We start from the raw sequence: 271,419 nt of genomic DNA, 5'->3' as shown, positions 1-271,419 counted from the left end.
TCCCCAAGGAGACGAGACCCTAGGAAGGCGGGGGCCATATCTGTCTCTTCAAGCTCATCCCCAAAGAGCCCGTTGTAGTGCCTGACACCTGTATGGATCTTTGGGTGGCCAGAACAGGACAGCATTTCCAAGACACAGGGCTTGGCCTCTGAGCAGGTCCATGACTGGAGTTAAAATGAGCTCACTCTGGCCAGTACGGTGGCACACTACTGTTATCCCAGCAGTTGGGGAGGCTGAGGCAGGAGGATCGTAAGTTGGAGGCCAGCCTCAGCAACTTAGCAAGACCCTAAGCAACTCAGCAAGACCCTGACTTTAAATAAAATATTAAAAGGGCTGGGAATGGGGCTCAGGGGTGAAGCACCCCTGGGCTCAATCCCAATACCAAACACCAAAAAAGAAACCTCATTCTGGTCTGACTGGAGGGTCACAATCTGCCACTTCTTTTCCGCTGTGACAATCCTGCTCCTGTTGTCAGTCTGGGCTGAGGGTAAGCTCCCCAGGGCCTCTGCCTCCTTCCTTGTCTGGGATTCTCTGCTCCTGCTGCACCTACTTGAACATTCTAGAAGCTTCCCCATTGCTCAGAATCAGGGAGGCCTTGCTGGCGTGTAGGGCAGGCACCCCTCTGGATGTCCTGGGTTCTAGGTCCTCACCCCAGCAAGCCATGCAACCAACCGTGGCTTCCCAGCGCCTTGTTTCCCTCGTACACAGGACCGGAAGGAAAAGAGAGCGTTGGGGTTGGTGTGAAGCGCTGAGTTGCTGAGGCTGGCCTCCAACCTGCCATCCTCCTGCCTCAGCCTCCTGAGCTGCTGGGCTGACAGCCGTGTCCACCACCATGCCCAGCCCCTGATTATCACTTCAGTGAGCATTTCCCAAAACAAAGAGCACACAAAGGGACCCAGTATTTAGGGAATTTCTTAGGATTTCAGAAAAGGATCCACCTAGGGTCTGAGATGGTTCCTAGTTTCCCAGATCCCAATGGTTGGCCCCCAGTGACTAAAACACAAGGTTTCCTCCTGTCCGAGGAAAGGCAGGGATAAACGGACACTCTCAGGGGCCACACAGAGGGTGGCACAGGTGAGACCATCCCCCACCCGTCAAGAGGCCCATAGGGGGAGGACCAGCATGGAACTTTCTAGAAAGTGCCAAGGGAAAACAGAGTAGGGTAAATGACCTCTGCTGGAAATCACAGGGCGGGTGCCCGAGTTGGTCCAGCACAGGGGGCGCCGAGAGGCGGGCTCTCTGCACCCTGTGCCACGGGAGCCCTGTCGTCCAGACCGTCCAGGGCCACCCCTCGCCCGCCCCGTCTCGCTTGCTTGCTTGGTGCTTACCTGAGGCTGTGCTCGCTTCTTGTCTGACTTTCATCCCCAAATGAAGAGCCACCCGCCGCTGCGGCCAGACCCTGACTCCGCCTGCGTCCCCTGGGAGAGCGTCACTGTCACGCCGACCCTAAAGGAGCAAAGGCTTTACCTGCAAACCTTGAAAATAAATCTCTACGAATAAAAGGGGCGTGCATTTTGGTCTCACTGCAGTTTCAGGTACGTTCTATTTGAAGAAAGGGGGATCGAGAGAGGGAGGACCAGCCAGAGAGCAGCAGCAGCGGAGGCCACCGGCAACCAGCCCGCGAGGCTGACAAGGGGCAGCAGGTGGCCCCAGTAGGCACCGGAAGCACAGGAGGATGTCATGAAAAAGGACTCAGGTCTTCATTCACCAGCAAAAGTGTCAGACAAGAAAGGCCTTTTAAAAATATCACGCCTTAAAAAATGAACCGAATAGGTCCTTCTCCAAAGAAGAAGTACAAGTGACCAACTACCCGAATGAAAGCCACCAGGGAAATGCAAATCGAGAGTATGTGGAGAGGTCACCTCACTCCAGCTAGAAGGACAATCGTGGAGAATACAGGCCAGGTGGGCACAGTGGCACACGCCTGTCATCCCAGGCTCAGGAGGCTGAGGCAGGAGGATCACAAGTTGGAGGCCAGCCTCAGCAACTTAATAAGTCCCTAAGCAACTCAGCAAGACTCTGTCCCAAAATATCTTAAAAAGTAAGGGCTGGGAATGGAACTCAGTGGCTAAGGACCCCTGGGTTCAATCCCTGGGACCAAAAAATAGAAAAGAAAAAGAAAAAAGATAATTTAAAATAAGGTATAAGAAAGGCATGAGCAGAAGGTCTCAGAGTCTCTTAGCATGATAGACTCTCTGGACCAGACGAGCCCTTATAGACGCCCGCCGAGGCCAACCGAGCCAGCGAGCTCCCCGAGATGACCAGCAGCCTGCTCCCTGCAGTGCAGCTGTCCCCAGCTCACAGTGGCCGGCCCTCCGCTGAGCTGACCCCAGCTGCCTCCAGCCTGGGAGAGGCCTCAGGCTCTGATCGCCGCCCCACCCCCGCTGCTTGTTCAGAGGGCCCGTGTGGCTCGCCAGGCCAAAGGTCACGGGAGAAGAAGGACTGTAATTAATTGGCCATGAAGTGACTTATTGATCACTTGCTGTATGACAAAAACCAGAATCAGAGGCAGCTATTCACTGCAAAGCCCTGTCTGGCTGAGAGGCTAGGGCCGCTTCTCTCCTGGGTTTACTCCCTACATGTCCAGATCAGCTCACTGTCGCCCCTGGTCATGGGGTGGGGACAGGGAATCCCCCATCTGTCCTGGGCTGAGGAATGGCTTTTCCCAGGAAGCCCCGCTCTCCACCTAGATTTTTTTTTTTTTTTTTTTTGGTGCCAGGGATTGAACCCAGGGGCGCTAACCATTGAACCACATCCCCAGCCCTTTTAACATTTTATTTAGAGACAGGGTCTCACTGAGTTGCTTAGGGCCTCACTAAATGGCTGAGGCTGGCCACCACCTTGCCATCCTCCTGCCTCAGCCTCCTGAGCCATTGGATGACAGGCATGCCCCAGTCCGCCCAGCATTTCTGCCTAGATTTGAAGCCACTTTTCCTGTGATTTTAAAGTGTGAAGCTGAGTGACCCTGTTTTTTAGTTCCACGTGTCTGCTTCCTTCCCAGGCAGGCCCTGGAGGCTGGAGGGAGGCCAGCGGAGGGTGGTCTCCAAGCTGGGGGCATAACCAGGAGCATGGTCCCTCAGGCCCCGCCATCTGCCTCTGCCAGAGGGACAGAAAGCACAGCAGGCCAAGCCAGGGCTGGGAGCTCGCCTAGGCAGACGCTGTGCTGCCAGCAGTATCGGCAGAGTCTCTGTGGAGAACAGTCTGACAACAGATCTATGTTCAGTGCCTCCGATGGTCCCTGTTCCCATGAACGCATCCACCAGAGACACTCCCACGAGACAGGGGGACAGGAGAACAGGCACTGGGACTCAGCCCCACATTCACTGTCAAGTCCAGCCCACAGGAAGAGGAAATGTCCAGAGAGGTCAAGAGACGTGCAAATGAGCTCGTGTGTGCGTAGAACCTTCTAGAAGGACACAGGAGAAGTGCCAGAGAGAACAGGAGTGATAGAACCCTTGTTCCCGCTGGTCTACGTGTGGAAGGCGCAACCTCTGGACGACAGCTTGGCGGGGCCTTGAAAAGTCTTAAATCAGTAGCACCGTGTGTCCCAGCAGGCCCCCTGCAGGGCACAGTCCCCAAAGAATCGAAAGCAGGGACCCAACGAGACCTGTGCACCCGTGTTCAAGGCAGTATATTCACAACAGCCAAAAGGCAGAAGCAAACCAAGCTCCCTCAACAGAAGACTAGCTCGCATGCGGTCTCTCCATATACTAGAATATTACTCAGCCTTCAAAAGGAAGGAAATGTTGACAGAATACAACGTGGAAGAACCCCGAGGACGTTACGCTGAGTGACATAAAACAGTCACAGAAAAGCAAACACTGCATGATTCTACTTCTGTGAGGTCGCTAGGACAGTCAGAACTCACAGTGAGCTGGGCGCGGTGGGTCATCCCAGCAGCTTGGGAGGCTGAGGCAGGAGGATCCAAGGTGGAGGCCAGCCTCAGCAAAAGCAAGGCCCTGAGCAACTCAGCGAGACCCTGTCTCTGAATAAAATATTAAAAGGGCTGGGGAGGTGGCTCAGTGGCACCCCGGGGTCCAATCCCTGGAACAAAACAACAAATCACACAGGGACAGAAAACAGACTGGTGGGTCCAGGGGCTGATGGAGGAGGAATGGGGGGTTCCTGTTGAATGGGGACCGAGTTCCGGAGTCGTGAGATGAAGAGGATGGTGTGACGGTGGCCCAACAATGTGAAGGCGCTTCCCGCCCCTGAACTGTGTGTAGGACGGTGGGTTTCATGTCAGATGTATTTTGACGCCATCCTTCAAAAGACGCGTCTCTGCAGAGATTCCAGAAGCCTGCTGCTCCAGGGAAGTGGCCCCCTGCGACATCCCGGGCTCCAAGACAGGAGGGTGAACCCCCTCCCCGAGCCCCCCAGGCCTGGGTTCCCAGAACCCATGGCTTCCACACAGAGAAGTCCCTCGGCCACACCCAGTGCCCCTAGGAAGGGCCACCGGTGCATCTGCAGACACGGGTCCCTGAGGCCAGCAGGGGCCACCCGGCGAGGACGCGCCCCTCACCTGCTCGGCTGCAGAGCCGAGAGACCCGCCGTCCATGGGCAGGTCACTCAGCTCCTCCACTGTGACAGCCCAGCCAGAGGGACGTCCGCCCCTTGTGAGCACCACAGCCTTGACCCGTCCGCCCCTGGCGGAGGCGACCTGTCAGCAAAGACGATGTCACCAGCCGTCCACCAACTCCTGGGGACGGGGAAGCAACAGGGTAGCCGAGACCCAGACCCTTCCCTCTGGTTTTCAGTGAGATGCAGGCGCCCACATTGCGCCATGTCCCAGGGTCCTCTGGGGTCACCACCTGTGGGACTGTATCATCCGCCAAGAAAAGGGGGACCATGCAGCAGCCCATCCCCAGATGCCCTCTTTCTGTTCCCCAAAACCCAGCCACGTTGGAGGGACCCCAGGAGCAAACCTGGACCACAACGTTCAGAGCTTCTGGAAGCTTCCATTCGGGAACAGCCCTGGAGCTCTGCGGTCAGGTACCCTGAAGGACATCGGCTTTCTCTGGTGCACCCTGGGAAGCAGGGCAAGTTAGCGACACGTTCTGCAACCCACCCACTGCCCTGGCACAAGCGGGCTGTGGACGTGACCATCGCAGTTGTACACGTGCATTATGCCCATTTTACAGATGGAGGTAGGGGCTTTAAAGGACGAGGTCCTCTCTCAAGTACACCAGCTGACAACCAGCCTCCCAGAATCCCAGGTGCCTTCCCAGTGGGCCTTGCTGAGCCTAAAGTGGCTGGAAACACCACCCACCTGGTTTCCATCAGCTTCCTTTCCAGTGGAAGATGCCCTTGGGCCCTGTTCCCACCTGGAAGGGATCACTGCCCAGAGAGGACTTGAACAAACTCCAAGGAAACAGCCACCCAGACATTCCTGCTTAGTAATGAGGGGGAGATGCTCAGGCAGTCAGGCCTGATCCCAGAGCTCCAGGGCTATTCCCAAATGGAAGCTTCCAGAAGCTAGAACTAGCTCAGACACCAATATTCCTAAGATGGGCAGGGGAGCCACCCTGGGTCACCCAGGAAGTGGGGCATAGCTGTTAAGTTGGCTGCCCACGTCTTGCCTGTACTGCTTGGCCTGCAGCTTATCCACTGCTATGAGGAATATCCCATCTGTACTACTCAGCTTTCCGTAACTGTGACAAAATACCTGAGCTAAACAGCTTATAAAGAAGAAAACAATTTTTGCTCACATTTTCAGAGATTTCACCTCATGGTTGATTGGCCCCATGGTCTGGCAGTCTGTGTATTTTGGGGCTCCCTGTCATGTCAGGGAGTGAGTGGTGGAGCAAAGCTGCTGAACTCATGGCTGCCAGGAAGCCAAGAGAACAGAAAGGGACCAGGGTTCTAATCTCCCCTTCAAGAACACACCCCCAATAACCATACTTCCCCTTTTCTAGGTTCTGCCTCCTCAAGTTTCCACCACGTCCCAACAGTGCCATGGGCTGGCAACCAAGCCATGGGTGTTTTGAGGATGTTTAAGATACAAACCGTAGCCAGGCATGGTAGTGTACACCTACGATCCCAGCAGCTCAGGAGGCTGAGGCAGGAGGATTGCAAGGTGGAGGCCAGCCTCAGCAACTTAGTGAGGCCCTAAGCAACTCAGGGAGACCCTGTCTCTAAATAAAATAGAAAAAGGGCTGGGGGTGTGGCTCAGTGGTTGAGTGCCCCGGGTTCAGTCCCTGGTACAAAAAAAAAAAAAAAAAAGATCCAAACCCTAACACCATCTAATCCTAAAACAAATCTAACTCTGCTTTAAGGATGACAGCGGAGGTCAGATAAGGCAATGTAGATGACACACTCTCACAACAGATGCAGACCTCAACCGATTCAGAGAAAGCAAACTTCCATTCACAGACCCAGACCCCGTAGGGGCTCATTTTCCAGATTCGAAAATGGCCACCGGTTACAGAGGGGATTTCACTCTTTAGAGGCTACAATAAGGATGGTTTGATCATTGGAAACTGCGCATGTGCAGCTGGACAGTCAGGGGCTAGTCGGGCGGGTTGGACTTTAGCTCAGGAGGGCAGCTGTAAAAGGCTGGAGCTCATGGTCACCTGGGGAGACAGGAGCCCAGGTCCCCAGGGACGAGGCCCACGTCTCGCCATTGCTTTCCTTTCTCTGCGATCCATTGTGTCCCGGAGTCTCAATGTTTGCCGAGCCTCCATTTAGGGCTAATTTGCGTGGGGAAGGTCAAAGGCCAGAGCCCAGGAGTCTGCCTCCGCCCTTCCCCCAGGGCCCCGTGTTATTGGGACAGGAGTGACCGGAGGTTAAGGCCTGGCTGGTTCCCTCCCTCCTCCCGGGCACACATCTCTCCACCTTTCTTCTGGGCTTTCTAGTAGGAAGATTACTTTCCATGACCCTCTGATGGAACGTGACTTGCCTCTGGGAGGTCAGGAAGATATTCAAATTTTAGGACATCAAATAATATAAGACACCTTATTAACAGATTGGAAAAAAAATCACATGATCATCCTAAGAGGTGACCAAAACAAGATTCTGAGAAATTCAGCATGCATTCTCGATTTTTAGAATTCTTAATAAAATCGGAACAGATGCTTCCTTCCTTCACATGAACTTTGTAAAAATATGCAGGACTTCCACTTGCAACCGTTAACGGGGCTAGTCTGGCTTTCCCCTGCCAATATGGAGAAACTGGGAAAACTACCCTGTGTTCAGACGCAGGACGACAGGGACAGTGTTCATACTGTGGTCTTTTCTCCTGTCGCTCATAACACAACATCACAGAGCGAGTAAGTCATCAAGGAAAGAGTTTGCTTTGGTCTTCTGATTCTGGGAAGTCAAGGGATTACATCTGGAGGAAGGAAGGAAGGAAGGAAGGAAGGAAGGAAGGAAGGAAGGAAGGAAGGAAGGAAGGAAGGAAGGAAGGAAGGGAGGGAGGGAGGGAGGGAGGGAGGGAGGGAGGGAGGGAGGGAGGGGAAGAAGAAAGGAATTGCTAGAGATTAAATGAACAGAACTAAAAACATCACTTATGGGCCAAGATCAAGCAAGGTGTGTACAATTAGGTACCAGGAGAGAGAAAGGAAAAACCTTTCATTATCATCTTCTAAAATTTGACGAAAATTGCCACGCGCAGTGTTGCGCTCCTGTAATCCGAGCCACTGGGGAGGCTGAGGCAGGAGGATCACAAGTTGGAGGCCAGCCTCAGCCACTTAGGCCTTAAGCACATCAGTGAGACCCTGTCTCTAAATAAGAAATTAAGGGCTGGGGAGGTGACTTAGGGGTTAAGTGCCCCTGGGTTCAATCGCTGGTGCCAAAACAAAAATAGCGACAGTGAACTGTCAGCCCAGCTCCAGGCGCTGTGCCAAGCGCTCTCTGCATATGTCGACCTCCCCCAAGACAGCCTGGCCGCCAGCACTGCCTCCGGCACTGCAGTGTTAATGCTGCTGTGATCATTCCCATTTTAAAGACAGGAAACCAGAGGCCTGTCCAAGGTCAAGGGGCTGGAAGCGCTCGGGGGCGCCAATTCGCACCCCGATCTGCCCAGCCGCAGAACGCTGCACCGCGCATGCCCAGAAGTCTGAAGGAGCAGGTGGCCTGGCAGCGTCCCGGCTGGTGGCTGGGGAACCCCGCAGCCCTGGCCGTCTGCACAAAGCCACCCCAGTCAGGCTGCTGTGTCCTGGGCCTCCACTCTGTGCAGACCAGACGTCGGCGGGAGCCCAGCCCCGGAGCAGCGGCAGGTCGGACTCCAGAGCGCACCGAGTGCACCAGGCTCGCTGCGGGGAGCGGGCTCGGGCCGCCTGGCGCCTCTGCGGTCCATTTAAAACCAGAAGGCTGCAGATGGGTAACAAGGAACAGGACCAATCAGCAGCCATCAGAGTATGAACTTGAACCTGGCATGGGGCATGCAGCCCCGACCCTGAGGGAGGTGAGAGATGATTGTCCCCACCGGACACCTGGGATTGCTGTACCCTGCCCTGCGCATCATCAGATCAAGCTGGCAGGCTGAGGGCACAGTCCCAGGGAGCAAGGGCCACCTCGTTCATTCAGCACCTCCCCTGTCCCGGGGATCTCATTCTGCCCAAGCAACTCTCCGGTAGGCCTTTTTTCCTGCTGCTAACATTCCGCGGCCCGGGCCAACCCCGCTGCCTGCGACCCCCGCCGGATCTCGCCCTCTGCGGTGCGGCTTTCCCAGGCGCGGACTGCTGCACGCCCACGGGGTGCGGTGGTTAGTGGAGCAGCCCCGCCCCCTGGTGGCCAAATGGAGCATCGTTCCTGCAACCGGGCCAAGGGCAGTTCCCTGACACCGGGATGCAACCTGCCCCCCCGGGCCAGGGAGCCCATCCGGCAGTTGCAAGGCTTGCTCGGGATACAGCTTGGACGGCCGAGATCAAAAGACGAGATCATGAGCGACAAAGCCCCTTAGATATTTTCCAGACGCAAGATACATAAAGAACGTCTAGAGCAGGGCGCGGTGGCGCACACCTGTCATCCCAGGGGCTCGAGAGGCTGAGGCAGGAGGATTGCAAGTTGGAGGCCAGCCTCAGCCACCTCAGCAACTCAGCGAGACCCTGTCTCTAAATAAAATATAAAAAGGGGCTGGGGATGTGGCTCAGTGGCTAAGTAGCCCTGGGTTCAATCCCTGGTACCAAAAAAAAATTTTTTTTAAGTCTACAAATCCATAAGGAAAAAAAAAATGGGACCCTAGTTAGAACACATTTCACAGGCAGGAACTTTAACCAGCAAACGACTGGAAAGGTGCTCGACCTCGGTAGGAATCCCAGAAAAGCTAACAGTCAAGACCGAGCACCACCGCCTTGGCGCGCATGCGCTGCGGCTCGGTCCCCTGGTGCACGCCCTTGGGAAGCGGGTTTGGCATCGCCGCAGAGCTGGCCAGGTCGAAGGCGCAGGCGCCCTTCCGCCCTCCTAGGTGCCCACCCGGAGAAACCCTGGCCCCGGGCGCCCAGCGAAGACTGCACTGAATCGAACTGCAACCGTGCGTCTCGCCTTACTGCGTTCATCCCAAGGAATCCCCATCAGCACTTAAAAAGAACATTCCAGAATGCACACATCTGGCTGGCTGGATCTTAGAAACGTGATGGCTGAATGCAAACTAGGCAGTTGTAGAATCACAGAGTCCATGTGATACCACTTCCGCAGAGCTGAGCACACGCCCGTGACAGTATGTGTGACTTAGAGATGTGTCTGCGTGGAACAAAGGCGTAACCATATGGATGCCAAAAATCCCCACGACCTCAGCAGGTGACCTCCTGGAGGGGCAGAGGGAGGGAGGGAGCAGGACGCCACGCCCACCACCGGAGGTCTGCTCCCACGTGAGGCTTTATCACCTTGCTCTCTAGACCGTCTCCCATGTTTAAAATTTATTTTCTATGTCACCTTGAATCCCACTATTATGTATAAATAAGGCACCAATTTTAATTTTTTTAAAATAAAATGATAACTTAAAATCTATTTTATAATTGTACTATAGGGCTCAAGCTGGTTTGGGTGGGGACCTACACAAAACTCACCTATTTTCCCCTACCACACCAGGCCTAGAAAGCAAACCCAGGGCTGCTTCACTGCTGAGCTACATCCCAGTCCTTTTTCATTTTTATTTAGAGACAGGGTCTCAATAAATTGCTGAGGGTCTCGTCAGCTGCTGAGGCTGGCCTCCAACTTGCGATCCTCCTGCCTCGGCCTCCCAAGTCTCTGGTATGACAGGTGTGGTACTACTCTTTGTAACAGAAAGTCTGCCTTGGAGCCCCGGCAGGTAGAAACACACAATCATGCCATCTGGTTTCTGTGGTTGGTATTTTTTACACTTACCACGGAGCTCTTTCATGAACCCAAATAACCTTTTTTCCTTTAAGTTGGTCTATGTCAGGTGTTTTGTCACAGTGACTGAAAGCTAACAGTGGGGTTTTTCCCACAATTTTCACATGCAATTCGTGCACCAGAGCCTGGAGTTTGACCAGCCTTAGTTTATAGATGTCACCTGAGGATGATCAAGGGTGCAGATTTCCAGGCCCTGCCCCCAGACATTCAGCTCCAGGATGTCCAGACAAGAGTCGGGAATATACATTGTCCTGTGCTGTGCAGGGCAGCCCTCCTCTCTTGGCCTCACCGGGACTCTAGTGCAGGTCACGCGTGGACCCTGCTTTGAGAAGCCCTCCAACAGAGGTTCTCCCTCACCCACCTGCTGGGTTGGGGTCACCTCTCACCACCCTGGGGAGACTGGGCCTAACTCTGCATCAGGCCTCATAGTGCCTGTGGCAGGAAGAGGTGGAGGGAGGTGGGGGGATCCACAGAGGAAACGGATGTGTGGCCAGGTCACTGGTCCCCACAGCCTGGTTGACAGAGTGCACAGTCTCCCTCTCCTCTGCCACTCTTTCTTAAGCTTGCCATAATCTTTATGGTGTGTTGTTAGATCCTAGATTTTGGTTGTTTGTTTTGGTCCCAGGGATTGAACCCAGGGGTGCTAACCCGAGCCACCTCCCCAGCCCTTCTTCTATTTTATTTAGAGACAGGGTCTCGCTGAGTTGCTCAGGGCCTCACTTAGTTACTGAGGCTGGCCTCCAACTTGCGATCCTCCTGCCTCAGCCTCCAGAGCCGCTGGGATTATAAGTGTGCACCACCACACCTGGCCCCAGGAGACTTAGAGATGCTACTTCTGTATGGTTCTTTCCCCTTCCATGCTATTATTATTGGACATATTGCATGTGCATCATGTTAGAAACCTCATTATACATTATTATAATTATTGCTTTAATTATCTTTTTAAAATAAAGTAAGAATTCCATTACTTTATATAATGATAATGCATACATATAGTTGTATGTCTGAGAGAGAAAAAGGAGAGCAACCAGGAATTTATAGTTTGTTCTATTAACCTCCTAATTTTTCATTTCCGTTTCTCTTTATTTATCCTTATGGGCTGTGTTACTGACTGGCTATCGTTTCCTACTGCAATACACCTTTATTCCCCAAACTTTCCTCTTGCGATGATTTCAAATACATTCCATTACTATATGGTGTAGTCCCCATAAAATAATTATATACTTAATATTTTATACATGTTTTTTAAATCAATTAAGAGAGAACATGGTGGTGCACGCCTGTCATCCCAGCCTCAATAACTTAGCGAGGCCCTAAGCAACTCAGCGAGACCCTGTCTCTAAAGAAAAATATAAAAAGGGCTGGGGGTGTCCGGAGCCGGCAGGTCACGCCCCCTGCCGTGCCTCATGCTAAGCTAAGATGGCGCCTGCCGGATGCTGGCGGGGCGTGCCATTACCTGTTTACACACCTGTCAGACTATACCAGGTGCATCACACTAGATTGCGTGGTGCTTCATGATTGGACAGTTACACTTCCTTATTGGAGTTCCGGCGCGAGACTAGTCTTGCCTTCGCGCGCTTTACTCTGATTGGTTTCTGTACTTTATATTAACTGTGTTAATTCTTCTAATAAACGAGACTTGATCAGGCATTTGTCTTGTCTCCATTTCTCGTGTCTCTTGTCTCTTTCAATCCCAGCACCCCCCTCCAGGTACCCGTTGATGTCCTGCGGGCCAGGGCATGGGGGTGTGGGTCAGTGGTTAAGCACCCCTGGGTTCAATCCCCAGAACCAAAAACTAAAGGGGGTACTGGGGTGTAACTCAGTTGACAGGCACTTGCCTAGCACGCACGAGGTTCTGGGGTCCATCCCCAGTACCACAGAAGCAAACAAACAAACAAACAAGATATTCAGTAGAGCTATTTTTCAAAAATGAAGGCAAAATAAAGACATTCCCAGGTCAACAGAAGACGGAGAGAATGCGTTACTAGCAGACGGACCTTGCAAGAAACGTTGGAGGAAGTTTCCAGGAAGGAAAAAAGTGACCCCAGAAAAAAATTTCAATACACTCAAAGAGCAGAATGAGTGTCAAGGCAATTATATGCTTATAAAAGACACTCCTAATGCATATTCTTTCTTTCCTATTTTTGGGGGGTACCAGGGGTGCTCTACCACTGAGTCACATCCCTCACTTTTTATTTTTTATTTTGAGACATTTGCTTAGGGCTTTGCTAAGTTGTTGAGGCTGGCCTCCAACTTGGGATCCTCCTGCCTCAGCCTCCTGAGCTGCTGCGATGACAGGCGTGCACCAGCATGGGGTCGTTCTGGTCTGGGCTGTCACACAGAGGGAATGTGTACTTGGAGAAGAAGCATAGATTGTACTTTTGAAGGTTTTTTCTTATTTTAAACTAACCATAAAATGATATAATCATTACTAAAGAAAAAAATGTATAAGAAGGCTGGCAGAAAAATAAAGACAGATTCAGCCTCAGAGCACTTGGTGTCTCTGACTGCTGTTTCTCCACCACGCCGACGCCTCCCATCCACCAAGGACCCCCGACCCCTGCTGGGGCTGGACCCTAGCACCACTGCCAGCTCCCAGACCAAACCCGGCTCGTGTCTTTGTAAATAAAGTTTTATTGGAACACCAGCCACCTCTCCTCATTCACTATTGTCTATGGCAATTTTTCTGCTCCAAAAGAGAACCCAGGGTCCCCAAATCCTGACATATTTACCACCTGGTCCTTGTAAAAAGTGGCGTAGAAGGCCAGGCAGCAGCTCTCCTCACGGAGGGTGAGCTAGTGGCCGCTGGGGACGGGCTGTGCGCTACCTCTCCATCACACGTGGCTGCCTGCTGGGGTTCACTTGGTGAAACGTCGGGCTCTGACCCATGGCTTGCACATTTGGGGACATCTTTCAGCAAAAATGCACCTGAAAAATTCTTTCTGTTCCTTCCAACGACCCTGCCAAAATAAGAAGAATTAAAAGTCAGTAGGTGGCCATCAGGGGATGATTAGGCAGAGGCTGTGGTGTAGATACACAGGAGGGGTTTGTTCAGCCATAAGAATGAAATCGTGTCAATGAACTTGAGAAAGTTACGTTAAAGGACAGGAGTCTGACTCAGAAAGCCAAGGGTCGCATGTTTTCTCTCATATGTGGAAGTGAGAGAGAGAAAAGGAAAACGCAAGTGGGGGCAGGGATCTCATGAAAGTAGAAGTGAAGCCAGAATTGGGGACAGGTAGTTAGTGTGGAAAGAGGGGATCGGGTCAAATCGAGGAAATGGAGGCCATAAAATCATCTGCCTCTGGAAGTGGAGACTGCCCCTGGAAGGATGGAATGTCAAGGATCTCCGGAGCCCATTGATGACCAAATTTACCTGCCTTTATCAAGGACTGCGAGCCAGGAGCTGCTACTTAATGCCCCCTGGGCCCTTGCCTGCCTGAATCACCCTGGCCCTCCCCCTGCCCGTGGCTTCTCACTTAATGCAAAACCAGGCCTAGTCAGGTAGGCAGGAGGGAGAGATGAGGGGGGAGAGAACTGGAGAAGAAAAGAGACCTTAACCTATAAAAGATGGAGGGTGGCTCACTTCTGGGGACTTTAGAACATCAGCCATGGCCCCCTTCTCCCTGCCGGGAGAAGTCTGTATTATCACCTTTAAAAAAAACCTGCTTAATATGCTTGCCTTGGTTGCCTCTCTAGTGTTCAATCTTCAACATTAGAGGGAGCAGAACTCGTCACCGGTAAACGGCGGTATCAGAAGGGAGGTCAGTAAAGGAAAGGGACCGGGGAGGGAGGGAAGGAGGGAGGGAGAGAAAGGGGAAATCCTGGGGAATCTGAATTTCAGATAAGCAACAAGTCATGCGTTTTAGTATGAGTATATCCCAAATGTTACATGAGCTACACTTACCCTGAAATATGAGTCACTTTTCTGAAATTCCAAATTAACTGGGGAATGATACATCATATCACTGTACTGTGTGCACATGTGAACAAGTTAACAATGAATCCCACCATTATGTATGATCATAATGCAGCGATAAAAATATGGAAGCCGGGTGAAGTAGTGCATGCCTGTAATCCCAGCAGCTTGGGAGGCCGAGGCAGGAGGATCTCAAGTTGGAGGCCAGCCTCAGCAAAAGCCAGACCCTAATTAACTCAGGGAGACCCTGTCTCTAAATAAAATACAAAATAGGACTGAGGATGTGGCTCAGTGGTTGAGTGCCCTTGAGTTCAATTCCTAGTACCCCACCCCCACAAAAAAAATAATAAGTGGGAGATGCCAAAAGAGCTTCAGAATTTAGAAAACAGAACATGGAGGGATCGAGGGTCCTGTTTGCTGATTGCTTGAAGAAATGGGGCACAGGGGGAAACTCAGAAACTGGAGGTCCCAAGGGCAGGGGTGGAGGGAGAGGTTAAAATCAGCTTTGGGTCAGGCCCGCGTGAGACGCCTCGAGTCTACCTTCAACCTCCGTGACACTATGGCTGTCATATAGAAATCTGGGCTGGAAATCAAACTCACTGTCACAGTTCAACAGAGATGCCTGGCCCAGCGGACAACCTAGCAGGAAAAGAAAGAGATTTCCATCTGGGTACGCATGCTAGATTTAGGGAGGAAGAAAAAATTCAGGACGCCCGCTAAATGAATTTCAGAGAAAAGACAGTGATTTTTTTTAGTATGAGTATATCCCAAACGTTACATGGGATATACTTACCCTGAGCTATTAGTCACTTACCTGAAATTCCAGTTTAACTGAGGTCCCTGCGTTTGACCTGGAGGGGACCCAACATCTGGAGGAGGGAACCAGGGAGCCCTGGACGGGCTCCTCAGGCCCAGCAGAAGGCAGGGTGGTTCCCGGAAGTCCAAGTGGAACCCCAGTAGCTCTCTCCACTGAAGGTTCCAGAAAGGGAAGGAGAAGTTCCAGAATAACACGTGGCCTTCAGGCCTAGATGACCTGATGCGGCGAGAGGGGTCTGACCATCAAGACCTGCACACTTGGAGACCACCCAGGCTTCCACCGTGTTGGGAGGGACCCTGGAGGTGTCCGAGCACATGGAGAGAGAGGACTCAGCAAGTGGCCCTCCTGGAAGCAAGCGAGGGAGAGCAGGAATCAGCGTCTGCCAGAGGAAGGAAAGGCCATCCCAGCAGGCGAGCGAGCCTAACTGGATCTGTGCAGTCGTGGTAACTAGCACTCAACCAGAATTTTGTGGCGACTATGTTTGGATCCTGGTAGGGTTGGTGAGGATTGTGGGAGGGTTGTGGAAAGACATAAGAAAGCTACTTGGCGGTAGGAAGTCAGTAAAAAGTGTCTGAAGTTAAAAATACGGCAGTAGTAGCTGGGTGTGGCGGCTCAGGCCTGTCATCCCGGCAGCTTGGGAGGCTGCGGCGGGAGGAGGGACAGCCTCGGCAACTTAGTGGGCAGTAAACCACCTAGTGAGACCCACCATGTCTCAAAATAAGAAAATAAACAGGGCTGGGGATGTGGCTCAGTGGCTAAGCAACCTTGAGTTCAATCCCTGGCACCAAAAATAATAATTCAATTGATTTTTTAAAAATCTAGCAGTAGTGATAGAAGCGTGTCACACGGAGGCACATACCAGCCACAGCATTAAATGAGTTGATCATGATTTCCTTTCAACCGTGGGATCTGAAGAGGCGTTCCTGTTTTTCATTTTAAGACATCTAGTCTTTTCAAAAACTGTAAATGTATGACTTGCATAAACTTAGCTAAATAAAAAATAAGATCACTGCTCTTACAGCATAATCAAAAACTAATTCGAGATGCATTACAGGCATGCATAACTAAAAAGAGCAAATTTTAAAATGGGGGGAAAAAGTTGCACTATGGGCCTAAATATGGGAGCTAACACAAGTTCTAGAACAAATCTTAGGAGCAAAATCTTTGAACCTGGCGTTGGACAAAAATGTCTTAGATATGATTTCAAAAACCCAATCCATAATTTTTAAAAAGTTGATATATTGGGACTTTGACAAAATTAAAAACTTATGTTCTTCAAAGGCATCATTTACAGAATAAAAAGATATGGCAAAAATGGAGAGGAAATCATTCCATGAAACGTTATCTGATGAGGATCTGTAACTAGCATATATAAAGAATTCTCAAAACTCGATAATGAAAAAAAAATGAGAAAACAAGCAACACATTTTTTTCAAACAGGTAAGAGATAGGAAAAGACACTTCACTGAAAAGGACATATGGATGTCAAATAGGCACACAAAAAGATGCTCAATGCCTGGCATGGTGGTGCACACCTGTCATCTCAGCTGCTCGGGAGGCTGAGGCAGGAGGATCACAAGTGGGAGGCCAGCCTCAGCAATTTAGCAAGACCCTAAGCAACTCAGTGAGACCCTGTCTCTAAATAAAATATAAAAAGGGCTGAGGATGTGGCTCAGTGGGTTAAGCACCCTGGATTCAATCCCTGTACCCCCACCACCGAAAATAAAAAAGAAAGGACTGGGAATATAGCTCAGTTGGTAGAGTGCTTGCCTTATATGCACAAGACCCTGGGTTCAATCCCCAGCACCACAATTTTTAAAAAGTGGCAGGGGATACAAGATGCTCAACACCATCAGCTATTAGGAAAATCTAAAATTAAAACCACAATATGCTATCATGTTAGAATGACTGAATTTTTAAAAATGGACACCACCAACTGTTGATGAGACTGTAGAGCAACTAGAACTCTCACACATTGTGGGGTAAGAAAGCAAATGGTACAGCCCCTTCGGAAAACAGTTTTGTGGTGAAACCTGTAACCCAATAATTCGACTCCCAGATTTTTATCCAAGGGAAATGAAAATAACTTCACACAAAAAGCTGTGCAAAAATGCTTAAAGTTTCTTTCATAATTGCCCCAAACTGGAAATGATCAAAATGTCCTTCAACTGGTTTTAAAAAAAAAAGGGATACGTCATGCAACAACTCTATGATAATCAATTACTGACACACACGGAAGAATTTCAAATGCAAATTCCTCAAAGAAGGCAAGTTCCAAAGGACACATGCCATATAATTCTGTCACATAATTTATATGACATTTAGGAAAAGGTACTCTACAGGGAATGGAAGACATTCCAGTGATTGCCCAGGAGCTGAGAAAGGGAGAGAGGTTAACCACCTAGGGCCCAGGGTAAGTTTGGGGTGATGGTTGTCTGTGTCTCTATTATGGTGTTGATTGCAAAACTATATGCATTTGTCAAAACTTGCAGAACTGTACCTGGAAAGGGGTAAGTTTTAATGTGTGTAAATTATGCTCTAATATTTTTAAAAAGAAAAAATAGTAACTGTGTTAGTCAGCTTTTTGTTACTATAACAAAATACCTGAGAAAATTAATTTACAGAGAAAATTTGTTTGGGTTCTGTTCTAGAGGTCTCAGTCCATGATCAGTTGACCATGTTGCTTTGGGCCTGTGGTGAGCTGCATATCATGACAGAAGCACACTGTGGAGAAACCACCCACATCATGGCCAGGAAGCAAAAGAAAGAGGTTCCAGAATCCCTTTCAAGGACACACCCTCCAATAACCTACAGAGCTCCTAGTAGGTCCCACCTTAAAGGGTCCACTACAAGAGTATTTTGGGGACAAAGTCTTTAATACTTGGATCTTTAGACACTTATCCAAACCACGGCAGCTACTGACCAAGTGACACAGGCCATCTGAAGTGGGTTAGCAGTGGGTCCAACCCAGTGACAGGAACATTACTGGATCACTCCCCGGGCCAGGAAGGAGGAAGCAGACGCTTGGCTTTATCTAGAGTCATGATTTTGACAGATGCATGCTTTGAAGGATAAAGCAGTAAGGACATTAGTCCTTATTTATTGAATGACAGATCAGAGAGGGAGGAGAAGAAGGAAAAAAGAGTGTGCTAACAGGAAATAGAAACCAGGGGATCTCAATGAGATGTGAGACCCGCCATCTTGAGAGTGGCTAGACACACTCATGGGGTTTTCAGGACCTGTGAGGACCCTTTCGATTCTAAATTCTGGGGCACCGTGAGATAATTTTAACAAGGCAAATGTGCTCCGTGAATTTGCTAAGGTACGACACACCATGGAAGCAGATGGTTTGAGGAAATCGGTCCCAACTTGGGGATGTGGGGGAAGCTGGGAGTAGGAGGTACCATTTGTGCTGAGTGGGACGTCCGTGAACCCAAGCAAGGATGGAAGGGGAAGAAGAGGAACTCGAGAAAAGACCCAGAGGCAGGGAGACATTTTAGAGCAACTGGCAAAGAGCAGGGGAGGTCGGGAGTGGTAGAGGGATTTGTCGAGATGTGTGTCTAAACAGCAGGACAGTCTGGCTTGCATCTGTTGACACGAGAGCCACGGGATTGCTGACTAGTTCCCAATATTCACTCTCCCCTAATCCGATGATAGAATAATATGGATTTCTGGCAATTCATGAGCATTTGTAATGATTACATACCCAGACTCAACAATTCTGCTCTTAGGTAATCACCCAAGAGAAAGAAGAGCATGGCCACCCAGAATTGTGCACGTGAATGTCTACAGCATCTTTATTAAAATAGCCCCAAACTGGAAACAGCACAGATGTCCACCCATCAACAAGAGAATGGATAAACCGTGATGGAATACTATAGAACAATGAAAAGGAACCAATTACTGCTACAGCATGAAGTCTCAGACCTTGATTAAGGATTCCAGGTGGAACGTTTCGCTACTTTCAAAGTTTCAAAACAGGTAATCGCTCTCCCCATCCCCAGGGATATACAGACGTGCACAGCTATCGGGCTGTGTACTCATGTTAGGTACTTAATGTCAGCAACACGTGCCCGGTCTTGCTTGAAGCTCTAGTCTTGCTTGACTAGACTAAATCCTGGTCTATGATCCTGAAAGCTGTGTGTAGATGATAGACTGTGCGTTGAAGGCTTGGTCCCCAGCAGCGAACAAAGCGAGATCTCTGATCTTTAAAGGAAGGAATTATGACCTTCTCCTCTTTCTTCCTGCTCGCCAGGAGGTAGATGCATGGCTGGCCCATGGGCAGCCATATTGGGCCAGGGAGTGACCTTAGTAAGGCAAGCCACACGAGGTAGAGAAATAAAACTGAGGACACTACAGGATCTGGCAGTGGCCCGGATGGCTGCTTCCACCCTTAGCAGTCAGAGGAGGCTAGTAGTGCACATCTGTGACCCTGGAGATCCGGGAGGGCAAGGCAGGAGGATTGCAGGTTCAAGGCCAGCCTCAGCAACTTAGCTGTCTCAAAATTTAAAAATCAGAAGGGTGGGAGACATGGCTCAGTGGCTAAGTGCCCCTGGGTTCAATCCCCAGCACTGGGGAGCTGGATGCTGGGCACTTTGGGGTGTGCCTGTAATCTAGCAACTCACGAGCTTGAGGCAGGAGGACCAGAAGCTCCAGGCCAGTGTCAGCAACGTAGTGAGACCCTCCTGCTAAGGGCTGAGGTGTGTAGCTCAGTGGTAGAGCAGCCCTGGTTCAATCCCAGAACCACAGAGGGTGGGGGAGTGGGAAAAGGGCCAAAGGTGTAGCTCAGTGGTAAAGCACTCGGTCAGCAAGAGGACCTTGGTTTTATCCCCAGCACCAAACAAACAAAATGAATTCTGGAACCACTGTGGGTCACCCTAAGGTAGGAATCCTGTATTTAAAAGCAGAGCAGAGAGGCAGAGCGTAGTCTGACTGCAGTCTTTGTCTTTCTAGATCCAATTTTACCTAAAGTTAGATCTACCCTTTGACTTTTCAGTTACAGGAACTGAAAAACTCCAGTATTTTTTTTTTTCCTTCAAACTGGCTCTTTCACCACGAACAACGGAGTTTTTTTTTTCCCCCCTAATTCAGTCTTGACTCATCCAAGAGTTACAAAATTAACACAGGAAGTTCTCAGATTCATATGAGCACCAAGCACTGTTTACAATTAATTCCGGGTGGTGGATAATAGTAATCTTACTATTTCTTCTTTTTTGGTACCAGGGATTGAACCCAGGGGTGCTTAACCAATGAGCCACCGCCCCAGCCCTTTTTATTTGGAGACAGGGTCTTGCTGACTTGCTTAGGGTCTCACCAAGTTGCTAAGGCTGGCCTCGCCAACCTGTGATCCTCCTGCCTCAGCCTCCCAATCCACTGAGATTACAGGCACGCGCCACTGCACCTGGCTTGTTTCTAATATTTTTTAATAAAATCTGAAGTGTATAAAAACAGTGCAGACCTACAATTTTCCAAAAATAATCAGGATGTGCGAACAATAGAGTTTTTTGTTTTTTTGTTTTGCATACAGGAATTGAACCAGGGGTACTTTACCACTTGAGCTATATCCCCAGACCCTTTTATATCTTATTTTGAGACACAGTCTCACCAAGTTGCTTAGGGTCTCACTAAATGGCTGAGGCTGGCCTCAATCTCACAATCCTCCCACCTTGGCCTCTGGAGTCACTGTGATTACAGGTGTGTGCCACCACCATGTCCAGCAATAAAAGTATCTTTTTTTTTTTTTTTTTTTTTTTGGCACCAGGGATTGAACTCAGGGGTGCTTAACCACTGAGCATCATCCCCAGCACAAGGTCTTACTGAGTTGCTTAGGGTCTCCCTAAATTGATGAAACTGGCTTTGAACTCACAATCCTCTTGCCTCAGCCTCTGGAGAGCTGGGATTACAGGCATGTGTCACCATGCCATGCTCAACAGAAGTACCTTAAGCTAGTGACTCTCCTAAAGCAAACTGTTTGTAAACACACAACTTGGCCAAGTCCCTCCATTGACACAGTCAATGTGTCATGAGTGTTTCTTAGATGTGGTCATAAGAGGCCTGTTATCAATGGTACTGACCTCCCTACTATTAGTACAAACCAATGCGTTTATGTTTAAAATGACAACATTAATTGATTTGAACACCTATTAGAATTACTGTGGTACTATTCGCCATGGGAATATTTCATCATTTTAACTCTTGATATGGTACAGAGTGCACGCGGGCCAAATACCTGCTCTGCTCTATCAGAGTTTAGTCCAGGGGCTGCCCATGCTGGCCTCTGGCAAAACCCCAGGAGAGATTATCAGGTCCTGGAAGTGAAGATGGGGGCGTGTATTTCAGTCACAGCCCTAGTCACTGCCTCTTGGATTTCCTTTTCTTTAATGGCACTGGGGACTGCACCCAAGGGTGCCCTACCACTGAGCTAATCCACAGCCCTTTTTTAAATTTTGAAACTGAATCTCACAAACTGCCCAAGCTGGCTTCAAACCTGTGATCCTCCCGCACCATGACTATGGGGGGTTTTTATTGTTGTTGGTGGTGGTGGTGATGGGGGATGGATATCAAGTGTCATACCTGGGCCACTTCACTGATTGCATTTACCTGCCTGACCACTGCGGTTAAGGGGAGGGAAGGGAAACAAAAACAGCAACACCTAACAACATCACAAAAAAAAAAAAAAAATCCCGTGCGGGGTGGTGGTGGCACACACTGGTAATCCCAGTGGCCTGGGAGGCTGAGGCAGGAGGATCCAAAGTTGGAGGCCAGCCTCAGCAACTTAGCGAGGCCCTAAGCAACCTGGCAAGACCCTGTCTCCAAATAAAATACAAAAAGGGCTGGGGATGTGGCTCAGTGGTTAAGCACCCCTGGGCTCAATTCCTGGTTTAAAAAAAAAAAAAAAAAAAAAATCGACCTTGCCACATCTGCACTTGCAATTTCTACCAGTCCAGGTCAGATTAGCTCCATAAAACTTCCCCTTTCCCTAACCACCCCCGAACCAGTGCCCTCTTCTCCCCCAAATGCCCACAGCACGAGGTCTATTTCCCTTCCGTTTCCAATCACAAGCTGCTCTCCGATTAGATAGTCGCTTGAAAGCAAATTTCCACTCCCCACCCCACCCAGGGTCCCCTGGCCTATCGCTCCCCACTGCCTTTGCTCCGGCCCAGCAGAACCTCCTTCCCCAGAGCCCGGGCAGACCGGCAAGTCTCCCAAGTGACTCAACGAAGGTGTCCCGCGGGCTCCCGCCTGCGCCCCATTCGGCACCCAAGGCCCGAAACCCACTCGAGGCCGCGCGCGGCAGACGGCGCTCGGACAAGGCTCCCTACTCAAAGGCCCTGCGGTCTCTGCGCTACTTTCGGAGAGCGCTCGGCGCCGTGAGGGGCATCGCAGTCATCGCCCGCCGCCCACCCGCCACGAGCACGGCCTCCGGAAGCGCCGCACACCCTCCGGCGCACGGCCGCCCGCGCCCGCGTCTGCGCAGCCGCAGACGCCCAGACCCGGCCTGGCCGCGCCCCCTTCCCGTCGGGCCCCGGGCGCCCCGCTGCATGCCGGGACTTGTGGTCTCCGCGGAGGCGGCGCGGCGGCCGGCCGGCGCGCGTGGCAGGAAGCGGAAGCGGCCCGCGGCCCGCCCCTGGCCCCGCCCCGCGCCGCGCCGCGCCGCTCTCGGCCGGGCCAGCACTGACGTGTCTCTCGGCGGAGAAGCTGCGCTGCGGAGCGGGCGGCGTCACTTACTCCGAACGCAGCGAAGCCGAAGCGGGGCCCGGAGCCCGAGCCGCCGCCGCCATGGCGAGTGAGTTCTGGGGGGGCAGCCGGGACGGGTGAGCTCCCCCTTCCCCGGGCCCGTGCGCTCGGGCGCCCACCGGCCGGGCCCGCCGCGGCCCCCTCCCGCCGCGGCCGGCGCCCCGACCCTCTCCGCGCTCCCCGCGGTCGCTCTTCCCCGCCCCAGGGCTTCCCCGGGTAGCGCGGCCGCCTCCTCGGTGCGCTGACGCCTCCTTTTGTTCCTTCCATCAAAGTCAAATTTCTGGAAGTCATCAAGCCCTTCTGTGTCATCCTGCCGGAGATTCAGAAGCCGGAGAGGAAGGTAAGCCGCCGGTCGCCGTCCAGAGGGTCTCGGCGGCGCGGGCCGGGAAGTTCGCAGTGATTCAAAGATGGCCTCGCCGGCCGGGCAGGTCTGCTCGGCCGCGCCGCGCTCGCCGCACCTGGCGCCGGCGGGAGGCGACCTGGTCTGCGGGAATTCCCGGCGAAAGCGTCGGGCTTGGGTCGGAACGTCTTCGGGGCTGTGGCTTAACATCAGGTCTGCCCGTCCCCACATGCTCCCGGGCCATGAATGAATGAGTCTCTGGAGCCCCAGCCTAGGCTACCCTTCCCTTCGCCACCCGCAACGGGCGCGGGTCCCAGCGGGCGTTGTTTTCCCCGCTCCCTGGAGGCACCCTTGGTATCCAGCTGCTAAAGGAAGAGCAGTCGCTGGAGTCCGTGAATGAGCTGTGCCTCTCATGTAGGCTCTCGAAATACTAAGAAAGGAGTTTTGTGGGGTCTGCTGCGGTCCGCAGCAGGTGCACTCAAACAAAGATAGAAATGTAGTGAATCTTCATCAGAATTTGCATGGCTGCAAATTCTCCAGCCCAAGACAGGGAGTTGCTGATGTAACTGAAGCTATTCAACAGTGAAGGAAAGTTTTATCCAGCTCAGACTTCATTTAGAAAGCGAATACTAAAGTACTTTTGTCTCTACTTTGTTTTCAGGCTGTTGTGAATGCATCCATGTGTCTGTGTGTTCCTGACATCCATGTGGATGCTTGTGACTGTGGAGTCTAATTTGGTTTTTTTTTCTTTTTTACTTAAACTAGCTTCACATACATGCTGCCTTTGCTGGGCCGATTTGCAAAGCTCTGACCCCTGAATCCCAGCATAGTGGAAAGGCAATAGCTCTGGAGCCAGGCAAGCCTAAGTCCGGCCCTTCACGTTGCCTCTTAATAACCATGTGACCTTGGCTTTGTAATTAAGTTACTAGAACAAGGGAAATGAGTGCAAGGTATATCAGGAAGGGATTAAGGGTAGTGATTTTGAAAGAGGAATAGAAGTTTGCATGCAAATATGGAATAGAATTCCTGGCAAAAGGAATATGTAGTTTCTTAAGGCAAAGAAGACAAGACTTGCCTGGTGCGTTGGCACACACCTCTCATCCCAGCGGCTCAGGAGGCTGAGGTAGGAGGATTGCAAGCTGGAGGCCAGCCTCAACAACTTAGCGAGGCACTAAGCAACTCAGTGAGACTCTGTCTCTAAATCAGATATAGAAAGGACTGGGGTTGTAGTTCAGTGGTTAAGTGCCCCTGGGTTCAATCCCCAGCGCCAATAAAAAGACTAGTGTGTTTGTATGGAGCATATATATTGATAGAACATAAAGGACAAGCAGGAATCAATAGGAGATGAATGAAGAGGATCTGACAGATTAAAAATTGCTTTGGAAGTAAGGGAGAGGCCTGGAGTCTGGTTTGGAGGCTTTTGCATTGGAGGGTGAACCTTAGTATTGAGTAAGCGTGGAGTTAGGCTATTTACAAGGCAGAGGAGACAGGACATGGGTAAAGAACTTTTAAAGTTTTGCTGTTAAATTTGTAACCAACAGAGCAGACTTAGTCATTTTAAAAGTGAGGAGTCCTAGACAGGCTACTTGGGAGGCTGAGGCAGGAGACTCACAAGTTGAAGGCCAGCCTTGGCAAGTTAGCAAGACCCATCTCAAATTAAAATTTAATAAGGGCTGGGAATGGAGCTGTGGTAGAGCACTTAGCTAGCATGCAGTAGGTCCTGACTTGATCCCCGTACTTCAGTGGGGAAGAAAAAAGGGTGCATTTCACTACAAAGTTGTCATCTTACTCATTCACTTGGAGTGGTGGCACCTTCCCTTGGCCACCTTCTAATCTCTTGATGTGGTGGGGCAGCAGGGACTAAGAGGAGCACCCCAAGGGAAGAAAAGGACCTGCGCCTTCCTCCAGGAAGCGATTCGTCTCCATCAGGTCGATTCCTACCTGAGCATCGGATTCACACCTGCGTGGGTTACTTTTTGCGTCTGCCTACAGGCCCGCGTGGTAGAAGGTTGAACATTCTTGGTAGTGACTGCGGCAAGTACAAATGATATTCTCAATTTTAGAGGCAGAAAAACCCAGAGGAGCTTTCACTCTTATCACTCAGTGACAGACTCCTGGGCACGAGGGCTCTGAACTTTCCTAATGGTCTCCGTGGTCATCTGTAACATGAGGCGTGGCACCTGTTCGACTCATGCCTGAGAAGATGTGGAAGTGCTTGAAGTCGTTTAAACCGATGTTACTAGTACTCGGCAGCTCTTTCTTCTCAGTATTGTTCATTACATGGTTTTCTGCTTGATTCATAGAAAAAGCAATCCCAAATTCCAAATTAGTTGACCTACTTACCGGCTCTTCCATCCAGTGAAAAGTGATTACTTGTATGTTGTACAGGCCTGTCTGGGACAAGTCACTTTCTGTTGCAGTGTTGTTTGATCTTAGATCTAAACCGTTAATGTAAATGGTTAAGAACACAGCTTTGGCGGCACACTCACTTAAGCTGTGGGATTTGGGACAAATTAGCCTTTTGCGGGGGATGTGGCTGGGTGCTGGGAATTGAACTCAGGGGCACTTGACCACAGAGCCATATCCCCAGCCCCGTTTTGTGTTTTATTTAGAGACAGGGTCTCACTGAGTTGCTTAGGGCCTCGCTAAGTTGCTGAGGCTGGCCTCCAACTTACCATCCTCCTGCCTCAGCCTCCTGAGCCACTGGGATTACAGGCGTGTGCCACTGCACCTTGCCAGATTAGCCTAAGACTCTCTTTTCTATCACATGAAGATCATAATGCTGTATAATAGGATTACCAGAGATGATGCCTATAAAGATCTTCACCTTTGCCTTGTGCACAGAAACCATGGTCCTTACGTTTTAATACTATGCTTGGTACATGGTTTAGCTTTTTCCTTTTTTGTGGGGGCGGGGTGGTGTCTGCTGGAGATTGAACTGAGCATCGTGCATGGTAAGCAAATGCTTCCCCATGGAGCTGTACCCCGAGCCCTAGGTTGGCTTCTTTCTTCAGTGAATGGAGGAGGGGGCCTGAGGGATCTCATTGTTACTGACTTGCTGTGAACATACCTCTACTCTGTCTCTCCTGTAGATTCAGTTTAAGGAGAAAGTGCTGTGGACAGCCATCACCCTCTTTATCTTCTTGGTGTGCTGTCAGGTAAATCTGGGTCTCATCACTTGGGGCAGGGCTAAGAGTGGACTGCAAACACACAGGCTGGTTGGTCTTCTTTCTGCTTGTTTCCAGATTCCTCTGTTTGGTATCATGTCCTCAGATTCAGCCGACCCTTTCTACTGGATGAGAGTAATCCTGGCCTCCAACAGAGGTACGGCTCAGGCTTGCTCTGCCTCTTCTCTGCACGGCATGGCTTGACAAGCCTCATTTGGTTTAATTACAGGCTTTGGCTTTATATAAAGCTCAGAGAATATGAAGATGTAGCCTGGAAAATAGAGAGACGTCTCTCGGTGTGCTATGTTGAATAGCCCGACTAAATGGTGTATTCAGCACTGAGAAATATTTGGAATTGGGTTTGAATGCAGTAGGAAACCTGGAATAGCAAGATAAGTCTCCGTTATAGAGAATTTTTTAAAACTTGGGAAAACTGGAATACTTTTTAAATACCTGAAATGACACACGCCCGCTGATAGCATTTTCTAGCATACTCCATTTGTTTCTCAGCTGCGTCTCTTTCATATCTACGTGTCAGGAAGGGAGGCAGCAGTGTGTGTCTACTCTCACCAGCTACCTGTGCGGGACGCAGAGCATCTGCATGTTATGTCGTCGCTGCATTTGATTGACAGATTTTAGAAATGAGAGTTCAGATAGGTTCCCAGTCCATCGGAATCATGCCTCATCTTAACATAATGGGAGGTGAAGGGTCATTCACACCCAGATACCATTGTTCCGGTCCCCTTCCGGGACGCGGGAAGTGGTTTGAATGTTATCCGGTTTTATTAACTGATGAAGAGACGGACCTTCCTTATCTCTGTGAGAGCAGAATGGATCCGTTCGTGGTGAATGTAAATGCAGCGGTGTGTTTAGATGCCATGTGACCCCCCCAAACGGAATAAGATGTCGCCTGGCGGGCTGAACGGACTGAATTAAATTGTATTCTAATCTTTGATTTTGGGGGGTTATTCTATAACTGCTGCCAGCAACTGGATTTCTAGAAGGGGAACTCATTCAGTTTCGTACATTTATTTTGCTAAATAACTTCTGCTTTTCCGAGTTAACGTGGGCTGTGCTTTGCCTCCCCTTTCCTTAAGGCACGTTGATGGAGCTGGGTATCTCCCCCATTGTCACCTCTGGCCTCATCATGCAGCTCCTGGCTGGTGCCAAGATTATTGAAGTTGGTGACACCCCAAAAGACCGAGCTCTCTTCAACGGAGCACAGAAGCGTAAGAAAGATTACGTGTAATGTTCTGGTGTCTAGTTGAGAATTTGAATTTGCTCTGAAATTGGGGGCATTAAAACAGCCTGGTTTATATTGTCCACCTGTTTGGCCTGTGTCCTTGGCGCGCCACCCCTGCAGGTGCTCCACGGCTTGTAGTGAGAGATTACTTTTGGGAGGTGCTAGGTGTGGGGGAGTGCTAGGGACGGCAGGGAGGTCACCCCTTCAGCTACGATTTCCTCACCACGCAAAGGAGGTGACTTCTACTTCAGAGTTGTCATAAGGATTAAATCGAAGCCAAGTGCAGAGGAGCACACCTGTAATATCCGGTGGGGGAGGCTGAGGCAGGAGGATCACAAGTTGGAGGCCAGCCTCAGCCACTTAATGAGGCTCTAAGCAACTCAGCAAGAGCCTGTCTCTAAGTAAAATATAAAAAAGGCTGGGGATGTGGGCTCGGGGTTAAGCACCCCTGGGTTCACCCAGTACTGGAGAAAAAAAAAAAAAAAGATTAAATTGAATAATCACTCACGGTGCCTAGCGCATGCTAGCTATTTGGCAAATGCTGTTTTTATTCTGGGCATTTAAAAGGATTTAACTGAGGGGAAAGGTGATCCTCTCAATCCAGCATTGACTAGTTTTATGAAGTGGAAGCAATTTGGATAATTGCTCTGAAGTCTCAGTTTCTTCATGCTGTAAAACTAGGGTAAGAGAATTTGCCTGAACAAATAATATGTGTCCCTAATGATGGTGACCAATGCTCAGAATCAGCCATGCTCAGCATGCTCAGCCTGGGTTAACTAGAACGTATTAATTAGAAAACAGTATTTACAATTTTCTACTCTGCTGTATTCCATACGGTATGTCTTAGAGATCTTAAGTTAGTGGGTTAAGTAATCGAGTGAGAAACCCACTAACTTAAATTGGTCAGGTTCAGACACAAATTAAGATTTTAAAATATATAATGTATTAATGCATTAATCATTAATATATCTAATAATGCATTATTAATAATTACATAATGCATTATTAAATATTAATGCATTCATTATTTAATGCATTAAATCAATGCATTGTTTTTCTAAAGCCCAAATCTGCTGTTTTTTTCCTTTTTTATTTGGTTGTTTTTTTGGGGGGGGGGTTTGTGGGGTTTTTTTGTTCGTTCGTTTTCGGTTTTTTGCATTTTAAAATATACTTGGCCAGGCACAGTGGTGCACGCCTGTAATCCCAGTGGCTCAGGAGGCCGAGGCACAAGGATTGTAAGTTGGAGGCCAGCCTCAGCAACTGAGTGAGACCCTATCTCTCAATAAAATGCAAAAAATGGGCTGGGGATGTGGCTCAGTGGTCAAGTGCCCCCAAGTCCAATTCCCAGTACCCTGAAAAAAATACTTGTATTATGTTTTCTAGAACAGAAATCAACTATTTTCTCTCTTTTTAATTTAATTTTAATTTTTGGCAGGCCTAGAAATCGAACTCAGTGTCTCGCCCGTGCTGTGCGAACTCTGTGTCACTGAGGTGCGCCCCCAGAAGTTCTCTCCTTGATCTTGACGATTTTTTTGAAATGTTTTTCTGTCTTAAGAATTCAGAGTTATTTTTTTAAAAAAGATTTAGGATTATTAGGGGCTCTAGGAGAGCCCCTGCCCAGTTTCTGCAAGGCCCTGACTTCAGTCCCTAGTCCTGCGAAAAAGCAAATGTGCTGTCCCTGAAAGGCTTCCGAGCCGTCAGGTGCTGCGATGGGTGGCTGTCTAGCATTCCCTCCGCCAAGGTCCACGGATCAGTGTTTCCCACCCTGGTCCCTCCCAGGCCTCCTGGCGTGGGCGCTGTCAGCCATCTCCTCCGCTGGCGTCCTACTCCATGCCCTCCGCCCCGGCCTGCTTTGAGAACACGCTTTTCTTTCGATTCCCAGTATTCGGCATGATCATCACCATTGGCCAGTCCATCGTGTACGTGATGACGGGCATGTACGGCGACCCCTCGGAGATGGGGGCTGGGATCTGCCTGCTGATCACCATCCAGGTAGCCACCCGCTCTCCTGAGCGACCCCTCACTCGCCATTCTCAAACACTCCCCGGCTCGGAGGAGAGGCGGAAGACTTGGGCTCTGCCTTCTGCATTCCCCAGAGGCAGGCTGGGAACGGGCTCGTCCTCAGCTTTCACAGCACAGAACCGGTGACTGAGAGTACAGAGAGCTGCGCCCCTGGGAGCAATGATATATGGTCTCTTTGGGGTTTTTTACTTTATTTTTTAAAACTTTGCAGCTCTTCGTTGCCGGCTTGATTGTCCTCCTTTTGGATGAACTTCTTCAAAAAGGGTACGGCCTGGGCTCTGGTATCTCCCTCTTCATTGCAACTAACATCTGCGAGACCATCGTCTGGAAGGCCTTCAGCCCTACCACCGTCAACACTGGCCGAGGTAAGGACCCCAGACGCCCCTGGTGGCTCCTCTGCAGAAAGTACTGACATGTGCAGAGCATTCCACTGGAGAGGGTCATGTCTGTTTCAGGTACATCTCTTCTGATTTTTCAGTATGCAGATTTTTCAAAATGTAGCTGGGCGCGGTGGCACACGCCTGTCATCCCAATAGCTCAGGAGGCTGAGGCAGGAGGATCGCAAGGTGGAGGCCAGCCTCAGCAACTTAGTGAGGCCCTGAGCAACTCAGTGAGATCTGTGTCTAAATAAAATATAAAAAGGGCTGGGGATGTGGCTTAGTGGTTAAGCGCCCTTGGATTCAATCCCCAGTACCAGTAAAAATAAACAAATAAAGGTAGGCTTACATTCATGATGATACCTAAACTTGCAGGTCTTATAAGAATATTTCAAAGACGTTTAGCATGCCGGAGAGTAATCCCACCCCATTTTTCTTAGCATAAACCTAGGCTGTGTGATGAAGGAGTTAAATGTCCATCAGAAGACACCCTCTCCAGTGGTGTCTTCTGATGGACATTTAACTCCTTTCTCAATTACAGTTAGCATTGAAGCAGGGAATACCCTCAGCAATCATCTGTGCGTATTTTTGCAGTTGTTCCTAGTGAACAAGATTCTAAAAATGAAATTATTAAACCAAAGCCTTCAGACAGGGGGCTGTTTTATGACAGAACCTTGAACTTGGAGTCCACCAATTCTGTAAATCCTGGCTGTTGCTGTTAGTTGTCCGTATGATGTGGCTTTGGGCGTGGTTGTCAGAATTAAATGAAAAATAATATGAAATACCATGGTTATTGGCTGATAACAGATGACTGTCAATATTAGTATGCTGTGTTACCCACTAAGGGTGCCATGGAAACCTTGTCAGAGATGCTTTTAATAAAATAGGTGGCACACACCTGGATTCCCAGTGAGACTCCAGAGTCTGAGGCAGGAGGATCCAAGTTCAAGGCCAGCCTTGGCAAGTTAGTGAGACCCTGTCTCAAAATAAAAAGGGCTGGGGATGTAGGCCAGTGGCAGAGCACCTGTCCCTGGGTTCAGTCCCCAATATTGCAAAATTGGGGTGGTGGGGATTGAACCCAGGGGTGCTGAACCACTGAGCCACACCCCCAGCCCTATTTTGTATTCTATTTAGAGACAGGGCCTCGCTAAGTTACTGAGGCTGACTTTGAACTCATGTCCTCCTGCCTCAGCCTCGTGAGCCGCTGCGCCCAGTTTGCAGATTTCTTGCAAGACTTCTTAGGAAAGGGAAATCGACCTTATAAATCTTTCTTTCGTCTCTGAATATCTCAGAAGACACCCGTGAGAAGTATTCGTGTGCGTTTCAGTGTCTCCTTGGAATCGAGTGCGGAACTGGTTCTCGGCCTCCCAGCCCTGTGTAGTCACATGAGGAGCCTGAGCACTCGGTGCCCCTACGCTGTGCCTGACATGATGTGGGAAGGCCGCTGCTTGGGAGCCAGGTGTCAGGGGAGCGTAGAGCAGAGTGACACGTGAGGCCGGACGCTTCCTTGGACTCTTCTAGAATTTTTGGGAATCTAAGGCACATGGGCAGAACTGGGTGTGGAAAGCAGGGCTTTGCCACAGGCACGGATGTGGGACAAGAGCCAGGTAGGAGTCCCGGTCCTTGCCAGGGCCACCTGGCTCGTGGGCACGCTCTGCTCTGGAGCAGGGCAGCGGTGCTGGGGACAGAGTCTGGAAGGAACGGTTCGCTCTGCACGGGAGACCGTGCTGCGGCCTGAGCGGCCAGCCAGCGCGACGTCACAGCAAGCGCGTCAGCCCGGGAGAGAGGAAGAGAAGGCGCATCGCAGGCCACGGGGCACGAGGTGGTGGCGCTGCCCTCGCCACGTCTGGGACCTGGCTGGAGCGGAGGACGGGAGGTGCTGGAGGCAGGCACGATGGTGGGGTCACAGGGATCCCCAGGAAGGGCCACCTACTACCAGAGTGCCACCGCGGCTCAGCTTGGGACCCGGGAAGTGGGGTGTTGAAGGAGAGCCCAGCCGCCACTGCTTCCCTGAGCAGAGGGACAGTCCAGAGCTGGAAGTAGCATGGCCGGGACAGATGCCACACAGCTGTCGTCCTGAGGCGACACCAGTGCCCAGAAACGGTCCTGTCCCCAGAGATTCAGTGGGTAGTGGATTCCAAGAAATGACTGTTGAAAGTTCAGAAAGCTGGGACCTAATCCCACCACCGCTCCTAAGGAGCGTTCATTCCAGGCACGCGTCAGGTAGGTGGTCCTGTTAAATGGCAGGCACTTCTGGAGGTGCTCGGAAGACGTGTCTCAGTGTCACCCTAGGGACCCTGGGTCAGAGTGAAGCAGAGGAGGCGGGTGGGGTGCCGGGCAGGGCGTTAACGGTGCCTGTTGAGCAGACCCAGCAGGGCTGTGCTGACAGTAGAGCCAGGTCCTCAGAGAGGTGCAAGAGGGACCAGCAGGTGCAAAGGCCCTGGGGCAGAGACAGGCCTGGTGTGTTCAAGGGTCAGTCAGCGCCTGTGGCTGCAGCGGATTGAACAAGGGCAACCTCCAGAGGAGCTCAGAGGGGTCACTGGTGGCAGGACAGCCGAGACAAGTTCCTTCCTCCTTTATAAGGCACTCTAGCAGAGCTCCGCCCTCATCACAGACAGCCAAACGGCGGAAAGGGCCGGGACTTTGAAGAGACCCCACGGTGACAGGGGGAGGTCAGGGAGGGTCAACACAGCACTTCTGTCACAGATGTCCCGGAGCCTTGAGTGATAAAGCCATTCACACGACCCAGGTGGGACTGCCACACCCGAGTCCCAGACCATTTGCCCACAAGGTCCCCGTGAGAGTCACACCGGCAGCCGCAGGGGTCTCAGGGAGGGGTCTGCGGGGTCCTCGCCGCTCCTTCCTTTTTCCTCAGGCGAGTTTTGCCACCGTTTCTAAAACGTGTAGGCCTCCGTGCCCGGGGCCCCTTCCCCTCGGGTCCCTGTCGCCGGATGCCCAGGCCGGGCCCCTTGCTCCCCGTTTCCATGGAGTCCCTCCCCGGGCTGGTCCCCCGGCAGGCCACCTGCTGGCACAGGCCAGCGTCTCTGCTTGTTCAGGGGCTGTAGGGGCAAGAGCTTGCGCCCCCGGCCAGCGTCACCTGAGCTTCCAGAACTGCCTGGGGCTTCCGCGGAGGGTGGGAGCCCTTCCAGCCGGTTCCCATGCTGCTCTGGTGGTTGGTGGCCTTGAACTCACCCAGCCAAGAAATGAGACCAATTCAAAAGGGTGGACGGCCGGGTGTGGTGGTGCATGCCTCCTAACCCCCATTACTCGGGAGGCTAAGGCAGGAGGAAGTTCAGGGCCAGCCTCAGCACCCCAACCAGACCCTGTCTTAGATCAGAGATAACAAGAACTGAGGCTGAAACTCGTGTTTCAGTGTTAAAGCAACCCTGGGCTCACAGCCCCCACTACCAAAAAAACACCAGAATAGCCATTGCTGTAGTTCAAATGGATATCAAAATGCAGATTCCGAAAATTCATACTGTGCAAGGACTGTGGCACACGCCTGTCATCCCAGCAGCTCGGGAGGCTGAGGCAGGAGGATCGCAAGTTGGAGGCCAGCCTCAGCCACTTAGCAGAGGCCCTAAGCAACTCGGCAAGACCGTCTCTAAATAAAATAGAAAAAGGGCTGGGGACGTGGCTCAGTGGGTGACGCACCCCTGGGTTCAATCCCTGTACTGAAAACAAATCGATATGGTGACCCTGTGACTGTACAAGCCGTGCTGTGAATCTCTCCTGGCCAGTAGGAGCCTCGGGGACGTGGGGGCGCCTCGTTCTCTCCCTCACGCCTGCGCCCTCTTCGCCCACAGGCATGGAGTTCGAAGGCGCCATCATCGCACTGTTCCACCTGCTGGCCACGCGCACAGACAAGGTCCGAGCCCTGCGAGAGGCCTTCTACCGCCAGAATCTCCCCAACCTCATGAACCTCATCGCCACCATCTTTGTCTTTGCTGTGGTCATCTATTTCCAGGTATGGCAAGGCGTGAGCACAGCCAGTGTGCATTTCTATTATTTATTGGTCCCAGGGATTGAACCCAGGGGAGCTTACCCACTGAGCCCCCTCCCCAGCCCTTTTTATATTTTATTTAGACACAGGGTCTCACTGGGTTGGTCAGGGCCTAAGTTGTTGAGGCTGGCCTCCAACTTGCAGTCCTCTTGCCTCAGCCTCCCGAGTTGCTGGGATGACAGGTGTGCACCCCTGTGCCCCGCTTCTATTTTCTGACAGTTCACTACATTTCTAAACCAGTTTTTCTGAGACTCTTCTGTGTGCCCCAAGCACAGTGGTGGGTAAGGAAAGGGGGCAGGTGCCCTTGGGCACTGTCAGAACCAGGATCTCCAGAGCTGAAGCCCAGGGCCACCTCAGTGCCCCGCTGGTGTGTCCCTGTTGCATGGGCTGGAGGCAGGCCGTGGAGGGTGCTCCATCCTGTCTCCCCAGGGCTTCCGGGTGGACCTGCCCATCAAGTCGGCGCGCTACCGAGGCCAGTACAACACCTACCCCATCAAGCTCTTCTACACGTCCAACATCCCCATCATCCTGCAGTCCGCGCTGGTGTCCAACCTCTACGTCATCTCCCAGATGCTGTCCGCTCGCTTCAGCGGCAACCTGCTGGTCAGCCTGCTGGGCACCTGGTCTGTAAGTGCAGCTCCTCCAGCACGGGGTCCTCTTCTGCCACGTCGCTAGCCACCTACTCTGCCTGTGTCTCACTCGGGACCAAGCGATTCACCCTCAGGTCTCTCCTGTGCCCTGCCAAACTCACGCGTGACGTTTTTTCTGTTTGTTGGTACCAGGGACCGAACCCAGGGCTGCTTCACCCCTGAGCCACCTCCCAGCCCTTTTTATATTTTATTTAGAGACAGGGTCTCACTAAGTGGCTGAGGCTGGCCTCCAACTTGCCATCCTCCTGCCTCAGCCTCCTGAGCTGCTGGGATGACAGGCGTGTGGCCACTGCACATAGTGGTGCATGTTTTCAGTAAAAGGTGACCCCTGGGCACGCGAGTGAACTCAGTCTTTGATCTGCTCCGGTTAAGTGACCCAGCTTCCCAGACCTTGTGCCGCTTCTCCCCAGGACACCTCCTCCGGAGGCCCGGCCCGCGCCTACCCGGTCGGCGGCCTGTGCTATTACCTGTCCCCGCCCGAGTCCTTCGGCTCCGTGCTGGAAGACCCCGTGCACGCGGTCGTGTACATCGTGTTCATGCTGGGCTCCTGCGCCTTCTTCTCCAAGACCTGGATCGAGGTCTCGGGTTCCTCCGCCAAAGACGTGAGTGTCAGAGGATGTTCTGGAGGGGACGTCCGCTGTCCCTTGACCTGTCACTTTGTCACAGGTAGTGGTGTGTGACACATGCAGGCAGGCCACCCGCCTCGAGACAGTGCAGAGCATGGAGGACAGGTGGGCGGGGCGCTGCTGTCAGCGCCAGACTGAAACGGTAGACCCTGTCACGTGGCCTGCCGTCAGCACTCTTGTCGTTGTTTTGGTCCAGGGATGGAACCCAGGGCTGCTTAACCCTTAAGCCACCTCCCCAGCCCTTTTTGTATTTTATTAGAGACAGGGTCTCGCTGAGTTGCTGAGGCTGGCCTCCAACTCACGATCCTCCTGCCTCAGCCTCCAAGCCGCTGGGATGACAGGCATGCACCACTGCATCCAGCCCTTACAGCATTTTTAAAGTTCTAATTGTAAATATCATTCATGCTGCAAAAGCAACCCTTTTAAGTGTCTAGCACCACCAGGAAACATCTGCGTCCAGGCGCACCACTGAGCGTGTCTTCTCCTCGGCCTCGTGCAGGTTGCGAAGCAGCTGAAGGAGCAGCAGATGGTGATGCGGGGCCACCGCGAGACTTCCATGGTGCACGAGCTCAATCGGTGAGTCGGGTCGCGCGCTGGTTCCTTGGTCTTCGCAGTGTCCATAGATGTCGTCCTTGGGCTCCAGGTCACAGACGGTGCCTGGGTCACTGTGTGTTCATGGCCCTGCTGTGAGCCCCTCCGCCGGAAGCAGAGCACAGCCGGGCAGGGACGGGGTGGGGGTACTGGGGGCTCCATGAGGGGCAGTGCTGGTGGGTTGCTGACGGTGGCAGCCAGGAGCAGGCCTGCTCGAGCCTGGGGCGGGACGCGGGCTGGTGCGTGCCTGTCATCCATCAAGCTTGGGATCGCAAGGTGGAGGCCAGCCTCAGCGACTCAGGAGACCCTGAGTTTATATTCATGAAATATAAAGAGGGCTGGGAGGTGGCCCAGGGTGAAGCGGCCCTGGCTTCAATCCTGGGAGCAAAACAAAAAGAAGGCGGGTGTGAGCTGCCAGGCCGGCAGAGGGGTGCAGAGCGGGAGGCGGGGAGGCCTCGGCCCAGGCTGCTCGTCTTCGTCACGGTGGAGCAGCTCTGGTGGCCGGGTGGCGGCAGCAGGTGTCGCGTGCGGTCAGGCCGCTTTCTTGGCTCCTCCGTTATCACTCGGGAGCAGCCACAGATGAGCAGGGCGTGTCCCTAAGAAACCGTCCACGTCACGTGGCCGACCAGGTCGTCCTGTGGGCTGTCACTGGGTGACTTCCTGAAGCAGGTGACCACGGGCAAAGCCAGGATCACAAATTCCAGACCGTCCAGTCCCTGCCAGAGAGCGTGACATCTTCAGCATCTGCGTCCCCTCACCCCAGTACCCAGGGCTCTGCACCCCAGCCGCCTCCCAGCCCTTCCATATTTCATGTAGAGACGGGGCCTCGCTAAGTGGCTGAGACTGGCCTCCAACTCGTGATCCTCCCGCCTCAGCCTCCGCAGCTCCTGGGGTCGCGGATGTGAGGCACGGTTGGGACTGCTGAGCCCCCAGCCTGGCCACATTCGGGGCGGCTCAGCGTTAGTCGTGGGTGTTCGGGGCGTGTTCGGGGCGCTGGCGGCGCTTGCTGACCTCTGCCGCCCCCAGGTACATCCCCACGGCGGCGGCCTTCGGCGGCCTGTGCATCGGGGCGCTCTCAGTGCTGGCCGACTTCCTGGGCGCCATCGGCTCGGGCACGGGCATCCTGCTGGCGGTCACCATCATCTACCAGTACTTCGAGATCTTCGTCAAGGAGCAGAGCGAGGTGGGCAGCATGGGCGCCCTGCTCTTCTGAGCGTGTCCCCCAGCCGGGCGTCCGAGGAGCGCGGCCGACTCCGTCCGCTCGGCCACCGTGAAGCACCAGCGCTTCCCGACTCCAGCTCCGCTCCTCCCTCTGGCGCTGACGCCTGTGGACCTGCTCCTCAGCTGGCACCAAGGGCAACCGTCCCCAGCGCCTGGTGACTTGTTTTGGCCCCGCCCACAGCCCTGCAGCAGCCGCCGTGGTCCCCTCGTCCCCAGAGGCGGATTTTTTACTCTGGTTAGAAGCACAAAACGTCTGTGTCGCCTTTGGGGGTCAATGTGCGGCTGGACGTGTCTCGTCCTCTGGGGACATGACGGGGCGCCACCGACATGTCCTCTTCGTCACCAGTGGTGCAACTCTGACTTCAGACTGTCCCCGCGTCAGGCCCGCGTTTCCCCTTCTGAAAGTCGGGAGCCGCTTCCGGAGACAGGCCCTCGCCCGCGGGGCCACCTGTCCCTCCAGCCGGGCGCTCTGGGCCCCGCGTGGGGCAGAGCGAGCTGCCAGGGCGGCCGCCTCCCCGTCACACGGTGGAGCCCGGCTGAGCTGCAGAGCCCCCGCCTCGCCGTGCTCCACATGCTTCCGTCAGCGCTGGACTGATGTCCTCGTGCCGTGCCCGGGAAGGGGCCCTGGGACACAGGCCACTCTCCCCACCTGTTTAGAGTTCTCACTGCACTTAGGGACCAAAGGCAGGTAAGGAAGTAGAGGCCACGGCCCCTCGGCCTCCACGCGCTGGCCTCCGGGCAGGCAGTCAGATCAGGGCAGGGCCTCGGGCTCCCCGGGACATCGCCCCACCGTCTGGTAGAAGAGCCTGTGGTGACGAGTGACAGGTCACCAGCCCAGAACTTCCTGGGCTCCCAGGGTGCTCTCAGGGGTCAGGCCTGAGCGCAGGGCCGCGGTCACACTGTCCCCGTCTGAGGCAGGGCGGGCTGACCAGCAGGCCCACCCGGGACACCACCTCGCCTCAAGCCACCGGGCGGCCAGGCCCCCAGCCCAGGCTGACACCTCACCACACGTGGCCTTGTCTAGACCCAGTCCTGAGCCCCGCGGTTCCGCCACCAGCCGCCTGCCCAGCCCCAGGGTCCTCCCACTGTCCCTCCTCGGCTCCTGCCAGTGTGGCGGGGCCTCCCGGGCCACCATTGGGAACCCGGTGGCCTCTGGCAGTCAGGCCCAGCGCCCAGGCCCCGAGCTGTGGGCTGCAAAGCCCCCGCTGTCCAGAGGGGCTCACGCTCCTGCCGCCCCGTGTGGCCTGGGCTCACAGCTGTGGGCAACGAGCACAGTGGGCAGGCGGGCGGGGCTGACCCAGCTTCCAGGGGACTGTCACTGTGGACGCCCACATGGCGTCACTGGGATACGGTGGATAAGTGGTGAATAAAGCCGACTTTTTACAAACCGCTGGGTCGGCTTCTCCTTCTAGCGCGCTCCTCCCCCCAGAGGGCTCTGCCTGTGCTCCCAGCAGCTGTGGAGGCCGAAGCAGGAGGATCTCTCTGCCTGCGCTGGACACCTTGGAGCAGAGCCTTCCTCGCCCGGCCTGCTTTGTGGCCAGGCCCCCACGAAGTCCCAGGAGCAGATGACCCACCAGCCTCCAGTCTCATCCTGGGGTGGGCCCAGGCCCAGGGAGGCGAGCTTCCTGACGAGGCCCGCGGACTCCTGGCCTCGACTGCACACCCACAAGGCCTCTGGAGGGTCAGGTGCCCTCGCTGCGGCAGCACCCGCCTCAGCCCCTTGCCCCAAGGCCTTCACTGAGCCCCAGGGGTAAACAGCAGAAGTTGCGAGAGGGCTTCTGAGCTGGCCAGCTGGGTGTCCTTGTTCCCGGCCTAACAAAGCCCTCGAGTGAGGCTGCAAACGGACGCCCCAGTCCTCCCTCCCTAGGGCCGGGTCAGAAGAACCTCCAAGATTCGTTATTGAGGAAACATAAAAGGAAACAGATGAGGGGAGGCTGCCATTTGTATCTATAGACAGGATGAGAAGATAAATAGACTGCATCAGAAAAGGTCTAGCAATTTCCATAAAACTAAAACGCGTACCTACCCTCTAGGCAGCTGTTCCACTCATTTTGTAAAAGATCTATGCCTACACAGAGACCTGGGCAAGAACATTCATGGCCTGGTGCATACCTTTAAGCCCAGCCACTCGGGAGGCTGAGGCAGGAGGATCCAAAGTCCAAGGCCAGCCTCAACAACCTAGTGAGACCCTGACTCAAAAAATAAGGGCTGGGAATGTGGCTCCGTGGTTAAGCACCCCTGAGTTAAACCTCCAGTACCTAAAAAAATTAAAGTGAATACAGCAAATACTGAAGGCTGGGTCATGTCAGGAACGGAGCTTTGAGCTTTGTGTCTGCAGTTCAGAAATGCAGAGGAGACGTGGGGCCGGAAGCCGCAGAGGAGGATGGGAGGGGTACTGCACGTGATTGACAGGTCTGGGGGTGCTCACCTGGGATTCTTCCAGTGTTGGACATGCTAAGTTTCAAAATTAATGTGGGGCATACCCTGTGCCTTTGATCTGGCACCAGCCTTCTCTAGAGGGACACGCAGGTGTGCCGGGAAACGGGCGGCAGAGGGCAGGCATAGACGGGAATCGTCTCTGTGCACTCCTTTGACACTTTCTTGTTTTGTTTTGGTAGCAGGGATTGAACCCAGGGGCCGTAACCACTGAGCCGCATCCCCAGCCCTTTTTATATTTGATTTGGAGACAGGGTCTCACTAAGTTGCTTAGGGCCTCACAAAATTGCTGAGGCTGGCCTCCACCTTGTGATCCTCCCAAACTGCTGGGATTGCAGGTGTGTGCCACCGCACCGGGCTCCTTTGGTACTTTCTAAATATTGAACCATGTTAAAAATGATCCCCTGTACTGTATGCTGCACACGTAAATATAATATTCTGCAAATTACAAGTCCGGCTCCGTAAGCCCCGCCTTCCCCGACTGCTCTTGCCCCAGGTGCACGTCGTGAAGCTCCTTTCGAGGCCCGATTGCCGCCCCCAGGGCCGGGAAGGGGGCGGGGCGGGCGCTGGGTGCCGGAGGCCACGCCCAGGGGCGGGGCGGGGCGGGGCTGGGATCCGGAGCGTGCGCGTCCGCCCGCGCGGGGGCGCTGCAGCCTCGCGATCGCGGGCGCCGCTTCGCTGTGGGGACGCTGCGGATCCCGCAGGAGAGCGGCGAGGGACCGGGACCCGCGCTTCTCCGCTCGGGTCGCCTCGCGGCCCCGGCCCGCCCAGCCGAGCCCCCCATGCTCACCCCGCCCCGCAGCGCAGCTGCCCCGGGCCGACCCCTTAGTGATCGCGGCCGCCCCTGCTCGCGGGTCCGGCCCGCCTTGCGCTCTGCTTCGGGGCGACCCCGGCGGGCTCGAGGGGGAGCGTGAGCGACGGCGTGGCGGGGCCGCGTCACCCGCAGGAAGGCGCGGAGCGGGGCAGTGCGCTCGCCGCCGCCGTGTCCTGCGGGGACCGGGTTCCCAGTTAGGATGAAGAGGAGGCGGGCGGGTGGCCCCCAGGGCCCCTGGGCTCGGCCGGTGGGTTGGGGGCTTATCCCCGGGTTGGGGACCCGGGCGAAGGGGTTTTGCGCGGAGGTCACCAGGTCGGGCCCCGGGTGGGCGGGTCGCTTTGGGACTTGGCACCGGGGATCGGACGCCGGGGCGCCTTTTATGTTTAGAAACAGTCTCTGAGCAGCGAGGCTGGCCTCCAGTGCGCGCCTCCTGCCTCAGCCTCCTGGGTGGCCAGGAAGACGCATGCGCCCGGCTCGGCTCTGGGTTCGCATTTGGCGGGGACAGTGCAAAGGGGCCTGCCGAGGACAAGGAAGGCGGCCGGGTGGCTGTCCCGCTGCAGGCGGGGGCGTCCCGGAGTCACCTGTCCCTCCACCCCGCGCCCCGCCCCGCTGGTCCCACGGTCCTCGGATGAGCGACGGTGACGCGTCTGCGCTGCGCTCCTCGTGCCGGTGCCCCGCGCCCCGCCGCCCCTCCCCGCGGCGGCCGGTGTCCCCATTAATCACGCGACGCTGACGGCGCCGAAGTGCGCGCGGGCGGCGTGACGGCGACGTGGCGGCGGGTGACGGAGCGGGCGATCCGCGGGCCCATCGGCGCATCTTATCGCGCCGGCCCAGCCGCCGCCCGCCGCGCGCCGCCCATTGATCGCGCGGGGCCGGGGCCGGGGGTCAGCGCGGGCCGCGCCGAGTGACAGCGCATCCATCGCCGGCGGGACGGCGCGCATGGCGGCCCGGCCATTAATCACCGCGCCTGCCGGCGAGTGACGAGGGGCGACAGGGCGACAGGCGGGCGACGGCGGCCCCTCCCCGCAGCCGCGCTTCCGGTCACCCTGCGGGGCGGCCCGCACCCCAGGCCGCCTGCCGTCCTGGAAGGGGACGAGGGCCAGGCGAGCGGACGGGCGGACAGCGCCCTGCGGGGTCTGCCTCCGAGGCCCAGGGAGGCCCGGCCGCTGCCACGAAGGAGGCCACCTCTGCCTCCGGGCAGTGCTAGGACGGGCTCCGGGTGTCCGGCCGCTGCGTCCTTCTCAGAGCCGGGCCGCGAGGGGAGGCCTGGGCTTCGGCCTCACGGTCTCCGCTCTAGAGCGAGGCGACCACCGGGCCCAGCGCCCCTCTGCAGGAGCCCAGGGGCCCGGAGCGTGGAGCCTCGCGGGGGGGTGGCCTCGGTGACCAGCTGGGATGGTCCTGCCGAGAGGCACCGCGAGGCCGAGCGCCTCCGACGGGCCGCTTGGGGGCTGGTGTCCACCTCGCCCCCCAGGTCCCCGGGGTGTGGCCGCACATGAGGGTCTACAGGAGACGGAAACCGAGGCTCGAGAACAGAAAGGGACTGGCCGTCAGCACCAAGGGCTGGAGAGAGGAGGCCAGGACAAGGGAGGCTTGTTGGCACCCTGTCACCTCTGCCTGCGGGGCCTTCAAGAGCTCCTCGTCCAGCTGCCCCGCCCAGAGCTGACCCCAGGGTCTGAGAGGCAGCTCCCCACCTCCCAGACTCCAGTTTTAGAGAACTGGCTGCGAACCCGTCACTGTGCTGTGAAAGCATTTAGTCCCCCAAACCAAGTAGCCAGTGAGTCCACCTGGAGAGGCTGGTGGGAGAAGTGTCTGCCCTGCAGGAACAAAAGAAGGGACAAGGGGCAGAACTGTCCTTCAAGTGCCCTTCTGAGCCGGGCGTGGTGGACATGCCTGTTATCCCAGCAGCTCCGGAGGCTGAGGCAGGAGGATTGCAAGTTGGAGGCCAGCCTCAACCACTTAGCAAGATCCTAAGCAACTCAGTGAGACCCTGTCTCTAAATAAAATAGAAAAAGGGCTGGGGGTGTGGCTCAGTGGTTAGGCACCCCTGGGGTCAATCCCTGGTCTCCCCCCACCAAAAACAAAAAGCCCTTCCGGTTCTCACCTGCACTCGGGCCCCTGGCAGAGCAGACAGGAAGCTGGGATCAGTGTGCAAACTCTCCTCTCCAGCCACCCAATCCCGTCCCGGAGGCTCCCAGGAGAGCCTGGGCCCAGAGCTGGACAGACCCCCTCCGGGGAGCAGCGGTCCTGCTCACTCCAGCGCTAAAGCCATTCTTCAGGCTGGAGCTGAAGCAGTGCAGACAATGGGGGCTGCTGTAATCGCCGTTAGATTGTGTGTCGGCCCGATAAGATGTGACAAATCCGTCCTGCCCATGGGCTCCGTTTCCCTCGGGGTGATGGATGCAGAAACTTCTCATCGTTGGCGAGGGATGGCTCGTAAAAACCTCCTCCGGAAGATGGATGTGACCATCACAGGCCTTGCCGGAAAAAATAGGAGGAAGATTAAAATAACCAAACCTTCCCACCTACCACCTACCAGGGCCGCCCTCCGCCCTGCGGGGCCTCGGGGAGCGGCTCGGCCATCTCCCTGGACACCTGAGCAGCAGGAACCGGGCGGAGACCTGAGGAGACCTCACACCCCGGTCCCTCATCACGCTGGTCTCCAGGGGAACCTCTGGGCGGCTGGGGGAGACTGTCCCAACCCGTGGCTGAAGTCGCTGTCATATTTTAGCCTGTTCGTGAAACACTGTGAAGGTTTGGGGGCGAGGTCAGAGGCCAGGGTTTCCGGGGTTGACCCTGCCCTTAGAGGTCAGATCTGGACGTATTTCCAGCTGCTTCGAAATACCCACAACTCAAGAGTCAAGCCCCACATGCTGGCTCTGTACCCTGAGGCATTTCCCAGGTGATCTGGGTGCGACTCCAGCTAGTCTGATGGCCCATCCACCATCCATCTTTTTTCGTGGGTGGGGATTGAACCCAGGGCTGCTTCACCCCTGAGCCACCTCCCCAGCCCTATTTATATTTTATTTAGAGACAGGGTCTCGCTGAGTTGCTCAGGGCCTAGCTCAGTGGCTGAGGCTGGCCTCCAACTTGTGATCCTCCTGCCTCAGCCTCCCAAGCACCTGGGATGACGGTGCACCACCGCGCCCGGCCTGGCTTCCATCTTTGCCCAGGCAGGTGCCATGACCGGACTCCATCTCCTTACAGCCCCTAGGCCTTCGTCGTGGGGACAAGACAAGACATCAGCGTGGACAGTCCCCAGCGCACAATAAGCACTGGCCACGTCTTAAGCATCCACCATGGTATTTTTTTGCAACATGGCCAGAGGAGCGGCATGGCCTTGAGGACACGGCATCCAGGACAGGTGACGACGCACCCTCACCCCACGAAGGGTGGCTCATGGCCCCATGTGCGCTGCTGGGATTTCTCCAACAGGCCAGGCTCGGGGACAAGACGCGGACACCGGATGGAACCCTGGCTTCACCTCTGCCCTCCTGATCCACAGGCCCTCACGGCCCTAACCAACCCCAACCCCAACCCCAACCCCAACCCTAAACCTGACCCCGACCCTAACCCTAAACCTAACCCTGACCCTGACCCTGACCGTAACCCTAAACCTGACCCTGACCCTGACCCTGACCCTTCTCTGGAGCAAAACAACCTCTGATCAGATGACGCCTGGTGGGTCCCAGGCCCCCTGCTGGTGGTCAGCACAGTCCAGCCGGCAGGCGCGCAGCAGCTCAGCGCCCAGAGCCGCCTGCTCAGCCTACTGGGCAGGAACCTTCTGGAGCGGCGGCTGCCCTCTGCCCACAGCGGACGGCCCGGCCCAGGGGCAGAGCTGGGGACGTGTGCAAGGGGCCGGGGTCAGTGGCAAAGCGCCCAACGCCCGGCTGGAGCAAGTGAGCAAGGAAAGGCGGCCGCGGGGTCAGCACGAGGCCACAGGACACCAGTGAGCAGCCAGGCCGGAGCCAGGGCCGGGGAGGGTGCTGGGCGCAGGGGTGGGTGACTGAGCCAGGAACCCACCACCCCACTCAGCCCGGTCACGGTCAGCGCCCACTGTGCCCCCAGGTGGGTCCACTCCTTCTGACAAGTGGACCCTGGGACCTTAGCTACAAACGAGGGCCGGCCGTGACATGCACAGGAGCACACTGCCACCTCCACAGTGAGGCTCTAAAACTAAAACTGTTCTAGAACTTTCCCCTTCCAGCACTGGGCATCAAACCAGGGCCTGGTATATGCTGTTGATTTTCAGAAAGCTTAAAGGAGTCGGGCATGGTGGCACACACCTGTGATCCCAGCGGCTCAGGAGGCTGAGGCAGGAGGATCATGAGTTGGAGGCCAGCCTCAGCAACTGAACAAGGCCCTGAGCAACTCAGTGAGACCCTGTCTCTAAATAAAACATAAAAAGGGCTGGGGAGGGGGCTCAGTGGGTAACCAGCCCTGGGGTCAATCCCTGGGAACCCCAAAATAAAAAAAAAAAAGTTTAAAGGAGTGAGGGAGAGAGAAGAGGTGTCTTCCAAATAATGTAAAGAGTTTATTTAAAAACACATCAGGTGAGGAAGGGTTCCTTCAAAGCAATCACAAAAGTTATAATTTAAAAAAAAAATATCTCTGCTGTTCAGACAGAACCAACAACACTGCAAATCAGGGTTCGGCCCTCGCCTAGGGCGGGCCCTCCTGCAGGTGGAGTGACTTAGCCGGGTCACTTCATGTACTTATCCTGCTGGTCAGCCAGGATCTTGGCGGAGGACTTGGCGTCGTAGAAAAGCTCGCTGATCTCCTCCACGTGCTCTTTCTCGATGCTGTCCTTCCCGTTGATCTTGGCGAGCAGATTGGCAGGGGTCAGCAGCTGCACCGAGTACCTGGGGCGGGCAGTCCAGGGCAGGGGTCACCCTGAGTCCACAGAAGGGAGCCCCCCCCGACCGCCAGATCCACAGGCAGCACGTTCTGCAAGCCGAGCCCCTGCTAGGCTCCAGTGGGTGGTGTAGACCCTGCCATCTGTAAGAGACTGCTGTCACAGCCCATTGGATGGGCCACCAGCAAGAGTACAAGATGGTCCCACATCTTAACTCGAGTCTAGAAATTCTCCAAGCCGGGCGCGATGGCGCATGCATGGAATCCCAGCAGCTAGGGAGGCTGAGGCAGGAGGATCGCAAGTTGGAGGCCAGCCTCAGCAACTTAGCCTAAGCAACTCAGCGAGACCCTGTCTCTAAGTAAAATATAAAAAGGGCTGGGGAGGTGGCTCAGTGGTGAGCGCCCCTGGGTTCAATCCCTGGGACCAAAAAAGATAAAAGAAAAAAGAATTCTCCAACAGGGGCTGGTCACACTGCTGCTTGAAAATGGAGTACGGACGTACATACACACAGATGCCAGCAGGTGACAGCAATGTGGACAGACACTCGTCCTGCAGGGGAACACGGTAGGGCCAACGGCAAGCCAGTGTCGCGCACAGGCGCGGGGGGCTGGGCTGGGGCCCGGGCAGAGTGCTTGCCCAGCCCGTGGGAGGCCAGGGCTCGATCCTCGGCACTGCACAAAAATAGATAAAAAATGGAATAGAGGCACCGTGTCCAGGGCCATTTCCTAAAAAAATTATTTAAAAAATAAATAAGAGTGCCAGCCAACTGCAGCAGCTTGCAAGCTCCATCCCAGGGCGGGTGGGTGTGAGATGATTCCAGAAGGCGTCATGAACGATCAAGGACACTGTCCCCGGTTTGGACAGCAATTTATGCCTCCATACCCTCCTCGTCCGCCTGGCCACCAGCCTCCCGTAGGACAGGAGCCAGGGCAGGCCCCAGAGAGGCGGGCTGAGCTGGCGCTCCCTGCGGAGCCGGCTCTGGGCTGTCTCCTCTCCCCAGGGTCAGAGGCCTCCCACCGAGGACGAGGGGCACTTCACCCGTCACGCTGGCTTTGAAAACCCATCTCCAGGTTCCCGCAGTCTAGACTGCAGTGTCCTGAGACTTGTCACACCCGCAAGCACAGAGGCAGCCTGAGCCCCGGGCTCCTCGGCCACCGCCTCACCTCAGAGTGGTCTTGGTGCCGATCTCCCCCAGGTGGTTCAGCGCCTCCTCGCTGATATTGATTCCTTCCGTCTGGGCTCGGATTTTAATGATCTTTCAGAGGAGAAAAGACACGATCGATAGTGACTGGGTGTTGGGCACGGTGGCACACGCCTGTCCTCCCAGCGACGGGGAGGCTGAGGCAGGAGGATCGCAAGGTGGAGGCCAGCCTCAGCCACTCAGTGAGGCCCTGTCTCTAAATAAAATATAAAAAGGGCTGGGGACGTGGCTCAGGGGTTAAGGGTCCCTGGGTTCAATGCCAAATGTCCCATTTCTAAAGTGCTTTAAAATGAACCCTGTGTGTGTCTTGTCCTGCGGGACTGGGGAGCAGGGAGCCGCTGCACCTCCTGGGGACACGTGCAGGCTGCACTCTTCCTCAGGGCCGGTGTCGCGATCACCTGGCCACAGGGTGCCCCGCACCCACCTGTCCCCTGGCCGGTCCTTGTCCCTCCACCGTCCCTGGCACGAAGAGAACCAGGCCCTCTCTCCAACCTGCCCCGGGCCCCCTCGAGTCCCCAGCCGTCCTCTCCAGCCTGGGTGCCACCAGCTCCGAGCCCTCAGGCAAGAGGAGCCATTTTTTATTTTCTTGATAAATTCGATGGTTACATAAATCAAAAAAGTTACTTTTCGAGATTTACCCGCCCTCCTAACATCACCCGAGATATCTAATCTATCAGGACGAGGCCGGCGCGTGTCGCAGCGAGGATCCTGGGAAGCTGGAGGGGGTGGCGGGCAGGCGGCAGGAGCGGGGACGCGGCGGCGTGGGGTCCCGCGGGCGCGGCGGCGCTGAGTGATAAGGGCGGCGGGGTAATGATGTCGTGTGTGGTGGAGCCGAGATAACTCGAGGGCTTCGAGCCGCATATAATACAGGAATTTTTCACTCTGGCAGCTCCGTAAACAAGATATCAAGAAGCCCTTGTTTAAATTAAAGCCATAAAAACACCCCCGGGGTAGAGGCACCGGAACCGGGGACACCAAGTCCTCCCTGCAGCCTTAACGAGGGTGTGCTGGGACAGCCGTGTCCAGCCCCGCCCGGCAGATGTCCAGAGTGACAGCCAGGGACCCAGTGTGGGCAGGTTCAGGACAGGGAAGCTCAGCAAGGTGGGGCTGAGAACAGGCCAGGGTGCACCTCAGGGGGCCACCTCTGCTACCAGGAGCCCCGGCAGAGCCTTCTGGGAGTTTGATGCAGACAGGCTCACTCAGGTTTTTGACAAAGATACCCTGATCCAGGCGGGCACGGTGGAACACGCCTGTCATCCCAGGGGCTCGGGAGGCTGAGGCAGGAGGATCGCAAAGCGGAGGCCAGCCTCAGCCACTGAGCAAGGCCCTGAGCAACTCAGCGAGACCCTGTATCTAAATAAAATAGAAAAAGGGCTGGGGAGGTGGCTCAGGGGTGAAGCGACCCTGGGGTCAGTCCTGGGACCAGAAAAAATAAAAAGATCCTGATGTGTTTAAACACCCCACAAACCCTGCAGAGGTTGCAGAAAACTTCTCTGCTGGGCTCATCGGGACGTGGGATCTTCTAGAAGGCTCCTCACTTGTGCCTGAGGAGCTCTGCCGTCAAAGGCAGAGCTCAACACAACAGAGCAGAGCGGGGGTCCCGGATGAGCCAAAGGACAACCACGGAAAAGAGCGGGGAGGGAGGCCGAGCGCCACCAACAGCAGACGCCCCCGCACACCGCTGCACGACTCGGGGCTCCTGAGAAGCTGGAGATCCGCAGGCAAAAGGCCCCTGGGGAAGCTTCTGGAAGTCCAGGGAAACAGGCATGCTGAAGCCCAGAAGCCGAGCGTGCGAGCCTCAGGCTCGGCTCCTGAAGGGCAGGGAAGCTCCGCTCTCTGGAGCAGGTCACAGTGACCGAAGGGGCTCCCGCCTCAGACGGCTTGGTAAACGAGGTCGTTCATCATCTAACGGCCTGCGGGCATGGTATACGAGCTGTCGGCACTGATGGCAGAGGACACGAGTTACCTTCAGTTTGCTTTTTAAAACCCTGACCCCAGGCCCCATCTAGTCTGGCCCTGCCTGCATCCTAGCTTTTTTTATACCAGGGACCGAACCCAGGGCTGCCTCACCCCTGAGCCACGTCCCCAGCCCTTTTTCTATTTTACTTAGAGACAGGGTCTCGCTGAGTGGCTGAGGCTGGCCTCTACCTTGCAATCCTCCTGCCTCAGCCTCCAGAGCTGCAGGGATTACAGGCAGATGCCACCTTGCCCAGCCTGGACCTGGTCATTTCCAAAGAAAAGGCCCTTCTTGCAAAGTGCCAGATGAGAGCCCCACTCTGGTGAGCCCAGAGCCGGGATCAGTGTGGCCCTGGCCCATTCAACACCTCCAGCACGGCCACACCCCAGACCCCACGGGAAGAGCACCTGGGCAGGTGAGCAAAGCAGAGGAACAGCAGCACGTGCCACCCCAGGGGACACACCCAGGGCCTGAGCACCGTGGAGGGCCTGCAGGCGGACTGTGCGTCCTGGCTTTGCTGCTGAGCAACCCGTCAAAACCATAAAGCAGACGGTGACCCTGGGATCACCGAAGCCCAGGGCACTGAAGCCCCGGATTACAAGGTCAATTCAACAAACCCCACTTCCCGATGCCCTTCCCAGCCATGGAGCGTCATCACCGTGATCCTGGGGACTTGGCAGCAGCCCCCCAGGACTCTGGGCTGCAAAGCCACAGACCTGCTCAGCCTGGCCACCAAAGCCCCGAAACACACAGCACTCACCTCACTGTGAGCTACGGTGGCCTGCCCCAGGCCCCGCAGGAGCTGGCATGCTGTGGGTTCTTAGAAGAGAGGTGAGCAGACGAGGGTATGGGCAGGGTCTGGCCTGGGCACAAGGCCCAGCAAAATTTTACTAGCCAGGTGCAGTGGCACATGCCTGTGATCCCAGCAGCTCGGGAGGCTGAGGCAGGAGGATCACAAGGTGGAGGCCAGCCTCAACCACATAGCAAGGTGTTCTGAACAGGCAAGACCCATGGGGAACTGAGGTTCTATGAGCATGCAGGCCACGTCCTGCTAGACCAACCCATCTTTCAGACGAGGGGACTGAGTCTCAGGGAAATCGGCACCACCCAGGAGGACAACGGGGAGCACACCAGGCCCGAGGCCGTCCCCTTGCGCAGAGGGCACACCTGCTTCATCTCCTGCGGCGTGTACAGCATGGTCCTGATGATCATCACGCGGTCCAGGAGGTCCAGAGGGATGCCGTGAGGAGACGTGATGTCCTCGGTGCCCCTGCAAAGGCCAGATGACCTGTCACCCACATGAGCAGCTAGTGACCTGAGAATCAGAGCCAGGGCCACTAACATTCGGGTTGCCTGAGAAAACCTCTTTTTTGTTGTTTTGTTTGGTACTTAACCCCTGAGCCACATCCCCAGCCTTTTTTATATTTTATTTAGATACAGGATCTTGCTGAGTTGCCTAGGGCCTCGCTAAGTGGCTGAGGCTGGCCTCCAACTTGAGATCCTCCTGCCTCAGCCTCCTTAGTAGGTGTGCGCTACTGCACCCAGCAACACTTTAAAAAAAAAAAAAAACAAGGAAGAACTCTAAAGATGAAATTCCATCATGATTCAAATCTAAGGTATCTGGTATGTCTGCAATCTTCATGTTAAACAATGTAGCCTTTAAAAACCACATTTAGAGAGAAAAAAAAAAACCCAAAACTACTTTAGGGTCATGTGCAGTGGTGCACACCTATAATCCCAGCAACTTGGGGAGGCTGAGGCAGGAGGACCACAAGTTGGAGGCCAGCCTCAGCAATTTAGTGAGGCCCTGTTTCAACATGGAAAGGGCTGAGGATGTGGCTCAGTGGTAGAGTCTCCCTGGGTTCAATTCCCAGTACCATAAAAAACTACATTTAACTTGTAGTTACTGAATTTCGTTTAGGTCCTTTTTTTTTTTTAAGTTTTATTTGGAAATTCTGAGGAATTTTAAGATCTCAGTTTTGCCTTTTTAAGCTATCCCAAGGACAAAAATATCCAACGTTGTACTCGATTCTTTATAAATTCGCTTTGATTCAGCCAAGGTAACAAATAAGAAGTCCGATGAAGAAAAGATCAGTGCAAAATGAAGTCTCCCTAATCAAACATCAAAAGAAGAGACTTTATAGGAACACATTAAGAAAATTTCTTTAGTTTTGAGTCTATAAAACTAAAAACTTCAATAGAAAGTCTAGTAAAAAAGTGTTTCGCAACCACTAAGCATTTTTGGGGGAATTAAAGATACATTTTTTTTAGATATAGCCAAGCTATGAGTCTCTGGGAAAAAACTCTGCGTTGGAGTCACAGCCAGAGAAACAGAATCGTGCTCCATCCGGGTAGGATGGGCTGAAGTGCATCCTGCTATCACGTGCGACTACTCAGAACAAATAAAGAAACAAAGAAAAAGAACAAAAATTGATTCATGAGAAACCGTTTCTAGAACTCCACCCTGCTGGGCACGGAAGTGGGCCAGCTGAAGAGACCCCGTTGATGCCCACACACGCTGACCTCGGCGGAAGTTCTCGGGTTCGGAAAGAAAGCAGTTTAACAAGGCAGTCGTAACCGCCACCCTGTATTCTAAAATTGCTAATGATAACCTGCAACTGGCAATAATTACATTTTGGCTACAACTTAGTAGACTTAGTCCTGTATCTCAGGAGTTCATTTCTGAGCCAGGCCTGGTGCTGCACGCCTGTCATCCCAGGGGCTCCGGAGGCTGAGGCAGGAGGATCGAGAAGTGGAGGCCAGCCTCAGCCCCTTAGCAAGGCCCTAAGCAACTTAGTGAGACCCTGTCTCTAAATAAAACATAAAAAGGGCTGGGGATGTGGCTCAGTGGTCAAGTGCCCCTGGGCTCAATCCCCGGTACCACAAACAGAAGGAAAAAGAAAATTCACTTCTGGCTTTGGCCTGAGCCGACTATTAATTTCAAGGTTTTACCATGCGGGACAACAAACTGTTCTGCCAGGGGCCGTTTGGGGCTCTCAGACCACGGTCCAGTTGTCCTTGGAGTCCAACACGGCGCCTGTGCAGGGAGCCCGGTGCTTCTAGAAAGGACCCGCCACACCCACTCACTCATGCAAAATGGCCGGCTGCCGTGAGCACTGTCTTCACGCCACGGCGGCACTGTTGACACTGGACCAGTCCCCCTTCCTGCCCCTGGTGCAGGGTCACTGTGTCCCTGTTACTAGGTGATCCCATGACTACGGGGACGCAGGTAACACCTTTTCTGCTGTCGGAGAGCAGCTGGTGGGTAAGCCGCCTCCACCTGCCTAAGAACACTTACAAGCCAGCCCCCCGGATTCTACGGGAGACTCGCGAGACTCGCGGGAAAAAGTCCTTTCAGCAAATGGTTCGGTGCCGACTGGAATTCATATGCCAAAGCATGAAGCTAGACCAATGCCGTCCCTAAAATCAGCTCCAAGTGAATCACAAACCTGAACCTGAACGGAAGAGCTAAAACTATAGAAGTCTTAGAAGAAAATAAAGGCACACATATTTATGGCCTCAGACTGGACCATGATTTCTTTTATGGATTGAACCCAGGGGCATTTAAGCCCTGAGCCACGTCCCCAGCCCTTTTTGTATTTTTTATGTAGAGACAGGGTCTCACTGCATTGCCCAGGGCCTTGCTCAGTTGCTGAGGCTGGCCTCCAACTTGCCATCCTCCTGTCTCAGCCTCCCTAGCCACTGAAATCACAGGTATGTGTCACACACTCTGGTGGACAATGATTTCTTAAATATGAGACCAAAAACCCAAAAGGAAAATCAGATAAGTTGGAGTTTTGTTTTTTTGTATGAGTATGTAACGCTGTGGATGGAACCCAAGGCCTTGTGCATGCTAGGCAAGCACTCTACCACTGAGGTACACACACCCAGCACAATAAACTGGGGTTTTAAATCAAACTTCGAAACTTGTATATGTCAAAGAGAATGTCCAAAAACTGACAAGACTACCCAAAGAATAGAAAATACTCACAAATCACATAGTATCCACAATATATAAAGAGCTCTTACAATTCAATAAGAAAATATGAATAAAAACATAGGCAAAGGATATGAACAGATATTTCTCCAATGACATAAAAATAGCCAACAGAACACAAATATGCAATATCACTGGCCCTTAGGAAATCCAAATCAAGACACCACTGCGCACACACCAGAATGTCTATCATCAGACAAAAACAAATGTGGAAAAACCAAAACCCTCACACATTCCCGGTAGGAATGTGAAAACAACGCAGTGACTTTGGAAAACAGTTTGGCAATTCCTTGGAAGGTCAGAGTTGCCAGTTGACCTAGAAATTCCACTCCTACACACACACACCCCAAAGAAATAAAAACTGACGTCCACATAAAATGAAGTCCACAGATGTTCGCGGCAGCATTATTCATAACACCCAAACAACCCAGTGTCTACCAGCTGACGAGATAAACCAAATGAGCCAGTAAATATTCCGTACAGTGGAATGCTGTTCAGCCATAAACAGGATGAAGGCCTGCTATGATCCGGTGAACCCGTGTAGGTTCCGCCCCCAAAGAGCAACTACAGGAAGTTAAGAGACAGAAAGTAGACTCATGGCTGCCAGAGGTCAGGGGTCACACCTCATGGGGAAAGCAGTATAAAGGGCGTAGGTGCCCACGGTACAGGGTTTCTTTTGAGGTGGTGAAATGTTCTAGAACAGATCAGGGCGATGGTTTTCCAATTTTGAGAATATACTAAGCACTACTGAAATTTTCTAAGGTGAGTGAGCTGTAGCTCAATGAAGCTTTTTCAAAAGCCCCATCTGGGACATGGGACACAGGCTCACACCGAAACCAGACCACACCACTGCTTAAGACTTAATGTTTCGGTAGCACGCACCTATAATGCCAGTGGCTGGGGAGGCTGAGGCAGGAGGATTGCAAGTTGGAGGCCAGCCTCAGCAAAACCAAGGCCCTGAGCAACTCAGCGAGACCCTGTCTCTCAATAAAATATAAAAAGGACTGGAGATGTGGCTCAGGGGCTAAGCACCCCTGGGTTCAATCCCTGGTAGTCATTAAAAAAAAAAAAAAAAAAAAAAAAAAAAAAACTTGCTGTTTAGTGTAATGAAGTGATTTTGGTCAGAAGTCCCTACAAAAACTCCTGATCCTAGGGGCTGGACCTTGAGAGGGAAAGAAGACCTTCCCGGTTTTAGAGCTGGAATCGGTGCTGGGCTCTGACTGGACAGTTGAGGATCCAGGGCCAGAAGGGAAAAGGGACCCTGAGAGGTGACCAGCTGGGATGGAGCCTTGCGCGCCTGGCGGTCACAGAGCTGTCTTCCACCAGGAGGAGGCTGAGGCGCCACAGGCCCAGGACCAGGCGCGCCTCCAGGAACGGTTCCCCAGCCCCTGTCCACTCAAGTGATCCAGAGGCGTGAGGGCAGTGTGCCTGCGTCAGGAGGATCCCCACCAAAGGAGCGGGACTTGCCGGGCTCCCTGAGGCCCCCAGGGAAAGACGTGCACAGGGCAGATCAGGTGGGGGCACGGGGCCAGCGCCACGTCCACACAGTACTCCAGGCCTGGCCAGGGGACTTGTGCCTATGCTTCTAATCCTCACGCACTCTATAAGGATGCTCACCATCCCACGTGCCGCAGAGGACAGTAAGGTGCAGTGGTCAGGGAACTCACCCAAGCTCATGAGCTTCACCTGACTCCAAGGCCCGTGATCTCTCCACGTGAGAAGCAGGCTCCATCTAGCACTGAAGCCCAGAAAGTACAACAGAGTGGGCTGCGCTGGGCACTGCGGGGCACGCCTGTCACCCCAGCGGCTCAGGAGGCTGAGGCAGGAGGATCGCAAGGTGGAGGCCAGCCTCAGCCACTCAGCAAAGCCTAAGCAACTCCCACTCGTCAGGACGCCCAGATCACCCACAAGGGCCGCAGAGAGCCCAGGACCGCTGCTGACAGAAGCCCTCAGCTAATGCCACGTCCCCCTCCGTCTCGTCCCTCTGGAGGTCAGACAAGGGCCTCAGAGGCGGGATGTCACAGGTCCCCATGAGCGGTAGCCTGAGGGGCAGCACAGCACACTTGTTCCAGAAATTCCAGGACCGCACCTCCCAACCAGTGGTCAGGAGCCTCAGCACGTTGTGAAGTCCAGCCCCTGAATTGGAGCCCGGGCCTTGCTTCTGGGCTCTGGCCTCCTCCCCGGACTCTGAGGTCACCAGGCCTGTCCTCGGGGAGGCTGGGGAACAGCCCGGTCCTCAGAGGACACGTGTCCTCTGCTCCCATCAGCTGCTAGCTTTACAAGGCTGCTCCACACGTTCCCCCTAGGACTGAGCACCGAGGTCCTTCTCTAGAGACGGCATGGCCAGCCAGATCTGTCCCCACTAGGCACAGAGCCACCTTCCTGTGCAGCTTTCTCTGGGGACCAGGGGGATGGACGGAGCCACCAAGCTCTGAAGACGCCTGCTGTTCCAGCGCTTCCCAGCAGGGGGCGCCGTGTGTCCAGGCTGCGCCAGGCCTGACCAAACGCAGGTGTCCATGCAACACGGCTTGGTGCAGGGACACGGGCCCAGGCCTGCAGCCTGCAGACGCTGCCCGGGCGCCCTTCAGCAGCAGCCAGCCTGCGCCTGACCCCGCAGCTGGGGACACACCTGTGCCCTGGTCCTGTCGCAGGGATCTGGGGTTGTCACCTGCCGCCAATGCACTGCACCAGGCGCTCAGGGCCCAAGCGCAGGAGCGCACCTGCCAGCACGGGCCTGTCCCATGATCCCCAGGGCTGAGCTCTGCGGCGGGCTCCAGAGGGGACAGGAGCAAACGGGCTGGGCTGCTGCTCACTGTGGCTCGGCTGCCCTGCAGCGCCCAAGGGCCACGGGGTCCCCACACGCCTCAGCCTCAGGCCGGCAAAGAGGCCCTTCCTGCCCCCAGCACCACGGAGGCCGATGCCGGTTCCCAGGGTCCAACGGGAAGATGGAAAATGACCAGCACAAAAGGGACCGACCGCTGAGAACACCAGCACCGTGCTCGGGACGGGAGCGGAGGGACCCTCAGCCAGGCCCGCAGGGCCTTCTCTCAACGCTCCCCAGACCCCTCTGTAAACCTCGCCTCTGGGAGGACTCACAGCCCGGGGTCAACTGGGCTCCCCGAAGGCAGGCCTAGGTGGGCCCGGGCACAAAGCCACCAGACCTCGGGAAACACGAGTTCTGTGAACTGGGTTTGGGATCAGAAGGACCTGTGTTGTCGCCAATGTTCAGAAGAGCTCCACTCACAACAGCCGAGGAACCGAGCTAGGCGCCCTCCAAGCAGAGAACGGGTGGATTACTACTCAGCCTTGAAGAAGAATGAAACGATGGGATTTGCCGGTAAACGGACGGAGCTGGAGGAGATCATGCTAAGGGAGATAAGCCGATCCCCAAAATGCAAGGCCGAGCGCTCTCTGCCACGCGGGTGCTGACTCACAGTAAGACTGGGGGTGCAGTGGGTGTAAGTCCATCGGATGAGACAAAGGGCTGAAGGGAAGCGGGGGTGGGAACGGGAAAGACAGCGGAATGAAGGGGATGGAACTTTCCTGACACACGACCAGGGAGACTCCACGCCCTGTCCCGCCACAAGCCTGTGACATGACACGGTGACCCTGCAGTCGTGGATTCTAATAGAGGAGCGACCTGTTCTCACCTACGACGGGGCCAGGAGCGAAGCCACTCGGTGTCCTCATTCCAAACGTGAAACCCTGCCGCCCCGCGGAGCCAGAGAGGAAGCCAACCCGCCACGTCCCCGCGGCCAGCCCACGTGGTCACACCTGAGACCACGTGGGGGCCGCCTTGCACCAACGGGCAGCGCGGCCTTGAGTGACCCAGGGCACGAGGCTGCGTCCTCTCCACGCCGACGTGACGCCCCAGGAGCCCCAGGAGGCAGGCGGCCCTACCTGATGACGCAGTTGCCTCGGTTGGACGCAAAAATGACAATGGGGGCGATGGAAGATTCCAGAGCTCGGTGCAGGTAGGTGAAGCACTCGATGTCCAGCATGTGCACCTCGTCCACGAACAGCACGCCGGGCACCAGCTCGGCCACGCCCTGGTCGATGTACTTGTTCACCACCTTGTTGATCTCGCCCCGCAGCTTGTCTGGGGACGGAGAGCAGCCCGGTCAGGCCGCTTCTGCCTCCTCCCCGTCACTCGCCCGAGCCCACGCCTGCAGCCTGGCGTCCCTGCTGGCCCTCTGACCCCAGGCTGGGCCCGTCTCCAATCCCAGTTTCGGGGTCATTTGAAAAATAGGAATCATGCAGGGCCTGGGGGCGCACGCCTGTCATCCCAGTGGCTGGGGAGGCCGAGGCAGGAAGGAGGATGGAGAGGTGGAGGCCAGCCTCAGCAATTCAGGGAGACCCTGAGCGACTCAGCAAGACCCTGTGTCTAAATAAAATATAAAAGGGCTGGGATGTGGCTCAGTGCTTAAGCACCCCTGGTTCAATCCACAGTAACTAAAAATTGTTTTTAAAAGTCCACAAAGGAGCCGATTCCCTCTCTGCAGAGACCAGGCAGTGGAGCTGCTGCACAGCCTTCTGGGAAGGAGATGGGCTGCCAGGTTCCACATTTCCGGGACCTCAAAAGACACAGACTCTGACCACCATGGGCCAGAGCACATGTGCCTGCGGCTACCTAAAGGGACAAGGACTTGGGAACCTGCGGCGCTCTGCCCTCGGGGGCGGGGAGGCCGATCCTGAGGCCTGAGCCAGGCTGGGGGCATCCAGAGCCGCAGAGCGACTCAGGGCCTCGCGTTGCGCTCACCTGTGATCTCTGTCTTCTTTGGCTTCATCAACTGGCCCATCATGGACAGGATATCTTGTCCTCCCTGCAGAAGAGAAGACTTACGGCGTCAGTCCTGCTTTCTAAGGCCCATTCCCCTGCTTCCTGCAGGGTCCTCATGTCAACACGGAATCCTGAGGTGGAGAGATCCAGCACACCTGCCCTGGAAAGCGCCAGGGGCCTCTAAACACAGAGAGGTGTCTCGGGGGTTCTCCTGACCTCTAAGAATCAAACAGAGCCAGCCAGTGGCCCATGCCTGTCATCCCAGCGGCTTGGGAGGCCGAGGCAGGAGGATTGCAAGTTGGAGGCCAGCCTCAGCCACTTAGTGAGGCCCTAAGCAACTCAGTGAGACCCTGAGTCTTAATAAAATACAATTGATTTTTCTTAATAAAATACAAAATAGGGCTGGAGATGTGGCTCCGTGGTCAAGTGCCCCTGAGTTTGGTAGCCCCAGCCAAAAAGAAAAAGAATCAAACAAAACAAATTCCTTTCATGGGGCACAAAAGCTCCCCAGGATCATGGGGACCTGCTCCTCCTGTAGCCTTATCTTTCCTAACCCTTTATTCCTTGATTAGCCACACAGGGCCATGAACCCTGGACATCACCAGCTTTATTATGACTCAGTAACTTCTATGTGTCTTTTAGAATTTATTTCTTTATTATTTATTTTAAATAATTTACTATTTGTTTCCAGTGTATCATTCATTTTGCAATGCTGGGGACTGAATCCAGGGGCGCTCTTATCCCTAAGCTCCATCCCCAGCCTCTTCTTTTCTTTTTTTTGAGACAGAGTCTCAGTAAGTTGCTGAGGCTGGCCTCCAACTTGCAATCCTCCTGCTTCAGCCTCCCTAGGTTAGCCAGGATCACAGGCACAAGCCACTGAGCTTTTCTGGGTCCAAAAGGCTTTGCCAATCTCTCCACCAAAGCTGCAAGTTGCAAAAAAAAAAAAAGCCAGGGATCAAATTCCGAGTAGGAAAAGCCATTCCTCACTAGGGAAGAGGGGGCCTCTGTTAGGATAAAAAGGACGCAGCAGTAAAATCACAGCAGCGGGGAACAGTGTTTGAGACTTTCTCCAGAAATGCCCACGCGTCAGGGCGAGGGTGGAGTCTGGGCCTCTGTGGAGAGGAGGCGACCGCGCCGGCTCTCAGCTGAAGGAGGGGACTTTGCTGAGCGGAGGGCAGGACTCAGCTCCGCAGGTCCTAGAAAGCTTGCAGAGGCTCCCAGGACGTCCCGCCACCCGCACCAGAGGCCCAGGATGCGCCAGTGCTCGACAGGAGCCCGGAGGCTGGCAGGCCTCTCTGAAGGGGAACGAAGGAGCGCACGACGCTCACGTCCCGTTAATCGCTGAACATCAGGGGGAGCGCAGACCTGCAGAAGGGGCAGCCGCCCGATGTCCACCCCCCAGGGCCAGGCGGTACCTGGGGCCGGGCGTTGGCCACGTCCAGGTCGTGCAGGGTCACGTCCTGGATGATCTCCTTCTTCTTGTGCACGTCGCCCTTGGGCAAGGGCACGTACTCCTCCGCCTCCAGGTCGAACTCCGTGGCGTACGCGTCGCAGCGGCCCTGCCTCTGCCAGGAGGGCAGCAGGGGCCTGAGGTCCCCAGCGTCCTCAGCCACCTCCTCACACGCCCGCTCCCTTCTGCCAGGAGGCGGTGGCGGTGTGCCCATCGCTGGGCTCCAGACAGACGCTTGAAAGACACCCGATACTTTCTGGAACATTCTTCCCCACCCCCTCTCTGGGCTGATAAGGGCCAACCCTGCAGATGAGGTGCAGCCAGAGGGGCCCAGACTCATGTGGGGGCGACAGGAGGAGCCTCCCATCCGTTAGGAGTGGGGACTCGGGCACGGGACACGGGACATCAGATAGAGCAGAGCGCAGCGCCGTCCCCACGTGCACAGATCTTGGCAAGAAAATGCCCGAGAGATAAAAAGAAGATTAAAGACGCTGCGCATTTCATTTGCAGATGGCTGAAGCGGCCTGGGTCTCTCCCGGCCTCCCTCCCCACAGGTTCTAGCATTTTCCTGACACACTGTCTGCTTTAACCGTGAGAAGGGTAAAGGAGGAGGGCACAGGAAAGCCGGGTCTAGGAGACATCAGGGGACAGCCAGTGACCTTCGTGCATCACCCTGGCACCAGCCCCCTCCCGCCGATAAAAGCGACTCCCTGGTCACCGAGGTCTCCTCCTGGCAAGCAAGTCAGGCGTGGTGCTTGGTCCCCAGGAACATCTTACCTTCACGGCCCCGCTGTTGGCCTCGATGTAGATCACGTCTCCGGCCTCCACTCGTTCTTTCTGCAAACTTTCAAAAATGCTGGGGTCCAGCTGAAAGCAGACCAAACAAGGGGGACTCGTGTTCTAGTTCTTTCTGACACACAGGAAGGCACCTTTCCCTAAGAGAGCTGAGCGGACAGGCGTGGTGGCGCACGCCTGTCACCCTGGCAATTCAGGAGGCTGAGGCCGGAGGATCACAAATTGGAGGCCAGCCTCTGTGACTCAGCAAGGCAAGACCCTGTCTCAAACGGATATCAAAATGAAATAGAAAGGGCGGGAATGTGGCTCGGGGGTGAAGCACCCCTGGGTTCAACTCACAGTACTAAAAAAGAGAGACAGACAAACAGATGGACATGGGAGGTAGCCAGCGACCACAAGGTGTATTAGGGTGTGCACCAGGGAGCGTGGCAGGATGCAAGAGACTGGATTCGGGGGTTTAGCGGACCAGGCAGAGCGCCTGAGGGTGACCGTGCCTGCCTGAGGGGACAAGAGAACGTCACCACTCCTCTCCTCCTTGCCTTGACTTCACTTTGCAAAGTGACAGCGCGTTTTCAAAAGTGACTCGGCTGCCTTTAGTTGGGGCGCACTGTCCACGGGACCACCCCCAACACCCCTCCTCAGGTGGCGGTGCTGGCCTCGCTCCTTAGACTGGGTGGCAGGGGACCTTTCTGCTCCTGTAGCGCCCACTTAAGGCTGGCATTTTGTGGAGCCTGGTTTTCTGGCTCCCGGGCCTTGGTTCCCTCCCCGACAGCAGCACCCAGGTGCAATCACAGACACGCCAAGCTCAACAGGGAAACGTACTCTAGAATCCTCCCAAACCGTTTGAGTCAGGAGGCTGAGGAAGGAGGATCACCAAGTTGGAGGCCAGACTGGACCCTGTCTCAAAATTAAAAAATAAAAGGGCTGGTGTGTAGCTCAGCGGCGGAGTGCTGGCTCAGTGTGCCCAGGCCCCGGCTTCAACCCAGCACCACAAAAAAGGAGATCCTAGCAGAACAGGGTCCCGGGCCTGTGTGCTCACCTCCCCAGGAAAGGACAATGCACTCTGTGGGGGCCCTTGCTTTTCTCCACGTGACGCAGATTCAGGCGAGGACATCACCCTCTGCCAGGACCTGTTCTCAGACACAAGCTTCTCTAGGCTGATCTGAGGGGACAGGTGCGGTGGTGCCCGCCTGTCACCCCAGCAATTCAGGAGGCTGAGGCCAGAGGATCACAAGTTGGAGGCCGGCCTCTGTGAGTCAGCAAGGCGAGACCCAACAGCAGCACCAGGTGCAAGGAGCTTCGAGGAAGCTCTTACATAACGTGCTCGTGCCGAGAACACACAGGGCTTTGTCGCAGACAGAATCAGAGTCAAAACCCAGGAGTTGGGGCAAGAGGCCAGACACTCGACCACAGTCACTGCAGGGAAAAGGCGGATCTACAGAAACGGAAAGGGGATTTGTGGTTGCTAAAGGGACGAACAGCAAGTGACCATTCGTGGGAATGAGGTTTCTTTGGAGGGCAACAAGAATGTTCTAGAATTAAGATTGTGGGGCTGTGGCTCAGTGGTACAGCGCTCGCCTGGCATATGTGAGGCACCGGGTTCGATTCTCAACACCACATTAAAAATAAATAAATAAATAAAGGTGCTGTGTCCGTCTTCAACTAAAAAAAAACAACACACACAGGTTGCAGAGGTGGTTATATGACTGGAGATATATTCTAACTCCCTAAACGGCACATGCCTGTCATCCCAGCAGCTCAGGAGGCTGAGGCAGGAGGATCGCAAGGTGGAGGCCAGCCTCAGTAAAAGCAAGGTGCTAAGCAACTCAGTGAGAATGTGACTGTAAATAAAATACAAAATAGGGCTGGGGACGTGGCTCAGTGGCCGAGGGCCCCCTGAGTTCAATCCCCAAACCAAAAAAAAAAAAAATTCTTTAAACTGCACACTTAAAATGAGTGAATCGTGTTCAAAGTTGTATCTGAGTAGCGCTACTAGAAATGAGGTCCTTCTGTCCCAACATCTTCTACCTACGGGAAAACTGTCCAGTCGTAGTTGTTTTGGAAGAAAAATTTCACCTTCTGCATTACACACTTTTCTTCCAGAAAGTGTACCCAGCAGACCAGGAGAGCTAAAAATTCAGCAGCGTGCCTTCTGTCCTTCAGCCACCGGGAAGAGTCCACTTCGTCCCCCTTTTGTCTCAAGCCCTTTGATACCGGTTCATTTTCCAAATGAATTGGCTGGAGATGTCATTACTGAAAAGGTGCCACATCCCCAGAAATCTAATTACCACAGGACGGAAGTGAGGTGGCGAGGCATAAAAAGAGGCATTTGCGGAGGCCAGCTCCTGAGATCGGAGACCCTGTTAGGGGAAAGAAAAACGGCCCGTGGAAGAAGTGACATTTTTATGATCTCCATAAAGCAGTGACCAAGAAACAACCTCGCGGATTCAAAGGACCATAAAATCGGAGGAGGGAGCGAACGTGGAGAGATTATGCGGTCAATCGAGAGCCGCGTGGAGGTGAGAAAACCGAGTCTCAGAGAGCGCAAGTGACTTCCACAGGTCACCCAGGAAGGCAGAGGGCAACGGCATCATGAAGGACCCAGAGGCGACCCTGGCACTCAGCAAGCCACCCGATGGTAGGGTAACAGCTGAACCTCTAGGAGCCTCGGACTCTTTATCTGTAAAACAAGGGAAACGAGGCGCATGCGCACACGCACCCGGAGCTCTGAGTGACAGCGGGTAAGACACTTCCCGAGCGCTCAGCGCAGGTCTGCACACACAGTAAAAGGGGTTTAACGATGACATTTCCTGATGATCACAGAGCAGTAAGAAAACCCTACGAGAAGAATATATTTGATGAAAAATCTTAACCTATCAAGACAACTGCTTGGTACCGAAACACAGGTCATCATTATCGAGATTTTATCAAACACAAACTCAGACTGCGTTAAAATATAAAATCAGACTTTTGAAGGTTTGGAACATAAATAACGTTCATGGCAGAAAACAGAATTAGTGGCCCATGCCTGTCATCCCACAGGCTCAGGAGGCTGAGATAGGAGGATTGCAAGTTGGAGGCCAGCCTCACCAACTTAGTGAGACCTTGTGTCTAAATAAAAGAGTCTGCATTTGCCGTCCTGGGAGGTGGCTGCTCTATAGCTCTCACCAGATCCGGGAGGTGGCTGCTCTGTGTGCACAGGAGCACTGATAGCAATGACCACCCAGGTTCAGGGGCAAGATAAGGGCTTTTTTATTTGGCACCAGGGACTGAACCCAGGGGTGCTTAACCCCTGAACCACCTCCCCAGCCCTTTTTCTATTTTATTTAGAGGCCCTGAGTTGCTCAGGGCCTCACTAAGTGGCTGAGGCTGGCCTCCACCTTGCAATCCTCCTGCCTCAGCCTCCCAAGCCGCTGGAATGACAGGCATGTGCCACCACACCCACCTAGCCAAGGGCCTTTGACACACGGTCACAATGTGGGTACAAGATGTCACAAACAACTTCTTGACTTAACCACCCAGCTGACATTTGAACGCACGCGACTCCAGAAGCAATGAGAACAGGCAGAGCTACCTTCGTGAAGTCCCCGCCACCCGAGCCCTACGCTGGGTGCTCCTTTAAGTCACAGCATCGTCCTGGTGTCCCCTGTGGCATCGACACCGAGCTCACACCACCGCCCGATGCCACGGTCTGAGGACAGGGCTGTCGCACGGGCCCACCTTGAGCTGCTTGGTGCCCTTGGCCGTCTTGAGCCCGATGATCACGTGGCTGATGGTCTTGCCATAGCCGCCCATGGGGTTCTCGGTCTCGCACGGCGTCAGCTCTGTCACCTCACCCTCATAGACTTCCTTGGTCTCCTTTATCCGCAGCCCTGGAAGAGTTGGGGACGAGCCAGGGTGAGAAGCAGGGGCGTCCTTCTCTCCACATCTGCCCCCTCCACCCCCTCGTGCTGACGACACCCTTCTTAGCTCAAAACTTGCACATCCCCAGAACCAACGAATCAACACGAAAAGCCACCTGGAGGGTGTCATCGCAGGCAGAAAACCAGTGCTGCCGGGCACGGTAGTGCTCGCCTGTGATCACAGCAGCTCGGGAGGCTGAGGCAGGAGGACTGAGTTGGAGGCCAGCCTCGCTACTTAGCAAAGCCCTAAGCAACTCAACTCAAATAAAATATAAAAAGGGCTGGGGATGTGGCTCAGGGGTTAAGTGCCCCTGGGTTCAATCTCCAGTACCAAAAAGAAAAAGGTTATCAGTTAAGTCGAAGGTTAGGGTGCCACTTGATGACTTTTGTATCCCCAAAATTTTTCAAGACAAAGGTTTAAAAATAAAGGGCAGAGGGGTGATGATCCCATGCAGGACAACCTCTAGAGTGGCCAGGACCACAAAGACTGATAATAGGAGATTTGTGGGCTGCAGAGTGACATGAAGGTCTCTATGCGGCTGGTCACAGTACACAGTCACAGTGCTTGAGAAACAGAGGGCAGGACAGGCCAAAGCTGAACACGTGTGTTCTGGGGCTGCACCTCCCTTCCTGGGTATGACGTCCAAACACACTCTGCTGTCACGCGTATACCACAAGAAAAATCAAAGAAGAACAAAGACTCCACTCCCAGGTGCACGCCCCGTGAGAACACGCATCACAGACGGCCGTGGTCAGGTTACAGCAACATCATTTGTGATCGCCAAACACGGAGAGTGCTCACGTGTCAATCAACAGTGCAAGAGAACTAAACTACAGTCTGCTCGCACAATGGAATAGCACACAGCAACGAAAAAGATTAATGGTCGCAAGCAACCGAAAAGACAAAGGACTCCTGCAAAGGTAACGTTCTGGAGAAGCAGCCAAGCCCAGAAGAAAGTACAACCAGGAGATCACATCCAGGTGAAGCACCGGAGGAGGAATAGCTGAAATCGAGACCATCTTTAACACGAGGACAGTGAAAGGAATTCACAAAGGGCACTTTGGAGTCCTGGCGATATTCTATTTGATACTGGGGATTGAACCAGGGGTGTTTAACCACTGAGCCACATCCCCAGCCCTACTTTTTTTTTTTTTTAACTTATTTTTCTCTTTTTGAAAATTTTTTAGATGATAGTTGACAATTTACTTTTATATATATATGTATTAGTTCTAGGTGGACACACCACCTCTATTTTATTTTTCCGTGGTGCTGAGGCCTAAACCCAAGGACTCACACGTGCTAGGTGAGCACTCAACAACTGTGCCACATCCCCAGCCGTTTTTATATTTTACTTTGAGACAGGGTCTCGCTGAGTTGCTGAGGCTGGCCTCCGACTTTCGATCCTCCTGCCTCAGCCTCCCAAGTCACTGGGATGACAGGGACACTCCACGCAACCCAACTAATATTCTTTTTGAATTGCTGTTTCATGAGTTTGCACTTTCTGATATTCTAGTGAGTGTTACGTCTTCACGTTCTGTGTACTCCTCTGGCTGCATTACCTAGTCAAATCAAAAAGAAAAATCTAAGTATTGACATGTATGTGCGTATCGATGGAGGAAGAACGCTGGCGGCTTCCGGCACGGAAGAGGACTCTGCACCCCTGCTGGACGCTGCACGCACGTGTCTGGGCCTTCAGACCCGCCTGAGGGGCTTCTAGAACCCTCCTGCCTGGCTGCAGGCCTGCGTGAGCCTCCCAGTCTCAGGGCTGCGTCTCCATTACCACAAGTTTAAGGCTCCCAGAAGATCCCCAAGTTCAGCCCCAGCTGAGAGTCCCTCCTCTGAAGAACGATCAAGGGTCTCTGCTGTCCTCACACCTGGGGACCCTCGATGACGTCTGCGGGCGGAAGCCCTGACACGTTTTGGCGTCCTTACCATTAAACACCTGTGTTCTGATCTGGAAACGTCCCCCAGGCACAGACGCGCGCCAGCCACTCTGGGCCACCTGGCACTTTTAAAAGGGGGCCTTATCTTGTCACTGGGTCCCCTGCCTTCCCTCCAGACACCCAGTCAGGCCAAAGGCTCTCAAGACGGCCTGCGCTGCACCCGAGAGCCCCTGAGGAGCCTTCTGGAAGAGACCCGAGGCGGGACAGTCCAGTCTGCCCTCCAAACCCCCAGCCCCGCCACCACAGATGCCCCCCGCCGACACGAGGGACAGGGCCAGAAGACTCTGGAGCTGGGGAATTCTGGGCTTTGAAAGTACACTTGGACTCTTTCTTTGATAATGGAACCTTTTCTGTTCCACAGAGAACATTCCAGGCCTGGAATGCCTGCCCAGGATCCCGTTGGAGGAGGCGACGTGAAATTCCTCCGGAGGGAAGAAAGGCACGCCGTCTCCCAGAGGCCTCGGCTGTGTGGAAGGCTCCCGGTGTTGACAGGCAGGCGGGCGGCCAGCTGGACAATGACCTGGCTGTTCGCCGGGAGCGGGCGGAGCGGCCGCTGTCTCTGGCCACGACAGCGCTGATGACACGGGCTTCATCCGCGGGCTCGGGTTTCCAGATCCCTGACAGGGACCTTCGTCACCTCAAGGAAACGGCACAGACGGAGGCTGCTGCTCTCTGGTCGTCGGACCGCGTCCCCCACCCCCGCTCGGCCAGCCTCCCAGAAAGGCAGAGGCGCAGGCGGCCGGCCAGGGTCCCTTTGAAGAAAGTCAAGGGCCACCCTTTCATTCTGGGGTGGAAGGACAAACTTCTCCCCACCCTGTGCCTTCGAAAGGACCGCGGCCCCACCCCAGGGCCACGTCCAGCAGAGATGCCAGGGTCACGCTGTTTTCTACGGATTTTAAACCACTGAAGTTCCCTCTAAGCAACTGAACACAGGCACCCCGTGTCAGACTTTTCTTACCAGAAAGTGTTTAAGCAAGTTTCCATAAATATTAATATTCAGGTACTGGAATGGATCTAATTAATATCTTACTGTTCATATCTCTTTTGTTGTTGTGGGGGTTTTTTTGTTTCAGAAATTGAACCCAGGGGTGCTTCACCCCTGAGCCACCTCCCCAGCCCTTTTACTATTTCATTTAGAGACAGGGTCTCGCTGAGTTGCTGAGGCTGGCCTCCAACTTGCGATCCTCCTGCCTCAGCCTCCCAAATGTCTGGGATGACAGGCGTGCGCCACCACACCCGGCTACTCTGGTTTTGCTTACCCAAGGCACCAAAACGACACACACAATACCACAAACACAAGTCACAAAAGCATTTTCAAGATGAGAAGGCTTCATGGCGCTGGGCGAAGGACAAGCATTCCTCCCGTAGCTGTGACACTCACCAATGGCCCTGCGGAAGTTCTCCATCAGCACCTCCGTTTTCTTTATCTCCGTGGAGTAGACTTCGCTCCCCACCATCGGGCAGAAAGGTACCTTACTACCCAGCTCCTGAGCAATCGCCAGGGCCAGAGCTGTCTACAGAGAACAAGAATGGAAACATCCTCAGTTTACAGTCTTGAAAACATAATTCAAACACATCTATAAAAAAATCACCAAACAGGCTCGGCACAGCGGTGTACACCTGTCATCCCAGCGGCTCAGGAGGCTAAGGCAGGAGGATCACAAGGTAGAGGCCGGCCTCAGCAACTTAGCAAGGACCTGAGCAACTCAGTGAGAACCTGTCTCTAAATAAAATATAAAAAGGGCTGGGGGTGTGGCTCAGTGGTAGAGCACTTGCCCTGCATGTGTGAGGAACTGGGTTCGATCGTCAGCACCAGATTAATAAAAAGTAAATGAATAAATAAAGGTATTGTGTCTGTCTGTAGCTAAAAAAAAAATTTTAATAAATATATTCTCAGAAGTGCAACTGATACAAAAATAAAAAGAGAGAGAGAAAGAAAGAAAAGAAATGGGGACAGATGTGGTGGCACACCACTGTCATCCCAGCATCTGGGGAGGCTGAGGCAGGAGGATCGCAAGGTAGAGGCCGGCCTCAGCAACTTAGCAAGGACCTGAGCAACTCAGCGAGACCCTGTCTCTAAATAAAATATAAAAAGGGCTGGGATGTGGCTCAGTGGGTAAGCACACTCTGTTCGATCCCTGGTATCAAAACAAAGAACAAATCACATGACGTTCGTTGTACATTAAAAGGCCGCAGATTGTGAACGATCCATGAGGCAGAATTTTGAAGGTGCGAGTTGGTCTGGACAAGTTCCACTTGAACACGGCCCATGAGCAAGTATGAATCGATGCTCGGTAACCTAACTGGTTGGCGGAGGCTAAACAGAACCAGATGTAACAGATGCCTGCGTGAATATCAAGTGTGAAAGGCAAATGCTTTCAAGTCGGTTCAGGACCGGGAAGTGCCCCAGCCTTTGAATGACATTTCGTCTTTCCTCAACTCTGAAACGAGACCACGCGTAAGGTCAGCTCCCGAGGTGTGCGGCCTCCGCAAGAAAGCAGGCTTAGGAAGCAGAACAAAGGGAACCCCCAGCCGCTGTGTAAAATGGGCCCAGACCACGTTCCTCTGAGATCTTCTTGTCGCTGCCCTTGGGTGACGGTTTTGAGCAGCAGAATCTGGTAGAGAATCAGCGTACAGGACCACGAGCCCATGGGGAACAAACTGGCTGTAGCTGATTCTGTCACTATTTTTCTGTGCGATCTTGGACACACAGTCTATTGCTCACGCTGGATTGCCTCAGCTGTCACATCAAAGCATGAAAGTCGCAGGTTAGATCACAAGTAGCAAAGTAGTTGCCCACAGACTGGTTTTGTTTGGACCACATGGTTTCATTTGTCTTTAAACTTAGTTAGTGCTATTTTTTTGAACATTGGGAAGTTTCGTGTAAAATCCAGCTATTCAGCTTCTTCTGAGAAACTAGCAGGTCTGCTCACAGTAGGCCTCTTTAGTGAGGGGGTACTACATCCCGGGCCTGCTCAATCACTTGGCTTAGCCTTGCTGCCCGGCTCTTTAGGCAGCTGAGCGTGCAAGCCCAGAGCAAGGGAGGCCAACAGCAAAGGAAAGTCTAGAACAGAGCAGAGTGAGGAGCAATCCCCACGCTAGGAGGTCCTGCGGAGGCCACAGGCTGGCCTTCTGCAGCTTTCTAATTTTGGTGGTTCTGAGGATGGAACCCAGGGCCCTACATGCAAGGCTGGTGCTCCACCCCTGAGCCACATCCCCAGCCCTTTTTATGTTTTATTTAGAGACAGGGTCTCGCTGAGTTGCTGAGGCTGGCCTCCAACTTGCGATCCTCCTGCCTCAGCCTCCCAGGTAGCTGGGTGTGTGGGAGTGTGCACCATCGTGCCCAGTTTTTATGCCCACTTTCTACCCAGACTCTGGCTCTTCCCAGTCACTCTGCTTTCTCTTTCTTGTTCTTTTACAGTTCCCAATGCCCCGCCTCGGTTTCCATCTTCATGGAAACTTCAGAGTGACCATATCCACTGTTATGGCAGCCCGCCTCCCTCTGCCTAAAAGAGATGATTGATATACTTCCATTAAAGTATGATACACACTTGGCTAAAAAATGCTTCCTGTCTGTCTCCTTTTCTCTATTTAAAAGCTCACAGAAGAAGGGCACATGATGTGGCTCCTACCTACCCTTCTGTGCAGAGCTGTACAGGTGTCACCTCTCCCCACAGCCTGTCATCCTGAAAATCTAGCTTGCAGTTCATGGACTCAGAAACTGAGAGGGCTGGGCTGGGGCTCAGTGGTAGAGCATTTGCCTAGCACGTGTGAGGTATTGAGTTCGATTCTCAGCCCCACATAGACATAAATGAATAAAATAAAGACATATCCGCATCTAAAAAATATTTAGGGAAAAAAAGAAAGAAAGAAAAAGAAAAGAAGAAACTGAGCCCTGGGCATGGAGGCACACACCTGTCACCCAGCAGCTCGGGAGGCTGAGGCAGGAGGATTGCAAATTGGAGGCCAGCCTCAGCAACTTAGCGAGGCCCTAAGCAACACACCAAGACCCTGTCTCTAAATAAAATACTAAAAGGGCTGGGGATGTGGCTCAGTGGTTAAGCACCCCTGGTGTTAACAACCACTATAGCAAAAAGTATATAAAACAATTGGACTAGAACAGAGGCCTAAAAGACATTATCCGGGACTGGGGTGCAGCTCTGTGGCAAAGCACATGCTTAGCATGTGGCAGGCCTGGGGTTCAATCTGCAGCACCGCCAAAAAATAAATAAAAGGAAACAAGAAAAAAAAAAAAAGAGAGAGAGAGAGAGAGAGAGAAAGAAAAAGAAATCACCAATTTCCCAGAATGCAGCGGAGCCTGGACACAGAAAACACAGAAGCGAGGTCGGAAGGCAAGGCATCCTGGGAAGGAAGCGGAGCTGGAGATCGCTCAGCCGTAGCCGTGGTATCCGGGGACAGCCCTGAGCCCTGCACACTGCTGAGCAGCATCGCTGGCCTCTAGCCACTGGATGCCAGCAGCTCCCCCACCAAGTTGCAGAGACCAAGAACTAAAACTCTCCAGACACTGGCAAATGTCCCCTGGGGGCCCAACTGGCCCAGGATGAAAGTCGCCCCGTCTTAATCTCACCTACCGGGAGTTCCAAAAAGAGAGAACACAGAGGACACGAAAAGCCAACAGCTCGAAAGGTTACGAGCTGGTGACTTTCCAGAACTCCTTGTACAAAATGCAAACACTCGGGAAGCACTGTTAATGTCAAGCAGGATCAAGTAAAATCATGGTAGAGCACCAAAACCAGGCGTCTCTCCAAAACACTCAGAAAGGAAAGTTAAAACCCTCAAAATCAGACTTCTTAAGAGCAACACTAAAATGCAAAAGGTAGCAAGTAACACTGAGAGAAATAGCACTGCAGAAAATATCTATTATCCAGCGCGGCTGCACGTGCCTGTCATTCCACAGCAATGGAGGCCGAGGCAGGAGGATCGCAAGGTGGAGGCCAGCCTCAGGAACAGAGCAAGGCCCTGAGCAACTCAGTGAGACCCTGTCTCTAAATAAAATATAAAAAGGGCTGGGGATGGGGCTCAGTGATTGACTGCCCCTGAGTTCAATCCCCAGTGCTAAAAAAAAAAAAAAAAAAAAAGAAAGAAAAAGAAAAAGGAAAACAACAAAAAAAAGTAAAAAGATCTGTCAAATGAATTATACAGCCAACAAAACTATCTTTTAAAACAAGGACAGCACAATAAATAGAAGCCTGAGAGACTTTCCTACAACAAACTTCTACAAGGAACTTCCAAACAAAATACTTTAGGGGGCTGGAGATGTGGCTCAGTGGTTGAGCACTTGCCTAGCATGTGTGAGGACCTAGGTTCAATCCTCAACTCCACAAGAAATGAAAAGGTGTTCTTTTAAGCTACACAGTGTACTTTAGGAAGAAAACTGAACGGGGAGGGAAGGTCTATGTATAAGAAAAACTAGTAGCAGGGCGCGGTGGCGGATGCCTACAATCCCAGTGGCTCAGGAGGCTGAGGCAGGAGGATCGCAAGGTGGAGGCCAGCCTCAGCAACTGAACAAGGCCCTGAGCAACTCAGTGAGACCCTGTCTCTAAATAAAATGCAAAATAGGGCTGGGGATGTGGCTCAGTGATTGAGTGCGCATGACTTCAATCCTTGGTACCCACCTCCCGGAAAAAAAAAAAAAAATCAAGCAAAGAAACGGAAAATCACTTGGACGAGGTAATGTTCCCGTAAGTTCGACTGTATGGCATTTTACAGTTTCAAAGAACTTTCCCCAACACAGTACTTCTTCATCTACTATAAGACAAAAATACAATATACACTGGCAATTCAATATTTAGAACTGCAAAATTAGAATTAAAGCTGTTATCTCACAAATGATTGGTTGAATAATTGCCCCAAATAGGCTGGGCCATGTTTCTGCTTCTGAAAGGTTAGGAGTCTGCCCCAGGTCTCCCAGCTGATCAATCAATAATCACCAAGCCACATGCCTGGTCCTTTATATTGTGTATCTTGAGACAGGATCTCACCAAGTTGCTCAGGGCCTGGCTAATGTGCTGAGGCTGGCCTCCAACTTGCAATCCTCCTGCCTCAGCCTCCTGAGTCACTGAAATTACAGGCATGCACCAACATTCCTGGTAAAAGTCCACTTCTTTACATACAGGAGTGCAGGCTCATGGGCCAAAAGGCCCTTCCAAAAAATAAGTCATGCCCAGACCCAGAGCTCTGCTAAATTGAAGTATCTGGCCAACCCCTTGCAAATCCCAACAAGCTATACCGTGTCCCCTGCCTGGAAGGTTCTTTTTTTTCCCTGCAAAGCCTGACTCTGAAGGATAATCATCAAACCTTCTGCTAAATTCCAGCATCTAAAATTAGTAAACGGCTTGAAGTTTCAGTCATTTTGTATCATCATGAGACTTCCTGTTTTTCTGCCCTGAAAAGACTAGAAGGCCCCTGAAGATAAAAATCACAGCCAGGTGCAGGGGTGCATGCCTGTCATCCCAGTGACTGGGGAGGCTGAGGCAGGAGGATCGCAAGTTGGAGGTCAGCCTCAGCAAATTAGTGAGGCCCTAAGCAACTCAGTGAGACCCTGTCTCCAAATTAAATAGAAAAAGGGCTGGGGAGGTGGCTCCATGCTCTCATGCCCCCGGGTTCAATCCCTGGGACCAAAAAAAAAGGAGATAAATAATATCTCTAATTTTTTTTTTCTAATCACTTGCATACCCAAAATAATGATGGGCAAAGTTAGCATTTGGAAATATGTTTGCCAATTCATTTTCTTTCCCTCAAATAAGATGTCACTAAGATTTTTGTGAAGCCCTAGATGAATTCCCAAAGCAAAGGAGACTTAAAAGAGATAAAGGACAAATTTGAGAGACAATAAGACCCCTCAGAGGACTCTATTCGCTCCTCTTTGGAAGTAGGCCAGGATAATTTTAATTTTAGGAGCATGAGTTTGAGACATTTAATTGTCTTCCTCCATATTCCTTTTTTAAACATACAAATAACCAATTTAGCTAAACAAAGACTAGCTTAAGACATAAATTCAATTTGGCATCGACCTAAGGATCATTCTCGTGTGTGACTAAAGAAAAGCAGAGAGGCGTACCTTGCCAGTTCCAGGGGGTCCTGCCAATAAGACTGCTCTTCCGGCCATCTTCTTGCTTTTGATTAATTCTACTATGACGCCACATGCCTGCACACCACAGAGGAAAGAAATGATCTGTCAACATTACAGTGGGAAAAAAGTCTGCCGGTCACAGTGGTGCACGCCTGTCATCCCAGCAGCTTGGGAGGCTGAGGTAGGAGGATCACAACTTGGAAGCCAGCCTCAGCAATTCAGCAAGACCTTCAGCAACTTGAGACGGTCTCAAAATAAAAAATAAAAGGGGGTAGAGATGTAGCTTCCTGTAATCATCCTTAGGTTCCATCCCCAGTTACCAAAAAAAGAAAAAAAAAATAGAATTGGCACACAGATGAATCGACATATAATAAAGTAACAGTAAAACTGTAGAATTTGGGCACGAGGTATTTATGATACATGTTTTTCAACTTTTTCATGTTTGAATAGCATTCAACAAAAGTTGGGGAGGAAAAATGATCACATTGGAGATGAATGAAAATCAAGTTCCTTAGCAGTTGTTGGCACATAGAAGTATTCCACCAAGGTCAATGACTTCACAAAGGTGTTCAGTAAACCAGCATCCAGTGTTTCCTTTTGAAGGTAATATGATGCTCAAAAAAGAAACCAGAGGCTTTTCTTTGCCCTTTCTTATAGTCATAAGCTCATATGAACTGCACGTTTCTGTAGCTGCTGCGTCTGTACAGAGACCAGGGGCCTTTGCTCTGGGCTTGAAGTTCAGCAGCTGAGAGGGGGCTGTCATGGCAAGAGAGCACAGATTTGGGAATCAGGAGTGCAAATCCCTGCTTTATCACTACTAAACTGGGTGGCCAACAGACAGGCAGAGTGACCGCCCCCATTCTCAATTTCTGCTTGTGCAAAAAAAAAAAAAGAATATATATATATATATATATATATATATATATATATATATAAAATGGAACTTGGTATCATTGCCATTTAACAAAAGTAGACTTAACTGGATAGGTTAAAAAAAGATGTGTGGCTGGGCGTGGTGGGCACACCTGTAATCCCAGCAACTCAGGAGGCTGAGACAGGAGGATTCCAAGTTTGAGGCCAGCCTCAACAACTTAGAGAGACCCTGTCTCAAAATAAAACATTAAAGAAAAGAAGGGGGGGGGGTGCATAAACAGATTGCTGCTCTCTATAACTCCCACTTTTCTCCCTCAGCCCAGGTCCTAGGCACAAAAAAGTGAGCTTTTTAAGCCTGGTCAATTACCTACCCACCCCCCATAACCTGTCACGGGTTCTTAATAAAATCCAATTTCTTCACCACAGCGGGCCAAGCCCTGCAGGAAATGCCCCCACCATGGAGACACAGTTGTGTTTACTATCGTGCATGTTCGCCGCCTCTCGCTACTCTAAAATGTGAGATCCACGCGAGCGAGGATCCCCCACACCCTGTTGCCCGCCACATCCCGGCGTCATGCACACAGCCTGGCACAACGTCGAGAGCTCCATCAAGAATGATCACTGAAAGGCCGCGCGTGGGACGCACGCCGGTCATCCCAGCGGCTCTGGAGGCTGAGGCAGGAGGATGGCAAGTTGGAGGCCAGCCTCAGCCACTTAGCGAGGCCCTCAGCACCTCAGCGAGACGCTGTCTCTAAAGAGAACAAACAGGGCTGGGGAGGGGGCTCAGGGGTCCAGCGCCCCTGGGCTCAATCCCGGGACCAAGACGTAGTAACAGTGATACTAACGACGACGACAACGACCACTGAGTCGGGGCAAACCGCCCCCCATGCGGTGGCCCCTCTGCCGGCCCTGGGGGGCCTCTCTTCCCGCCCCGGGTCACAGGTCGCACGGCCCCAGGAAGCCCAGCGCGCCCCGCCTCCGCCGCCCGCTCCGCAGCCCCAGCTCCCGGTCCGCCCGCCACACCTCTCTCGCGTTCTCCTGGCCCACGAGCCCCGAGGCCGCCTGCTTGGCCAGGCCGCTCTCGTCCAGCCCCAGCCCCTTCACGTGGCTGTGGGAGGCGATGCGCTGCGTCTTCGTGGTGCTCTTCACCTCCTCGATCTTCATCCTGCAGAGGCCGGGAGCCGAACCGGCGTGGAAACCAGGAGCAACTACCGGGCGCCGGGCCCCGGGGTTACCATGCGGCCGTTACTAGGGCGGTTCGGAGGAGCCCGCCTCCGTCGGCGCTCCATTGGCGGAGGCAGGAACGCCTCCGTTGCCCATTGGTTCATGCATGCGCCCGTCGCAGCTGGCGGTAGAGCTCCGCCCACACACTTCCGCCTGTGTCACTGGGTTGGCTTCCCCGGCAACAGGTGCTTCCTGCTCACTCTCCGGGGCGTGAGCGCGGAAGGACCGAGCCCGGGGTTTTCGTACCGGCTCATTAGCTGCACCCACATGGGTGCTCCTCCGCTACCCGGAGTAGCGGGCTTTTCGTATCTTGGTTTTTGGTTTTTTTTGGTACCAGGGTTGCTAACCACTGAGTCACATCCCCAGCCTTTTTTTGTATTTTATTTAGAGACAGGGTCTCGCTGAGTTGCTCGGGACCTTGCCAAGTTGCTGAGGCTGGCCTCCACCTTGCGATCCTCCTGCCTCAGCCTCCCCAACCTCTGGAATGACAGGCTAGAAGTACTTCATTGTACTATTCCCTCCATTATCACATTTGAACGCCATACCCTTCTGCGAAGCTCCAGTTATTACTTCCGTTTTGGAGATGAAAAAGCTGAAGTTCAGAACTTAAGCTTTCCCTTTTGCTTTCTAACTTGAAGTTTTCTGACTTGGGAAGGCCAGCCTTAAGCAATCACCCTGTTCTGCTCTGAACTCTCTGTGGAATTTTCTTCCTCTATTTCTCGGCTTCCTCCCCCTTGAGTTTACTGAGAATAGAATTTTACAGCCCTGGAAGACAGTAGAATTCTCCTGCACAGAAAAACACAGCCAAGGGGCTGAGGATGTAGCTGAGTTGGCAGAGCCAGAATTCAATGCCCAGCACCACAAGGGGCAAACAAAAATCGCAAGCAAGAACCGAAAGCATCTCCTCATCCCCCAGCATTGGAGAGATGCTGAGTCGGATCCCAGGCACCGTCCAAAAAAAGTATTAATAAAATAACAAAAAACATAGGCTAAAATCAATCCAATAGCTGCCGAAGAACAGAACAAATCATCGGCTGAACTGGAACACAGTTGAGGACTTAAGGCTTCAACATCTGTACCATCCTCCTGTCCCCTGACCTCACATGAGACAATCAGCCAGCAAATATGTCCTGTCAGGTTGCACAATGATAACATCACTTACCTGCATGATGCTACTCCGTGCATTTTTTTAAATTTTTTTTTAGTTATAGATGGACCCAATACCTTTTTCTTTTATTTTTTATGTGGTGCTGAGAGTCGAACCCAGTGCCTCACACATGCTAGGCAAGTGCTCTACCACTGAGCCACAACGCCAGCCCTACTTTGTATTTTATGTAGAGACAGGGTCTCACTGAGTTGCATAGGGCCTGGCTAAGTGGCTGAGGCTGGCCTCCACCTTGTGATCCTCCTGCCTCAGCCTCCAAGGCAGCGAAGATGAGTGGCATGCGGCACTGTGCCGGGCGCCTGTTCAGAATCTTGATAAACGAGCGAGGTTTTGTCAGAAGCTGATGGCATGGAACCATTTGGCAGATGAAGAAACTGTGGTCCAGAGGAAAAGAGTACTTGCCCAGCATCTAGGAGAGCTTACATTACACTTCAGAGACCCCTGATATCCCATTCAGCGGTGGTAGTTCCTGACCCCTTACGATTTCTTTGGACTTCTCTAGTCTTACTTTTAAGTCTGATTATTTTATTCTAATTATTGGCATGATCATTGGGTCAACGTTTGTCTCTCTTACTCTATGGCTTTACGTTAGAAGGTGTAGACCACGTTTGTGGTGTTTACCGTTTTAATTTCAGGACTTGGCACGCAGTCTGTGAACCAGCTTCTAAATATGAATTCTTTTTATTTTTTTTAAATTTTCTTTAGTTGTAGATGGACCTTTATTTTATTTACTTATTTTTATGTGGTGCTGAGAATCGAACCCAGTGCCTCACACGTTAGAGACAAGCACTCTACCACTGAGCCACAACCCCAGCCTTAAATAAGACTTCTTAGGAATTCCAATAAGGTTCTAGAAAACACACACACACACACAGACACACACGCACACACTCTTGAACCTATGCTTTTTATTTTTGTATTCTGGATTGAACCCAGGGGTGCTTCACCATGGAGCCACATCCCTAGCCATTTTTTATTCTTATTTTGAGATAGGGTTTCTCTGAGTGGTTGAGGCTGGCTTCCAACTTGTGATCCTCCTGCCTCAGCCTCCTGAGCCACTGGGATTACAGCGTGCACCCCTGCACCTGGCTTGAATTAGGTATTTATCTAAAGGGACTAAAAACCCAGACCAATGCAATGAAACTTATACAAATAATCATACAGACTGCTACATTCCAGAATTGTGATTTCGACAATCCCAGACCCGTCATGTCTCATATTGTCACCTCATGACCTTTTTTTTTCTTTTTTTTCCCTTGTAAACAAATGGGATACGTGTTGTTTCTGTTTGCACATGGAGTCAAGGCACACCATTTGCATATTCATGCATTTACATAGGGTAATGATGTTTGATTCATTCCGTTATTTTTCCCTTCCCGCCACCCCTCCCACCCCTCCCACCCTTCTTTTCCCTCTATACAGTCCCTCCTTCCTCCATTCCTGCCCCCCTCCCACCCCCCATTATGTGTCATCATCCACTTATCAGCGAGATCATTCTTCCTCTGGTTTTTTGAGATTGGCTTATCTCACTTAGCAGGATATTCTCCAATTTCATCCATTTGCCTGCAAATGCCATGATTTTATTCTTCTTTATGGCTGAGTAATATTCCATTGTATATATATGCCACAGTTTCTTTATCCACTCATCAATTGAAGGACATCTAGGTTGGTTCCACAGTCTGGCTATAGTGAATTGAGCAGCTATGAACATTGATGTGGCTGTATCTCTGTAGTGTGCTGATTTTAAGTCCTTTGGGTACAGGCCAAGGAGTGGGATAGCTGGGTCAAATGGTGGGTCCATTCCAAGCTTTCTGAGGAATCTCCACACTGCTTTCCAGAGTGGCTGCACTCATTTGCAACCCCACCAGCAATGTAACCTCATGAGCTTTTGTCTTGAGTCCTTCAACCTCTCTTCTCTCCAGCCAAGACTGATGCTGTCAATCACTTGGTTTCCAACTCCTTTGCTCCCTGCCTGCCTTGATGTCTGTCCCATCTGACCTTTGAACCCACAAACTGGGGTCAAACCTACCTTCCTTCCCCACTGCTCCTTGGAGGAGAAAATCACCCAGTGGCCCCCAAGCCCTTGCATAGTCATGACCTCTAACCTCAGTTGGACATTAGAGCTGTCCAAGTAATGATAAAATATTGTTTAAGTTAGAATATTAGTATAGCTGCATTAACAGAGAGAATCAAAATAATACTGGATAAAACAAGACAGGAAGATGTTTTTCTCAGCCGGGCACAGTGGTGCATGCCTGTAATCCCAGTGTCTTGGGAGGCTGAGGCAGGAGGATTGCAAGTTGGAGGCCAGCCTCAGCAATTTAGTGAGGCTCTAAGCAACTCAGCGAGACCCTGTCTCCAAATAAAATATAAAAAGGGCTGGGGATGTGGCTCAGGGGTTAAGCACCCGTGGATTCAATCCCCAGGATACCCCCAAAAATTACAGTAAGCTGCAAGGGATTCCCAGGAAAGAAAAGCAAAGCCCAGGACCAGATGGCTTGACTTGACTGGTGAATTCTCCCAAATATTTGAAGAATGAATACAAATGCATCTTGAAATCTTTAAAAAAAAATTGAAGAGGAGGGAATGCTTTCTAATATGTTCTATGAAGCCAACATTACCCTGATGACGGGGCCAGATAAAGATTCCATAAGAAAAAAACAGGAAAAACACAAGTCAATATCTCTCATAAATATAGACACAAAAAATCCTCAAAAAATCAATCTGGTACTATCCAACCAAATTCAGCAGCAGGTTTTCTTCTTTGGTGCAGTACTGGGGTTTGAACTCAGGGTGCTCTACCACTGTGCCTTATCACTAGTCCTCTTTAATTTTTTTAAATTTTGAATCGGGGTCTCAGTAAGTTGTGGAGGCTGGCCTCCAACTCGCCATCCTCCTGCCTCATCCTCCTAAGCTGCTGAGATGACAGGCATGCACCACTGTGCCCAGCTGCAATGAGATTTTGCCACTGTATCCAATGTCTCTGACCTCTGATCTGGTGTGGCATGAGCAGATCTGTTCAGTTCTGGGAACATCAGGTAGTTCAGCTGCAGGCCTGGGTGGCAGGCTCATCTGGGCTTGGGGTAGGACCCGCAGAGGAACACACATGGTTAACTGCAATCACCAGCAAAGGTAGGTACCCTCAGAGAAAAGAGAAATTTCCATTTCATTCCTGAAAGCATCTTTAAAGCCCAAACTCAAATCAAAGAGTAAAGTATAATAACTTCCTCTGGGCAAATTTATAATTAATCCTGGATTAATTGGCCTTAATGAAGTTGAATTAATTACTGGCGGTTTGTAAAGAACTTTGAACTACCTTTGTACAAAATGACATTAAAGAAACAGAAAAGAACGAGCATCACATTACCATTAAGAACAAATTCCAAATAATCACATTTCTGCAGGCAATTTTCTCAGGGACTGTGCCCAGCCGGGGGAACTGTATGGGACCCAGGGAGGCGGCTGTGGAGGAAGATGCCTTTCTATGGTGGCGTTTGGGAGTGAGTCCCATTCAAGTTGGGGGTGTGGTAACTTTGCAGGTGTCTAGGTATCCTCAGAGCCAGGTGCGATGGCACACTCCTGTCATCCCAGCAGCTTGGAGGCTGAGGCAGGAGGATCCCAAGTTAGAGGCCAGCCTCAGCAACTTAGTGAGGCCCTAAGCAACTCAGTGAGACCCTGTCTCTAAATAAAATATAAAAAAGGGCTGGGGAGGTGGCTCAGTGGGTAAGCACCCCTGGGTTCAATCCCTGCTACCCCCCCAAAAAAAGAAATGTAATTCCATTCTTATCCCTCCATCCGTTTCTGCTGTGCTTGTTCAGTGACCCTGTCCCAGATGGAAGCTTCCAGAACTTTGCTGGGCAGTTCTTCCCGCTCCTGCACCTTATTGCAGTTTCGATCAGGTGTCACTACTTTGCGTGTGGGTGGGTAGGGAGGAGGTACTGCAGATGACATCCCGAGTTCACACACATTAGGCAAGTGCTCTACCACGGAGTCACGTCCCCGGCCCTAATTTAGATCAGATGTCACTGCCCTTAAGAAGCCTCTGCCACCACATGCCCCATGCTCAGAGCTCGCTCTGAGAAGCTGCATTCCCTCATAAGTACCACATTATAGGAATTGTCCCTGTCCCGTCTCCCTATTTGATTGTGAGCATCTTAAGGGCAGAGGCTGGAGGTGCGGCTCAGAGTGCACTCTGACCTGTCACACACACAGGGAGTGGTGGGACAGGACGTGGAGTTTCCCTGGTCCTGTGTCCATATGTGAACAGGAAAGTTCCGTCCCCTTCATTCCACTGTCCTTCCCATTCCTGTCCCCCTACCTTTCCCCCATTCCCTTTGTCTCATCCACTGAACTTCTGTTCTTCCCTCTCCCCACTTGTTGGGGTTAGCATCTGTGTATCAGAGAGCACATTCAGCCTTTGGTTTTTTGGGATTGGCTTATTTCACTTAGCATGATAGTCTCCATTTCAGTCTGTTCACCGGCAAATGCCACCATTCCGTTCTTCTTTAGGGCTGAGTAATATTCCACTGTGTATATGTGCCACATTTTCTTCATCCATCTGTTGAAGGGCATCTAGGTTGGTTCCACAATCTAGCTATCGTGAGTTGAGCTGCTATGAATGTGGATGTGGCTGTGTCACTGTCGTATGCTGATTTTAAGTCCTTTGGGTATAAACTGAGGAGTGGGATAGCTGGGTCAAATGGTGGTCCTGTTCCAAGTGTTCTGAGGAATCTCCATCCTGCTTTCCAGAGTGGCTGCCCCGATCATCAATGTAGGAGTAAACCTTTCCCCCCACATCGTCACCAACCTTTATTGTTGCTTGGTTGTTATTTCTTATGTTTTATTTTTTGTACCAGGAATTGAACTCAGGAGCCCTCGACCATTGAGCCACCTCCCCAGCCCTTTTTTATATTTTATTTAAGGCAGGGTCTCACTGAGTTGCTTAGGGCTTCACGAAGTTACTGAGGCTGACCTTGCACTCTCTATCCTCCTGCCTCAGCCTCCTGAGCCCCTGGGATGACAGCTTGCCCCCGAGATTACTGGTATTCTTGATAAACTATGACTTATTTCCTTTGAGTCACCCGCGTGGCCAGAGTAGACACTTAGCTTTGTGATCTCTGATCATTGACCATCGTTGGCAATTTTTAAAAATGTGAGTGTGTGTTCTGTTCAGACTCGGGTCTCTAGCACGTGCGAGTACACATTTTACATACAATTAGAAGGCTGGCAGCTGGTTACACACTCCAGGCTGTGGATTTCTGAGTCAGGGAAAACATCTAACAGTCTTTTCCAGATGTCCTTCCCCAACAGCCCTCTGCCAGGGCGTCCCTGCCTCAGTTGGTGACTTCACCGTCCTCTTCCCACACTAGTCCCTTTTATCTTTTTTTTTTTTTTTAAAGTAGTGGGGATAATCCTCAGGGGCGCTTAACCACTGAGCCACATCCCCAGCCGTATTTTGCATTTTATTCAGAGACAGGGTCTCACTGAGTCACTAAGTGGCTGCTGAGGCTGGCCTCCACCTTGCGATCCTCCTGCCTCAGCCTCCCAAAGCGCTGTGATGGCAGGCGTGCGCCACCGCATCCGGCTATTTATCTCGGTTTTAATTAATTTTTATTTCCTTCTCTCTGAAGTGGCCTGGTCCAGTCCCTAGTCCTCCAGTGCCTTGCTTGACTCCCGGTCCCCGTGGCCCGTCCTGTCTACAAGGCACTGTATATCACAGAGGCCGGTACGCAGGAGGCGCTTAATAAGCGCCGGCTGCACCGGACGGAGGGCTGGACGCGAGGGTCCTCCTGCAGCCTCGGGCCCTGGAGGCTTCCGGGGTGAGCGGGCCGCGCCGCCGTCGGGCCCGCACTGCAGGCCGGCCCGGCGCAGCCGCGCCCGCGTGGTGCGGGGCACTGGGCGGCGCGGCCCGGCGGGCGGAAGCTTCGGGGCCGGAACGGGCGCGCCGGGCCGGGTTGCGGGGGGCCGCTTAGCGGGTCGGACCGGGCGCCCGGAGCGGCGAGCGGCGGACCGGCGGCGGCGCGGCGGCATGGCCGGGCGGCGGGTGAACGCGAACGTGGGCGTGCTGGGCCACATCGACAGCGGCAAGACGGCGCTGGCGCGCGCGCTCAGCACCACGGCCGCCACCGCCGCCTTCGACAAGCAGCCGCAGAGCCGCGAGCGCGGCATCACGCTCGACCTGGGCTTCTCGTGCTTCTCGGTGCCGCCGGCGGCGCCCGGCGAGCCGCTGCTGCAGGTCACGCTGGTCGACTGCCCCGGGCACGCCTCCCTCATCCGGACCATCATCGGCGGTGAGCGCGGGGCGGCCGGGGAGGGGCGGCCGGCCGAGCGTGTGCGCGTGTCCGACCGCAGGTGCGGAACGCCCAGGGCCAGAGGCTGGGAGGCTGAGGCAGGAGGATCGCCAGGTGGAGGCCGGCCTCGGCCACTCAGCGCGCCCGTGGCTCTCAGTAAAATAAGTAAAAGAATAAAGCTAGGGTGGGACGTGGCTCAGCGCTCGAGCGCCCCTGATTTCAGTCCCCACTACCCAGAAGAACAGTCTTAAAAGTCACCACTCACCTGTCCTTTGGTCTCTTGGTTTCCCTCGCACTGTCCCCAGTGTCCCGAGTGCCCTTTCAGAAAAACTCCATGTGAACACAAGCATCTCTGTAAATATGAGAATCCCTCTCTTCTTCCTCCATGTGTACACACTGTGTCCGCAGAGTGTCCCCTCTGTTCATAGGCAGGGCCCTCTTTATCTCTCTTATTTTTTAAAATGTTTTTTAGTTGTCAGTGGATCTTTCTAAAAAAGTTTATTGATTTATCTCTCTCCTTATTTATTTATTTATATGCAGTGCTGAGGATTGAACCCAGGACTTCACACATTTAGAAGTCACATAGAGCCGGGCGCAGGGACTCACCCCTGTCATTCCAGTGGCTAGGGAGGCTGAGGCAGGAGGATGGCAAGATATGCACTTTGGTGAGGCCCTGTCTCAAAATAAGTAAATCAGCAGGGCTGGGGATGGAGCTCAGTGGGAGAGGGACACTGGCTTGTCTCCCCAGTGCTGCCAGAAAGCTAAACAGACAGAACCAACACCTCTCTCAAGTTCCCACTCTACACTGTGCGGGCAGTTCCTTTACCAGTCTCTTTTTACTTTATTTTTTGTGGTGCTGCGGATTGAACCCAGGGCCTTGTGCATGGGAGCCAAACACTCTACCAACTGAGCTACATCACCAGCCCCCAATCTCTTTAAAAAAAAATTTTTCTAAATTGTAGATGGACACAATACCTTTATTATTCATTTTATTTTTTTAATGTCGTGCTGAGGATCAAACCCAGGGCCTCACACATGCTAGGCAAGTGCTCTATCGCAGAGCCACAATCCTGGCCCTAAACAGTCTTTTAATGATGAACCTTTGTGTTGTATCCAGTGTTTGCTAACCGTGCTGCAGTGAATATTCTAGAACAAGTCCTTTGCGTGTGTGCTAGGGTATCCGTGGGATAAGGTCCAGCTAGAACCGGAACTTTGGCCAGGGCAAAGAGCGTGTGTATTTTCAGTCCAGATGAGTACTGCCAACATACCTCTGTAAGATGCTGTCCCACTTAATTAGATTTTAATTACTGAATGCAGATAGGACATAAATACATGCTACTTGTGAAGAAATGGAACATTACAATGAGGCCAAAGTCACGGTGACTTCACCTCTTTCTTCGGTTTTGGATCTCTCCCGTATCTCCAGATTAAACCGCTGTGGTGTCTTTTTTTTTTTTTTTAATTCATACTGGGGATTGATCCCAGAGGCACTTAATCCCTGAGCCACCTCCCCAGCCCTTTTATATTTTATTTAGAGACAGGGTCTCACTGAGTTGCTCAGGGCCTTGCTCTGTTCCTGAGGCTGGCCTCCAACTTGTGATCCTCCTGCCTCAGCCTCCCAAGCCGCTGGGATGACAGTTATGAATCCATGTGCCCAGCCTGCTTCTGTGTATTTGTTGATTGTTTTTCAAGCCCATGTGATGGCACTCAAATCAATGGACAGGACTCTGAAATGTGCTTTGCTTTTTGAAAAAAGGATATAATAATATGAGCATCTGGTACAAAATGGTGGCTAGCTAGAAGAAGCCTGCTTCTGGCTGCTGACTCTGGTACCTCATCACCTCCCTGTCTTCGTCTCCTGCTTCTTTCCAGCAGTGCAGTGTACGCCTGCGAGTACAGAGAGCCCACGGATTGGGCAGATGAGGATTGGTTTGGTGGCGGATGCCTCCCTTGGTCCTGGGGCATTCTGGTCCCAGCTATGCTGAGGCATTTGAGGACGTTGGTCTTGTCTTGCCTCCTCCCCTTGGTGCTGTGGGTCGTGGGGGTCATAGCCCTGCTGTGCTACGGAAGCTTGGAATCTGGTCTTGGGAATCAGGGTCAGTCCTAGTTTCCCTGGTGTTAGAGATGAAACCCCTGGGAATCGCCAAGGCAAGGCTAGAAAGCAGGTTTTATTTAAGGGACAGAACAGAAACAGACTTGTCCAGAGAGGAGGGACCCAATGATTTCAGCCTTCCTTTCTTCCCAAGCCCCCTCTTCTTCCCGTCTTGCCCAACCTGATCAGAAGGCAGGAACAAAGTTGCCCAGCGGGTAGCTTTCCTTGTTACCCCTGCCCCAACGCAGGAAAAGCGCCTCCTGGGGTCTCGTGAGCCCTGCTGGTGTGGAGAGGAGCCATTTCCTGGAGGCGGAGGTAACCTTGGTAGCTGGGGAGAAGCTTGTGTGTTAGCGTTTTATTTCCTCCTCTGAATTATCCAGCATCTTCTCAACCTGATCCTCTGATCATCTGCCTGTCCTTTGTCACTGTCTCCGTTTGAGCAGGTGATGAAATTTACTCTCATAGGCTCACCGTGTCTGAAGTCTTCTCTTCAATCCGTGCTCCAGTCCTAGAAGAATCATCACGGGCACCCATTCTCTACCCTTCCCCCTCCCTTGTAACTGAATCGTGTCTGGTGATATTCAGATGTATTTAGGTCACGGACTCCAAGCCGGTCTAGGTTGGAGTGGCAGACCCAGGTTAAAAACAGGAGCAGGGCCCCGTGCGGTGGTGCAAGCCTGTCGTCCCAGCAGCTGGGGAAGCTGAGGCAGGAGGATCGCAAGGAAGGTGGAGGCCAACCTCAGCCACTTAGCGAGGCCCTGAGCAACTCAGTGAGACCCTGTCTCTAAGTAAAATATAAAAAGGGCTGGGGAGGGGGCTCAGGGGTTCAATCCCTGGGACCAAGAAAAGAAGCAAATTCTTAGCCCTCTCTAGAAAATACCAAGAAGAGCCACCTTACAGCGATTCAGCTTATGAGTTTTTGACTTTATGATGGTGTGCAAAGGATACAGATTCAGTAGAGACCACACTTGGATTTTTCCTGGCTAGCAGTGTGCGCTCGACACTCCTGAGACGCTGGACAGTCACAGTGAGCTCCCGGTGGGCCACCATCGATCCCTGCGGAAGCAGCCGAGACGCCACGTGCTCTGTCTTGCTGAGCTATGATGTTCCTTAGCTTTGCTGTATTAAGTGCATTTCGTCTTACTGTATTTCAACTTCTGATGACCTTACTGGTGAGCCAGGAAGCATCTGTAATGTAGGCCCGTGGAAAGGACGTACTCTGGGAACCAGAGAGAGCTGGGCTTGAAGCCAGCCTTTTTTCCTTACTCTTTGCACTGCATTGTGGGCCTTCCACCATGGGGGTAACCACGCTGGCTTGGCTTCTCCCTCCTTCTCTCTCTTCTTTTTTTGTCCCAGGGACTGAACCCAGGGGTGCTAACCACTGAGCAACCTCCCCAGCCCTTTTTATATTTTACTTAGAGACAGGGTCTCTTGAGTTGCTTAGGGCCTCGTTTTGCTGAGGCTGGCCTCCAACTTTCGATCCTCCTGCCTCAGCCTCCCGAGCCCCGGGGATGACAGGCATGCGCCACTGTGCCTGGCTCTGGCTTGGCTGCTCTCGATGGCTCTTGGACAAACCCTGCCAGGAGTGAGGTGGCTTCCATTTAATCACTGAGGACTGGGACTTAGGGACGCAGCTAGGCAGGGGCACAGTCCAGGTCTGCCTGACTCCAAAGCGCAGCCCTTTCCAGCGTCTCCAGATTGCTTTACCCTCCCCGGTGCCCCTCCCGGTATATGCTTACAGAGATGCTCCTCAAGTGACAGAGGCGTTCCCCACAGCCGGGCGTGTGACAACAAAGTGCCATGCCGCAGAGGGTTGGAACAGGAGACTGGAGAAGAGGGTTATTCTCTCCCTGCAAGCACCTTCGTTCCGTTTACTTCTCTCCTAAGGAGGAGAATTTCCTTCTTACTAGGCATTAAAGCGTGGCCTGAGTGGCAGCAGACAGAGCTCCGACTGGTGGGAGTGTGGGTCTGTTTTTCAGTTGAGAAGACTGAGGCCTGAGCTGGATATGGTGGCGCACGCCTTGTCATCCCAGTCCTTGGGAGGCTGAGGCAGGAGGATGGCAAGTTGGAGGCCAGCCTCAGCCACTTAGTGAGGCCTGAGCAACTCAGTGAGACCCTGTCTCTAAATAAAATATAAAAAGGGCTGGGGAGGGGGCTCCATGGTTAAGCACCCCTGGGTTCAGTCCATGGTACTAAAAAGGCCCCTCAAATCCCCTGAAGCTTGGCAAATAAAGTGGCTTGCCTGGCGTGGAACCCAGTCCTGCGGCCCCTGAGCTGGACCTGGTCAGTACCTTTGGTTAACCTCAGCAGCCTTAAGCTGCTGAGGCCGGCCTCCAACTTGTGATCCTCTTGCCTCAGCCTCCTTGGCCTCTAGGATGATAGGCGTGTGCGGCCACCTGTGGCGACAGCGTGCTCCCGTACAGATAGATCTTCACTAGGCCCTGTCAGTCCTGTGCTTCACGACTTTCTAGTGTGTTCTCGCGTGCTTGGAGTGGAATCCAGCCTTCCGTGCGACTCAGAGGCCCCAGGGGCCGGCTCTCCGATCCTCTGAGCGTCAGCAGGATTGCGCTCCGCTGCTACCCATCTCGGGCACCCCGTCCTCCTTTCCTTAAATAGGCCGAGCCGTGCTTGCCTCTGGCCTCGCTTCTGCTGTTTGTGTGCCGAGTCTGAGTCCTTGTCACTGCAGACTCGGCTCGAATATCATCTTCGAGATACCTCCCCGTGACCTGCCTAAGGTTGCGTCTGGCCCTTCCCCCCGAACTTCTCCTGTCCCTCTGTTACTTCTTTGATATCAGAGTCTGACGCTTTTTTATTTTTATTTTCCAGCACTGGGGACTCAACCCAGGGGCTCTCTACCACCGAGCTACCTCCCCAACCCTGCGTGATGCTCTTGGCTACGTGAGAGCAGACTGTCCCCCTGTTTTTTCTTTTGGTCCCAGGGATTGAACCCAGGTGTGCTTCACCCCTGAGCCACATCCCCAGCCCTATTTTGTGTTTTATTTAGAGACAGGGTCTCGCCGAGTTGCTTTGAGCCTCAGTAGGTTGCTGAGGCTGGCCTCCAACTTGCGATCCTCCTGCCTCAGCCTCCCGAGCTGCTGCAATGACAGGTGGGCACCACTGAGCCTGGCTGAAAACTGGTGTCATCTCTCTTGATCCACGTGGTCACAGACAGACTCTTCAGCGGTGCCATGGGGTTAACGGTGACAATGGTCCTTCATTATCCAGTGCCTTCCTTGGGACCGCCCCACCCCAGCAGCCCTGGGAGGGCGCAGGTGATCTTCCCCTTTGATAACTGTGGCTCAGAGAGGGCAGGGCTCCTGGGAAGGCGGCCCTGCTGTGGCCTTCTCAGCGTGAGTGAAGAAGTGTCCCCTCTCTCTCCAGCCCCCGGGTTCTGTTCCTGGGCAGTATTTGCTCTCGAGTCCATTTTCCAGTATAAATCTTTCAGGGTCAGAACTTCAAAAAGATTCAGTAATGCAAGTTTGAAAGACGTGGGTGGCGGGAGGGACCGGGACGCATCCTCAATCTAACTCTGGGAGGAAACAGGGCCCCTGAAAAATGCTGTCATCTCGCTGTGGCAATTCATAGTCCTCTGGCGGCCGCGAGGATTAACAGCGGATTGTCTCCCGGTCTTTTGTTCGGGTGGTTAATGAGCGGTGGCTCTTCGGTCTGACTTGTCGCCCGATCTCGCGCCTCCTGTACCCACCCTGGAAGCGGAGGTGCCTGCTTGGTGTGGGCCCGCTCTGTCTAGAGGGGACTAGGGCCACGCGGGACTTCCCAGTCGGATCCAGGCTCCTCTCGTGGGAGGGGAAACCAGCAAGGGCGGGAGAGAAGACCCTGGGTACCCTGAAGCTGCTTTGCTTTCTCTGTTTGTTTTGGTCCCAGGGATGGAACCCAGGGCTGCTCGACCACTGAGCCACACCCCAGCCCTATTTTGTATTTTATTTAGAGACGGTTTTTCGCTGAGTTGTTTAGGGCCTTGTTAAGTGACTGAGGCTGGCCTCCACCTTGCGATCCTCCTGCCTCAGCCTCCCCAGCCTCTGGGATGACAGGCGTGTACCCGTGTGCCCGGCTTGCTTTCTCTGTTTTTCTGACTTTCTGTGCCTTAATGTGAACATGGCAAGAGCTTTTGTCCCCATGGTCTGCTTTCCCCAGGAGCTGAGTGTGCCCTTTGCCCTTCAGCCTGCCGTCTGAGAAGTTCCTTTGGACTGGTGAATGAAACATGGTTTATGGTACTAGTGGGTGTGATTTCAACCAAACTTTTTTTTTTTTTTTTTTTTGCAGTGCTGGGGATGGAACCCAGGGCCTTGTGCTTGCAAGGCAAGCACTCTACCAGCTGAGCTATCTCCCAGCCCTCTACCAAACTTTTAATGTTCTGCTTTTGGGATATATACTTACACCCAGAAAGCCACATGGTGCAAGCAGATAACAAAGGGGGTGGGGGCAGGGCCTGCTAGCCACAAGGACCTGGATGTCACTGTAAGCAGAGACAAAACAAAAGACTCCGCTTCGGATCTTCTTTGCTCTTGGTCCTTTATTCCCACCTTGGTACTGGGGAATTGAACCCAGGGTGCTTTGCCACAACGCCACCTCCCCAGCCCTTTTTCATTTTGAGATAGGGCCTTGCTACATTGTTGAGGCTGGCCTCAAACTTGCGATCCTCCTGCCTCAGCCTCCCAAGTCTCTGGGATTACATGTGCCACCGCACCTGGCCACAGGAACACACGTTAAATCGTGCTAATTCTGTGTTCGTCCTGAGATATTGAGGCACATTTAAAGGAGTGTAACAAGGGGAAATGCTTTCTGCAATTGAGTGTCTTTTGCTCCCAATCCGTGGCTTGAGTTCCCAGACCCCTGTGCACACCCAGTGAGACAGGCTTGTTGCCTCTTCTTCATTAAAAGGCATTCACTGTGCTGGGCGCCGTGGCACATGCCTGTCATCCCAGGGGCCCAGGAGGCTGAGGCAGGAGGATCGCAAGTTGGAGGCCAGCCTCAGCCACTGAGTGAGGCCCTAAGCAACTCAGCAAGACCCTGCCTCTAAATAAAATATAAAAAGGACTGGGGAGGTGGCTCAGGGGTTAAGCACCCCTGGGTGCAAGTACTAGTACTAAAAAATAAAGGGCATGCATTGTAACCAGAACATTCTCTCCAGTACCGTTTGTGCGACGTCGTCTCGGTCAGTGTCACGGGGCTGACGCTGGAACCACGTGCTTCAGAGCCCAGTGCAGAGCGTGCCTCTGCATTAATGTAAGTCTCTGCTTGGCCTGGCACCTTAGCACCCTCTGGGCCCACCTGACCTCCTTCCAAGGTGGCGCGCCTCTTGCCGTCTCTATGAGACTCCAGTCGAGCTTCGTCTCCTGCGCCTTCTCTTGGCGCTGGACAGCAGGTGACTTTGCCTTGGTCTGGGTGACTGTGTGGGAGTAGGCACACATCACAGATGCAGCCTTGAGTTTCAATTAATGCAGAATATTTGACCAGGACCCAGCAGAAAAGAAAAATGGTAGCAGGTAGTCATATTTCATCGGTCGCCGTGTTTCCCTTGTCGCGGGGCTTGCCCTTGAGAGCAGCACATATCGAGCGTTCAATCAAAGAATATTTTTGTAGTCATGCTAGGAATAGAAAATAGCGCAAAGGCTTTGGCTTTTGGAAGCAGACGCTTTGCCGGAAGGTTACGATCAAAGTCAGAATGCACGGCCCCGGCTCTGGGTGAAGCTGGATCACTTAAAATTAATTGCTTTTAAACTTTTCACCGAGCATCTCCTGAGTTGCCTATCGGTGCGTCTCGTGGGTCTCCCGCAGAATCACTGCATTCAGGTTGGAATAAGATTTGGGCCGGCATGTCCGGAAACGACCCATGATTGAAGCCCCAAGACGCTTCCTCTTCCCTGTCACTGTTGTTGGATGGAGGCTCGGCCGGGCTGGGCCTCAGCCTCTCTTGCCTTCGACTTCATCCTGTGTTTCTCTTGGCCTGGAGGATTTTGATAGCTTGCAGGAGATGATGGGATCTTAGCTGTGGTATTCAGGGTACCCTGAAGGCTGCGGGCCTCTCCAGAGGAGAGCCTGACATTTCTCGCTCCTCTCTCTCTCTTTTTTTTCTATTTTTATTTTTTTTTATTTTGGCACTGGGGATTGAACCCAGGGCTGCTTACCCACTGAGCCCCATCCCCAGCCCTTTTTCTATTTTATTTAGAGACAGGGTCTTGCTGAGTTGCTTAGGGCCTCACTTTGCTGAGGCTGGCCTCCACCTTGCGATCCTCCAGCCTCAGCCTCCGGAGCTGCTGGGATGTCAGGTGTGTGCCACGGCCCCCAGCCCCTCTTAACCTTGTTTAGAGGGCCCATGGCCCTGAGGTTGCTTCTTTCTGCCACATCCTGGCCCATGGAGATTTTGGGCGGGCACCCTGGTTTCGCGGCCTTTGCTCTGCTGGGAGAGGGTCCGATGGTTCTGACCCGCTACCTGGTGTTTTCAGCCCACTGACTCAGGTTCTCCATGCGCAGATGGTGTGGCTGTTTCGGGCTGTGAGGCACATCCGGGCCATTCCTGTCTTCAGAGTACACTGAGTCCTCAGGAGGGAGGCGGGTGCAGGGGCCAGGGCTGTGCGTGTCCGCCCACACTGGAGGGGGGCCTCTGCTGCAGGGGACCCAGGCCGGGCCTGGGGCCTGACCTGGGCTTTTCAGGCCGAGCTCACAGCCTGCACATAGCCCGGGAGTGTGAGGCGGCCTGGCCCTGGTCAGCGTGGCCAGCGCCTGCGTATCTGGGGGGGTGACATGCTGAGGTCGCCTCATCTGGGGGGCTTCTAGGAGGACGGGCCGCCCGTGGCTTGTGGAGCTTCTGCCCCATGTTTGTGGTCTTGCCAGTGGAGGAGACGGGAAGCTGTTGGCGGAAGGACTCAGGTGACGAAGGCAGAGACAGTAGGGTGGCCCTTCCAGAGGCTGCCGGCGGCCGAGCTCCAGAGCCTGGCCAGCCCCGTGGGGGGAGGCTGGGAGCCCAGGCAGTGGGACATCTTCTGGTGGCCTGGCCAGCCCGCGGAGTCTGGGAAGAGGACCCGCAACAAGTGGTCTGGGCTCAGGGAAGGAGCCCTGCAGGCCAGGGCGGGGCAGCTCCCTCGGGACCATGGGCTCCGTCCTTCTGCCTCTCGGAAAGAGAGAGGGAGGGCAGGGATTTGGGGGAACACAGTCGTCTGGGGTCACTGCTTCGGACCCCTGCTCTAGGAGCCCTCCCTGCAGCCCCTGGGAGAGGTGCTTCCTTCTCCATCCTACAGCTGCTATGAAGCAGGTGGCAGAGGCAGGTGGCTTGCTTCGGGTGACCCAGGCAGCCATTGCTAGCCTGGCCTTTGACCCAGCTTTTTTTTTTTGGTCCCAGGGATGAACCCAGGGGTGCTTACCCACTGAGCCCCCTCCCCAGCCCTTTTTATATTTTATTTAGAGACAGGGTCTTGCTGAGCTGCTCAGGGCCTCGCTAAGTGGCTGAGGCTGGCCTCCACCTTGCGATCCTCCTGCCTCAGCCTCCCGAGCTGCTGGGATGACAGGCATGCGCCACTGCGCCCGGCCTTGACCCAACTTCTGATTCCAGAGGCCAATGACTTTGCCCAGGGTCTGCTGTCACGCCTGAGCCACGGGCTGGCACTCGCAAGGAACAGTTTTTATATATATCCATCCATATACAGGAAATCAAATTGTCACAAATAGAGATTTCTGCTTCCCTTCTCCCCTGGATTATTTGACTTTTGTGTTTTGTTAATTAGGTCTTTTATTTTCTTGTGTGGTGCGATTAGACTCCTGCTGCTTTGAAGTGGCCTTGGTTGGGTGGGTAGGGAGTGCTCAGTGAACGGGGGTGAGCCTCTCTTGGCAGGAGAAGAAACAGCTTCGGCTGTTGAGCGAGAGTTGACTTTCCCTTTCTCCCTATCTCTTGTGTTGCGATCGTGCTTCTCTTGTCTGGGGGCCTTCAGGAAGACTAAAATAATTTCCTTTGTCTCTAACCTACTTCCTGAGGATATTTACTTGGTGGCGTGCACAGGTGCTTCCAAAAGATAAACCTGACTTCTTTTCTTTTTAAAAGTAGCGCTTGAAGTTTGTTAGCCTTGCCCGGCTTGGCCTGAGGAACCTGCCTGGCCTGGCCTCGTGGCTTTGGCCTTTGTCATAGGATTTTTGAGTTCTTTAAAGCCCCTGTGAGGGTCACTGGCTTGTCCTTGGTCATCTGACGTTGGGCCCAGAGCTCAGGCTTCCTGGTGACATTGCAGCGAAGCCCTTAACAGACTGTCGCTCCACGTGTGTGTTTCCAGCATGGCGCATGCTCCAACCCGCGATTCAGGCCCCATTCACAGAGGGTCTTCAGAACTGATGCTGTAGAGGAAAAAGACTTGGCTGGTATTTTATTTATTTGGTCCCAGGGAGTGAACCCAGGGGTGCTTAACCCCTGAGCCACCTCCCCAGCCCTTTTTTATATTTTATTTAGAGGCAGGGTCTCGCCGAGTTGCTTAAGGCCTCACTTTTGCTGAGGCCGGCCTCCACCTTGCGATCCTCCTGCCTCAGCCTCCGGAGCCGCTGGGATGACAGGTGTGTGTCACCACACCTGGTTGATGCATTTTTAACTAATTAAAATTTCAGTTGCTGTATTTGACTTTGTAGAACTGGATGGACTGAGGGGTGGACTGAGTTCGGCATCCCTGTTATAGTTCGTGCTGTTCCCCGGCACGTGGTTAGGATACAGGAGCTCTCCTCTTCCTGCCGGAAGCTGGGCTGGGGCTCCGGCCCTCCCCGGAGTTCCAGGCCTGCTTTCTCAGCAGTGAGCATGGCAACCCTCAGACTGTGTACCTCCAAGCCCCCCCTGCCCTTCATCTCTCTGGTGAGTAGTACCTCCGTTCTTCCATGCATGAGGGCAGCTAGGCCAACGGGTCCTCACTGTGTCTTCCTCCTCTGGATCTGTGCCTTCTTCTTTTTGGTACCAGGCATTGAACCCAGGAGCACTCAACCCCTGAGCCACCTCCCCAGCCCTATTTTGCATTTTTAAATTTAGAGACAGGGTCTCACTGAGTTGCTCAGGGCCTCACTAAGTGGCTGAGGCTGGCCTCCACATTGCGATCCTCCTGCCTCAGCCTCCCGAGCCCCTGGAATCTGCACATTTTCTTGGGAGGCCTGGTTGTCTGCCTTCCCAGACTGGACGAGGTGACCTCCTCTGAGGTCGTCTTCGTGTCCCTGGTATCTCCTTTTCCCCCATGCTGGGTCCTCTTCTAGTTCCCGGATGACGTTCCCTACTGGACTTGCGTCCCTGGAGGAGCCTGTTATCACTCGGTCGCCCTCCTAGGGCCCAGGACAGGACTTGACGGCATGCACATCAGGTCCTGGCGCGTGTGCTGGGGTGAATGGTCACACGAGCCGTGGGTGAGTGGAGAGCCCCTCCCGTGCCTGCGCCCGGGCCCAGGCTGCCTGGAGCTGCGACAGGTCGGTCCCTCTGTGCGTGGGACCGCGACCCCCCTTGCACGTTCAGGCCACTTTGTGCAGCAGTGTCGTCTAACTCAGTGGACTGCGGCCTGGCCTGCCGCTGCTCATGTCCTGGCCCCACGCGGGTCAGCACGTCCTGCTGGGGCGCCCGCGACCTCGGCTCCCCTGGCCACACACGGCGCGGCCGCGGCCCCGTTGTTTCTGAGAAGTGCCCGTCAGACATCCTTGCCCAGCCGTCCTGAGGTAGCGGGTGGCCTTCTGGACCACTTTTCAAGGCAGATCCTCGCGCTTGGCTCTCTCTCCGCGGTTCAAGGGGCTGCGCGGTCTCCAGCTTGACCCTGGTTGTCGCAGCCCGCCAGAGGAAATTCGAACAAACTTGTACTTTGGTAATTCTCCTGCCTCCGTGAACCTTTAACCTTAAGGTTTCTTGCAGAGCCAGGGGCTGCGTGGTCCCCGTCAGCCCTGCTGGGACTTTCAAAGGGCATTGTCTGACAGGTCTGTTTCCACTTTACTACTGCAGTTCTTTGGAGGAAGGGCATTAATTCAGACCTGATTCAGAGCCAGGGCGAGTTTTTTTTGGGGGGTGGAATACCAGGGATTGAACTCGGCCACTGAGCCCCCTCTCCACCCCCTTTTCTATTTTATTTAGAGACAGGGTCTCACTGAGTTGCCCAGGGCCTTGCTACGTTACGGAGGCTGGCCTCCAACTTTCAATCCTCCTGCCTCAGCCTCCTGAGCTGCTGGGATGATAGGCATGCGCCACTGGGCCTGGCATCTCTCTCTTGATTCTTAGTGTCGTTAAAGATTTGGCTAGGTGACCTTGCGCCTTAAGCCTGGCACAGCTTGGACGATGTAGAAGGAAATGTGGGTCACCACGTGCATCTAGCAAACCCTGAGCCACCTGCCATGTGCCAGGGGCGCGGTTGCCCGTGGCCAGGGAGGCAGAAGCGGTTCCTGCTTTCGTATAACTGACCATCTGATGGGGAGGCAGATGTTACAGATGTTAGAAGAATGCGTAGACTTATCAATTATGACACATGCAAAGAAGGACAGTGTAGTGTGCCCAGAGAAGGACTGGTGGGTGAGGTGTCTACCTGAGCCCGGGAGCCAGAGAAGGCCTTTCTGAGGCAACGATGTGGAAGTCAGAGTCTGAAGGAGGAAGGGGAGCCAGGCACTGGAGTGTTGGGGGTGGAACTGCTTGCGACCAGAGGAGCAGCACAAGCAAAGGCCCTGGGGCAGGATGGCCTGGGGCTCGCCTACAAGTGGGAGGCATCAGAGCCAGCTTCTGGGGAAAGAGCTGGCGTTAGGCAGGTAGAGATGTCTTTGGAGAAGCACGTGCCTTTGGACTTGCTGTCACATGGTTTTACTGAAGGATAAGCAGTGGCACATTGAGAACCGAAAGAGGGAAGAAGACAGGCAGGGCACGACAGGTGTCAGAGGCTCGGGAGGCTGAGACAGGAGGATCGCAAGTGGGAGGCCAGCCTCAGCAACTTAGTGAGGCCCTGTCTCTAAATAAAATACAAAACAGGGCTGGGGATGTGGCTCAGTGGTTAGGTGTCCCTGGGTTCAATCCCTGGTTCAAGAAAAAAAAAAAAAAAAAGGGAGGACAAAGCGGCCTCAGGATGTTTCTGGCTTCAGGGTGGCGTTGCTCTGGGCTGGCGCCCGTCCTTAGTCCTGTCTGTTCCGCGTACTCTGACTCCGTGCCCTTCCCCTGGCAGATGACTGGGCTGCGGTGGCAGCAGTGTTGGCAGCAGTCCTGGCGGGGAGGGCTCTAGACGCTTTCCACAGTCTGCGATGTGTTTGGTCATGGCGCACGGGCACGCTGGCTGCTGTGACTGACAGGCAACGTGGAGGCTGAGACGTTGCTGAAGCCCTAGAGCAAGAACTGGACTTCAGGGGTGGTAGGCACGGTGTCCGAGGCACCGAGCTCGTGAAGAAGTCAAATGTCACTGGCCAGCAGCCCACTCTGACTTCTGTCTGTGCCTTTCCCTGCCCAGTCTGACGGAATCTGCTCCCTGAATATGTCCTTCGCCCCTTTCCTGCCGGGTGTCTCTTGGGTTGCAGGTAATGACGTGGTTGGGGAGGGGTCGGCTTTCCCCTTCTCTCTTTTCTTTTCTGTTTTTTTTGTACCAGGGATTGAACCCAGTGCCTTACCCACTGAGCCCCCTCCCCAGCCCCTTTTATTTTTTATTTAGAGACAGGGTCTCACTGAGTTGCTCAGGGCATCACTAACTGGCTGAGGCTGGCCTCCAACTTGCGATCCTCTTGCCTCAGCCTCCCCAGCTGCTGGGATGCCAGGTGTGCGCCACCACACCTGGACTTGAAGGTTCTCTGGAGATGGACGTTTGGTTTCCTGGGGACAGAACCCTGCCCACAGGCTGCAGGAGAGCATGTCTGTGAGCACCCTCGCCCCAGGTTGGGGCTGTTCAGAAAGGAGAGAAGAACATACGATCACTCTCTAGGGGATTCATCTGAGTGACAGCAGCGGGGACGCCCCCACCCCTTCTCTGTTCCCCCTCTAGAATCAAATAGAACCTCCTCCTGGAGGAGATTTCCCGGATTTTTAAAAAAGGTCATATTTACTCATTGTCATGGGTTCATTCATCCTTTCTGAAAGTTCCTTCTTTTCCCTTCAAGTCCCTGCTGAGAGAAGTCGCCGGGACAGCCCAGAGTTTCTTTTCGAGGAATGACTGTTTCGGGGAGGGAGAAGGGCTGGTGGCGTGGGCTCTGATTTCTTGGGTCGCGCCTTCCCTCCCCTCCTACCTGGAAAGCTGCCCCGGAGGCAGAAGGCCAGGACGTCCTCCGCCTGCCTCCCGACGCCGCGCTGGGCGCGCTGGGCGCCGGGGCAGCAGAGGGCAGTGTTCGCTCGCGGACGTGGCCTTGCGCTCGGCGCAGGCCCCCAGGTCGGCGCACTCAGTGACCCGCGCTCTCCAAACAGAGCACCCTGGAAGCCCTCGGCGCGCTGGCCTCTCATCTGCGCCTCTGAGACCCTGGCCTTACCACAGAGTGGCTGCCTGGCTGTCTCTTTTTTTTTTTTTTCTTTAAAAAGAAAATATTGTTCCTTCCAAGGGTTATTTTTCATTTTTCCCTTTTTTTAAGCAGGGACAATCCGGCTTGCAGGCTGGCACCTCAATGGCTGAGGTCGGAAAGTATCACAGGAGCCAAAGAGCGGCCTTCCAAGGAGAGGCCAGATGGGGAGGTTTGTGTTTGAAGCAAGGGGCCAGATGTGTGGTGGGGCCCCTTCCGCGGCGTAAAGCTCATCCGCCTGGACTCTCCAAGCCGGTGGAGGGGGGGTCCACACTCAGAGGCTGACCTCCTGCTTCCCCGAGTCCCTGCTCTCTGCGAAATAGGCTCTTGTCAAGGTGGATTTCCTGTATTCAGATCTTCCAAAGTTTTTCTCTATGGAGACTTTTTTTTTTTTTGGTACTGGGAATTGAACCCAGGGACACTTAACCACAGTTAGTTTCTAAGACAGGGTCTTGCTGTGAGTTGCTTAGGACCTGGCTACATGGCTGAGGCTGACCTCCGACTTGTGATCCTCCTGCCTCAGCCTCCCGTGCTGCTGTGGGCCACCAGGCTGGCTCTCTGTGGAGACTTTCAAGCCAGAAAGACACACACTGGTATCAGTTCCTGCCCCACTTGCCCAAACTGGGAACTCCCCTCCCCTCCCCCACCCTGAAACTACCCAATTTCTGGTGTCTCCAGGATATTAGCATCCCGGAGAGTTTACCTGAAAGGATCAGTGAAGCAAGGCTGCAGGTCTTGGGGGGAATGGCTGGTGGAGCAGAAGGAACCCACGTGCTCCTGGGAGTGGCTTAGTTCCCTAGGCCTCAGGGCCAGGCGATCATCTTGCTGAGCGGTTGCACCAGGAGCATGTCCATAAAGCTTCTGTATGGAGCAGGTATTGTGGCGGTGACCCCTCCAGCCCCTCACCAGTGACAAGCATTCAGAGTGACAGGGCCCGCTTAGATGAGAGGACAGAGATCTAGATACTCGTTTTCTTTCTTTTTCTTTCTTTTCTTTTTTTAGTACCAGGGATTGAACTCAGGGACACTTGACCCCTGAGCCACATCCCAGCCCTTTTTATATTTTACGTAGAGACAGGGCCTCACCGAGTTGCTTAGGGCCTTGCTAAGTGGCTGAGGCTGGCCTCCAACTCGCAATCCTCCTGCCTCAGCCTCCCGAGCCGCTGGGATGACAGGTGTGCGCCACCACGCCCAGCTAGACACTGGTTTTTCACTGAAGGCAAACCATTTCTTTCTAGGTTGCTCACTCATTGGCTTGATTCATTGAGAGATCCACTGCCCGGCCTCTCTGTGCCTCCCAAAAAGCACATTGAGATCTGGGTGGGAGGTGCCGAGCTGTCGCCTGGATCCCGAGATGGCCAGCCCTCCAGGAGAAGGGCCGTCCTGGGGCCGAGCCCTGTGTCAAATCAGATGTCTCCTCCTAATCTCCTGCAATCACAGCGTACGTCTTCCAGGGGAAGAGTGTCTGCAAGATGGTGTCGCACAGGCTGTGGGGAGATTCGGGTGCGTGACGTGCCCGCGCTCTTTTAATCGATCTGTGGCATTCGATACAGATCCGAGCGGGCCAGCGCCGGGAGGGGCGCCCTGGTGACGCGTGCGCGTGCGCGTGACGCCCCGTGCCGGGCAGGGAGGGGCCGCGTTTGCAGCTGCAGGCTGGCGCCCTGCTTTCCCAGGAACGGGATTTCTGCTCGGTGTACGGACCCCCATTTCCCGTTTCGAAGGGGAACTGGAAGCGGCTTTTGCGCGTGGATCGGGTGGTTTTCCATCTTGAGTCCCTGAGGCGGGGTTCACGGCGGGACATGGGACAGGTGTGCTGGGGTCATTTCCAGGCAGGCGCTTGCATGTCTTGGAGAGCCCGGGTCACCGTCAGCTCATAATGGAGCGAAATCGAGTGAGAATTTTTGCAGCGAGCGCTGCGCACGGTCCCGAGAGCGCGGAGGCAGGCGGAGCGCGCTCCGTGACAGGCTGCGGTGCCGGCTGTAAACTGAGACCCACGCCGCACCGGGCAGTGCCGCTCTGCAGGGAGACGCCCCTTCCACAGCCCTTGCCGCCCGCGTGAATACCCAGCAGTTTGATTTCCCTCCTTATCGGTTCCCCGCTTCTGGAATGTTCCAGACAAGTCCAGCCGGTCTTCCAAGGGAACATCAAATGATGCGTGTCAGCTTCACGTTGAATGATGATCCGCGTTTCCCAGTAGGACTCAGACCTCCGCTTTCAAGTCCGGAGGGAGTTGCAGTGTTTCTCAGTGTTTGTCCGTGAGGCCCGGCTGCAAGGAACTCTGGGAGCCCCGCGTCACGTGGTCTTCTGGGGCCGGTTTCTGGGAACGTTATTCCTGCACCTCCTGCAGGACCACCTGCTCCGACCGCCGCTGTCACCAGCTCTGTCTCTTGGGGCCCTGCCTGGCTCTCTGGCTGTCATGGCCTGGAGGGCGAAGGGCCAGTGCCTCAGGAGACCTGAGCCTGCAGAGGGCATGGACGTGATCAGGACGTGCAGCTGTCCACCCTCCAGCTGGCCGGGCTGGGAGCAGAGGCCCAGGGTCCTCCGTGGGTCGTCCTGACCAGGCGTATACTTGAACTTGGACCGATTGCAGGGTTTGCTTTTTGTTTTGCATTTGCAAACCTCCTGTAAGCTTGTCGTGCCTAAGGAATTTGTGCCTCTGGGAAATGCAGAGGACGGTTCAACCCCTGCTTCTAGAACTTTCCAGAGAGCTAAGAAATTGCAGTGCAGTAGGCCTGGGCTCTGAAGTCAGGTTCAAAATAGAATTGTGGTTCTTTTTTTTGTTGTTGTTGTTGTTTATTTTGGTTCTGGTACTGGGGATTGCACTCAGGACATTCTACCACTGAGCCACACCCCAGCCCTTTTTATATTTTATTTAGAGACGGGGTCTCACTGAGTTGCTTAGAGCCTTGCTAAGTGGCTGAGGCTGGCCTCCCACTTGCGATCCTCCTGCCTCAGGCAGCCTCCGGAGCCGCTGGCATGACAGGCGTGTGCTACCACACCTGGCTTATTGTGGTTCTTCTGCTGGCTTGGGGTGTGAGGACAGATGTGCTTCTTTCCTGAACCTTAGTGTTTCAAAAAGGGAGGGAGAGATCTGGAATGATCCATGCCCCGGGTTTGCTGGTAGATGACCGGAAGTAACCGGGGTGCAGCGAGGGTGGTTCTGGGCGTTTGGAAGATGCCAGTGACACAGAAGCAGACTCCACTGCCACCGAGCACTGCAGGGTCTGTCACCGGGGCCTTTCTACTTCTGAGGTCCCGTGTCCTCTTCCCACAGCATTTCAGACAGCAGGAAAGCATGAAAATCATGCAAGAGCTGTTTCAGAAAAGGAAATGAAATTCTTGAATTTTTTTTTTTTTTAAGGCATCGAAGAGGAGGGGGAAAAAAAGCTCCATTGTTTTCCTTGGCCATTCAACAGGAGGCAGGGCAGAGCTGGCCTCTCTCCTGGCCACTGTCATGTCAGCTCCCCCTCCCCCTTCCCTCCTCTCCCCTCCCCTCCCCTCCCCTTCTCCCTCCCCCTCAGGTCTGCAGCCTGGAGCCCGAGTCCACGCTCTGGAGGTCCCGTGATGCGGGGACCCCTCTCTTCCTGGGCCCCTGGGGCTCTGCAGCATTTCCGGTCACTTTGCGCAGGCGGTGCCGGTGCCCTGGTGGTTCTGGGCCATCCTGGAGGAAGGCGCCGTCGGCCCCACTCCTGCAGCCCTGGCAGCACCTCTGGGTGCGGCTGGCGTGGGTGACCCTGGGGACGCTGTCTGGGGGGGTGACAGGACTTGGCATCGCCCTGCTGTGTAATGAGCTCCAGGTCCGTGAGCTGCGCGAGCCCCACATGTGCGCTCTCCGGGAAGGCCCGTGACGCGTCGCGGTCCCCGCCTTTGAGAACTCTCAGCGCCCGAGGCTCCCAGGCTCTGAGACAGGGCGCCCTGGGTTCGAGCGTGAGCCCCCGGCAGGCGCGCAGCTGGGCCTGGGTCTGCGCCTGCGCTCCGACTGCTCCGAGACACCTGTCGCTGTGCCTGCTGGAAGGAGCCCTGGAAAGAGCCAGGCCCCAGCAGGCCAGCCTGAGCGGACCACCCCTGTGGGCCCCTGGGGAGCTGCTCAGCTCCGAGACTCAGTCTTCTCTTCTCTAAATTGGGTAGAATGACCTCGCAATGTTTTGTGGGAACCGAATGAGATATATTTATAGCTATAAATATTGCTATGTCAGTGTGTGGAGCCTATGAAATTCTCAGGAAATTGTGTTACTTATTGTGCTAATGATTAAATATCATGATTTAAATCAAAATAGTTTGATTTTTAGATTCTTTTTTGTTGTTGCTGTTGGTCTCAGGGATTGAACCCAGGGGTGCTTAACCACTGAGCCATACCCACAGCCCTTTTCTATACTTTATTTAGAGACAGGGTCTCGCTGAGTTGCTTAGGGCCTCACCTCACTAAGTTTCCGAGGCTGGCCTCTAACTTGCAGTCCTCCAGCCTCAGCCTCCCGAGCTGCTGGGATGACACATGTGCACCACTGGGCCCGGCTAATTCTGTAATTCTTACCAGACTGTTTAAATAAATATAAATCAGTTGTTAGGAATCTCACCTTCCTAGTGCTTAGTTGGGAAAGTGTGTGAGATAGTCGTGTCTGATCACACATTAATACATGATTTCGACTCTGCTTTTAAAATGGGCGATGTTGAAGCCAGGGATAAAGCCAATTAGCACACTTGAAGCAGAGTGTAAGTGGTTAATTGTGTTGATCGGCTGCGGAGTTGTGAGGGCCACGGTGGCAAGGCGATCGTGGAAGAGAAATGTGGACAGCGTGTTTTGTCTACCGGGAAAGATCAGCCTGCAGGCAGCATTGGCTTGGGTTTTTGTCTGAAAGCTAATAGGTGTCAATCACTGCTAAATACAAATGCACCCCAACATCTATGATGAAAGGATCTCAGCTATTCTTGAAATAATTTATGCATTAATGTTAGAGAAAAAAATTCCCGGGGGCTGGGGATGTAGCTTAGCTGGTAGAGTGCCTGCCTCACAAGCACAAGGCCCTGGATTTGATCCCCAGCACCGCAAAAAAAAAAAAAAAAAAAAAAATCCCACCAAACAGCACAGAACAGCATAAAGACAAACCCAGTATAATTGGAAAAGCTTGAGGCTTGGCTCTGTGAAACTGAACTTGAACTCTGGCTTCAGTCAGGGGAGCTGCATGATCTGGGCTCGATTACTTCACTTCTTTGGGCCTCAACTTCCTGGTCTGCAAAAATCAGAAAGAACCATTTTGAGAAATTAAAAGAAAAATATATCTAGTACATGATAAGCTTTTACTGAACACAGTTGCAGTTCTTACCAGCACTTACTACTGGTAATAAAGGCTCCCAGTCTCTCTTGACTTGACGCGGCCAGCTATCAATGTGAGCTTCCCTGAAATATCAGAGGTGGTTGGTTTTTTTCCTGTAGTCTAAACGAGTGTCCTGGATCATCGATTCAGTCTTGGCAGAGACTTAGAAAGCTCAGAGGCGTCTAAATGAATGTATATGACCAAAGTTTGGAAATCTTCTTGTTGATTTTTTTTTTTTTTTTTTTTTTTTTTTCAAAAACCAGTTCCAAACAAGCCCTTACCAGCTTAATTCTTAAAAAGCCCGAGGTAGTCCTATGCATAAGTCCTGGGGAGCAAAGAGGAATATTCAAGACAATTTTATTTTTTCTTAGACTTGTAGGGGGTGCTTTGGTCTGAATTAGGGAAACAGTTCCCACCCCCCACAAATTTATTTTTGATTTCTGGGGCCTGTACATTTCCAAATACATCAAATACAAATGATATATATATCATAGATAAACATATATACATATATATCATATATGAAATATATAAATATACATAAAATATATATCACATATATAAATATATGATATATATATTAAAAAAATTTTTTTAGTTGTAGATGGACTTGATACCTTTCTTTCCTTTCTTTATTTTTACGTGACTCCAACCTAGGACCTCACACATGCTAGGCAAGTGCTCCACTGCTGAGCCCCTTAATGATATATTTAAAAATTTTATTCTACCATAAGGCATTAGACCTTTGTAGGGGTTTCTCAGAGGTTTCCAGGACCCTCGGCTTCCCGCGTAGATGCAAGTCTGAAATTTCTGAGCGCTTCATGTCTCCGGCAGAGTCACGAGCGTGCGGTGCCGTCTTCAGGGAAGGTGGGTGAGGGTCTCCCTACCAGCAGCCCCACGTCCTTGGCTTCTGCCTCTTGTGCAGCATCGGTGGCTTAGACTAAGTGGGAGATCGGGGGGCTGTTTTCCAAACAGACCCTCATTTTGGTTAAATTTCTCGTGGAGGGACCGGCTCGAGGCTGGTTTTTTTATTTTTCTTTCTTAACAAACAGGAAAATTGATTTGCGGAGAGCGAAGCGCAGACAGGAGATAACGTGTGGCATGTTTAGAATTTGATTGGGAAAAATCGCAGCCCCTGGGATGGGGGAGACATTCCTCCTGTAAATGGGTGGGCCAGCTGGTCCGCAAGAAAGTGCTTGTTGACACGAACCCTGGCCTGCAAGGTGACTGTCAGACTACAGGATCAGTTTAGGTTCACATGTGTGCAAACTCCAAATCACAACCCTTGCGAACGACAAGACAGTGGAGTTAGGAAAGTCGGGGACCAAGTCCTTCTGGGTGATGACCGCACTGATCTTGCAGGCAGTCTTTGGAAGCGTCTTCCAGCCCCTCCGGCTTTGGGGAGAATTCCAGCTATAGGAAAGTCATCTTATTTTCCTATAAAACGAAACACCCAAATCCCTTTGTTCTCCTGCATATAAAGTGAAACCGGAAGAGAGTCTGATAAGTGCCATGTCTTCTGGGGGCCAGGAGACGGACTAGCAGATGCGGCCCCCAAAGATCATTTTCTCGGGGAGGTCAGCCCTGGCCAGACAGATCACCATGGGGGTATTTTCTGAGTCATAGCCGAATTTGGCTGCTCTTACGCGTAGCCCCAAACTTGGCTCCAAAGTGAAGTTTCTAAGCGAAACTTAGTGAAGGTGGGTTATTTTGGGGGTGCAGGCCCATCCGAGAAGAACATAAAATCCCAGTTTTCTGTTAGACTCATTTTCTGTCGGACTTTTAAAAAGTTCATACTGGATCTTGTCAAGGGGACCTTTGTGGTTCTCAGCCGAGAACCCGAAAGGAGCCCAGAGTGACGTCCGCTTCTTTGGCTGCACGGTCTCTGCCAACCCGGTCGCTTTACCCCCGGGAGAAGCTGCCGCGTAGGTCTGCCGTGCGTCGTTCTGTCCATCCCTAATGCCCGTTCTCACCGTGCAGTTGTTCTTTGGTCGCAGTGCCGAGCGCTGCTTGTTCCGAGTGTTGGCCTGCGGCTTGATTTCGGCAGCCTGTGTGCTTGGCAAGGCTCTAGTGGCGCGTCCTCGGTGGTGGGCATCAGCACCGACGCGTCCCTGCGCATTTGCAGCCTGGCCCTCGGGAGGAAGGTCCTCGTTCCCACATGCTCCGTCACCGCTTCTAGTAAGAGAAAAACGAGCCCCTGGGAGGAAGGGGACCGGTTCCTGAGTCCGGTTTCACTGACCCAGCCTCTGGGTTCCCCAGGGCCACTTCCCAAGGTGGACAAAACCGAGTTTTGTGAGCCAGAAACGTGAGCTGCCGGCTGCGTGGAGGAGGAAGGGGGAGAGGAAGCTGTTTGCAAAACTACTTTAAATAAATGCGAGGGGTCAGGCAGGGAACACGGGCAGGAGACGGGGGAAGGCGCCGCCGGTCACTCGGGCTGGGGCAGCGCGGCCATGGCGCTGGCCGTGCGTTTCTTGCTGATCAGAAACGATCGGAGCAGAGCACGCGGGAGTGGCCGAGGCCCTGTCTCCTGTCTCTGCATCAGGGAAATTAACCCCCGGGGGCAGCTTTTAAAAGCTTGATCTGGGGCAGCAGACACCATCGGGTTGAGAGCCTCCTCCTCGGCCCGAAGGCTGCGGAGCCTCCAGCCTCCACCTTCCAGCCCGGGGGTCAGAGCCTCCTGCCAGCGGTGGCCTGGGCGGTGGGGCTGGCGTTAGCATTTCACTGAAAAGCGATCAGTACTTTTAAATTAAACATGCAAAGTTATCTCGTTGCAGCATTGAAAGGGAGGTTGCTAGATTATTGAATTTGGTCCACAGTTCAGCGGGTTCAGCAGGGATTTGAGGGCTTGGCACCAATTAATATGCAAGGAGTCTGAGTCAGCAAGGTAGGAGATGACTGTCTTATCAGGGAGAAGAAAGTCTCCCCCCAAGATCCATGCTTTTTGGAAGTAGATAAAATCCCATTGTTAGAGATTCTCGCAGGAGAGTAATCACCTTCCCTGGCCATACGTTCACCACCAAAGCACCCAAGGGAGAATAATCGCATTTAAAAAATGATTTTGACCTGGTCTCTGCATCACACGGAGTATGGAAGAGACCTGGGTTCTCGGTTCTTTTAAACAAACAAACAAACAAAAAAATCAAGAACATTTTCAATCATCTGGCTGGGGTGGAAACTTCACGTTCTTGTTGGGAAAAAAAAATCATTCGAATGGATTTGAAGAAAACACGTGAAGTTGTTTCGTCTCATCAGCTCAAGGACTTTAAAAGAGAAAGCAGGAAAGGGTCTGGATCTGAGGCCGAGCCCTCATGCGTTATGAATCCAGATGGGTTCCCTCCGAACTTGCGGAGTGACTTCCTGACCATAATGACCTGGCTGGGGGACAGCGGTTGCTTTCCACAGACCCTTCACAAAGCTAGAGCCGTCTCACCTGTTGTGCCACCTGGCAGGATCGAACGCTCCATTTTGGGTGGCCGTCCTGCAGTGTGGGGGGAGAGTGGGGTGCTTCGTGCTGTTTGCTCATCTGTAAAGCCAGGAGAGTCGGACCTCGCTGCACAGTGCTGGGGTGCAGCCTCCTCACCTGACGGGATGCTAGACCCCAGGCCCAGGATCTGGCAGGCCCTGGAACCCAGGAGCTGCTGCTGAACTGCAGAAGACAGGGACTCCTGGCTGTGGCAGTAGAGCTAAGTCTTTGAAAATCAGATGTGCCTTAAAAATGAAACACGACCAGGCGTGGTGGTGCGTGCCTGTCATCCAGCGGTTCTGGAGGCTGAGGCAGGAGGATGGCAAGTTGGAGGCCAGCCTCCACCACTTAGCAAGACCTTAAGCAACTCAGCCAGACCCTATCTCTAAATAAAATATTAAAGGGCTGGGGATGGGGCTTAGTGGTTGAGTGTCCCTGGGTTCAATCCCTGGTACCAATAAATGAATGAATCAATGAATGAATGAACAAACAAAGTTGAATAAACAAATAAATAAAACAAAGGGGGCTCCAGAGGTGGTAAAGCCTTTTATTACTGTTTTTTTGGAGAAAAACTTTCCTTCCGGAGCCTTCGAATTGACCAACTGCTTCAGTTCAGGAACTTGGGGACCTCAGCAACTCCGAGAGGTCTCTTTCATGTGGCAGCTGCCCTTTTGCCGGGGACTTGATCATCCCTTAGTAGCAGCATGGCCTTGGCTGCTTCAGGGGGCACCTCAGGACAGGGCCTGGGGACGCGTGGTCGCTGGCCACGCGCTGTGGCAGGTGACACGGCTCACGCCGTGGGTGGTGGAGGCTGGCTCCCCATGCAGCACAGCCTTCCTGCTTCAGACGAAGGCTCAAGTGTGGGCGAGGGACTGCCATTGTTCCCACGCGCGGCCCTTCTGGGCCGGGAGGGCGTGACCTCCTTGTGTGTTTCCTGTCCCCCGCGAGCCGCAGCCCCGAGCTGGCCTCCCTGGGAGGGGTCACGTGCGCTGGGCCGCGGGTGGGCTTTCTGGGCTCCCTTCCGCCTTTGTGTTCACGCCTGGCCCTCAGTTCTCAGGGGACACCGCCAGCCTTCATCCCGACTCCAGATTCGGGGGAAAGAAAACAAAACCACCCAGAGCAGAGAGAGAAAGCAGCTCGCTGCGGGATGGGGAGACCCTGGCGGCTCGCGATCCCGGAGGGCGTTGGCGCTGTCCCCGGGGGTCTCTTCCTGGCGGGCGGCGGGAGGTGCCGCCGCTGGAACCCGGGCCTCGCGCACGCGCGCTGAGCCTCACCGGGCGGCCCGGGCCGGGTTCTGGACTCCTGACCGAGCCTGAGGACGAAGGGGAAAGCCGGAGCCTGCAGGCCCAGTGTGCTTCCGTCAGGCTCCTCCTGCTGCTCCTGGTTTTGTTTTTTGTTTGTTTTTGTTTGTTTGTTTTAATATTTATTTAAAATTTTTATATTTGTTTTAATTAGTTGTTTCATTTTTGGCTGGGGAAGTTCCCAGGGATGGAACCCAGTGCTCAACCCCTGAGCCACATCCCCAGCCTTTTTTATATTTTATTTAGAGACAGGGTCTCGCTGAGTTACTGAGGCTGGCCTCCACCTTGCGATCCTCCTGCCTCAGCCTCCTGGGATGACAGGCGTGCACCACTGTGCCCAGCTTTGGGTTGTTTCTTTTTCTTTTTTTTAAGGGTATTTTTTAGTCATCAATGGATTTTTATTTTATTTGTTTATATGTGGTGCTGAGAATTAAACCCAGTTCCTCACAGATACGAGGCTAGCACTTTACAACTGAGCAACAACCCCAGCCCTTCTTCTTGTTTCTTAACCTGAGAATGTGTCCAGATTGTTTATGGACAGCACTAGCAGAAATAAAGCCCCATGCCCTGCGTTATCTTTTTAAAAAATTTTTTTATAATATTTTTAGTTGCAGATGAACACAATACCTTTAATTTGTTTACTTAGTTTTAGTTTTTGTTTATTTTTTTTAGTACCAGGGATTGAGCCCAGGGTTGCTTAACCACTGAGCCACCTCCCCAGCCTTTTTTGTATTTTATTTAGAGATAGGGTCTCGCTGAGTTGCTTAGGGCCTTGCTGAGTTGCTGAGGCTGGCCTCCAACTTCCGATCCTCCTGCCTCAGCCTCCTGAGTTGCCGAGATGACAGGCGTATGCTGTTGGGTCTGTCTATTTAGTTTTCTATGTGGTGCTGGGGGTCAGACCCAGTGCCTCTTGGGTGCTAGGCGTGCATTCTACCACCGACCCCCGGCCCCACCCTGCGCGCTATCTTTAATCTCCTCGTGGTTTCATCTTTTAAACAGGAGAAAAAAGAGGCTCAGGCAGGTTAAGTAAGTATCCCAGACTCTGTTCTAGGAAGGTGACTAGCAGGATCTAAAAAAAGAAGTGTTATGCTTTTGATTAGGTAATAAATGTACGTGGTAGACATGCAAATAATGGAAAATCATATGAGAGAAAAAAACACTTTCCTCCTGCCTTGGTGTCTCAGGCCCAGCTCTCCTTTCTCCCGACACGTTGATCCAGTTTTCATTTATGAATGTTCCAGAAGCAGGTCCATCTCAGTATACACTAGCACCACCTTATCCTCTTCTTGGTACTGGGGTTTGAACCAGGAGCACTTTGCCGCTGAGCCACATCCCCCACCCTTTTAGATTTTGTATTCTGAGACAGAGTCTCACTAAGTTGCTGAGGCTGGCCTTCAGCTTACGATCCTCCTGCCTCAGCCTCCCGAGCCACTGGAGTGACAGACATGCGCCCTGGTGCCACCTTTCAATTTACCTTCTTTTCACACTCAGTGATCTTGTTCTTCATTGGAATTCTTCTGAACCCGGGCTTGGATTTTACAAACTGCGGGATCTTAAGCGACTTGTGTAGCCTTCCTGAACCTTGGACTTGTGTCATGTAAATGTGGCGTAGGTGCTGGTCACACCTGCCTGATGGCGTTGCTGGTGAGAAGACAGGTCTATGAACGTGCCTGCTGGCTCGCCCATGGCTAGCCTTGAGCTTCGGCTGTCAGGCGCTGTTCAGAATCCTCTAGCCTGTCTCATCTTCCTAAATCCTGATGACCCCTAATGACTTAGATGTAGTTCTTGCCCTTTTCTTATACTGAAAAAGTTAGATCCCTTGCTCGGGCCATCCATCTCAGAGCGGTGAAGTCGACGCTTGACCTTGACCCCAAGTTGTTGGGCTCCAGAGCCCATGATCTTGACTGTGGGGCTCTGGGTCCCTTAAGTGCAGCCAGGTTGCACAATCCTCCAGGCATTGAATTCTACTTGTCGGCAGCTTAAGCTCTTGTCCTTCACGTCCCTGCCAGAGGTCATTCCTTCCCAAGGAAGGCCTTTGAAGTGGTGTGTGTGTGTGTGTGTACCAGGGATTGAACCCAGGGGCGCTTAACCACTGAGCCATGTCTTCAGCCCTTTTTCTATTTTATTTAGAGACAGGGTCTCGCTGAGTTGCTTGGGGCCTCGCTAAGCTTCTGAGGCTGGCCTCTACCTTGCGATCCTCCTGCCTCAGCCTCCTGCGCTGGTGGGATGACAGATGTACGCCACCGCGCCTGACGAGTGTGTTGTTTCTCTCTTTTCTTTTTTAAAACATTTTTGTTTGTAGGTGGGCACAATACTTTTATTTATTCATTTCACGTGGTGCTGAGGGTGAAGGCCCGCGCCTCACGCGTACTCAGCGAGCGCTCTGTCCCTGAGCCCCCGCCCCGCCCGTAGAGTGTCATTCCTTATAATGCTTATGAGAGACGTGACCTGGTGTCGGTGTCACTCAGGAGTAGTCTTTTATCTAGCGTCATGGGGCCCTGGGCTCGATCCCCAGCACCACACGCAAGAAAGGACGAGAGAGAGGGAGAAAGAAGACCCAGGACCAGAAGCGTCTTCTCTTTGCTCTTCAGTCTCCACGCCTGTTAAGGCGGGATCACCCACTGTGAGGACCAGTGTGTGCAGGGCACCGTCCAGAGCCCAGCACACAGTAGGTCCTCAGTTAACGCATTGGGTGTCGCTTTTTTTCCTCCTTCATCTGCAGATGCTGCAGAGAGACTCCAGGGTCCCTCCACCGTGCGTGGAGTGGCTCGGCGCGGTCGCTCTCCGTTCCTGGCCTGTGCAGGAAGCGTGTCTTTGTGGCGCGGGCAGACAGTTGGTTTTCTGAGGTTTAAGTGACTCCGCAGACAGACTTTCTGCACTGCCTGAGAGGACGCCGTGGACGGCCGGTGGGAACAGCAGAGCTGGCGACTGGGCTTCTCTTTGTGACTCTGGATTTGTGCTCATAGTGTTCCCCAGGGGGGTGACAAGAACAAATGGAGAAGTATCGAAGCAAAAAAAAAAACAACGACAACAAAAAAACTGACTTTCCAAACACCCTCAGCTCCTGCACCAACCACTTTTAATGTTTTCTTATAGTTTCTTCTAAGTCTTCTAAGTGTTTTTTTTTTGTAATTTTTTTTTTTTTGTTTTTGGTACTGGGCTTTGACCCCAGGGGTGCTTAACCACTGAGCCACCTCCCCAGCCCTTTTTATATTTTATTTAGAGGCAGGGTCTCCCTGAGTTGCTTAGGGCCTCACTAAGTTGCTGAGGCTGGCCTCCAACTTGCGATCCTCCTGCCTCAGCCTCCCCATCTGCTGGGATTATAGGCTTGTGCCACCATGGTGCCCGGCTGAGGGCCTCACGTAAGTGGAATCCCACGGCATCTGTTGTTTGCTGTCTGACTTCTTTCACTGAGCACAACGTCCTCAAAGTTCATGCATGTCGTGGCCCGTGTCAGCATGTCCTTTCTTTCTCAAGGTGAACAACACTCCATTGTATGTATATTTCCAAACGTTCAAAGCAGAGGTTAAATACACAAGTAGCTACCAGCGTACTTATTTATAGTTATCCCTCTCATTTTGTCCTTTGCTTTGAATTCATATTTTCTATGTTGTTGCTTGGTCTTTGGAATGTTATTATTAGTAACAGACACTGTTCCGATTCTGCTGAAAACGAGGGACGTGTGATTCTTTTCCTTATCTCTTACAGAGTTAGCTCCATGAAACTCATTGCATATTTCTAAAACTAGTACTTTCCAGGGATACTTCTGAGATTTCCAGTTGCATTATGAGGTTTTCTGGGCAAGTATTTTGTACCTGGACATTGAAAGAAATACACATATACCATACCCCAGCTATAATTCCAAAATTCAAATAGCTCTAAAAGTTGAAAGCATTTTTTGGGCACAATGGAGCACACCTGTAATACTAGCAACTTGGGAGGCCGAGGCAGGAGGATCAGAAGTTGGAGGCCAGCCTCAGCAACTTAGTGAGACCTTGTCCCACAATAAAAAAATAGAAAGGGCTGGGGATGTGGCTCAGTACATAAGCACCCTTCAGTTCAGTCCCGTTCCTTACCCCCAAAACACACAATAAAAGCATTTGTTGGAGTATTTGGATGCAAAATCCTGTCTGAATTGACTGAGGCCATTAGAACATTTATTTTCCTGTAAATGTGAATATTTAAATGTTTGATGGTAGGGAATGGCCTCCTCCCTCCCAGCGTGTCCCAGGATACACAGTATCGCCACACATGTACCGAATCATCTTTTGGAGGAATAGTACATTTTAAGTGCCTTCATAGTCTTATCACAGTGCCATGAAGTATTCAGATGCGCCTTTTCTAAAGCATACGAGATGGCCATCTTTCTGCGCTGTTCCTTTACGGAAGAGCCTTCTTGCCACATCACACTTAAGAGATCCTTCTGGCGGGTTCATTGAGCTGTAAAGCTCCTACCGTTCATTGAGCTCACTGAAGACTCGGTTCCTCGGGTGTTAACCGTATCTATGAAGTCACGTCACTGTCTCCGTGATCCCTTTCCAAGCTCTTTACCTTAAAAACAGCCAGGCCCTGGCTGGGCCCCTCCTGGCCCCGGAGCCCCGGCTGCAGGCGCGGCTGTCCCGCGCTGGGGACCGAGTCCCTGCAGCTGCTGCAGCAGCCTGGGCTCCAAGGGGCCCAGCGCGTGTTCTCGGAGCTCGCCTGCGCCCTGGCCTGCGCCCTGGCCGTGCGCTCGGGGCGCCGCCGCCTCCCTCCGGAGACCCAGCGCGCCCTGCCCGCGCTCTGCGTGCGGGGCGCAGCGTCCTGGCCCGCGTCGCTCGCGGGAGGACCGCGTCCTTCCCCGCTGCGTTCGGCCCCGCGGCTCCGGGCCCTGAGGAGGCGTCTGTCCTCGTTTCGAGACAGTCCCGCGTTCGGGGCCCAGGACGTCGTGGCCTCGCAGCACGCGGCCCACGGAGCGCGGCCACAGGCCGCCGTCCACGCCTGACGGGCCCGGGGCAGAGCCCTGACCGACAGGAGCTGGGCATCTGAAACTCGGGCGGCTCGCAGCCTCTGCGCGAGGGTGGAGGTCGTGTGCCAGGGCGGGTTTCGAGACCACCCTCCGCTGGGTTTTCCGGAGCTTCCCCGCCCCGTCTGGGGGCCGCAGGACAGGACGCAGCCGGGGAAGCCGCAGCCGTGGAGAGAAGGACCGAGGCACATCCCTGGGGCTCAGAGGCAGCGTCCGGGCAGGCGGAGTGGTGCGGACAGGGGCTCAGAGGCTGGTGTGCGCGGCCCTGGGGGCTGGTGGAGCTGCTGGAGGCCAGTGATGGAGGACCGTGTATCTTGGGTGAAAACTTTTTTCTGGAGGCAGTAGGCTTTTTTTTTTGATACCATGGAGCCACCTCCCCAGCCCTTTCTGTATTTTTATTTAGAGACAGGGCCTCACTAAGTGGCTGAGGCTGGCCTCCACCTTGCGATCCTCCTGCCTCAGCCTCCCAAGCTGCTGGGATGACCGGCATGCGCCCCTGCCCCTGGCATTAGGTCTCTTTGAAGGGTTTGAAGCCAGGAAGTGAAGATCGGTGGCTTTCAAAGCTCACCCTGACCTTGACGGGTTGAAAGGGAAAGTCCGGGAGACTTGGAGGATGTGACCTGTGGGGAGGGAGAAAGAAGAGTGAGGACACAGAGCAGCCGAGCTGGGTGAAGAGAGGGTGCTCAGCACGGACCAGGAGGGGATGGCTGGGAACTCCCTGCAGCCACGAGGCCTGGCAGGCAGGAGGGCCGGGCGGGCGGGCGGGCGGGCGGCAGCCTGGGGGCCTCTCCTTTGTGGGGCAGATGAAAGGGACTCCATTTGACTTTGTTTTATGCCAATCAGGTGCAGCTCTCGGATCCCTGGCTAGCTGCCAGCTGGCCCCAGGCCGAAGCTGGGCGGCCTTGGATTGCTGACCCTTTGTACTCCCGGCCGGCTGGATCAGGTGTGTGGAATGCGTGGCTAACGCGTCCCACTCGCCACCGCTGCTGCTTGTTGCGCAATGTCACATCCAGTTCGCTCTTTCCAGACGTCCTCGTCCGCTTGGACGGTGCGAGCAGGGGAGGTGCCAGCAGCCCCGTGCGGAGGGTGCTGGCCCCACCCCAGGCCCAGGGCGGTGGCCCCTCCTGGCTCTCCTGCCCGGGAGTCCCCCGGCTAGGCTCTGCCGCAGGACTTGACCTGGGGGACCTGCCCGGCTGCTACCTGGTGTCCGGGGCCCAGATCAAGTGACCCTGGGTCACCACTGAGCGAGAGTCCCCGTCTCAGTCCTCCTCAAGCCCCTCCACCACCAAAGGCCCGAGGTGCCTTAGCTCTGGCTCTCTGAAGCCCTCCTGTCCGTCCCCCTGACTAGAGGCCCACAGCTCACCGGAGGCGAAGCTTGCGACATTGTTAGTGTGTGTGTGTGTGTGTGTGTGTGTGTGTGTGTAGATACTTGCACATACACATATATATTTTTTTAATTGATTTTTTTATTTTTTTGGTTGTTTTCTAATTTTGGCATGTCCACTAATTGTAGCCATGTGCTCTTATTGGTGGTTTGCTTGTTTGTTTGTTTGAGTTTTTTTGGTGTTAGGATTGAACCCAGGGCTGCTTAACCCCTGAGCCACCTCCCCAGCCCTTTTTCTATTTTATTTAGAGACAGGGTCTCACTGAGCTGCTGAGGGCCTCGCTAAGTGGCTGAGGCTGGCCTCCAACTTGCGATCCTCCTGCCTCAGCCTCCTGAGCCGCTGGGATTAGAGGTGTGAGTCACTGTCCCAGCAGAATCTCCTTTCTTTTTAAGGCTGAGTACTATTCCAGAGTAAACAGGCCAGATTTTGTTTTCTTATTCATCGGTTGACGGGCACTTGGGTTATTTTCATGGGTAACGTTGTTCTCAGGAATAGCAAGCACTCCTCTGAACACTGGGCATCCGGGTCCTCGTTTTCGGTTCCTTGGGGTGCGTATCTAGGGGTGAAATTGCTAGATAACGTGATATCAAGTTTTCTTTAAGGACAAATAAAAGTGGATTTGAAAAAACAAAGCAAAATTAGTTCTTTAAAGGAAAATATGAAGTAGCAGCCTGGGTGGTTTTGTGACAGGGTGGAAATGCCCTGGAGTGGCGTCTGGCAGAACCCTGGCTGCTTGGGTCACTGTCACTGGGAGACTCTCAGCCTGTGCATCCGCAACCCGGGCTGCCTCATTGTGTGGGTGTGAATCAGGCGTGGTCGTGGTGGTGTATGAGAAGCCTGGTGGCCCAGTTCCTGGCCACGTGCTCCTAGGCTGCAGTGGCTGCTGCAGGTTCGGTAGGGGTGTGGCTGTGGAGCCTTGAACTTCAGTTGACTCTCCCTGATCCCTTTCAGCCCTGATGTCAACTGTGCTGACATCCGGGCAGAACCGCGGACATCAGAGGCCTTCCTGGGCTTCTGTGTATTCTTCTCATGTCGTTCCCTTGTGCCGATTTTACCTGCAGCTCGCTTTTCTCCTTCTAGCTCCTTTGGTGACTCCTTTAATTAACTGATAAAGCCGAGGGTGGCGGCACACGCCTGTCATCCCAGCGACTTGGGAGGCTGAGGCAGGAGGATCGCAAGCTGGAGGCCAGCCTTAGCTACTTAGCGAGGCCCTAAGCCACTCAGGGAGACCTGTCTCGAAATAAAATACAAAAAGGGCTGGGGAGGTGGCTCAGGGGCTAAGCCCCTCTGGGTTCAATCCACGCAACCAAATAAATAAATAGCTTCCTTTGCTCCAGCCGCCGTTCCTACGTGGTACGCAGACATCACTTCTTGTGACCCTGCTAGGGTGGCATCTCTGCTTCCTGATACTGAACCACAGCCAGGGCAAATGAGTCGCCCAGGTCGCACTGTAATCGGCAGGCGGGGACTTGGGCCTAGCTCCTGCCCTCCAAAGCTGTTCCTTAGTCGCTGGGCTGCCCCTCCTCTTCCGCAGCAAGAAGAGATGGTGTCCAGGAGACGTGCCTCCCTGGACTGGAGGGCAGCGGGCAGGAGGAAAGGAGCCCTGGTCCAAGTGAGAATGAGCCGCAAGTCGAGGGGCTGTGTTTTCTGCAAGTGTGATTTGCTCTTGCCAGGGGCCTGGGAGAAACCGATTCCTCGATTCCTCGGGGGCCTAAGTGAAGGGGGGACCAAAGAATCGAAACAGCATGGGAATGAAGCCAGGCCACTGCAGAGGCCACAGCGAGGCAGGATTCCTCGAATGGAACTCGTGTTTCACATCCTCCTGATCCTTCTTTTTCTTTTCTTGGAACATGAAATCTTTCCAGTCCACACAACACACAGGACACCTGCACATATATATATATATTTTAAAGTACTGGGGATTGAACCCAGGAATGCTGACTACTGAACTACATCCTCGCCCCTTTTAAATTTTTTATTTTGGGACAGGGTCTTGCTAAGTTGCTGAGGCTGGCCTCCATCTTGTGATCCTCCTGCCTCAGCCTCCCCTGTGTCTGGAATTGCAGGCGTGCATCCCTGTACCTGGCCTGCATAGTAGCTGGGAGGTGTCTGAGCCTCTTGGCTTCCTAAGGAGCTCAGACACCAACACCTCCCCCTGGGAGGCTGCTAACCTCCCGCCTGGGTTAAGTATCTGCCCTGTCCTGTGGCTGTTGTTCATTTTTCTGGCAGAGGACGGAAAAAGCCCTTCCAGGAGACACTGGCTGATCAGCTGCCTTTGGGTGGCAGGGGCGCGCGGGCTGGCTCGGAGTGGCGTGGTTGTTTTAACGATAAGTTACTAGAAAGCTTCGGCTTGGCCCAGATTTTCAGAGGATTTGTGGAAAATCTCTCTGAATCCTTAAATAACTTCTACTCTGTGATTCTGTAATTCATCTTCTAGGAAATAATCCGAAATGAGCCAGAGCTTTCTGCACAAAGATGTTCTTTACAGCATTACTTATAAGAGCATAAAATCGGGAGGCACCAAAGAAAGCTGATGAAGGTACTTTCTGCTGCTCTGCTTTCCGGTGATCTATCTGAAGAAATTTTCTAAAATACGAAAAATCACATTAAATATAATGCTAAGTGCAAAATCAGGGCCAGGAATTCTGTTTCAGCTTGTTTCAATAATATATGAAATACTCAGGCACAAGAAAAGACCAGAAAGAAAGACACCCAGTGTTAAGCGTGGGCGACCTTCACTTTGGGGGTGGGGAATGTAGGTGATTTTTAATTATTTTTTTTAAATGAAGTTCTTTTCTTCCAATTTTTTTTTTCTTTGATTTTTCCTTTTCCAGTGCTATCTTCCAGAATTTCTACAATGGACTTTATTTTAACTGCCACCCTCTCCACTCCATAAAAATTCACAGGCAGCTCTTATTAGGACCCCGCTCTGGCCCCGCCCCTGCCCCGCCCTCAACCCGGCCCCGCCCACTCCAAACCCCACCCTGCCTTAGTTCAGCCCCGCCTTCAACCTCAGCCCCGCCCACCCTCAAACCCCGCCCTGCCCCAGCTCGGCCACGCCCTAGCCCCGGTCCCGCCTCCAGCCCTGCCCCCTCGGCCCTTTTTCCAGGAACCGCTTGGGAGGCGGACAGGTATGGACAGCTGCCTGTCCTTGTTCCCAGTAGCAGCCATGGAATGAGCATTTCACACGCTCATTGCCTCAAGTCTGTTGGCAGTTCGAGACACTTCCTTTAATCTAAACTCATTTCAAAGTTTAGGGGCCGGACTGTTCTGTGGCTTTCGGAGTTGGAACATGAAAGAAATCTGCCTGCCTTCTATTTGTTTAAATATTAAAGCATTTAACCCCCCCCCCCCCCTTCTTTCAGATAACCCAAACACAAGCCGCCTGGGCCCGCGCTGCCAGTGAGCTCTCAGCGTGGGTGATTAGCTCCATGGTAATGGAGGGGCCCCGTTTTAAAGAAGTCATTAAACAGCTCTTGGGAAATTGTTATTCTTTTGTCTCCTAATGGAAAACCAAGCCTGTGTCTTAGAGCTGAGCACAGTATTTGGTGGCCAGCCAAAAAAGAACACTCCAAAGTCAACCCTGTAGCCACTGCCCCTGATGAGCTCTGCTTCAGCTGGCGGGGCGGTGGGGCCTGGCTGTGCTTGGCTGTCCTCAGCCGCGGTCCCCTCCATCTCTGCGATGGGCATAAAAATGTCTCCTTTCACACACTTGGTTACCGAATGTGTGTTTCTCTCTGTCAGTTTCCAGGGCTCAACTTTCCCAGCATCTTTGGAAGACAGGTTGGGGCTTGGGCATAGAGTCAAGGTGGCACTGTAAGATTTGTCCTACAGTTTCTGGCCTGCCTGGGACCAGCGTGTCTAGATCAGTGACTGGAGGGGCCCATGACAAATTTGAGCAAGTTCTTGCCCTTTCCCCAGCAGAATGCACGTAACTGCTTTAGGTGTTTGGGCCCGAGATAAAGAGACCCCTTTCCAGAAGCAGGGGTGATCTTGGCCAGACCTGGCGAGGGGAGACCTTGTGGGGGTTACCTTCCTGGCCATGCTGCAGGGGAGGCACATAGGACCCTTCTCCATGTGGGTGGGTCTAACCTGGAGGAATGCCCGGGACAGTGTGTCTGCTTTTTTGTTTGTGTGAGAGTCTGTATCTGAGGGAAAAGTAGAAAGGAAATGAATTGATTTTAATACTCATCTTCCGACGTATGTAATCCCCAAGAACTATGCAAACATCAAGTTCCAGCCAGATGAAACTGTTCAGTGGTAACAATCAACGGGACAATAGATGTAAACACAAGACTTCCTTTCTGAGTCTCAGCACGTATATTTTCTTGATTCTACTATACACGTAGAAATTTATTTAAAAAAAAACGAGTTGATGTGCATATGGGTGGCATGTGTGCTGTGATACAAGATAATAGTGACCTTGATGTATTTTTTAGTATGAGGTCATTTTTTTCTGGTTATCAAACTAATGCAGGAGCTAGTGTAGTAGCGCACACCTGTCATCCCAGTGACTCAGGAGGCTGAGGCAGGAGGATTGCAAGTTGGAGGCCAGCCTCAATAATTTAGCAAGGCCCTAAGCAATTTAGCCAGACCCTGTCTCTAAATAAAATACAAAAAGGGGCTGGGGATGTGCACAGTTGGTAAGTGCCCCTGGGTTCAATTCCTGGTAAAACCAAAAACCAAAAAACAGAAAACTAATGCAGACCTATTTCGCAAAATTTGGATAATAAGCAAAACTCTAGGAAAATCGCCATGGTTGACATGGTTGCATTTATACATTTCATGCCATTTTTCTGCTGTTTTTTAAATTTAATATTGCATCTTTAGCATTTTCCCCACACCATTAATTATTTTCTTGTAAACCTCATTTTTGCATGGCTGCAGAAATTCTATTGTGCCAATAGACAGTCGTGTTTATATACCAAGTGGTTTGGAAAGAACTGACTTAGAGAAACCTGGGTTCAAAATCTGCATCTGTCATTCAGTGGTGCTGGGTGGCCCCTGGAGTTAGACCTCCTTATCTAGAAAATGGGAACACAATGACAGGTACCTTGTCCAGGTTCCTAAGAGGCCTCAAAGAACCCCTTACCAGAGAGGCATCTAGCAGATACGTAACACTCATCATTAATGGTGACAGGCATGTCAGGTTTTTTCTTTTTCTTTTTCTTTTTGGTACTGGGGATTGACCCCAGGGTCACTTAACCACTGAGCCACATCCCCAGATCTTTTTCTATTTTATTTAGAGACAGGGTCTCGCTGAGTTCCTTAGGGCCTCGCTAAGTTGCCGAGGCTGGCCTCCACCTTGCAGCCTCCCGAGCTGCTGGGAGGACGGGCGTGCGCCCCCGCAGTTTCACGGGAAGCACTTGGATGTTCCCGGTAGGTTAAGAATTTGCACCCAGCCCCCGCCCGTTTCTTCTAAAGGGACGCTGCGCTCGCGTCGCGGTTCCTCCTGCGCAGCCCCGTGGGTTCCGAGTATTTCCCTAAGCCGCTCTCCATCCTTCTTGCGGCGAGGCGGGTGATCGGTCAGTGGACACTCACGGTCCCCCGGGCGGTTCACCTTCAGCCGCTCCGGAGTCCTCGCTGGGTGAATGATGTGCCCGGAGTCTCTCTGTGCCTCCCGGTCGGTCCCGGCGAGGGTGATGTCCCCGGGCTGAGCCCCGGACGCGCAGCCGCGGGGTCAAAGGGCACGTGCGTCTTCCCGCTCGGACTCCGACGGCCCGGGGAAGGTGGTCCCCGTCTGCAGCCCCAGCAGCAGCCGCCACCGCCTCCTGGAAGCCCCGTGCCCGCCAGCTCTCTCTGCAACCCCGCGTCCCCCAGGGTGGCAGCGACGGGGCGCCCACCGGGCTGCCTGGCCGGTCGTTATCGTAAGGGGCGGCAGCTGCCCCCTTCTGGGTAGCCCGTGTTCCTGCTGGGAAGGCAGCGCTGTCGCCAGCCAGTCCTGCCCGCGTGGACTGCGCCTCGCCGAACAATGGCCGCATTCAGACCCGACTCGTGTTTTCAGTTATTAAAAGACGGAGGCGGCGGGCTCTGCCCGGGACTTTCATCTTTCAGCTTCGCCCCCTCCCCCGCCCCTCCCCCAACCTTTTGTCTGTGCCGTTCGGAGCTCCTGGCCCGGGTGTGCGGGTCCCTTGACGGCTCCAGCTGGGGGTAGCCCTGAGCCATGCACCGCAGGCAAGGCCAGGAGAAAGGCAGAGGCCAGCCCTCCCTGCCTCCAGCAACCTTTTGGACCTTGCAACAGGAGGGCTCCCCCACGCTTCTCGGTCCATTTTCAAACTGGGTTCCCCGGGTCTGGCGCCGACTTGTGTGGTCAGCTTGGCAAAGCTGACACCTCCTGGGGGCCTCTTAGCCGCTGCTCCTGGGAAACGGTCTTGTGGTTGAATGGTGGACATTTGGATTTGGGAGAAGCCGAAATCCAGAGAGAGGTGCTTCCACGAAAGCCCCAGGTCCCCTCGACACAACCAGAGAGTCAGAACGCAAAAATGCCTTCCCGTTCTGAGGCTGCGCTGGGGTCCGTGGGGACCCCGGCTCTCCCTAGAAAGTGGAAACCAGGGACAGGGCCAGGAGCCAGGCCTCTGGAGGGCACCAGACACTGTCCTTTCTCTCTTTTGCAGGGACTCCCTCGTGCCTGAGCGAGGCCCCTGGTCTCTAAGATGAGTATTCTTTCTTCTTGAAGGGTGCTGAGGCCCCTCCCTGCAAAGGGCTCACAGGACAGGCGCCCTGAACACACCTTGTCTGTCTACAGACTTTTTTCTTTCTTTTGGGGGGGCACCAGGGATTGAACCCAGGGGCACTGAAACACTGAGCCACATCCCCAGCCCTTTTTGTATTTTATTAGAGATGGGGTCTGACTAAATTGCTTAGGCCCTCATTAAGTTGCTGAGGCTGGCCTCCCAACTTTCGATCCTCCTGCCTCAGCCTCCCCAGCTGCTGGGATCATAGGTGTGTGCCACCACGCCCAGCTCTGTGGTTTACTTTTTACTTTTTTTAATGTTTTTTTTGTTGTTGACGGACCTTTATTTATATATGTGTGGTGCTGAGAATTGAACCCAGTGCCTCACACATGCTAGGCAAACGCTCTACCACAACCCCAGCCACTGTGGTTTACTTTTATAAGGAAGCAATGTAGAAGAAACTGGATACTAAGTGGAACAGGAGTATTAAGAGCAGAGACTCCAGTGTCATAGTACTTAGGTGTACAAACTGGCTACTGTGTCATTTGCTTGTTTTGTGATCTTGGGCTGGTGGCTTAACCATGTTGCACTTTACTTTTTCTTACCTGTAAAATAGGGCATAAAAGTGAATGTATTAGCCAAGTGTGGTGGTGCACACCTGTCATCCCAGCAGCTCTGGCCCCGGAGGCTGAGGCAGGAGATTGCAAGTTGGAGGCCAGCCTCAGCAACTTAGCAAGGAGCTAAGCAACTCAGTGAGACCCTGTCTCTAACAAAATACAAAAAAGGGCTGGGGATGTGGCTCAGTGGTTAAGCACCCCTGGGTTCAATCCCTGGGACCAAGAAAAAAAAAAAATAGGCTCCCAGATCTCGGCAGGTGGCCTGCTGATCTTGGGCAGTATTAGTCTGTAAGGGTCCTTCGCCCTGTGAACATTTTGTGGGCCTCTGGTGTCTCCCACGTTTAGTAATGACCAGGAGGACCGAGTATACGCTTCCATTCTGATGAAAATCTTTGCTTTTCCAGACGTTCCTCCTTTGCCTAATTTCTCCGGAATCCTCATCCCCCAGATCTGGCAGCCTTTGCGTGCCTGGGCTAGCCGCGTGGAGGGGAGGGTTCTCCTGGGCTGAGAGATGCTAGATAACTCCGGGGGGCCCTGGCCTCTTAAGGAATGTTTTGGTGCATTTCAATTATATGCTTTTTAAAAACGATCCTGCTCATAAAGAAGTATGCACAGCGCAGGGTTTGGGCAGAGGGATACCCCAAGTGTACTAACCCATTTGGAACACATCTCTGTGTCTTCCTCTTTTCAAGTTAAAATTAACGACTATGAGGAGTTCACAGTGCGAGCTCATGTGGACTTCAGAGCCCCTGCTAAGGATGCTGGGATAAATGCAGCCATTGGTCACCCTAGTATTTAGGTTTGTCCCCCATTCATCTGGGGAGATGGCGCTGTGAAGGGTCGCGGGTACATGGAGCTGGACCACGGAAGGCAAAGCCGGGGACTTTTTTCTGGAAGAGGACTTGGATCCGAGGCCCTGGGAAGAAGCTCTCTGCTCGACCTCCGGGAGCTGTGAGCAGCCGTGTTGGGACCCTCCTGGGTCTCAGGAGGACGCAGACGTTAACCTTGAGCAGCTCTCCTTGTGTTCATCAGGCATTTTAGACTTGAAGCTAAGGGGTCCTGGGAAGGCGCCATCTCTGCACTGGCAGTGAACTTGGCCTGGAGCAAACCAGTCACCTTGGGCCGCCTGAGCCCTGAGTGCAAATCTGTTTTGCAAACTGGTCTTGCCTCAGAAGAGATGCGGAGGGGTAGATATGCAGGGGTGCACAGCCAGGCTGCTGACCCGGTGTCCCCTAACGTGACGGGAGAACATTTGGCCGTGACAGGGACAGCAGCAGACATAGTCGTCACCCTGATCACGTCCACCTACGTTAGTTTCTCAACAGACATCATTTTTCACCCTCACACTGACCCGTAAGGGGAGTGGTCTGGTCTCTCACTACCCAGTGGGCCACTGAGGCACAGAAAGTGCACAGCCGGGCTGCGGACTCCTCCTTACTTCCTGCTGCAACGTTTATTGCCCTGGTTTGGGTCTGTTGCTTAATTTCATTGTCACATTAATTATCATTATTATTTTTTGCAATACCAGGGATTGAACCCAGGGGTGCTTAACCACTGAACCACATCCCCAGCCCTTTTTATATTTTATTTTGAGCCAGGGTCTCCCTAAGTTGTTGAGGCTGGCCTCTAACTTGCAATCCTCCTGCCTCAGCCTCCTGAACTTCCAGGATTACGTGCACTACCATGCCTGGCTGACCTTTGATCTGTAATATTCTGTTGTGTCTCACGAATCTCTTTTCAAAAACATGTTTTAGATGTTGATGGACCTTTATTTTATTCATTTTATCTTTATGGGGTGCTGAGAATCGAACCCAGTGCCTCACATGTGCCAGGCAAGTGCTCTGCCACTGAGCGCCAGCCCCAGCCCCTGTCTTATGAATCTTACAGAACGGGATTGAGCGTTTGGTAGTTCTCAAATTTGGAGACCTGGTTTAGGCGGATAGGCAACAGATGCAGAGGAAGGAAGGTTTACAAGACTGTAGCTAATTCAGGAAACTGGCTTGCTTGATTGAGCAGAGGGAGTGGCAGTGGGATGGAGAGTTTAGAAATTTGGGGGCTTCAGGAGCATGGGGACACCTTCTGAGAATGCTTGGAGGTGGTCTGTCTTTTCAAACTACTACAGCCATTTTAGAACCATCTGCCCTGTGTCTGTCCTGGACCTGATGTCGTGGGTGTTTTGATTGGTTTTAGTTGTAGATGGACACAGTCTCTTTATTTTTTTATGTGGTGCTGAGACTCGAACCCAGTGCCTCACACGTGCCAGGCAAGGGCTCGACCACGGAGCCCCAGCCCGGGTGTTGTGATCCAGTGCAGTTTTATAATCCGATTTAAAATTTTAATTTTTTAGATAATCGTAAAAAAACTGTGCATCACTAAGGCCAGCGGAATCCAGCGCCTAAGGTCACTGCACACACAGCCGCGTGTGCGCAGGCGCATATGCCGGAGGCCAGACCCTCTGCAAACCCGGCGCTCGGTGTCTGAGAGCGAGACGGGGCCGTTCTCGGAGGCGCACCGCTCGCCCTGCGAGGGTGAGAGGGAACCGGCACGCCAGTCATTCCCTCCAGGTGACGCAGGCCGGCGCGCACCACACCACCTTCCACTTGGGGAGCCCGTCTGTGCGCTCGGTGACCGTGGCTGGGCATGGGTACGGCCGAAGGGGCCCCGGGAGAAGCGCAGAGTCTGGGCGGTGGGGTCGTGCCTGGCCTGGGGACCAGACCGCGTCATTATTTTACAGCAGGAAATGAGGGTCAGACGCCCCGATCTGGAAGCAGCGCTTTAGGAGTGGCGCCTCGGCCCAGGGGGACGATCCCCGAAGTCCCAGCCCCGAGCGCAGCAGGCTCTTGCTTTTCTACGTAGGCGAGTTGGGGTCCCTGTTGGCAGGGGACTTGGCGCGGCTCCCAGGGCTCAGGGACTTTGCTCTGACCCCGCTGCTCTGGCTCCTGCTTCTGCCGCTGCGGTGATCGATCAGTGACAGGGACCTGCAGCCACCGCAAGCCTCTAGGGCCAGATGTCCCTAAGCAGAGCGGCTGCGTGTCCGCCTGCGAGGCCGCAGCCCCAAGTTCCCATTCTGTCCTACCACAACTAGGCGGAGAGAATGGCAGCATTTGGGGACTCTTCGTGGAGAGGGGCGTCCCAGAGACGTGGCATGGTCTCCTGGGCGTTGGCAGCCTCAGCTCGTGCTTGGAGGCCGCTGCCCAAGACTGCATGGAGAGGTCCAGGGAGACACGCCCCTGGAGACCCCCACTGAGGGACAGAGCAGCAGCGCAGAACTCCGGAAGTCTGCTTCAACTCTTGGCTTCACTTTTGCCTCGGGGGATCTTGGTTCTCTGTGAAGTAAAAATCGCAGTCTCAAGGCCTGTTGGGAGGGCTGCCGGGGTGCAGGGTGCCCGGGACAGCTGGGGCACCGAGCGCATGCCCAGGTGCCAGGAGTGTTTATTTTAAGGTTCCTGCTAGTGTTCCAGGTACACTTTTTGGAGAAGGTAGTGTCAAACCACCAGATGCCTGTACGCTTCTCCTGGAGTGCACGAAGCATTGGGGTGTGTCTCAGGGGACCTGTGTCCTCTGGGCAGAAGCTCCTCCTGCTTCTAGGATTCAGTGGCTTAGGCTTCAGGTCAGCGGGGTGTCTCTGGGCTTCTTTCTTGCCCACTTCTGTGTGCCTTTTTTTTTTTTGAGGGGGTGGTAATGGGATTGAACCCAGGGGTGCTTAACCACTGAGCCACATTCCAGGCCCTTTTTATATTTTATTTAGAGACAGGGTCTCACCAAGTTGCTTAGGACCTTGCTAAGTTGCTGAGGCTGGCCTCCAATTCACCATCCTTCTGCCTCAGCCTCTGATGTTATGGGATTACAGGTGTGCACCTCCACACCTGGCTACTTCTGTATGCTTTTTAAACAACAAAACCGAAAGGGCCCTGTCTGGGTGCCAGACCCACTTTACCAGCTGCCAAATGGCCTGGGGAAAGCCATGGTGCAGGAGTCAGCCATCTGTCACTTCCTGGCTGTGTGAACCTCAGCAGTGACACACTTCCTTAAGTATGTGTTGTCATTTACAAAACGGGCTTAAAACTACCTGTTTTGTAGAATGGTTGAGGATTGGAGATAATTTATACTGCAGGCTGGTTTAGCCCAGCGTGTAGGTGTGTAATATACACTTAAAATGTTAATTGTCAGGTGTGTGGAGCATGCCTCTAGTCCCAGCTGCTCGGGAGGCTGGGGCAGGAGGCTCGCAGGTTGGAGGCCAGCCTCAGCAACTTAGGGAGACCCTGCCTCTAAAAAAAAATAAATACAGAGGGCTGGCTCAGTGGATAATTGCCTTTAGGTCAATCCCTTGTACCAAAAAAAAAAAAGTTTAAAAAGTAAATTTTAAAAAAGGGGCGTTAGTGTTCTCAGTTGTCACATGTGAACCTCTTTGTGGTAGACAATGGCTCAGCTCCTGGAACCGCGGAGGCTGTTCGTAATGGGAAATAACACTCTAGTTCCGGGTAACACAACGTGTGGCCATCCGGAGCGACTAGAGAGAGCGGTGCGTGGCCTTCTTTCCCCTCGGAGAAGGCTGGGGTGGAACGGGACCTGGGAGGACCGCTCTGGTGTCCCTTGAGGCTGGGGAAGCCCCTTAGTCCCAGTCACCTTGGTGTTGCTGCTTCTGCACCCCCGGTCCGAGGTCAGCTCCATGCCTGCTGCCAGCCCCTGGCCTTCAGGCCTCGGAGTACAGAATGTGCTGGGCTGGATGGACGCCATAGGGCCAGAGCCGGGCTCGTCACCATCTCCGGAGAAAGCCCCTGGAACCTCTCCCTGGGACCCGGGTTCATGGAGCAAAAACGTGAGGGCCACCCAGGAGGATCTGAGACTTGCTGAGCCATCACGTCCTGAGGATGCTGGGTGAACACTGTTGACGCGCGGACGATCTGGCTTAGCGATGGCGGACTTTTGCTTTGACCTCATCTTCCACGTTTATGAAGGTGCCTTGCAAGGAGGGCGGAGGCACGTGTGGAGGTACAAGTTTCTGTTCTCTTTAAGATACCTGATGCAGGTACCACTGAGCTCTGCGAGACCCGGATGAGGTTTCAGAAGAGCTCTGTGGGACCCGGATGGAGGTGATGCTGCGCTTTGAGAGACCCGGATGCAGGTTCAGAAGCGCTCTGCAAGACCCGGATGGAGGTGATGCTGAGCCTTGAGAGACCCGGATGGAGGTGATGCCGAGCCTTGAGAGACCCGGATGCAGGTTCAGAAGAGCTCTGCAAGACCCGGATGGAGGTGATGCCGAGCCTTGAGAGACCCGGATGCAGGTTCAGAAGAGCTCTGCAAGACCCGGATGGAGGTGATGCCGAGCCTTGAGAGACCCGGATGCAGGTTCAGAAGAGCTCTGCAAGACCCGGATGGAGGTGATGCCGAGCCTTGAGAGACCCGGATGCAGGTTCAGAAGAGCTCTGCAAGACCCGGATGGAGGTGATGCCGAGCCTTGAGAGACCCGGATGCAGGTTCAGAAGAGCTCTGCAAGACCCGGATGGAGGTGATGCTGAGCCTTGAGAGACCCGGATGGAGGTGATGCCGAGCCTTGAGAGACCCGGGTGGAGGCCGCGCTGAGCTGTGTGGCCATGGACCTTGAGCCAGACCCACCGTGAGTGGCCTTCCCCAGCGACGCTCTCCAGGGCTGCCCTCTTCCCCGCGGCTGGCGCTCCCGCTCCTGTCCCGGGGTGGTGGACCGAGAGGGGCGCCAACACGGCCCTGACCGTGGGCCTCGGCACCCGCTGCAGCACCCAGGGGTCTCCAGGCCTTGGCGAGGTCCAGGGAGATGGAAGGTGCTGGAATCCGGGACCCACGGCTCGCTGGCTGCTCCACGTGCTGCTGCTGTGGCCCGGCAGCCCCGCCACCTCCCTGTGCGGCGGGCCGGCGGTGACAGCCCTGGTTCGGAGGTCGCGGCGCCCGCGGCTCAAGGGCCTGGGCAGCTGATGGGACCCGGACAGACAGGTGCACCCCGCGAGCCCGCTGGCTGCCCGCCCCCGGGGACTGTGACGCTGCAGAGGGGCAGCCGGCCGCGTGCAGTTGGGGACATGGCCGAAGTCACAGGCCGGGTGGCCTGGAAGCAGCGAGCCCCGCAGAGGCGAGTCCCCGCGGGGGAGCCGGGTGGGTGCCCGCGGCGTCCCGTGGGTGGCACGCCGGCCGGTGCCGGAGGACAGCGACCGGACCCCGCGAGCCGTAGGTCGCAGGACGCTTCTGAGCAGCCAGAAGGGCAGCCCGTCGTCCTCGTGGACACTTTAGCTTTCCTTTTTAACATTTTACTTGTATTTTTCTTTTAGTTCCACATGACATTCGGCTGCATTTCGAAGGATCATAAAGGCACCGAATGTAATTTGCTGTTTTCAGGCCCCAGCGGCCCCTTTCCACCCCCGGCCCTCCCTCTGTTGGTCTCTCTGCGATTCACCCACAGTTCTTCGTGGTGGTCACTGTCGTTCAGTCGGTGTCTCCTGGCCGAGCACGATGGTGACGTTCACTGTGCTGCCTTCATATGTGGACCGAGGAAGTCGGTCGGATTCAGTCCACTGTCCTTCCCTGACCCCAGCCCGCTTCCCTCCCCTCTTCAGCGCACCGTCTTTCTTCTGTCATGATGAACCCCCTCTTTTTTTTTTTTTTTTTCTTTTTTTAACCCCTGCTCCACCACCAAGCCATATCCTCAGCCCTTTATTTTGGCATTTTTCTTTCTCTTTTACTTCTTCTGGGGGGGGGGGGGGGCAGTATTGAAGTTGGGCACTCGACCACTGAGCCACATCCCCAGCTCTGTTTTCTATTTTATTTAGACACAGGGTCTCGCTGAGTTGCTCAGGGCCTCACTTTGGCCTCCATCTTATGATCCTCCTGCCTCAGCCTCCCAAGCTGCTGGGATAACAGGCATGTGCCACCATGCCTGGCCTCATTTTTATTTTTTAGCAGCAGAAAGCATGTCAATTTTAAGACATGCATCAAGTAAATAATAAACCACAGCAAGACTCCTCAAGAATGTCAAAGTCATAAAAACGAAGGGCAGGTAACATTTCTAGATAAAATACACTAAAGAAACTTAAGGGAAAAAAATCCACAACAGCTCTGGAAGACATACTGCTATGGACAGTTGGGGGGCTCTGCATGTAGGTGGCGGTTCCTCAGGTAACATGACATCGGCGTTCAGTTTCTTGGGGAGGAGAGTGTCCTGATTCTCAGGAGGTCGATGCTCATGAATGGCTTAAGTGTTCTCGTATCTGCAACCTCCTTAAAAATCATCTGGGAACCATTTATATTTGCGTAAGCATTTGTAAGTGTCAGCACATGCCACGTAACATTTCCGTCCAAGATGGACGCCACCTGCAGCGCTGGTTTCTTCAGATGATCCCTGTAGCTCAGCAGTGGATGCTTGCCGAGCCCGGTGAGGCCCTGGGTTCCATCCTCAGCACCACATAAAGATAAGAACATAAAATATAGGTGTTGCGTCCACCTGCAACTAAAAAAGGAAGCTATCACTTGGTGACATTGTGGCTTAGTTGAGTAAGTACATTCTGTGACGTTTACAAAAGGGAATCAGCCTGCACGCCCATCTTTGAGCAGTGCGTGATTGTGTGTATGGCACCCAGGAGCGTGTGCACAGTTAGAGCAGATGGTTCTCAGTTGGTGGCAACTAGACGCAGGTCCTGCGGTGCCCACTCTGCTGTTCTTCCAGGTGACTGGTCGCAGTGGCTTGGGAGTGCCTCATACGCTGTGGAACTTTCCTTCAGGTCCTCTGGAGTCCTTGCCGACTTCTCATCTCGGGGACCTATCTTTAATAATATGTTATAATTTGATAAGAAGAAAATTTTGACCCAAGCAAACTCATTCCATGCCACATCACTGATATAATGTAACTGGGTTAGAAAATATGAGATCCAAAAAAAATTTGGTTTCCTCACTTATGTGAAATGAGATGACTAAATTAAAAATTTTGTCCCAGGCAGTGAGGCAGAATTCATTCAGTGGCTGTATTTCTGTACCTGTCAGGCGAGATACTTAATAGAAGATGACCTGGGACAGACCCAGAGGCCATCAGTTAACACTGGAGTATTAATGATGTAATGGAGGATGATAGTATTACCTGGGATCTCTTTATTTCCAGGAGGCAGGGTGGAAATTGCGTTGCTCTGGGCCACCTGAAAGGTATAATTAAGGTGCTTTGGACAAAGGTGGTAGGTAGTGGTTCACGACTGGGATTCTGGGCTGGGGAGATAGCTCTGTGGGTAGAGTGCTTGCCTTGCATGCCCAATGCCCTGGGTACGATCCCCAGCACCGCAAAAAGAAAAAAAAAGACTGGGCTCCTGTTCTCCTAGTGTACAGATAATGAGGGATTGCTTTTGCAGCCTGGGGAGGAGGCTGTAACAGCAAAATCACCTAAGACAGGAAAACTTTTTTGAAATGACTGGTGAGGAACTAAATCAGAAGATGCAGTGGCAAATGCCTGTCATCCCAGCAGCTTGGGAGGCAGAGGCAGGAGGATTGCAGGTTGGAGGCCAGCCTCCGCACAAGTGAGGCCCTAAGCAACTCAGTGAGACCCTGTCTCTAAATAAAGTACAAAATAGGGCTGGGGATGTGGCTCAGTGCCCCTGAGTTCAATTTCCAGTGTCCCCCCCGAAAAAAAACAAAGAAGGGCAGAGAGGTGGTCCTGAGGGAGAAGAGACTTTGAGCCTGGTGGCAGGGAGCTGGCTCTGCAGAAGCACAGGACGCAGAGCTCCTCACGGCTTCCAGATCTCCCAAGGCAGGAGCCTTCCCTGCGCAGCACCCGGCCTGGCGGCCCTACCCGTCTTCGTCACAAACAAGCCTTCTGCTATTTTTCTTGCTCCGAATGTTGTTGATAAAACCGTCCTGTGCAGTTGGAACATTGCAGAAGTTCCGCAGGAAAAGCAAACAAGCCCAAGACAGGCCTATCGTGGGATGGAGGAGCATCAAAGCCTGGCCTGCCACCAAGCTCAGCTTCCTCTGGGGTGGCTTTGCAGCCGCTAGCAGTTGTGCAGGACTGAAGTTCATGTTTAGGCTCGGGTGAGAGGACGCAGGAACTCGCCGGGGCTGCTCTGCCGGAGGAGTCAGTGGAGAGCAGCCCAGCGCTGTGGGCCCGGGCCTTTGCCCCCCTGCCTGTCCCCTGCTCCTGGACCAGCCCACTCCCACCTGCCACTACCCCCATGGCTGCCCGGATGTAGGGTCACACCCCTTCCCTTCCCCCAGTGCCCAGCCTGCTCGCCCCGTTTCCCAGGGAGCCACTCCCCAGACCTTCAGCTTGCAGAGGTCACCAGTCTCTGGCTAGTTTCTCAGCAGGCCACCCTTGGGGACAGCCTAGTGTGGTCCCGTTTGCCATGACTGGTTGCAGGCAGCGGGGACTACAGGGGGTCAAGAGTCCTTTGCCACTCGGGGCAGATGGCCGCAATCTCCGTCGTCACCAGCCGGGGCCTGTGTTCCTAAGTGGTTTGAGATGCTGGCCTGGAGGGTGGAGGCTTCTGGCCTCTGAGTGTTTTTACTGCGTATTTTAGTAGACAGTCGTTTTCGTTCTGGGGTATTTATATGTATCATAAGATAAGTCTTCTCATTCCAGTTTGGGAAAATAACAGAAAGGAGAGCCGGGCGCGGTGGTGCACCACGCCTGTCGCCCCAGCGGCTCAGGAGCTGAGTGCGATTTCTTTTCTTTTTTCGTTTTCTTTTTCATTTTATTTTATTTTTCATTTTTATGTGTCCTCCTTAGCTGGCCGTGACAGCAGGGTGCACTCTGACCTGTCACACACACGTGGAGTGTGACTCCCCATCCTTGTGGTGGGACCTGATGTGGAGTTTCCCTGGTCGTGTGTTCACATGTGAACAGGAGAGTTCTGTCCTTCCATGTCCTTTAGTCCACTGTCCTTCCCATGCCCATCCCCCTCCCTTCCCCTCAGTCCCCTTTGTCTCATCCAGTGAACTGCTGTTCTTTCCCCCCTTATTGTGAGTCAGCATCCACATATCAGAGAGAATATTATGCCTTTGGTTTGGGGATTGGCTTATTTCACTTAGCATGATAGCCTCCAGCTCCATCCATTTACCAGCAAATGCCCTAATTTCATCCTTCTTTATGGCTGAGTACTATTCCCTTGTATGTATGTCCCACATTTTCTTTATCTGTTCATCTTGGAGGGCACCTAGGTTGGTTCCATAGCTTAGCTGTTGTGAGTTGAGCCGCTATAAACATTGAGGTGACTGAGGATTGTGATCTCAAATCCCGCCTCAGCAACTCAGTGACACCCTGTGTCTAAATAAGCCATAAAAGGGCTGGGATGTGACTCAGGGGTTAACACCCCTGGGTTCAATCCCCAGTCCCAAGCAAACAAACAAAACAAAATAAAAGGAAGGAAAAAAAAAAAAAAAGAGAAAATTAAAATGACCCATAATGTCACCTCTGCAGATGTTAATGACAGCAGCTACGATTTCGGTGACTTTGGCTTCGTGCCAGATGTTCACTGAGAGCTTTGTGCACACGCTGGTTGAATCCTGTCAGCAGCACTGTGAGATGGGATGGAGGACATTAGGGTCCCCATCCTCCTTGGGCCAGAAGCCAGGGCTGAGGTGGCAGTGGCCAGGGAGTGCAGGAGAGGTCACCCGACCTGGGAGGGCGCTGCCCTAACGCCCCCATGTACGTGCAGCCCAGGGTGGATGTGCCACCTGGGTCCTGTGGGGATTGTGCCAGGGCGAAGGGCTTCGGGGTGGATGTGGCGTCCTGGCCACCCGCTGTCACAGCAGCCTCCCTCCCCACCCAGAAGGTGTGCTGCGCTCGGGCCGTGCTGGTGTCGGGCAGGCCCAGTGAGAGGCCCGGCTCTGCGTGGAGAAGAGTGGGTCCTGGTCCCGCCCCTGCCCCCGTTCAGTGAGTACCTACTACGTGCTGGCCCTGTGCAAGCGCTGTTTCCGCTGTGTTCCATTCGGGGCATTTCCTCAGCCCAGTTCCCTCGGCCAGAAGACAGTGCCCCAGGCCACCCAGCAGGGCCACGGAGAGCTGGTGTTGGGGTCCAGCCCGCGCGCACCCACAAAACCCAGGAGGAGCCCGGGACACTGGCAGGCGCGCTCGGGCCTGAGTGCTTCAGGTCTTTGTTTGCAACTGAGAACAGGCAAAGACGCTCCCCCGGGGGCTGTGCCCTTCGTGCCTCTGGTGAGCCAGATGCTGGGGGCAGGAGAGACAGACAGACAGACAGACCGACCTCCGCAGCCGGCCGGCCCTCCCCCGCCTGGCCCTGGGCCCGCAGCCCCTGAAGAGCTGCTCGGGAAACAGCTGGAAACGAGACACCGTCCTTCCAGCCTTCCTTTCTTTGTCGCTGCCAGAAAAGTAATCAGCTCTGTATCTTAAGTGCTTGATGGAGTGGCCCAGACACCAGCTGGAACTTAAAACGCTTTTTGTTTTACTTGCCCTCAACCAGCAGATGCGGCTGCTTTCTGGGCCAAGCGCTGTGTCGGCCGCTGTGCTCGCTCGGCGTCCTCTGCGCGCGCCCAGAGGCTTGGGTTTGGGTTTGAGGGAAGGACTGGGGCCGCGATCTTGCCCTTATCGGTGCTTCCCAAATGCGCACCGCTGGGGCAGGGGGAGCCATCCAGAGCACAGGGTCTGGTGAGAAAGCTGCATGACCACGTGAGGACGGCGCGCTCCGCTCCAGAGGCGAGGTCTTCACCTGCTTTTTTGATCCCAGGAATGGAACCCAGGGGCACTAACCACTGAGCCACATCCTCCCCAGTCCTTATGTTTTATTTTGAGACAGGGTCTCAGTTGCTGAGGCTGGCCTCCAACTTGCGATCCTCCTGCCTCAGCCTCCTGAGCCGCTGGGGTGCCAGGCGTGGGCCATTGTGCCTGGCTTAGTTGATCATTTTTAGGTAATTTTAAAAACATGTTTGTTTTGCGTTCAATTTGCCTTTAGACGTCGTCTGTAGAATTCCTAATAAGGATTGTAAAAGTTCTTCCCCTTTCGTCTCCTCCTTCCGCTGCGGGTAGGCATTCCTCCACTTCTTGAGGACACTCAGGAGCAGCGTCCCCTGATCTCTGCAGATGAAATCCAGAGCCTGCTGTCAGGAAGCGCCCAGCCGGTGGAGGGAGGGACCTGAGAAGAGGCAGGGCTGAGGCCGGTGGAGAAGGAGCCCTCCTGTCTGAATTCCTCCCTGTGCCGCCCTCTGTGGCCCAGCTGGCTCATTTGCGCCATGTGCTTTGCAGCAGAGCGGTACCCTGTCCCCAGCCACGGTCCTCTCCCACTGCAGCGGTGACAGCCACTTCCCACAGGGCTTCCCTGTTGCCCTCAGTAATCCGCCGTCCACAGATTTCAAAAGCATGCATCGGGTCACATCGCTCCCCGACTTAAACGGCCATTGACCTTGTCTTGTGTGTAAAGTACACAATCCTGGCTGCGCACAGTGACTCGTGCCAGCAGTTTGGGAGGCTGAGGCAGGAGGATCACAAATAGGAGGCCAGCCTCAGCAACTGAGACCCTGTCTCAAAATGAAACATAAAAAGGGCTGGGGATGGGGCTCAGTGGTTAGCGCCCCTGGGTTCAATCCCTGGTAACCCCCACCCCCCAAAGAAGTATATAATCCAAACTCCTCATCCCCCCTGCCAGGATCCTTGTGACCCTGCCACCCCTCTGCTGTGTCCCCACTTGGGCCTTCTCTCTTTCTTGCAGGTGGGTTCCACCCTGAGACTCAGGCCTGCTCTTTCCTCTGCTCAGAACACTCTTTACTTTTTTTTTTTTTGAACCTAGGGATTGAACCTAGGGGTGCTCAACCACTGAGCCACATCCCCAGCCCTTTTTCTGTTTTATTTAGAGACAGGGTCTCACTGAGTTGCTGAGAGCCTTGCTAAGCTGCTGAGGCTGGCCTCCACCTTGTGATCCTCCTGCCTCAGCCTCCTGAGCCCCTGGGATTCCAGGCGTGTGCCACCATGCCTGGCAGGCATCCAGCCTTTAAAGGGAAGGGCTTTGGAGCTGAAGGGATACCAGATCTGCTCAGCAGTAGGCTTTGGACCCCCAGGCACCTAACCTGGGTCCTGTCACCAGTCCCGAGGGGTCTGATTTGTTGCCCCTCTGTGGCACAGGGCAGGAAGTGCCCCCTTTCCTCCTGGGCTCTTAGAGATCACGCGTGGTTTTCGGTGAGGTCCGAGCTTCATGGTTGCGCGCGCTTGGCAGCTGGTTCTGACTTGGGATCAGCAGGAGGATCCAGCCCCGCTCAGAACCGGGCCGGAGCTCGGGCCGCGGGCCTCCGTGGCCAGCGTGTGTGCTGAGAGCACGAAGGACATGTCGGGTCTCTGGCGCGACCTGGAGTAGACATTTCTCTCACCTTGAAGGAAACGGGCGTTTCAGGGGGAGGCGCAGACCCAGGCGCTTGACGCAGCCGGCGGCCCACGTGACAAGCCCCCTCACGGACGCATCGGTACGCTGTGGTCCCCACGGGAACCGGCATTTGCTGTTCCTTGGGTGGGCCCCATGTGCTCCGCTCTCCAGAAGATTGGGAACAGCTGTCCTGAGCCGTGGCCGTTGAGTCATATCTGGTCCATGGGCCAGCGGTTGGCGCCTCTGGTCATTCCGTCCTTTTTGAATGAGGCTTGAGGTGATTTGGCCGTCTCCCCAAAGATCCTGGGGAACTGCGTGCTCAGCATCCTCTGCAGCGCTGGCAGCCCCGGCTTCCGTAGCCTCCTGCTGTGTCCTCTGCCCCGAACGGCCTCTTCCCCTGGTTTTCCGGCCTCCAGTTGCCGAGTCCCCCTCTCCTGTACTTGCTTAGCAGAAGCTTCTTATTTCACGTTTTTTTTTTTTTTTTTTTTTCTTGGTATGGGAATTGAACCCAGGGGCGCTTAAACACTGAGCCCCATCCCCAGCCCTTTTTATATTTTATTTAGACACAGGGTCTCGCTGAGTTGCTTAGGGCCTTGCTAAGTGGCTGTGAGGCTGGCCTCCAATTTGCGATCCTCCTGCCTCAGCCTCCCGAACTGCTGGGATGACAGGCGTGCGCCACCACACCTGGCTCCTTTCAGGTTGATAGTGTGCGTGCACGCGTGTGTCTGTGTGTCGTAGTCCCAGCAGACTGTGAGCTGCTTGAGGGCAGGGACTGGGTTAGGGTCATCACTAAAGCCTGGGCCCCCACCCAGGGCACAGCCGTGCAGGGGTTCAGAGTGGAACACAAGCAGGCTTTCCCTTCCTTTCATGTCATCTCATTTCATTTCGGTGTCCGCCACGAAAGCTTCGGAGGCTGGGGCCTGGGGCGCTGGTGTGTAGGAACAAAGCGAAGCCTCTTGGGAAACTAGCAAGGGTAAGGCAAAGTGTGGTGGAGGCGAAAGGCCGCCTCCTCCAGGGGGCCTGCCCAGCTCACTCCTGCTCCGTCTGGACCTCATCCTGTCCCTCTGATGGCCGGCTCAGGACATGGCAGGCTCTGCCGGCTGCTTCCCAGGGCACTGTGTTCCCGCGGCTCCTTCTGAAATGTGACCTGCCGGGCCTGCTCCCGGCCTCCGTCTCCGTCCAGAAAAACGTCTGCTGGTATCTTGAATTCATTTACGTCGCTTGCTTCCTGGCCTCTTGGCAGCCGAGCCGTGTGCTGATCCACCCTTTGCAGGAAGGAATTCTGCTGAGGTCGCTGCCTTTTCTGGTCCATCAACCTGCCCTCCGGTCCCGCAGCCCCTTCCTTCCTCCCGCTTGCCACGGGCGAGTCAGGACGGAGCTCCGGCCCTTGCCCTTGGCACCTTGGTTTCTCCGCGAAAGGGGTGGGGCTCTCGGCGGCCTGGGACCCACTTCTTTCAGGACACGTCGGTGACTGGGCCCTGGTGACACCTGTGGTTTCTCAGGACCAGACAGTCGGGCAGCTTGGGAGGCTGGACCTTGCTTCCATGGTGGGGCAGGAGCCGTGAAGTTCGGGTTCTGCCTTGGCTACCAGCGTTGCCTGGTGACCGTTTCTTTCTGTTTTTTCTGTACCTTTAATGGAACCCAGGGGCGCTTCACCCCTGAGCCACATCCCCAGCCCTTTTTATATTTTATATAGTTGCGTAGGGCCTCGCTAGTTGCTGAGGCTGGCCTCCAATTTGTGATCCTCCTGCCTCAGCCTCCTGAGCTGCTGGGATGACAGGCCTGCGCCACCCCACGCACCTGGGCGACTTTCTCAACTGCTCTGCGTGGCATTTCTTCATGCGAGGACCCACCGTCCCCTCTGGAGGCTTGCCTGGGGTCTTCTCCCAGCAGACACACCCCTCCGTGACCGCTGGGCCCCTCTCTGCAGGTCCTGGGCCACCTGGTCTCTGGGCATGACCGTGACCTTGGCCTGGCCCTTCCGGGCTCAGCTCTTCTCTGCCCTTCCTCTTTCTGAACCCGCCTCCCACCTGCCGAAGCGTCCGCAGGCGTCACCACCGAGGGGAGAGGAGAATGAATCAAGTGCCCACAGAGGCCTCGCTGGGCAGCAGCCGGGCACGTGGCACAGTGCGACTCAGGCCAGGACAGCCTGGTGTCAGAGGTGGGCCTTCTGGTCCCCTGTGCTCTCAGCATTGTCACCATGACGGTGCCGCGACTCCGGTCTCCGAGCTTGTCCCTGCGTCCAGCGGTGTGACTGCCCTGGGGAGGCCCAGCCCTCGGCCCCTTCCACCAGCTCGCTGAGTGCGTGGTGGGCATCGCTCGCTGCTCCCGGATGGCGGCTCGGCTCTGCCGGGCGAGGCCGCACAGGGCTGCCCCGGGGCTGAGTGGGCTGCGGGACCCCAGAGAGCGTCACCTCCTCCAGACCAGGCGGCGCCAGGAGGCCGGGGTGACGTCTGAGCTGAGAGGCGATGGCCACGATGCCAGGACACGGGGCGAGGTGGGAAGGGTGTGTCAGGCTCCCGTGCAGGTGACGTGGCCGTGCAGTGGCAGAGGCCGTGGCAGAGAGGACTGAGGTGACCACAGTCGGCCCGGGGCGTGACGTGCGTGGGCTCGGCTGGGAAGGTCAGGGCTGCAGCGGGGACCCCACCCGTCTGGCACCAGAAATGGAAGCCCTCGGGCACTCTGCCACCGAGCCTCACCCCAGCCCTTTATCTTTCATCATGAGACACATCTTGCCAAGTCGCTGAGGCTGGCCTCCAACTTGTGATCCTCCTGCCTCAGCCTCCCCATTAGCTGGGATGACAGGCGTGAGTCACCACACCCAACGTGTCTTTCTCTTTGTTCCTTGGGTGGGAACGGGGACTGTGACCTCTGTCTTTTCCACAGAGGGTGACGTGGAGTGCCTGGGGTCCAGTTCCGTCCCTGCTACTTACCAACTCTTTGACCCTGGCCAACGGATGTCGCCTCTCCCTGCCTCTCTTAGGTTCCCCTGCAAAATGCGGGTGCAGACAGCACCCTGCGTCGGGGGCCTGGGTTGAGTGAGCTAGTGATGAAGCGCTGCGAACAGTGCCCGGCTCAGGGCGCCACCTGTGCCACAGCGCTGGGTTCTCGTGGCAGAGGGCCGATTCCAAGGTCTTGGCAAAGGACACCTCTGTCCCTGAGAGATGCCAGCCTGCTGTCTCAGGTTTCCTGGTTTCGTTCATCGGGGAGCTCCCTGTCTTAGATTATTCTGGAACTTTCTACCTGGTGGAGTCATGGAGACTCAGCATGGAATCTGTCGGACACACCAGAGGGAAGACTATATGCCAGGCGGTGTGTTGACCCCTTCAAGCCTGTTGCTTGCCTCTGGTGGCCTAGCTGAGGGGGCCAGTGTCTGAGCTGTAGTGTGTCAGATCCCCAAGCCTGTGGCTGCTTTGTGACACCAGAGAACCCACGGCTCACACCCTCAAGGACAGCCCTTCCTGGTACCCCATTTCCCACCCTCATCAAGGACAAAATATGACTGGGTGCTGTGGCGCATACCTGTCGTCCCCGGGGCTCGGGAGGCTCAGGCAGGAGGATCCCGAGTTGGAGGCCAGCCTCAGCAACTTAGCAAGGCCCTCAGCAACTCAGCGAGATACTGTCTGGGGATGTGGCTCAGTGGTTAAGTGCCTCTGGGTTCCATCCCTGATACCAAAAAAAAAAAAAAACAAAAAAAAAAAAACAAGAGGTGGCTTGCCAGAGTCAGGGGGTGAGTGTCCCCTCTGCCACACTTGGGGCTCAGCAGACTGATTCCTGAGTGCTGATGTGACTCGGTAGGCGGGGGCCACAGCAGCCGTCTGTTTACTCTGCCCTGCAACTTCCCTGTCTAGAGAAAAAACGCGCTCCAGAGATCTTACGCGGGGGCGGCAGGCCAGCCTTGGCCCCGGGCCTGTTTTCTTTGGGCCTTCCCGCTTAAACATTTATTGAATTGGTTGTCAACATTTAAAAATTGGCAAATTGCATGTAATAGTCTGCATTTTTGGCTTCTCTTGAAAAATCGGAAGATCTGGCAGCTCAGGCCCACGTTCCTGCCTACCCGAGACGCCCTGCAGCAGAGGACAGCCTCTGCCTCCAGATGGGCTCAGGAGCTGTAGTCAGCTGCAGTCTCACTTTGCGACTCCGCACGTAGTCCACGACACACCTGGAGGTGCCTGCTGGCCCTGGAGGCCCTTCCTGTCTGTCTTCCTTCCTTTTTTGGGGGTGCAGGTACTGGGAATTGACCCTGGGGTGCTTGCTCACTGAGCCCATCCCCAGCCCTTTTGAGTTTTTATTTAGAGACAGGGTCTCGCTGAGTTGCTCAGGGCCTCTTTAAGTGGCTGAGGCTGGCCTCCACCTTGTGATCCTCCTGCCTCAGCCTCCCGAGCCACTGGGATGGCAGGCGTGGGCCCCCCTGGTTTTCTCCTGAGATGCCGAGGCCTCTTTTTGTGGCACTCCTGGCGGAGGGCCACAGTGACACCCAGGGCAGGGCTTCTCCCCTGTGTTCAGGGCTCGATGCTGGTTGCAGAGTTTGCTCAGGCCAAGTGCACCCGGGTTCTGTTCAGTCCCCATCCCACGTGCGGCCCTTGCCGCTCTGTCCAGAAGGACTTCTCGCGTCCATATTTGGTGATGCTCCTGATGCGTCCCTGCTCCCAGCCCCTCCAGGTAGCTGCCAACGTCCTGGCTGATTCACTCCATCTCCCGAGCCGTTTAGTATCGGAGGGCAGAGAAGAATCCTGCGATTTTTTTTTTTTTTTTGAAACTCAAGATTCCTAGCAAAAGTTAAAAAAGGAAAAAAGAAAACCCGGGCGGCGGGGAGGGGAGGGGGCGCCTTCTCCTGCCCACGGCCTGAAATAGACAATATTTCCTGAAACAGGAGATCCGAACCTCAAAGAATTTTCAAATAAACATTCATTTTATTATATTTTTTTTTTAAGAAGGAAGACGAGAGCGAGGGAGGGAAGGGAAAACAGCAGGCAGCAGAACAGCCGGCCTCTTCATGCTGAGCAGATGCAGTTGATTAAGGCGCGGCGCTGCCCGCGCAGCGTGTGTTAATTGAAGAATTTCCTCCGCCCAGAATGGGAAGTTCACATTAAAGCCGCTTGCCCCGAGTCGCCCTGACACTTGAGAACGAGCCTCGTCCGCAATCCTATTTTCTCTTCGGTGCTGGAGGAAATCCTAAGGAAAAAAAACGGAGGTTCAAGGCGGCGGCCGGGAGGGAGCCCCTCTTGGGGGCGGCGGGAGGCCAGGAACCGTCCGTGGAAGGAAGCCGGCGCTCATTTCCTCCTGAAAGCCATGAAACGATTAGAGCCGCGGCCCAGCGTTACTTAGTCCTGCTTTCCAGACTGCAGCTTGGGCTGCTGGTCCACCGCTGTCCCAGCAGGGCTGAGCCGGTGGCTGCAGAGTCAGCTCAAGGGCTGGACCCCAGCGAGGCCGGCGCGGAGGGGCCCCCGGGAGACCCGGGCGGGCTCTGCCCCGCCAGCTCCTGACAAGGGACAGTGTGTGAGTGCTTGTCCACTCCAGAGCTTCCAGGAACCCCGTCCCTCCTCGCTGGCCACCTGCACATCCTTCCGGTCAGAGGTCATGCTGGGCCACTCCTCATCCCCACCTTGATTGGGTACCAGTCTCTCTCTCTCTGTCGCCAACCCCTGCTCAGCAGAGGGGGCAGCTCCAGGGTCTGCGCTGTAGTGGGCCGCACTATCCCTCTCTCAAACACTGACTCTTTTGGGGCTGCCAGGCATTGAACCCAGGGGTGCTTAACCCTTGAGCCACCTCCCCAGCCCTTTTTATATTTTATTTAGAGACAGGGTCTCACTGAGTTGCTTAGGGCCTTGCTAAGTGGCTGAGGCCAGCCTCCAACTTGCAATCCTCCTGCCTCGGCCTCCCTTGCTGCTGGGATTGCAGGTATGCACCACCATGCCTGGCTAAACATTCACTCTTAGTTTTTCAAATAATACTCATCTTGAAGGTTAGTTTCTATGGCGTTTCACTTATTGTTGTGTCGTCCATTTTTGTCCTTTTTTTTTTTTTTTTTTTTTTTGGTAGCAGGGATTGAACTCAAGGGTACTCTACCACTGAGCCACCCCAGGCTATTAAAATTTTTTCGTTTTCAGGCAGGGTCTTGCTAAGTGGACAAGGCTGACCTTGAACTTGTAGTCCTCTAGCCTCAGCCTTCTGAGTCACTGGGATTGCAGCATGGACCGTGTTGCCTGGGAGGTTCTTTATACAAATGCATGAGAGAGAAACATGACTCACGGGCTGGGGTGTGGCTCAGTGGCAGATGCTTGTCTAGCATGTACAAGGCCCTGGGTTTGATCTCTAGTACTTAAATATGAAAAGAAGAACTCTCACTGCCCTAACCAGCTGCAGTGTTTACACATGTGTATCCCCAGCTCCTTGGGAGGCCGAGGCAGGAGGATCGCAAGTTGGAGGCCAGCCTCAGCAACTTAGCAAGGCCCTAAGCACCCAGACCCTGTCTCTAAATAAAATATACAAAGGGTTGAGGATGGTGGCTCAGTGGTTAAGCACCCCCTGGGTTTAGCCAGTACCATAAAAGAAAGAAAAACAAAAACTTAGCAGTGCTGGCCGTATAGCTCCTCACGTAGAGTGCCTGACTCTCATGCTGGAGACCCAGGTTCGAGTCCCCAGCCCTCTGTGATTATGCAAATAGAAAAACAAAACTTAAAAACTACTTGCTTTAAATACACAGCATGGGGAACCCTCATCCAATTCATGTTCGCAAAAGCTCTTTTATCATATCTCCATTATCCATTACATCTTTACCAGGTCTTCCTCTCAGGAAGTTCTCCTACAGATCTACCTGAACTCCTTCATGCTTCTGGTGGAGATCACTTCCTTCCGCGTTTCTTTTAGCTGGGGGACATCTGGTCCCAACTCCTTAATTTCCTCTCCCCTGGGCCCCTCTTGCCTGTTGTGGGACAGCCTGTCAGAGAGCAGTACCCCTAGTGCATGTCTGCGAGAACTCTGTTCAAATATCTTGCTGACCCCAGGGAGAAAGTGCTTCCCGCTTCAGGGCTCGGGAAGTCCTGTGATGACGACAGGGACTTTCTGATTGGTGCTGGGACTTCTTCATGCTTCTCTTAACACTGCAGACTGGTGCCCGTGGCAGCAGCCACGTCTGGCTTGAATGTAATAACACTGTTTTATTTTTATTGAATTTCCTTTGAAAAAAAAAAAAACAACTTACCAGTAGTAAGTGATTCCAGGGATATAAAGCTTCACTTCAAGAAAATCACCTTTGAATCAGTAAGGTGTGCACATGCTCAGAAATGAAAAGGAGCAACGACTCTGGAGGCTGGGGCAGGAGGATCGCAAGTGGGAGGCCAGCCTCAGCCACTCAGGGAGGCCCTGTCTCTAAATAAAATATAAAAAGGGCTGGGGAGGGGGCTCAGGGGTGAAGCGTTGCAGGTTTGATCCCTGGCACAAAAATAGGAACAAAAATGTGGAAAGTCAAGTGAGCTCTTCCCCACTGCCCTGTCCCCTGCTCGTCCAGGTTTGCCTCCTGTGACTCGGTTCCTCTAAGCGCTCCAAGGATGCTGAATGATGCCAGGCACACACTTTTCTCTCGCAAAATCTCTAGAGGCAGAAGTGTGCTGCGCGTATCGTGATGAACTGTATCTGACGACATACCTGGTGTGTTGATTAATCTGAACTTTTGTGATGCGGGATGGAACCCGGGGTACCCTACCTCGGAGCTACATCCCCAGCCCTTCTAATTTTTTAAAACATTTTGAGACAGGGTCTTAATAAGTTGCAGAGGCTGACCTCCACTTTGCCATCCTCCTGCCTCAGCCTCCGGTGTTGTTGGAATTGCAGGTGTGTGCCACTCTTCCAAATAAGATTTTTAAAAGGTTTTTATTAGTGCATTACAGTTACGCACAGTGTTTCCTTTGACACATTCATGTGTGCATGTCGTAGAATTGCTGTATTCAATCCCCTCACTTCCTCTTTCCTTTCCGCCTTTCCTTCTCTTGCTCCCCTTCCTCTGTCTCCGCTCTTTTTTCTGTTTTATTTTTTATTTTTTAATTGGTGCTTTGTCGACACACAAAGGTGGAATCATCATGGGGATTTTTGGGGGGAGGGTTACTGGGCATTGAACCCAGGGGCACTTCACCCCTGAGCCACCTCCCCAGCCCTTTTATATTTTATTTAGAGACCAGGGTCTCACTGAGTTGCTTAGGGCCTTGCTAAGTTGCTGAGGCTGGTCTCCCAACTTGTATCCTCCTGCCTCAGCCTCCCACGTGCTGGAATGACAGGCATGTATCACCTTGGTCCACTCCCTGTGGGATTTTAATTTGCATTTTTCTGGTTATTGTGAGATGCCCTATTGCCTTTTGGGCTGTTTGTGCTTCTTTTCTTTGCTCCCCGGCTCACCCCTCTGACTTCACCTCCTTTCTCCAACCCACAGACTGGCTCCTTCTCTTCCTGGCATGTTCCCCTGTGACCTGCCCCCTCCCTGTCCTCTCCCTCTGCCCAGTGTCCTACCCTTAGGGAGGAGGCCTCCTCCTAGAACTGAGTCTGAGCCTGCTTCTGCTTAGCGTTCTCCATCTTCTATGAAATTCACTTGTTTTTATGTTTGCCATTTGCTTGGGTTTTATCTCACTGGATCATTCGAGGCAGAGACTGCTTGTCTCTGGGACCCCTCAGGTGGGCCAAGCCAGTGCTTGGGGATTGAACCCAGGGGGCGCTTCACCACTGAGCCAACTCTCCAGCTCTTTTTTATTTAGAGACAGGGTCTCGCTGAGTTGCTTAGCAGGTCTCTTATGTTGAGGCTGTCCTCCAACTTGCGATCCTCCTGCCTCAGCCTCCCAAGCCACTGTGGAGGCGATGTGCGGCCCCTGCACTGCACTTTTGAAATTCGATCCAGGGCTGGGTTTGTGACTCAGTGGTTAGAGCCTCGCCTAGCGCGTGTGAGGCCCTGGTTTGATCCTCCGCCACCACATAAAAATAAAATAAAGGTATTGTGCCCACATATAAAAAGAAAGACTAAAATTAAAAAAAGAATTTGATGCGTTGCCCTTGATGTTTGGCGTCACGTGTAAGGTAGAATCCAGTTCTGTTTTTGCTAGACGGCTACCCGTGTCCCTGGGTCCCGATCGGGGGGTGGTCGTTCCGTTATAGCTGAGGCTCAGAGACGGACAGCTACTTACCCAAGAGTTCCAGGCAGCAGTGAGCTGGCTCCTTGGGAGCTTCCCTCTGGCGGCCCTGGGGGCTCGCAGGTCTCCGCCGTTGGCTCTCGTCCCTCTGGCGGGCTGAGCCCCTTCCTTGTGCTTGCCTGGTGGACCCCCTCCCGCCGGCCCCTTTGTTGTTTCTCCTGTTCCTCTGCTGCTGACATGGCTGCTATTGTTCTCCCCCCTCCCCTCCTGCCACCGCGGGCCGCAGGTGGCGCGGTGTGCCTCCAGCCCGCTGGCAGCCGCCTTCCACGGGGTCTGCTCTCCTTCCTCTGCCACCTGTAGGCTCTGGCCACCTGCTTTTGGGCGGCCTTTGGTTCCCAGGGACGCAGGAATGCAGTTCGGGGGCCAAGAGAAGCGGGCAGGAGGAAAAGCAGGTTTGAAAACGAATCAGCTCTTGCTTCCAGCACGGGCTCGACTATTATTTTCGTGCAAGCCAGATCTCTTTTGGAGAGTCTCCCCTCTTGGGGTTGTGTGAGGATTGGATCCAGGCTGATGGAGAGGTTACAAGCTTAAGAGCCTCTTCTGAGGCCCAGCTGGTGGTCAGAGTGTGGGGCGGAGGCCCTAGGGAGATGGGGGGCACCGAGGGAAAATTGGAAATGCAGCCCGTGCCAGGCGCACGCCTCTCATCCCAGCAACTGAGGAGGCTGAGGCAGGAGGATCGCAAGTTGGAGGCCAGCCTCAGCCACTTAGTGAGGCCCTAAACAACTCAGTGAGACCCTGTCTCTAAATAAAATATAGAGGGCTGGGGAGGTGGCTCAGTGGGTAAGCTCCCCTGGGTTCTATCCCTGGTTAAAAAAAAAAAAAATTGGAAATGCACAAATGTTCTCAGGGTGCATGTCGCCTACAGGTCCAGGAGACCTAGTTTTACCACATCTGTTCATTTGCAGAGGTTTTCACGTGGTGACCCCTGAGTGGTCAATGTTGGCAATGCATGCACTCTCTCATACAGTAAGCAATACCCACTGCAGAGCTCGGCACATCTTTTTTGCGGGGAATATAGGGATTGAAGTCAGGGGTGCTTACCACGGCCACATCCCTTTTTATATTTTAGTAGAGACAGAGTCTCGCTGAGTTGCTTAGGGCCTTGCTAATTTTCTGAGGCTGGCCTCCAGCTTGCGATCCTCCTGCCTCAGCCTCCCCAGCAACTGGGGTGCCAGGTGTGTGCCAGGGCGCCTGGCCATAGCCTGGCACACCTTTTAAATTGTCAGCGTGCAGCCTGTGACGTGAGCTCAGGGCTTGTCTCCAGTCTACCCCTGGCTCCCCACGTTGGGGTCTCCTGTTGGACAGGCAGCACTGCTGTCCTGCTGGCTGCTGGAGCCGCTGCAGTACCACGTGGTGCATCTGGCACGGAGACCACCTGAAGCTTGTTCTTTGGGGCCACGGGGTACACACAGCACGTCCTGACCATGCAGGTGGGACTTGGCTGACTTAGAAAGTCTCATCCTGCCTGCAGGATGTCCCTGCTGTTGTGCTGATCCAAGAGGAGGAGCCCACCCTCGCGGCTGACTCAGGCCATAAGGGTTTTCCTGCCCCGGGTGGGACACCGTCCCCAGGCTGCGGCTGTTCCTTCCCAAGCAGCGACCTACCTGCCGCTAGTTCTCTCCTGCGAGCACGGGCCTTCTGTGTGCATGCGGGTCATTGGGAAGGAGACGGCTGCTCCTCCAGCTGTCCCTCTGCTGGCCTTTGGGACACAAATACAGCCACCGCCACTTGCATTTGGTGAAGGCCTTGTCCTGGCGTCGCTTTGTGCAGAGGGGCCCCAGGCTCCCAGATCACGATGTGCATTGGTGCCCAGCGCGGTGACGCATGCGCATCATCCCAGCGGCTCAGGAGGCTGAGGCAGGAGGATCGTGAGTTCAAAGCCAGCCTCAGCAACCGTGAGGCGCTCAGCAACTTAGTGAGGACTCTGTCTGTAAAAAAATATAAACTAGGGCTAGGGAGGTGGCTCGGGGGTCCGGTGCCCCCGAGGTGAGTCCCCAGCAACCGCACCCCTGCCAAAAAAAAAAAAAAAAAAGCCACACATTTGCCGGCGCTGCGCAGCGGGCGAGGACGCCTGCTCGGCCTCTGCCTCCGGCCTCAGCCTCTGGGCGCTGCCCTGGGACTCAGGAGGCAGCAGCCCTGGAGGCCGCGCCCGTCTGTGGATCTCCTGTCCTCGTGCCCCAGAGCACAGTCAGCCCTCCCTCCGGGGTGTCTGGCGGGGCGTCCGAGATCTGCAGCGAGATGGGCCCCGCTGTGGTGGAGGCCGCCGACGGGAGGACCCGGGAACGGCGCGCCCGGTGTCTGACGAGCCGCAGCCGCGGGGTGGCGGAAGTGATTGCTGAGACCAAGGCCAGGGTCCCCGGAAGCCCCTTCAGGGACCAGGACCTCTTTTGGCCTCCTGGTCCCTCTCTGAAGGGTGGCTGGGGCCTCCGCTGTGAGACTCACGGCCCAGCCTGGTGGAGGGACGGCGGGCGGGAAGCGCTGTGTGCGCAGGTGCAGGGGCGCCGGCTGCCCGCTCCATCGTGACCCGAGATCGTTCTTTTTTTACTTTTTTAACTTTTTTGATTCTTTATGTGTCCTCCTTAGCTGGCTGTGACAGCAGGGTGCACTCTGACCTGTCACACACACGTGGAGTGTGACTCCCCATCCTTGTGGTGGGACAGGACGTGGAGTTTCCCTGGTCGTGTGTCCATGTGTGAACAGGAGAGTTCTGTGCCCTTCATTCCTCTGTCCTTCGCATTCCCATCCCCCTTTGCCTCCTCCACTGAACGTCTGTTCTCCCCCTTACTGTGAATCAGCATCCGCACATCAGGGAGAACATTCCGCCTTTGGTTGTTTGGGATTGACTGACTTCGCTTTGATGGTCTCCAGTTCCATCCATTTACCAGCAGATGCCACCATTTCCTTCTTTATGGCTGAGTGGTATTCCACTGTGTATTTCTACCACAGTTTCCTGTGTAGCAATCCGTTCCTCTGTTGAAGGCACCCAGGTGGGTTCCATAGTTTAGCTACTGTGAGTTGAGCTGCTACAGACATGGATGCGGCTGCGTCACTGTCGTAGGCAGATTTTAAGTCCTTTGGGTATAAACTGAGGACTGGGACAGCTGGGTCAAATGGTGGGTCCATTCCAAGTTCTCTGAGGAATCTCCACACTGCTTTCCAGGGTGGCTGCCCCAGTCTGCAGCCCCAGCAGCCACGGCCGCCTGGACCAGGGGGACGGCAGGGCCCCAGGCGCCGAGGCTCAACCCCGCATGGTGGCCGTCAGCCCCCTCCCATTTCCTGGTGGCCTGTGGCGCTCTCTCCCGGGACTCTCCCCGACCTTCCCGCAGTGGGATCTGTGTTTAGACTCCAGGGAGGACGTGGAGGCCCTCCACTCTGCTCTCGCCTCCCCTGTTTGTGGCCATTGTCCCCAGGCTGTGGTCGGACCCTCTGGGCTAAGCCCCTCTTTCCGGTCCTCAGACTCCGTGCTGGGAGGGGCCGGGTACCTCCTGGTGCCCGTGGGGACGGGAGGACGAAGCTCCGGCTGCCCTGCCTCGGGAGAGCTCTGCCGAGGGGCGACCTCTTCCATGGAGCCCAGTCACAGCAACATGACCGATCTTGGCACTGCCCCTCCCTCGCTGTCCCCAGAAAGGCCAGGCCACGGATGGGGGCAGCCGACCCCGGTTCCCACCCTTAGCTGGGTGGCTTTGAGCACGTTACTTTACCTGCGTGAGCCTTGAAACAGGGAGACAGGTGGAATATACAGGATAATGAATCAAAGCAGCCACACGGAGGTTGGCACCCTGGGCTGGCAGAGTCGCCAGCACCTGCTCCCCATGCAGGGACTTCTGGAACCTTCCTGGAAGAACCTTCTAGAATCTTCCGGAACCTTCTGGTACCTTCCAGAACCTGTCCTGCAGCACTCATAGGGGCTTGTGCATGCACGCCCCCTCCCGTGGACAAGCGATGGTTTTACTCTGGACTCGGACCTTGCTGTGCAGGGGCGTGGAGAGCAGTCAGTGGGCTGAGCTCCGTGTCTCTGGATCTCGGCTCTGTTACCTTGACGTGGCCACTTCACCTGTCTCGTCTGCAGTACCCGTGTGCCAGGTTGGGGTGGAGATGCAGATCACAGATGGGCTGAAATCATGGCACAGTCGCAGAAGTAAATCCACGGCAGCAGCCACTCCCGTGATGATTTCATGTGCCCGTCATTCCGAGCCCTGCATGTGCTATCTCATTTAATCCTGCTCTAGTCCAGCAGCGGAGGGTACGGACCAGGGAGCCAAGGCACGGAGAGATTTGATGGAATTGGAAACGGTCATAATGCTAATGGGATGTAAATCACTATTGCGACTTTATGTTTTTGATAACAATATATTTACATTCTTTACCCGATATTTAAAGAATCACCAGTTGAAAACAAATATTTTGTTGATTTAATTTGATTTCATTTTTTTTTGGTACCAGGGATCAAACCCATGGGTACTTAACCACTGAGCCACCTCCCCAGCCCTTTTTATATTTTATTTAGAGACAGGATCTCGCTAAACTGCTTAGGTCCTTGCTAAGTGGCTGAGGCTGGCCTCCAACTTTCGATCCTTTTGCCTCAGCCTCCAGAGCTGCTGGAATGACAGGTGTGTGCCCTTGTGCCCAGCTCCCGATATTAAATTCAACATTATTTTCCTTCTTAGAATACCCATACCTTTTGATTTTTTTTCAAAAGTCTGACTTTCAGGGTTGCTTAAATGTGTTCACTGTTTGATGTTCATTTTTTCCAGCTGAAACCCTTTTTTTTCCTCTGAACACATATTTTTCCTCCTCCATCCCAGAAGGAAAATTACATCTCACAGATAACTGAATCTTTGCTAAATGCTGACCTTTGTAAGTTTTCCATTATTTTTATTTTTGAAATGATTAAGATATATAATCTGCAGAATTGGAAATTGCCATTTTTAAAAGTACCGACAAACTTTAACCCTGTTATAATTACTCTGCAAACCCTTTAAGGATTCTGCAGTCAGTCCAAGCAGATGAAAAGCCCTGATAGATGGGGAAACATAGAGGGTCATTTGTAAGCCTCGATTTTTTTATCTTGGCTTCCCACCCACTCGCTCAGCCTGTCCCCTCCAGTCTCAGAGTGATTTCCTACCCGGGTCCGTGGGAACCGGGAAGGACACTGTTCGATTCATGCCATGGAAAGAGTAGGGATTTTGAAAACAGACCAGGCGGCTCCCTTATGTCACTTCCTGGGGCCGGATCAAAAGTCCGATGAAGAAACTGCTGCCAGGCAGCGGTCGCCATACTGACCCCAGTTCTCAGCGTGGCCAGTCAAGTCCCTGTGACCTCTGATCTCCTTAGAAGCGTCCCTGGTGCTGGCCGGCTGCAGAGCCCCCTCGGAGCAGAGCCGTGCTCCGGACTGATGGGCCCCGTCTGCCCTTAGCTTTCGAGTCTGTCACTCAGTGTCATTTCCCATCCCAGGGAGGGCCTGGTGGCGTGGGAGACATTCCTCCCCAGCTGAGAGGGGTACCAGTAGGAAACTGAGTCTCGGGGAGAAGGAGCTGGTTCCTGGTAAATAAAGCAGCAGAGGCGCGGGGCTCACGCTGGCTCACCGCAGCCCCGCAGAGACTCGCAAAGCCGTGTCCCGGCTGTCTGTGCTCTGAGTACCCATGAGCCCCAGGCCTCGTTCCTGAGCGCTCAGACTGGGCAGGGCGGGCACGGGCTGGGGTGCTGGCGGAGGGGGAGTGGAGGCGAGGTGGGGCAGGGGTCACATGAATGGAAAAGGGAGGCGGGATCAAGACTGGAGGACAGGAGGCTGGCACGCAGCACAGGTCCCCATCCTTGAGGACAGGCCATGTGGCATGGTGGTTAGGAGCCTCTGCGTGACTTAAGATCTGTGCTCTGGGTAGGCACGGTGGCACACGCCTGTCATCCCAGCAGCTGCAGAGGCTGAGGAAGGAGGATGGCAAGTGGAGGTCAGCCTCACCAATTTCTAAATAAAATATAAAAAGGGCTGGGGATGTGGCTCAGGGGTCGAGTGCCCCTGGGTTCAATCTCCAGTACCAAACAAACAGAATCTCTGCTCTGACACCTACGTGCTATATAATCGTGGGTACTTATTTATGCGACTTGTCCAGTGACCTCAATTCCTCATTAGTGAAGTTGCAGGTGGCATTTAGGCTCTTGAGGGAAACTGGGGAGTTGCAATTACTCGTATTTTTTTGATATTGGGAATTGAACCTAGGGCGCTAAACCACTGAGCCACACTCCCAGCCCTTTTTATTTTTATTAAGAGACAGGGTTTCACTGAGTTGCTCAGGGCCTCGCTAAGTGGATGAGGCTGGCCTCCAACTTGCAATCCTCCTGCCTCAGCCTCCCGAGCTGCTAGGATGACAGGTGTGCACCACCGCACCTGACTGTCATTCCCCTTTCTAACCTGATCTTCTCTTATCCCAGGGGCCCAGATCATTGATCTGATGATGCTGGTCATCGACGTGACCAAGGGGATGCAGACCCAGTCGGCAGAATGCCTCGTGATTGGCCAGATCGCCTGCCAGAAGCTGGTTGTAGTGCTGAACAAAATAGACCTCTTAGCCGAAGGGAAGAGACAGGCAGCCATTGACAAAATGACGAAGAAGATGCAGAAGACCCTGGAGAACACCAAGTAGGTTTGCCAGTGGGGGAAGGTCACACGTATACACTGCTTTTCATTCACAGAGCTTGGGCAGGCCTTGGCCTCATGCCCGAGTGGAATCCTGCCTGTGCTTGGCCACATCAAGGGCTGCGTTAAGTCGGGTAAAGGTGAAGGTGCTAAAAAAAGAGGCCAGCCTCAGCTCCAAAGAGGCCCCACATTATGGGTGCAGTGGGGCACGCCTATAATCTTAGAGACTTGGGAGGCTGAGGCAGGAGGACTGTGAACTTGAGGCCAGCCTTGGCAACTCAGCAAGTCCCTCAGCAACTCAGCGAGACCCTGTCTCAAAATGAAGAGTAAAGAGGGCTGGGAAGTGGCTCAGGGGTTAAGCACCCATGGGTGCCATCCCTGGTACCCCCATTCCCAGCAAAAAAAAAAAGGCCCAAAAATTACAGAAATGTAAAGATGCTGGAAGTGGACTTTTAGGTTCCTGCTGGTTGTTCCTCGTCGTCTCTTTCAGAGGTCAGTATTGAGCCCAGGGCCTTGAGCGTGCAGCTAAGCGCTCCACCACCCAGCCGCAGCCCAGCCCCTCAGGCAGCTTCCTGACGGAAGTGCGCAGTGGGACGCTGGTTTGCTCTGCCCAGGCTGCGGCCAGCTTATTGCTCTTCCGCCGTCGGCTGTGCTTGGCCGCAGTCAAAGTCAGGCACAGGCCCTTGTTTGTTTTAGCTTCAAGGAAGCAGGAAGCTCAGGCCTGGGCCCAGAGGACGCAGGTCCCGTTCTCTTGGATTCTCTGGGCAGAGACCTAGTGCTGTCTCTGCACTGGGCAGACCTCAGTGCCAGAGAGAACCCTGTTCTGTCCCCGTCTGCGTCTCCACAGCTGGACTGTCATCCAGGGACAAGGAATTTTGGCGGGTAACTGGTTGTTTTCCTCACAGAGGTTGGTAAAATTGGGTAGGAGGCCAGACCAGTGGACATTGCTGCTAGAGGCCGTATTAGGATGTGCCATGCTGTTTGACAAAGGACCTTGGTGGCATTTCATGCCTAGGAGTTTGCAATTTAATTAAATTCATTAATTTATTTATTTTGTACTGGGGATTGACTCCAGGGGTGCTTGCCCACTGAGCCAATCCCCAGCCCTCTCTGTATTTTATTTAGAGACAGGGTCTCGCTGAGTTGCTCAGGGCCTCGCTAAGGTGCTGAGGCTGGCCTCCAACTTGCGATTCTCCTGCCTCAGCCTTCTGAGCCACTGGGATGACAGCACACGTCACCGCGCCTGGTCCAATTTTATTCTACAGGAAGTAGGACGTCACTGAAGAATTCGGTGCAGGGAGGGGCAGGGGCGTGACTGAGATCACCCATCAGGCCTGCCTGGTCAGGAGGACCCAAGGGCGAGCAGGGGGAGGAAGAGGAGGCATCTGGGACCGTGGTGGCATTTCCAGGGAGAGGAGGAGTCTTCTGGGTTGAGGGAGCAGGTGACCTGGGCGACTTGTAGAGGGAACCTCATCACACAGTTGCTTCTGGTGACAGGGGGCCCAGGAAGATGGCGGGGCTGCTGTGCCGGGAGGGGCAGCGAGAGGCGGGTGGGAGCCAAGCCCCCTGGTCACTCAGGCCGGTCGTGGGCCGGAATGGCCGGCTCCGATGTGGTCGAGGGAAGGGGCCAGGTCTGCTGAGCGCAGCGCCTCGGCCGGCTCCTTGTGTATCAGATGGCTCTTCCTCCCGGCCTGTCCCTTTTGATCAATACTCAATAGCGGTCACTGGGAGACAGGGAAGCTCCCTGTGGCTATGCGGCCGGGGACAATATCCTGCCACTTCCACCTCTCCTTCTGCCCGCGGAGGGCACGGCCGCAGACGGGGGTTTTGTTTCTCTGTCGTAAAGATTGATGTGCTTCCCCAATTTATGATTTTTTTTTTTTAATTTTCAGAATCTAACACCTGCAGCTCTTGGGCAGAATTCTCAAGTTGGTTAAATTAAAGCTTCAGCCCTGTGAATGGACCAAATATGTCATAAAAGATTTCCTAGCGCTGCCTTTTGTTAGCAAAATTCATCAATCCGATAAAATCGACACATTTAGATAAGTGTTGCATAAGAATGCGGACTCCGTTATTCCCAGCGGAAGTGGATATGAGACTGTAAAAAGGAAGATAAAAAATTATATCTTCTTTTTAGTGAGTTATTTGATCTCCCTGCCGCTTTATTTACTTGTCAGAAAGGAGAGAACAGGTCTCTTGGACTCCTGCATAAAAACTCAACACAATGTCGCTGTCATTTACTGTATGAATGGGACCTTCGGGAAGGGCTCAGGTACTTTTGAGGGTGAATTAATACTTGCCAGTGTTGATTTGTTGCACTTAAGGAAAATTCGCATCTGCATGTTTAGATTGCTAGTCCCATTTTAGTGTTTGAGCTGAAGGTCAAATGATGGACTTCATCACAGAGCCAGAGGCAACGGTCGATTCGTGGGGGTTTTTAATTTTTTTAGACTTCTTTTTGATACCCAGGATATAACCCAGGGGTGCTTCACCACTGAGCCACATCCCCGGCCCTTTTTTATATTTTATTTAGAGACAGGTTCTCACTGAGTTGCTCATGGCCTTGCTAAGGTGCTGAGGCTGGCCTCTAACTTGTGACCATCCTTCCTCAGCCTCTTGAGCCACTGGGATGACAGGCGTGGGCCATTGTGCCCCACTCCTTTTTTTTTGTTGTTGTTGATATTTATTCTTTTAACCACTTGTAACTATATAATCAGTGACATTAAATACGGTCACAATATTATATACTCACCTCCCCAAACCTCATCACAATCCCCCAAATCACTTCTGTACCCATTAAGCAATACTCTTCCTGTTCCTCTTCCCTGGCCCCTAGGAACCTCTGTTCTGCAGTCAGGTGCCTATTCTAGGGACCTTAGCTATGTGGAATCATACAGTGTCTGGATTTCATGTGCCACAAGGTCCAGCCATGTTGTAGCGTGTGTCAGAACTTGGCTGCTTTTTTATGGCTGAATAGTATTCCATGGTCTCTCTGGGCCGTATTTGTTTATCCGCTCTTCTGTTGATGGACCCTTGGGCTGCTCCCTGGCTGTTGTGAATCTGGGTGTACAGACCTCTGTTCAAGTCTCTGACTTCAGGTCCTTGAATAGATGCTCTTAGTGGGGCTGGGGGTGTGGCTCAGTGCTAGAGTGCTTGCCTGGCATGTGACAGGCCCTGAGTTCCATCCTCAGTACACCCCGATAGATGGACAAACATATGTAAATGTATTTATCAATATACTGATATTTGTATAGAACATCTCCAGATAATATGTGTGTGGTCCTCATTCCTCTCTACCTAGAAGTGGAATGAACAGATTGTATTGTAATTCTGTTTTATGGAGTTCCTGAATTGTTTTCCACAGCAGCTGCACTTACTTATCCCCACCAGCAATGCATGAGGGTTACTATTTGTCTACAGCCTCCTCTATACTTCTTGTAGTCCTTGTTCTTTAAAAAAGAAAAAAAAAGATAGCCATCAGCTGGGCATGGTGCCCACACACCTGTCATCCCAGCAATCTGGGAGGCTGAGGCAGGAGGATTGTAAGTTGGAGGCCAACCTCCGCAACTTAGTGAGGCCCTAAGCAACTTAGCAAGACCCTATCTAAAAAATGAACGAATGAGTGAATGGATGGATGAATGGATGATGGATGGATTATGGATGACGGATGGATGGATGGATGGATGGATGATGGATGGATGATGGATGACGGATGGAGGGATGGATGGATGGATGGATGATGGACGGATGGATGGGTGGATGATGGATGGATGGATGGATGGGTGGATGGATGGATGGATGGATGGATGGGTGGATGAGTGGATGGATACATGGGTGGATGGATGGATGGATGGGTGGGTGGATGGATGGATGGATGGATGGATGGGTGGATGGGTGGATGGATACATGGGTGGATGGATGGATGGATGGGTGGATGGATGGATGGATGGATGGGTGGATGGATGGATGGATGGATGGATGGATGGGTGGATGGGTGGATGGATGGGTGGGTGATGGATGGATGGATGGATGGGTGGATGGATGGATGGATGGATGCATGGATGGGTGGATGGGTGGATGGATACATGGGTGGATGGATGGATGGATGGGTGGGTGGATGGATGGATGGATGGATGGGTGGGTGGATGATGGATGGGTAGATGGATGGATGGATGGATGGATGGGTGGATGGGTGGATGGATGAGTGGGTGAATGGATGGGTGGATGGATGGATGAATAGGTGGATGGATACATGGGTGGATGGATGGATGGATGGATGGGTGGATGGGTGGATGGATACATGGGTTGATGGATGGATGGGTGGGTGGATGGATGGGTGGATGATGGATGGATGATAGATAGATGATGGATGGGTGGATGATGGATGGATGGATGGAGATGTAGCTCAGTAGTAAAGTGCCCCTGGGTTCAGTCCCTGTCACTCTCTCCCCTCCAAAGAAATTCATAGCAGGCATGAAATGATATTGTTGTTTTTTATTTGTATTTTTCTAATGACTAATAATGTTGGGATCTTTTCAGGTGCTTATTGGCCATTAGTCTGTCTTCATCAAAAGATATCTATTTACATCCTTTGCTCATTTTAATTGGATTCTTGTTGTTGAATTGCAGCAGTATACAGTTTGGTCATAACCCCTTGTCATAGGTAGGATTCGCAATTCTTTTCTCCCCTTCTGTGGATTGTCTTTTTACTTTTTTTTTTTGCAGTGCTGGGGATGGAACCCAGGGCTTATGTGCTTGCAAGGCAAGCTCTCTACCGACTGAGCCGTCTCCCCAGCCCTTACTTTCTTGATAGGGTCCTTGCATATGCAGGATTTCTTAATTTTTTTGTACTGGGGATACTTCACCACTGAGCCACATCCCCAGCCCTTTTTTATTCTTATTTTGAGACATAATCTCCCTGAGTTGCTTAGGCCCTCACTTAGTTGTTGAGGCTGGTCTCCAGCTTGCATCCTCTTGCCTCAGCCTCCTGAGCCACTGGAAATACAGGTGGGCACCACTCTACCCAGCAGAATTTCTTATTTTTGATGAATCTAGTTTATCTGTTTTGGTTTTCTTTTTTTGCTTGTGTTTTTGGAGTCATATCTATTAAATTGCTACCAAATCCAGTGCTTTTCTCTAAGAATTTTCTCTCTCTCTTCAGTGTAGATCTTCAATTCATTTTGAGTTCATTTGTAAGGTAAAGGTTCAATTTCATTCTTTTAAGTGTGGTGTCCAGTTTTTCCAGCACAATTTATTGAAAAGATTCTCCTTTCTCCTTTTCAAAAATTAATTGACAAAGCCAGCCTCAGCAATACGAGGCCCCAAGCAACTCAGCGAGACCCTGTCTCTGAATAAAATATAAAAAGGGCTGGGGGTGTGACTCAGTGGGTAAGCACCCCTGGGTTCAATCCCTGGGACCAAAAACAACAAAAAAGTTAGTTCACCATAAATGTATGGATTTATTTTTTACCGTTGTGTTCTATTCCATTGGTCTGCCTGTCTCTCCATCTGTCTCACTGCTTTGATGACTGTGCTTTGTATTGAGTTTTCAAGTCAGGAGGTTTGGGTCTTCTAGCTTTGTTCTTTTTCCAGGTTGTTTCCCTGTGGGACCCCTGAGATTCTGTGTGGGTCTGAGGACCTGCTTTTCCATTTCTACAAAAAAAGGCTGTTGGAAATTGTTTTCTTTTCATCGCCAGAGCTCAAACCCGGGCCTCACACTCACTCGGCACGTGTTCTCCCACTGGCCACATTCGCAGGCCTGTTGGACTTTTGACGGGGACTGGGTGGAACCTGAAGGTCGCTTTGCTGGTGCTGACACCTTCGCGGATTGCCTTCCAGTCCCTGAGCCGGGGCCGCCTTCCCACCTGACGAGGCCTGGTTTTCTTCAGTGCTGCTCTTTCGCATCATTGGTTGATTTTTAGGTGTTTGATTCTGAGTGTGTGATTGTGAGTATTTAATGTGTTTGGATGCTACTGTGAATACAGTTGCTTTTTTAATTTCCCGTTTGGATCGTTTGTTGGTGGTACATAGAGACACAGCCGATGTTTGTGTGTTGATGTTTCTCCCTGTGACTGTGCTGAGTCCTCTTCCCTTTTCCTGATATAGAATTGTAACCTTTTACAATTTTTTTTTTACAATGAGGTTTTTCATTTCTGCTCTGATCACCTAACGTTTTCTGTAGCAGTCTCTCAGAGCACCGTGACCTTGTTCTTGACCTTTTAGACTGGGTTGTTTTCTCTCTCATCAGTAACTAACTCTAGCCAAACATCTTTGCACATTGTAAACTTTGTATTTTCAGTTATTTCCTTGTGATCGGTTCCCAGGTGTTAGATTACTAGATCGAAAGGCAGGAACATTTTTAAACCTTTTGTTGAACATTGTCATATCAGCAGCATCATCAATATCATCATCATTATTATTATTATTAGTTTATTTTTGGTTCCAGGGACTGAACCCAGGGGCGCTTAACCACTGAGCCATGTCCCCAGCCCTTCTTATATTTTATTGACAGACAGGGCCTCTCTGAGTTGCTCAGGGTCTCATAAGTTGCTGAGTCTGGCCTCCAACTTGTGATCCTCCTGCCTCAGCCTCCTGAGCCACTGGGATAAAAGGTGTATGCCACCGTGCCCAGCTGCCGTATTATTTTCTAAAAGGCTTCTATCATTTTACACATGGGTCAACAACTAACTTGGGTTAATACATTTAAAATATATTTCGCTTAAAATGTAGTTGAAATTTTAAAATAGATATGGCATTTTATTCTCATTTTAACATATGGCTCTTAAATTACTGGTGAAATTGAACATTTCCCCCTAAGTGTGTCAGGCACATGTGCTTTTGTGTCTGTGACTTATGCACGTGTATTTTTTCTGTCTGCCTCTTGCAATTTTGATATTAGTGTATCTAATATCATTCGAGGTGTTGCTGACGTCGCTGTGACCCTTGACCCGTCGCACTTTCTACAAATACGTCTTCGGTCTTTGTCATCTTCCCATGTGAGTTGCTTTGGTTTTTGGCACATAGAAGTTTGTAATTTTTACATAGTCAAACTCTTAGATGGTTTTTCTTTGTGATCTCTTTATCTCTCAGAGCATTTAAAATCCCTCTTGCATAAGCATTTGTCAGTGTTAACAGAAATCAGCATGGAAGATAAACATGGACCCGCAATCTTCCCATTGCATCAAATTAAAATGTTTTCTTCCCCGGATCCCTGTCAGTCTTTCCCACATGTACATAATTTGAGGTAGTTGTTATCACCACATTGACACAATTTTGTGTTCCAGGCTTTTCTGTTTATTTTTCCACTAAATTATCATCTGACAGCATCCCTGATACATCTTTCCCCCAGACTCTGTGCTGCTTCTTGCCTTGAAAACTTTTTTTTTTTTTTTTTGTGGGGGTACCGGGGATTGAGATCAGGGGCATTCGACCACTGAGCCACATCCCCAGCCCTTTTTATTTTTTATCTAGAGGCAGGGTCTAAGTTGCTGAGGGCCTCACTAAGTTGCTGAGGCTGGCCTCCACCTTGCCATCCTCCTACCTCAGCCTCCCAAGCAACTGGGATCACAGGTATGTGCCACTGAGCCTAGCTTGATTCTTCTCTGTCTGCTTTGAATTTTCTCTTCTCCCTCTGGTGTCGTCCTTTCCAAGGGTGACACCTGAGATCCCCAGGGCTGCCAGGGAGCACAGCTGGCCTGCTCTGCCCTGGCAGTGATTGGCAAGTGACTGTCAGGCCCTGTTCAGAATCTCCCTCATGTCACCTCAGCTCGTCACACTGATCTTTGGGGCAGCCACTGGCTCCTGAGATTGTTCCAGTGGTTCCTTAGGGAACTCTAGCTTCTGTTATTTTCTCTTATCTTAAATTTAAAAAAAAAAATCTGATTTTTCTTGAAGGGTTTGCTCCCACCCAAGCCAGGGGGCTTCAAAGAGCAGCCAGACAGAGCGCCCCTGCTCAGGGCGGGCTGTTGGGCCGGCAGGACTGTGGGTGGTGGGGAAAGGAACCCTCGGAGAGCCCTGGGGTGCCAGCGCTGAGCAGCCCGGGGGCCTCCGCTGACGGGAACTTGCTTCTGGTGCAGGGGGTCAGGCATCCGAAATTGTTCTAGAAGGGCAGGTACGAGCTAAGCTGAGGTGAAGTTCAGAGTAGGGAACAGACGGGACGGAAATGGTCAGAAACTCGGGACTGAAGCCCAAGCAACAAAGGGCCCGGTCCACAAATGGGCCACGGAACTGAGCGGGCGCGTCACAGAGGAAGAAATACGAACGCCAGCATGTGCGAGGAAACGTTCAGCCTCGCTGCCAATCAGAGAAGCTGCACCGGGAGTCCCTCTCACTCCAGGCAGAATGACAGTCATCGAGAAGGCAAGTGACAACGAACACTGGCAAGGGTGTGGAAAAGGCGCGCTCATCCGTGGCGGGTGGGACTGCAAATTGGTGCAGCCACTCTGGAGAGCAGGATGGAGATGCCTCAGGAAACTTGGAATGGAACCACCATTTGACTGAGCTGTCCCACTCCTGGGTTTATACCCAAAGGCTTAAAATCAGCACGTGACAGTAGTGCCTGGCTGCCTTCAGTAGATGAGTGGATCAAGAAACTGTGGTACAAATACACAGTGGAATATTACTCAGCCTTAAAGAAGAATGGAATGATGGCATTTGCTGGTGAATGGACGGAGCTGGAGGCTCACGCTAAACAAAATGAGTCAATCTCCAAACACCGAAGGCTGAATGTTCTCTCTGATGCTAACTCACAATAAGTGGGGGAGAATAGAAGTCCAGTGGATGAGACAGAGGGGAAGTCAGGGCCTGGAACAGGGCTGTGCCCAGACTTTGAAACGCATTTGGGTAGCCTGGGTGACAAGGGCCTCATCCAGGGTGGACTCAGAGTGGCAGTCAGGGTGAGGGGTTGGAGCCACATCCCTGAAGAAGCAGCAACCAGACGCAGGGACAGATGAGGGACACGGAGGAACGTGCAGCCAGAGGCCACTGACTCAGGCCCAGGGACTCCATCCCAGTCAGAAACCAGGACGAGAGGGTGGAGTCGGCTTGGTGGCTGATGGCTGGGTTGGGCTGGGCTGCCGGGGGTGGGGCTGTGCCGAGGACGCGCTTTGGGGGTGGGTGGTGGATGGGAGGCCAGGGAAAGGGCGGGGCTCTCTGGCCACCTTAGGGAGAGGCTGGGGCGGAGGCTGGCCTCTGGAGGAGGGAGGCCAGGTGAGACCAGGGGGTATACACACAGTCCCGTGGGTCGGAGGTCCCTGGAGGAGGCGTCCCCTTCCTCTTCCTGCCACGCAGTGTCGTCCCTTTGCCAGGGGCCCCTCCCTCACGCCCAGTGCTCCGGGGGCCTCGGTGTGTTCACGGTGGCCTTCCGTGGAGCCGGGCACAGAGGCAGCTTCCTCCATGGCCCTTGACTTGAAAGGGGGACGGGTGTGCCCTGGGGAAGCCAGGCACAAGCCCTGGCGCCGGGAGACGTGTCCCTGTCAGCTGGCGTGGACGGAGGCGCTGGGCGTCTGCTCTGGGGGACAGTCACAGGGCCGGCGTCTGATTGTCCTTGGAGAACGGGGGCTGCAGAAAGGCCGTGGGCCTGAGTCCTGAGGAGCCGGGCAGGGCAGAGTTGTTTGGGGGCTTCGTCAGAGGGACTTCTAGAAGGTTCTGCCTGACGGGGGAGCAGCAGATTCTTGGCTGGACTCCCCTTCAGTTGTCTTCCTGGGCTGGCTCCTGCGCCCTGCTTACCACTGGACGCGTGGCCAGCGTGGACGGAATGGCCCGAGGGAAGGTCTGGGAAGATGATGTGCGTGGGACGCAGGTGGAGGGCCGGGGCCGCGGCGGGGAGTCGGGCTTCCTGGACGTGACATCCACGCCCCGGGCTACTGGAGAAGGCCAGCCGTCCTCCGGTTATCTCTGGATCTCTTTCTGAAGTTCAGCAAAATGTCTCAAAGCGGGGCGGCCACGTCTCCAGAGTTTCTCTGACTCTAACCAGGCTCAGCCCATCCGCAGGTAACCGTATCTAGCCAGAGTGGACTCGCTCTGTTGGTTTTGCTCGTGTTTATTTTTGTAGCTCCAGTTGTAGAAGATTTCTTGTCCCCTGAGATGGGGCTGCTGCTGGTTAATCAGAAAAGCCCCTCAGAGCAGAGCATTGTCAAAAAGCGACACATTCATACCTTAAACAAAATATTTTAACTTAAAACATGTACGTGCATTTTCATTTAATAAAGTCAACACACAGCTTGTGACAGAAGAGCTGGCGTGTTCCAGTGCTGAGCGCCCCTTCCTCGCGACTACAGCCTCGGTGGTAGCTGGTCCCGGTTGTGGGGCCTTTTGTCTGAATTTGGGCCTGGCTCCTCTTTTCTTTGTTACCAGGGATTGAACCCAGGGGTGCTTAACCCCTGAGCCACAGCCCCAGCCCTTTTTATATTTTATTTAGAGACAGGGTCTCGCAGAGTTGCTCAGGGCCTCCCTAAGTTGCAGAGGCTGGCCTCCAACGGCAATCCTCCTGCCTCAGCCTCCCGAGCTGCTGGGATTGGGCCTGTCTCTTCTTAAGCTCCAGAGGGAAGCAGGCATGATGGTTTCTGCGTCTTCTGTGTTTTGATTTCCACCCTCCATTCATCATCTTTTAATCCCTTGACTTCAGAAAAGAGACCCATCTTTTATATTTTCTTCACGATCAGAGTTTACATTTTTAGAAGCCCTAGCGTTTGTGGGTCCACCCTGTTTTCGGCCAGGTTGCAGGTCCCAGCCGCATCACCTTCACCCCTGCTGGTATTCGGTGTGGCTCTTTCTCCGTCCGGGGTGTACGCCTGTCTGTGTGTCGCGTCTCGTCGTATCTTCTGGGTTATGCGGGTCCACCCATCCTGGAGAGGTGGCCTCCTTCAGTTTCCTAGAGAAAAACTCAGCAAATGACTGTCATTCTAGGTCATAGAGTGGCATCCTCCTTCGCTCTGCTCGGGGACTCTACCACGTTACGTCCTCTGTCAGCCTTCTGCCCGTCTTTTCTTCCCGCTGGCTGGAGCTCAGGATTGCTTGCACAATTAAACCGTTCCCTTGTGCACTGTCTACACTTGCCGTCTCTCAAAAGCCAAGCAAGATTTGCAAAGCAGCCCGAGGGTAGAATTGGTCTACGTTTTCCCTTCCCTCAAATCTGTCCTGGTTTTCTTATCTGTACCTGATTTAATACCAGATTTAAAATATTTTTTTAATTTAATTTAATTCTTTTGGCAGTGGAGATGGAGCCCAGAGGTGCTTACCCACTGAGCCACATTTCCAGCCCTTTTTATTTTGTATTTAGAGACAAAAATACAAAAGTAGCTTTTGTATTTCAGTAGGTTGCTGAGGCCAGCCTCCACCTTCCAATCCTCCTGCCTCAGCCTCCCGAGCCACTGGGATGACAAGCACATGCTGTCTCTTATGTGAATGTCCTTTGTCACTTCTTTCCGGGGTGTTCAACTCTTTTTTCCTTAGAAATAGTCATTTCTACACTGTCGTTTCACGATGCTAAATTAAACGACGTTCTTACAGTAACACTTAGGACTGGTGTCACCAAATCAGTGGCACTACTAGTGGCCTTTAGTGTGAAGGTTGGCTGGTGGGGACAGAGTGCAGATAGCAGCCGCCTGCCCACTGCCTCGGGACCTTGGTGACACCTGGATGGGTGCCGTCCACCGGTGCCCGGTCGTCTTTGAAGTGGAAGTCTGGGAAGTCATTGGTGCCACCTTGCCTTGGTGATGTCTGGCAGGCGTCTCCATCTAGATGGGGACGTGGAACCGAACTGTTCCAGTCATCGTATCTGAGGAGACAGTGCGAGTTCTCGTAAAGAAGAACATGGCGGCAGAACGCGTGGGCAGCATCTGGGGTGCTGTGTGCAGGTCACACTGACGGGAGGGAACGGGAGCGGAGGACTCTGGGGCTTCGTCGTCCCTCCTCGGGCTCAGGTCCAGGCTGGCTGAGCAGCAGGGGCCCCGTGTTCCAGTCTTGTTCCCAGAGATCCGTGCTGCCCTGGTTGTCAGGCACAGACAGGCGAGGACAGCGGGAGCCCAGGTGAAGAGGAGGATTCCACACGCGGCCCACCGCACTGACCCCCACATAATTTCTTTGCCAAGAAGCCATTACCTGCAGCCCTGCCTGGCCTTGGGGACAGGACACGTCACGTCCCTTGGCAAACTACTGTTCCCTGCAGGAGACATGCAGCCCCAAATCATGTGCATAAGAGGAGCCAAGTCACCCTGGAGGGGAGACTCTGGGGACCAGGTCCTGACACTCCGGGGGCTGAGGGTGGCTCCTCCCGACCATAGAATCTCTAAGAACCTGTGGTTAAGAATCCATTAGAACTGTCAGCGTGAGCCAGGGGACCTGGAGTGGCCATGGCAGTGGGGACTTGAAAGTGACGTCACCCTGCTGTCAGTCAAAAGTCAAGAGGCGAACCTGGGCGGGACTTTCCAGAAACTTCCCTGGGCCCCCCAGTAATAAAACTGGAGCGCAGGAGAAGCACCTTGTCCCTCTCCTCTCTGAGAGGACCCACTCTGTCCCTTACAGTGTCCCCTTTCCCCTTTTCCTGTCCCCTCAGGAGACTCAGGCCTGGTACTCTGAGCGATATGTCTGAAATCTCTGCCTTGATCGCCAGAATCGGGGTTCGAAGCAGGGGGGTCTTCACGCTGCCTCGGTTTCTCACGAGTCCCTGGTCCATAGCACGGTGAGGGTGTGCGGGGGCTTCCTGAGGACCCAGCGCAACAGGAGTCGGGCTGTGGCTTGAGCTCTGGAGACCAGGCCCCGGAGCCCCGCCGCACCGCCTGGCCCCTGCACCTCCTTGTAGGAACCCGCGGCTGTCAGTCTCTTCCGTGTCCCCGTTTCTTCATGTCTGAAGTGACCACGGACCCTGACGTCCTTGCCCAGGGGCCTCAGCGGGTCTGAGCAGCTCGCCGGGCACCGTGGGCAAGGGGCGTTCCGCTCGGTGGCGAATGGGGACGGCGGGCACTCTTCTCCCCGCCTCGGGTTCTTCTGGATCCAGCAGACTCGAGTCTGTCGGGTGTCGGGCAGGACGATGCCGCCATCAGCTCGTGTGCACTGGATTGAGGAGGAAGCGGGGGAGGACGAGGGGCTTGCCTGTGTGTTCTCAGACCTTTACTTTTGTATTTTTATTTTTTGGTCCCAGGATGGAACCCAGGGGTGCTGACCCCTGGGCCACATCCCCAGCCCTTTCTCTGTTTCATTGGGAGACAGGGCCTCGCTGAGCTGCTCAGGGCCCAGACCCGTGGGAACCTGGGGTGGTTCTTCAAGGGCCAGCGGCTACTGCTGCCCCCCAGCGAGGATCGGACACTGGGGTTCACAGCCTAGGAGAGCCTCTTTCTGGTGACCCAGTGCCAGGCATTTGCTCTGGGCCCCGTGCCCTCGCCTGGCAGGGGGTGGACCGTCCTCCTGTGTGAACTCGTCTGCCTGCCAGTCTGCCCGGTGCGCCCAGGTCTCCTGTCCATGTTGCTGCTCCCCGTGTCTGTGGCGCTGCTTGTTCTTCTCTTTCAGGTTCCGGGGTGCACCGATCATACCCGTGGCGGCCAAGCCGGGGGGCCCGGAGGCCCCCGAAACCGAAGCTCCACAGGGCATCACTGAGCTCATCCAGGTACCGTCCTCTGGAGCCCCGGCTGCCCTGAGGGGGAGTCAGCCCAGCAAGAAGGCCCTCGAGCTGGTTCCATTAGCCGCCCCGCGCGCACCACTGTGAGACCCCTCGGCCCCTTCAAAGGCAAGCCGGCCGGGCGGCTCTGGAGGCTGAGGCAGGAGGACCGCAAGGTCAAAGCCAGCCTCAGCAACAGTGAGGAGGCCCTAAGCCACTCAGCGAGACCCTGTCTCTAAATGAAATCCAAAGTAGGGCTGGGGACGCGGCTCAGGGTTGAGTGCCCCTGGGTTCACTTCCTGGTACAAAAAAAAAGAGACCAGAACTAAGGACCTCAGGCCTCCAGGCACTTGGGACTCCGCCTCCCGCCCGAGGCCCTGTCCCTCCTCTCCCTGAAGTGTTTCCTGCCGCGTCCTTCCTGTGGTCACCACCCGCACACGCACACTAGGACAGAGTAGCGCCCAGCACTCTGGAAGTCTGACGCCATGTTGTCCATTCTAGAAGCTTCGCCTCTGTTCCTCCAGGCTCCTCCCTCTGTGGTGATGGACAGGAGGAGGGAGTCGTGCACGCCATGGGAGCTCAGGGCAGCCCACAGGAGCAGGGTGTGACAAGGTGCTGGTGTCCAGCAAGATGGCAGGACTCTGCTGGGCGATGGCCACTCGGGGTGGAGTGGCCAGGGGGCGGGACGGCCTTCATATAGGTGGACGGCTCAGATTCCCACCCACCCCGGAGGCTTCCATATTACCGGGAAGGGCCGAGGTTCAGAGAGGTCAGGTGACTTGCCCCAGGTCTCTCAGCAAGCGGGCGGGCGGGCCGCGGTTCAGACCCGCTGGGTTGTGGGGGCTCAGCTCTGGTCCGCTCTTGCCTGGACTCTGCACTGCCGCTCTCTCTGCGGCCCACCCTGCTGATCCTGCCGGCTTAGCCAGACATGCGTTTTTCTGCGTGAGGCTTCTGTTCCTCCTTCAGCGCCTGAGACCACTGGTCTGGGGCCTGGGACAGTTGTTTTGATCCAAGCAAAACCCACCAGAACGTGGCTCCGAGCGGTTTGTACATTCCTGGAAGAAGCCTCTCCGTAGGTCTCAGGCCGAGCCTGTTTTGAATTCCCCCTTCTTTCTCCAAAGGAATTGTTATCACAAAACTCAAACTTTGGAACATTCACTACCGAATATTTCTGTGACAACCTATTCCCTCATGAAATCAGAAGGCAGCCAGCTAACAGGAACAGCATGGCGTTGATAGGCGCTTGTTTGCTGGTAATTAGCTCCGACATCTTCTCGGGCGCATTGGTGGCCTGAGCAAAGTATGCCGGTTGGAGCCAAGGCACAGGGTGGGGAGCCAGGAGTGGAGGGGCAGCACAGCACCGGGGGCCAGCAGCAGGCCAGCCCTGTGTCTCTGCGGTCTCCTGGACAAGTGGCCACTCTTGTCCCGGGACCTCCTAACACAGGCAACTGCCCAGGGACTCAGTTCCCCCCTCCTCCCTCTCTGCCCTTCTCTCCCGTGACTCTCCCTAGGTGTGGTGCCAGCTTCCGGACACACTTGGAAGTCCTCAAAGCCCCATGGGGGCAGAGTAGTAAATAGATGATCCAAACAGTGTTGCCAGGCGTGGTGGTGCACACCTGTCACCTAGTGACTTGGGAGGCTGAGGCAGGAGGATCACAAGTTGGAGGCCAGCCTCGGCAAAACGAGGCCCTAAGCAATTTACCACAACCCTGTCTCTAAATAAAATATAAAAAGGGCTGGGGCTGTGACTCAGGGGTTAATCACCCCTGGGTTCAATCCCTGGTACCAAGAACTAAAGAAAACAGTGTATTAAATCTGGTGACCGGGCAGTGGGACGGGTGGCCTTCCCAGGGGTGCCGTGCGGGGAGGAGCTGAGGCTGAGCTAGCTGGGGGATTCCAGGCTCTCTGGTGGCAGCCACCCGAGGTGACAGGGAGAGATGAGGTGTGTGTGGTCCCTGGGGTTAGAGAGTGGGGATCTCAGCTCCTCCAGGCCGCCAGAGGCAGGGCCACGCAGGCGTCCCTTCCTCCTCGCTGACTGGGAGCCCCCGAGGGTGCAGCAGGTGCCTGGCCTGCAGTCTGAGGCTCGGCTCTTCTGGGCAGCTTGCAGGGCCCGGCCTTGGTGGACGCTCGTCAGCCACACTCTGTGCCCTCCCCAGCCTTGCCCTTTGCCCTTTGCCCCTCGCCCGACAGCCCGTGGCAGCAGCATCTCTTTCCCAGCTCCTGAAGTCCCAGATCTCCATCCCGGCGAGGGACCCCTCGGGCCCGTTCCTCATGTCCGTGGACCACTGTTTCTCCATCAAGGGCCAGGGCACCGTGATGACGGGGACCATCCTCTCGGGCTCCATCAGCCTCGGCGACAGCGTGGAGATCCCTGCCCTCAAGGTCAGTCAGCCTGGTCCTTCCTTCGCGCTTCCCTTTGGCGCAGCAGGCGACGGGCCCCCCCCCCCTTGCCTCTGCAGCCCCTGAACAGGCTGGGTCTGGCCCAGGTTCCTCCGGGCTGCCTGCTCGGCTCTGGCCTCTCCTGACGCTCTCCCGTTTGCATGCCTGGGATTCTAGAATGACTGTGCTCCCTGTTCAGGTGCCAGCGTGTGTGTTAGAGCTGGTGACGCCTCACAGGGGGTCCCGTAGGCGGTCTCTGCTTGCTTGTTTGTTTTTGTCAGTGCTGGGGATCGAACCCAGGGCCTCGAACCAGCCAGGTGGACACTCAACCCTGAGCCACACCCCCAGCCCTTTTTATTTTTTACTTTGAGAAAGGGTCTCGCTGAGCTGCTCAGGGCCGTGCCAAGGTGGTGAGGCTGGCCTTGGACTTGCATCCTCCTGCCTCAGCCTCCGGAGCCTCTGCGATGACAGGCACGTGCCGCTGTTCTATCTGGAATTCTTGAGACTTTGGGGAGCCCCGACTGATCTGCCTGTATTTGAGGGAATTGGCTCACCTCAGTATGGAGCCTGCTAAGTCCAAAGTCTGCTGGGTAGGCTGGCGGGGCGGGCGCTTGAAGCCCCTGCTGGCAGAATCGCCTTCTTTGTGGGAGTGAGTCGGGATACCCTGCTTTGATCCAAGCCGTCTAATTTTAGTGTCTGTCATTTTAATGCAAAATATCCTCATGGAAACTTCCAGAATACTGCTTGAGAATTTATCTGGGCATCATGGTCCAGCCAAGTTGACACAGAATGGCCTGTGTCACTGGGCGAGGAGGGGGAAGGGCCGGGCGTGCCTCTCTGGCCTAGGGCAGTGGACAGAGGGAAGGGACATTTTGTGAGGGACAGGAGTGAACGGGCTCCACCAGGGGAAGGGACCTCAGGCGTCACCCCAGTCCCATTTGATGGTGTTGAGGCCGACGTCTTCTCCTTCAGGGGTGAGGGTCCCCCAACGTGGCTCTGGCCAGGCCCCAGGACTCTGTGGATGTGGCAGTAGAACCAGAGGGCGAGGCCCGACCCTTCCCGAGGGTTCGGACCTCCGGACGCTGGGCGGCGGCCCCTCTGTGTCCACGGTCGTAGATCCTCCTCTGCAGACCCGGGAGAAAGGCCACATCACCCAAATCCATTTTAAGCCAGGGCTGAAAGTGCAAATCTTAGATAACAAGGCATAAAATTGTGAAAATAAACTCGACGCATAGTTAACAAAAATAAGATCTCGCTGTGACCCGCGCTCATTCTTAGGTGGAAAGAAAACGAGGCCACGCTACTTCTCCCCACAGCTCGCGTTCCCGAAGACGGAACTCGAGGGGCCACCTGGCCCAGCATGGCTTCTGCTGGGAGTGGGAAAGAGGCGTCAGGAGAGCGGGGTCGACTTGGGAATGGGGGTGCCCGAGGCTCTGGAGGAAGGAAGGGGGTTTGCATAGCAAGATCAGTGGCTCGGACGCGCGGGACGAGGCGTGGAGGAGGAGAGTCAGTGTGGCCGCCGTGGGCAGCACGCAGGCCTTGCGGTCTCTGCCCCGCTCGTCCTTCTGAAGGTAGCTCTTGCCTCTCAGCATCCCAGCAGGTGATCGGTGGTCCGTGGAGACATGCCGGTGGCTTGGTGGATACAGACCGGATTCTCCTCGTTCTGTGCGGCCCTTTCTCTCCAGCCTGGTGTCCAGTCCCCTCGGGGTCCCTACGCCCTGATTCTCTCATACGCTAGGCGAGGAAAGCAGAACTGGTCAGACTTGTTGTTTCAGTTTATTCACTGCTGTGACTTAAAGACCCACCAGCACAGCCGTAGAGGAGGAAGTTGATTTGGGGCTCAGTGTGGACAGCCAGGCCCCAGTGCCACCTCCTCACCACACCACCTGCCTCCAGGTGCCCCCAGCGGATCCCCCAGGGAGCCAGGCACTGACCGGGTTGAGGCTCTCACGACCCGATTGTGTCCCCTCTGAACCTTCCTGCACCGTCTCCACGGGGGCTTCTGGGGACACCCACACCAGAACAGCCCCAATCCAGGACGATCTCATCTTAAGCACACCTGCAAACGCCTTTATTCCAAAAAGGTCTGAGGCTCTGAGTGGACATTTGTGGGGATACAGTCTGACCCACTACGGCTCATCCTCTGGTGCCCAAAACTTCGCATCCATCCCACATGCTGAATATCCCCAAGGTCTCACACCCCAACACCCCCAAGGTCTCACCCCATTAAATCGTGAACCCTGAAGTCCAAGATCTCATTTATGTATCATCAGCTCAAAAAAGTCCCCATCTCACCATGTCACCGTCTCAGCAGACACAGGTGACGCCCTGGGCAGGACCCACCCTGTGACAACGCACCTCTGCACTGTGGCCCAGGGAAAGGAGCCATTCACTGCCAACCACGGCAGAGGACAGACACTCATTCCGAAAGGGAGAAGCGGAAGGGACGGGGCCACTGGTCCCAGGCACGTCTGGAACCCAGCAGGGCACATGCAGTCAGGTCTCCAGCCCTGAGACTGACCCTCTGTGGCCTGGTCCTCCTCCCTCTGGGCTGGCTTCTGTGTCCAGGGCTCTATACTCCGTCTTCCCCCCCCTCCCCTCCCCCTCCCCTCCTCCTTTTGTTCTGGAGCAAAGTTTGTGTTTATAGCTTAGTTCTATCAGCCCATTTCCTGCCCAGAGAATCCCAGAAGTCTGACAGCTTCCTTTCTTTTCTTTTTGCCAGGTTTCTGTCCCTTTCTGTCCAGTGTTCTGGCTGGTCCAGGTCTCAGAAATCTAGGGGACCTGTCACAGACGTCAAGGTAGTGCAGGCCCTTGAGCCAGAGGGTTCTCCACCAGGCCTTTGCAGGGGAGTCCACCTCTGTTCCCCATTTCCGCAGAGATGCCTCATCCCTTCCACAGAGGCCCGCCACCCGTGGCCCCGGCCACTCCAGAGCACACTTTCCCCTCAGCATCCCCGTCAGCATCCCCGCAGCCCAAGGGGCCAGTTCTTTCTTGCTAACATTTCTTTCTTTGATTCATTCCTTTCCCTCACATTTTATTAGAAGCCACAGAAGAAACAGGGCTGAGTCTCCCAGACTGTGCTTAGAAACCTCCTCAAACACCCAAGTACAGCTGTTCTGGTGTGGGTGTGGGTGTCCCCAGGAGCCCCCTGAGACCCTGCAGGAAGGTCAGAGGGGACACGATCGGGTCCTGAGAGCCTCAACCCGGTCCGTGCCTGGCTTCCTGGGGGACCCGCAGGGGCACCTGGAGGCAGGTGGTGTGGTGAGGAGGTGGCACTGGGGCCTGGCTCTGGGGACACATGTGCATCTGGGAGTGGAGTCTCTCTCTGCCTCCTGGTCCCCAGGGGAGCTGCTTCCCTGCACCACACTCTTCCTCCATGAGGTTCAGCCTCCCCTCAGGCCCGAGGAATGGAGCCGGCCGCCTGTGGACTGAGCCCTCTGCCACCGTGAGCCCCAAATCCACTCCTCCTCCTCTATGGTTGTTCTGATGGGGTCTTTGAGTCACAGCAGCAAAAAGCCAACTAAGACGGGTGGACTCTGAGTCCAGGGACAAGTGACCTTGTGAGAGACAGAAGAGGCGACACCAGGTCTGCAGCGGGAGGTCCGTGTGGAGCGGGCAGAGGTGGTGGTGTGCGAGGCCCGTGTCCCCGGCTCCCTCAGCCTCCCAGGGACCAGCCCTGCCAACGAGTGTGGTCGGACCTTCTGCCTCCAGAACCGGAGAGCGAGCCGCCGCCTGCAGGCACCTGCGGCCACCCTCCTGGGACAGGGCCCAGAGCTTGGGTGGGGAGGACGCAGGTCAGGAAGGGCCTCAAGTCCTCCATGATCCTGGGCAGGTCCCCTGGCTGCACGGAGCCTGGCGTTCGCCTGAGCAGCCGCATCCCCAGCTCTCCAGCACGGTGGCCCTGGGGACGCGAGGGCTTTACTGACGCAGCTGGAGCTGGGACCCCCAGGGCCGCTGGGCCCCTCCCCGTCCCTCACGCCCGGGCTCGGGTGAGCAGCGGAGCCAGGACCTGGGGCCTCTGTCCAGCTCCAAAGCGCAGGCTCCTTCCCAAGCCCACGTCCCGGAGCCCCTGGTCCTGCTGGCCCCAGGCTGGTGGCTCTTTGGCTTTCTGGGCAGGGCCTGAGGCCCCCGAGCAGCTGGGCACCGCTGTGCCCACCGAGGCCTCCCCGGCTCCGCGTGCGAGAAGTGCCTGCGCGGGACGCCCGGCCCCTCTCAGCCCTGCCGTCCTCCACGGGCGTGACTGGCCAGTGCCTGTCGGCTCGAGGACATCGCGGCCCTGGCCCTCTTCCCCAGCACGCGGCATCCCCGTCAGCTTTCACTAACAGCCTTAGACACTGGTGACCGCCTGAACTCCCCCGGGGGCGGGGCACAGCCAGTCCAAATAAACAGCCGCCTTCCTCCCCAGCCTGCGGAGGCTGCTGTCCCCGGCCCCTCTTTCTGCTGCCCACGTCCACTCCCAGCTGGGGCTGATTAGTTGAGCAGGACGTGTTGGGGAGCAGGGAGTGAGGGAGGGAAAACCAGAGCCCCATGCAGACCCCAGCCCTCCGCACAGCCTTCTGGGTCTTTCCCTCCTCGACCTGGGAGATCCCCCTGCTAAGATTCGATCTTGGGATTTTGGGCTGGTGATGGTCCTGGCTGTGATTGGCTCTCGGGTTCAGACGTGAGAAACTGTCAAAACCAGAGCACACAGGGAAAGAGCGGGGCTGGGGACCTCAGCTGCTGTGTGGCCACAGGCAAGTCACTCAGCCTCTCTGTGCTTCCCTAATGTGGCACAAATTTAGAATGCATTCATGTGTGCGTGGCTCTGTCTGGGATTCGGGGCAGAGGGGTGTGGTCTGTGCTTAATGACCACAGAGCTCTTGACCCTAAGACCCATATGGCAACTGTAGCTGATACATCATCTTTATTATGACCATTCAATCATATTTTCATGTGGCATATTTGTTGTGGGTACTGGAAGTAGTAAGTTGTAGGATACTTTCTTGTTTGTGAGGTAACGGTTCTTTTCAGGGCTACCGAGTGACTTATTGGAAAGAAAATACTTTGTAGCTCCTTGTTGGGAAGTCAGTTCACTTTCTAATAATGATGATAGACATTAGTGACATATGTTTAGATACCAGTTTAGTTCATGAAACATTTAGAGCAAAGTGCAGAATCTGGTAGTGTATTCATTCCTCTAAGTGCGATCCACATTTAGATTTAATTTGGGGGGGGTATGAGGGACTGACCCCAGGGGTGCTTTACCACTGAGCCTCATCCCCAGCCCTTTTTATATTTTATTTAGAGACAGGGTCTTGCTGAGTTGCTCAGGGCCTAAGTGGCTAAGGCTGGCCTCCACCTTGTGATCCTCCTGCCTTAGCCTCCTGAGTTGCTGAAATGACATGCATGTGCCCCCACACCTGGCTTCAGATTTAATTTTTTATTGAAAAACATCAGAGCCAGGTGTGGCAGAGCACACCTGTCATCCCAGAGGCTCGGGAGGCTGAGGCAGGAGGATCGCAAGTTGGAGGCCAGCCTCAGCCACTTAGTAAGGCCCTAAGCAACTCAGCGAGATGCTGCCTCTAAATAAAAAGTAAAAAGGGCTGGGGAGGTGGCTCAGGGGTGAAGCACCCTGGCTCTGATCCTCACTACCAAAATACAAAACAAAACAGAACACCACAAAGATATGGATACCTTAAATACTACCAGGGATCGTGACTTTCACCTCTGCCTCTCCCCAGGGAAGCTAATCACAAAGGTGACATGAGGCTATGACATCTGGAAAGAATCCATTTTCTTGCCCAAACAAGCCCGCAGCAGAGACTCTTCAGTCCCGCCCTTTCCCCAACTCCAGGGCCGGGCCTGCTTCCCTTCCTTCCCAGAGTCCCGCCGGCCTTTCTTACCTTGGGGCCTTTGCATGCCTGTGTCCCCTACCTGGAGCACGTCCCCTGCCCTTGCAGGCTCCTTGCATCTCCTGTACCGAGCTCCTGTCTCACCCCATCTTGGATAGGTACTCACGGCACCCGGGAGTGCTCTGGGTGTCACTCAGCTCTGTGGCTGTGCCTTCGTCTCTGGCCGTCCATCTTTATATCCTCAGTACCTATTCTAGGGCTTGGCCCAGGGCAGGTCCCAGAAAATACCTGATGAAGCCAATCCCAGCAGCTCGGGAGGCTGAGGCAGGAGGATGGAAAGGTGGAGGCCAGCCTCAGCAGCCTAGCAAGGCCCTGTCTCTAAATCAAATCTAAAAAGGGCTGGGGTGCAGCTCAGGGGTCAGGCACCCCTGGGGTCAGTCCCTCCATACACGAGTGGAGCAGCAGAAGAGTCAGGCGGACAGAAGGGCTTGGTGGGAAGGGTCAGGGTTGTTTGAAGGCCGTGTCTGCCCTTGGGCGCCTGGTTCTGGAGCGTCTGGCCTGACTTTCCCTTTAACGCTTCCGGCTTCGGAAGGTGCAGCGGGGAGCACGGGTTGGCGGTGGGTTTCGTGCTTTCAGGGCCACCTGGTCTCCGCCAGGGAGCCCGCGGGACGCTGGCAATGCTGCCTGTGCGCGCCAGACGCCGGGCTCGCAGCTCCTCGCTGGAGTGGACGCGGCGGAGGAGACCCGGGCTGTTGGGGACGGGCCCGCTGTCCACGCGGCTCCCCGCGGGTCCTCTCCGCTCTGCCTGTCCGTGTTCTGCCCTTTGGCTGCAGGGACGGGAGGCGCTGCCTGGCCTCGGGCGAGTTGCCAGCCCAGGAGGGACACGCGGGACGGAGCCCGGGGTCTGCCGACCCCCGAGCCGTCTTGAGCCCCTCGGGTCAGGCTCTCTGCCCTTTGTGGACCGAGCCGCGCTGGCAAAGTGCCCCCTCGCCATTAGGACGAGCTCAGCAAAGGCCAGAGCCTCGGCCTTGCCCCTGCCCGCGGTCAGGGTGAGCGTGGGGGCCGCCCCTCTGCTGTGGCTCCCGTCACCACCCGACCCCGCGCCTCGGCCTTGTGCCCTTACCTGGCCTTTCACTTGGTCCCTGGGGGTCACGTCCTGGCCAGGAGGGGCAGCCCCAGCTCCGCGTGCCCGGCACTGGGCCTCCGTCTCCCTTTCTGTTGGCCACGTCTGCGGCCACACTGTGACGTCCTGCGGTCTCTCTCAGGAGGACAGGGGACAGGTGGGGACAGGAGGCTGATCTCCGAGGAGGCGGGGAGCTCGGGAACAGCCTCTGTCCAGGCTCTGTCATCAGCGCACGACCCTGGGATGGTTTCCTGTGGGTTCCGCACCATCCTGGCTCTGTGACCTAGCGCAGGTGCTCAGCCTCTCTGTGCTCTAGGGTGGGATGATGGCATTACCTTCCCTGGCGCCAAGGAGGTGCAGCACGTGCTGCCCTGGTTGTCCCCACACGAAGCCTTGGTCTCCCTTATCCTGTACCCTCTGCTGCCGGCCAGCCGTGAGCAGTCTTGAAGGTGCCAAGGGAGGTGGCGGTGGGCCTGCGGTGGCCTCTGGCTCTCCCCATGGGGGTCACACGTCAGGGGAACCAGGTTGGCGTGGGTTCTGGCCCAGGATAGCCTCCCAGAGTCCCAGGAGCGCCCTGCAGGTCCTTGTGGGGACCCTGCCAATGTCACTCGCCATTTCCTAGGATGAGGTAATGACCGGCTCCGGGTAACCTCCCTGGAGCATGGGCACCATGCCTGCAGGAGCACAGCTCTGGGCCCCAGGTGTGCCCGCCCGGCTGTGCGACTGCGGGCAAGGACCTCGTAAGGACCGTCTTCCGGCGTAGAGTCCTCCACAGTGGCCTCTGGGCTGTTGCTTTCACAGCCGTGGCTGCCTTCAAGGTGACTCAGGCGCCTGGAAGGGGCAGCTCCTGGAGCAGGGTGTCAGATGGAGCCTCACCATGACCTTTGTGCCGTGTCCCTCGGGCTGCCGTTTCCTCCTGTTAGCCGGGGCCTTGTTTCCTTGGATCACCACCTGTACGTCATCAAGGGTCTGGAAAATATGAGCTGGCCTTGACCTGAGAACTGGCAGGCCCTCAGAACTCCGGTGCCCATGGTGGATTCCTGCGTCAGGAAGTGGCCCAGCCAGGGTTGGAGGACCCAGGGGAAGTGGCTTTGGGGCAGCAGATGCTCAGGTGGCAGGTGGTGCTAGGCTGTGGCCAGGGCAAGCCTGGGTGCTGTGGGGCCCCGGCAGACCCAAAGCATCTGGTCTCAGGGTGCAGTGGTGCATCCCAGCGGCTTTGGAGGCTGAGGCTGGAGGATCGCAAGTTGGAGGCTAGCCTCAGCCACTTAGTGAGGCCCTGAGCAACTCAGCGAGACCCTGTCTCTAAATAAAATATAAAAAGGGCTGGGGATGTGGCTCAGTGGTGAAGCACCCCTGGATTCAGTCCCTGGAACCAAAACAAACAAAAAATTGCCCGAGATCCCCATGAGGTCATCAAACACTTTGGTCCCATTGGAATATTACTCAGCCATAAAGAAGAATGAAATGATGGCATTTGTCAGTAAATGGATAGAACTGGAGAACATCATGCTAACTGAAGTAAGCCAGACCCAAAAACCAAAGTCTGAATGTTCTTGTTGGTGCTAACACACAGTGTGGGGGGAGGGGAGAAGTTCTGGGTGAGACAAAGGGGACTGAACGGGAGGGAGGGGATGGGCACGGGAAGGTCAGTGGAATGAAGGGGACAGAACTTTCCTGTTCACATGTGGACACACGACCAGGGAAACTCCACATCCTGTCCCACCACAAGGATGGGGAGTCACACTCCCTGTGTGTGAGGTGTCAGAGTGCACGCTGCTGTCACGGCCAGCTAAGGAGGACACATAATGAAGAAGAAAAATCATCACTCGGGCCCTCAGCAGTCAGCTGAAGCCAGGGAATTAATTTCCACGACACTCAGCTCGTCCATCAGATCATCAGGATTCCCAACAAGCAGGTCCTCTGCGGTGATTTCCCTCAGGCAGTCTGGGGAACCTTGGGGTTCTGGCTCATGGGCCCCATGTACCACCTGCTGCACAGCCGTGGTCACTTAACCCTTCAGCGCTCCCGCGTCTGCACCACGAGGAAATGCTGGTAGCACCTCTGCTCTGCAGGGTGGTCTGGAGAGCAAGAGGAGTGACTGCCTGAAGTGTCCAGCACGTTCACTGAGCACTCGCCCGAGCGCCTCCTCGGGGAGAGGCCAGAGAGGCAGGCCGCCATTTTGTCCTTGCCAAATTGACTTCTCACAGTAGGAGTGTTATTTTTTTTGGTGGTGAAATGATTGAGAAGCAGAGGGTTTCTGTAGGCCTGGAGGGCTTTCTAAGGGAGTGAGCCTGGGAATCTTGCGTGACGAAGGGACCGAGCCATTCAGAAAGCTGGGGAAAGAGCCCGGAGCATGCTGGGTACAGGGAGAGGGGAGGGCGGAGAGCAGACAGGAGACGGGCCAAGGTGAGGTCAACAGCTGTGTTGGTGAACCCAGGAAGTGCTCCAAGAAGTATCCAGGAAGTAATCTAAAAAGTATCCAGGAAGTGCTCTAAGAAGAACCCAGGAAGTGCTCCAGGGAAGTATAAGATCACCCCACCCCCCTTTAGGTGCCAACATGGTGCTGGCACTTCTCTTCCTGACTTTACTCCTCATAGCTTCTTCCTGCCCGCGTGTACTCGCACCCAATTGGTGCTTGACACCTCGCCCAGACCCCTAGCAACAAGGCTCACCCAATCAACCATCGCCCCGCCCCCCAGCAACAAGGCTCACCCAATCAACCATCGCCCCGCCCCCCAGCAACAATGCTCTCCCAATCAACTCTCACCCTGTTTCATGCCCCAACCAATCAGCCTCTTCCCAGCCCTATATAAGTGTGTGCATTTTTAAAGTAAAACGGGACTTCTCCAGTGATTAGCTTTGGACTGTGGCTCCGTGTGCTTCTTTCAGGAAGTGTCCAGAAAGTACTCCAAGAAGTATTCAGGAAGTAATCTAAAAAGACTCCAGGAAGTGCTCCAAGAAGTATCCAGGAAGTAATCTAAAAAGTATCTACAAAGTGCTCTAAGAAGTATCCAGGAAGTAATCCATAAAGTAGCCAAGAAATGCTCCAAGAAGTGTCCAGGAAGTAATCTAAGTATCCAGGAAGTGCTCTAAAAAGTATTCAGGAAGTGTCCAGGAAGTACTCCAAGAAGTATCCAGGAAGTAATCTGAAAAGTATCTACAAAGTGCTCTAAAAACTATCCAGGAAGTGCTCTAAGAAGTATCCAGAAAGTAATCCATAAAGTATCCAGGAAGTGCTCCAAGAAGTGTCCAGGAAGTAATCTAAGTATCCAGGAAGTACCCCAGGAATTGTCCAGGACATGCTCGTCAGCACTGCTTGCTTCCTCACCTTAGGGGAGCAGGGGCGTCCCTCCCCTGCCCTGTCCCCACTGCACCCCCTCCTGCCCTCTGACCTGACCACCCCAGCAGCCCGAGCCAGCCCCTCCTGCCTTGGCTTCATTTGGGGTCTTTGCTGTGACCTTCGTTTGTGTTTTTCTCCTTAAAGGAAAGTTGAGAGTTCCCTGGGTGTGGATAAAGCCAACGCACCACTTAAACTGAATATTTATAATTCCTTCTTTTAGGAAATAAAACAATAATAAAAATACCATAAACACTGATTTAATTGTTCACAGGCTTTGACTTGTAATCATGGCAGGAAGGGCAAGCGAGAAGCCTTACTCAAATAAAGACACTCGCCTGCTTTTGTTTGAAGTTCTGCTGAAATGCTTCAGTGTAACATGTTCTTGTTTCAAAACAAATTCCAGCCATTCAAACTTTTCAGCTTTTTTTTTCCTTTTCCAAAGTATTTAAATGAACTGATTCCAGGCAAGGGCAATTCAGGTCCAGACCCAGCTTTTGAGGGTCCCTGGGCTGTCAATAAGGACGTAGCTGCAGTCCCCTGCCCCCCAGGCCATACAGCCCCCTCCCTGGCTTGCTGTTGAGGACAGTGTGAGGACGTCAGAGTAGATGTGAAAATAAAGACAAATCTTGACCCTGCCTGACGTGCCCTTCCCTGTGGTTGCCTGAGGGAGGGCCTTCCAGGGACAGGCGGAGAGGTCTGAAAGCAGGGGACCTGACCTTGCCCAAGGTCAGAGCAGGCACGTCCAGTTGGAGGAGACAGAGGACTTCTAGGCGATAGGTTGAGGTACGAGTCAAAGAACATTCTAGCCAGGCATGGTCACACACGCCTGTCATCCCAGCACCTCAGGAGGCTGAGGCAGGAGGATTGCAAGTTGGAGGCCAGCCTCAGCAACTCATTCAGGCCCTCCCTGTCTCAAAATAAAATAGAAAAAGGTCTGGGGATGTGGCTCAGTGGTTAAGCACCCCTGGGTTCAATTCCCAGTACCAAATAAACGTTCTAGCAAATGCAAAGGCCCTGTGGTAGGAGGTAACTTTTGGAGACCAGGCAGAAGGGAACTTGGCTGGAGCTCAGAGAGAAGAGATGGGGTTGGAAGCACAGGAGAGGAAGGTGGGCCCAGACCACACAGACCTGTGGCTAGTTCTGTCCTAACCCTGCAGATGGTCTTAACGTGTGTGTGGAGAGGTGTGCGAGGAGACACCCCTGTAAGTATTTGTGTATTGGAATGGGAGACGGTATGGAGGATGGGTTTGAGGGCGGCCATCCTGTTTGAGGACTAGTGGGGAGGATGCTGTGGTGACCAGGCTGGGGCGGTCCAGCAGGCCGCGACCTTTAGGAGGTGGAACTGGCAGGCATGGTGGGCTAGGCCGGTCAGCGGGGAGGCATGTCACAGACGACCCCCAGATCTCTCAGCCTGGTGACGGAGCCCTCGTGGAGTGATCTGCAGCTGAGCGCCAGCAGACCGCTGGGAGCCTGGCTAGGGTTTCAGTACATCAGAGGTGACTTGCCAAGTTCTAGAAGGTTCTGGAAAGTTCTCGAAAGTTGGCACATTCTAGAAAGCAAGTTGACAGCAAGAGTCTGAAGCTCAGAGAAGTCTGGGGTGAAGCAGGCTTGTGGGCTCTTGGTGGAGCCCACTTCACATCTGGGACCTCCGTCCAGAAAAGGTGAGCATTCACCACGAGCAGGTCACAGCGCTGCCTCCACTGTGCTCTCCCTCCGGCCGGCGCGTTCCTGATTGACTTAGGAGCCCTACTGGCTCTAAACCTCCAAGGGTCTCGGTGGCCCTGGCTCCAGCGTTTTCGGAGGGAGGGGAGGGTGCTTGTGGGACACTCGGGAGAAGCAGCTGGTAACAGGGAGGGCAGGTCCTGTCCCCAGGCTTCCGACTGCGCTGCTGCTGCTGAGGAGGACGATCCCAAGCAGGGTGACTGGGCGGAAGGTCAGGAGTTTAAGAGCTGAGACAGGGCAGGGGGCAGGAGGGGTGCTGGGTTTATATGTGGATCCTGGTATTTTCTTTTGAGTGGGGCGGAGAGTGGAGGGGCAGGGAGGGAAGGCAGGCGGGCCGCCAGAGGGACCGTGGCCAAGCACAGCGCTGCTAATGCAAACCATACGGCGGGCGGGCGGGCGGGCGGGCAGCAGCGGCCCATCTCCTGGCCAGGCTTAATGCAGTCCTTGCAGGCAGGCAGGAAGGCGGCCTGGACAGTGGAGCTGCTTAACCCTTTGGGTGCTGAGCCGCAAGCAGGGCTTGTCTACTTTGGCATTAGCCTTTTCTGCCCAAGAATTCTCTGTCCCAACAATTCCAAGAGTTGTGATGATGGTAATGTCCCTGGGGCCGGTTGCGGTGGCGCACACCTGTAATTCCAGGGGCTGGGGAGGCTGAGGCAGGAGGATCGCAAGTTGGAGGCCAGCCTCAGCTACTTAGTGAGTCCCTGATCAACTCAGCGAGACCCTGTCTCTAAATAAAATGCAAAAAGGGCTGGGGATGCGGCTCAGTGGTGAAGCACCCCTGGGTTCAATCTCCAGTACCAGAAAAAAAATAAAATGTTCCCGGCACTGTGAGTGTTGCCTGGGGGAAGTTGGCCCTGGCGGACAACCAGCAGCCTAGAGCAGGGAACTCGGACGCTGGGCCCCGCTTGGGCTGTGTGGCCCGCGTCCTTCCAGGGCCGAGCATGGGAGGACAGTTTCTCTGCAGCAGAAGCAGCCACAGGAGTCGGGGGACACCAGGCTTGCCCAGGGGTGCGGGGCTGGTACAGCCAGCCCCTGGCCCGTCCCCCTGCCCCTCCCATCGTAGCCCAGCCTGGTCATGGGCGGGATGCGCTCCGTCGCCTCTGCCCCGTTGGAAGGACGCACACATGCAGGTGTCCACCGCAGTGGTGTTGGTGGAGAGCGTGCAGTGACGGCGCACTGGGCACACAGGCCGGGAGGGACCACGCACAGTCAGCAGTGACGCAGGTCCGCATGGGAAAGCAGCCGAGAGGACCGCCCGATCTGTGAGGGCCGAAGACTTGGTCAGTCTTCCTCGATCCTTAACAAACATTTTGTGAATTAATACAATAAATGTGATGCTGGGGCTCAGCAGCTCTGGGAACGCCGTGTACGCCTCGGTCCCGTTTAGACAGGAAAACCGTCCGTGTGTCCGTGTGTGTACAGCTGCGTCCAGAAAGATCTGGAAGGAGCCACTGAGAACAGTGGCTGCGTCTTGGGGGAGTGAGAGACAGTGGAATTCAGGAACTGAAAGGAAGCTTTCATGTTCCAGTCCAAGTAATTGGTGTTCAGCTCTTTGACAACAAGCTGGTATTCATCTGTTTCTTGTGTGGCTTTTCTGAAAGAAAAAAATACAAAGAACCAGAGAAAGAACAACTTTTGTTCTGCCTGCCTGCTTCTCTCTCACCCGGCTTTGGCCCTGGAAAGCCATTCTCTGCTGGGGAGGCCTCTGAGTGGGGGTCCCCAGGGCTCTTCAGGAAGCTGGATGGGGGCCGATCTCCGTGCCTCCGGGTGGGCTCATGATCACCCAGCGCCTGGTTTTTTTTTTTTTTTTGGTACCAGGGATTGACCCCAGGGCTGCTTACCCACTGAGCCACATCCCCAGCCCTTCTTATTTTTTATTTAGAGACAGGGCCTCGCCAAGTTGTTTAGGGCCTCGCTGAGTTGCCGAGGCTGGCCTCCAACTTGTGAGCCTCCTTCCTCAGCCTCCCGACCCTCTGGATTAACAGGCGTACACCATTGTGCCCGGCTCCACCCAGAACCTGTGTGTGGCTGGCTGCTGTACTGCTCTGTTCTGGCCTGCGTGGCACTCGGCGCAGCTCCTTTGGGGGGCCCTGCTGTCCCGGGCCTGCTCAGTGAGGGGCAGCCTGTGCTCTGTTGTGGGGCCGTGTGCACAGTCCCTCACCCCTGCCCCCAGCCCCCCAGCTGGCTTTGCTCATTTCTCTTGGGCTTTCAGCCTATTCTCTCCTACCTCTTTTCTTCTCTCCCCTCCTCAGAGAGGCACAAAAGACCTGTTGTTCTGGGCTTGTTCCCCTGCTGTCCCTTGCCTCCTGCACATTAGCATATACAAATACTTTTGTCCTTTTTATGGGGCTGCCATCTTTATGGACAACACTGGGAAGACCAGATGCAACACTTCCATTCTCCGCTCCCCCTCTGCCCAGGCAAACTATTCTCTGCCTGTTAGTGACAGTGACAAACTTCGGTTTCTCAAAGCCTACTCTCACCTGGTGTAGTGGAGCTTGACTATCATGCCAGCAGGTTGGGAGGCTGAGGCAGGAGGATCGCAAGTTGGAGGCCAGCCTCAGCAACTTAGTGAGGCCCTGAGCAACTCAGCGAGACCCTGTCTCTAAATAAAATATAAAAAGGGCTGGGGAGGGAGCTCAGTGGTTAAGCAGCCCTGGGTTCAATCCCTGGGACCAAAAAAAAAAAAATGAGCAAAAGCCTGCTCCTCCCCAGCCCATGCTGGTTCCGGTTCCTCAGCTCTTTCCTGACCCCACTTCACAGGGAAGGAGAAATCCAGACCCAGAGAAGTCAGGTCCTATTTTACATGTGGATCTGGCTCCAAAGCTTGAGCACCCTGCACCTGGCCCGTCTGTCTCCCGGGACATCCTTGGTGGAGTCCCCTGGTTTGGCCTCTCCAGCCTCTGCTGGTTCCTGGGAGTGGCCCTGCCCTGCCAGTGCTGCTTCACCTTGGGCTCTGCAGTCCCTCAGGTCACCCTGCCCCTCATGACTGACACTTGGGGCCTTGAGAGAGGAGGGTCTGTGCTGTGGCCGCCCCCAGCCCACTTCTAGTAACTATGTTCCAGAAGCTTCTGTGCACAGGGGGGAGCTGTGTTGGGGTGGACTGTCCACGGATGCGAGGAAGGAAGCATCCAGCCTCAGAGGCTCTAGCACCCCAGGAAGCCAGGCAGGAAGGGGTTTGGGCTTGGGGCCAGGGCGTCCGTAGAGAATTTTGCCGTGGAAACTGCTGGAGAGCAGCACTGGGGTGAGCCCACGTGTGTCTCTGCAAGTGGACTGGAAGGGCAGGGCCCGTGGGCCCCTGTGGGAGCCCCGCTGTGGTCAGGACTGAGGAGCCCGGGCTCCAGAACATTCCAGAGTGTGGCTTGTTAAGGCCATCATTCCAGGGCAGGAGCCTCTGCGGCAGGCTGTCAGGGGTCTGCTGTGGGTCCCCGTGTGCTTTATTGCGGGTCCCGGGTCCCGGGGCAGCTCGGGCTCCTGGTCCTCTGCTGTGTGTAGTTCAGGGTGGCCGGGAAGCTCACTGGTGAGTGGTGGCTTTGAGAGTCAAAGCAGACAGTTGCAGACCCGGTTTGGTCTCGGCCCCGCGCCTTGAATGAATTTCCAGCGGTGCCAGGCTGCTGCCCACTGGCCCTTGCCGTCACCTACCCAGTGCTGTCCAGTGGAGCCGCTGTCCAGAGCCAGACCACCAGGCCCAGGCCTCTGCCCCCTCTGGCTCTAACAGACATTGGGCTTCCCGGCCCCCACTCGTGAGCTCGCCCTGTGATCCCCGTGAAATGCCAGTGCTTCCCAGCGGAGGGAAGCAGGGGGCCGCTGAGTTCCAGGCCAGGCGTGTGTCAGCCCCAGCCTCCTTCCCGCTGCCGGTCGTGGTTCATGGGGAGCCCTTTGAGGGGCTTTTTGATGTGCACCACGGATGTTTGACTTGACCAAGTTTGTTTGCTTAAGCATTGCTCTTGCCAGTTCATTCGGACCTTCTCTTTCTTTTAAAAATATGCTGCTTGCCAAAGGTTATTTTGGATCTGTTTTTGTTTATCAGGTAGACTTGTTCCAGCGCAATTGAAAGCAGACCCGCATGTTGACATGCACCGGAGCGCTGGCCCGGGCACGCTCAGGCGCACACGCAGGGCGCGGGGAGCAGCCAGGGCCCTCAACGCCTGCTCTGGGCCTGGGAACGGGGGCTTCTATCGTAAAGACTCCCAGCAGGTCAGGTGGGGAGTCAGTAGGGACTGACTCCTCTTGGAGAGGCCGCCTGGCTAGTTTGGCGCATCTGGGGTGGGACTGGCCCTGCTGCGGGCTGTCCATGGACCTTCCTACTCTGGGCCTGGACCTCTTTTGCTGTGACTGGGCTCTTTCCATTTCACAGACTGGCTGTGAGGGCCCCATGCTAGGCTGGGGCTGAAGCCTTTGTGAAGCAAGCAGGGCTGTCCAGAAGTGACACTGGGACCCTACAGGAAGTCGGCCATGATCCAGGAAGTGGACCTCTGGGGCCCTACAGGAAGTTGGCCATGATCCAGGAAGTGGACCTCTGGGGCCCTACAAGAAGTCGGGCATGATCCAGGAAGTGGACCTCTGGGGCCCTACAGGAAGTCGGCCATGATCCAGGAAGTGGACCTCTGGGGCCCTACAGGATGTTGGCCATGATCCAGGAAGTGGGCCGCTGGGGCCGTACAGGAAGTCGGCCATGATCCTGGAAGTGGACCGCTGGGGCCGTACAGGAAGTCGGCCGTGATCCAGGAAGTGGACCGCTGGGGCCCTACAGGAAGTCAGCCATGATCCAGGAAGTGGACCACTGGGGCTGTACAGGAAGTCAGCCATGGGCTGCAGGACTGTAGGACTGGGCATCTCCTCTGAGTGAGAGGTTTCTTTTGTGAATACGGTTAGGTGCTTTCTGCCCAACGGCCTGCAGTGGATTTCTTCTGAAGGGACCTCTTTCTCACCCTATTGGGACCCTCTGTGTGAAAGCGGCCTGCTCAGGGGTGCCGTTTCCGAGCGAATTTATCTTCTTCCCTTGCCCCTGGCAGCCCATGGTACCTCTGCAAATAGCGGAGGACCAGGGAGTGTGAGCTGCCAGCCCCAGGACATGTGGCCAGCAATAAAGCACTTAGTCCCATGGTACCTGGAGGTGGTTCGGGCTTTTCCTCTTTTCTCTCCCAGGGCGATGGGGGCACCCATTCAGCTCGGTGTCTCCCTGGACAGGAGCGGTTTATCCAGGCGGGCGGGTACGTTAGCTCCTTTTTGGTGGAAACTAACTCAGATGTGCAGAGTAAAGAAAAGGGAATTGATTTGCTTCTGTAATTGAAAAGTCAAGGTAGGTCAGGTGCACGCCTGTCATCCCAGCAACTTGGGAGGCTGAGACAGGAGGTTCACAAGTTGGAGGCCAGCCTCAGCAACTCGGCAAGGCCCCAAGCAATTCAGCGAGATCCTGTCTCTAAATAAAATATAAAAGGGCTGGGGATGTGGCTCGGGTTGAGAGCTCCTGGTTTAAAAAAAAAAAAAAAAAAAAAGGAAAAGAAAAGTCAGGGTTATTCCTACCGTGAGCTGAGCCTGGGGCTTGGAGGCAGGCTGGTCCTTCTCTGTCCATGCAGTGCTGTCCTGGGGCAGTCTGCCTCCTGGGGTGCTTGGGCCTGCCCTTGAGCTCCATGGACCCAGCAATGCTGCAGAAGCCTGGGCTCCAGGGTGCCTTGGGCAGGGGTGTGTCCAGCACCTTCTCCATGGGAGTCAGGTGCTAGGGACTGGCTGGGTGGCCCACACTCTGGCAGAACAGGGTGCCCTCATGGTGGTGACCCCTGGCGGTGCTGCTGCCACCTGCCCACTTCCACACCGCCCATTTCTAATCTTACACCAACATCCTGCAGGACGTGGAAGAGCTTCAGTTGCACCCCAGGTGGGAGGACGACACTCACATTGTAATTTCTTCCAAGTTCTAAAAATCCTCGATGCTTATCACTTATCCAAGAGGACATGCAAATGGCCTCCTGTCCCCTTGGAGCACGTGGGTGCCACGCGTCATCTTCCCTGGTCCGCCGTCCTGAGTGCGTAGTTGCGGCCACTCCACAGGTAACCACACCACCAAGGAGCCTCTGCCCGCTGCCAGCCCCACACACCCTGGACGTCTTCAGTAAGCAGAGGTCAACGAGTCAGGAAGCTGCTGTAACGTAGAAACGAGGTCATGTCTTATCTGCATTTGGGAATCTTTCTAAAATGGGCTTTCTCCTCCCTTTCCTCGAACTCCACAGTTCTTCCTAGAATGCTGCCTATAATTTCATCTTTTCTTGATGACGAAGCTCGTTTGGAAGAGCCCGTTGGTACCGTGGGATCAGAGCAGTAGGAATGTTGGTTCTGTTTGTTCCTCTGCCACATGGCTCCATGAAAATGTGACCCTGCAGGGTCTTGGTGGCCCGGCCAGAGGCTGGCCCCGTGTGGGCCACCAGGGCTCCTTCCCCAAGTAGAGGACCCCTAGAGTGGCCTGGATGTGGGCTGGAGGTCCAAGCAGGCTTTGGGGTGCTCAGGGCACGGAGGGACTTTAAGCAGCAGAAGGTTCTCTGGCCGCCTGTGGGTGGGACGGCCCGGCATGGGTGTGGGGAGCTGGCTGGGTCCCGGCAATGGCTGCCGATGGTTTGGTCCAGGGTGATACTTGGCTTAGACGAGACCTAGGGTCCCTCAGGTATGGCTACAGGAGAGGAAGAAGAGGGGTGGCTTAGGACTCCTGGGTTTCTGGGTCCCACGATGAGATGGTGCCCTGGGGTCGGGGGGTGGGTGTGCGGCTGCTTCGCCCAGGCAGAGAGTGCACCGCACAGAGCGCGGCCACCCGGGGCCCTTGGCCCTGCTGACAGTGTGCGTGCAGAGCCGAGCCAGGCACTGCCCGCCTTGCATTTGGATCCCGTGCTTCCCAGTCCTTCCCAGTCATCAGGCTTATTCCAGGAGTTTAGCCGTGGCTTCCTCCCCACGCTGCCATCGTAGCCTCCAAAGCAGGGAAGCCTGCACGTGCTTCCTCCGCGTGCCCCGTCCCTCCTCTGGGGCAGCTTCTAGGGTCTGGTGGGCATCTGGCCCTTGGCACTGCCCCGGCCCCTTCCCGAGTCTCCGCAGCACTGTCCTGTATTTCTCAGGAGGCTTTTAACCAGCGCACACAAAAAAATTCTAACTTTGTATAAGAATCCCTTCTTGCTTGATAGTATCTGTAAACTTAGGAGTTTACTTTGCTGGTTAGATTTTTTTTTCTTTTGCAATCTGGAATTTGATGTAAATTCTTCTCCCACATGGTTGTAGTCATTCATATATGACATGGTTTTATGTGTTCTACAGCTGTGTATAAATGGTAGCGTGCTTTATATATCCTACTCCACACTTGCGCTTTTCATTTAATAATGGGATGTATATACATATATATATTTTTGTACTGGAGCTTGAACACGGGGGTGCTTCATCACTGAGCCATTTTTGTATTTTATTTAGAGACAGGGTCTTAGTTGCTGAGGGCCTCACTAAGTGTCTGAGGCTGGCCTCCAACTTGTGATCCTCCTGCCTCAGCCTCCCCAGCCGCTGGGATGACAGGTGTGCGCCAGCATAGCTTGTCTTTGACAGTGCCCCTGTGTGCCTCTGAGTCCATGTCCCATGAGGACAGATGTGTTGCTGTTCGGGCAGACATTTGAAAGAGTGAACTTTGGGAGCAAGTTTGGCAGCTAGCATGGTGGAATGTGGTGTTGGAACATGACTCAGTGGCCCTTCCTGCCAGCAGGCTAGGGGGAGGTGGGCTCAGGCAGGAGTGGCCTGTGACGCACCTCAGAGGGGCTGTGGGCTCAGGTGCAGGAAAGAAGGAGATGAGGAGTGGAACCTGGGTGCCTGGGAAGGGCCCCCACATGACCATTTGCATGGATTAGAACGGAGGATGCTGGGAAGAGCTGGGAGTCGTTAGCAAGCACACAGCCTTGGCTTCCTCCAGGCCTCCACGTCCGCTGGAGTTACTCGCGGAGAGGAGGCAGCCCGAAGGAAGAGCCCGATGCAGAGAAGACCCCAGAGGCCAGCCCTCGTGGGGTGGGCGGGGAAGCGGGTCTCTGGGAAGGCCCGAGGCCCAGAGGCAGCAAAGTACCCCCGAGAGCAGGGTCCTTCTTGGGTTACAGGCAGATCGGAATGCAGCAACTGTAGCATTTAGCTTAATTTTTTAATTGTTAAAAAAATAGGCAATGTCTTATCATAACAGGAAAAAGATCTAAATTATGTAAAAGATGTAAAATATGTCTCCCGCCGGAGAACCACGGCTGCTTTACTTGCACATGTGAGCATATCCACGTGGACCTCAACTCCAGTGTAGGTTGGTGGTGGCCCTGGGGATTGAACCCAGGGACGCTTCACCCCTGAGCCACCTCCCCAGCCCTTTTTATATTTTATTTAGAGACAGAGCCTTGCTGAGTTGCTTAGGCCTCACTAAGTAGCTGAGGCTGGCCTCCAACTTGTGATCCTCCTGCCTCAGCCTCCCGAGCTGCTGGGATGACAGCATGCACCGTGGCACCTGGCACCAAGGGATCTTAACTCTGCATCTTTTCACTGTATTCTAGATCAGGGGAGAAAGACTGTGTAAATTCACCTGTAAGTCATACATCTAGAGCTAAAGACTTAAGTTGTGGCCCTTCTCTGACAGTAATCTGCAGGTCAGTACACTCTGAATCAGGTCATCACTGTGACACTCATGTCTGGGACACCTGCATGGAGTCACACTCAAAGCTGGCGTCTTTTGTTGAACAAATATGCACCCCAGGCCCCAGGATTGGGCACCACTGTGGCTACTGACTTCCAGAAGGCTCATGGGCTATGGTGATCAGCTGGCCCATTGGGCTTGGGGCGGAGGGCCCATGCTCCGACTTCTCAGGTGAGGGATCTGGAAGCCTGGATTTTCAAGTGAAATGTCTTGTTTTAAAATATAGACTCAAGGGTTTTTACTGTAAGTCACATAAAACCCACCCCGATCCTGGAGTCTGCCTTTAGGCTACCCTTGGGACCTCCTCACCTCTCCAGAACACCCTTCCAGCCTTATTTTCCCAGAGGCTTCTTCTTGTTCTTGTTCTTCTTCTTCTTTTTTTTTTTTTTTTTTTTTTTTTTGTACTGGGGATTGAACCCAGGGACGCTTCACCCCTGAGCCACCTCCCCAGCCCTTTTTATATTTTATTTAGAGTCAGGGTCTTGCTGAGTTGCTTAGAGCCTCGCTTTTGCTGAGGCTGACTTTGAACTCACAATCCTCCTTTCTCAGCCTCCATGATAGGCATGCACCACCACACCTGGCCTCCCAGTGGCTTCTTTTCCTGTCTCATTGCTGTGGAGGCCACCAGTACAGTCGAATGGACTCATGTCGTCCACCTTTTAGGGTGCTTACTGGCTGTTCCACGATGTTCTGCCACTGAGTTCTCAGTTCTTTTACACATCAGGTTATTTGTCTTATTGTTGTTTCATAAGTGTTCTTAATATCTGGGGCAAAAGGCCTTCATCAGATATCACTTACTGAGATTATTTCCCTGGGCCATCTCTGGCCTTTTCATTCTCTTAACAGTATTTTTTGAAGGGTTTCAGTTTTGATGAACTTCAGTTTATGTTTATGTTTTGTTTTGTTTTTATGACTTGTGCTTTTCGTGGCCTAGAATTTGCATTTGTCCACCCCAGGGTCGTAAAGATAGCTCCTGTGTTTTCTTCTGAAAGCTTTGTAGTTTTAGTTGTTACGTTTAGGTCTGTGTTCTATTTCAAATTAATTTCCTGTGTGGTGTGAAGTAAGGGTGAATGTTTTTAAAAATACTTTTATTCAATTGTTTCAGCACTTTTTATTGGAGATTTCTCTTTCTCCATTAAATTGTGTTGGTATTTTTATAAAAAAGATTAAATGACAATATATGTGGGTCTATTTGGGGACTCTGTTGTGTACTGTCGATTTATATTTCTTTTATTGCAGTCTCACGCCATCTGGTTACTATATATAGCTTTATAGTACACTTTTAAATCGGGTAGTGTGGATCTTTGAACCTTGTTCCTTTCAAATATTAGTTTTGCTTGTCTAGGTCCTCTGCATCCATGTAAAATTTCAAATCAACTTCATTTTTCTTTAAAAAAAAAAAAAAAAAGCCGTTGGGTTTTGATTGGCATTGGCACTGTGAGACACTGTGACACCATCAGTGACTCTGAGCATAGCGATCCATGAACATGGTACACCTTTCTATCGACGTCTTTGGTTTCTCTCAGTACTGTTTCGTAGTTTGAAGTGCACTTTTATGCATCACTTATTTTGCTTATTTCTAAGTATTTTATTACTTCATGACTTTGAATATATCATTATCATTCATCCGCTGCTCGTGTACAGAAATGCAGTGTGTTCATATGTTCTGCTGTGGCTTCAGTGTTCATGCTCTCTAAAGTCCGTGGCTTGACCTAGTTGCCATCGTGTCTGTATTAGGAGGATCTTTAAGAGCTGTTTGTCCTAGTTTTCTAATTCTGAGTCATTCATTTATTTTTTCACTTATTTATTATGGTGGTGCTGGCGATTGAACCCAGGGCCTTGTGCTTGTGAGGCGAGCACTCTACCAACTGAGCTGCGTCCCCAGTCCACTGAGTGTTGGCCTGTGGATGGAGCCCTCTGCGTCACACACACTGACCCGCACACACGTGTGTACAGATACTTATCCGTATGTAGATTTTTGATGATTTCTTCTATTTTTATAAGAAAGCTGGTTTTTGAAGCGCTTCCTCAGGACCCGCCTCTCCTGGAAGTTGCTCTGGGGAGGGCGCCTCCCAAGGGTCACGCCCGTCACGCCTGGTCACCTCCCAGGGGTCAGCGGTGGCGCCCCCAGACGGGCCCTCCTGGGCACAGGGGTCAGGAAGGGCCGGTGTCCCCTGGCCGAGTGGCCCCGCCCCGGGCCTTCCACAGTCACAAGCAGGGGCCTGGGGTCGGGCGGCTCCCGAGGGGACGAGGAGGCCCGGGACAGACGGTCACCCGCCCTGCAGAGGCGCCGGGGAGGGTGAGGGCGGGCCTGGCCATCAGGAGGGCCGAGTGGCCCGGGCCATTTGAGCGGACCCCGTGGTCACTCTTGTGATGAGATAAACATGGAAGCGCCCCTCCCGCCAGTGTCACCGCCGTTTTAACGAAGAGGTGGCCTCGCCTCTGTCCCCGGCCTCTCCATGCCCCGGGGGCAAGGCTGGCCCTGTGCCGCCACGTGCCGCGCGGGGACACTCGCTCCACGCGGTCACCAGACACCAGTGGACACAGGGCCGGTGTCGAGGCCGCCGCGCGAGCCGACTGCGCCCCGGGACGCCGCCCGCCGGGCGCTGCGCAGCCCGTCCCCACCTGCCGCCACCCTCGGCCCCGACGTGACCCGGCTGGTGCTGGTCAAGGAGCCGCGGCTCCCCTGTCCCCGCCCCCCGGCCAAGAGCAGCCCTGGTCGGCCTGACGCGTCGCCGGCGCCGCGTTCACGCGGTGAACAGTGGCCGGCGTGACCTTGCAGCCTCGCGCCCCTCCACGGTTTTTCTTGGATCTTCCTTGGGCCGCAGCGCGGCGGGACGCTGGGGAAGGACCCAGTGTCTCCTCGCCGCCTCCTGCCAGTCTCAGCAGCTGACCCAGCGACCAGCTGGGGAGACCGAGGCCACCATAGCGACACAGAAACTGGCCCCGGGCCCGCCTTCCCGCAGCACCAGGGTCCCACGACCTAGAACATTCCTTTTTTTTTGGTACTAGAGATGGAACCCGGGGTGCTTACCCACTGAGCCACCTCCCCAGCCCTTTTTATACTTTATTTAGACACAGGGTCTCGCTGAGTTGCTCAGGACCTCGCTAAGTGGCAGAGGCTGGCCTCCACCTTCCCATCCTCCTGCCTCAGCCTCCCAAGCCACTGGGATTATATGCATACGCCACTGTGCCTGGCTAAACCCAGAAAACTCTGGAAGCTTTCCTGGCCTGTCACTCTCCTCCACAGAGCCCCCATAGGAAGTAGGGAATGAATGTTTTACTCAGCTTCTTTGTTGTTGCTGTGACCAAAAGACCTGACAAGCACAGTTTTAGAAGAGGAATCATTTATTTGGGGCTCCCAGTTTCAGAGGGCTCAGTCCACAGACGGCCGGCTCCGTTCCTCGGGCCTGAGGGGAGGCTGAACCTCATGGAGGAAGAGTGTGGTGCAGGGAAGCAGCTCCCCTGGGGACCAGGAGGCAGAGAGACTCCACTCCCAGATGCACATGTGTCCCCAGAGCCAGGCCCCAGTGCCACCTCCTCACCACACCACCTGCCTCCAGGTGCCCCCAGCGGATCCCCCAGGGAGCCAGGCACGGACCGGGTTGAGGCTCTCATGAAACGATCGCGTCCCCTCTGACCTTCCTGCAGCGTCTCCACGGGGGCTTCTGGGGACACCCACACCCACACTGTGATGATGGGAATAGTTGACAGAAAGACAAAAGCAGAGCTTTCCAGCCTGGGTGCTGTCTCTCCCGCCTTCTAGTCTCCCCTCCTGTGACTGCACAGACCAGGGGCAGGCTTAGCCTTTCCCTGAAGGAGCACATGCCACTGCCACGGTCCCCAAATCACTGTCAGCCCAGAAGGGATGGCAGGACAGCGCAAGAGAGACGACTTTGCTCTGGTGCCTGGAGCCGAGCTCCCTGTCACCCTGGTGGGAGAGGAGCCGGGCTCAGGTGAAATTTCACTCTCCGAGCTCAGGATGGGTCCCACTGGGCTGTAGCAGCCTTGGAAATCACTCCCAACCGCCCGGAGGCTCCGTCCTGGGTCACCGTAATCTACACAGAACAACCAAATGCAGTGGCACGCCTGTCCTTCCAGCAGCTGGGGGAGGCTGAGGCAGGAGGATTATAAGTTGGAGGCCAGCCTCAGCAACTCAGTGAGACCCTGTCTCTAAATAAAAACTAAAAAGGGCTGGGGATGGGGCTCAGTGGCAGAGTGACCCTGGGTTTAGTCCCCAGTATCAAAACAAATGGAATATAAAAGGGAACAGAGCCAACAAGGGGCCTTCTGCCCCTCAGTGGGGAGAAAGATTGGGTAGTGGCAGAGGGAAGGAGGGAATCTGAGCTGGCCACCCAAGCAGCCCCTCCAGAAAATGCACTCAGCTGTCATCCTGATTTTGCAGGCCGTCCTGATGCGCTCCCGCCTTCCTCTGTAGCCTGGGGTTGTTTTGGGTTTTGTCTGTCTTAGCTGTCCGTGACAGCAGCGTGCACTCTGACACGTCACATATGCATGGAGTGTGACTCCCCATCCTTGTGGTTGGACGTGATGTGGAGTTTCCCTCGTCGTGTGTCCATATGTGAAGAGGAAAGTTCTGTCCCATCCATTCCACTGTCTTTCCCATCCCCCTGCCCCTCATCCCCCTTTGTCTCATCCAGTGAACTGCTATTCTCCCCTTTATTGTGAGTCAGCATCTGCACATCAGAGAGAACATTCTGCCTTTTTGGTGCTTTGGGATTGGCTTATCTCACTTAGCATGAGAGTCTCCAGCTCCATCCAGTTACTTGCAAATGCCATCGTTTCATTCTTCTTTAAGGCTGAGTAGTATTCCGCTGTGTATATGTACCACATTTTCTTTATCCACTCATCTATTGAAGGGCACCTAGGTTGGTTCCACAGTTTAGCTCTTGTGAATTGAGCTGCTCTAAACATGGATGTGGCTGCATCACTGTCGTAGGCTGATTTTAAGCCCGTTGGGTATAAAGCGAGGAGTGGGACAGCTGGGTCAAATGGTGGGTCCATTCCAGGTTTTTGAGGCATCTCCATCCTGCTTCCCAGAGTGGCTGCCCCAGCCTGCAGCCCCAGCAGCCGTGGATGGGTGGACCCTTCCTCACATCCTTGCCGACACCTGTCGTTGCCTATATTCTTGATGACTACCATTCAGACGGGTGAGGGGGCGCCTCGGTTGTGGCCTTGGCTTTTTCTTCTCTGCCCCTGACAGAGCAAATGAGGCTTGTTTCCTCTGCACTGCTGGCCTCCAGGCTTTCTGTAGAACTGGAATGGCCTGGGCCTCCCTGGCCTCTCTGGGCCTCCCTGAGCCTCCCTGGGCCTCCTGGGCCTCCCTGGACCTCCCTGGGCCTCCGTGGGCCTTCCTGGACCCTGGGCCTCCGGGGGGTGCCTCCGTGCAGATGCTGGCAAAGCAGCCTCGCATCACCTGCTCCTTTCTCTTCCTGCCCTCCCCCTGCACACGGGCAGCCATCTGTCCCTCTGAAAGGTGTCCGGCGACCTCGCTCCCTGTCTGCTGTCACCTGCTGGCCTTCCTGGGAGCCTGAGAACAGGGCTTGGCGTCGTCCGGGTGGCGCTGGGCCAGGGTGACCTCCGCCGCTCTGAGTTGCGCTGGCTGAGAGGCCTGGTCGCGACCTTGGCGTGTCGTGGGGGCTCAGCCTCCGGGTGCCACCGTCCCCCGTCTGCAGGTCTCGCTGCCTCGCGCAGGAGGCTCCAACCCCTGCAGCCGCTGTGGAGCCAGGCAGGAAGTGAGAGTCCAGGCGCTGGTGGCCGGGCGGGTCAGCGGGGCCTGGGCGCTGTCCTCCCGGGTGCCAGGGGGCACACAAGGACCCACGGCAGCTCGGGGGAGCCGTGTGATTCCCGCCCCATGGGGAGCAGTGGTCAGGCCCCAGAGCCACGTTCTGGAAGTCCAGCCCAGAATGCCGAGGTCCCCGCTTAGTAACTGTGACAATGTCCCCAAGTGCCAGCTGTGCTGCTGGGGGGACTTGGTGTGGGTCTGAACCACACTGTTCTCATGAGGAGAGATCGAAGGGCTTTCCAGACTCCATGGGGGCAGAGATGCCTTTGGGAGGAGAGCAGGCTGTTCTACAAGGTTCCACCGATGGATCCCAGCCTGTGGGATGGTCAATCCCACTCCTCTCTGGACCCTCAAAAAAACCAGTTTGCTATTATTCCATATCCCGGAGCTTCCAGAGTATTCTAGCTCCCCTGAGCCTTTGAAGGAGGATTCCTTTAGTTTTGAGTTTTGTAGACCACCCAGGATCCTGGGCGCTGAGCGTCATGTCCTGTGACTTTCCCTTCCTGTAAAAATTTTTTTTGGCACCTGGGACTGAACGCAGGGCAGTTAACCCCTGAGCCACCTCCCCAGCCCTTTTTATATTTTATTTAGAGACAGGGTCTCGCTGAGTCGCTCAGGGCCTCGCTAAGTGGCTGAGGCTGGCCTCCAACTTGTGATCCTCCTTCCTCAGCCTCCTGAGCCCCTGGGATGACAGGTGTGCCCCAGCCAGCTCGTCAAGGCAGCTGTGTTTTTTCTATAGAGTGAACTCAGGACAAACTGGAGGGTGGGGATGGACCTGGACCAGGACCTGGGGGGAGGGACTGGTACCCGGCAGGGACTTACTGCTATGTTCACTTGTTTACCAAGGAGATGAGCAGAGAGGCCACAGTGATCCCTGGAGAAAGATCGCGGGGCCAGAAGGGGGCTCAGCAGAGACCCCACTGGGAAGGTAGCCACAGACCCGTGTGGTCGGGCCATCCCCAGGGCCTGGGTAGGCTGCTCATTTTACGTAATGGAGTGAAGATGGATTTTTCTCATCCAAGTGGAAAAACTGCCTGATTTTTATCAGGGCAAGTTGGTTAGAGTGTTAGTTAGGTCATTTGTCAAAGCTCATTTAGTTGTCAAAATTAAATCATTTTCCTCCACTTCCTAGTGGATTGGTTATAATGATAACTTTCTTGGCATGACATTTATCATCCGGGTCCAAAGGCAGAGGAAGGGGGAGGGCGGGGTGGGGGAGGGCAGGTCGTAATGCAGAGCGATGGAGCTCTGTTCTTCACGGTGGGAAGATGCTGTGTTAATAATGTTTCATTTTTTTTCATTCTAGACATTGAACCCAGGGGTGCTTCACCCCTGAGCCACATCCCAGCCCTTTTTATGTTTTATCGAGAGACAGGGTCTCGCTGAGTTGCTTAGGGCCTTGCTACATGACTGAGGCTGGCCTCCAGCTTGCAATCCTCCTGCCTCAGCCTCCTGAGCTGCTGGGATGACAGGCGTGTGTCATTCCCTGTGGGATTTTAATTTGCATTTTTCTGGTTATTGTGAGATGCCCTATTGCTTGTTTGGGCTGTTCGTGCTTCTTTTCTTTGCTCCCCAGCTCACCCCTCTGACTTCACCTCCTTTCTCCTCCTCTACCTGGAATGTTCCCCTGTGACCTGCCCCCTCCCTGTCCTCTCCCTCTGCCCAGTGTCCTACCCTTAGGGAGGAGGCCTCTTCCTAGGACCGTGTATCACTAGGTTGCTGAGGCTGGCCTCCAACTTATGATCCTCCTGCCTCAGCCTCCTGAGTCCCTGCGATTACAGGCGTGCACCACCGTGCCCAGCTTCATGTTTAACTTGTATGACGACTTATAATACATTGAGCTGGAACTGTTCGTCTGGTTTCAAGGCAGAACAGAAACCAGCGGTCATCTTCCTGAGGGAGGGTAAAGGGGTAAGCTGGGTTATGGCCTCTCGTTCAAGAATTCTAAACAGTGAGAGAGGCCACGCAGGCGGACAGATGGAGGACCCTGATCTGCAGTCTAGCTTTCAGATCCTGCTCATGAAATGTCAAAAACAACTATCTTGAAATGATTACTAAAAGAAAAAGCAAAGGTGCCTGACTTGAAAGCAGAATAGCTAAAAACATTTATTAGTTCTCATCCAGAAGAGGAGCAAGTGATCCCAAATCTCATTCTTCAGATACGCATTGATTTTTTTTTAAATTAAAAAAGAATTTTTTTTTTAGAGGGACATCATGTATGTGGTTCAAAAATTCAAGCAGCATACAAATTACAAAAGGAAGAGAGAGAGTCTCTCTGCCTACACCCTGAATCCATTCCTTATTAACTTAGTTAACAGTGTTTCTCTACCTGTCATCCCCGCAGCTGTGGAGGCCGAGGCAGGAGGATCAAAAGTTGGAGGCCAGCCTCAGCCACTTAGTAAGGCTCTGAGCAACTCAGCGAGACCCTGTCTCTAAATAAAATATAAAAAGCGTGGGGATGTGGCTCAGGGGTTGAGAATCCCTGGAACCAAAATAATAGTGTTTTTAAACTTTCCCAGAAGCAATTTCATGCACATGTCTGCATGTGTGTCTGTAGGTCTTCCTGTAAAAACCCCACTCGGAATACACGCTTGTCTCTCACCTGTCACGGTGGCGGTGGACGGATGGAGCTGCGTGTACATTGACAGCCATCCCGTTTTGAATGTTTTTCATGAGGACTCAGTTCCATGACCGGACTCTATTTAACTAGGATTTCTCAAGCCCTGTCGCTGCGCTGTTGCCTTCTTAAAAAAAATAAAATAAAAATTTAAAAATGCAGTTAATACCAGGCGAACCCTGTCTCGTATCCCTGGACGGACTCGGGCGCGTGGCCATGACTCCATCCCTGCCCCTGAGCCTCCTGACCCGCGGCTCTGCTGGGGCCGCCCGGGTGAATATTGTCCCATGTCCTTCCAGAAAGGGGGCTTCAGGTGGCCGTCCTCGGGCGCCATGCCAGCTTGCTTGTGGCCCCGTGGAGTGTCGCTCGTCACTTTCCTTGGCCTGACAGGGAGGCCAGCCAGTTGCCTTCAGTTTTGAACAAGGCTGCCTGGCCGTCTCTGCTCCATTGTCCATTGATGACCTGTTCCTACGTTTTCGCCCATTTTGGTGCTGGACTCAGTCCTTCATCAGCTGTAACGTTCCTTCTTTAACTGATTTTTCTTTTTTTGTGTGTGGTCCCAGGGATTGAACCCAGGGGGGCTGAACCCCTGAGCCACGTCCCCAGCCCTTTTTATATTTTATTTAGAGACAGGGCCTCACTGAGTTGCTTAGGGCCTTGCTAAGTGGCTGAGGCTGGCCTCCAACTTGTGGTCCTCCTGCCTCAGCCTCCTGAGCTAGTGGGATGACAGGCCTGTGCTGCCATGCCCGGCAGCATTTAGTGTTTTTTGTTATTTTGACACTAGGAGAAAGATATGGATCTAACTTTTTTATTGGCCATCCCTCCCCGCCTTTGAATCTCCCCTTGTACAAAGTGTCTAAATCCAGCTCCCAGCTTTTCCCTTGCTGCCCCAGGAATCTGCTCACGATTTCACCCTGCCAAGCCGTTTCTTTTCTTCTCTTTTTTCTTATTTTAGGTTCATAATATGTATTTGGGGGGGGAGGGGCTACTCTCTCCCTTTCCCCTATCCCCACACCCTTCTGTTTGTCCTTTAAAATTCTTTTTTTAATTTTAAGTTGTAGGTGGACACACGACCTTTGATTTTATTTATGTACTTCTATGCAGTGCTGAGACTTGAACCCAGTGCCCCACACAGGCTAGGCAAGCACCCTGCCCCTGAGCCGCAACCCCAGCCCCCTTCTCCCTTTTTGACTTTTTTCTTTCTCTCTGGCTTCCACAAATAAAAGAAAGCATTTGGCCCTTGCCTTTCTGGGCCTGGCTTATTTCACTCGGCATGAACCTGTCCAGCTGCAGCCATTTACCAGCAGGTGACTTCATTTCCTTCTTGCTGGCTGAGTGAAGCTCCAGCGTGTGTGCACCACGTTCTCTCTGTCCAGTGCTCTGCGGACGGGCACCTGGGCTGGTTCCAGAACGTGGTGAATGTGAACTGTGCTGCTGTAATCACTGACCACAGTGTGCTGACCTTACTTCTTCTGGGTGGAAGTAAGGTCTTTTTGTTGTTTGTGGTCCCAGGCATTGAACTTGGGGGCGCTTAACCCCTTAGCCACCTCCCCAGCCCTTTTTATATTTTATTTAGAGACAGGGTCTTGCTGAGTTGCTCAGGGCCTCACTAAGTTGCTGAGGCTGGCCTCCACCTTGCGATCCTCCTGCCTCAGCCTCCCGAGTCATTGGGATGACAGGCGTGTGCCACCACACCCAACTTGATTCCTGGTTTGTTGAGGACCCTCCATACTGCCTCCCAGAGGGGTCAAGCCGTTGGAAGGCTCACCAGCAACGTATAAAAGTACCTTTTCTCCCACACCCTTGCCAGCATTTATCATTCGAGTTCACAGCTTTATAATAGCTCGTCTTCCCGTCTGAAAACATTCTGTCTTTCCGTTTCCGTAGAGATTTCAGGTTTTCTTCGAATGGATCCAATGTCTCCTTAGATCTTACCTGGGTATTCCATCTTCGCTTTGCTGCTGTAAGTGGGATCTTTTACGCCTTTCATTGTTTGTGGTGCTGGGTTGGAACCCAAAGCTGCTCTTAGGGTAGCCGAGTGCTCGACGGGACCTACACCCTCAGCTGGAGGTCCTTCAATGCTTCATCTGTGTTTGTGTAGAAAAGCGGCTTCGTTTGCGTAACAGTCCTGCCCCTGCCTTGGTGAGACAGAGTTCCGTGTTGTTGCCATTCCTTTCCTTTGTCTCCTGGCCGTGTGATCGCCTCCTTTCCAAACAATGATAATGTCCATTCTTCCTTTTCAATACTGAGACCAGTGTCTTCCTCTTGTCTTACTACGCAGCTTCATGGGTACCGAACAATATTAAATGGCAGGCTTTCTTTTGGTGCTCGTGATTTTAATGAGAGCGTGGCTAATGTCTGATCATTAAGCACAATGTGTTTATCTTTTTCTCATACTAAGAAAATATCCATTTACCTCTTTGTTTTTCCCTTGTATTGGGGATTGAGCCACATCCCCAGCCCTATTTTTTTTTTTTTTTTTTAATTTAGGGACAGGATCTCACTAAATTGCTTAGGGTATTAAGTTACTGAGGCTGGCCTCCAACTTGTGATCCTCCTGTCTCAGCCTCCTCAGTGCCTGGGATTACAAGCGTGCTCCACTGGGCCGAACTTCTTTTTATATTTTTGTGTCAAGAATTGCTGCTGTTAAATTTTGTCAGAAACCTTTATGGCATTTTATGTTTTTTGACTTTTGACCAGCGAATGCATTCTAATCATAATAGTAGATTTTCAAGTGTTGCATTTTTACAGTACTTAGTTATATATTGCTGTTATGCTATCCTGCTGAATTGTATTTGTAAACATTTTAGTCAAGATTTTTTTTTTGTTTGTTGGTACCAGGGATTGAATCCAGGGGCACTTCACCCCTGAGCCACCTCCCAGCCCTGTTTATATTTTATTTAGAGACAGGGCCTCGCTGAGTGACTGAGGCTGGCCTCCACCTTGCAGTCCTCCTGCCCCAGCCTCCTCAGCTGTTGGGCTCACCCAGGTGCTCAACTCTTTTCTAAGGGCCTGCCTTCTCGTGTGTCTGTTAGTTCTCTTATTTTCCATTTCTCTTGAACGAGCCGGACGCTCTGCCAGGCCCCACCGTGCTCTCGTGGGCATGCACGGCGTGGAGAGCCAAGTGTCCAAGGAGGCGGCCCCCCGTGTCCCTCCGGGTGCCTCCACCGTGGGCAGTTCCTTCCCAGACATCCTGCGACTTCTGTTCCGGGTCCCCGTCTCACGAGCTCTTTATGAGGCAATCTTATTTCTAAGTCGTGGCTTTTGTTCCCCTCCTGGTTTTGCCATGGATTCCGTTTTTGTTGCTCTGCAAGGGATGAATATGGTCTTTGTCATGTCAGCGGTTTGCAGTTTGTGGACTTTTCCTCCACAGCCTGATACATGATTTTGCAAATGCTCCAGCGTCTCTTAAAGAAGAATCACTCTGTTATCAAGATATGAAGTTGCCTGTGGATATGTACAACTTTGTTCAAACTAATCATTTTGTTAAACAACAACAACAAAATGTGTTTGCCTTGTTGGCCGTTTGTTCTGCTTTTTGGTGTGTAAACATTCACTGTATGTATCTATATGATTTTTATTTTTTTTTTTTGTACTGGGATTGAACCCAGGGCTGCTTCACCCCTGAGCCACATCCCCAGCCCTTTTTCTATTTTATTTAGAGACAGGGTCTTGCTGAGTTGCTCAGGGCCTAGCTAAAGTGGCTGAGGCTGGCCTCCACCTTTCAGTCCTCCTGCCTCAGCCTCCCCAACTGCTGGGATGACAGGTGCTTGCTACCACACCTGGCTCAGTCCAGGGCTCTCTAACTCCACACTCCTTGTTCTTTTTACTCAGCCCCTAAGCAGACATGGCACCATGGAAACTCAGGTCACCCCCCATGAAATGATTTAAGACGAGTTGCAGCCAGCAGGGTAACCTGGTAACGAGGTTCACTTTTGTGTCTAATTGGATCCAGACCACGGTGGGCTGCAGGGTCAAGCAAACAGCCTCCTGGCCAGCACGCCCGCCCCTCCCAGCCTCCAGAGTGGGGGCAGCCAGCTTCGAGGTGTGGGGCAGGCCACACGCAGGGCCTCTCCGGCCCAACCCGCCCAGCCTTCCTGCAGGCGCCCAGACGCCCTTCGGATGCTGTCTGCAGCTTTGACTCCATGTGACACTCAGAGACAGCAGATGGAGCCAGAGGCTTGGAGAAAAGGGACACCCAGTCCAGAGCCCAGTTTCCCGAGGCCAAGACCCCGGGCAAGCGTGGAGCAAGGGCTGGGTCCCCAGCGGGCCTGTGGAACGGAGGCCAGGCGAGCCCTTCCTGGGTCCTTCTCTTTGGGGGACTGGGTCTGAGGGTATCAGGTGGAGGCAGGGCTCAGGGGGCTCAGCTAGACTGAGAAGCTTCTGGAAGTTACGTCCTGCCTCCCACAGGCCCAGATCAGTGCCTGAGGCCCAGCCAGGGTCCCCGTCGCCTCTCTCATTCTCAGTCTTCTTCCGGCCGGACATTGAGTTGGTGACTTGTGCGAGGTGCGGATGAAGCCGCTTCACGTACATGATCAGACAGGAAGGTGTGTTTGTTCGTTCATGTATTTTGGGGTACTGGGGGTTGAACCCAGGGGTGCTTAACCCCTGAGCCACACCCCCAGCCCTTTTTATACTTTATTTAGAGACAGAGTCTCACTGAGTTGCTCAGGGCCTCGCTAAGTGGCTGAGGCTGGCCTCCAACTCGCGATCCTCCTGCCTCAGCCTCAGCCTCCCGAGCCACCGGGAAGACAGCATGCGCCACCAGATGCCATGTGCTCCCCTGGCGAGTGGGCATCAGAGCCAGTGGAACCCGTGTCCCCAGAGCCCCTCATGTCAATGGTCCGTGAACATTTTCGGCTACAAAAGGTAGATTTTATCAAGTGAAACTGGACGCAGACCACCCCACCATCCCGTACAGCCTCTGGAGAGGGACAGTGTGGTTGAACCACTGCAGAGGGGTGGCTGGGAGCCTGCTGCTCTGTCCGCCTGGGCACCCGGGGCTCCTCGGAGTCCAGCGTGGAGTGGGCGTGCCTGGGCCTGAGGCCACGTGTGGGCGGGGTGGCGATGTGGCCTCCACTGGCCAGCAGGGCAGGGAAGCTTTGGTGTCCTGCACGCAGAGTGTCGGCACCGTGCGAGCTGCAGATCACAGGGCTTGAGGGCCGGTCCGCCCGTGACCCCGGGGTCAGCCGCCTTGGAGCGCCACACTGTGCCCCTGAACACTTATTTGTTGACTTAATAGAAATGTCCCCTGGGATCGGAAGGGGCTGATGGAGCCGCTGGTCACTCGCTCCTGGCACCCTCCTTGCCCAAGGCTTGGGGAGAGCTGGATGGTGGGTAGTGGCCAGAGGAGCCGCCTCCCTGATCAGCTCCTGGGGGGCACTGAGCAGGTACAGAGGGTAAGAGAGGGAGGGGCCGCGCCCCCAGGCAGTGTGACCTTCCGAGTGGAGGGTGGGGAAGCCCAGAGGCAGCGAGGTCCGGAGCAGGGGCGCCCAGAAGAGAGGAGCGCACAGAGGTCGAGGAGCTGACGGGCTCCGCACTGAGCGGGAGGCCTGCCGCCCTGTCCCCCGGGGGCGCGACTTTCTCTCGCCCTTCTAGTTTGACTTCTGGAACGTTCCTCCGACTGTGCAGGGTCAGAGCTGACAGACTGTCTCTTAGCCTCTACCCAGGTCCCGTGCACAGGGAGGCCCAGAGGCAGAGGGAGGCTGCTGCCTTCCTCCCGGAGTACACAGCGAAGCCATGTATTCTAGCTCTTTCCCTTCATCCGCAATATGGGGAGCGTCTTCCATCAGTGCACAGAGACGGAGGAAATGGAAGTGTCCTAAAGCAATGCCTTGGCCCCTGACCTCTTTCTCACTGTGTTCTACTCCTTTTCACTTAAAAACGAAAACAAGCGTGGCGCAGTGGTGCAGGCCTGTCATCCTGGTGCCTCGGGAGGCTGAGGCAGGAGGATCGCAAGTTGGAGGCCAGCCTCAGCAAAAGCGAGGCCCTAAGCAAATCAGGGAGACCCTGTCTCTAAATAAAAAATAAAAAGGGCTGGGGAGGTGGCTCAGTGGTAAGCACCCCTGGGGTCCATCCCTGGGACCAAAAGACAAAATCAGTTAGCTCTGATCTGCCCCACTGCCAGCTCACAGTGTGAACCTGCAGTAGAACTCAGGCTCCAGAGCAGCCGCCTGTGGTCTTTGGCCGTTTACCCAGTCCATCCAGCAAGGGATCAGGGCCCATTGAGTGGGACTGGGACAATATGACATCACCTGGCTGACCTTCCATTGGCACTCCATCTATGAGAACCCCCTCAATAAAGATGCTTGGGGTTTTTGTTGTTGTTTGTTTGTTTGTTTGTTTGTTTGGTACTGGGGATTGAACTCCAGGTCACTCCACCACTGAGCCACATCCTCAGCCCTACTTTGTATTTTATTAGACACAGGGTCTCGCTGAGTTGCTTAGGGCCTCCTCACTTTGGCTGAGGCTGGCTTTGAACTCCGGCCTCAGCCTTCTGAGCTGTTGCGATGACGGGTGAGCACAATCGCCCTTGGCTAAGCTGCTTGTTTTTATTTCTATTTTTTAAACTGTGGTACTGGGGATTGAACCTAGCGATATTTTACCATGGAGCAAAATTCCCAGTCTTTTTTACTTTTTTACTGAGGCAGGGTCTCACCAGGCTCCTGAGGCTGGCCTTGAACTTGGCGATCCTCCTGCCTCAGCCTCCTAAGTCCCTGGGATGACAAGCATGTGCCACTGCGCCCAGCTTTTTAAAGCGGGTCTCAGTAAGGGGACACGCTGCACAAGAATGGGAACTAACTACAAAAATAAGTGAACCAAGGTGATTCAGAATGCAGGAGAGCACCCTGTGCGCAGATGTTAGAAAATAAAATCTGGATGGCCAGCAGAGTCTTCGTGAGAGGATCATAATGTGTTTTCGAAAGGGATCAACCGTGAGAGTCCCCAAATTGCACGGTCCCTTGGTCACAGAGGCCCCTGGCAGTGCTCAAAGGCACTGGCTCTGACCATGCCCAGCGGTGTTCTTACAGAACTTCATCTTCCTGTCATCTTCAAAGGTGGACCCATGGGAAATGTAACGGACGTTCCTCTGCTTCTTTTGGTCACTCTCAAGGGCAGCTTTAGCGTCCCTGTCCTGTTCCCAGCCTGCCGTGGCCACCGACAGCCGGCAGTGCTCCCTGGACCCTGGGGACTGAGCTCCCAGCAGCCCCCGCGGGAAGGGCCAGCCCCCAGGGTGGGTTGGTTTCCTCCGTCAGCCGCCCATCATTCCCCTGGGCCTTGGCAGCGCTCTTCCTTTTGTGACCTTGGGTCAGGGACTTCACTTTCTGTGCCTGCCTCTCCTTCTGGAATGTTCTGAGACTGTACTGAGTCCTCACGGGCAGAGGTTGGAGGGTGTGGTTGTGGGTGGACTGCCCGTCCTGCCCCTTCCTGGGACTCGGGCTCCGCTCCTCCTCCTCCTCGGCCTCTCACCTCTTCCTGCTTGGCTGGGCCTCTCAAGTGAAGGCTCCTGATCTTTCTACCTCGGAATCCACTCAGAGATCCAAGGGTAGTGCCCTCAGGGTCAGTGCACCGTCAAGGACCTCAAGCCACTTCTACCTCTGAGCCCTTGGCTGTGGCCCTCACAGAGGCCTGAGTGGAGAAGATTCTGGAACAGAACTTGAGAAAATGGCTGGTGCAGGCCTGTCATCCCAGCAGCTCGGGAGGCTGAAGCAGGAGGATTGCAAGGTGGAGGCCAGCTTCAGCCACTTAGCGAGGCCCTAAGCAGCTCAGTGAGACCCTGTCTCTAAATAAAATATAAAAAGGGCTGAGGAGGTGGCTCAGGGGTTAAGCACCCCTGGGTTCAGTCCCTGGGACCCCCCCAAAAGAGAACTTGAGAAAACGGAAAAACCCTGCCCCCAGGGAGCAGGTGCAGACAGCTTTCGGGTGTCCTTTCCCCTGGGTGACCCTGGACAGCCCCGTGAAGCGGGTGCGGCTGTGGTCTCTGCGAGGAAGCCACCAGAGTGCCCACGTCAGGTGTCAGTCATGGGCAGCGTGGGCCCCGGGCAGGCAGGTGCCCTCCCGCTGTCCCCAGCGCTGGGCCCACTCCCTGTCCTCTGGAGTCCTGGCCACTTCCACAGGCGGAGGGTGGAGCAGAGGGACCCTGCTGCCTTCGTGTCACCAGACTGCCCTGGGACAGGGAGCCTTTGTTAGTGGCAGGCACCCACTGGCCTCACAGAGGGTTCGCCCTCGCCCTCCAGCAAGGACAGAGGTGCCCTGCTTGTTGACAGGCGGAATGTTCCAGCTAATGAGGAGCAGTTGAGAGACGGGCGGGCCACCATCCTTGGTGCTGACCTGCTTGTCCTGCAGGCAACAGGCGGCCTTCCCCCCATCCAGGCCCCGGCGGGGAGGGCCGGGGAGGCTTCTCCTCCCTCCTAACCAGGCAGCGGGACCTTCCTGCAAAAGCGCGCCCAGCGCCAACCCAGGGGGCTCCTGCAGCCCTTGGTGGACATCTCAGGTCACCGTCTTAGGGCTGTGTGAGTTGGGCAGGGTCAGGTCACCTCCGTCGGCTCAGGAAATGGTCGACTTGTTAGAAATGTCATGCTGGCTCACAACCCAATCTGGATAAAACCTTTTCTCCCTTTCTTTCATTTGTTTATTTTGGCAGCGGGAGGCTTGAACCCCGGGGTGCCGCACTGCTGAGCTACACTCCCAGCCTTTTTATTTGAGGCAGAGTCTCGCTGAGTTGTCCAGACCGGCCTCCAACTTGAGATCCTCCTGCCTCAGCCTCCGGAGTTGCTCGGATGGCAGGCGTGGGTGACAGCACCTGATTTTTTTTTCTTTTAATCGGAGACAGGGTCTTGCTAAGTTGCTTAGGACCTCACTTAGCTGCTGAGGCCAGCCTCCAACTTGGGATCCTCCTGCCTCAGCCTCCGAGTCGCTGGGATCACAGGCGTGCATCACCACGCCTGGTAAAAGTAGATTTTTTTTCTCTTGCCAACTCTTGGGAAAGGCTGCATCCAGGTCTTTCCAGCCAGATAGCGATGTCACATCTCTCCCCAAATGGGAAGTTGGCCTCTCCCGCCAACATCCACTTGGGGGAATCCAGGAACAGGGCAGGTGGAGGTCAGCGGTGCCAAGTGACTGTCTGCAGTAGCCCAGGACGGGATGGAGTCCAGTCCCTGGGGCTCTGCCCTCCTGGCGGCAGGGCTGTGGTTGTGCGTCTCTGCAGTGTCGCGGGGCCCAGCCCTGTGTTGCCTTCCTGCCACCTGGGAGCCCGCTAGTGGCCAGGCCGTCAGTTGAGAGCCCACGTATTCCCCACCTGAGCTGGCTTGTCCTCTGTCCATCTGGCTCCCAGAGTCCCGGGGCCCCAGGACCCAGGGGTGGGAAGGCCCGCTGAGTGAGCAGGACCCTAGCCCCGCAGCCTGGCAGCGACTACACTTTCAAAGGGCCTTTTGCCTGGACCTGACCGCACGCACAGCAGCCGGGCCAGCGCCGTGCGTGGGAAGGGAGCGGGGCGCTTGCCTGAGCGTGGAGACGGTGATGCTGGCGGTTGGCTCACGATGCACAAGACGCCCACGTTTATGGAGTTTAAGGGGACAAGCCTCCCTGGGTCCCGGGCTCCCTCCCAGGCCTCCTGCGTTTCCCCTCCCAGAGGTCCTCGGGGCGCATATGAGCACTGGTGCGTCTGCCTGTCTCTCCTCCTTTCTTACGCAGGTCCGACCTAGGGCTCCACTTTTTCTTTTTGGTCCCAGGGATTGAACCCAGGGGTGCGTGACCCCTGAGCCACATCCCCAGCCCTTTTTATATTTTATTTAGAGACAGGGTCTCGCTGAGTGGCTGAGGCTGGACTCCATCTTGCGATCCTCCTGCCTCAGCCTTCTGAGCCACTGGGATGACAGGCGTGCACCATGACTTGGCGACACCTTGTTCTTTTTAAACTGCATAAGAATCTGTAAGGCCGTGTGCGTGTGTCTTCTCTCTCTCGCTCACTCGCTCACTTTCCCCGCCCCACCATAGATCAGTTGTTCAATAAGTGCCGACCAACTTTGTAAGTATCCTCTCCGCTCTGAGCGCGCTGTGGCTCAAGGTCCCTCAAGGCAGTTGTTCTGGAACTTTCCACAAGGTGCCTAGCCAATGAGGGCCTCTTTCTTTACGCCCTCAGGCAGGGTTTCTGGAGTGCAGCTTTGCATCCTGGACCTGCTGTGTTTCGCTGTGCCCTGGGCATCCTGGGACATTCTGGGTGCGCCCAGTGGGTGTCAGTGACAGCCCCCCACTCCTCAGCCCTGTGCCACATTCTCCCAGGTCGGGGACGGCCTGGGAAGAGCTCTCAGCCTCGGGGGCTTTGGAAGGACTGGGCGGAAAGTCTCTGCTCTGGAGTTCTGTCGTGGGCGGACCCGTGACTGGGAAGGCAGGGCTGGGGTCACGCAGAGCCAGCGACAGCCAGGCCATCCGGTGCAGGCGCGCGTCTTCCCGCGACCCCTGCGCACGCGCCCACGATCCCACGCGGATACGGTAGAGGCCATGCAGGGCCGGGGGTGCAGCTCGGCGGTCCGGCGCTCGCCCACTCCTCGTGAGGCCCTGGGTCTGGTCACCAGCACTGCCACCCAAAGAACGGGGACAGTGTTGTGTGGCGTGTGGGCATAGAATTCCCCAAGCAGCCTTGCCTGCCTGTGACTTGGGCTCAGTTACCTCTTCAAGGACTCAGTGTTCTCAGCTCGGAAATGGGTTCACAGTGCCCCCCTGGGGGGATAGATAAGCCAACACGTGGAAAGCGTCTGGGCAGCGCCAGGTGGGTGGGCCGGCCCTGGGCAGGTGCCAGGCTCCCCTGCGGCCCCCCCAGATGCCTGCCGCCCTCTCGCGGGTGCCAGCATTTTGCCATTCAGGGCTGCATCCGCCCTGCAGCCCCTGGGCTCCCTGGAGGGCAGAGGCGGGTCCCCGCGTGTAGCCTTCTGTCATTTGTCCAAGCCCTGGGCTCCCAGAGCCCAGTGCTCCGTCCGCGGTGGCAGGGCGGTGCTGGAGACCTGCAGGTTCTCCAGGGACCTCGGCGGGGTGGCCCCAGGGACCGGTTCTCCCGCCACTGCCAGGGGTGGGGGCGGGGCGGGGCCGGAATCGGGCGCACTTTTTCGGAGTCTTTGCTGACAACTTGCTGATCTTTTTTTCTGATCATAAAAGCAGTGCAGACCTACGCAATAGGGAGAATGTTCAGGAAAATATTGGCCACAATTCCGGTGGTTCTGCTATGAATTTCTCCGATTCACTTTCCTCCGACATAGTGAAAATTTTCTTGATTTGATGCATAGTGAAAAATTATTTGATTTTTACTTAATATTATATTCCGATTTCTGATGCTTTTTAGCCCGACGATTTCCTGTTCTTGGGCCTTGGAAGGTGTATTTGCAAATTGCCATTTTATTGGTTGCATATATATATATATATATATATATATATACACACACTTTTTTTTTTTTTTTTTTTTGCGGTGCTGGGGATTGAACCCAGGGCCTTGTGCTTGCAAGGCAAACACTACCGACTGAGCTATCTCCCCAGCTCTATATATGTTTTCTTATTAAGATTTTTCTGGCTGCACACAGTGGTGCATGCCTGTAATCCCAGCAATTTGGGAAGCTAAGGCAGGAGGCTTCCAAGACTCAGCAACTTAGCAAGACCCTGTCTTGAAATAAAAAATAAAAAGGACCGGGATGTGGCTCAGTGCTGGAACACTCCTGGGTTCCATCCCCAGTGTCACACACACTAAAAAGAGTTCCTAAATTGATTTTAATTATGCAAGTAACGCAAAATATATTTTATTGTGACACATCTCACCTCGCCAGGAAAGGTGAAGTCTATTTCAGTCACCTTCTAGTCTCTGGCATAGTGGTATCGCCAGATGTGAATTTATTTTTCAAAGAACTTGATATTGGCCAGGTGTAGTGGTGCACGCCTATAATCCCAGCAGCTTGGGAGGCTGAGGCAGGAGAATCACGAGATGGAGGCCAGCCTCAGCAACTTAGCAAGATCCCAAGCAATTTAGCGAAACCCTGTCTCTAAATAAAATAGAAAAAGGGCTGGGGATGTGGCTCAGTGGTTAAGCACCCTGGGTTCAATCCTTGGTTACCCCCCCCCCCAAAAAAAAAAAAAAACACTGATATTTCTTTATTGCTTCATTCAATTATAACAAAAATACATGCTTCTTGTAAAAACACTGGCAGGGACCTCAAGTTAAAGGTTACAGTTCTCTAAAATTCTCCCTAGTAGAATGAAGTTAGGAACATGCTATATCATCTTTTTAGTTTTTTTTTTTTTTTTCCTGTGTGTGCACATAAGTGGAGCATGTATAATACACTCAGACACATTCTTAGGAAGTAAACAGCAAAGTGAGCTTCTCTTATACAAATGTTATGTTAGTACTTTCATCCTGCATGTATTGGGATCTTAAGTTCCTAAAGCCTGACACTCTTTTTTTTTTTTTTTTGGTACCAGGGATTGAACCCAGGGGTGCTTGACCACTGTGCCACCTCCCCAGCCCTTTTTATTTTTTATTTAGACACAGGGTCTGACTAAGTTGCTTAGGGCCTCACTGAGTGTCTGAGGCTGGCCTCCGACTTGCAATCCTTCTACCTCAGCCTCCGGAGCTGCTGGGATTGCAGGCGTGCACCACGGTGCCGGGCTTCACTCTCCTCTTTACCTCCTGTATTCTGTCCTACGGAAAGGACTTGCCACACTGTTGCCCCTGCCTCATGGTCAACACGTAGATTGGAGTTTCTAACTGTGGAAAATGTGCACTGCTAGCTGAATAGCATAGTTCAGGGCGCTGTCTGGCTTTCTGGAGGGCCGGCCCGTGAGCCTGCAGGTCTGCGGACCAGGGCATGCGGGGGCCGAGGAGCCAGCCCTGAGCCTGCATGGAGCTCAGGCCCAGAGGACGCAGGGCGGGGCGCCAGCAGGCTGGGGCCCACCACGCCAGCATCCGTGCACGGGGGCACAGCCTCCCTCAGAGCCGATCGGTGCCATCATTTTCCCCTCCCATGACATACGACAGCGGGGAGTTGAGTGGTTTGTTTCATCTCTTCTTAAGAAAAAGTTAGATTTATAATCCCAGCCCCGACCTTCCTTGTAAGTCATGTGCTCATCCTGTTAACTGGCTTAATATACGGCACCACTATTTCATTAAACAACATACAGGAATAATTAGTTCAGCAACGATGCCTCAGAACAAAAGCCCTTGATTTAGTTTAACTTTATAAGTTGTTCTCTTTTGATGTGCAAGAACACATCTGGGGTCTTAAAGAAAGCAGAAAGAAAAATAGAGGCCGTTCCTTCGAGCTGGGGGTTAGGGTTTTCTCGTGCAGCCAGTAACCCTTTGGTACCAGGCCTCCCTTGCACAGCGCAAGCCCTTGCATAAGTGGGCCATGGCTGCTGGCTTGGGGACCTCGGCGAGGCACCCAGAGGCGGCCCCTGGCTGGCCTTGCCAGGCCCGAGGGGTAGCTGCAGTGCCTAGACTCCTGTTCTCGCCTTCTCTCCATCCTGATGCTCCTCTTGAGACCCGCCTTCCTGCCTCTCATTGGCTGAGCCCGCGGGCGCATTCCCACCTCTCATTGGCTGAGCGCTCGCTGGTGCCCGCATTCTTGCCTCTCATTGCCTGAGCGCTCACTGGTACCTACCTTCTTGCCTCTCATTGGCTGAACCCGCTGGTGCCCACATTCCAGCCTCATTGGCTGACTACTCGCTAGTACCCACCTTCTTGCCTCTCATTGGCTGGGCCCCCTGGTGCCGACATTCTAGCTTCTCATGGGTGCGCCCTCATTTGTGCTTCTTATTGGCCGAGCGCTTGGTGACGTAAGCATTCCCGCCTCTCATTGGCTGAGCCCGTTGTTGCCTGCATTCCCGCCTCTCATTGGTTGAGCACTCACTCGTGCATGCATTCCAGCCCGTCATTAGTTGAGCGCTCGGAGGGGCTCGCCTTCCAACATCTCACTGGCTGAGCGCTCACTGGTGCTCGCATTCCCACCTCATTGACTGAGCCCGATGGTGCCCTCATTCCCTCATCTCTGGCTGAGCCCATCCTCATTCCCTCGTCTCATTGGTTGAGCGCTTGGTGATGCTCTCATCCCAGCCTCTCATTGGCTGAGCCCACTGCTACCCGCATTCTCGCCTCTCATTGAGCGCTCACTGGTGTGGCTGCCCTCATTCCCACGTCTCATTGGCTGAGCGCTTGGTGCCACTCGCATTCCCACCTCTCATTGGCTGGGCGTGCCTAGTGCCCGCTATCTGCTCTGAGCCACTCGAGGCTCCGCCCTCCAGGGCTGGCATCCTCTGCCTGCCGGTGACAGCCTTCCACTTTCGCTCTACTGGCTGGATTCGGTTTTCCCATCGGTCCTTTTTTTCCCTCCATGGGATCCCAACGGGCTTGCTCTGACCGAGCCCAGCCCAGCCCTGTGCGACACCTCGTGGCCTTCTGCTACCAGCTGGCAGTTCCAGCTTCATGGCCTGACCTTCGGGCCCTGGGACCTTCCCACTTGTACGCTCTGCTCTCACCGCCCTCTGATGGAGGGTGCGCCCTCCCCAGGCCACCGGGCCTTCTGCTGAGCAGCCCTTTCCGTGCCTAGCATGGGTGTCACCTGCTGTCGGGGGTTTCTCCCAAGTTTCCTGACGAGTGGTAACTGGCTGCTTCCTGGAGCCTCCCCGACGGCCCTGGCCGCGAGGCGCACGGGACCTTGCTGCGGGGCGAGGTTGTGTCCAGCTCCTCTTTGGGTCTTCAGACGGTGTAATGCGGAGAACGCAGGCTCCGTGATCAGGAGGCTGCGAGGACACGTGCCCAGCCTGGTCCCCGTGTTTGCCAGCCACGTGGCCGTGAGCTCTGGCTCCTGAGCTACGAAGGCCGCGGGGGCCTCCCAGCAGGACCGTGCGACGCTGGGCGAGGGCCTCGGCTGATCCAGCAACCCGGTGGCAAGCTCCGTCCCTTGCCGAGGTTGGCGGGGCCGAGTTTCCCGGTGGCTTCGTTCCAGTTGACAGATTAAATGACTTTCCACCTCCGGCCGGGTGTCATGGTGGGTAGAAGATGTCCTGGATCTGCTGGAGGCGGCAGTTTCTCTCAGTGAGCCGACAGAACCGCCTGTCCCTGCCCTGCTCTTGGGGTCCTTCCCCTCGCCCTCCCACCAGGACGGAGGCAGGAGCGGGACCCTCTCCTCTCCTTGTGCCCGCGCAGGTCAGCTGGGGATGCCGGCGCCTCCCTGACCTTACCCCAGCGTCTCGCACGTCTGCCCGCACCGCCGGCCCCTGTCCCAGGGCGGATCCCTGTCCGCAAGCCACTGTCACCCCGCTGACTGGCTTCGCTGCCCCGCCCACTTCCTGAGCTGGGGACCTGGCCCGTAGGGAGTCAGGGTGAGGCCAGAGGCAGCTGGCGGAGGGCGGTGTCCCCGGCACCCGCAGAGGCGCACCTCTGACGCCTTCGCCAGCTCGGGGGCAAGGCAGCCTGCGCCCCCATTTCACAGATGAGGAAACGGAGGCCCAGAGAGGTGGACGCGAACCCAGGGTGCGAGCCCACACCCGGGTCTGTGTGCGTGGGAAGCCCTGCCCAGCGCCTCTCGGAACCTGGGTCACCAAGGGGCCTTGGGGACAGCCACACCTTTTCCACCTGGACCGTGTTTCTGTCTGTACTTTCCCAGATCCTGAGCGCTGCTCAGCTGCCTTGTCCCTCGGGGCGGAGCCGCAGGCCGCGGGCAGCAGCCAGCCCGCCCTGGGGGGGTCGGCGGCCTCAGGGCTCCTCCGTAATCTCTCTATCCACCCGGCCTTCATTTTAATTTGCAAAATTGAACCCAGATCGCAGCAGCAAAGCCAGGGGCCGGTAAATATTCATGCCTCAGTGAACCAGGGTGGCTCCATTACGGCCCGAGATTGCGGGAATTACCTGGGGATCATGTATATTCATGGCCGATCTCCATCCGCGATAGCGCCCTCCTCCCGTTGGCCTGTGTCGCGTCCTCGCCGCAAACAGGCCGCGGCTTCGCTCCTAAGCCCCTGAAAGTCACCCCGAGCGAGCGCAGGGCGGCTGCTCCCGGGAGGCGGCCGGCGTGACAACCTGGCGGGACCGGGCTGCGCCTCCCCCGGGTCCGGATGGCGCGCACGGTGGCTTCGTCGCCTGCCCGCCTGCCCCCGAGGAGGGCCTTCCGTGCACAGTGCCCGGAGCAACCACCGCCCACCCCCGACGCCTCGCTGCCCGATGGCCCGGTGCCGCTGGGTTTCTGTCCCCGGGCCTCAGTGCAGAGCCCCTCAGCCTAGCCAGCCGCACGCTTTCGGTCTTGATTTGTTTGTTTTTGTTTTCAAATAAAAAGCCCTAAAACCAGAGGCCGTGTAGCCTGCACAACCTAAACTATTTACTGTCGCCTTTCACGGAAGAGTTTGTCACCTGCTTTGAGGACAAATGTCCAGGGCAAAATGTCTTTGCTCACGGTGCCCCTTGGAGTCTGTCCTTGCTGCTGGGTGTCCTGCCGGGCACTGGGCAGGCGTAGCACACGTCTTCTCTCTTCCCCTGTCAGTGTCCCCACAGTCCAGATGTTGGGGTGCTTATATCCATTTTTATTTTTTGTTTTTTTTGTACCTGGATTGAACCTAGGCACCAAGCCACATCCCCAGTGCTTTTCATATTTTATTTAGAGACAGGGTCTCACTGAGTTGCTTAGGGCCTCGCTAAGTGGCTGAGGCTGGCCTCCACCTTGCGATCCTCCTGCCTCAGCCTCCTGAGTCGCGGGGTGATGGGTGTGCAGCACCACGCCTGGTTTACTTCTCTTCTTTCTGAAAGGCAGCCGAGTTGCTTCGTGTGTGGCTGAGCTCAGCCCCCAGGAGGTGGCCACGAGTGGGGAGTCACCGGTGGAGAGGCGAAGACTCCCGGCAAGGATCCGATGGCTGGTCCCTCCTCCCTTTCCTCTGGGCCTCTATCCCACCCTTTAGTCCCCTGGAACAGTCTTAGTGACCCCGCCTGAGCTGCTTGACAGGCTGCAGACCTGCTTGAGCCCTGCTGCCTGTGTGGGCTGTGGCTGCCCCAGCCTGTCTCTGCAGGTCCCCTCCAGCAGACTCTGGTTTAGAGTGCCGGCTGCTTGCGTGTGAGTGCACTGGCTTGTCCCCAGGAAGGGCCCTCCCAGCCACCTGTGTTCCCGCATCATCACTGGGGGCCCACCTGCCAGAGGTTGGCACTGAGCTGCCTGCCCACCTGCCCCGGGGGTCTGTCACTGCCTTGATGGAGGTAAAAGGACCGTGGAGGAGGCTGCCTCTGCCCTGGGTCCTTGTGGCTATTAGTGGAGCCATGAAGAAGAGCTGCCAGTGGCCCAGTGGTTCCTGGCCTCCCCCGGCCCTCAGAGGGGTTGTCATCCCAGCGGCTTGGGAGGCTGAGGCAGGAGGATCGCAAGTTGGAGGCCAGCCTCAGCCATCTAACGAGGCCCTGAGCAACTCAGCGAGACCCTGTCTCTAAATAAAGTAAAAAAAGGGCTGGGAACGTGGCTCAGGGCTAGAGCACCCCTGGGTTTGATCCCTGGTACCCAAAACCCAGTACACCCCACTTCCCTGGTAGTTTCCTGCCACGAGTCTTTTAATTTCCCTCCTAGAATCTTAACAGCAAGCGCTTTTTCTTGAGTGCTCGGTCTGCCCTTGGCCCCTATTTCCACATGTTGAAGTTCTCACATGGTTCCCGCAGGTGATTAGGGTCCCCATTTTACCTGAGACCCGGAACAGGAGAGCAGCCCGCGGTTGACCCGCTGGGAAGCGGTAGGTCAGGCGACACGTTTAATTCCAATGCTACAAACTCCTGCCTCCCTGGAGCCACATGAGCCGTGGGCTTTCCTGCTGAAGCCAGCCCCGCGCTAAAGCCTTGGAGAGTTTTAGCCACTCTGGAAACCCCCTGGGGCAGGGCCGCGCTGGAGGCCAGCCCATCTGCTCGGTGGCCTCAGCAGCCACGTTCCTCAGCAGAGCAGAGGATGAGGAGTCAGAGGGTCCGAGTGGCTCTCAGTAGTGTCGCCCTCTGGAAGGCAGGTGCCGAGACTTGCCGCTCAGACCATGCTGCCCGAGGGGCGGTGGGCTCCCCTGGCTGTCTGGGCCCTCCCAGGGACTCAGAGTAGCCACATCTCTTTCCCAGAATGTGTCCCAGCCAATCACCTTCGGGGCCTGGGGCTAGGGAGACACCACCACCTGCCCCCGGGCCAGGAGGCCAGTTTCCTGCAGCATCAGTGCTGCCGAGAGCCGTTCTTCCCACCTTATTCTGACATGAAAGCCGTTGTGAACCACCGTGGCGCAGAGGACAAAACTGCCCGGGGACCTTGACCTCCTGTGCTCCCGGCTGGCGCTCGCTCTCCGCACCTGTTGCTAGTCCCCCCATGAGGCCGGGGCGGGACTCTCAGCAGCTCCACGGGCTGGGGGCTCTGCACACCTTTGGTTCTAGAAGATTCCAGGTCAGGCGGGAGGCGCTGCTACTAATGACTCTGCAGGACCGAGTTCTCCCGGGAGGAGGGACGCAGCCCAGGAGCGGAGTCGCTCTTGCTTTCTGAGACCAGCTTCTGACCCTTTCCTCCCTCCCCGCCCGAGAGCCAGCCCTGGCCCCTGCCCGCTGGCCCTGGGCACGCCGTCCCCCAGGGCTTGATGGCCTGGCTGCTGCTGGCCTCCGTGGCACGTGGACGGCCTTCCAGTGACTTATGCGAGTCTCAAATTCAGACCTTGAACTTGCCTGGGAGGTTTTTTTCCCCTTCATTCGAGTACTGAAGAGTAAACCTGGAAACCAGAGAGGAATCAACAGAAAAACAAAGAAGGAAAACGGCTCCTTAGCGCAGGTTCCCTTCCTTCGCCATCCCGGGTCCTCCTGGACAGACCGGAGCTCATGCTGCGTTTGGTGACAGTTTCCTCACCTGGCCAGCCGGGCCTCCGAGCCTCCGAGCGGCCAGGGGAGGGGGCGAAGGAGTCTGGGTGTGGAGGTTTGAGCCCTTTCCTCCCTTTCCCAGCGGAGGGGTTTGGCTGGAGGCTGGTTCTCGGTTTCCTCATCTGTTGAATGGTGCTGAGGGCATCCGCCTCCTGGGCAGTTATGAGGGTTGGAAAGATGCCACGTGCTGCTCTGCCTGGCCTGAGGTGGCCTGCCTGGGATGGGCCTTTGGTTGGGGAAGGAGGCTTCTGGGCCTTTCTGCAGCCTCAGTGGTCAGTGATAATGCATTCATGCAACTTGGTGGGTGGTCTTGTGTTTCTTTTTAAAATATTTGGGTTGTTCTTTTTTAGCACCAGGGATTGAACCCAGGGCTGCTTAACCATGGAGCCACCTCCCCAGCCTTTTTTATATTTTATTTAGAGACAGGATCTCTCTGAGCTGCTTAGGGCCTTGCTAAGTAGCTGAGGCTGGCCTCCACATCATGATCCTCCTGCCTCAGCCTCCTGAGCTGCTGGAATTCTAGGCGTGCGCCACTTTGTCCAACAAAAATTTAGGTTGTTCTTTAAGTCTTTCTCCCGTATATCAGTGCCATGCATCATTACTTTAGAAATTATTATGAAATATAAATAAACCTGGGGGTGGGGAACTTACCAGAAAACCTACCACCTAGTGGAAACTACTATATAGAGTTAAGGTTATATGTAAAATATATTTTTGTAGCTTAATTGTTTGTTATTAGAGGGGAAGCATTTTCCCATGTCAGAGAAATTGCTTCACATATTAGGTGACATCTTGCCTGCTACTTGTAAGGGATCCCACAGAAACCATGCCCGTGGAAAGCCTGCTGAGGGGCCACACGGCGCGGGGACCTGGGCCCGTGCGGGTCCATCTGTGCGGCTGGGTGCGGACTCGGGCCCTTGGAGAGCCGGGCCCGCTGCGGGGCCTCGCCGTGCTGCAGCTCCTCCTGGCCAGCCCAGGACAGGCCGGCCTCCTGAAGAGTCCTTGTCCCCAGCAGCCCGAGGCCGGGGAACAGTGGAGGCCAGTGTGTGGAGAGCAGAAGCACCGCGGCCGCGTGATGGGTTCTCAGTTTTATGGGAGGACGCGTTGCAGAGGGTGGTGAAGGGGACCTCGAGCTTCGCGGCAGGCGCTTGGCACCTTCATGGATTTTCGTTGTCACGGTGGCAGGAGGGGGACGGGCAGGCTCGCCTGTGAGGTCACCGTGGAGGCACCGCCAGGTCCCCTCCCGCCTCCCAGGGTGTCCGCTGTGTGGCCGCCACGGGGCTGGGGTCGGTGGTGGCCTCGGGGCTGGTGTGGAAGACCCCCAGAAAACAGCCCCGCACAGCCCCGCGTTGGAACTAGGCTGGGGGTCGCCAGTGCCGGAGGCCCTGAGATCCGAGAGGAGGACTCAGGAGAGGCGGGAGTGGCCGTGGGTCCTTGGGTCCCCTCAGCCACGCTGTGTCCAAGGACCTTCCAGGGAGGACGTGCAAGCCCTCCACCAGTCTGGCTGATGGGGCGTCTCATGTTGAGACAGGGTCTCACTGAGTTGCTCAGGGCCTCATTAAGTGGCTGAGGCTGGCTTCCCCCTTGCAGTCCTCCTGCCTCAGCCTCCCAAGGCGCCAGGATGCCCAGTGTGCACCACGGCGTCAAGCATGGTGACATCGTTAGGGCCGACAGACAGAGCTCCGCATTGCTGATCTCAGAACGGGGGTGGGGAGCAGTCACTTTTCACATTTACACAGGGATCTCTGAGGGCTGGTCTCCCCAGCTCCCTCCCCAGAGGACAATTGGCCTTTTGTCTGAGGCCTGGTGGAATTTCTGCCTAGAACAGGCTCTTGCTCGGCCTTGGCCAACATGCTCCTGTCCTGAGGGCCACGGAGGAGGCCAGGTGGGAGGTGCGGTCTCTCAGGGCTGCCAGGAGCCCGTTCCCTGGCTCAGTGCCCAGGGACAGCTGAGCCCACGAAGGCCAGCAGGCGGGGCCTGCTCAGACCTCCTTCCCTGTGCCTGGCGCGGGTCCCTGCCTTGGCGCCGCGTGGGGCTCACAGGAGGGTTTTGCCCCGGCTCTTGGGAAGCCTCAGAGACTCCAGAGAGCCCTTCTGCTGCTTCTGGTGGGGGCGTGCCAGCCTCTGCAGAGAGCCACAAGGTCTAGCACAGCTAGCGCGTGACACGCACACGCCTTCTCGCCCAGTGTCTGGATCAGGGGAACCGCTGCGCATGCAAGCTGCTGCGTGCACCATCATGGGGGCTTTGGGGGTACCAGGGATTGAGCCCAGGGGCGCTCAACCACTGAGCCCCATCCCCAGCCCTTTTTCTATTTTACTTAGAGACAGGCTCTCACTGAGTTGCTGAGGCTGGCCTCCAACTTCCAATCCTCCTGCCTCAGCCTCCTGAGCCACTGGAATAATAGGCATGTGACTTTTTTATAGCAACAACTAGCAACCTTTGCATCCATCAATAAGGACATGGGCAAATGACAGATGGAGTTCTCATAGAAAAAAATGCAGGAGTCAAAAATAACTTGTGTGTGTATCTGAATGTGAACCGATGTCAAAAGTAAAACATAGAAAGAAGAGAATTAAACAATAACAAGATATCACTGTATACACCAGGGAGTATCTAAGGACACATCCATGGGTGCACATGGATGGACGTGAAGGAGACATGAAGAATTCATAAGGGCCAGGCACGATGGCACACCTATCATCCCAGTGGCTCCGGAGGCTGAGGCGGGGGATCACGAGTTGGAGGCCAGCCTCAGCCACTTAGCGAGGCCCTGAGCAACTCAGCAAGACCCTGTCTCTAAATAAAATACAAAATAGGGCTGGGGATGTGGCTCAGTGGTTAAACACCCCTGGGTTCCATCCCTGGTACCAAAGAAAAAAGAATTCATAAAGGTAATTACTCCAGAGGAGTCGGAGGAAGGCAGTAGGATTACAGGTCTTCAACTCAATGTCACGACTTAAACGTGCCAGTGACAGAATCTGAGCAGTCAATCCCAGATGCTGGGAACCGGGTGATTATGATGTCAGCTGACTCTGTACCTCTCTGAATGACTTTAAGTTCTCCAAAAATTAGTGTGTGTGTGGGGGGGTTCGCGCCCACGTCTGATCTGCAGCTCCATCCGTGGCCCCAGAGGACCTGCCAGGGAACCTGGGTCTGGCCCAGCAGGGGGGCCCTGGCAGCCCCCAGGGGGCCCCTGCACTGTCCTCGGAGCCCTGGGTTTGAGTTTTTGTGTGCGAGATGCGATTAAATGCATTAGGCAGAGGAAAATGCCTTATCTGTACACAGCCTAGCTCAAGGAGGGGGAAATAAGAGCATCTAAATTGAAACCTTATTAAGCGAAATTGGTTAGGTCTGATGTAGCCCAACTAGACTGATCTTTAAAAGCTTATTTCATTCCCCGCCTCCAGCCTGAACCTCTTTGAATTGAAGTAACTGATCCCACCGTAAGCTTATTAGTGTCAAAGCTCGTATGTGTCTTTCCTCTCCGATTTACATTTTATTAAGTAATGATGAACTCGCGAGGTCCCGACCCCAGGCTTTGGCACAGCCAGGAGCTTCCAGGCTCATTAATGGAATGAAAACTGGATAAAATAGCGGTCCAATCTCATTACAGCCAGTACCGTTATCGCCAGCATCTCTGCACATCACAGTGACTGCTAACACGAGGCCACTCCACGCCGGCGTCTGTTGATCCTATAGGTTTCCAGAAGGGTCCCGAACATGGCCGACCCTTTACAGAGTGTCGTGGTGGGGTTGGACTGTCCATTTCATATAGAAAGACTGGTCCCGAACAGCTTGCATCTACCATGCAGCTCGGGAGGCTGAGACAGGAGGATCACAGGTTGGAGGCCAGCCTCAGCAACTCAGCGAGACCCTGTCTCTCAATAAAAAATAAAAAGGGCTGGGGATGAGGCTCAGCGAGTTCAATCCCTGGTACCAAAAAAAAGAACTTGTACCTGTTAGTAAAATGCACAGCTTCTGGTGGGGGGGCTACCTGTCTGCACAGAGCCATCAGGAGGATCTGTGTAAGTAAGACCGAAACGTGCCACACGCGTCTTCCCATCCAGTGTCGGCTTCAGAGAAACTGCCGCGTATGCAAGTTGATGCAGCTACCGTCATGGGGACTTTTCTGGGGTACCAGGGATTGAACCTAGGGGTGCTTAACCCCTGAGCCACATCCCCAGCCCTTTGTATATTTTATTTAGAGAACACATCTTGCTCAGTTGTTTAGGGCCTCACTAAGTTGCTGAGGCTGGCCTCCAACTTGCAATCCTCCTGCCTCAGCCTCCCCAGCTGCTGGGATTTCAGGTGCACACACCCAGCCTCCCAGGTTTCTTGGAGAATGGAATGGAATCGTGTCTGTAAAGCTTTCCCCCATCATAGGCAAGTCCTCCTTTTCTTTATCTTCTGATCTGTCCCGTGGTAAAATAATTCAGCTTATTCGAAGTGCTCACTGTTTTGTGCAAAGTGCAGGGAAGAGTCAAGATGAGCTCAGACACGGTGCTTCCCACCTCCAGCCTCTCCCCTGGAGGTTTTCATCAGCCTCAGGAGGCACTCACCAGAGCGACCAGATGGCTTTGTGTACAGGACCTCACAAAATCAGGTTGCAAGCACTCAAATGATCAGGAAGAGCATGTGAGCACATCAGCCCTGGGAGCGATCAGAGAGGGTGTTTATTCTCATTTGTGCAACCAGCACACTGGACAGAAAACTGGGGGTGACTGGGGTCAGGGGCAGTGGGACCAAAAACTACCCGTGGGCTCAGTTGGAGTTCGTTGCTGAGCTTTGCTGGTGGCCTAGGACAGAAGAGGGGCCTGGACTGGGCTGGCCTCTGCCACTGCAGCCAGGTGCTGGGCTGGCCTCACCCTCCTGGACTGCACGCCCCCGCCCAAGGAAGGGCCTCCGCTCACTGGCCCCTGGGCGTTGATGGAGAGGTTAAGTGGTGTCCTGGAGTCCCCCTTCTGGATCCTTCTTTGGAGCACAAGTAGGGTGGCTGCACAGGGTCAGTGGCCCAAGATGCACAGCCATTTGGAAGCCGGCACCCTGACAGTCTGAGCCCAGTACCCGGGGGCCGGAGCCTGCGCCTGCGCAGTCTGCAGCCGGCCCGGGGCGGGGTGTCTGCGCAGCAGCTCAGGAGGCTGCAGGATGCCGGGTCCGCCTCGGAGTCCCAGCATTTATTGTCCTAAGCCTTGGCCTGTTTGCTTGGTGACCTCGGAGACGCCCAAAACCTCTGTCTCTTCATCCATAAAATTGAATGTAAAAATACCACCCTGCTTCTGAGGGCCGCCCGGAGGATGCTCCGTGTCCTTGTTCATCTGAAGGGACCAGAGTGCTTAGCAAGCGCCCGCCTGGCTGCCCAGGACCCTGCGTTTGCAGGGTGCGTTGCTCACTCGCCACCTGTGCCTCCCGCGGGCGGGCTAAGGGCTGGAGAGGGGCCCAGGGGAGCAGAGCTGAGGGCAGCCCTCGCGCCCGCACGTCCACACATCCATGGCTCCTGAGGCCTCCTGTGTGCCAGGCACTGTCCCAGGGGGCAAGGTGAGAGAAATGGCAAACCACAGGGCCCCGTCCCATGCAGGTGCCTTCCAGTGCCGGAGAGTCAGTGCATACGTGCAGAATAGCAAGCTTGGACTTCGGCCAAGTGACTTGCGCACAGAGACCAGAAGGAAACGAGGAAGCGAGTGGGCGGCCGTCTGGGGAGAGCATCTCTGTCAGAGGAGCTGGTGCAAAGGCCCTGGGGCAGGAGCAGGCCGGGGATGTGTAGGGCACGGGAAGCCAGAGGCTGCTGTGACTGAAGGGAGGTGACAGGAGCCGGACCTGGGACCTTGTGACTCATGAGAAGGACCCGAACGTGTACAGAGGGGGATGGGAAGGCTTTGGCGTTTGGGGGCAAAGCCTGTCCCCGGCTTTCGTGGGCCGGTCCTCCTTCCCGAAGCTGGGCCTCACGCTCTCCATTCCAGTCCCCTCAGCCCACAGACCCCAGGGCGCTTCCTCCTCCGCCTGGGCTCAGCTCCAGGGCCACTCCTCTGGAGGCCACCCCGGCCACCCCGCTGTCCTGTGCCTGGCTTCCCTTTTCCTCTCGGCTCCTGTGCCCAGGGCTGTGATCTGCATCTGCTGGTCGACGCTCCAGGCCAGGCTGTCGCCCCTGCCAGGCACCGACTGCCCAGGACCGCCCCACGGCCCTGCCTGGCCTGGACCTCAGGGCCTCAATAAATAAGCATCCTTGATACCCAAACATGAATACTGTATGACACGTCGAGATCAATAAATGTTGATCAGTAATGGATACCAACTACGAAATCCTTGACCTTACTAGTTTCCAGAATGATGTCATATGATATTGATTAATATTGATATTAATGATCACGTTAGTCATATCACAATATTGATATTATGTGACAATAATATATGTGTATCATGCAATATGTAATATATAGTATTGTTATAGTTATTATAGTTACATATATATCATTATTGTTATAAACATATACTATTGCACTAAGTAAAGACAGTATTAAAATAATATCAATGTTATCAATATTAAGAAATACTAATAATATCAATTACATAACAGTTAATATACAGTGTAATAGATTGATATTAAGTGATACTATGTTAATCATATTGATATTAACATATGACATAGTACTATAATACATATAATATATACAACATATGATATATAGTGTATACAGTGTGTTATAAATATATATCACACAATGTTAACGTAATATATAGCACTATTAATATTAAAACCAGCTGGGTGCAGTATCGCATGCCTATAATCCCAGCAACTCTGGAGGCTGAGGCAGGAGGATCACAAGTTGGAGGCCAGCCTCAGCCACTTAGCGAGGCCCTAAGCAACTCAACGAGACCTGTCTCTAAATAAAACATAAAAAGGGCTGGGGATGGGGCTCAGTGGGTAAGCACCCCTGGGTTCAGTCCCTGGGACCAAAAAATTAATATCAATGATATTTTGACCATATTTTAATCTATATTAACATTGATCATTATCAATAACTTACCAGTCCTAATGTCGAGCTGCGCATGATGCCGCACAGCTTGGTGTGTTCACATAACAATGTCGGGATGGACTGGCGTTGTCCGTCAGTGCTGATGTTAACGATAGCTGGTGTTGGTGCTGACGGTCGCTGCTGGCGGTGCCTCCGCTGCTAGCCACTGACACAGGTACTGGGAGGCGCTGGGCGACCGAGCTGCTGACAGGATCTAACCCTAACCACCTGCAGGGGCGGCCTCCCCCTTGGGCCACTGGAGTCCGCCACTCTGCACGTGCGAGCTCACCGGCCTTCGGTCCCTGCAGCGTCCCGCGTCCCTCGGTGGAGCCCGCTGTCTGCACTCGCCCTGTGACAGTCCCCGTCTTTTTCTGCCTCTCAATTTCCGGTCTAGGCCCTTAAAACCCCCATTAGCACAGTGACTGTCCCTCTGCTCCTTCCCGGTGCCCGTGAGGCGCCCCTGAGGTGCCCATGAGTCCAGCCCTTGGAACACGGCCTGTCACCAGGGGCGCCGCTCTGGAGCAGCCTTGCTGCCCTTGGCCTTGGTCACCGGGATGGGGGACGGGCTTGGGACAGCAGGACGGAGCTGCTCAGCTGCTCAACTGAGGGCGGAGTTTTTGTTTTTGTTTCTGTTTTTTTCTAACCAGGGATTGAATCCACTGAGCCACCTCCCCAGCCCTTTTTCCATTTTATTTAGAGACAGGGTCTCACTGAGTTGCTTAGGGCCTCACTAAGTGGCTGAGGCTGGCCTCCACCTTGTGATCCTCCTGCCTCAGCCTCCCGAGCTACTGGGATGACAGGTGTGCCCCTCCATGCCCGACTGGGCTGGGTTTTAACATGACCTGTCATAAGTGGGGTTGCTCAGCAGCCCCTTGTGCTGGGCACAGCGGATGCAGAAGTAGGCAGATCATGGTCTCTGTCTCTGTTTCCAAGGGAAAGACGCAAATCTGACAGGCAGAAATGAAGAACTCAGTGCCAAATGTTGGGGAGGACGCCTCACCATTGGGTGTCTCATGGAGTTCTTTTACTGGTCTAAAAAATTGAGCACTGGTTTCCCTACAGCCCTGCAGTTCTACCCAGGGCCAATGGCTCTGACACCCTCCCCTCCCCCACCCAGTGCACCAGGCGGGATTCTTGTGAGAGAAGGAATTCATTCCCTCATTTTCCAGCAAAAACCTGAAACTGCAAGGCGTGGTGGTGCATGACTAATCCTAGCAGCTCGGGAGGCTGAGGCAGGAGGATGGCAAGTTGGAGGCCAGCCTCTGCAACTTCGCAAGGCCCTGTGCAACTCAGCGAGACCCTGTCTCTAAATAAAACATAAAAAGGGCTGGCGTGTGGCTCGGGTGAAGCAGCCCTGGATTATATCCCGGTACCAAAAGAGATAGGGGAGGCAGCTTACCTGGGGTGGGGGGTCGCGCTTCAGGGAGAGAAGCAAAGCCCATTCCCCCAGCCGAGGGTCCTTCCAGGAGGACAGTCTCCCGTGGTCCCTCCAGGCCCCTGGCCTGTCGCCTGACCAGACCCTCTCAGAGACGTGTCGAGTTTCTTCTTGATTGATCTTGGCTGTGGCTTTTGACACGCGCGTCTCACTTTCTCTGCCCCTGACCCCTCGGGTAGGTGGTTAATGATCTGTAAACAAACACAGGAGTCTGACGGTTCTGGAAGGTTCCCGGGGCCGCGTGCCTGAGCACAGCACCCGGCCCCTGCACGCCAGCCCGGGCAGCGCGGAAGCTTGTCACCCAAGGGTCGCAGATCAGAAGCGTGGGAGAGCCGTCTCCATCTGCGCCAGGGCGGGGCACGGGGACGTGGTTCCTTCACCTGGGGACGTGTGCGGGACGCTCCGGTGTCTGTTCCTGATTTGTGGCAGCCGAGGCCCGCCCGTGTGGCCCTCGGTGTTATCTTTCAGAAACGAGATAAGATCAGGTTACCCCTCTGCTGAAGCCCCTGTGTGACCTCCAGGAGGCCCGGCCCAGCAAGCAGGGCGCCCAGGCCCTGACCTCCCCGCAGCCTCGGCCCTGGGCCTTCCCTCGCCGGTTCCTGGCTCTGGATCTCCACCTTGCTGGCTGCCCCGTGGCTCAGGTCACGGCCCAGACACGGAGCCCAGCGCAAGGCCTCTCCCTGCACCCTTCCAAAGCAGCGATGGGGCCACCCCAGGCCCCGTCCGCTGCTGCCCTCAGAGCATGCGCCGTACCTCTGCGCCGCCCCGTCATGCACTTACATGTGTACGCGCATCATTTTGTTGATAGAAATTGATATTAACGCACATATTTCCTCCCTATAGCATGTTGTCTGTCTGGCTATTAAGCTGTTCTTTTCTCCTCGGTCCTGGAAATGGAATCCAGGGTGGCTTTACCACTGAGCTACGCCCCCAGCCCTTTCTATTTTATTTTGAGACACAGTCTGGCTCAGTTGCTGAGGCTGGCCTCCCCTGGGCGATCCTCCTGCCTCAGCCTCCCAAGTCTCCCGGGTTACAGGTGTGGGCCACTGTGCCTGGGTGACATCAAGCTCCTGAGACAGAGCTTATGCTTCTCCTTCCCCTGGAGCAGAGCCAGGCACATAGTAGGCACTCCGGGAACATGTGGGGAACGAATAAAGACTGCTTTGCCCCAGGGAAGGGCGGCAGCCAGCAGGTAGGTGGTAGATCGAGACTGGACCGGATGGCGGGGAGGGCTGTGTGACTCAGGGTGAGGGGACAAGCCCTGCCCTCGGGGGTCTGGCTGGTGTTCCAGAGCAGCCTGTAGGCTGGGGAGGCAGGCTGGGCGACACTCCTCTGCGGAGGCCTGGCAGGCGCCAGAGTGGCTGGTGTCCAGGGGAAGCCGGGGACACACAGCGGGTCTGGGATTCCGCTGCTGTGACCACGGCCCCCTCCTGGAGTGGTCTGAGGCTTGGGCACCGAGGCCTGGCCCTGTCTTGCGGGGCGGCCGCGGGCACTGGGTTTCCAGCACGGTCCTGAGGGCCAGGCAGCCGGGGACGGGCCTCCCGCGGGCCTCACCGAGGCCTGCTGTCTGAAGCGCTGCCCGTCTCGCCCGCAGGTGGTGAAGAAGGTCAAGTCCATGCAGATGTTCCACACGCCCGTGTCCTCGGCCGCGCAGGGAGACCGCCTGGGCGTCTGCGTCACCCAGTTCGACCCGAAGCTGCTGGAGCGCGGGCTGGTGTGCGCCCCCGACTCCCTGCACACCGTGCACGCGGCGGTCATCTCCGTGGAGAAGATCCCCTACTTCCGGGGCCCGCTGCAGACCAAGGCCAAGTTCCACATCACCGTGGGCCACGACACGGTCATGGGCCGCCTCATGTTCTTCAGCCCCGAGCCCCAGCACTTCGACCAGCCGCCCCAGCTGGACGCCTTCGACTTCTCTCGCGAGTACCTCCTCCAGGACCAGCTCCTCAGCCCCGACGGCGCGCCCGCTGAGGGCCGCTGCCCCCGGCAGCAGTGGGCCCTGGTGGAGTTCGAGAAGCCCATCACCTGCCCGCGGCTGTGCCTGGTCATCGGCTCCAGGCTGGACGCCGACATCCACGCCAACACGTGCCGCCTGGCCTTCCACGGCAGGCTGCTGTGCGGACTGGTGGACAGGAACTACGCGGAGAGCGTGCTGCCCGCGCTCAGGGTCTACAAGCTGAAGCACAGGCACGGCCTCGTGGAGCGGGTGAGTCGCCCAGGGAGGCCGGGAGCCGCAGGCCCGTCCCTCAGGAGCCTGCTCCTCCTGGGTCACAGGGACCAAAGCCAGGGGTGCCTGACCTCGGGGCCACCTCCCTGCCCTCTTTATATTTTGTTTAGAGACAGGGCCTCGCTGAGTTGCTGAGGCTGGCCTCCAACTTGCCATCCTCCTGCCTCAGCCTCCCAAGCCACTGGGATGACGGGCTACAACTGGTTTTTTTTGGTGGTACCAGGGATTGAACCCAGGGGTACTTGATCACTGAGCCACATCCCCAGTCCTAATGTGTATTTTATTGAGAGACAGGGTCTCCCCGAGTTGCTCAGGACCTTGCTGAGTTATTGAGGCTGGCCTCCCACTTGCAATCCTCCTGCCTCAGCCTCCCAAGTTGCTGGGATGACAGGTGTGCACCGCTGCACCCGGCTCCAGCCACTGTACTTTCTAGACTAGACGCTGAGGCCCAGAGCATCAGGTGGCCTGGATTCTCCCCACCAGGCCACCACAAAGCCAGGCCTGCACCCTACCCCGCCAGCTGCCCCCGGCTGCCATTTATGTAGGGGTGGGGCAGTCCCTGCAGACGCGGCATATGGAGACCAGACCCTGGCTCTCCGGCCCCCAGCGGGCCCTGCGCCTTCCTCAGGGAGCATGGCTGCCCATGTCCCCAGGGGGACACAATACGGGTCTGTGCTCAGCTGCAGAAGGGGCCAGCGGGCCAAGCGTGCCAGGGAGCAAGAGGAGGGAAGGCCCAGGAGGGTGGCCCTGCTGCCTGACGTGTCACAGGGTGGCTCCGACATGGCTGTCCATCCCGACATCCTGGATCCCTTCTCTGTGGGGACCTGCCCTCATCCACGTGCGGGGTGGGGCTCTGTATCCACCAGCCTTGGAGGAAAGGTGGCCGATGTCCAGCCTCAGTGTCCCTTGAGACAGGTGCCCGGCCGTGGGCCTGAGCACATCGGGATTGGCTGGGGGGTCCACGGCTTGGCCCGGCGGCAGCGAACTGGGCACAGGCCCTGGTGACCCCGCCGCGGGGGTCTACCCGGCATTCAGCCAGCACCGCTCCTCACAGGCAGGACAGTGGCCTCGCTCCTGCCGTCTGCAGCTGCCTGAGCTTCCCTCGCCCGCCTCCCCTCCCAGACGCTACAGCTTTTAGTCCTGGGGCTGAACCCAGGGGCGCTCAACCCCTGAGCCACTCCCAGCCCTTTTATATTTCATTTAGAGACAGGGCCTCACTTTTGCTGAGGCTGGCCTCCCACTTGCGATCCTCCTCCTGCCTCAGCCTCCCAAGTTGCTGGGATGACAGGCGTGCACCACCGCGCCCGGCGTGTTTTCTGTGGGATTGTCAGGAGCAGGACAAGAGGGGACAGGTGAGGGCCAGCACGTGCCCTGCCACACATGCTGGGCTCCGTGGCCCGCCCTCCCTGCCCTGGCGGCACTCAGCCCATCCAGATGGTCTTGTTGACAAGGAGCCCTGAGGCTGTCCTTTCCAGGCTGCTCTCGGCGGGGCAGGGACGACGTGCGTACCTGAGGTGTTCTGCCACCCCGTGAGGCTGGGCCTGGGGGGGCTGGCGGCTGGCAGATCCTGCTGTGTGACCAGCGCCCGCAGCTGAGCCCTGGGCCCAGACCCTGGCACTCGGGTCCCGAGCAGCCTGCCAGGGTCCAGGCTGCAGGGCCACCCGCACTTTTCTTGTTAGAAAACGGAGACCGTCCCCTACCTGGTGTCAAAGGCCGAGGGTCCTCCGGGCGCAGAAGGCCCTGATGAGCGGCGGGCGCATCATTACTGTTCTCTAGAACTTTCCTCGTGGCACCAAGGCCCGGGTTCCAGGTGGCTGGGGACAAGGGCTGGGTACCCCCGCCCCGGGGCCAGGCCTGCCTGGCACCTGCTGGCGCCACCCGGGAGGGCCTGAGGGCCGGGCGGCGGGAGCCTGCGACAGGGGCCACCCAAGTGTGAACACGCAGGCGCCACCCGGGCCTCGGCCGCTTTGAAGTCTGCGGCTGCCTCTGGCCCCCGGCCTGCCCGCTGCCCCGCCTGGCCACCAGGTCGGAGGTGGCGTGACTCCCAGTCCCTCCAGGAGCCAGGGTCCCCTGGAGCAGCGGTGGCAAGTCCTCTGCTCCCGGAGGAGGGTGCGTGGTGCCCTGGCCTCGGCCGCCCTGCTCCCAGCCCGGCCCTCCTCCCTCCCAGCTGCGCTCCAGGCCCAGGGAAGGTCCTCTCCTGTCCTCGGGGGTGTGGCTGCTGGGGCTGCCCGGGGCCTCTGTTCCTGCCCTGCCCTGCGTGGGTGGCTGGCGGCCTCACAGAGAGGTGCCCGAGCTGGCGCAGGCAGGGAGGCCCAGTCCTGGGGACGAGGGTCCTGCCCGGCCTGAGCGCGGGACAGGTTAGTCCCCCTGGTACCCGGCTGGCCCTCCCTAGGCCCCCGATTCTCAACCTCTGGAATGTGTTCAGTGAAACAAACCAATCAGGCCACTTCCTTCCCGGGACTTGCCAGGAGGGTGGTCACGCTCACGGTCCTCCCTGCAGGACCTTGTCTGACCCTACAGCCACCTGGAGGCACATACGTTTGCACCTTTCTTGGTCCCAGGGATTGAACCCAGGGGTGCTAACCCCTGAGCCCCATCCCAGCCCTGTTTATATTTTATTTAGAGACAGGGTCTCGCTGAGTTGCTTGGGGCCTAGCTAAGTTCTGAGGCTGGCCTCCACCTTGCAATCCTCCTGCCTCGGGCTCCCGAGCTGCTGGGATGACAGGCACGTGCCACTGCCCCCAGCTGCCTTATTTTTACAGAAGAGGATACTGAGGTTCAGAGGAGTGAACTGGCTTGCCCAGGTTTCACAGTGGCTGGACCCAAAAGCCAGCCCCATCCTAGGGGCTGCCCCAGGCCTCTGGTTTTCCCCTGTGCTGGCCTGCACTGAGGAGGAACATGCAGCAGATATTTCTGATGACACTAGACAAACATACCACTGCACAGCCTCTTCCAGAATCTGCCAATGCTGGGCTCATCCCAGGCTTCCCCTGCCTCCCTGCTTCAGAGGGCTGCTGGTCCCTGTCCCCCAGGAGGGCTTTGTTAGTTGGTGATGAGTGGGGGCAAGGAGAGAACCAGCTGGGCGTGGTGGCACACGCCTGTTATTGCAGTGACTCGGGAGGCTGAGGCAGGAGGATCGCAAATTGGAGGCCAGCCTCAGCAAAAGCAAAACCCTAAATAAGCAACTCAGTGAGACCCTGTCTCTAAATAAAATATAAAAGTGGCTGAGGAGGCGACTCAGGGGCTAAGCTCCCTGGATTCAATCCCTAGTACCCCGTCTCCCAAAAAAAGAAGAGAGCCAGAGAACAGTGGTCACACTGGGCATGTGACGTGCTCCTCCTGCGTGCTTCCGCAGGTTAGATCTCTCTCACGGCTTCTGGGCGTGTTTCAGGATCCGCTTCACATGGGCCTCTGTTCTTCACTTCAGCCTCTTCCACTGCGTGGCTCCCACTCAGATTCCTCCCCCGGTGGTCACGCTGTTACCAAGTCGTGCTGATGACACCCTTTTTCAGAGGAAGAGACTGAGGTTCAGAGAAGCCCCCAGCCCCGGCTCGCTGAACCCTGAGGCCCGGTCAGCAGGCAAGCCTCTGAGGCCTGGCTCTCCTCTGAGCCCAGGTCCCCCTCACAGCAGGCCCGGGGCCCAGCTCGGAGCTCCGTGTCACTGCTGGTGTCCCTGCCTCCGCGATGCCACTTCTCCAACTGGAATTAGAAGAGTCGCTTCAGAACCTGGGCTTTTCCCAAGCCGCCTCCTGGAGCCGAGCCCTGACAGGCACACGTAATGACATAATTAGGCGCGCCGCTGCCAAGCTCTGCTCGGGCCGGGGACAATGGGGACGTGCTGGCTTGTAAGCAGGACCCCGGGCCTCCGTGTGCAGCCAGCCACTGCTCCCGGGGAACTGGGAGAGACGGAGCGGCCTGTTCATGCCAACAGTGAAAGTCCCCGCTCGGAGCCATTGTCACCCGCTGGCCTGAGTCCAGCATTGTTCCCCAGGAGCAGGGCCGCCGAGCAAGCCCACACGCCGCTGGGGCCTGACGTCACCGCCACTGATCTCTGTGGGACCCTCCCACGTTCTCTGAGGGGGGCCTGGTGGACGGGCAGCCTCAGAGCCCGGCCTGCTCCTCAGCTGGGGGTCTAAGTGGGGAGCAGACCCGTCTTCCTCCTCCTCTTCCCTCCTCCCCTCCTCCCCCCCCTCCTCCCCTCTCCCCTCCCCCCACCCCTCCCCCCCCCCCTCCCCTCCCTCCTCCCCTCCCCTCCCCCCTCCCCTCCCTCCTCCCCTCTCTCCTCCCCTCCCTCCTCCCCTCTCTCCTCCCCTCTCTCCTCCCCTCCCTCCTCCCCTCTCTCCTTCCCTCCCTCCTCCCCTCCCTCCTCCCCTCCCTCCTCCCCTCTCTCCTCCCCTCTCTCCTCCCCTCCCTCCTCCCCTCCCTCCTCCTCCCCTCCCTCCTCCCCTCCCTCCTCCTCCCCTCCCTCCTCCTCCCCTCCCTCCTCCCCCCCACACTCACTCGCTCACTCTGGTGATAGGACAGAACACAGGCAGCCCCTCCCCCCGCTCTTCCCCCCTGACACCCAGGACCCATGACACCCTGGCTTTCCCAGGCTCTCCAGGCCGCAGGCTCGCTGCCTCCTGTGGGAGGGGCCGCCATCCCTGCTTCAGAGCCGACTCCCTTCCACCTCACAGGCCTCCTGGGCAGGCACCGGCGCGTCCCCTCCTGCCCACACCTTGGTCATACCTGGAGGGGGCTTTGGGGAAGCAGCAAGATCGGGGCCAGCTCCTGCCTTCCGGGACGAGCCGCCACCCCATGTGGGGAGGCCCCACAGGTGGCTCCGCTGCCCAGAGAGGTGGGCACGTGGGCTTCACCCTGGCCCCCAGCGTGCAGTGCTGCCTCTGCCCAGGCCAGTGACTGGCCAGGCCTGGAGGGGCAGTACCATCCATCAGCAGTGTCCTCGCTGACCTGCGGGTGGCCTCCAGTCGGGTGGGGGCACCGGGCCTGCATCTGCGTCCCGTGTGTGGCATGGCTGAGACCCCGAGGGATGGAAGATGCTGGGTGCAGGGAGGGATAGGCCCCTGCCAGGCCTATTGAAACCCGCGGGGGCTCCGTGTCCCATGTTCCAGACGGGGACACTGATGCTCACTGAGGGTGGGACACTGGCCTGAGTCCCAGCTTAGCTTTTTTTTTTGGTCCCAGGGATTGAACCCAGGGGTGCTTAACCCCAGAGCCACCTCCCCAGCCCTTTTTATATTTTATTTAGAGACAGGGTCTCACTGAGTTGCTCAGGCCTCACTAAGTTGCTGAGGCTGGCCTCCACCTTGTGATCCTCCTGCCTCAGCCTCCCGAGCCACTGGGATGACAGGCCTGCCCCACTGTGCTCAGCTCCAGCCTGGCTTTTGAACCCAGGGGTCTGGCTGCAGGGTCCAGACCCACCGTGCAAGCTGCACGCTTTTCCTCCAGATCCTGCTTCCTCCTGTGTGAAATCTGGGAAGCCGTTTTGAGTGAGGGTTCGTCTGCTTGAAGCCTCCCTCTCGCCTGCTTGCACCTTCTTAGCCTTTTCCCTTCATTTCCTGTCTCTCTGTGTCCATGTTTTCCAAATGTGGACACCACCCTGAAAATCGAGCTTACCGCCTGGGCCCTGAAACAGCCTGAGTTAGCTGGACACAGTGGCCCATTCCTACAATCCCAGCAGCTGGGGAGGCTGAGGCAGGAGGATGGCAAGGTGGAGGCCAGCCTCAGCTCAGTCCCTGAGCGACAGGCGTCTAATGTGCCACATCATCTCTCTCCGCGTGAGTGTCTTCTGCGTGTCAGTTCTGCGTCAGCGAGGCTGTTAGTGAAGGGGACCCCAGGCGGGACTGCACCTCGGGTCGGGCTGAGAGTGGCGCCCTGGCAGTGTGCTGAGGAGTAGGCGGCAGGCGCTGGGGGGGCGGCTGTGGAGGTGCCCGCCCAGCGACATGGACAAAGGTAAGAGAGGACCTTCTGAGAGGGCTGGCCTGTTCTCAGGGGCCCAGCAGGGCCATGTAGGTGGCAGCTCCCGGGACCTGTCCCCGAGGCCTCGGGCTATCGGGTGGACGGCTGCCCACCAGGTGCACGGGAGGCGCACCGAGCCCGGCCTGCCTCACCCCGCGGCTTCGGGCTGCGTTTCTCCGGCTCTTCCCAGGCAGGCCTTCTAGAAGCAGTCCGCTGGCAGGCTGCCCGATGTGCCTGTCAGAAAGCAGGTCGTGCCGGGTGCCGGGCTCCACGCCTCCGTCCCTTCTTGGCCACTGAGATGCTGGAGGGGGGTCAGGGGCCTCAGCCAGGACCCTCCGCTCACGCCCAGCAGGACTCTGGGCATCCTTGACAGGACCGGTGGCACTGCAGATGGAAGGATGCCCGCGGCCGGGCTCTGTCGTTGCTCTGATTGGTTACAGGTGGCAGCAGAGCGCTCCTGGGCTCCGCCCGCGTCGATGGCGTCTCTCTCTCTTTCATGCTCCTTCCTTCCCACCCTCGGCCCCTCCCTCCCTCCCTGCAATCCCTCTGCCTGATCCAAGTCCCTCTAGTCTTGCCAAGCTCCCCCTTATTGTGGGTCAGCATCCGCGTAGCAGACAGAACAGTCAGCCTTTGGCTCTTTGGGACTGGCCTATGTCACTTAGCATGAGAGTCTCCAGCTCCATCCAGTTACCAGCAAAGGCCATCTTCATTCTTCTTCACGGCTGAGTAATATTCCGTGGTGCATATGTACCGCAGTTCCTTGAGCCACTCATCTGTGGAGGGGCACCTAGGCTGCTTCCAGAGCTCGGCTCTTGTGGGTCGAGCTGCCGTGAACATGGCTGTGGCTGCGTCACTCTTGACCCTTGCGGGGTCTTGCTGTGCAAAGGCCCCGGCACACTCGGCCTGGGATGTCTGCCGTGCTCCTGAATGTTGGCGGAAGCAGCACCGATCTTGTCGAGACTCTCAGCTCTGACCTTTCCGGAAGCAGGGAGAGGCCCCCACCCGCAGACAGGGTGAGAGGAAGGCCCGTGGAGCCCACTGGTGCCGGTCGGGGGGCCCAGGGCAGCAGAAACGGAGCCGGGACGGGGGGCGTGCACAGGCCAGTCTGGAATGGCCGGGTCACTTAACTCAGCAACCAGACGGAGCCAGGTGGGCCGCAGACCACGAGTAGGCGTGGGCCTCTGGAGGGACGGGCCTGGAGCCTGGGACCCGCCTGCGTCACTGAGGAAGAGGCAGACGAGGCCCGGGCCCAGCAGGGCCATCTTGAGCCGTCCAGGATGGGGTCCGTCCTCCCTTTCTGGGTCCCTCCCAAACCGTCAGGGGTGCCTCCCGTCCGCCATCTGCTCGAGAAGCTTCCAGGGCAGCAGGGCCCGTCCTGGGCTTGGGGCCGCGGGCCTGTGCGTCAGGAGGCCGTGCGAGTGGACGCCATTCTCCTCGTTCTCGTTCCGTCACCGCGGAAAGGAGCGGCCGCCCGGCGCACAGACCCCGGCCCTGCTCGGGCGAGGTTCCCTGGCCGAGCCTGACGCGGGTGCCTCTGTGGTGACGCAGCCGGGACAGGGAGGAAGCCCTGGCGTCACCGTCTGGCCTCCTGTCGGCTCCGATCGCCTGCTCTCTGTGGCGGGGGCCACAGGTTGCCTCTCACGGTGCTGATGGGCTCTCCCCACACCGGCGACGTCTGGAAGGTTCTGGAGCAAAGCCACCTAGTGGGTCTAGGGCATGTGCACGTGGTCAGGACCAGGAAGGTGGCCTAAAACAGGGGAAGTGCCACTCCAGGTCACAAGAAGTCCAGAGGCTTTCCGGGTGATGGGAGTGACCTGAACTTGGCCCTCCAAACCTCCCATCTAGCCAGGTGCAGTGGCTCCCACCTGTCATCCCAGAGGCTGGGGAGGCTGAGGCTGGAGGATGGCAAGTTGGAGGCCAGCCTCAGCCACTCAGCGAAGCCCTGAGCAACTCAGTGAGACCCTGTCTCTAAATAAAATGTATAAAGGGCTGGGATGTGGCTCAGGGGTTAAGCACCCCTGGGGTCAATCTCTGGGACCAAAAAAATGAAACCAAAACAAAAAGACCCCCTGCCTGTCCTGGGAGCCCTTCCTCCTGGCCGAGGCCCCCTCCAGTACCTACCCCACGAATCCACGGTTCCTCCAAGACATGCCTGAGGCCTGTCCAAATAGCATGGCTGCCTTAAGGCCAGGCCAAGCAGCCGGCAGCCCTTTCTGACATAAAGGCCACCTGGAGGCTTCCTCGTCCTGGCCGTCTGGAAATCTGAGCGGGACGCAACAGCTCCCACTGGGGCACCTTCTTTTGAGGGCTTGGAGGAAGCCAGGCAGACCCTTCTATGGGTTTTTTGTTTGTTTATTTTTTGGTACTTGGGATGGAACCCAGGGTCGCTTACCCACTGAGCCACATCCCCAGTCCTTTTTGTGTTATTTGGTGACAGAGTCTCACTAAGTTGCTAGGGCCTCACTAAGTGGCCGAGGCTGGCCTCCACCTTGCCATCCTCCTGCCTCAGCCTCCCAAGCTGCTGAGATCATACAGGACGTTCATTCATATGTTTCAAAAGTCCACAGGCAGGAAAGGCATATGGTGAAATGTGTCCCCAGGCCCCTGTCCCTTTCTGGGAATTCCTGCTGTAGGTCACTGTACACGTGAGGACAGTGCACTCTGTGCCTGGCTCTGCTGCTGTTTCACACGGAAGAGGACACCCGGGATCACGTCTGCTCCTCTCTGTGGGGACAGCGTGGTTGCTGGACCCAGGTGTTTGCAGGCCTCGGCTCCGGAGCACGCTGCTCCCGTTGTGACAGGCACCTGTCAGACCTGGTCGTGGAAGCGGCAGGGGTGGAGCAGAAGGCGTGTGTGGCTGATTTCAGTCGCAGGTGCTGGGTCGAAGGGCCCTTCCCATCATGGGGCCAAGCTTGCTGTTGACAGCAGGATCTGCCGAGCGACATGAGGCCAGAGCTGCCCGGGACTCGGGATGCGGGCGTCCACACTCCAGTCCCTATGTCCTGGAGATTCAAGTGCAGGGAGGAGTGGGGGCAGCTAGCAGGGAGCACAGCTCACGCTGGGCACAGTGGCGCACACCTGTCATCCCAGCAAATGGGAGGCCAAGGCAGGAGGATCACAAGTTGGAGGCCAGCCTCAGCAAAAGCGAGGCCCTAAGCAACTCAGCAAGACCCTCTCTCTAAATAAAATATAAACAGGGCTGGGGAGGTGGCTCCGTGCTTAGGTACCCTGGGTTAGTCCCTGGGACCAAATAATAATACTGTTTTTTCCCAAAAGCCAGCAGGGAGGCTGGGTGGCCCTGGATCCCGCCATACCTGCTGTCCACTTCCCAGGGTTGCCTTGGGAACTGAAGTGTGGATGCCTGTCTGTGTCAAGGGAATGACGGGGACAGTGACAGTGCAGCTCACAGCTGGGGCTTGTGCCGTGCCCAGGCTGTGGCAGGCCTCCTAACCCTCTCTCTGTGCCGCTGTCTGGGGACAGGTGATGGACGACCACAGCGTGATCGGCCGCTCCCTGTTCAAGAAGGAGACCAACATCCAGCTGTTCGTGGGGCTCAAGGTGCAGCTGTCCACCGGGGAGCTGGGCGTCATCGACAGCGCCTTCGGCCAGAGCGGCAAGTTCAAGGTCCACATCCCCGGTGAGTGGGGTCCCTCCCTCCTGCTCCAGGGGCACCCGTGGGGCAGGTGGGCCGCAGGGAGGGCGCAGGGCGCCGCCCGGCTCGGCTCCCGGACCCGGGCGGGGAGGTCATCGCAGGCCGTGGGAGGGGTCAGGGTCTGAACAAGGCCAAGGTCAGAGTCCAAGTTCCCTCTGCAGCCTGGACCTCCACGGCCTCTCTTAGGGGCGGCCAGCCTGAGCTGTTTCCTATTTTCTGCGTACGTTAACTTTATGTGTCCGTCTTAGCTGTCCCAGCAGCGTGCACTCTGACCTGTCACACACACGTGCAGTGTGACTCCCCATCCTAGTGGTGGGACAGGACGTGGAGTTTCCCTGGTCGTGTGTCCATATGTGAACAGGAAAGTTCTGTGCCCTTCGTCCCACTGTCCTTCCCATGCCCATCCCCCTCCCTGCCCCTCAGTCCCCTTTGTCTCATCCACTGAACGTCTGTTCTCCCCTTGTTGTGAATTAGCATCCGCATATCAGGGAGAACATTCCGCCTTTGGTTCTTTGGCATTGGCTCATCTCACTTAGCATGAGAGTCTCCAGCTCCATCCAGTTACCCGCAAATGCCATTCTTCTTTGTGGCTGAGTAGTATTCCATTGTGTAGATGTACCACAGTTTCTTGATCCATTCATCTGTTGAAGGCACCCAGGTGGTTCCGTAGTTTAGCTCTTGTGAATTGAGCTGCTACAAACATGGATGCGGCTGCGTCACTGTCGTAGGCTGATTTGAAACCCTTTGGGTGTAAGGCGAGGACTGGGACAGCTGGGTCAGATGGTGGGTCCATTCCATGTTTTCTGCAGAATCTCCGTCCTGCTTTCCAGGGTGGCTGCCCCAGCCTGCAGCCCCAGCAGCCACGGACGAGGACGCTGGTCCCCCACCCTCGCCAGCACCTGTGGTTTCCGTGCTCTTGCTCGTCGCCGCCGTATCGATCTGGGACACTGGAGGAGGGGAGGGGGAGCCCGTCCTGGCGTGCCACCATGGCGCCCCGTCACCTGCTCTCGCCCCGCCAAGCCTGCCAGGCGCACCTGCAGACATGTGCTCGCTGTCCGCAGCCTCTGTCCCTCGCGGCTGCCGACCTGCCTCTGTGGCCGTCTCCGCGCGGGCTGGAGCTGGTGCTGGGGCTGGCGCTCATGGCCGTGGGAGGGCAGCGTGGACACCCGCTTCGCACACACATCTGTGTGCCGGGGACGGAGGGGCTGCCGGGACTCGGGGCGAGGCCTGTCCCCGGGAGGAGGGAGCCGCGCAGACACGCAGGGAAAGGACCCGCCGAGGACGGCACAACGAGCGTGACCGGGAGCGTGGGTGTGACTGAGGGCTAGGGGTCGTTGCCAGAGTGCCCTGAGGGCCACAGCGGCCGGCAGGACCACGCTGTAGCTCCAGGTGCCACGGGAGGCACCAAGGTCGTGTTCACATGAACAGGCCGTGAGCTCCGATCTTTTATTTTGGGGACCAGGCACTGAACCCACGTCCCCAATCCTTTTTATTTAGAGACAGGGTCTCGCTGAGTTGCTTAGGGTCTAACAAGTTGCTGAGGCCAGCCTCCAATTTGTGATCCTCCTGCCTCAGCCTCCCCAGCTTCTGGGATGACAGACATGCGCCCCTGCACCAGGCAATCCCTGCTCTTTCATCCCCCAACATGGAATTCGTATTACAAGATTTTTAAAATGTAGATCAAAGCCCCAGACGTGGCGGTATTTGCCGGTTGTATAACACTCTAGAGGCTGAGGTGGGAGGATCACTTTAGCCTCGACATCGAAGGCCATCCTGGGCAACATGGCAAGATCCAGCTCCAGAAACAGTAGCAGCCACAAACACAGAGCAAGTGGCCTGGTCCCCAGACACCGGGCCGTGCTCTGCGAAGTCAAGGGCTCGGTGGCCAGCGGAGGTTCAGATGGGCTGAGCGGTGGGGAATGGTTTGCAGCTTCCCAGGCCCAGTGTCCTCCAGACAGGGTGCGGCCTGGCTCCAGCTAGGAAGCAGGGACCCTGGGCCACCAGGCAGGTGACCTCCAGGGACGCGTGCTCCCTAACCCTTCCCAGCTCCACCCATGACCCGTCCGCTCTGCGGCCCTTTCTCGGCCCTGAGGCCTCTTTGAACTTGGGTGGGAGTGGGGGGGGCAGAGTTGTCACCGTGAGGGTGGGGTCTCTGCCTGCAGAGTCCTCCGCAGCTTGGGACGTGGGGGTGAGCCTGGCAGGCCAGCACCGGGCCTCAGGCCCCAGGGACCCGAGCCTGCGCCTTCCCTGGGGGGACTCCGGGGTCCTCCCGGCCAGGGAGGGAGGCGCTCCGTCCTCCCCGCGGGTGCGCAGGGCTGCCCTCCCGCCCTTCCTCCAGCGCAGGCGGACTCGGAGCTGGGCTGTCCCGGGCAGCAGGCTGCGGCCGCTCCCCAGCGCTGCGTGGGGGTGGCGGGAAGGGGCTGGGGGCCTCGGCGCCCGCAGGTCACATTCCATGAGGGAGCCCCCTTCACGGCTGTCCGCCTCCTGCGCGCGGCTGAGAGCTGCTTGTGAAGCATCCCACCCGCCCTGGCGAGGCCTCCCTCCCAACCTCTCCTGAACGCCCTCACTGGGAAGGAATCCCCACAGAGCCGGAGCCACCCAGTGCCAGGTGTCGGGGAGAGCGCATCCGCAGCGCGGGCTGGAGGATGGAGGGCGGACCTCCAGGTAGGGGCGCTGGGAGGGGCCGGGAAAGGGGCCCTTTTTCTTTTTTCTTTTGGTCCCAAGGACTGAACCCAGGCTGCTTCACCCCTGAGCCACCTCCCCAGCCCTTTTTATATTTTATTTACAGACAGTGTCTTGCTAAGTTATTTAGCGCCTCACTAAGTGGCTGAGGCTGGCCTCCACCTTTTGATCCTCCTGCCTCAGCCTCCCGAGCTGCTGGGAGGACAGGCGTGGGCCATCGCGCCCGGCCCGCCTTGTATACCGAGAATCTGTTCACCTACGCCGCAGGTGTTTTTTTCTGGTGTCACATGGGTGTTGGTTTCTGGGCTCAAATAAGACACAGCCCCTGTCTTGAGGGAGCACAGGACCAAATTATCCATCTATTCAGCAATGTTCTTGAGTCGTTTCTGTACTAGTTTCTAGAAAGACTTTCGTGAGCCCCAGCATGCATAACCCCCTGTTCTCATGAGCTTGTAGGATTTGGGGGGTATGATTCGTCACTTATGGCTGCCACAAGAAAACCACAGGCTGGGGGCTTAAACTATAGGCATTTATCACTCATAGTTCTGGAGACCAAAGTCCAAGGTCAAGATTTTTTTCTGGACCCTCTCTGCCTGGCTTGTTAGATGCCTCTCCTCTGTGTCGTTGCACGATCTCCCTGTGGGTGCCTCTGTGTCCTAATCTCCCCCTGTGAAGATGTCAGTTATGCCAGGCGTAACACCTGTCATCCCAGCAGCTCAGGAGGCTGAGGCAGGAGGATCGCAAGTTGGAGGCCAGACTTAGCTAGTTACCTAGTGAGGCCCTGAGCAACTCAGTGAGACCCTGTCTCCAAATAAAATATAAAAAGGGCTGGAGGTGTGGCTCAGGGGTTAAGCAGCCCTGGGGTCAATCCCTGGTACCAAAAAAAAAAAAAAACAACAATGTAACAAGCACCCTAAAGAGAAGGGGTCATGGTGATCGGATGGGTCAATGGCTTCCTTCCAGGGTGGGCTGGAAGATTCACAGCGGCTGCTCCTGGAGGAGAAGTTTCCCCAGGTGGCAAGCACGGCATTCGGGACAGAAGGCTAAGGCACAGCGGCTGCTCAGACGTGGCATCTGAATATTGAATATTAGTGGAACTAACGTCCGTGTGTAGGACATCCTGCTGAGAGCTTTATATGTCACAGCTCATTCAGTGTGGTGTCTTAAGTGCTGCTTTGAGATCAGTGTTTTAAACCAACAGAGTTGGGCACGGTGGCGCACACCTGGCATCCCAGCCACTCGGGAGGCTGAGGCAGGAGGATCGCAAGGTGGAGGCCAGCCTCAGCCACTTAGCCAGGTCCTGTCTCAAAAATTTTACAAGGGCTAGGGAAGTAGCTAGACTGCTTGGAGGTTGAGTCATCAGAGATAGATGATAGATGGACGGACGGACGGATGGATAGATAGGTAGGTAGGTAGGTAGATAGGTAGAGTTTTAGTCAGCTTCATCACCATTGTGACCAAAATACCCTACAAGAGCCACTTAGAGGAGGAAAAGTATTTGGGACTCAGTTTCAGTCCGCAGACGGCCAACTCCTTCGCTTTGCGCCCAACGAGGCAGAACCTCAGGGCGGAGAGACCCGGAGGAGGAAAGCTGCTCGGCTCACGGTCAGGGTCAGGAAGCAGAGGGGGAAAGCGGGAGACGGGCTGCAAGGAAGAGCACCGTCCAGGTGGCGCCCCAGGGACCCTCCTCCACCGCCCCACCTACCACCCGGTGCGTCCAGTCAAACTAGGATGGGCTGACGCGGCCGCGGCTCTTCCAGTCCAGGCCCTGCACTGAGAACGTTCCTGCGTTAACACGGGACTCCAGGGGACACCCCGTGTCCAAACCATAACAGCTGCGTGGGTGGACGGATGGGTGGACGGGTGGGTGGACGGACGGGTGGACGGATGGATGGATGGGTGGGTGGATGGATGGATGGATGGACGGACGGGTGGACGGATGGATGGATGGGTGGATGGATGGATGGATGGATGGACGGATGGGTGGATGGGTGGGTGGACGGATGGATGGATGGACGGACGGGTGGACGGATGGATGGATGGGTGGGTGGACGGATGGATGGATGGACGGACAGGTGGACGGATGGAGGATGGATGGGTGGATGGATGGGTGGATGGACGGATGGAGGATGGATGGGTGGATGGATGGAGGATGGATGGGTGGATGGATGGGTGGATGGATGGGTGGATGGATGGACGGATGGACGGATGGGTAGGTGGATGGAAGGATGGATGGATGGACAGACGGACGGGTGGGTGGATGGATGGATGGGTGGATGGATGGATGGGTGGATGGATGGAGGATGGATGGGTGGATGGATGGGTGGATGGATGGAGGATGGATGGGTGGATGGATGGACGGACGGACGGTGGGTGGATGGATGGATGGGTGGATGGATAGATGGGTGGGTGGATGGATGGATGGGTGGGTGGATGGATGGATGGGTGGACAGATGGATGGATGGGTGGACAGATGGATGGATCGGTGGTGGATGGATGGAAGGACGGACGGACGGGTGGGTGGATGGATGCATGGATTGATGGGTGGGTGGATGGATGGATGGATGGATGGATGGATGGGTGGGTGGGTGGATAGATGGGTGGGTGGATGGATCGATGGGTGGACAGATGGATGGATGGGTGGACAGATGGATGGATCGGTGGTGGATGGATGGACGGACGGACGGACGGGTGGGTGGATGGATGCATGGATGGATGGGTGGGTGGATGGATGGATGGATGGATGGATGGGTGGATGGATGGGTGGATGGATGGACGGACGGACGGATGGGTGGGTGGATGGATGGATGGATGGATGGATGGATGGACAGACGGACGGGTGGGTGGATGGATGGATAGGTGGATGGATGGATGGATGGATGGATAGATGGGTGGGTGGGTGGATGGATGGATGGGTGGACGGATGGATGGATGGGTGGGTGGATGGATGGACGGACGGACGGACGGGTGGATGGATGGATGGGTGGGTGGGTGGATAGATGGGTGGGTGGATGGATGGATGGGTGGACAGATGGATGGATGGGTGGACAGATGGATGGATTGGTGGGTGGACGGACGGACGGACGGACGGACGGGTGGGTGGATGGATGCATAGATGGATGGGTGGGTGGATGGATGGATGGATGGATGGATGGGTGGATGGATGGGTGGATGGATGGGTGGATGGATGGGTGGATGGATGGACGGACGGACGGACGGACGGGTGGGTGGATGGATGGATGGATGGATGGGTGGATGGATGGACGGACGGACGGACGGGTGGGTGGATGGATGGACGGGTGGGTGGATGGATGGATGGATGGGTGGGTGGATAGATGGGTGGGTGGGTGGATGGATGGATGGACGGACGGGTGGGTGGATGGATGGATGGGTGGATGGATGGATGGATGGATGGGTGGATGGACGGATGGATGGACAGGTGGATGGATGGATGGGTGGATGGACAGATGGATGGATGGATGGGTGGATGGATGGATGCATAGATGGGTGGGTGGATGGATGGATAGGTGGATGGACAGATGGATGGATGGATGGGTAGATGGATGGATGGGTGGATGGGTGGATGGATGGGTTGGTGGGTGGATGGATGGATGGATGGATAGATGGATGGTCAGAGAGATGGATGGGTGGACAGATGGATAGATGGGTGAATTGATGGATGGGTGGGTGGGTGGATGGATGGATGGATGGATGGATGGATGGATGGATAGATGGATGGACGGATGGATAGATGGGTGAGTGGATGGATGGATGGATGGATGGATGGATGGGTAGATGGATGGGTGGATGGATGGACGGACGGACGGACGGACGGGTGGGTGGATGGATGGATGGATGGATGGGTGGATGGATGGACGGACGGACGGACGGGTGGGTGGATGGATGGATGGATGGGTGGGTGGATAGATGGGTGGGTGGGTGGATGGATGGACGGACGGATGGGTGGGTGGATGGACGGATGGGTGGATGGATGGATGGATGGATGGATGGATGGATGGATGGGTGGATGGATGGATGGATGAACGGGTGGATGGATGGATGGGTGGATGGACAGATGGATGGATGGATGGGTGGATGGATGGATGCATAGATGGGTGGGTGGATGGATGGATGGGTGGATGGACAGATGGATGGATGGATGGGTGGATGGATGGATGGGTGGATGGGTGGATGGATGGGTTGGTGGGTGGATGGATGGATGGATGGATGGATAGATGGATGGTCAGAGAGATGGATGGGTGGACAGATGGATAGATGGGTGAATTGATGGATGGGTGGGTGGGTGGATGGATGGATGGATGGTCAGAGAGATGGATGGGTGGACAGATGGATAGATGGGTGAATTGATGGATGGGTGGGTGGGTGGATGGATGGATGGATGGATGGATGGATGGATGGATAGATGGATGGATGGACGGATGGATAGATGGGTGAGTGGATGGATGGATGGATGGATGGATGGATGGATGGATGGATGGATGGATAGATGGATGGATGGACGGATGGATAGATGGGTGAGTGGATGGATGGATGGATGGATGGATGGATGGATGGATGGATGGATGGATGGGTGGATGGATAGATGGGTGGATGGATGGATGAATGGATGGACGGATGGATGGATAGATGGATGGATGGACGCGGATGGATAGATGGGTGAGTGGATGGATGGATGGATGGGTGGATGGACGGATGGATAGATGGGTGAGTGGATGGATGGAGAGAGAGAGAGAGAGAGAGAAAGTGAGCGTACATTGGACCTGTTTCCCCTAAACAGAGTCAGGATCAGTCAGTGCTAAGATCCTGGGATTCTCCTCACTGTTCACCTTCAGTTCCAGCCTGTCTTTGATGAGCGGGGAGGAGAATGGCAGAGTGTTCACAGAAAGGCCTTTAACCTCATGCTTCGCGTCTGGCCGTAACCAGGACAGGGCTGCTCCATCCTGACATTTTGGCTGGACCCTCTGTCCTGGGGCCCACCCTGTCCTCTATAGGATGCGCACGCGCCTTCCTGGCTTCTCACTGGGGACCAGTACTACCCACCCTACTGGGCTGTGACCACAGAAACCTTCTCTAGACATTGCCCCATGTCCCCTGGGGAAGAAACGTCCTCCCCCCGAGAAGCACAGGTGTAAGGGGAAGGTGGACAGTGGCATGGCCAGCGTGCAGGTAGGAGCAGAGCTGTGTGATTATTTGCGGCATAGTTTTAGGCAGCAGGAAACGGAACATTTGTGACTGCCCACGTACAGTCTCTCTCTCCATAGAGGCTCGATGTAGCGAACAACCAGCAGTCTTACGTCCCTGAGAGAAAGTTCTAGAAAGCTGGCCCCAAGTCCTTCCGCGGACCATCTTAACTGGGTTGGCTCTGCCAAATCATGTCTTGGCCCCATGCCGTGAACGACCACAGCGCCTGTCAGGTGGCCTAACATCCCAAGGCCTTCTGAGGGGCAGAAATCTCCCTGCACTAAGTTCTCCCCTACTCTGTATTCACAGAGCCTGGGTAGGTACGGTATTCTTTTTTTGGTCCCAGGGATGGAACTCAACCCCTGAGCCACATCCCCAGCCCTTTTAATATTTTATTTAGAGACAGGGTCTCGCTGAGTTGCTCAGGGCCACGCTAAGTAGTTGAGGCTGGCCTCCAAATTGCGATCCTCCTGCCTCAGCCTCCTGGGCTGCTGGGATGACAGACAGGCACCACCACACGTGGCTTACCCTCGTTCTAGTTATCAATTTCCATTTTAGACATGAGGACGCGAACACACAGAGCCTAAAGTCACACAGCTGTTGAGCCCAAGCCCACGCTGTCCACCCTCCCTCCTCTGCCTCTGACAGTTCACCCTACTGTCCACCAAATCCATGGGGAAATCTGAAAGTCCCGATATGGCTGAACTCAGCCTCGGGGTGGCTTCTGGCCTGGTCCCACCAGGGACTGCTTCCAGCCATGGCACAGCCTCCCACAGAGGTGACCGCCACATGGTGACGGCCTCAGCCACAGCTCCGCCCAAGCTCCAGCACCTTGTCCCGCAGGTCGAGGGCCTCCCTGACCCTCGGTTTCCTCATCTGTGAAGTGGGGTCCTAGCGGGTCTGACAGGGCAGTGAACGGTACAAGCCACGTGACTCACAGCCACGACCTGGTCACTGGGACACCCTAGGACGCTCCAGCACCTCTGGGCCTCAGGTATCGCCAGCATCTCTGGTTCAAGTAGCATGGCGGGGACGTCTTTGTCTGTAATTCTTGGTTTTAATATTTGGGTATTTTCTGAAGGCAGATTCTTAGAAGTTGAATTGTTCTGGTTTTGACAAAGAAAATACCACAGGCATTTAAAAGTTGCTAGAGAATTCCAGCCACAGTGAGTCCCCAAAGTGTCACATTGTCTTGTGCTTTTGCCAGCAGGCACGGAGGGGTCGGTGTCTCCACCTCCTTGTCACCGCGGGCTGCCCTGTGGTATTTGGCCCTGCTAATTCAGTGTGTGGAAAGTGGCCTCTGAGTTTTTATTTGTATTTGTGGGTTTTTTGTAGTAGAGATGGAACCCAGGGGCCTCAACCACGGAGCCGCATCCCCAGCCCTTTTTATTTTTCATTTAGAGACACGGTCTCATTGAGTTGCTTGGGGTCTCACTAAGTGGCTGAGGCTGGCCTCCAATTTTGATCCTCCTGCCTCAGCCTCCCTAGTCGCTAGGATGACAGGCGTGTGCTGCCGCGTCCAGCTTTTATTTCGTTGCTCACAAATACAGTGGACTGTTGCCACATCCACGCTCCCTCAGCAGGAGTCAGGACAGGGTGCGGTTCATGGCCTAGCATCTCTGACTCCCTGCATCCCCCACTTCAGGGCCAGAGTACTTTCTGGAAGCTGGTCCCAAGATGTCCACAGGGCAGGTGCCCTCCAGAGCCCCGTGGGAGCGTGAGGCGTGGGTACCGAGCGGGCACTGCCCTCGGTGACCCCTGCGTCCGGGTCCAAAGGCTCCAGCCAGCTCCCGAGCCCAGACCCAGGGCCCAGGAGACGGCGCCTCGCTGCCTGCGACCCTGCTGGAGTCCCCGCAGGAGCAGCGTCACCCTGTGCAGGAGTCCTGGTATGGCCCAGGGACGGGCCACCGGCGTGGGCAGAGCCGGCTGGGGCTCACTGCTGCCTGGGTGCCTGGGCCCCGGAGGCCAGGGCAGTGAAGTGCATGTGGGGCCAGAGGCGCCTTCCGTCCCCGCAGTCCCTGCCTGTCCCCAGTCAGCCCATCCCAGTTCTGCTTCCCAGGGAGATCGGGGGTGGACTCCAGGGTCAGCGTGGATGTGCCCGTGGCCCCTGGGATGCTGTCCCCCACGGCAGGGACCCGGGAACGAGCTCAGGGACACAAAAGGTGAGGTTTCCGAGAATCCCCATAAAAAGGCAGACGGGCCGTCCGTCCGTCCACTCGTAGGCATCGCCGTGTCCCCTGGGGGCTGGCCCTCACGTCTGTGGGGACATCAGTTCTGAAACCTGATCCCACAGCCGGCCCCGGCCCGACCCAGCGTGGGATGGCCCTGGACACGCGCCAGCCTGTCCTGGGAGCCGTCCTGACGGAGGCGGCCCTGAACCCAGAGCAGAGCGCACCTCGGGGTCCCCGTCACCCCCTGACCAGGAGCCGGCCTCCCCGCCCCGGCCACTGGGGCATTTCAAAGCAATTGTAAAAATTATATGAACCCCATCGAAGAACTGTTAGAACAATGTTTAGACCCGGCCTCTGAGACAGAGACGATGACATCATAAATAATCGTAGATGATGCAGATAGACAAGAAAAATAACATCATTAAAGGGGTTTACAAGACGGCCCGTTCACAAAGATGGATGAAGTAAAACAAGACGTTAAAAATATCTGCAATTAACATCAACACAGCACCGCGGACGGGAACCATCTGCCAGCGGCCTCAGCCACGCAGGGGCTCCTCGGTGTGGCCGTTGTGGCTCTGGGGCCCACGAAAGAGGCTCTCTGGGGGTGGGGGCCCTGGAAGCCATCAGGCCAGGACACGATCCGGAACTGATCTGCACAGAATCACACAAGCCACAGGGACACCCAGGACCGAGGAAGTAAGTTTGGAGTCAGACGCGGTGGCGCAGGCCTGTCATCCCAGGGGCTCAGGAGGCTGAGGCAGGAGGATCGCAAGGTGGAGGCCAGCCTCAGCTACTTAGCGAGGCCCTGAGCAACTCAGCGAGACCCTGTCTCTAAATAAAATATGAAAAGGGCTGGGGAGGTGGCTCAGTGGTTAGCACCCCTAGACCCCATCCTGTCACTTTCCCCTGAAAAGGAAGTTGTTTAGGGGTTCCTCCAGGGACCCCCTCTCAGGCCCCAGACGAGGTTGGGCCCCACCTGCTGTCCCCATCAGCACTCTGTCACAGCACTTGGTCACCCAGATTCTTGACCCAGGCTCCCCTGTGAAGCCACGCTGGCTTCAGCCTGGGGAACACAGGGGCCACTGTGCCTTACCTCAGGTCGGCACGTGACTGGCTCAGTGATGGGGCTGGTGGCTTCTGGGTCCCGTTTGCAAGTCACGGGGAACAAGGCGGGGATCACTGGCCTTCCGTTAACGAGGCCAAGGCAGGGCTAGGCACCCGGTGTCAACCCTCACGCCAGCAGGCTGAGGTGGCCGTTGTCAGCCTCACTAGACAGATGCAGAGACCCAAGCGCCTCCTGAGCCAGCAGGGACTGCCCAGGAGCCCAGCCAGTGGCTTTCCATGTTATGTCCCCTGCACTCTTTATCCTATTTGTCTAAAAAAATAATCAGATGTGTTTTTAACTAAAAAAAAAGAAAAAGAAAAAGAAAAAAAGCGAGCCTCTTAGAACAGACAACCCTGTACACAGCAAGATCACAGCTGTGAGGACTTTTTGTTATAGCCTTCAACTCTCTCTCATACCCTCTCTTGCTTTCTTTTTCTTTTTCTTTCTTTTTTTCTCCCTGCCTTTGGTCTTGGGGATGGAACCCAGGGGCACTTGACCACTGAGCCACCCCCAGCCCTTTTTATTTTTTATTTAATGACAGGGTCTCACTGAGTGGCTCAGGGCCTCACTAAATTGCTAATGCTGGCCTCCAACTTGCGATCCTCCTGCCTCAGCCTCCCGAGCCGCTGGGATGACAGGCGTGTGCCACTGTTTCCAGCTGATTTACCCAATGGATGGACAGCATCTGGCCTTCAAATTAGTGTTCTCCCCAGAAGCCTGGCACCAACCCAGTTTCTCCAAGGCCTAGGATCAGCCTCAAATATCAGGCCTTTGCAGGAATCCCCCAGCCTTCCTGAGCAGAGCGGAGCTGGGTTCGCGACCGGCTTTTGCCCTGGGGTAAAGGGAAACTGCACTGTTTATTGGAAATCCGGGCTCCTGTTCGCGGTATCCGATTTCCTGGCAGAGGTGACTTCCCTGCCGTAGCGTGGAGTCGGGACCTTGGCTGTGTTCAAATGGGCCATTTGCTGACACCCTCTGGGTGGTCACCTCAGGGCCGTGAAGCCTACCTTCTTCAGGAAGCCTGAGCGAACGTTCTGGAAGCCCCTGCCAAATCCTGGCCTGTCATCTCCCCCACCCCGAGTGGTGACCTCGATGGCAGGTGGAAAGGTGTGAGCGATGGTCCCTTGAAGACCTGAAAGATCTGAAAACCGTCCCCCGAGGCTAGGCCGCCGGGTGCCCGACCCTTACCTCAGCCTGGGACCCCAGGCACTGCAGACGCTGCAGACTCGCCCTCCTGCGGCTCCCACAGAGGGAGGGGCCCGTCTGGCAGGACAAGGTGGCTCCTGGGGTCTGCAGGAACCCAGAGCCCTTTTGGGCCAGCAGCATCCAGCCAGACCCCACGTGAGTCAGAGTTCACCAAGGGGGCGGGGACAGTATTCAGGGGGCGGGGTCTGTGCAAAGGCCCTGGGGTAGAGAAGGCACTGAGTGGAAAAGCAAAGGCAGGCTTGTGGCCGGGTCCCAGGGTGTGCAGGATGCCACTGGGTGTAGCGGCCAGTGTTGGGAGAGGCGTGGAGGACACGGCTGGGGCGGGGTCCTAGGGAGAGGCATGGCTCCATTCGCTCCGAGCCTGGAGGACTTGGTCCACCACCTCAGGACGGGACAACGCACAGGGGACAGGCCTGAGCCTGCTCTCCGTGAACCACTTCCTAGGCCGCCTCAGGGTAGGGGCCCCGCCTCGGCATCTGGTTCTTTCTCTCTGATATGGGGATCTTTCTTTTTTCCTTTTTTTTTTTTTTTTTTTTTTGGTACCAGGGACTGAACCCAGGGGTGCTTAACCCCCGAGCCACGTCCCCAGCCCTTTTATATTTTATTTAGAGACAGGGTCTCGCTGAGTTGCTCAGGGCCTCGCTAAGTTGCTGAGGCTGGCCTCCACCTTGCTATCCTCCTGCCTCAGCCTCCCGAGCTGCTGGGATGACAGGCCTGCACCACTGTGCCCGGCAAATGGGGGATCCGAAGGCGCAGCTGAACAAAGGCCTAGCCATCTTTGGTCTGTCCTCAATACCCCCAGGGCTTCCAGGGGAAAGGAACAGGATCTGACAAAATAGGGCCAGCCTGTGACCCTGGGCCTTGTGCTGCTGGGGACAGACCCTGGAGAGCTGGGACCCAGGGCAGAGGCTGGGACGGTGCAGAACCGAGGTGCCTCAGGCCACCTGTGGGGCCGGCGTGCGCATGCGCGGCGGGCGTGCCTTTCTTGACAGGAGGGAGGTGAGTGAGCGGCCAGCTTCCTGACAGGGCGGCCGTAAAACCTTCATAAAACTTTTATGGGACTTGCCACCCTTCCAGATAAATATTTTTCGATTTTATGGGCTTGTTTTAGGGCCCTGAGCTTAATCCTGGCTTTGTAGCTGCCTTTAAAAAAAAAAATTAAATATTGTTTTGGCCCAAGGAGCCCCTGTGTCCCCGCCCCGCCGAGGCGGCCTGTCCTCCGGCTCATAAATCCCTGCCACTCTCAACTCTTGCCCTCTCTCCCTCCGTGTCCCAGAGCCCTCCAGGGTGAACCTGAGAAGAGAAAGCAGAGAGGGGACGGGACGGGAACTCCCACTCTCCTCTTCCCCGCCGCCAGCCACTGAGCCCGCAGAGCAATCTGATCCAGCGCGGGGCCAGGGAGCAGGAGCGGGTGGCCTGGCTCCCCGGAGCCCGAGGTCCTCAGTGAAGCCATGTCCCGCGCCGCTCCCCCCATCTGGGAGTCCTCCAGCCTGAGTTCCCGTGGGAGCCCAGCTCCCGACGTCTTCCTGGCCACCGGGTTGTCATTCTGCATCTCTTTGTTACTCCATCTTTCCAACCCTTAGTGCCCTGAGGAACGTTCTGCTGTAAGCTGAGTGCGGTGGCCCACGCCTGTCGTCCCAGCAGCTCGGGAGGCTGAGGCAGGAGGATTGCAAACTGGAGGCCAGCCTCAGCTACTGAGTGAGGCCCTGAGCAACTCAGCAACACCCTGTCTCAAAATAAAATAGAAAAAAGGGCAGGAGGTGTGGCTCAGTGCTTAAGCATACCCGAGCTCAATGCCTAGTACCCAATAATAATAATAATAATAATAATAATAATGTGAGCTGGGCACGGTGGTGCACACCTGTAATCCCAGCAGCTTGGGAGGCTGAGGCAGGAGGCTCAAAAGTTGGAGGCCAGCCTCAGCCACTTAGTGAGGCCCTGTGCAACTCAGTGAGACCCTGCCTCTAAATAAAATAGAAAAAGGGCTGGGGAGGGGGCTCCATGGTGAAGCAGCCCTGGATTCAGTCCCTGGTACCCAAGGACAAGTTGGTGCTTCATTTATTTATTTACCAGTTATAAGCCAACCCCCTTGCGAACCGGGTGAGCACACTGCTGTCCCCACACCTAGACCAGGGCCGGGTACAGCGAGTACTCAGTCACTACTGCTGAGGTGCCAAATGAACAGTACCACCCGGTGGGCGGTCATGGTTCTGGAATAATAATGAAGGGAGCTGCCGTAGTTTGGCGTTGTTCGCGACAGACGTTCTTCCAAGCACTTTATGTTCGATTCACTCACTTCAGCTTTGCACCAGTAGGGACCGAACCCAGGGGCGCTTCACCCCTGAGCCCCCTCCCCAGCCCTTTTTATATTTTATTTAGAGACAGGGTCTTGCCGAGTTGCTCAGGGCCTTGCTGAGTGACCGAGGCTGGCCTCCACCTTGCAATCCTCCTGCCTCAGCCTCCCGAGCTGCTGGGATGACAGGCGTGCACCGAGTAGGAACTCTGGCTGTCCCTTTTTCAGATGAGGAGACTGAGGCAGGACGTCTGACGTCTTGCGCAAAGCCGTGCCCGGTGTAGGTCCTGGCAGTCCGGGTGCACAGCCTGAGCTCCGGGAGGTACCATTGATCTCCCGCAGGGTAAGAGCGAGAGCTTGTGCCCTTTCAGGCCACCCAGCGTGCACCCAGCCCTGGCGATGTGGCCAGGACAAGGCCATGCCCAGCAGATGTCAGCCTGGGCCAGGGCTCTGGGCGGTAGGACTGGGGACAGGGCCTTCAGAGATGGGCAGGGGACAGAATCAGGGGAGCCAGTCCCAGCAGTGTGGGGACAGTGACCGAGGAGCGGGCGGCCTGCAGCACAGCCCAGACCCTGCGGGCAGCCTGGCCGGGAGGGAGCGAGGGCCCTGGCTCAAGTCCAAGTGGACGTTCAGAGCCACCCCAGGTGCCCCGCTCGTCAGGGTGAGTGAGCAACTCCGACAAGTCCAAAATGCCACCGCGGCTCAGTTCCACTCTCTGGACGGCATTCCTCTTGTTTTTTCTCTGGCGAGTCCCAGGAAGGAGAACGCCACACCCGGGCTGCTGGGGAGGAGGCCCCGAGCTCCCTCTGGAAGCAAGGTGGGAAACGTTCCAGACCCAGGGACGCTGCTGCTGCCCTGAGCACTGGACAGTGGGGCCACCTAAAGAGACTGGGGCTCCCCCTGAGGGACTGTGGGTCCACCAAAGAGCCTTCCCTTACTAGGTGCCATGGTGCAGGCCTGTCATCCCAGTGGCTCAAGAGGCTGAGGCAGGAGGATCACAAGGTGGAGGCCAGCCTCAGCAAAAGCAAGGCCCTGAGCAACTCAGCGAGACCCTGTCTCTAAGTAAAATATAAAACAGGGCTGGGGAGGTGGCTCAGGGGTTAAGCACCCCTGGGTTCAGTCCCTGAGACCAAAAAAGAAAAGAACTGGCTCTGGGTTTTTGAGGGGCCACGGGGCCAGGCGGAGAGCACAGGAGAGCAGTCAGGAGCCTGCCACCCATCGGACCCCAAGATGCAGAAATGGCCATGGTATTCACCACGTGCCAGCGAGCACACGCTGGTTGTCCTGCGTTCTCCTCTGGTTGACTTCTGAGTCCTGGTCCCCACAGTCACCCGCAAGCTTGGAGGACCAGGAACCTGGGGCGGGCTTCTGAGAGTGGCCTCCAACGCAGACCTCAACTCCTTGGTCCCCGATGGGGCAGAGGAGGCCGAGGCTGGGGGTGGCACTAGGCAGGTTAGCTCTAGAACAGGCTCAAGGGGGCCTGGCGCTGAGAAAGGGACCAGCCCAGGGGACAGTAGGGGCAGCCGTTCCTGAACGGGCTGGTAGGACCACGCTCAGACCCACGAGAACGTCCACAGTCGCGTGCGGCTCTCCGTGGGCGCCATATTTGTGACTGGGACCCTGGGCTTCTACTTCTGGAGGCACGTGGCATCTCCTGGGAATGGCGAGCTGACTTGCAGAGACTTCAGTAGATCGCAGGGGTGGCAAAGGGGGTTCGGCAGAAATCACGACGCTCAGAAGAGATTTGGGATGTCCTCAGGCACCGAGAGTTTGATGGGTGAAGTGGGACTCGGGTGGGCCTCTTGAGGACAAGTATCACCTGCCCCAGGGAGAAAGGACGCCAGAACCGTACCCTGGCAGACGGGCCCTGCATACAGACTTCAAAACCAGGACGTTATCGGGCACAGGGGCCCACGCCTGTCATCCCAGCAACTCGGGAGGCTGAGGCAGGAGGATTGCAAGTTGGAGGCCAAAAATACATATCTACCCATCAGACAGCTCTGGCTTTTTTTTTTTTTTTTTTTTTTTTTAAGTAAAAAATTCCTCGCCCAGACTGGAGTAGAGGCTGGGTCTGGGTCCCTTGGTCTGGCTATCAGGACACAGGTCCACGATGGCCTGGGCCTGTCACAGCCCTGGAACCCCTTCCCATCTGTTCCAAGTGGGGTCGCAGAAGGAGCGTGCAGGGCGGACGCTGGGTGCTGGGCGCTCCTTCCTGTTGGCTCTCACACCGCCCCCCAGGGGAGGCCAGTGGCCCCTGAGGCCAGCGCCTGCCCGCCCAGTCTGCCCAGGCTGCCATGTCCCCATCCAGCCACACGCCACAGGCTCTTTTCTCTCTAGGAATGAGCCAGCCTGGCCCCGGCCTTCCTGCCCGGCAAGGGTCCCCTCTCCCAGGACAGTCTATTCGAGTCCCCACAGTTCCTCACACTCCCGCGTCAGGCACGGCGAGGCCAGGTCTGCCATGTCTAGCCCCGAGCCCTCTCGGCATGCCTGTGAAACTCAGTTACTTTCCTGAACGAAGGTGGAGGGTCCCCAAGCTGCAGGTCTCCCGGGGTCTTGTCAGGGCCACCTGACAACTTTGTGTGTATGCGTGTGGTACTAGGGATCGACCCCAGGGGCACTTACCACGAGCTCCATCCCCAGCCCTCTTTATTTTGTATTTTGAGACAAGGTCTTGCTAAGTTGCTGAGGCTGGCCTCCACCTTGTGGTCCTCCTGCCTCAGCCTCCCAAGCAGCTGCCATGACGAGCATGCACCACCGTGCCCGGCCTGCTCTCTGTGCCTTGTCCTAGGCCAGCTCGGTTGAGCCCTCCAGAGCCATCCCAGGGCTCAGGGGACCAGGAGAGGGCAGAGGACTCTGGGTGCTACTTGAGGAACAAGTCAGCTGGTTGGGGGTGGGGAGAACCTTCGCCATAGGAGACCAAGGCTGTGTCCCTTGTCCCCACCCTGGCAGGTACTTAGATGGGGAATGGGTATGCACAGTGGGGCCAAGGATGTCACCCCATCTCTGCACCCTTTCTCCCGCTGGAGCGGCTGTCCCTGGGTCCTTGGCACAGCCCCGCCGTCTGTGGCCTCCGCTGGGTGGGGTCAGCAGCCTGGCTGAGATGCCCCGTCCACGTGGCCGAGGCGCCTGTACACTGGCTGGTCCTCACAGTCTGCAGCATTCTCCTGGGGTGGCCACTATGGGCCAGTCGCATGAAGGGCCACCAGGCAGGCGGCCACCGTGGCCCGCAGGGGAGGCTGGGAGGTGGAGGCCGCGCCTCCAGATGACCAGTCTGCAGGCATGGGGCCCAGAGGCCCCTGGAGAGCCATCCAGGCTCCACCAGGCCACCAGGGGCAAAGCCAGCGTGGGTGAGGCCCCTTCAGGCACCAAGCGGGAGGCGACGTGTCACAGAGCTGCCACCAGAGTCAGCATGGTGCCCACTGGGCAGAGGGGACGGAGAGGCTGCGCCAAGCCCAGGAGGGCGACCAGGGCATGTGGCCGGGAGGCGTCCGAACAGGAGCTCAGATGGTGCCGCTTGCAGGTGAGGGGCACTCAGGCTGCGCCAGCCGCACTTGGACCAGAGGTCGGTTTAATCGTCAGTGACACCGATGTGTGCACGTGAGTGACGGTCACGTAGATGATCTAGCGCATCTGAGAGATTATTTAATTGTATGAATTATATAGATTACATGAGCCACGTGATCATAGATCAAATGATATGAATCACAATTACCTATTATGTCTATTATATATAATTTAATAGGTAATATACATTATATAAATTATGCAATTTTATATTATATCTATGATCATATGAGTGATTATATTAATTATAAATAATGAGTCATGTAGATGATGCTTTGAATATATTTAACAAAGCCTGTTATTTTATTAATATATATTAATGGTAATATTTACTTAGTTACTAGTATTATATGGTATTGATATATAATCTCTAATATCAAATATATTTAACAATATAATTATATTATCAATGACATCATTATGTTGTTTCATTATGTGATTTATTTCAATGGCGTTTTAAATATTGAATTATTTAATGTAGTTTATTGAATTAATAATAGAATCAGTTCATAGAAATAATCAAGAATGAGCTCTCTAAATAGGCTGACCTACTCCATGTGTCGTTGATCACGTGACTGCTGTGTTCCGGTGATGTCGCAGATGCACTGGACCGTTCAGGGGACTCACGGACATTTCAGGAACACCTGAAGAGCGAACTTAGCTTTCTTCGTCCCCCAGGCCAGGCCTGGCCCGAGTGCCCGGCAGGACGCGTCCCCTGCTCTGTGCTGGAGGCCTCCCCAGGAAGCGCGTGTGTCTGGCCTCGGGCACTTTCGCTCAGGGGCCCTGGAAGCTTCTGGGCCAGCCCCGGGGGAGGCGGGAGGTGAGGCCAGCCGCCAGCCTGAGCCGGGGAGGCTGCACACCCGGCCTTCGCCCAGGGCCTCCAGGACCCCCTGATCCTTCTCTCCTGCAGTTTGAAGGGGCTGAAGCGGAGGCGGGGCGCTGTTGTCCAGTGACGTGGGTCAGCTGGGCTGGGCACCCAAGGGAGGGACATGGGGCAGGTCAGAGCAGGCGTCCTTGGGATCAGAGGCGCCACACATCCGGGCTGCACGCCCGTTGTCTCTGCAGGAGCCTTGGCCAGAATCTGCCCCTCCCCCGTCAAGCCTCAGCTCCCACCACGGCCGCCAGAGTCCACCCTCCCATGGGTCCTGCAGGGCCACCGTCCTGTGTGACACCCGGCCTTGCAGTCCACACTGGGGGCCTTGGCTCTGCATCCTGCCCAATGTGTGAAGGAGAGTCCCTCCCACATCCGTCATCAGCATCTGACAGTTGACAGGTCACGTCTGTCATCCGGGCAGCTTGGGAGGCTGAGGCAGGAGGATGGCAAGGTGGAGGCCAGCCTCACCACTTCATAAGATACAAAACAGGGCTGGGGAGGTGGCTCAGTGAGACAGGAGGCAGAGAGAAGCAGGTGCCAAGGGGCAGGTGACATAGACCAGGACGTGGTCACTACGGTTATCTGCTCTCCCAGGCCCTATGCTGAGTCACATGGCTGAGGGCTAGGCCAGCAGGCAGACAGGACGTGTTGTGTGCAGTCAGGTCCAGCCAGCCTGGGAAGGTGGACCCTTGGTTGGCAGGGTCAGGGTGTTGGAGATCCTCATGGGTGGGCCTCCCGTGTGCACCCGGCCTCCCTGACCCTTGGAGTCACAGGCCACGCCTGGGACCTGTCTCTGAAGGGCTTTCACAGGGACTCAGGGAGCCTAGCTTCCAGCCCCATGAGACTCTGCTCACCCTGGGCCTCAGCCCATGCATGACAAGGAGGGTAAACTGTCAAAATCTGCCACTTAGGCCTGTCATCCCAGCAACTTGGGAGGCTGAGGTAGGAGGATCACAAGTTGGAGGCCAGCCTCAGCCACTTCATAAAATACAAAACAGGGCTGGGGATGTGACTCAGTGGGTTCAGTTCCTGGTACCAAAATAAATGAATTTTTAAAAATGCAGCTTTTGGGACCAGCCACGTGCCACCCCTGCCAGCCAGAGAGGAGGCCTGCTCCGGTCGCCTGCCACCGCCTCTCCCTCTGCTCTGGAAGCAGGGCTGATACAGTAATCAGGCGGCCACACACGGGCCCGGGGAAATGACGGCTCCTGAGCCTTTGTTCGCCCTCATTATCCTGGATGGTTTTTTTTTTTTCCCCAACTCATAAAAATGACATTTTTAATATGTGGAGATTTTTTTTTAAAGAAAAGCAATATGAAGAAGACTTTTATTGTCAATAAGCCCTACCCTTTAAACCAGTTATCTTAGTTTCTGCTCTAGGTATTTTAATTGGAGATTAACTGCCGTTAAAGAGGGGACACATTTGGGGAAAGGAGCGATGGGGGCATTAACATTCAGCTCCCTCGGGGTGGGGACAATGCCGTCCCAGAGGCCACCAAGCCGGCCCCTCCGCAGCGCCTCCCAGGGCTGCCTCTGGCCACGGCTTGGCTTGGTGTGGGGGCGACTTGCAGCCCCCAGGGGAGCAGCCCAGGAGGGTCCCTGGCTGTCTCTCCACAGCCCTGCGCTGAGGCCAGAGCAGCCGCTGGGCTCTGGACACAAGGACAAAGGAAAGCAGGGTGACCAAGCCACTCGCCATTCTGCCCACCGCGGGCACCCGTGGCCTGACAGCGTCTGTGCACAGCCAGGCCCGGGTCCCCTGCGCCGCGGCCACGGCGTCAGGAGCTCAGCACCTCGGCCCGGCCACACCTAAGCGGACAGAAGCTTCCAGCATGTGCATGAGGCCGTACCAGGGAGCCGCGGCCCTGCTGGTCCCTCCAGCCAGCAGACGGCGAGAGGACTTGGACAGGACCACCTGGCTGAGGCCTGCTCTGGCCTGGCATCCCTGCCCACACCCACCCGTCCAGAGAACACGTCACCTTCCACTGGACCTTTCCCAGCGTCCAGCCTGGCGCCGTCACTCACTAGCTGAGCGACCTGGGGACAGCCCCCTTTCCCCGCTAGGCCCCTGTCCTCTCCCTGTGGCTGGGACTCCGGCTAGGCTGACCTCATGGGGGTCTCGGGCAGTTTTTTGTGTGGGTACCAGGGACTGAACCCAGGGGTGTTAGCCCCTGAGCCACCTCCCAGCCCTTTTACATTTTATTTAGAGACAGGGTCTCCCTGAGTTGCTCAGGGTTTCTAAGTGGCTGAGACTGGCCTCCAACTTGTGATCCTCCTGCCTCAGCCTCCCCAGCCACTGGGATGACAGGCGTGTGCCTCGTGCCCAGCTGGTTGTGGGTACTTCAAAGACCTGTGCATCCATGGCAGTGCCTCCCCTGGTCCAGGGCCCTGTCCCCAGCAGAGTTGGGACAACCCTGAGGAGGGAGGCAGGTACCCTCGGCTGTCATCTGAGGCCAGACCTGCCGGGCCACTGAGATGGCTGCTCTTGACGTGCTCCTGGGAGCCGGAGCCGGGCCGCCCTGACTCCCGTGGCCCCTCGTCTGGACTGAGCAGGAAGCCAGAGGTCAGGTCCAGGTCACGGCCCGGTGTCCCTTCCCCCTTGTGGACAGGGCCCCGGCCCCACCAGCACCGCCAGCACCCGCCACCCCTCCCGCCCTCCGCGGCCCCGCCAGGCCACATTCCTCTGCGGTCACTGAGGCTGGCTGGTGGCCCCTGGGCTCTGGGCAGGCTCCTTCCTCCACAGGCATGTGTCCGTCCATCCGTCTGCGTGAGGCCTGGCACGTCAGCGGCCAGCTCGGGCTGGCCGTCATGCGGGCAGAGAGGTGGCCTCTGTCCCCGTCCCCGTCCCTCCAGCTGCAGACGCGGGCTTCAGGGAGCCTGCGGGCCCCGGGCGCGTGGGCGCACGTCTCTGCCCCAGGGTCCCCGCTGCCCATTGGAGAGGGAGGCCTGCCCTGCACACCGGGCTTGAGGCCCAGGAAGGCGCAGGAGGTCCTGGGAACACGCTGCCCAGCGCCCGCAGATACTGTCCTCAGAGAAAGGGAGCCGTGCGCACACGTCCCCGGGCGACAGCCCCGCACGGCTGTCTGGGAGTCGCAGACGCTGAGTCGGGATCCGTCAACTCTCAGGAGGCTCAAGGCCGTGACCTCAGGGACCTGTGAGCTCGGACCCTCTGCGTCCTTGCTGTGTGTCCTCGGGCAAGATACTGAGCGTCTCTGGGCCAGTTCCTGCTATACGACTGGCACTCCCCGGCCGCAGGAGCACTTTGGACGGCTCCCGGCGCTTGGTCACGTGGTGGTGAACGCTCGCTGTGACCGTCACTGGGGTCCTCGGTGGCCATGGGGACCGGCCGGCGCTCCTCCGTGGGGCAGTCTGGGCCCTGCCCTTGGGGGTGGGTGGGTCCCTGGCTCCGGGGACGTTCTCTCCATCCGGCCGTCTGTGTGCGTGCGCGTTGGTGGCGGGTCTGGCTCGCGCTGGTTTAAGGGTGACGTCCCAGGAGAGAGGCCCAGCGGAGTCCTGGGGACCCGTCCAGAGGCCTCGTCCCTGGGAGACTCTGGGACATGGCCTCCTGCCACCGCCCCACTGTCCCCAGGAAGGCTGGGGCTACCCTGCATGGGGTGCTGTCCCCACCGCTGCGTCCCCAGGAAACAGCAGGCCAGGCCTGCACCCGCCTCCTGCCCCTGCTGCGTGCCCTGGCCTGGCTGCAGGGACCGGCGGGTGTCCTGGGCCCTGATGGGGACACTAGGGAAGCAGCGCTGTGTCGGGGGCAGTGGCGACCCCAGACTGTGGCGCCCACAGCGCCGTCTGGGCTTCTGCCTCCCAGGGCCACAGGACGGAGTCGCCTGGAGAGGGTCCACCCAGGACTGGCCCGCCTGTGGCCACACAGCCTGGGGACAAGGCCACTTAGCGCTGCCAGCGGCTGCAGGCCGCGATGCCGTCCCTGGGGACACGGGGCCCGAGGGAGGGTGGACAAAACGCCAGGAGGAGGACGCTGGGGGGCAGGTGCCACCGCGGCAAGGCAGTGAGGGAGCTCGGCCTGCGGAGGGCGCGTCTCAGGGCCCCGGGGCGTCGGGACCCCGTCTGGGTGGCCAGGTTTCTTCAGGAGCCACCCAACCGGAAGGATGAGCCGGCGTTTGTTCTAGAAGGATCTTTGGCAGCAGCACTTTGGGCAGATGAGCGGAGAGCCGTATAGGGACCCACGTCCAGCCCTGCGGGCTGCGGGGGCCCTCCAGGTGACCCTCTCTGGGCCCTTTCCTGGGTGCCCAGCAGGCCTGAGCTGGGCTACACACGGGACGGCCTCCCTGGCAGGAGCCAGTGAGATCCTAGGCGCCCAGGGTGGGCGTGACCCCCTTCCAGGCAGGTGACAGCATGCAGCTGACCTTTGCTTGTGCTCAGGTGATCGGAGTCCTGGCCAGCCGCCACCAGCCGTCCCTCCTAGGGCCAGCTAGTCCAGGCTAGTCACAGGAGGACTCGAAATTACGGACCACATAGTTGGGCAGGGTGGTGTTCGCCTGTCATTCCAGCGACTAGGGAGGCTGAGGCAGGAGGACCACAAGGTGGAGGCCAGCCTCACACCTTAGCGAGGCCCTAAGCAACTCAGCGAGACCCTGTCTCTAAATAAAATATAAAAAGGGCTGGGGACATGGCTCAGGGGTCGAGTGCCCCTAAGTTCAATCCCCGGCAGCCCCACAAAAACATTTAGGGTCACAGACGTCGCTCCTCGGAGGCCACCCTGCCCTCTGCGAACGCAGCCCGAGCCGCTCCCCAGACCCGCCACTGCCTGCCTAGCCCAGAACACTTTTGTTTTTGCTTAAAAAAGAAAGAAAGAAAACATCGCCGGGCGCACCCGCTTTCCTCCCCACGCACCCCGTCTCCAAGCTCCGCATTGTGATTTCAATTTGCCGGGGTGGGAAAGTCTCCTGCAAAGGGCCCTTTTTTGTATTTGAAGAATCCATCGTTGCCGCTAAGAAGCTTAATAGAAATTAAAGGAGGAATTAGAGGACTCGGGACATCAAACCGGGGGTGCGGGCGCCCTGCCTCCGCTTCCTGCCATCAAAGGGGCGCGCGAGCCACCGCGCCTCGGGAGGAGCGCGAGGCCCCGCCGCCCGCCTCGCTGATTCCTTTTGTTCCAGGGACAGCGGAGAACAGGTCTGATAAAACCGTAATCGCCTTATCTTTTTAAAGCAAATTGCATCTCTGTTTACATACGGGATCCATAGCAGGGAGGGACGGGGAGGGAACCTGGGGAGCCGCCCACACCCCGCCAGCGAGGACCAGGACGGGGACAGCCAAGGCGCTGGCTCCCGAGCTGCCGTGCTCCCTCCAGGAGGAGTTCAGAGAGGCCCAGAAGGACCCTGGCGACTTCCCACCCACCTGGATGGCTCTAGGTGGCCCATGAAGCCCCCTCCTCTTGGCCTCTCTGTCCCCCTCCTGGAAACCGGGCGTGGTGGTGCACGCCTGTCATTTCAGCAGCTTGGGAGGCTGAGGCAGGAGGATCACAAGGTGGAGGCCAGCCTCCCCCACTCAGCGAGACCCTGTCTCTAAATAAAACATAAAAAGGGCTGGGGACGTGGCTCAGGGTTCAACCCCTGGTACCCAAAAAAAGGCTCGGACACAGAGCTGGGTCAGGAGCAGGTTGGGGTCACTGAGCCTTCCTCCCCTCTGCCTGTCCTCCGGAGCCCAGCCTCACCGCGGCCACTTATGTACCCAGGATGCACCGCGGCTGGTCACTGGCAAGACCAGGATGTCCACAGCGGTGCCTCGGTGGGGGACGCAACTGCCAGCCTGGCTGACTGTCCCCAAGTGCCTGCTGCCCTGTTCTGGCCACGTTCTGGGCCACCTGCCCCTGGGCCCAGCCAGCAGCCCACAGGCACGTGACCCCCAAGGACCCCTGCTGCGGCCCCGGCTCTCTGCCCTGTGACTGCCCTGTCACCGCCATCCTGACAGCACAGGAAGTGCCCAGCAGCCCCGGCCTGCGGGGCCCCGAGGGCCCGGGGGTGCCAGCCGCCCACCCGCCCGGAAGCCCCTCTTCCCGTCCGGCCCCGACATGAAAGCGTCCGGCCCCAGCCTCCCGCCCAGCGGGCCTTTGTGTGGGGCAGGCCCTCGGTGAGAAAGGCCACCGTGGCCCTGGGAGAGTGTCCCCGGGGAAGCCGCAGGTCACAGTGTCACCCCAGGGTCACGCTGCCCGCCCACCCCACCCTGCGTCCAGGGTCTGGGCTTGAGAGGGAGGGACTGGGCCCAGGGCCTCAGCCACCCCCAGCCTGGGAAGGGGCGGCCGCCTGCAGAGCACGGGGACCCGGGGCCAGGTGGGCACTTCCTGTCCTCTCGTGGCTGCCCCTGCCCATCACGTCCAGTGAATGCCGTCCTCAGCTTGGGGACCTCCCTGAGCATCCCTTTGCCAGGCTGCACGTGGCCCTGGGGAAGGAGCCCACTCGGGAGCCACAGGATCCGTCACAACCCCAGCGGGGCACAGAGATCCCAAGGGATTGCGTTCCTGGGCCAGAGAAGGGATGCTGGTGGAGAAGGCGGGAAGAACATTCCAGAGAGAGCTGCCTGCTCCGAGGCGCCGCTTGGCTCCGTGGGGCGGAGGCAGGGGCTGACGGAGGCGGACAGCGGCCTAACCTGCAGGCATGGGTAGACGCTCTCCTGCTAGTATAATTGAGCCTGGGGCGTCCACGCCAGCCTGCGGCAAACCTGCAGCAGACAGGTGGCCTGCAGGGGTAGCCAGGGTGGCCGTGGCTGGGGACCTGAGAGGTGGGAGGGTCAGTTCCTGGTCCTACAGCTTGCAGTTGCTATGGTCTTGCTTTTTTTTTTTTATTTGTCTGACTCCCCATCCTTGTGGTGGGACGTGAAATGGAGTTTCCCTGGTCGTGTGTCCATGTGTGAACAGGAAAGTTCTGTCCCCTTCATTCCACTGTCTTTCCCGTGCCCATCCCATCCCTCCCCTTCATCCCCCTTTGTCTCATCCAGAGAACTTCTCTTCTCCTCCCTCATCCGCACGTCAGAGAGAACATTCTACCTTTGGTGTTTTGGGATTGGCTTATCTCACTTCGCGTGACAGTCTCCAGCTCCATCCATTTACCAGCAAATACCATCATTTCATTATTTTTCATGGCTGAGTAATATTCCATTGTGTATCCCACATTTTCTTGATCCATTCCTCTATTGAAGGGCACTAGGTTGGTTCCACAGTTTAGCTACTGTGAATTGAACTGCTCTAAACATGGATGTGGCTGCGTCACTGTAGTGTGCCCAGTTCTTCTGGATATTTCAGTCTCTGGATTTTAAGCCCTTTGGGTGTAAACCAAGGAGTGGGACAGCTGGGTCAAATGGTGGGTCCATCCAGGTTTGCTGAGGAATCTCCATGCTGCTTTCCAGAGTGGCTGCCCCAATTTGCAGTCCCGCCAGCCGTGGACGAGGGACCCTGTCTCCCACGTCCTCACCCACACTTGCTGTGCAGTGGCTGCTCTTGACGCAGGCAGGCAGCCACAGGGCCAGGCGCCATGAGCGTCAGTTCCCTGGGGACCCCCACCTGGCCCCAGGGCACCGTCCTTCAGGTAGAACCAGGGTAGTAGACGCAGGCCAGGGGCCAGACACGCGGCTGAGCTGCCCACCCGCCAACACTGAGCACCTCCAGGTCCCGGGGACGCGCCTGTTCCCCGTGGTCTACAGAGTGTGACTGTAGCCAGATCACGGCTGCACCTTCCCTGGGCTCAGAACTGAGCGCAGGACTCCACATCGGTGCCCGCTCCCCAGAGCCACCACAGAAACCTCGAGAAATACAGAAAAGTAGAAGGAAGGGAAACCAGTGCTGTGACTCATTCCTGACCCCGGCCACCTTCCCGTCTGTTCTCTGCCACCCAGAGCTGTAGCGAAGCTCCTGGATTTTTTTTTTAATTGGAGGGGAGACCAGGAGTTGATCCAGGGGTGCTAACCACTGAGCCACACCCCCAGCCCTTTTTATATTTTATTTGGAGACAGGGTCTCGCTGAGCTGCTTAGAACCTCACTCAGTGGCTGAGGCTGGCCTCCACCTTGCGATCCTCCTGCCTCAGCCTCCTAAGCCACTGGGATGACAGGCGTGTACCAGCGTGCCCACTTCTCCTGGATATTCCAGCCGCTGGATTTTTTTAATGCTTTCTGTTTGTTTGTGCAGAGCTGGAGATGGACCCAGGGCCCCACACACCAGGGAAGTGCTGACACTGAGCTACACACCAGCCCCAGATCGCTACATGTTTTTTAACATCTCAAGCCTTTCTTTGTGTGACTCACGGCGTTTATCAGGCATCGCGTTTAATGTTACAGAACATCATTGTGCAGGAGAAAATGGGCCCTGGTTCCGTCCTGAGTGTCGCCCTTTGGTGTTGGAACCTCTGTGTTAACTGCGCCAAGTGCCCGCCGGGTGGGATCAGACCGCCTTGGGCAAGGTCCAGGCCCTGCGCGTCCCAGTCCCTGGTGCCACACTGTAAGGAGTAAGCTCCTCCACACTGGGGGACATCCTCCTGCACAGATCTGGCCTCATCTCACACGGCTTATTGGAACCACATTTGTGGAGTGGATTTCTCAGTTCCTGCTGTCACTTGGCTCACAGGCTCTTTTTAAAAAACCTTCTCTCTGGGGTCTTGGAAAACCACAGAGGTCTGCCCACTTCTTGCTGGCTGCGGTGGCACACGCCTGTCATCCCAGCAACTCTGAGGCTGAGGCAGGAGGATTGTGAGTTGGAGGCCAGCCTCCACCACTTAGTGAGTCTCTCCGAAATTCAGTGAGACTGCTGGGCACGCCTGTGATCCCAGAAGCTTGGAAGGCTGAGGCTGGAGTTCAAGGCCTGTCTCAACAATTTGGCAAGGCCCTCAGAAACTTAGTGCGATCTGCCACGCTTGGTGATGCCCTCCTATCATCCCAGCAGCTCAGGAGGCTGAGGCAGGAGGATCACAAGGTGGAGGCCAGCCTCAGCCACTTAGCGAGGCCCTGAGCAACTCAGTGAGACCCTGTCTCTAAATAAAGTCTAGAAAAGGGCTGGGGAGGTGGCTCAGTGGTCACGTGCTCCTGGGTTCAATCCCTGGTATCAAAAAAGGAGAGCGTACTGTCTGAGGACCAGAGTGTTCTAGATGTGACGTCCCTGCAGTGAAGAGACAGAGAGCCACCTGTGGTCGGACTTGTCCTCTCAGTGGGGACAGGTGACACACACCGAATGAGAAACGAGAAGAGCCAGAGGAAAGAACAGGGCGGGGGGGAATGTGCCTGCAGGGAGGTCCTGAAGGTGACGTTGGGACAGTGACTTGAAGGAGCTGAACGGGGTCTTTGGAAGGGAGCAGACGTGCCGAGGTGGCGAGTTGGAAAAAGCAAAGGCCCCAGGGCGGCGAGGAGAAGGGGCAGCGGACGTGGCAGGACCAAAGCCAGCTTCCCGGACCTCGCGGGTCCCTGAGCCCAAGTTAGTGGCAGTCTCTGAGGGACACTCAGGTCCCTGTGCCTGGCCTGGGCCCAGTGTCTTCCTCGGAGACGCCTGCCCTGGGACACGGAAGCAGCCGCCGCCCCGGGGACCCACGTGGCCGTGTCCCCACTGGCCTGCCGCCCTGAGTGGCCCTGGTCCCTGGAGCCTCCTTGGAGAGCCGGGCCCTGTCTGCACCCTGCATCCCCTGGGTCCCCTGGTCCTCCAGGTCCCCAAGGGGAAGCCCCAGGCCCTGCCTGAGCCTGGCGGGGAGCAGCCCCGGCTCCCTCCCGGGGACGTCACTCCCCGCTGTCACTTGGCTAGGAAAGAAAGGCTCCGGGAAGCGGTCCCCACGTCGCGGCCACAGACCCCAGGTCTCCTGCCCGGCTCCCGGCCTGGGCGGAGAGCAGGCAGACCGCGTCCCGCCGTCTCAGGACGGTGATCAGATGGCACGAGTCGCCAGCGCCAGCCACGGGGCAGGAGTGTCGCCGGGTAACGGGAGCCGCGCGAGATGGGCCGCAGATTGGACCACGCCTGTCTCCAGCCTCAGACCTGCTGGCACCAGCAGCCGGCCGCCCGTGCCCGGCCCCAGGGCAGGCGGCTCGCCCCCACTGTGGGCCTGCTTCCCTGGGGACAAGTCCAGCGCCACCTCCGCGGCAGGCACCCAAAGCCCCTTCTCAACCTTCCCAGGAGACCCGGACTTGGGGGAGGCCAGAGCCGCCCCTCCACCTGCCCGAGGAAGTCGGGCCCTGTGTGGTGGAGCAGGCTGTCCCTTAGTGACCGCAGACGTGCCCACCCAGGCGCCCCGAGGCCGTTCCAGGGACTGAGCCCAGGGGTGCCTGACCACCGAGCCCCCTCCCCAGCCTGTTCTCTATTTTATTTAGAGACAGGGTCTTGCTGAGTTGCTCAGGGCCTTGCTAAGTGACTGAGGCTGGCCTCCACCTTGCGAACCTCCTGCCTCAGCCTCCCAAGCTGCTGGGATGACAGGCGTGGGCCACTGTGCCTGGCTGGCCTCATGGTCTCTTACACCTGAAATAGGCCTTGGTGCTGCCTGCTGTTCTTTCCCCTGACATGGCCTCTGCCTTTGAATAAGACCTTGATTGGGGCCTATTGCTTGACTATTGTCTATTCTTATTCACTGCCAGGAGAGCAGGGGCCTCTCATGCCTGATCTTTGACCCCTGACCACCGACCCCATCACTGTGTCAGCAGTGACCTGCCAAGTGCATTCCTCACGGAAACTTTGCTTTGGCTGTTAAGGGGGCTAGAACCCCCCTTCCCTCAGGATGGTTCCAAACAGGAAATTAGCATCCTTGAGGTCCATTATTCCAGGTGGGACACAGGGTGTCTCAGCAACACTTTTATACAAACAGCTCCAGACAGTTCCACCTCCCTGGTGGAGGACAGGGTGGGAGGCTAGAATCGTCGCTCTAACCAGGCACGGTGGTGCACGCCTGTCATTGCAACAAATAGGGAGGCTGAGGCAGGAGGATCGCAAGGTAGAGGCCAGCCTCAGCAACTTAGTGAGGCCCTGGGCAACTCAGCGAGACCCTGTCTCTAAATAAAATAGAAAAAGGGCTGGGGAGGGGGCTCAGTGGTTAAGTGACCCTGGGGTTAATCCCTGGTACAAAAGCCAACAAGAACACCTACCCTGGGGACCCTCCCGTGGCGGGACTCAGCCAGCGGCTCAGCCCGCCTGTGCTGGAAGGCAGAGGCAGACCTGGGACTGGGGACCAGGTGGGAGCCACATGGAGCTCCAGACTGGGCCAGCCAGGGCGGGGGACGGGCCGAGGTCGTGGGCCTCAGGTGGCACTTGGAGGGTGGCAGCGTGACGGTCTCACCCGTGCCTTGCAGGTGGCCTGAGCCCCGAGTCCAAGAGGATCCTGGCGCCGGCCCTCAAGAAGCGTGGCCGGGGCCGCGGGGAGGCGGCCCGGCAGGAGGAGGGCGCGGAGCGGCCGGAGCCGCCGCAGCACGTGACACTCAGCCTGTCCTTCAAGCGCTACGTCTTCGACACCCACAAACGCATGGTCCAGTCGCCCTGAGGGACCCGGGACGGGCCCACCGGCTGCAGTGCCAAATACTCCACCAGACGTGCCTCCGCCCGCAGGGCCACTGCCCGGCCCTGGGGAGAAGCGGGACCCGGGCTGGGGGACCCAGAGGGCTGTCGGCCATTCCTGCAGCTGCTGGTCTGGGGCAGCCACCGGGCCCGGCTAGGAAAGGACCTCGGCCAGAGAGCCGCTGCCTGCCAGCTGCCCCAGCCCTGGGCCACCTGGAGGCTGTAAATAAACATGGCCTGGCCCCAGCCCTCTCTCTGTGTGATTTCACGGAGTGTCCCCACCCCGCCCGGCTCTGTTCAGAGGGGAGTATCAGGAATGTCTTGGAGGCTGGGGCAGGAGGATCGCAAGGTGGAGGCCAGCCTCAGCCACTTGGCAACTCAGCGAGACCCTGTCTCCAAATAAAATAGAGAAAGGGCTGGGGACAGGGCTCGGTGGGGAGGCGCCCTGGGTTCAATCCCTGGTGCCAGAAAAGGCAGGGACGGTGACGGCTGGCTGTGGACCCCTCTGACCGGCCCAGGACGCAGGAGCCCAGAACCCACAGCCACCCACCCGCAGCCGTAGCCATGGGGACTCAGCAAAGGGTGTGACCCGGGGAACTGAGGGCGGGGCATCGAGGCCTCCTGAGACGCTCGGGGTGAACAGATGTCGCCGCGTCCCTCCCCGTGGCCCAGACGGACGCAGCCGCCTCTCTCTTATCCTGGTAATCGGCGCATTATGCTTAATTCTCAAAAATGACATTAAAAATATTAGCAGGGCAGGTTGCGATCAGATGACTCGGCCGTTAAGCCCCGGAGCTGCGGGCGGGGGGACAGGACACGCCGTCCCAGCGCAGCGGCTGGGCCGCCAGGAGGCCCCTAATTAAATACACCAGCGACAGCCGCCGCTCAGCTGAGGCCGGCAGGGACCGCGCTGGGCAGCCCAAGCAGGGGGGCCAGGCCCAGGCCAGCTCCTGGCTGTGGCACCCGTGTGGCCCCAGGGGTCAGGACGGTCTCCTTGGGCCCCCAACTCCTCGGAACCCACTGCTGCCACCTGCAGGGGCACCTCTGGGGTCACGGTGACAACTCCTGCTGGCCCCTCAGCTCCTCCCTTTTGAGCCCCACCCCGGCCTGCAGATTGTCCCACCAGGAAGCTCCTGCCACCTCCCTGCGGCCACTCTGCTGTGGACACTGGTTGGTGAGGCTCAGGGGAGGAGTTCAGGTCAGGGTTGATCCAGGTGACCAAGCGCCACCTCCCCAGGCTGCCCTACCCGAGCGCCTTGGGAGGCTGGAGCCCTGACCCCGGGACTCCCTCCAGTGACACCATCCCCATCGTCCTGTGCGAGAGCTCGGCCTGGAGCCGCCCGGCTCCCCCAAGGTGGAGCGTACCCCTCCTGACCAACGGGACGCGCCTGGCCTCCCCTGCCCCCCAGCATCCCTGCAGGTCAGCCGAGGCCTCATCCTGCACTAAAGGTGTGACCTTGGACAAGTCCCTCACCTGTGCCCCAGGGTCCCCATTATTAAAGGGGACAAACCGCCACTCCCTGGGGGGGCCCTAAGGACCGGCACTTACCTGGCACCGTGCTGGCCATTGGCCTGGGAGCTGGCCAGCAAACATCTCCCCACGGGGAGGTGACCCAGCGCACCCCAAACCTGGCACCACCCCAACCAGCCATTTCTCCACATCCCCACAACCTACTGGACTCCTGGCCTCAAGACCCCAGGAAAAGCCAGGCCCAGCGGTGCACACCTGTAATCCGAGCCACTGGGGAGGCTGAGGCAGGAGGATGGCAAGTTGGAGGCCAGCCTCAGCATTAGCGTGAGGTCCTGAGCAACTCTGCGAGACCCTGTCTCTAAATAAAATATAAAAAGGGCTGGGGAGGTGGCTCAGGGGCGAAGCGCCCCTGGGTTCAGTCCCTGGAACCAAAAAATTTAAAAACGGGAAAGAGTAGAGTCCAGCAGGACCCATGGCGGCCATGGAAGAGAAGAGACCAGCCCACCGGTGTCCCCCGGGGAGACCTCTCAGCCTGCCCCATTAGCAGGGTAGGACCAAGACACGCAGCCCTAGAAGGTGCAGCCCAGCCAGGGGGGAGGGTGGGACGGGCCTGTCCCCCGGGGAGCTCACAACCACGGGGCGGCCTGGGGACAGCGGACCAGCCTCGGGGTCCTGCCGAGAGCTGAGGTTGGAACCTGGTGCTCCTGGAGGCCAGAGCCCCGCTCCCCCATCCCGGGAGGGCCTCAGCAGAGAGCCGCCTTGGGGCTGCTTTGGGTGCCCCCCGCCCCCAGGGAGTGAGGTCACAGGTAGGCGGTGATTGGCAGGACCCCCCAGGGCTAATGCACCAGCAGGAGATAAGGCTTATCTGCAAACGTCCTGGAAGGAGACTGATGGAAACAGGCTTCGGGGTTAATATATTTTTGATAGATAACCTCTCATACTCCCGGGGCCCTGGGCCCCGGGCAGGACACGGGTGGCTTCTGTTCTCCCAGGCTCCTGCCCGGCGTCTCCGTGTCCCTGCGTGCGTGGATCTCTGGACAGCGCTGCTGTCTGCACCCCGCGTGTGCCCAGGGAAGACTTTTCTTCAGCATGTGTCTCTGGGGGGTCTGCATGGGAATGGGCTGGGGGAGGAGGTGGGACCCCCCCAGGGGCATCCAGGACACGCAGGTTGGTGGCATGTTCTCCAGAACCAAAGAAGTGGGACTCGCCATCCTCAGCCAGGTGGTCTAAGACAGTCATGCAGGCCTGACATCCCAGCGGCTCAGGAGGCTGAGGCAGGAGGATTGCAAGTTGGAGGCCAGCCTCAACCACTTAGCAAGGCCCTGAGCAACTCAGCGAGACCCTGTCTCTAAATAAAATATAAACAGGGCTGGCGAGGTGGCTTAGGAGTGAAGCATCCCTGCGTTCAGTCCCTGGTATCTGCCCCCTCCCCCAAATAAGGACCTCGGGTGATCCAGGCCTCTGGCCTCCCCAGCCTCCTCTGCCCAGGCAGCCTGCACAGGGAAATGTGACATTTCCAGGTGGCCTTTCAGAGCTCAGAGCCTCCCAGCTCGGACTTCAGCCTTGTCTGTCCTCTATGGCCCAAACTTGGGCAAGGGGAGGCCTCGCACCCAGGGACCCTCTGGGTAAGGTTTTGAAGATGGACTAGGAGTTCGCAGCATCCTGGCGCATAGTGGGCGCTCATGAGGGAGCGCGGGCTGGGAGCCTGGCTGCCTGCGTACGGATGAGGTCCTAGCTCCCCGTCCTCCACCCGCCGCTGCTCCTCAGGAGCCTCTGATTAAAAAGGATAATTAGCGTTTGGCTGATAACAGCTGGACCTTTAATTAGCTCAGCCGGTGCCAGGTGTGGCTGTTGGGAACAGGAGCAGCCGGGGATGCTGGGATAGGAGCTTGGGGGTCGTTCCTCTTACCAGTCGTGGGGGCTGCGTGGCTGGCAGGGAGGGGATCCCAGAGCAGGGGAGCCTTGTGAGGCCCGAAAAGGGCCGAGGCCAGGAAACCTCGACAAGATGTGATTTCTTTTTGGGGGGACGGGCTACCAGAGATCAAACTCAGGGGCACTCGACCACTGAGCCCCCTCCCCAGCCCTTTTTATATTTTATTTAGAGACAGCGTCTCACTGAATTGCTCAGGGCTTTGCTAAGTTGTTGAGGCTGGCCTCCACCTTGCGATCCTCTTGCCTCAGCCTCCCAAGTCACTGGGATGACAGGCGAGCTCCACTGCACCCAGCTAGGATTTCAAGAGCAACCTCTGGTCTCCTGAAGGAACTTGATGCCAGCCCTGGAGACCAGGGGACCCTCTGCCCTGGCAGAGAAGGGAGGCCATGGGAGCTGGGAGACCCCAGGAGAGGTGGGGACAGACGAGATGGGGCAGCCCAGGGAGGGCAAGTCCAGTCTGCAGCCTGCGAGGAGGAAGAGGAATCTCGGGGTGAGGGTTGGGGAGTCCACATAGTGGGGTGGACCTGAGAGGCGGGATCGATCCGGGAGGAGGCCCAGAGGGGAGACCTTCCACCTTGATGGTGGCCTCCCAGGTGACAGAGGCCACCAGAGAACCTTCTGGATCTCACATCTCTGCCCACCTGCTCCATCCGAGTCAGCAGGTCAGAGGTCACGCGCCCGCCTCCCAGGCCTCCGTGTGCCCACAGCGAGGTGTTGCTCAACCCACCACGCTGCCCCTACCCCGATATCACGCCCTGTAGAAACCGTCACTTCCCGCAGCCACAGCTGGGGCCCCAGATAAAGGCCGCAGGGAGCCCAGGCTGACGGGGACCGGGGCGAGGCAAGGCCCAGACACCGGCCTCACACTTCCAAGGGACACCCCAGCCTCTGGGTATCCTGCCTGGGCCGGGACCTCTTCCTCACCGTGGTCTTGTGGGTCAGCCCCACAAGTGAAGGTGTCACAGCAGAAGACGCCCCAAGAGCCAGGCCTGGTGTGCACACCTGGAATCCCAGCGGCTGGGGAGGCTGAGTCAGGAGGATCACACATTGGAGGCCAGCCTCAGTCACTTAGCAAGGCCCTGAGCAACTCAGTGAGACCCTGTCTCTAAATAAAATATAAACAGGGCTGGGGAGGTGGCTCAGGGGTTAGCACCCCTGGGTTCAGTCCCTGGGACCAGACAGCCCTTTTTTAAGGCAGGCATGGCAGTGGAGCCAGGCCCCCTCAGCCCCAGGGAGAGACCTTGGATGCCCAGATTTCCCAAGGGCTCCAACGCTGGGGCTGAGGCCAGATCCTGACCCCACTCGTCCCTGCCAGGTCACCACCCAGGCAAGACTCCCGCACTCACTGCCCCAGAATCAGTGGCCTCACCAACACTGACGTCTGTCACTAAGGAACCCCTGCCACCACCTCACCCCGTCACCTCCGTCACTAAGATCAACACCGTGGCCGCCACCACCCTCACCAACAGCCACCACCAGCGGCATCTCCACCCATTACCCCAGTGACCCCCCGTGGATCTGTTGGGGACCCCACCCCAGAGGGGCTTTTAAAACGAGCCCCATCCCCAGCCCTTTTTCTATTTTATTTAGAGACAGGGTCTCGCTGAGTTGCTTAGGGCCTTGCTCAGTGGCTGAGGCTGGCCTCCACTTTGCGATCGTCCTGCCTCAGCCTCCCAAACCTGGCTGGTTATGGAATTCTTGACTCCAAAGCTCTGAAGCTCTTGGAAACTCGGCGTGAGAGGCCTGTCCCTGGACAGCCGTGCCTCAGGCCTGGAGCTGGGGAGGGGTCTTTGACACATAGGAGCATCGAGGCCGGGGAGTCCGTGTTACCGTGGGGAACAGAAGGGGGTCATAGGCAAAAGGCTTAAGGGCCAGGGAGCTGGGCACAGGGCTTACAGGACATGTGGGTCCCCTGGGATGTCACCAGAGACTCCCATGGGGAGCAAAGTGGGCAGCCTCCCTGCAGAAGCGGGGACACCCCGGGAGGCGGCGGGTGTCGGGGCACCAGGCGGGGCTGCTGCCTCCTGATCGGCGGTGGATCTCCCGGGCTCTGCCTCCACCCCCACCCACGAGGCCCCACCCCGTGCTGCGTCCCCGCCACCTTCCCAGAGGGGACCGCACCTTGTCCTGGTCCCGGATAGCCCAAAGGTCAGTGCTGCCCAGAGGCCACAGGGGCAGACCTGCCCGTGGACAGCCAGCTGGGTGGGCCGCCCATAACCAGAGGCGGTCGTCAGAGTCACAGGGCGGCGCTGATCAAACAGACAAGCATCTCTCGGTGGCCGGAAGGTGGCCAGAGGCCCAGCCGGGGGCCCACGTCTCAGGTGGAGGCTGGGAGTCTGCTGGCTCTGCGCGGGGCCCACCCAGGGCTCTGCCACAGGACCACAGGCTGGGCACGGGCCGCCTGCCCCAGCCACGGCTGCCCAACACCAGCCCTCGCCACCTCCTCCCTGGTGTTCTAGATCTTTCCTTTGCTCTGGCTGGATCCCTGCCTGGAGTCCCTCCTCACCCAGTCCTTCGCTGCTCAGAGTCCACGCTGAGCTTATCCCCCAAAGAACGAGTAGCCAGCCAGGGAGAGAGGATCTTGGGAAGTGGGTACCAATACCAAGTGGGGGTGCAGGGAGCCCCAACTTACATGTGACAGGCCTGAAGCAGGGTGAGCCCCACATGTTGCTCATGGAACCTTCCGCACACCCTGGGAACTGAGAATCCTCACTGTTTCACAGCTGAGGCCCAGAGAGGCCAAGTGAGGCATCCAAGGTCACACAGCCTTCTTCCTTGTGCTCTCACAGGTCAGGCCCTGTGGGGACCCAACTGAAAGTGACCAAGAGTGGGGTTTGCCAGCCACTGGTGACTTTGCAGCCCCATTTGGGGCTCAGGCCACCTTATCACCATGAAGGGAGCAAAATTCTGTAGCACAGAAGAGCAACGTCTGCAGTGAGAGAAGGAGGGACCGGCTCCAAGCCCTGGATCCAGCTGTGCCTGAACTCCACCTTCCTGACAGGAGAGGCGGTACTTCCCGTCACTGCTGGCAGAGTCGGGTTCCGTTTTGCGACCTGTGGCCTGAACCCTGAGTCCTGCAGGAGGCACGCAGACCCGGGTGCACCCCTAACCCTCAGTCCCCACACTCCAGGGGTCCTTGTCCCACTGGCAGGTCCCTGGGCTGCCTGTCTAGATACGCTCGCCCTGTGCTCCCCTCGCCAGGGACGCCCCCCGTCCAGGGGAAGAGCCTGGAGACCAGGCTCCAGCGTGAGGGTCATCCGGGTCGTCACAGGAAGCCACAAGTCACCCTGTGGGCCCGGAGCAGGGCGCAGGCTGGACGGAGGAGACGAGCGAGGCTCTGGGGACATCTGCTCGTGGCCCCACCACCGTCCCGACACCGGGCCCCGCACGGGCCCCTCCTGAGGACGGCCATTGTGTCTGCCACGCCTCCACCCGACCTTGCCTCTGGCTCCCTGGCCTCCCCTGGGACAGCCAGGTGACTCCGATGTCACGGGGCTCTCCCGACAGAACACCAGCTCCTGGAAGCTGGTGTCCCCGGATCCCTGCAGTGCCGTGCATCCAGGGTAGGCCCTGCATACACTAGGGGCTTCATAAGTGCACGTGGCATCCGTCAGGTGGCTGCATTGACCAGGGGTGGCCCCTTGAGCAATGCAGGCCACTTGGGCCACAGGAGATGGGAATTGGTCCCCAGGACTCAGTGCATCGCGGGGGAGGTGACTGTCCAAGAACGGGGTCCTTGGGTGGGAAGAAAAGGCAGCAGAGACAGAGCCTGAGGCTCCCCTGGGACGGGCCCCTGTCCCCACCCAGGCCGGCGAAGCGAGTGCAGGTCCCCACGGGTGACCGCACAGACCCGTGTGCGGGTGAGGCGGAGTCGTAGCCCTGGGCTGTTGGCAGTGGCTGACTCCCTGGCGGGCAGAGGTGTGAACAAGTCTCACGCCCTGTGTCCACGGAGCCACGTGTGCGGCTGTGTGTCA

General features: G+C 55.5%; 3 protein-coding genes across 6 annotated transcripts; 2 read left to right on the top strand and 1 right to left on the bottom strand.

Annotated features, from left to right (window-relative positions):
• Positions 1 to 22,676: 22,676 nt before the first annotated feature.
• Positions 22,677 to 37,475, top strand: SEC61A1 (SEC61 translocon subunit alpha 1). The gene is made up of 12 exons (XM_079122136.1): positions 22,677 to 22,833; positions 23,057 to 23,124; positions 26,217 to 26,282; positions 26,370 to 26,448; positions 27,389 to 27,520; positions 29,417 to 29,526; positions 29,768 to 29,921; positions 33,740 to 33,900; positions 34,366 to 34,563; positions 34,997 to 35,188; positions 35,712 to 35,788; positions 36,830 to 37,475. The coding sequence occupies exons 1-12, from the start codon at positions 22,827 to 22,829 to the stop codon at positions 37,014 to 37,016; spliced, it is 1,431 nt and encodes a 476-aa protein (XP_078978262.1). The 5' UTR covers positions 22,677 to 22,826; the 3' UTR covers positions 37,017 to 37,475.
• A 7,306-nt stretch (positions 37,476 to 44,781) lies between these two features.
• On the bottom strand, positions 44,782 to 74,375 carry RUVBL1 (RuvB like AAA ATPase 1). Its single transcript, XM_079122137.1, has 11 exons — positions 74,142 to 74,375; positions 72,234 to 72,320; positions 66,534 to 66,666; positions 63,027 to 63,178; positions 59,289 to 59,378; positions 58,477 to 58,626; positions 57,041 to 57,104; positions 56,182 to 56,380; positions 49,452 to 49,554; positions 46,290 to 46,381; positions 44,782 to 45,133 (listed from the first exon to the last, which is right to left on the bottom strand). Exons 1-11 carry the CDS (start codon positions 74,280 to 74,282, stop codon positions 44,974 to 44,976), a joined length of 1,371 nt encoding a protein of 456 aa, XP_078978263.1. The 5' UTR covers positions 74,283 to 74,375; the 3' UTR covers positions 44,782 to 44,973.
• A 7,056-nt stretch (positions 74,376 to 81,431) lies between these two features.
• Positions 81,432 to 264,289, top strand: EEFSEC (eukaryotic elongation factor, selenocysteine-tRNA specific). 4 transcript variants are annotated; one of them, XM_079122118.1, is made up of 7 exons: positions 81,455 to 81,797; positions 149,014 to 149,221; positions 162,722 to 162,818; positions 165,027 to 165,191; positions 223,224 to 223,835; positions 233,295 to 233,451; positions 263,840 to 264,289. In XM_079122118.1, the coding sequence occupies exons 1-7, from the start codon at positions 81,536 to 81,538 to the stop codon at positions 264,025 to 264,027; spliced, it is 1,689 nt and encodes a 562-aa protein (XP_078978244.1). In that variant the 5' UTR covers positions 81,455 to 81,535; the 3' UTR covers positions 264,028 to 264,289. The 4 variants fall into 4 exon arrangements, with proteins under 4 accessions (XP_078978245.1, XP_078978247.1, XP_078978246.1 ...); XM_079122119.1 differs by lacking the exons at positions 233,295 to 233,451; positions 263,840 to 264,289 and adding an exon at positions 227,369 to 227,650 and having other exon boundaries at positions 81,432 to 81,797; XM_079122120.1 differs by lacking the exon at positions 223,224 to 223,835 and having other exon boundaries at positions 81,453 to 81,797.
• Positions 264,290 to 271,419: the final 7,130 nt, after the last annotated feature.

The sequence above is a fragment of the Sciurus vulgaris genome (assembly GCF_902686455.1).
Source record: "Sciurus vulgaris genome assembly, chromosome: 19".
NCBI lineage: Eukaryota > Metazoa > Chordata > Mammalia > Rodentia > Sciuridae > Sciurus > Sciurus vulgaris.
This window is presented reverse-complemented; position numbering and strand designations above follow the sequence as displayed.

Bases quoted from the DNA above. Each gene is read 5' to 3' on its own strand.
- SEC61A1 (XM_079122136.1), top strand. The intron at 26,283-26,369 runs GTAAATCTGGGT...GCTTGTTTCCAG, and splicing joins TCTTCTTGGTGTGCTGTCAG to ATTCCTCTGTTTGGTATCAT. The intron at 26,449-27,388 runs GTACGGCTCAGG...CCTTTCCTTAAG, and splicing joins AATCCTGGCCTCCAACAGAG to GCACGTTGATGGAGCTGGGT.
- RUVBL1 (XM_079122137.1), bottom strand. From the start codon at position 74,282: ATGAAGATCGAGGAGGTGAAGAGCACCACGAAGACGCAGCGCATCGCC. The intron at 58,627-59,288 runs GTAAGATGTTCC...CCCTCCTGGCAG, and splicing joins CCAACAGCGGGGCCGTGAAG to AGGCAGGGCCGCTGCGACGC. The intron at 57,105-58,476 runs GTACCGCCTGGC...TCTCTTCTGCAG, and splicing joins TGGCCAACGCCCGGCCCCAG to GGAGGACAAGATATCCTGTC.
- EEFSEC (XM_079122118.1), top strand. From the start codon at position 81,536: ATGGCCGGGCGGCGGGTGAACGCGAACGTGGGCGTGCTGGGCCACATC. The intron at 165,192-223,223 runs GTCAGTCAGCCT...TCTCGCCCGCAG, and splicing joins TGGAGATCCCTGCCCTCAAG to GTGGTGAAGAAGGTCAAGTC. The intron at 233,452-263,839 runs GTGAGTGGGGTC...CGTGCCTTGCAG, and splicing joins GTTCAAGGTCCACATCCCCG to GTGGCCTGAGCCCCGAGTCC.